At 37.4% G+C, this 264,176-nt stretch overlaps 1 protein-coding gene and 1 long non-coding RNA gene across 5 annotated transcripts; one reads left to right on the forward strand and one right to left on the reverse strand.

Annotated features, from left to right (window-relative positions):
* Positions 1–11,699: 11,699 nt before the first annotated feature.
* LOC149795952 (uncharacterized) lies at positions 11,700–221,539 on the reverse strand. 4 transcript variants are annotated; one of them, XM_089965872.1, is made up of 6 exons: positions 220,393–221,539; positions 96,991–97,350; positions 59,854–59,991; positions 58,756–58,812; positions 39,579–39,672; positions 11,700–13,012 (listed from the first exon to the last, which is right to left on the reverse strand). In XM_089965872.1, exons 2-5 carry the CDS (start codon positions 97,166–97,168, stop codon positions 39,593–39,595), a joined length of 453 nt encoding a protein of 150 aa, XP_089821998.1. In that variant the 5' UTR covers positions 97,169–97,350; positions 220,393–221,539; the 3' UTR covers positions 11,700–13,012; positions 39,579–39,592. The 4 variants fall into 4 exon arrangements, with proteins under 4 accessions (XP_089821998.1, XP_089821999.1, XP_089822000.1 ...); XM_089965873.1 differs by lacking the exon at positions 58,756–58,812 and having other exon boundaries at positions 220,393–220,640; XM_089965871.1 differs by lacking the exons at positions 11,700–13,012; positions 220,393–221,539 and adding an exon at positions 118,908–119,006 and having other exon boundaries at positions 39,177–39,672.
* On the forward strand, positions 119,020–141,733 carry LOC149795953 (uncharacterized). Its single transcript, XR_016422459.1, has 2 exons — positions 119,020–119,149; positions 141,266–141,733. It is a non-coding gene; the product is annotated as an uncharacterized LOC149795953 (long non-coding RNA).
* Positions 221,540–264,176: the final 42,637 nt, after the last annotated feature.

Below are 264,176 nucleotides of genomic sequence, written 5' to 3' on the forward strand. Positions count from 1 at the left end.
TGTCCCCGCCCACCATGTCAAACAATTCAGGACAAAATAAAATGGACAACACTTTGTTCCTCTCAGGAGATTTGATCAGAAAGCGACGATCTACTTTATGGTACTGCAGGGTGACACTTTTTCTGACACTCTCCAATGCTTTAAGAAACACGACATTAAACCTGGAAGCAATGGTGCTTACCAAATGTTGTCCACCAAAATAATAGCCTGGGGGAACGAACAAGTGATAGGTGGTCGACTTTTGATTTTTTGTGCTAGGGGTTTTTGTATCATATTTTACATGGGTATCCAAGTACTTTTGCATTTGCTCGTCATGAACTTCCACCGTAAACAAATTTTGATTGGGAAGGACATTGAGGACATGGGATGGGTGAATCATTTGTACCAAAGCCACTTCCCAATGGGCTTCTTGATCTAGTTGGATAGGCTGAGGTCCTAGGGCCGTGTAACAGCACAAAGTGTTGTTGGGAAACACCTCCATGGAACTGTCACTAGGCAAGGTTAAGTAAAATTGGTTAGTGCGACTCATAATGCCAGAGTTATGTGGCTGCCCGAGGGGTTACTGGAAGTCAGAGGTGTGTCTATGCCCAAAATGGGGTTGTTGTTGTTGGAGTGGTTACTGACACTGGCACTGGACACAAAGGGATTAGGAAGCAGGTAACCCATGCATCTGCTCAATAAAATGGTCCTCAATTGTTTGTCTTCTTGTTGCAAACTCAAATTGGCAATGGCTGCACCAATTACACAATAGACCACACAGATTTGGCAGAAAAAGACGATTTGCGTTTTAGGCACACTTTCTCCACACAACACCCACAAGGATGTTTCTGTAAATCTTGCAGAGAAAAACTGGGTGAAGGAGTGGTCACAGAAGCTGAGTCTGTGTGAAAGGGCATGATGGTCACTTCTTTTTATTGTTGATGATATACGAAGAGTCGATAAAAAGAAACAAAACTGGGTTGATATCCTTTCCAACGTACTTTGACTTCTTTGACACGTTGTTTGCCTATTTTACGGGTTCTGCGTTCGAGAATGATTTCGATGTCGTACACGTCGTCTTCTGTTTTTGTTGACACGTTGTAACTCGGCTAAGGAATGCGTTCCTTTTAACACTTATCCATTCATGTCTTCCAATTTATAGACCACAGGGTGACGGCCTTGCACTCGTTCAGTGACTCGAAATAATTCGATTGTCCAGTTAGGTAAGTAAGTTTTGTCGAAAGTGCGTTTGGTTTTGCCAATGCGCACCCAATCTCCTACGGTCAACACTCCACATTTCTTGGGGACAGCCCATGTTGGGGACGTACGAAAGAGGCGATCAGATACCAGCACTTCGTTGTCGGGAGTCACCTCTTGCGGGGCACGTCCAATGCTTCGATGGTAAGATTGGTTGTACGCTTGCACCAGGTGTGGTAAGATTTCGATGTACTTCAGAGTGTGCTGATGCGTAAAATATTTCCACATGCGTTCTTCAAAGTGCGTTGAAAACGTTCCACCATGCTAGCTTTGGTTTCAGGATTCTCGGTGGTAGAAAAATGACTGTCAAGTTTCTTAAATTCTTTTTGGAAAGCTTGGTTCTGAAATTCGGTGCCGTCCGTTTGGCATCAACGAGGGTGACGACCACTTTGTTTCAACACGTGTTGCAGGCCTCTCACTAACTCGTTGCTCGATTTGGAAGTCAATGGCACGACCCAGGCAAATTTGGAAAGGACGTCGTTGACACAAAACAAATATTTGTAGCCAATTTTGTAGCTGGCCAAATGAGAGACATCGGCTAAATCGGCTTGCCATTGATGATGCCTTCCACTTGGCAGCGACTTCTGGAAAACTTGCGTCGAATGGGTTTGTGTAAAGTGTAGGTAGCTTGTTCTTGTAATCATCGTATCACTTGAGGTAAACTGAGACTTCATTCGAGTTTTGGCAGCACGATACAATTTTTGAACTCCTCCGTAACCTGCAGGATATAATGGAACGTAGTAAATGCTGGCTAACGCCTTTTCCAATTTGTTTGTTAATAAGACACCCACACTCTGAAGATGGTACTCTTTTTCTTGTGGGGTATTTTCTTGGTTTGTAATGCTTTGCATGTGCGACCAGAGATAGGTGTCGAAGAGGAGGATGTCTGAGCGGGGGATATCGGTTCTTGTTTCACTTCTGTCTTCACTTTCTTTTTCTCTTCTGATGAAGAAGGGGTGGTCATCATCTTTTTAATCCATCCAATTCTGGAGGTAGGTGGTGTTGTTCACTTGCGTACTTTCTCTGGTGGAGTTTGAAACCCTTCTTCTTCTTCGTCTCCTTTTTCTGTCTTGGTCACTGGTAGTGGTGGTGGCAGGTGGTGAAGGTGCTGGACTTTTCGTCAAAGTCTCAAAATCTGTGAGGCCTTCGTGCGTTAGCGTCTCTGGTAACCACTGGGGATGGTAATGGTAGTGGTGGTTGTGTGAGAGCATGGACTTTTCATCAAGGTCTTAAAATCTTTCAGAGTAGGTAGAGCTGTTTCGTCTGAAGCTTTCTGGTGAAAGTGTTGCAGTAGTTGCAAGAGTTGACCGTACTTTTGCGATTTTTCTGTTTCGGACAAACCTTGGCGATCCACCAAGGTTTGCAATTCGTGTTGTAACTGAGACATCTCGGTCAAATTGGGATTGGGAGGTAAATGCGGGGTCCGCTGTCCTTGCCAACGATGGCATTCCATCCATCGTTTCTATGGCACTAAAGCTAGTTTTCGTCTTTCCATTGGATGTCAAAGGATAGGTAGAGATCTTGAGACTTCAGAGGTTCTTTTTATCTTGCTCCCAAGAGACCTCCCAATATGTTCCCAAGACTTCTTTCAGCAAAGGTCCTAAAAATAGGGGCAAAATTCCTCCACGTTGGACCAACATCTTCTTCTTTTGACGAGAGGGGATTTTCTTTTGAACCATTTGGCGAAGAACGTGACGATTTATGCCTAAGCATTGTTTCTGGCGTTTGGACAAAGGAATCGTGCTTCTCAAAACGTTCAAACAACATTCACACACGGTATTGATGACCTATTTGGAGGCTGATTGAATGAGATTATTTTTCGTAGGGGTTGAGAAGCTTTGGAGAAGACAGTCAACATGTCCCCGTGTTTGACTAAACGAGGAGTCAGTCCTTTCCTTTTATTTCACTGGGGTTTAGAAGAGGGATGTTATTTGGATGGTGACATCTTTGAGTCTTCAGGAGCACCAAAACACTGATACCCCTACTCTGTCACAGACCTTTTCATACTGGAATGCGTCGCCACTGATTGTCTTTACGTCGTATCAACTTGAGAACAGGCATGACATGTCGTGCAGGGCTACGTAGCGGATTAAATCGAGCCTGTTCTTGCTTGGACAAATCCAGTAAACTCTGTAACATGCCCGATCTCTTTTGAACCTGAATAGACTCATTTTATTGTCACGAAATGCAGATTGTGTTCATTGCAATAAAGTACCGTTAATGATAATCCTGTGCATCATCTTTCGGCCTTTACCGATCAGTCACAAACGCTCCAAAACTCACGAGTTGGGTATGAAGTCAATCCACGCCAGTAAGTTGTACTTTTGAGTTTTTTTAGCACGTTTAGGTTCACCCTGTTATCAATTTAAAACTGGTTCTTAGTCACTTTCGAATTTGATCGACGCACCATATTTTGCCCCTGTGGGAGTCAGTCTTTTACTTTCTAGGTAATCATTATTTCACTAAGTAACTTCCATGTCATCATTAAATTGGCTATTATCCAATATGTATTCACAGTCGGACTTTTGTTTTGTCTATCACCATCAGGACATCAATCCATTTATCATCCATCTCGGAGCATTACTATTGACCATACAATCTTGCAGTTTTTATGCTTAGATTGGGTTGGTATTAATGATTTCTGCAGCTAGTGGCGACGAATCGTGTCGAAGCCATGTTTGGCATAATTGCTTTCTCTGATACATCTTTCTCTGATTTGTATCAGCATATCTAAGCTCATTTTTGTTTTCTCCTCTGCACCGCTTGGTTGTTTTCATATATAGCTCTCCAGAAGGTTTTAGCCAGGGTGAAGGGGACATGGCAGTGCAGTAGTTTCGTTTCGCCGTGTGAGATCTCGGGGGGTTTGTTGACCTTCTTTTTCTTCCTGATTATAATAACGATCGAGTAACACCGGCTCTCAAATGTCTAAATTACTGGTAGTGTGGCTGCCTGTTTCGCGGTAATCCTCCTTCACGCAGATCTTTGACCTTATACAAATTCTTCAATGAGTTGTAATTTGTGATATTATTATTATTAGTATTATTATTATTCCAGCAATTTGTGATCCTAAAGGCAGATCAGATATAGTATATATATACACTTCAATTTCCGATTTCAGATACATACATTATTTATAAACCTGTTTGCCTAGGGAATTCCGTTGAGGTGTTACGAAACAGTACATTCGCACGTCGCTGTACACTGGCTGCCCTTTACAAAATTTGTACTAATTGTGGCACTGGTGTAATTGTTGTTTTCTTGACAATTCCGAATTATACCCTGAACATGACATTTCTAGGAGGATACAAGGAAAAGTTGTTTCAAAACCAATAAAGAAAGGTAAGGTTACGAAACACTAACCTTTCTGATGAAGCGGAAACAAACGTTCAATATGGAAATGATAATGTGTCTATGCAACATCCAAACATACAAAATGTTAGTAGATGCAATGGGTGAGTATATAAATGATTCTTCTTGTAGAACCAACATCTCGCGTAGTATATAGTTTAAAACACAATGATGATCGCAGCATCAATCGTGTTTATGTTTGTTTTGTATATGTAATTACTATTGTTTTGCCTACTAGTCATTGCAGTCATACTAATCACGGCATAATGCAAACGAAAACATTATATAAGCATCATTATGCAACGAGGTTTCTCGTATTATTTATAAAACCAAAGTCTGCTATAGTTTCAATCTGTTAATCAATATATGCTCATAAATACATGATTAGTTGTAGAACATTTATTTAGAACGCCACAAATATAAACAGAATAGTCGGAGTGCTACAATTCGCTCCAAGCAGGAACCAAACAGGCGCGGCGAGTAACTGCTTTCATTGTCTAGCCCTCAAGCACGAGATCTAAACCACTCGATTATGGGATCATGACCCAAAAATAACGGATCAAAGTTGAGTAAGTTAAAGGGTCTGAGGTGCATGAAAGTCCAGCTCGCTAGACAAACAAAAAAGGAACACTCAGATGAATACACTAACACATACGATTTGTATTTAAATACAAAAATTGATAATCACAAACTGACATCTTGATACCACACAGGAAATAAAGTGCATATATTGGATTCAGCATAACAAAATACATTTTAAAACAATTATAGAGAATGTCACGGTTACAACAAGCAAATTGGAAAATGTATTGTTCAAAATATTACGCTGAGAAACTAACACGGAAGTTTGCAATCTTCAAAAACAGTTTAAATTTTTTTTAACTGATTTCTGCAGTCTCACGAGTAAAATGAGTTTCATTCAGTTATCAAGAAACTTGTCTACTACAAACAACAAACGGAACCACGACAGTAAAACTGGTATCGACAATGAGCATGAAATGGTAACAATTGTCAAATTAATAACAAATAAGTGTTAACGAGCTACGTATTCATACCAATACACAGACGCAGAGATGGAGCATTAGGGACTGTTCAAATGGTTCTAAAGGTTCTGCAGTTACAAATTTTTATATGTGTTACTGCTACTGCTTGAAATTTTTTATTACTTCCTCAGTACATTTGCTCCGTTTGGTTTGTAGGGCATTAGTTTAAATTTTCAAATAATATGAAAACCTTTTTTACATTCACATATCTTTGTTTACAACATTGCACGCTTTCTACTAGTTTAATTATGTTTTCATTTTTTGCTGACAATGCATTAAATTTGAGTTTAACTTTTGCAATTATTTGTTTCGTATACCACCTATGTTTATTTAAAATTTGTACATAAATGTGCTCCACAAATACTTAAAAATGTTTTAACCTTATTAATTGTTATTTTTTCTTAATTTAATAATTCTTTGCACTAGTAGTATAAGGCTTTAATTTCTTTAGTGTCTTACAAGTGAAATTTTCTTTTCAATAAGAGTCATTTTAGGTTACAAATGTTATATGATTTTAAATAGTCACAGTTTATTTTTCCAACTTTTGTTAAAATTTTAAACTAATTTGTTCCAATTTTCTTTTAAAAATTCTTTTATGTTCTTAACTATATTTTGCATTCATTCTTATAAGATTAGTCTACTTGTGTTTTTATGCTTCATATTTGATTCGTTTTCTTTTTTTTGCATTATATGAATCTTTTTTATCTTTTTTGTGTGTATATTTTTGTGAAATTCTATGTTCTGTTTGTTTCTTCTTTAAATTTGTATTTCTGAAAAATATTGATTTCTTAAGAATATTTTTGGATAAATTGGCCCTTTTTCGTTTAAATCATTTTGTCATTTTTGTTTAGTTTTTTAATTGTGAAAATATTTTTTGAGGACTTTTTATCTCTTGTTTTAAATTTGTTGTATCTATACTAGCTTTGTGTATCATTGTCAAAATGTATCTTTCTAATTTGTAGCATTAACAAGATCTGGTGTGACAGACAAGATCGAGAATGCTCCGATATAATATAAGTTTATTAGGTAAGAAAACCAGCAGCATAAAGGGATCAAGCTCTACTCTGAGTATTTCCCCCATTTATTCATTAAATACATATACTAAGGTTTCGGTTTTTGCACATAACGATACCCGAAGCTGATTTATGTATATTGTACAATATTTTGAAACAGTGAGTTCTGTTCATTCTATGCCTTATGTATGAAGTGCTTTGGATGAGAAAATCCTAATGCTTTCAGCACACAGACGATGCGTGGTGGCATCGTCTGTGTATAAATGCCTCACTGTAAAACTAAATCTTCACATTATGGAACGTCTTGGCAGTGAGCGGTACACTTAAGGACTTGCACATCTTCAGCTGTATAGGTATTTGAGTTATTTATTAATTTCTTGTGTATAAGTTATAACTATTGTACTACCACGTTTAGTTTTGTATACTTTCTATAGAGCTTTGGTTTCTGTAGTATAATGCAAATATTTTCTATTCTTGTTTGTGACTTAGCAGAGATTTATGTTAGCAATATAAAGTTGCATTTTTAAGAAACGTTTTATTTCTGTAGGATTTTTATTGGGAATGGATAGGTTCACTTTTGAAGCTGTTGATTGTTTTGTAATTATTGTGCCGATAATGTAATCTGTATAACTTATCATATATGAAGTACGTTTTATCGTATAGGTCCGTGTCATGCATAGTACACAATGTTAGATGCACTTTCAGTTGATCGGAGTCGCAGCTGTAGAGTTGATCGGAGTCAATGTGGGACTAGCTGTAGAGCTGACCATAAAAGTTGACCATAGCAGCTGTAGAGCTGAGTGAACAGTGTTGCTGGTCGAGTAGCAGGTGATCGGGCATTGCTGACCAATTGGTGGGTGCTGATTGCTTGATTTACCAAAGAATTGAATGCTGGTCGGTGACTACCAGGAGTACTTACTGCTTGAACGAACAGTGTGAATGGTTGCAAAATGTACTGGTGACGGTGTGTGTAACTCCATACATGTAATCTTTTTTTTAGCTGTGGGCTAATTTTGGGTTTTGTAATACCCAGTGTTTTGGAACTGTAAAGATATTTTGCTGTCTGTCCATTTGTTTTCATCATTATACTTTCTGAGTAAAATACCTTATTTTAGTGAATTCATTTTTACTTTCTGAGTAAAACTTATCGATATTTTGTCATGTGAAATTAGTAAATCATTCATCCTTGTCCTTGTACTGTGCAAGGTCATTCATTTATTTGTATTTTCATTTGTTGCATTATTAGGTTTGTGCTGATCATGCTAATTTATCCAATATTTGGATCTTATACAAAGTGTATACACGCATGTATCAATCACAATTCTTTTCTTATTCAACTCACAACTCATTCATCATTAAGCATTGTATTTGTATCCCCATCAAAAGTATTATGTTATAAATCCGAAATCAAACCCGGTTATCTTGTTACAGTTCCTATCAATTTTCCAGCATGGAGGCATTAATGTTACATCCATATTTGCTCCATTCACAGGTACATACATAACAAACATATTAACACTTTTTATATTGCATTTCCAGTATGTCACTATAGAGACCACACATGTACTAACTTATGAGTATAGTATAATGTTCTTAACTGTTTATTTCTTTATTGCCTCACATCACTATGCATTTATGTATGTATGTGTGTGTGTGTGTGCGTGCATGCATGCATGTATGTATGTATTGTTATGACTCTATATTCTTAAGCTATGTAATAGAAAAGAGAGTAACCTGCAGGTTTGTAAACTTCAACAACTAATTTATTTCCAGAGAATACAAAGTGAAAAATTAGAAAGAACATGCAGTATTGTGAATTAAATCCCAAATAATAATAAAAGTTCAATCCCAAACAACAGAGTATTCCTAATGAATTCCAATAGTGTAGAAATATTCTGGAATAGTATTGATGTGCTAATAAATCTTGATGTATCACCAAGATATAATCCAAAATGTCTCCAAATGAATATACAATAATCCAAAAAAGGAATCTATTCCTGAAAGTATTATTGAGTGCTTTGTAATTCTAGTGAATAACTTAGAAAAGCAAATCCCATCAAATTAAACTGAACGAAACTAAAATTGATTCCATTAACAGCGATCTAGAGCTATAGAATGAATAATTCTGATATAAGAAATCCTAATATAAAACCCTGGACGCAATTTGAGGACCAGTATAAGGAACATCTTGATGGAAATTTCCATCAAACTGTCAACAAAATTATTTTCTAGTAAAATAAAGAACCAAGGCCAGAATCAATCATGTAATGAATTCAAACCTGTTTAACCTACATGACATTTGGCACATAGGCTCAAATTCCTACCCTCAATTATGGAGAAAGGTCAATCACGCAAAACAAATTAAATCTGCAAAACATAATCATTGACAAAAGCAAACATACAAGACAAATAAAATATACATAACAGTATGTATGTATGTATGTATGTATGTATGTATGTATGTATGTATATATATGATACCATCCTTTGTTCATTCTGGAATGTACATTCGACTTCAATTTATCTGCAACTGTGCATTGATGAAAAGATTTAGGTCAAAAATATTCTTTCCTGTTCAGTACACACCAATGTAGTCACAATCTATTTTTATAACATTAATTCCTCTCTCAGTTTGGTGGTGGTAGATTTAGATGTATACATTATATTATAAACATTAAACATGGATGAGCTAGATTTATACATTCTTGGTATTTATTTTAAGGTGATTGTTTATTCTTTTGGATATGAAATTTATGGTGTGGTTGTGTGTATTTTTACGACAGTGCTATTAAGCATATCTTTTTTGTAACTGTATGACTTGTAACGATCATCTATAAACAATATAATACGGAGCTAATATTTTGTCCATGGATGAAGATTCTATTTTAAAGATATTGAGCAATAAATGATTGATTACAAATTAAATTCAACCTACATATTGAACCTATTGACAAGTCTGAGTAATATCTCATTGGTTAGTGAGGTCAAGTGGGTGCTTAGAAGAATTAAATTATTTCCCATTGAATGGCTTGAACATGTGCGTTATACGTCGATGTGGAGTATTTGCAAATTGGCTTGTAGTGAGCAGGACAAAATGTGTTTTAGGATTTTATGATGTATATAAACAGGTTGGGCTGGACAACTTTCTTTTATTCTTCTTTCATATATTGTCGTTGTAACATAAGTCTGCATATATGTTTAATGATGTGTTTAGAAACTATCTGAGAGGCAACATTTGTTAGATTATTTACTGGAATAACAAAGTGCTCATCGGACTAAAATTTCATTCAGAAACTACTGTAAATTTGTTTGGAGGAGTTATGGACAATGTCATTGTGATACATCAGGACGTTGGCAGTCTATTGCATTTAAAGATCTTGAATTCACAAAGAACATTCAATTCTTTTGAAAGTGTGTAGACCTTTATATGATTACGTTGGATTTAATTCATAACGCTGTAAGATCCTCTTAAATTTTCATTTTATAACTTTGATAATTAAATTATTTGTCAAGTTTTACAACACTTGTTGGTTTTTATTCTTTCTGTTACAGAGTGTATGACCATCCTAACAGTGCACAGTGAGTAATGATAGATTTATTCTGATCCGAGAGTGAACTCTCATGAAAACGCCTGATAAAATTTGACAATAATTTTACAATGACTTCATCTTACTTATTAGGATCTGGACACAGTGGACGCTCATTATATAGCAACAAAGGTAGGAGAAATAATTCCTAGTCCTCCATCTTGTTTTTTTTAGTCAAGCCCGAATAAAGTGTGTCATGCGAACTTCCGGAGGTTGTTCAACATTTAAGGGGGCAAGGGCCAGATTTTATGTACAAATTTTTAATGCCACAATCAATGACCTAGTATAAAAATCTTAAACTATGATATACACAAGTGAGGTCAAAACGATACATATTTTTAGATACTTATATTAAAACAAAGCATCAAAATAGTATCCACTTGACCAGAGAAGTCAATGGCAGTTCACAGCAGAAGTTTATGCACCACAATCCTAAATTTATATCTCCAATTATCGTGTCTGAAGGTAATGTTTGACACCATGTGATGCTCACAGTACACACATGAGCCCTTTTCCTAGATGACAAATATGCAAAACAGTACATATTAAACATGATGATGCAATTGAAAATAGTTGTCATCCAAGCTGTTTTTGAGATATTCTACTTGCCAAAACCCAGGTGCTTAATGCTATGGGGTTCTAGTTCTTCTTCCTAGCCTACTATTGGTATTTCACTACCATCATACCGCAGAGTAGCTATGGAAGGTATACATGCCTGACATCACTTTCAAGAACAACATAAGCCCGCAACACCTAGTTCACAAATATATCCATATCTTTAATTAGTAAACAATAATAGCTGAAAAAGTCACACCATAGCCTTAAGTTAAGAGATTTGCCAGGATCCAATTTTCAAAACTGTACCCTGCCACCTTAATAATTTGGCTGAAAATGGTTTATGTCAAAAGTTGTGTATATATCACATATTTAGACATGATCTAGTACAATGGTATAAAGGAAAACTTTTTGTGCACAAAACTATAAATGGTATTATGCTTTTGAAAAAGTTACCTCTTTGTGGCAAAAAGCACTGCATTATTTACATTGTGAATTAAGACTGACTGCATTTCTTGAAAGATTTCAAATTGTTTGCAACCTACAATGCTTTTGGTCTTTGTTTACCACCATAGCATCAGTACAAAATCAAAATTCCTTTACAATGTTTCATGAATGTCAAGAAGAGATCTGGAAGTTATACATTTTAGGAGGGAATGACAGAAATGCTATGTTAGGTGTCAGTGACAGAAGTGAAAAGTTTCTATAAACTCGTCTAGCAAACTTAAAGAAATCACACATTTAAGTAAATCATGTGCTTTAGAAGTACTCTTAGACTGATATAAAAGAAGTGGTTCCTAACTTTTCATTATCATTCTGGAGATGCTAATAGCAGCATCAGTGTTGTGTCAGTGTGAGTTCTTTTTTTGTGGGGGGGTAATTGACAGCTACAGAAAATACAAGACAATACATTACGGTTACCATTTTGTTCCCATATTTATTAAGTTAAGTCCAAAATATGCTACTTTGTCATGATGTAAACAGTTCTAACATAGAGGTACAAAGCACAGTTACCTCCCTCTCCAAAGAGCATTACATACAACACTAAGTGATATATGGAAAAAGGAAGGAGATATAATAAAGTTAATGCATACAAATTATTTAAATAAACACAAAGAAACAAAAAAGTATAATAGATGTGGTTGACTGCACCATCAAAAAATTATCAATTTTCCTTAAGAATTTGGCTAAAAATGGTTTATGTCAAAAGTTGTGTATATATCACATATTTAGACATTATCTAGTACAATGGTATAAAGGAAAACTTTTTGTGCATAAAACTGAAGATGGTATTATGCTTTAAGAAGAGGGACTTCATGTACTTTGCCCCAAAAAGCACTTCATTATTTACTCTCAGTTTTGACTGACTGCATTTCTTGAAAGATTTCAAATTGTTTGCAACCTACAATGCTTTTGGTCTTTGTCTAGTACCATAGCATCAGTACAGAATCAAAATTCCTTTACAATGGTTCATATATGTCAATAAGAGATCTGGAAGTTATAAATTTTAGGAGGTAATGACATAAATGCTATGTTAGTTGTCAGTGACAGAAGTGAAAAGTTTCTATAAACTCTTCTAGCAAGCTTAAAGAAATCACACACTTAAGTAAATCAGGTGCTTTATAAGTACTTTTAGACTGATATAAAATAAGCAGTTCCTAACTTTTCATTATCATTCTGGAGATGCTTATATCAGCATCAGTGTTGTGTGTGTGAGGGGGTACACAGAACACAAAAGTGTAACTAATCTGGAGAGATCAAAGTTTAATCAATAACATTAGACTTTGCTGGAGTATTGATATACTGATGCGTGGGACCCTGTTAAACTTACAAAGTGACATAATACATAAATTAATTGATACATAACCACTGAAACTGACCATACATATACATTGCTCAGTACAATTTAACAGAGAAATTTCTTCTCAGATACCAATTCACTTACAATTGACTTTAACGATTTCTGGAGTTTACAAAATCACACCAAATAATAAGATAGGTTATAGAACAAATATTTACAATGGTAAATTCAGTTCAAAGGTAAAAAAACATTTCCCTTGCTTGGATTTTAATAAGCACGTACCATAAAACAACTTCTGCGGTAGCTATATCTGTCCATGAAAGTCACTTTATTGTATACTTGATCAGAATGACTATCTGGATGAGATTCAAGCTACTGTTTTAGCCTGACTAACCGATTAATCCTTATCCATTGCGATGCAAACTGAACCTGCAAAAAGAAAAGAAACAAGGATAATGATATATTTTTAACATTCAGTGAAAACATAAGAATTTCAGAGGAGAAACTGCATGGGTATTGTCAAATGCAGAAGCTGCCACTTAAGTTTTTCCCCCTTTGGTAACTGAACCTAGAAATTGCAAGATATATACATAACATGAAACATTTCCTATTATTACCTAAGTGTGAGATATGAATCTCTTATGTCACCTTCAGAGTGGGGTCATGGAGATAGAAACTATGTCGGTGTGTTACAACTTTCATTCTTCTCACCAAATCATAGCAAGCAATATGCAATACGCAGCGCCGTTCCACTAGTGACATTCAACATTCACAAAAGTATGTTTATATTTGATTCCTCTTAAGTCTATCTGCTCCTGTGGAGTTAAATTACTTTTAAGAATGCATGTTGACATGATATGAAATAGTTTATGTGTGTCTGTATTGAAATGTGAATATTATTCATAAAAACAGGGGTGCAAGCTACATAAAGAGCAAGACAATACATTATAGTTACCATTTTGTTCCCATATTTAATAAGTTAAGTCCAAAATAAGCTACTTTGTCCTGATGTAAACAGTTCTCACACTGAGGTACAAAACAGTTACCTGCCTCTCCAAAGAGCATTACATACAACACTAATGATATATGGAGAAAGGAAGGAAATATAATGAAACTAATGTATACAAATTATTTAAATATACACAAAGAATCATAAAAGTATAATTGATTTGGATGACTGCACCACAAAAAAGTTATTAAATTTCCTTAAGGGGCAGGGGCCAGTTATTATGTACAAAATGAATGATGCAATCAGTGACCTAGTATTAAAAAAATTCATAAAAAAAAAATACACAAGTGAGGTCAAGCAGGTCCATTTTTTTAGAAACCTATATTAAAACAAAGCATACAAATATTATCCACTTGACCAGAGAAGTCAATGGTAGTTCAAAACAGAAGAATTGTATGCACCAAATCCTAGCTACGATGTCGTAGCCTCAACTTGATTTGTTGTGGTTGTCCACGAGGTACAAGTAGAGGAACTAATATTAGTACTACCCAAATTTCTACCTCCAATTCTCATGTCCGAAGGTCATTTATGACACCATGTGATGCTCACAGTGCACACATGAGCCCTTTTCCTAGATGACACTTATGCAAAACAGTGTGTACTAAACAGGCTGATGAAACTTTAAACAGTTGTCATCCAAGCTGTTTTTGAAACATTCTACTTCGCCCAAACCCATGTGTTTACTGCTAGAGGAGGCTAGCTCTTCTTTTAGCCGACTATTGGTATTTCACTATCAACATACTCACAGGAGTCTGACGTTTTATCAACAAAGTACGGCGAAATCTCTGACAATATTAAATCCCCTTATCGGTAATATAAATAAACACAAGGAGTGCAAGCGTGACCACAACCCTTCGCTCGATTCGACTTTTTCTCACGCGTCTTTTATCGCTTCAGAATCGCAAGAAAACTGAAAAACTACACAATACATTCAAAAGACAGTAACGTACCAACGCATATCTCTTAAATAACCATGTCCTGAATCCAATCTGGTGAATTAACCTTTATTTTCACCACTATGGTCAAAATCCCTTTCTAGCAAAATCGGCTAGTGGAAGTAGCACATTCGACCTGTTTCTACCCTGCAGTAAATATGCTGAATAACATGATGAAAGTAATTTCACAAGATAAGATGTTTATCTTGCTTTGTATTTCAGACTGTATCATTTTATAACTTTATTTAAATTTCCAGACCAGAAAAATGTAGTCAAAGTTTTGATAGTAGAAATAACATGTATGACTAAAATGCGAAAAGTTACGAAAAGTGCAAAAAGTTATGAAAAGTTAAGAAAAGCTGAGAAAAGTGCGAAAAGTTACGAAAGTGATAAAAGTTACAAAAAGTTGATAAAAGTCACAAAAACGAAAAATTACAAAACTATGAAAAACAAATAAAAAAAATTATTGTAAGATCGGACGAGAAAATTTGCTTTCAGTTTATTATTTAAGCTTCTTTGGTCCCAAAAGCTATACTATATCTAAAATTACATTAACTGTTTACAAATGATTTCCTTTATTTGATAATGTTTCAGAAGAAATGTTATTTCCACAACTGCATCGAAAGGTTAATATCGTAACCAAAATCCAAATTTCCGTCGCTCAGAGTTACAACAAAGTTATTTTCTCGACATTTTTTTAATTAAAACAAGTAAATAATAGCAACGATTTTCGTTATCTTCATTTGCATCAGTGCAAATATATATTTCGAAACTGCTTTATGATAGACTGCACATTACAGTTTGCGTTTCGCACTTGGCTTAGTTGATGGTGTTCTAGACCTTACTGCCCGCTTTCTTTGAATTTGGTTCGGTTTTCGACCTGCAGATGGAGTTCTGGTTACAGTTCTTCTGCTGTCTTTTGAGTAGATCGTATTTGGATGGTCTTTACCACAGTCAGTGAGAATTTTTTTCCTTTTATCCCGTTGTTCTTCTGTCATTCTGGTCCAGTGATCAATGTCGACAAGGTGGTGTAAATATCTTTCACTGAGGCGATAATTACCCATGTTTTTCAGGGAACGACATCTCTGTTCCTGCTCACTGATCACTAATTGATAAAGCAGCTTGACAAACTTTGGTAATTCAGCTAGCATCCATTTTGTGGCCGATTTTAGGATGTGATTTGCACTCTCGCAGTTGTTGTTTGTCCATGTCCATGTAATTTTTCCATTCTTGACCGGATCTATGACGTGTTCTTTAAGCATTGGATACAATCTTGTATCAAAGTAGGTGCGGAACTTTCTTTTGCAGGCATGCAATTCTTTGTCATCGATGACGGAACGTAATCGGTTTAGTCTTTTTTGGTGGGTGTCAACGTCTGTTTTTTGTACAAGACCATTTGAGCCAAACACTAAATCAAGAACTTCCAGGCGATCTTTTAATGGAAACCTAATTATATCTTCCATTTGTCTGTTTGCGCTTTGCTTTAGATAACGAGTACAAAGAACGTGTGTGCTACCAGGCAAATAGCACTTTATAGCGGTTTTGATTGCCAATTCCTTATCTGTGCTGATAGTCAGTAACTGGAGCTGGTTGTCTGTCAAGTTGTCAGCGACGTCATGGAGGAATGCAGAATATGCCTTGGTGCTGGAGTTGGTATGGATGAAAGTTGGGCTGAACACAATCGGATGGTGATCTGCAGATCTCTTTTTAATGGATAAGTCTTTGAAAACTGTCGGAGTCACGTGAAAATCACCAATGTTATAGGTCTTGTCCATTCCAAGAACGCTACCGCCTTCAATACAGCAGAACCTCTTAATGTCTGTGAGCTGTTGTTCGCTGTAAAGAGTCACGATTGGGTGTTGGACAAATTTGCTTGTTTTGGTCATTTCTTCTACGCAAACAATATGGTCGGCGATGTTCCCTGATTTGGATGGGCTGTGTTTTGTTCTTGTTATTGAATGTTTAATATTTCGGAGTTGTTTCTCGCCTCTTGGTTGCTGGTAATCGTCATTTCTTTCAGAATGTACCATTCTTTCTACTTCCTTCACCCCTTTGTGCTCTAGTTCCTTTCTTAATCTTTCACTAACAGAAGGCTTGGTTCTAATCTAAATGACGTTTTGTGACGGATGTTTCATGGATGCATGACATGTTTCCAAAGTATTCGGCAAGGGCGATGTTGGTTGCAATATCAGATAGGAGATTATCAGCTTTCTGGAACCACGTTATCCGCCGCTTGAACTGATCAGGCCCTGACGGAGAGTTCTTTAGGGATTGGTAAATTCTGTGAATGTGTATGATCTCGTCTGCTAATGGTTGTGGTTGTAATGGCTCGTAGATACGCTTTTTGTTGACGTTTCTCTTGACGCAGTACACATCTTGCCATTTAACAATTATCAAGAGAGTGCCATTTCTTTCAAAAAATATTGTGGATGGTGATGCACACTTGGCACATGCACCACAGTCGTCCCAGAACTCAGACCTTTTCCCCGAAGGACGTTTCATGATGTTAACGACGTTAGTGATAATAAAATACATGCCGTCTTTTCTTCAAGATTGGATCTCTTGTAGAACAACCTTTGGATCTTTCATCACGTCCATGACAGATTTGAGATACATGAACTTCTTTAAAGGACCTGGCACAAACTCATCAATGTATAATTCATCGTCTTTTTCAGAATCAATTGCACTGATGTATGTTTGTGAGCTGAGTATTTGTTCCATGTTTATGTCAGGAACATGAGCATCTAGTGATTTTCTTCCTGTTTGTTTGGGAGATGACTCTTCCTGTATTGTAGATAAATTTGGAACGTACGTGCAATCGTTGTTTAATTCATAATCATACATTTGCTGTGAGGGCATATTCCTCTGATTGTCTTTTATTTATGAAGTTGATTGGGATGGTGGAATTTGAATGACTTCCTTAGCAGGCTCCTCCAACCATGTTGTAGTTTCAAACTGATTTTCACTGATACTTTCATTTTGAGTCTTTTCCGCCGTTTTGGGGGATCTGGGTGAGGCATTGATCACAATATATTCCGATGTTACCTGTACGTGCTTGGATGCTTGAGTCAGTGATACCAGGGGTACAAAGTGGTTGGGAATCCACAGTGCTTTTCTTTTCTTGATGAATCCGTTCTTTGCTGTATTTGTGTTTGTCCGCATGATGGTTATGGTTGGTTTCTCTGGATCACAGAACATTGGTGTAAATACACAGTTCAGTTTGACAAAGCTATAATCCTTCGACCCATTCATTGCAGGGTACACGGATTCTACTTTCAAATTTAACAAATTTGACAAGGCCGTCATACAAAAAAACATACAGGCTTTCCAAGATCTGGACATTCCAGACATTCATCATGAAAGTCAGGCAAGCACAGTAAAAAGCCTGAATACATGGGATGTTTCTAAATTTTGTCTTTGTTTAGGACAACTTCGATGCTACATCTGTAACAGAGTTCTATATTTTTTGATTCGTTGCCGACGAGGTAGGTGGAAAAGGAGTTGAACAGGCAGTCTCCGTCACCAGTACTGTACAAAGCAGTTTTTGAAGACATATGGTAAGCCGCCACGATGATATTTGAGCCTTGATCCTGTCTGATAGCTTCAAAGTTTGTATGGACTGTGGTGTCTAAATCAGTTTTCTTTATAAAGAGATGTTCTCTTTCAACAGATTCTGTCATGGACTTTATACCTTCCCTAGCGCTCTAAAAGCAAACAAAATCATATATACTCAACAACATCATCGCATTTTAGTCATACCGCTCATACTAGACTAACCTGGATTGAATCCGCACACGTTCAGTATCAAAAAACCGCTGTGCGATTTTCAATTAAAGTAAATAAACACTTCAAATTATACTTTTCTTACTATTCTAACAAATAAGAATCCTTGCTGTTAGCTCCTTTCCGTAAACAGACAATATGATCCATATTACTAAACGCCTGGACAGAATCCTCGCGAATTACGAGCAAATGTAATCTTGCAAGATTTTCTGTCACAAGGAAAATAAACAGCATTACTTTAACTCTACACTAACAAAACTTTAACCACCTTGATTTAACCATCCCAAGCTAGCAAAATGACATCACAATTGACAAATAAGAAATCCATCATGGAAAGAAACGTTAGGAATCACAAAGATAGCAAATTATGTAAAGCAGTGACAAGATTCAACACCTTAAATTGCAACATAACCACCACCCCGACCAACACAGGAAAATTAAATATATCGCCAAACTCCAACTACAAAGAAATCCGGACAGCTGAATTGCCATTCACATTCTCCACTCCAGATTTTCAACTCATTAGGGAACAAGCAGAAAAATTAAACCCTGAATCACCAATAACATTTGCTCTTTTTGATACCACAGTAGGGGAAGATGTGTTAGATACCACCATTGCTGCTGATATAGGAAATCAGATGCAAACACAATCTCTGAAAGAGACACCCACCCCCAATTACATGGTGCTGGCACTATCGCCTAAGAATAAGCCTATATTGGTTATTATTGAACCAAGGCTAGCAAGGGCGAGAATACCACGTAGGGAGAACCCTACACACAAAGCGCAGGCCGAAAATCAACAGGTAAACAATTGGAGTAGCTCAAATAACGCCTAGGGGCTCAAATTATCAAGACCTATTATTACTGGATCCTGAATGCACTAAGGTTTATCACAATAGTCAAACCCCGGGGCCATCCAAACCATTAACAGAGGAAGATTTAATATACAGCCAAACCGAAAGGGACAGCCAAGATAGGCAAACAATAAACCCCACCCCATCCCTAAAATAACAAACAATAAATGGGGCGAGAAAGGTAAAGGAAAAGGCTCCTTAAACGCCAAGAAAAAACAAAAATCAAACCTGGACAGGAAAAGTCAAACACCCCTACCAATCAAACATCTCAAAAAAGTGATACCAACCCTGAAAGCATAACAGCCACCACACCCCAAATTAAGATAAATCAAAAACCAACTACCAACCCCCTAAAGGATAAAACTAAGATTGCACACACACCAGACATTAGAAAAACAAATAAATACCACCCTGAAGAGCTAACATTATATATAAAAAGCATTTCATCCAAGCTACAAAACCTGTAGCACCCAAAGCCAAATGGCAAAATGTTTAGAAATTGAAACAATCAATAACTACCAGTAAATACTGAAAAACACCACAAAACAAAGAAATATTCACAGGTAGCAAATACCGAATCAAATAATCCCAAACAAAACAATAAGGAAACTCCAACCCAACCCATAAAACCTAATATACACACACACAGATCCTTCTTTAAAGTAATACTGAAGCTTAAAGGCAAGATTCAAAAACTAAACAATGAAAGATAACTACACAACTTAAAGAAGGTGGAAAACCCATTAACAGGGCCTTTAGATTAAGAAATTACAAAGGGCAGGAAACAAACTCGGTAGTTCTTGAATCACAACTACCACTTAAATCACCAGTGAGAATAGGTCCATCAGGGATATGACTACACATCGAGTCGTTTATAAATAAAGCAAGGCTGTGTAGCAACTGTCAGCTTTGGGGTCATGTTTGCCTCCAAATGTAAATTTCAGACAAGCTGTCAGCAATGTGGTGGGAACCATAGGGGGCAATGCAAGAGACAAACACCCAAATGCACTAACTGTAAGGGCCAACACACACCCCAATCATTGGAATGTCCACATGCAAAAAGAAAATTCCAAATTATTCATGTCATGAATACCAAGAATTTACAATACCAAACAGCCAAAAAAGCAATATTACAAAACAAACCACCGAACAATGCTTATGAAAACAACCCAAAACAAATCCCACTGAAAGCTCAGAACTCGACCAAAACCCCAGTCAAAAAGAAATATAAAACCAGCAAAACCACACACACCCAGTGGATAGAAAGCACCAACAGTTAAAACCAGACAGCACATGCAACAGAAATAGGAAAGCTAATTAGGGATATCAAGGCTGTCATGCAGAAACACAAATCATAGCTGAACACAAAATTAAACAAATAGAGGAAAAACTACAATTAATTATAAATAATGACTGATAACACATAGACTAGCCTATTAACCAGTAGAAATGACCACTAACAGTATGAATAACACAAATAAAAATATCACAATATGGCAATGGAATGCTGGAGGGCTATCAAGTAATATCAATGAATTTAAAGCTAAACTACAAAATATAGTACATAAACCAGATATTATATATATATATACAAGAAACCAAAATAACAAGCAGAACTAAACAAATACCTAAACTCCAGATAACAATCCGAATGCAACAACAATAACCATAACATCAACCCCAGGTAGCAATGAAGGATTCGAAATTCAGTCCCTCATAATTCATATAGGCAAGGGTTAAATACAAATATTTAACATTTATGACCGAGGGGGGAAATCAGGCACAGCTAACTTAGCTACTTATAAACAAATAAATGACCACAGATGAGTAGACCAGATCGTCATCTGTGGAGATTTCAATGCCCATAACGAGTGGGGGGGTGGTGATGGAGAAAAGAGGCAAATTGATTGAAGAATGGACTACTGAATCTAACCTTACCATTTTAAATGACACCACAAAAACATGCCTCAGCCCAGTCAACGATCTTATGTCCGCCACTGACTTCACCATTTGCTCGCCATCAATAATCCAGGTGGTCGACTGGAGGGTGAATCAAACTGACCCCTTGGGCAGTGACCACTTCCCAGTAATAGTCACCCTGCAGATGACGGTCCCGTTTAACTCGCTAAAAAGAACCCCTAGATGGATATATTCAAAAGCAGATTGGACCACATTCAATCAAATACTAAGCAAAGTAGACACCAAAAACCTAGAAAATGATAATACTAATAACTACTACGAAAACCTGATTGACACCATAAAAAGGCAGCCACCACTAACATACCCAAAACTAGTGGTAACCCAAATAAACAATCAGTCCCATGGTGGAATGAAAAATGCAAACAAGCCATCACTGATAAGAAAAAAAACCTCAATAAATTCAAACGCATTAAAGATTCTGTTGATTTCACTACATATAAACAAAGGGAGAAAACCCTTAGAAACCTAATTAAACAGGCTAAGGAAACAACATGGCATAATTACTGCACAAGCATCAATATCACAACTAGTACTAAACAAGTCTGGGATAAGATTAGAACAATTAGAGGGAAGACAACTAACACCACCCCAAAAATAGCGGGAGCCATTACTAATAAAGAAAAAGCTGATCGACTAGCTCAGCACTTCTCAGAAATGAGTAGCAGCACCAACCACACCCCAGCATTTCAATTACATAGGGACAAAGTAGAAAGAACACATAATAATCTCTTTAAAGACCTCGGTCCCAATAGTCTCGAACCTAAATAAAGATATTACAACTTATGAATGGGACCTAGCATTGATAACCAAAAATGAAACTAGCCCAGGGGAAGATCAAATAGGATATACAATAAACAAAAATATCCCAAATAACATTAAACAAACAATTATTAAATTACTAAACCAAATATGGACCTCAGGCAAATTACCTGATAAATGGAAGCACGCAATAGTAATTCCAATACCCAATTTGTAAGATCATGGAAATCATAGTCACCAACCGACTCAAACACCACCTAGAGAGCAATAATTTAATCTCGATAATCAATGCAGATTTAGAAACAAAAGATCCACCACGGATCAACTAATACGATTGGGAACCACAATCAAATTAGCATTCAACTCTAAACGCAAAGCTGATAGGAATTTAATTGCAGTATTTATTGACCTCGAAAAGGCATTAGGCTATGTATGGACAAAAGGCTTATTAGCAAAACTCAACCTCTATGCCATCACAGGTCGAATGTTTAAATTCATTGAAAACTTTCTCGCCGACCGTAAAATAACAGCGACACCTACTCTGGTCCACACACACTTGAAAACAAGAGAGCATACTCAGCCCAACCCTTTTCAACATGATGATTAATGACTTGGACACCAACTTAACATCAAAACTAATTGAACTCTCACAATTTGCTGATGACAGTGGACCATGGAGAGCAGGAAACCCCTCCAACCACAAAGTAATCAGCGACATTCAAACAAGTTTAAACAAAATAGGGAAATGGGCTGATAAATGGGGATTCAAATTATCCCATGAAAAAACCATAGCAGTACTGTTCACCGCCAAACGAAAATCACAAAATCAGTTTCCAAAACTTACCATCCAAAATCAAGAAATTATATTCGTAAAAGTAGCCCTAAACTGGGGATACATCATAAATGAAGTAGTCAAAAGGTGCAATAAAGACCTTAATCTCCTTACAAACCTTAAAGAAACCATCTAGGGATCCAATCTAGAAACCTTACTAGCATTACATAAATCATTAATTAGATCTAAACTAGATTATGGATGCCAAATTTACAACTCGGCACCCCAAAATAACCTCAAGAAACTATATAGGTTACAAAGAAGGCCCTAATTATTTGCATTGGAGTGCTACCATCCACATCGCTGGTGGAGCCTCAAATCTTAACTGGAAAACTGCCGCTCCACCTTAGAAGACAAGAACTCACCCTCATATACGCAGCCAGGCTAACACACCCCACCTGGCTAGCTATAAATGCAACATACCTTTTAGAACTAAATTAACAAAAAACATACCAGCAGGGAAATTAGTCCATCAACTAGTTAAACAACTTCCTAAAGACAACCTCCAAGCAGAAATTGCAAATCATTATGACAAAAAACCATGGATAAATACCAACCCTTCAGTTAACACCCTCATTACAATATGGAAATAAAAATGAACAAGAACTCAAACTAAACACAATCTGTACAGAAGAGATCAACTTAAAATATTGCAACTACATTAAGATTTACACTGATGGATCCAAAATAACAGAACCACCCAGAACAGCAGCAGCTTAGGTAATTCCAGGACTTAACATTAAAGTAGGACGAAGACTACCTAACCTCTGCTCCATATACACAGCTAAATTCTGGACCATACCTGAAGCACTCAAATGGATCAAAGAGAACAAAATACCCCAAGCGGTAATACTAAGTGACTCGCTAAGCGTCATCAACTCCATACATAATAACAGCACCAAATCAAGAGAAAATTATCTTAGACAAACCAATCTATTGTTTAAAAAAGTAAACAATAATAACTTACAAGTGGAATTTACGTGGATACCGTCCCATATTAACATACCAGGTAACAATATGGCAGATATAACAGCTAAACAAAAACTAAACGAAACCATTCATATCAACCTAGATTATAGCATATGCGAACTCTATAGCATATCCTAAACTGTCATTGACAATAAATGGCAGGAATTATGGGACACAAACACCCATGGCAGGAAGCTAAATAACAAAATTAAAGAAGTCTGCAGAAATAGGAAATCACCCAAAACAAAGGCAATGACCAAAAATTCATAAATAGAATACTCACAGGCAAACCCAAGCTGGCTAACAGCTTCGGACAGTACATAGAACCACAACCACATAACCCTAACTGTTACCACTGCAGGGTCCCAGAACACCTAGAGCCAATGTTTAACAACTGCCACACACTTGAAAAAGAAAGGACTAAGTTTAAAGTTAAACAACGTAATATTGAATCCCCAGTCACATACCCAGAATTCTTGATGAACACAAACCCCAATATCAATCAAACATTCGAAAACATCATAAGTCTTATCCACGAATCTAATCTAATTAAAAAAAAATTTAAAAGCATCTCAAGACAAGTCCAAAATATTACAAAATCACTGTTTGGGAATTATGCCAGCCGGCTATGTCTCGTGGGTTCACAGACTGACACAGCCATTCATAGCCCCGAATAATAACCAACTAAGACGAATCTAATCTAATTATAATTAAAAGAAATGCAAGTAAATCAAGACCAGTCAAAAATAATACAAAATCACTGTTTGGGAATTATATTGGCCGGCTAGGTCTCGTGGGTTCACAGACTGACACAGCCGTTCATAGCCCTAATAATTAAAACCAATTAAGACCACAAAAACTTAAAATAGGAAAATAGGAATTAATTCAAACAGGACTACATAATAACATACAAATAACTATAAAACAATTTTTCACTCCAAACCAATAAGACAAGGAATTATAAGAAATAATGAATTCAAGACGTAAAATTGAATTTAAAAAAAATAAAAAATAAAAAAATAAAGTGTATTATCCATACCTTCTTCCTACCTTACTCTTTAACCATCTTATAGTCTCTTGGCATGAAAATTAACACGTCTATGACCACATTCTAACCCAGGTGACAGCCATAAATCAACATATAACTAGAATTACCGACAGGACCCTAAATCAGATCATATAAGGTGGTACTGAACACAGACCACCAGAATCGTCCTCACTAAAACAGATCAGGAACAATACGACCGCAAATTATCAATATATAAGGTGGTCTAAACTCAAAAGACTGTCAGATCACACAGCACAAGGCTGCAAAATAATAAACTCTCTGCTTAAAGAAGCATAACCCCAAATTAACACGTATAAGGTGGTCTAAAACCCTAAGACCATCAGATCCAGCAGCACAAAAGCTGCAACGAAAAACAACACTAATTAGAATACTAAGACCCTAAAAACCAATGCCAATCAAGGTGGTCTCAAATACCCATTACCATCAGGGCCCACTACACAAGGTGGCAACATCAAAACCCATGGCTGTCAACCTGGGTATCTATCTTTAACCTACTCCAAAAACAGCAAAGAGTTATCCTCCAAATTATGCAGGACGACACCTTTAGAAACTATACTCTGGAACTTAGAAATGCTAACAATGTGTCATGAACCGCCTCCCAATGCATATGACTCTTCCTCCTCTACCACGACCGGACATCAAAACATCACGTGTGCAGTGCACGCCCCCATAGCAATATACACTAGTGCGCGTTGGGTCCAATCCCACTCGTCTCAATCAAAGCAATGTAACCTAAGCAATGAGTTCGTGCTGGGTCAAATCCCACTCACCTTGGCCATACATCTAGATCACTAGGAACTAAATAGTACCTCGATCTGACAGCCTAATTAATAAGTGTTCCATGAACACATAAAAGCCTGGAAGATGTGGCTCTCATTCCTTCCCCCAGGAGTAATTAAATAGCACGCTGTGCGTGCATTAAACAGTGATACATGCTCCATTGGAGCAAAAATCACTTTAATCCAAGTAAGTAAGTAAGTCTAACCATCCATTGTCGATTCATCCTCCTACGAAGATGTGCTCAAGACTAGCTAAGCTAAACGAAACCTACATGAATTTGCATAGGGTCAGACAAAGTCTAATACCAAAGCCGGAAGCGATAGAGAATGTTAGAATGTTGAAATTCACTGAATACCTGATAGAACAGCTCTTCAGAGAAGAAATTAACAGGGAGAAATAAGAATGGACAGGGAAGTACAGACTTCAGAAACGGCAGAGAGAACAGCAACAACAACATCAGCAACAACCTGAACCTGAAGAGGCTTTGTTGACTGTCGTATCACACCAAAGAGTTCTTCTTCTCTTTCCGAAGAAGCAGACCTTATCCTGTGAGAAAGCCTGTCGTCATAAGAGGCCGCAATCTTAGACATAAAAGACTGACACAGCTTCAAGTTCACACAAAAATAAACAGCCCTTTCCAGGGCTACCCCATACTCTAGAAAAGAAATAACAATCGATTGCCTATAATAAGTTTTAAAAAATAGAAGTGCGTCTATAAGCAAATGAATTCTTTATCTTAATTAGAAAGTGTGTGTGTGCATAAGTATTTTCTTTAAGAGGCTTGTCAGAATGTTTCAGAATAGTGATGAGTAGTATAAAAAAGTAAGTGTTTCTTTTAGGTCAGCGCGTTTTTTGGTCATGAATTAGGTAATATAAGTTTTGTGTCTTAGGGGGATGTTTTCCTTCACGTCTGGGCTTTTCGTATAAATTGAAAAATGCTCGGCAGTCTGTTACCCTTGTTGATTAATCAACACTACAGAATGAACACCAGACTTCAAAAAGTAATGGAACTCCAGATGCATCTGGAATAAGCCAGCCGCATCCTGGATGAACTGGCCATGGAGGTCATTGCAGAACAAGCTAAGCTAGAGGAAGAGAAAGAAAAGAAGAAGGAAGAAGAGGAGGTAACGAAAAGAGATCAGGCCCTGCCCAATGATCAGACCTAAGTATGAGGTCAAACCCATGGTGAGGACAACTCCCCAACCAGTAGCTGCACCACAGCCACTACCAGCACCGCAGCCTCAACCAGCACCACAACCAATACCAGTAAGGATGCTACAACCAATAGTGGCACCGCAAATTCAGCATCCAAAAGCGCAAAAAAGAAGAAGAAATAGAAGGATCAACACTATTCCAGAGACAGCGGATTGGGGTGCTGAAGAAAATCATCCTCCCTCTCCACTCCCAGCCACAAGAGTAAACTGGGAAGGTGACTGGAGTAGGAGATGCGTGTTCGGTGCCAGGTCGGGATGGTGTCAACACTAACAGATACCTCTGGAGTTCCATAAAAACAGCCCTTTTCAGGGCTAACCAAAACTCTAGAAAAGAAATAGTAATCAATTTGCCCAATGTGTAAATGTGGAGTAATGTGATTATAAACACTCACCCCTTTCCTGGTGTGATTGTTTGTGTTTATGTGTGTGATCATAAATGTAAGCACTCAAGTACGTATGTGGGGATAGTAAATTATGGTTATGTTTTTTTTCTACTTGACATGTGTGGATAGTAGATTTGCGATTGGTTTTGCTGCTTAGCATGTGTGGATAGTATATTTGGGTTATGTTTCTGCTGCTTGGTGTATGTGGATAGCATAAAATATGAGATGACAAAAGTAGAGAATGTTTTCCTTCACGTCCGCGGCACAATGCTGCAAAGTAACAACCATTTAGAATAATGCCCTAAAAATTACATATATAAGGTAGTCAAAAACCCAATGATTATCAGGTCCAGCAGCACAAGGCTGCAATCAAAAATCAAACCTAGGAAAGTAGGACCCCAAATAAAACAAAAAGATGGACAAACACCAACTCCATCCAGGGCCAGCAGCACAAGGCTGCAAAACAAAAACCAAAGTTGATTTCACTGCTGTCACCTAGAAACTTACTTTGACCTCAAACCTCGATAGACTCTCAAAACAAAACAGCACAGAGTTTAGTATACCAATTTCAAAGACAGAAATTAAGACCAATATCCTGGATTGGAAGAGCACTACTGGCCTGTAGCAAGACACTTCCACCCGAGCCTAACCACTTTCAACCTTTCCATGGACAGACACCAAAACCCATACGTGCAGTGCACGAATCATAATTTAGCAGAAAAAGAGTACTTTGATCGGGTCCAATCCCACTAGTTGCAGCAAAATGCAACTGAAAACTCAGTGTGTGCTGGGTCCAATCCCACTCAGCTTAGGCCTTACAATCCGATCGATATGTACACAAATAGTACCTCGACCTGACGGCCCAATCAATAAGTGTTCTGTGAACACACTAAAGCCTGGAGGAAGTGGCACCATTCCTTCTCCCAGGAGTAATCAGAAAGGTGCCTGGGGCATCATAAACCAGTAGTACATGCTCAATGCAAGCGCACACCACTTTAATTCAACTCAACAACATCAAATCGTTCGAACCATTCCACGGAATAACGAGAAAGAAGATGGTGGTTGTAACAGAGTTATTCAACAACTTGAGACACAATTATGTTTGGATAGTATATGGAGTGTATGTGATGGAAAGACTAGAGAAGGAATGGAACTACACAGTTACAAGGGATTTTGTGACCAGACAAGTGACGAGTGTGAAAATAGCTATGATCTCCTTGACAGTATATTAGAAGAAGTGAAAAAAATAAGAGGATTCATTGACCCTCCCTATGTGAGAGTAGGTAGCTTGAAGAAAGCTCTGGATAATGTAACAATAGTGAGATGCTTCCTACAAGATATCGTGGTATGGAGTGAGTGGTCCTATGTGAAATGGGGTTTAGACCAACTTATAAAAGCCGAGGAACTGATGAGACGAGTGCTGATCCAAGCAGTAAAGATCATAAAAGAAAAGTGGACAAAGCAGAAGAAAGAAAGAGAAAACCTAAAGACCAAAGAAAGCTTTGAGCAACTGAACAAGGACTGGATCAAGATCCAACAGAAATCCAGAGCAATTGGTCATCCTGACTGGATGCCAGAGACGGAAAAGAAGGAGAAGAAATGAATTTTAGGAAAGATAAGGGGATGGCTGAATAAGTGGAGGAAATAGAAGAAGAAGAAACCAAAGGCCCTTTCAAGGGCCACTCCAATGCCTCGAAAAGACATTCCCTTTCATGCCTAAATTTCTTTTTTTTTTTTTAAATGTCTATTGTCTGTGTTCTCTCCCTCTACCCTGTTCCATTTTCCCTTGTCGCTAAATAGTCCCATCCCACATTGTTCAATTTCCCTTGTTGCTATATAGTCCCATCCCACCATGTTAAATTCCCTTAGTCGCCAGTGTACAAACTCTGTGCTCCCCATGTTCAATTTCCATTGTCGCCAGGGTACAAACCACCTATTTTAACATTAAAGTCCCTTTGTCGCTACAGTATCCCACTTCACCACTGTTCTGTACTGTCTTTTACATGGGTATGGTGTTTGTTTACGAATTCATTATAATGCCAGGGCTACCTAACCGGGGAGGGGGTAGGAAAGAGACACTGGTATAACGCCCAAGTAGGAGCGGTATGCAAATGCTGACCAGGGCCCCTATCCCTCCCATCTACCCTGGAAGAAACAAAGAAAATATAAGTGTCATAAACAAAAATTAAATATTAGCACATAAACTAAAGTATATCTTCAAAAACAAACTATACTATAATATAATATATACTTTAATGAGAAATCTATTAAGTAATACTTTCCTTACTTCACCATTTTCCCTTAAGAGGGATGGGACAGGGCAACTATGTGGGGTAAGTACGAGGTATTGATGCCATGGGGCTATGTCACATGGCACCACATGAATAGGACAGGCCCTTGAAAGAGCCTAAGAAAACATCCCACATGGAACACAAACATACACATCCAAACATAACATAAATAGAGGGATTACAAACCCTTTCAATCCCATCTGTCTATATTTCTTCTGAACAAATATACAGCTCAGGTACTGTATAGTTAAATACAAAACATTTGAAACACTTTGGCTAATAACCTAAATTAAGAGCGGGCCAATGTCGAGTCTGGATATATACAACAAAATTTTAAAAAAGTATGGACCCTAACTCGAGTACAGCCACCTCATTTTAAGAACAAATTCTACGAGGAGTGACACACATGATCACACATATAAAACAATAGGTTTTCTTTTCCTAATCATAATTAATGCACCACTCACTCGTCGAAATTCGAAATTATACTCATATTATATATAATAATAATATAGGTCAGTATGACAACTGGGGTGATTGAAGAATAATGCTGTCCCGACACGAAAATTATATATAGCACTCACACAATATAGGAAAACACACATAGCAAACATGGGACTTAGGAGATCTCTAGCAAAGGCCACACATTCTAGGGAAAGGATTTCAAGTAAGGTGAAGGAAACCTAGCTCGGATGAACGACCTAAAGAAAACACTTGGGAACTATAAATACCCCATCAAAAATTTAATCAGAGAAATTTTTGATCGAAATTCTTTATTTAAATATAACAAAAAAACACACGTTCGAGGGATACATATACACATAAAATACTTTTTTTTTCGGAAACTGGGAGGGGCGGCATCTGTCTGGTGCCCCCCCACCGAAAAAAGTTATAATGGCATGCATACGTCGAGGAGAGTAGACACAATTTGGGTGCGTTCTAAACCAAAGAGGATTAACCGCCTGAGCTGTGTTCTGTGCACTGCACACATACTCTCTGAGAGTACTTTTCAGATAATTATTATTTTGTTTTCTCAATAAAAAAAATAACTTTCTTTCTTTCATTTCATGTTCTATTTTCAAATTTTAGTGTGTCAAACCCTTTTCACGCATTGTGTTACTTGCCTTGTGCAGCCTGCACAGACTTTTTGACACATTACCGCCTTATTTTTTTCACATTTTTGCTTTTTTGTCTTATATTAATTTCAATAGTGATGTGAGACCAACAATTTCATCAGTTGCAATTACGTGTTACAATTATATGAAAATTCCATTTTCTGTAGTTTGAACAAAGTCACTTAACATACCTTATTTGAATTTTGTTTTGCTTAAAACATTTTTTTGGGTTGCATGTAAGGCAATAAGCGTACTAAACTAGCTAGAAACAGTGAAACCAACCATATCTAATCAGTAGACAGCATTAGATATATTCAATACTTTCACCTAGAAAATAGAAATGGCTTACGCGACGAAACCTAGTGGAACTAAGCTAAGTATTTTTTTTAGGACAGAAATTGAGGGGAGCGGGGTAGCTTAAAGACTTGTTGCCTACCACCCTAGGGGATGTCAATTATTGGACTTCAGTGAAGGGACGCAATGTCCAAGGCAGGCAGAAATTCTGATGACATTGAACATAAAAGGAGTAGACATCAAGTGCATTTATGGTCTACAAAACGAGGGAGTAAATAAATACATAATTTATCCCAAAGATTATGACATGCCACCACTTAAGGACAATGAACTAGAGGTCAAACGGGTGAAGGTTATGATTTCAGTGGCTTCCCCAGTAACAAGAGAGGTTGAGGCCAAAGTGACATATTTATTATATCAGGCCTCCCTTTAGAAGTAGACACAAGCGAAGTAATAAACAAGATAGAGAACAAACACAAAAGTGAAGTCATCAAAAATGGCTACGGTCTGGGGATTTCAAGAATGTAAAGTCAGGGGTAAGGATCATAACAATTCTAAGAGAAGACGCTAAAAGAATCCCAGCCTATTTTTATGTCTTAGGTTTTCTCCTTAAGACTTGGTACAGAGGCTGTGAGAAGGATAGGTTATTCCCTGGATGTAAACAGACTCAACATACGGCAAAAGACTGTACTAATCAGTCTGCAGCAACAACTTATGGTCCAAAGGCAGGAAGAAAATAACAAACTTGAATGCATTAGAAAATGAAGAACTACAAACACAGATAGGAAATCTCCTAATAGCCATACGACAAGAAAAACCTCAAACAACCCAAACACCCTAAACAATTAGCAATGGTACAAAAGATACAGAGACAAACATACAGAAAACACAGGAAATTCATGTACAAATGCAGGAAAATAAAATGACGGATGATGCCTCATTACAAAATATGGGATGGGAGAAGTTCCCCACTAAAAAAAGGACGGGGAGGGCAGAACATTCTCAAAATGAAAATCAAGGAAATCTATTAGAAAAAATCCTTATTACATCTTCCTTCAACACGAGACAGGAGAAGAAGCAATTCAGGAGTTAGAGAAATAGCTCCAGTAAAAGGGGGACAAATAGACCTAATAGGTCTGAAACCACTTACTTCCACACCTATTAATCCGAAACCCCTAACCAGAACACCAGTTACAAAACTGAGGATCAAAAAGAAGCAAAAGGTAGAATCAACCTCTAGTCCTTCCCTTGGGGAGGAAGACTCAGATTTGGGAGAGGACCAAACCTCCACTACTGAAAATATACCAGAGAAATAAGAAACCCTGATTGTTAAATAGAAAATAAAGAAAATCGAACAAACTGGATCGGACAAAACAATGGGCATGGAAAGAAGAATGGACAGTGAAATGGAACAAGAACATCAATCAGTTAAACTGAGAATTATGAATTTGAGTTGGGATTTGGACCAGAGACCACAAATGAACTACCATATAAGTTAAGTCAGTGCTTCAGTACTTAACATATAACTCTTGAATATAACTATAAACAAAACGGGAAAGAAAACAATAAGCTTAGAAAGCAAGCCGGCAACCTGTTGGAAGGAATACAAAAAAATGGAGGGTACAGACTTCCTTATAGTTCCGTAAATACAAATGGGATAAATGATGATAAAGTTATAATATTTTTTACAAGAAACTCATAATAAACAAAAGAAATGCAAAGTACGATAGAAAGAGAACTACTAAATGCGATAGTTATTACTAATGACTTTGTACAAGATGATGTTGGGGGGTAGCAGTAATAATTAAAAATAAAAGGAACTGGACTTGGGAAAGAAAGGACAAACTTATAGATTTCAGAGGAAGGATGACACATATATTGACTGATAACACTCTTCTAATAAATATTTACGTTCCTGTGAAAGAGTAGAAAAGAAGAGATTTTATAGAAAACTTAGATAAATATTTAAATAACTTTTCTATGGATAATTTAATTATAGGAGGTGACTTTAACTGGGTAAGGGAGTTTACTCCAAACGACATAAAAATTAAAAAGGAGATGGAAAATTTAATATCTAAGAATAAACTAGTAGATTTGTATAGAATACTAAATATTTTAAGAACGGAATACCTATATGAATATGGAGACAAAGCAAGCACACTAGATAATTATTTTGTCATGAATTACGAGAAAAGAAAAAGAAAAAAGAAATAAATAATAAAATTTAAAATATCGGACCACAAAATAATAATAAAAGAAGTATTAATTACAAATATAAGTCAATGGGGAAAAGGGATATGGAAGATTAAAAAATAAAATAGTAGAAGAAAGAGAATACATAGAAATGACAAAAAGGGATATAAGAAAATGTTCAGATTCAAACATGTAAACATAATTAAAGAATGGGATAACTTCAAATATGACATTAAAGAATACGCAACTGCCTATTCAAGAAGATGGAAAGAATTAATCAATATGTAAAAGACAGATAATTAAATCACAATTAGAACAAACTAATACAGAGGAAACAACAGAAATGATCAAAAAAGGTTAAAATAAAGAGAAGAAGAGAAAAATAAAGGAAGGAGCGTTAGAGCTGGAAAATTTCAAACAATTATATAAAAAGCTGAACGATTATACAAAAGGGAGGAAATGAGAAAGGGGTTGGGGACTGGACAAGATAAAAGATAACAATAAAGAATTAACGAAAATAATGACATTATGGAGTATGTCGTACAGTATTACAAAGACCAATACACTACGCAACAAACTGATAACAATACCATAGTTTCCAAGAGGAAGTACAGTGCGATATGATATCAACAGAACATAGGGAAATATGTGTCGATCTCATCTCGACAGAAGAAATTAATACAACAATTAAACAATTAGCTAAAGGAAAAGTACCAGATGGAGATGGACTCACCGCGGAAATCTATCAAAGATTCCACGGTGAGTTATCGCTGATCCTAGAAATACTATACAACAATATTTTCTTAAAAAATGATACAATGACAAAAACTATGAGGGAGGGTATTATTATGTACAAAGGGAAGGGAGACAAAGAAAATTTTAAAATTTGGAGAGCCATCTCCCTCCTAAATCTGGATTAAAACTTTTAAGTAGGATCTTAGCGAATCGAGTAAAAAACGGAATAGGGAAAATCTTAAACATAAATCGGGGGAGGGGGGAGTGGTCTAAACCACTCTCCGTTATGGATCACTGCCATCTCACCTCTGTCTGCGCAGGTTCGAGTCTCAGATTCAGTAATGTATGTATGTGAAAAAGCTTGCCAGCAGCTTCTCATGGGTCAGTGGTTCTTTCCGAGGTTTTCCCGGGTTCTTCCTCCACCATTAATACTGGCCGCCATGTATAGCCTATCGTGTGCTGAAAAATGCCGTTATACTGCACAACAACAACAAAAACAATTACCATAAATCAAACTTGTGGTGGAAGTGTGATGCTATGTGATTTAGATTTTTAACCTAACTTTAACAATTTTTCAGTCATCACGCTACGATGTCCACAATGGGGCAGTTTATATCTAGCACTGGAGCATCATGCCGCAGACATGTAGCATGATGTCCCACTCAGTCACATTATCCTGACACCAGATTTCTTGATGCTGTATCAAATGGTAAATTTTGTGAATTGTTTCAGTATTACTATTAAGTTTTATTTCCTACAACTGTGCAGCTGTAGTTCAAAAAAGGAAGTTTGGATTTTGGGATTTTTTTTTTAACGTAGATTTAACAATTTTTCAGTCATATCGCTACGATGTCTGGAATGTGGCAGTTTACAGTGATGTCTAGCACTGGGGCATCATGGCGCAGACATGTAGCATGATGTCCCACCCAGTCACATTATCCTGACACCAGGCCAACCAGTCCTAACACTAACCTCTTAATGCTGAGTGCCAAGCGAGGCAGCTGTTAGTATCACTTTTGTAAGTCTTTGGCATCACTTGGGGGGGTGGCCTCGAACCAACGACCTTCCACATCTGAGGCGGACGCTCTAATCACTTGTGGTGGAAAGAGATATTCAAAACAACATTATAAATGTAAGAGCTGTAATTGATTACATAAATGAAACAGGCCAGAAAGGTGCTATGCTACTTTTTGACCAAGAAAAAGCTTTCTATAGATTAGAACACAACTATACGCAAACATTTTAGAGAATTTGGTTTTAGTGGACCAAAATCCTGTACAAAATGATAACCACAAAAGTACAAGTAAATGGCTCTATCATGAAAGAATTTGGCATACAAAGATAGGTGAGGCAAGGCTGCCCATTGTCTATGCTATTATATGTAATAGCGATTGAAATCTTAAGCCATAGGATAAGAAACAAGAACGAAATTGAAGGGATAAAAATCCCCAATTTACGGTACGAGTTAAAATGCTCCAGCATGCAGATGAATGCACCAACTTTAAAAGAGATACCAGATCCTTCAAATACCTATTAGAAGAATTTGAAAAATTTGGCAAAGCATCTGGATCTAAGATAAAAAAATGATAAAACAGAAATATTAAAAATAGGCAACTGGTAGGTTAACCACCCGGTAATCTCACCACACCTACTGAAAAAGAGGGTAAAATCACAAGGAATTTACTTTGGGGAAAAATGATGGTGAAGAAAACTATAAGAGTATGCTGAGGGAAATAAAGGAAAATATAAACATCTGGGCACAAATGCCATTATGCATAATGGAGTGGGCCGAAGTGGCCAAAACATACTTCTAATCGAATATGAACTACATCATGAAATCAGTAGATACATAAAATAAAGTACTGAATAAAACAGGCAATGAAATAATAAACTTTATATGGGGCTTTACAACACACGATATAATAAAGGCAAATCTGTATATATCAAATATGATGGGGGGTTTGCACTACCAAGCCCACTACTACTAAAATGCGCAAATATACTGAACAGATTCAAAACGATAAACCTAGAACCAAAGACTCCATGGGAATGCCTATATATATATACATATATATATATATATATATATATATATATATATATATATATATATATATGCTGGTCTGGTTTTAGCATAAAGAACAGACCAGATATATACAAAAATAGTCAATTATTGAAAAAACTGGAGGTACCCAGAAAAATTAAGGGATATTAAAGGTCTCAAAATTAAATTTAGAGAAAAAAGGATTTGTGGAATAAAAAGAAAGAGGGAATATATAACTGATAAGGGAGGAAATCACGAAAAATATTAGATATAAAATAGAACAAGAAAACTGGGGGGTTAATTGCCCAAGAGTGTTGGGGCACTGGTCCGAAATCAAATCACTAAAATTACAAAGCCTAATTTTTAAATACTTTCACAATGCATGGCTAACTGGGGATGTTGCATTAAGGAGACATATGATAAAGTCAATACCAAATTGCCCTTTATGCAAAAGAGCTTATTTTACTAAAACCATGTAATCACACAATGCGATGAAAGGAAAGATCAAATAATACATTTAATTATAGAGATCTGCAAAAGAGAACGGTACCGAAGGAATAACATACTCTTCCTAGATGAAGATTTTGACAAAAGCACAATTTTTAAGGTCATTAATCATGTAATTGAGATCATGATGGCATGCAGGCAAATAATACAAATAAACAAGTTGACTTAATAAATATATGTATAACATGTATGGAGGGGGTGTGAGACACCATGAGGCGGTGGGTGGGAGGGGGAGCTTTGGCTTGCTACCCATGTGGGGTGTGCTACTGCCAGTGTGCGGGCCAGAGCCCCGACCTCATCCCTCAACTCAGACATGTGTTCTCACTCTCTTTAAGCATCCAAATGATCAAATAAGGAGTCAATTTAAATCCCGTTGGTAATATCTCAAATTTTAAAATTACTGAAATAAAGAAAAGGAATGGGAGGGGTGGGTGAGAGGGGAGCTTGGGTTTGCTACCCATTAGGGGTGTTCCACCACCAGTGTGCGGGCTGGAGCCCTCACTCCACCCTTAACCCGGACCTAAATTAAAATGTACTTAAGTTTTATTAGGGTTAAGGAAAAGAAACCAATGGATGGAACATGGAATCTATGTGGGGGAAAAGTACGAGGCAATGATGTCATGGGGCTATGTCACATGGCACTACGCGAAGTGAACAGGTCCATGAAATAGTCTGGGAAAAACACCCCATGTAGAAAACTAGCAGACCATACAGAAAAATAGGGGAATAGGCTAGTTGGCAACGAATAATCTTCTCTACCTTTCCTATCTAACAAAACAGCTCCCTTACTGTACAGTTCTTTTCCCTCGTACGAAAATTTCTTTAAACCCTTTTAGATATTTTGGTTAACAGGTTGAATAATAAAGAGGTGGCCAAACTCGAGTCAGGATAAATACAATTAAATAAAGAAAGTATGGACCCCGAATCAAGCGCAACCAGCTTAATTCTAGAATTTAACTAATGCGAGGAACGACACATACCAACACGCATGTAAAACAATAGGTTTACTTTTTTATGACAAACCTGTAGCACACCGTTCACCGCCAGAACTCAAAAATATTAATAAAAATTTTAAATATCAAAATTTTATCAAAATTATCCAGTGGATCTGTGATATCCAAATATAAACATATATTAAGACAACTGGAATGAATTGAAAGAAATGGGCTGTCCCTACACGAAAACTACATAGCACACACATAATATAGCATATATACACATAGCACACACGGGACGTAGGATACCTCTAGCCAAGGTCAACTAAGAACTCAGTGGAGGCATTTCGAGTAAGGTGAAAGAAACCGAACTCGGATGAACAACCCTATAGATAACAATAGGACATAAAAACCTGATCAACATTTTCTTTTAAAATTTTTTTGGATCAAAATTCTTATAAAAAAATACCCAATAAACCTGGTGCAAACAACAACACATAAAAGACCTTTTCTTTTTATTTTTGATAAGTGTGTGTGTGTGGGGGGGGGGGACAGCTATCTGATGCCCCCCTCCCTGCCCTTTTTTAAAATCAATTTCCTATTTTTTATAGAAATATTTTACCGTTATGGAAAAGCAAGTTCACAAATGCAAGTAGTTATCTGCACTTTGCGCAATGATTAGTATAGTAGTTTTCACACGTTTCTTTCGACATTCACAAAATCTGAACTAAACGTTATATGCACCTGAAACCATGTGTTGATCGTTAATTGTTCTTCCTGTAATGGTTCAAATGAATAGGCATACAAGCATTAATTATTGGAAATTTGCCATTGGTAAATGTACATGGAAATGCATATGAGAAAATTGAAAATTTTAGCAGCATGAAATTTCTACAGACACCGTTCATAGACCCTGGAAAATAATGAACCATATACGTGCTTCGACTTTCTTAACTTAATTTTGCTGTTAATTTTTTCCCACTGAATTCAGACACATAATGATGTGTGACAACCTTATTGAATAGTTTAAACATGTATGCAATTTTTGCAAATGAATTACATATATTATGGATTAATTGCAAGCCCCCACGGTACAATATCAGATTGCAAGTAAATGGTGTTGATACTCTGTTCATGCTGTATATTAGACGTTCAATTCATACTCAGTGATCTGGGGATTTGTTTTTATTGAATGTTGTAAATCTGTTTGCAATTTTTCAATGGAAGTACATGCATTATAGATGAACTGCATGCCACGACGGCGCGATAGTAAACAGTGTTTATACCTTATTCATCATATACATTAGACATGAATACACGTACATGTGCCAATGAGTTGTTCTCTGAAAGAAGTAAAATAATGTAAAACCCTGCATTAATGCAACCCCGATATTAATGCGATCCATATTTCTGGACCCCAGTTATCGCGTTATAGCAGGGCTCCATTGTACTCCTTTAAAGTATACATATCCTAGTAGTACTAATATTGTTAATTTAACTCATTTTCTTTCTAACTTTTTAAGGAACATAAAACCTAATTTTGAAGAATAAGCAATAGGAACAGAGCTCTATCACTGGAAAGTTCTCTCCACTGCAGCTTTGTCATACCTTAATTTAATTTTTGACTTGGTCTTAGGTAAGGGACTAGAATAGTCTCCCATGGTTCGTCAAATTTTGACTTGGTCTTAGGTAAGGGACTGGAACAGTCTCCCATGGTTCGTCAAATTTTGACTTGGTCTTAGGTAAGGGACTAGAACAGTCTCCCATGGTTCGTCAAATTTTGACTTGGTCTTAGGTAAGGGATTAGAACCGTCTCCCATGGTTCGTCAAATTTTGACTTGGTCTTAGGTAAGGGATTAGAATAGTCTCCCATGGTTCGTCAAATGCAGGAATAGGTTGAAGATAAGCCTTAGGTATCTTGCTTGGGGTTTTCTACCATTAGTGTGACAAGATCTGCAGTATTTACAAACATCACTTTACATTTGCGGCCATTAAAAGTGATTCAAGATCTTGTAATGTCTTAATGATCCCTAAATGACCAGCCAAGGGAGTTCCATGGTCTACACTAAGACTTTCCTGTCTATACAACTCTAGAGCTACAATCTGATAGCTCACTGATCACTTGTCACCAGCAGTTACTTCACGTGGTCTCCATTTTCTCATAGTCCCCATGTTTAACAAAATAACAAACATGTACATCTTCTGTAACTGAGATTGAACTTGTGATTTTTTGTTTTATACAATCACAAAAAAGCAAGGTGGAAAATGACAAATGAATCTCAAACTCTATCACTGGGGGATTCATGACACTGACAGCATAATGTTCTGTTATTCATGCTGCGCCTGTTCACGCCTGTCTTCATCAACTTTTGTAAATCTGATGGTTTTGCTGCTGTCACTTTGTTGACCTTGAAGAAATAAACAAAATGTATACAAGTCATTACAATTTAGAATTCTGCCTCATACTTAATTACTGACCACAGGGGACAGGGAAATATTTATGGCATACAAATTTCCAGTATATGCGAATAAAGGTCAATGCCCATGTAAAGATTTTAAATCATGGTACTGTATATTGATATAATATGATAACATTGACAGCTTAGAAAACCAAACAGGTACACACACTCTACGTTCCTCTCACTAAGGTAAGTTAAGACAAAGAAGGTTCAAAAGACAATGCTGTTGTAGAACTGTTACTCTAAAGCAACAGGTTTCAAGCTGACATAGATTCCCGAAATAGAGATTTTAATGTTATAAATTGTTATGCATATAGGTTAAAAACAGCATTATTATTATGTGAGCACTTCTTGTATAGCTTAAATACATTCTGTACATATTCACATTCCAATACTAATAAACAGATATTAAATGGAATACAATAAAGATATGATGTATGCTGTCATAAATTATTGAACCAAATAACAAATGGGCCTTAGACCAAATCACAAAATGAATTACCAATAGTAACTAAGCAGAAGTGTGGAAAAATTAGAACATGATATCAAATTGGACCCAAGATTATTTACCTGGCTGACAGCTATCTAAAAGCCAAATGCAAAGTTGGCAAAACATATGGCATTACTGTCCTTATTTCAAACTTCTACAGACTGGCTATATAAAGAAGTTCCTACTTTTACTCTGTGTGGCCATATTAAATGTAAAGTCAGCATTACAGTGAACAAATTAAAGCCCCAAAACAGGATATGTTTTGTCACAATTTGGTCAACTATTTTAAGTGATTTTTGAAAAGATGTTTAAAGATTAACTTTTCTAAGTAATGGAAGCTATAACACATGGCAATATTGCATCAATCTGTGAAAAATTGATTGGCCTTTATTTTGGGATGAAGTCTCTCAAATTTGGACTAAATCTGTTGGAATATTTGAAAAAGAGATCATTTAAAGAGTTTCATATCTTCAGTACTGGTTGCCTTAATGAATCATTGTGGATCAACATAATTTGTAAACAATTCAGAAACCGTTAATCTTCATACCAATGCTTTTTTCTTTTGCTGGTGTACATCTCAATAGATTTGTTTTCATTGTCATCCTCTGTTTCTATAAACAGTGCATGGTTATCTTGATGGCATATTAGCATTGTATGACCCAGAAAGTCCTTTATTCCAGAACGCTTGATACACAGTTTGGTCAAATATTCTGTTGAGTAGTTTGCTCTTTTATTTAGAAGAAATTGTTATATAGTTTTCTAGCTTTGGAAACATGTTCATTTATGATGATGGATCAATATCATTAACTCAAAACATTTAAACTGCAACTGTTCTATTAAATCCAAAAAAAGTCTAGAACCTTTGTTAAAAAAATATTCAAAAGTTTTTATATTTTAGTAATGTCAGTGGTATTCTATTTCAGACTGTCAACATTTGTAGAAAACTTAAAGGCATTTATGATTAAATGCTTTCTGACTAATTTGGTACAACATTACTGCACATTTTGTGGAAACACATTTGAGGGATTTTCTATTTTTTATTAATGGTTACCATCAAATGAAAAGCATATTTGATGGTCAACTGGAATACTTTCAATATAATCAACAATACCTTTATTTCAGGAATAATTTCCATAAATCAATATAGAATTTTGCAAAGCACACTTTGAGCATAAGTTGTTTAAATGTTGATTTATTTTCATTAATTTTGGCCATTTTTGTATCAATTTCAGAGACCTTATGTAAAATAAGCATGTCTTCTGTCAAATTTTGTGGAATTCTGTTCAGCAGTTTTTGAGAAATTTGTGTATCTTAACTTCAAATTAAGCACAAAAGGTAATTCACAAGAATCCTGCTTAATTTGTTAAACAGCTTAATCCTCATTATCCAATTAAAATGCATATTTCATTGGGATAGTGTTATATATACATCTGTGTTGTGTGCTTAACTTTTATCCATGATTGTAGTCTGTAGTTTAAGCTAAAGATCATCGGTAAACAAATTTTGATAGTTACAACATTTAACCATGATTGTAGATTGTACTTTACAATAATAGTAATTTGTAGACATGTTAACTTGGCCTTTTGAGTGTGTGTGTGTGTGTGTGTGTGTGTGTGTGTGTGTGTGTGCATTTAAGATTTTTAATGTAGGTTTCGCAATTAGAGCCATATTGCTATGATGTCTGCAGTGTGGCAGTTTATAGTGATGTCTACATCACTTGGACATCATGCCCACAGACATGTGGCATCATTCCCACACGCATTATTTTGACACCAGTCTGCCTAGTACTAACACTAACCTCTTAATGGTGATCACCAAGCAAGGCAGTTGCTAGTAACATTTTTTGTCTTTGGTGTAACTCGGCTGGGGCTCAAACCAGCAACCTCTCGCATCGACTCACTTAGGCCCCCAAAACAGGGGGCCTTTTGTCCTCAGAATATTCTGGAAATGAACTTATGTTTCACATCATGGTTATTACAATGTGTCTTAGGTTTTTATATATGGTAGAGGTAAACAAAAAGTATTTGGTCCTCTCTTAAGATCAGCTTGAAGAGTTATTTTTAGATCTGTTCAAACATAATTTGAATGGATTCATTTAAATTGTCCTGTGAAATACTAAAATGCTCATTTACTGGATTAACACTAATTCATTCAAAGATAGTCTGCAGTACATCAATGTAATATATCAATGACTCTTGGTACGTGAGCACATTCAAGATTGAAATTTGGAACACTCTATGCTAGGGAAATACTTTTTTGTTTGTTTGAAATTTTACTAAACTTGTCTGTTTTGCTTTTTCTGTTTCTTAGTTTAAGACCAGTCATAACTGTTATGACTCTATGGTCTTAAACTAAGAAATCGTATATACACACACATATGCCTCCACCAACCTGATACTTGCTGAAATGCAGTGATATCAATCCACTGTAAGTAAGAAAATAGTTAAATTAGGCAGGTATAAATTTGACTTGGACCCAAAATTTCAGCAGGATACAAACAGAATATCTTGTTATTCCAAAGGAAAATCAAACTTGGTGTGCATTTGTCTACTGTCTTTCTTGTGCCATTATATTATGTCTATTTCAGACATGTCTTGTCAGTCAGTGGACCAAAGATGTCAAGATTATAATATTCACAATTTCTTAGAAAATAAATCATTTTTCTATTGATTTCATGCAGGTATGACTTGATGTAACATCTTTTAAGTTTGCAACTTTCTGAAAGGCGACTGACTCTGAATGATTCACACCCCAAACATAAAAATGTCTAAAAAAAACAAAAATGGTCAGAGATAACTAAGAATTAACCCCCTTTCAAAAGCTACTGCCAGACTTAGCCTTGATTGTACTAACTTAATATGCAACCATGCTGAATGGAATACTGTCCTCTCAACGGTCCACCAAAATGTGGTTATCAACTGGTGCAGTAAGTCATTTTGGTCAACCAGTTAAATTTGAAGATTTCTACATATTTAGCCATATTTCGCTGCAAAATTCACTATAACAGAGAGCTGTTGTCAAGGTTACTACTGACAATCATGTTTAATGCCATGTTCCATTTTTGAAATAATAAGCTTTATCGCAACACATTTTCAATATTTTTAGAACATAAACTATCGATGATAAGCTGTATAATTTATTGCTTAAACTCTTACAGACCAAGTTTGTGGACATAGTGGCTAATTGTGACTCTAGACTGGTCTTCATACCTTCTATTAAGAAAACATGCCACTATGGAGCTGTCTTTGGACTAACTAGACGAATCTAAACAAATATGTTTACGGTAAGCACCCAAATGATCCATACTGCAACCACCAAATATTCTGGTAATAACTCAAAAAAATGAACTCACAACCAGATCACTTATTACTCAATTATGTAACTGTTTCTCATCAAGTGGTGACAGAAATTTCCTGGGTGTTTTCCTGACTTTCATCAATATTATCAAAACATGATCAGAAAATAATCTATATTTTCACTCGACTTTTCTCCAGTTTCTTACTAGCATGGTCTTGGATAAATGAAATACATTGCTATTAATCCTCATTGTTGGGGAAAAGAGTGTCTTGTACATTTGGTGTGAAAATGCAATATAGTAACCGTACTTGAGCATGTATTTAGGATAATGGTATCATTACAAGTATTAAGTTATGTAGGAACATGCTAAGCAAAGGACTGCAAAGTTGCTGACAGAATAAAAAATAAAACACGAGTCCCTTGAAGTGACTGAGGCTCCATTACCCAAATGGAATAAGAATAAAAATAATAATGAGGACTTTGTATAGTGCCTAATCTTTAGAAGCTCTAAGCGCTTTACAATATTAGACAACACCTAAAAACCATATATAATGATAAGATTACAAAAAACACCATGAAATTAGAAAACACAAACCATGCTGAAAATATTTAAAGTAGGAAACATTATTATGTCTTTAAGTTTAGAATATCCAGGAATTCATATTGAAACCAATTTCTTTTTTTTAACTTATAAGTTTGGAAACCATTTCATATTTTTGTTTTGGCAAAAAAACAGAGTTTCTAAAATGGCAGCCATATTAGAGCAATCAGAAAACTCCATGTCAAAATAACTCTCCATTCCAGAAAAGTTGTAATAATAAGATTTTCAAAATGGCTGTCATGGTGGTCATATATGATATCTAATCAGTACCATTTTCATTTAGGATCAAGCAGACATCTCAAAATGTCTTTTGCTTAAAGCCCCATTCTGATATAATGATCAATCGAGGAACAGTTGCAATAAAAAAGACTTTTAAAATGGCCATACTGAAGGTCAGGTCGGCATCATATTAATTTGGAACTAACTACACATTATAAGTGTTCTTTTTATAAAAAGCACATATCAATGGGACTTCACTGTGGGGGAGTAGTGACAAGATTTTCAAGGAAGAAGCGATGGTAACAAGATTTTAATGATAATACAATTTCCAAGTTTGCTGCTGTAGCATCCATAATATAGGGCAGATCAGAGCCATTTTTATTTCTAACCCAGCAGACACCATAACAAGTCGTCTTGTGAAAAATTGATATGACTTTATTGTTGAGAAGAATAATATGTAGCAATAACATCATCATCATCAATTCCATAACCCAAGAGATCTTAGGGGCACCAGAGATGACTTCACAACCAATTCTCTCCATCTTTCCTCATTCTCAACTGCACTTTGAGAATCTTCAAACCCCATGCCTGTCCACTCTTTAGTGTTGTCTTCCCACCTCCTTTTCTGTCTGCCTCTTCTTCTGCCTCCAATGTGTCTTGCAAGACTGTTTCTGCGTCCAAATGATCTTGAGACATGACCATACCACTTCAGTTTGCATATTTTTATGGTGGTCAAGAAGTCTTCATAGGGTCTGATGGCTTGTTGGATCCTGTTATGGACCTCTTTGTTGGTTACATAGTCAATGTATGAGATGCTCAAGATCATTCGGTAGCATCTCATTTTGAAGGTTTGAATCCTCTTTTGTAGATTTGATGCTAGTGTTCATGTTTCACAAGCATACAGAAAAACAGACATGACAAGAGGACACATCAGCTTTATTTTGTAACCATGAGCAATGTTTGTGTCCTTCATATTTGTCTTAACTTTGCTATTGCTGTTGTTGTCAGGGTAATCCTGCAGAGTAAATATTCATCTGAGGCTGAGAGATCTGCCTAGTAATTGAGTTTCCTATTACCTTTCCCACCCCATTTTCAATATTTTGAAAACAAAAACATCAAAGTATCTAAAATCAGATGGTCAAGGCTAGGGGAAACGTGATTATTTGCCAAATGAATTGTTACTTTTGGAGCCACTGATTGTATATAAATTGACTTTATCGGTTGTTTTCACATCTTGCACTGAACAAGTTTGAATGGCAAATATTTTGTATTTGATCTGTTTGTTATTTTTGTCTTGAACTAAAAACTTTTAGACTTAAAGTTTTAGCTGTTTACAACATTGGGAGTCAAAGAGGATCCACCAATAAAAGATATGATCACATGTTTTGGGAACATTAAAAAATATTCAGCTTACCCTATGAAATATTTATATGATTGAATAAGCAATAATGCTGTTATCTGAATTTAGTTAGCACTCATTTTTTTCTGTCTTATATTTATGTTAATACACTGTATTTACATGTAAGACTTAGTTGCTGGACAGGTCCTTGGTTTATATGGACCTGGGCAATTTGGGGTCCTAGTTGGTTATGGTTTTATAGCTCTTAATGTATATGTCCTAAGGGCAATTAGGCAAAAGAGAGGGTTTTTCTTTTCCACTTTTAATCAAACCCTAATGCTCCTAGTACTAACTCCCTGTACTATGTTGCACCCCAGCTTATAAACAATCCTAGTAGACTTCAGAGAAAACATTCCCTGAAGAACTTTTCTAGAACTAAACTTAAGGTCTGACTGTGTTTGCTACATACCCTTTATCTAACCCAAGTCTACATATACCAAAGTGCAAACAATCAAAACTATATAATCCAGTTAAACCCATATATCCACTCTCTCCATGCACTCTTTTGCAACTTGTAATGTATATTGAGAATTTCCAAAATATTACATGTATATTAAATGGGAAATTACTTGTAAACTTTATCCTTATGAGCTAATTAATTCCAAATTAACTTTAACTACTTAACTCTACTTTAAGCACTGTATAACTACATGGAGAGCTTAAAATTTTACAACAATTGGTCACTAACCAAATGTTTGACTATTTAAGGAAAGTTGCTATCATTGATCTACAAACAAACAATCCCACCACTATAACAATTTCTTTATTTTAACTGCCTCAGCCAGCACCATAACCTAACACCACTGCCCCTGAGTAGCTGCATATAGTACCATATTAAACAGGGATCACAGACCCAAAATTTAACAGTAAATAAAGGTTTGCTCCTTTATCACAGACATACAATTATTAAATTTATCAAGAGAATTAAGAAATGTATATACAAATGTATCTTCTCTTCTAAACCATGATAATTACCACAGCACCATACATAATTAACTTTAACTCTATAATACTGGAGCAATGAGTCAACATTGAAATTCTCAGGCACTGACATGTGTACAAATGCATTTTAATGCGATAGTCTTTGAATTTTAAAAAACACTGTGTACAGCTTAAAAAGAAAATTTTGTACTGTCTACTGTAGCTGACTAAGTTCAACACCATGTAGTGGATGTCAAGTATTGCACAACTGTATTGCTATTATTTTTAAATGGGGGAAAATTGTATTACTTTGATTTTTAAATGGGGGCAATCAAACTGTCCACTATGAGCCATGATGTTGACATGTACAATGACAAGTATGCATGAATGGTATGTATGTAATAATAATAATAATAATAATAATAATAACTTTATTTGATGAAGGTCACCCAGTTAGTATATTATTCTATTCTCCCCAGAGACCCTCAAGATGTATAAACTATTGTAAATACAACAGGGAAAGTAAAGATTGTAGAGCATCCTTAACTAGACATGCATTAACATAATAAATTGCATGTATTTCAATATTAACAATGTACACTGCCTTTTCAATAGTAGTCATATGATTTTGTTTTGAACAGATTTAGATTTCTTTTTTATTTAATTGCTTTGGGGTGTTTATTCCACAGATAAGCACCAGAGTAAGCAAATTATTTTTTAAAGCATTTGTTCTTGGAAATAGTGATTTGCAATGATCATTTGTAATTTATCTCAATTTAGGTCCTGCTTTTCTGACTTAACATGAAGCAATACCATGCAAATATTTTGGACAAAGTTCATTCTTTACTTTGAGCATGAAAATGACCTTTTGGAAGGCTTTTGGAAGGCTAATTTGCATTCAAATTTCAGCCATTTCAATTCTGAGATTAGATTTCTTGATGCTGTATCAAATGGTAAATTTTGTGAATTGTTTCAGTATTACTATTAAGTTTTATTTCCCACAACTGTGCAGCTGTAGTTCAAAAAAAAAAGTTTGGATTTGGGGATTTTTTTTTTAACGTAGCTTTAACAATTTTTCAGTCATATCGCTACGATGTCTGGAATGTGGCAGTTTACAGTGATGTCTAGCACCGGGGCATCATGGCGCAGACATGTAGGATGATGTCCCACCCTGTCACATTATCCTGACACCAGGCCAACCAGTCCTAACACTAACCTCTTAATGCTGAGCGCCAAGCGAGGCAGCTGTTAGTACCATTTTTTAAGTCTCTGGTATGACTCGGTCGGGGATCAAACCCACGACCTCCCGCATCCGAGGCGGACGCTCTAACCACTAGGCCACCGGAGCGGTTGGTTAGTGTTAGGACTCGTCAGACGCCATCATCAAACTGTAAGAATTACAAGAAAATGTGACTTGTCTTTTGCTAGTGTATGATTGGAAAGGTGTGTGTATTTGTGTGTGTGTGTGTGTGTGGTTAGGATTTGTAACGTAACTTTTAACAATTTTTCAGTCATATCGCAATGATGTCTGCAGTGTGGCAGTTAATAGTGATGTCTAGCACTGGGGCATCATGCCGCAGACACGTAGTATGATGTCCCACCCAGTCACATTATCCTGGCACCAGACCAACTAGTCCTAACACTAACCTCTTAATGCTGAGTGCCAAGTGAGGCAGCTGTTAGTACCGTTTTTGTAAGTCTTTGGTATCACTCGACCAGGGATTGAACCCATGACCTCCTGCATCCATGGCGGACGGTCTAACCACTAGGCCACCGGAGCAGTCCCAAAAAAATAAAGAATGATTGCATTGTTGATACTGTTAAATTCCTAGAAACAGATTCCATGGAATACAGTCCAAATCTTTGAAGATATTGATGATGTTTTATATACTCGGACAGATCTGTTCATCAGTATAGTGAACAAACATGCCCCTTTAAAAACACACAGGATAAAGAACGACCACCAGCCAGGCTGGATCTCCCCAGAAATTTTAGAAGCAATAAAGAAAGAGACCAAACAAAATTAGTAGGAAATCAAACTGAATATATAATTTGGAGGAATAAAGTTAATAAAATGATATATAAAGCCAAACAAGCGCACTATAAAAAAGTGCTTGATGAAAACAAAAATAACCCAAAAGCTATCTGGAAAGTATTTACAGGGTTTGGGGCAAGCAAATGTGAAAGTAAAACGGAAATTTTATCCCTCAATCATGAGGGCATTTGTACTGATAATCTAGCTGACACCTCAAATATTTTAAACTTTTTTGTTCAAATTGCTGAAAAACTTAAAGAACCCAGAACTTCATCTGATCATCTGGAAATCAAACATATTGTGCTAAAAATATACCAAAAGTTTGAAATTCCTGAAATGAGTCCTAAATTTGTGTTGAAATATATTTAAAAAATGGATGATTGTAAAGCTACAGGACTTGATATGATTGGACCAAGGCTACTAAAGGTAGCCACACCTGCAATTGTAGAGAGGATAGCTTTCATTTATAATGAAAGTATTAGGTCTAATAAACTTCCACACACATGGAAAACTGCCAAGGTTATACCACTGCATAAAGTAGGAACAAAATAGGATGTAAATAACTACAGGCCCTTCTCTATCCTTCCTTATCTCTCCAAATTACTAAAAAAAATGTACATGATTCTTTTCTCAACTACGGTATTTGAACACTTATGATCTTATTCATCATAATCAGTCTGGCTTTTGCCAAAATCACTCCTGTTAAACTTTGATTGATAAATGGCTGAAAATATTAGATCAAGGAGAAATGGTAGGTACTATTGTGGTTGACTTTCATAAAGCTTTTGATCTTGTAAACCATGAAATTTTGCTTGAAAAACTAAAATTCTATCAATCAATGGAAAACTCCCTAAACTGGTTTACTTCTTATTTAACTGACAGAGTGCAAAAAATATCTTTAAATGGTCAACTTTCTGAAAGTAAAAATATTAATTGTGGAGTACCACAAGGCTCTATCCTTGGACCTCTGTTATTCATTCTATTTATGAACGATTTACCTGTTAAGATTAGAACTTCAATTTGTTCCACTGACCTCTATGCAGATGATACTACACTGTATGAGACTGGTAAAACCAAAACAGTAATTGAAAATAACTTACAAGATGCTCTCAACAGACCTCAAGTATGGTGCCAGGAAAACAGTATGATCATAAATACTTAAAAAACAAAAGCCCTAATAGTTACAACACAACAAAAACGAACAAGGCTAGATAGTGACAAACTCCAGGTCCGAATTGACAATGTCAGCCTCAGTATGACCTCTCAAGATAGAATTCTTGGTGTATTCGTGGATAACAATCTTACTTTGTCTACTCACTAACTGATGTAATTCATACCTCTCTCTCATCAGGGGAATTCTCATCATTTTCAAAACTGCCATTGTAAAGACTCTGCTGAAGAAACCAACACTAGACCATAACAATTTAAAGAACTACAGCCCAGTTAATAATTTCCCATTCATATCATAAATCTTAGAAAAGGTTGTTCTATCCCACCTTGTGTCTCATCTAAATTCAAACAGTCTTTTTAGCAATGTACAATCTGCATATCGCCCTTGCCACAGTACTGAAACTACTCTTCTAAAAGTAGATAATGACATTCTCTCTGCTTTCAGGATAGCGGAAAGATTACAGTCCTCACCCTCCTAGATTTGTCTGCAGCATTTGACACATTAGACCATGATATATTACTTCACCATCTCCAGCAAGTATCTGGCATTCATGATACAGTCTTAATGTGGTTCAAGTCCTACTTGGTCAACAGGACACAAATTGGGTATGTAAATGGAATACACTCCAGCCCAGTTGATATATGTTGTGGTGTTCCACAGGGGTCTGTTCTTGGACCTGTTCTCTTCATTCTATACACTCAGCCGCTCTCAAGTGTCATAGATCATCATCCAGTGTCTCACCGACTGTACGCTGATGTCACCCAAATATACAAATCTAGCCACCCAACTGAAGTTAATGCTACCATCCAAGGTGTAGAGAGGTGCATTTCTGATGTAAAATCATGGATGACATGTAACCAGCTGCAGATGAATGATGATAAAACTGAGGCCATTCTGATCACAACACAAAGATTTTCTCATTCACATCCTTTACCTCAAACAATAAATATTAGCAACACCAACATTAAATTAACACAATCAGTATGAAACCTAGGTGTTACTGTGGACAGTACTCTCACATTGCAGATAAATGATGATAAAACTGAAGCCATACTGATCACAACACAAAGACTTTCTCATTCGCATCCTTTACCTCAAACAATAAATATCAGCAACACCAACATTAAATTCACACGATCAGTACGAAACCTATGTGTTACTCTGGACAGTACTCTCATTGCACAAACATGTCATGAAAATATGCAAAGCTGCATATCTTGAGCTGAGACGCATCAGCTCCATTCGCAGATATCTTTCAGTTGATGCCACTAAAACACCTGTGTGTGCTTTAGTACTTTTAGGACTGGACTATGTAACTCAGTTTTGTCTGGTTTATCTCAATATCTACTCCAAAAACTCCAAAACATAGCTGATCGGATCTTACTTAGAGTACCACAATCAGAGCACACCATCCCTGCTGCTCTGTACCCTATACTAGCTATCCATTCGATCCTGAATCAAACACACAATCTGTTCTCTGTGCTACATTTCACTGATTGACTCTAGTCCAACATACCTATCTGACTTCACCCACGTGTACATACCAGCAAGATACTTACGCTCCTCTTCTGATAATTGTATACTCATTATTCCCACTACGAAAACAAAGTCATATGGACAGCGCTCTTTTGCATACCAGGGCCCAGCAAAGTGGAATGTATTGCCCACTGAACTTAGACACAAAGACACAGTGATCACATTCAAGAGTGTTCAAAAAAATCACTTATTTTGACTGCAAGAACAAACTTAAAAGACCTAATAATGTTATCTTAAACATTCTCAATTCTCAGCATGTTTCTTTATGGGTTTTTTTCTAATTTCATGGTGTTTGTGTTTGCAATCGTATCATTATATGTTTTTTATCTTATAGGTGTTGTCTAATGTTGTAAAGCGCTTAGAGCTTCTAATGATTAGGTACTTTACAAAGTCCTCATTATTATTATTATTATTATTATTATTATTATTAAACATATTTCTAAAAAGAATAATTCTTTTCTTTGGTTATTGAGGCAAATCAAAACATATATTCCTCTTCAGTATAGGGTCATCTTTTATAATAAAAGTTATATTCAGCCATACCTGGACTACTGTAATGTAATTTGGGGTATTACCTCTAATTTAAACATAACAAACACTTTTAAGACTCCAAAAGAGGGCTTGCCATTTAATTCTAGATCAATTTATAGACAATTTTCAGGATGCAATGAATAATATAAAGGTTTTAACAATACAAGAAAGAATATTTCTTAGAAAGGCCAAGTTGATGTATAAAGTATCCAGAAAAGACATTCCTGTCTATCTAAGCAATATCTTTCACCAAAGAGATGCTGATGGTACTCCAAATTTAAGGTCCATAAGAAGTAAAAATTACATTATACCAAGGCCAAAGAAGGAATTGTTTAAAAAAAAGTTTTCAAAATACTGGTCCACTGGTATAGAACAACATTCCCAGTGATTAAGGCAGGCTCCTAGCATTTTATCTTTTCACAATCAAAAGGCAGGCTCCTAGCATTTCATCTTTTCACAATCAATGTCTTAAATGGATGAAATCTTTAGAAAATTGAACAGTTCTAGTACAAAAATACTGCCTGCTTTTCTGTAATTTTGCATCATTTTCATAGCTGAATTTTTCAATGCAGGATTATATTTTATGTTTTATATATGTTTATGTTTTTACTGATGCCCGTGCATGTGTTCCAGGCTTGATACTTTGAATTTTAAAATTACTTAATTATTTAGTGTCAAGCCAGACTCTTCACATCATGTTGTATATACTGTATATATTGTACATAACAGATAGAAGGCCTCAAGGTAGATTTAAGTTCTGTAACTAATTGGGTTACCTCCTCTAAATAAAGTCTTTATTATTATTATTGTATTGTAAAAAAAGATTCTGATAGCTGAGTGGTAGGTAACATTTTATCCTCTAAAAAAAAGTAAAAATATTGAGGTAACAGAACAAATGTGTTCTTCCTGCTTAAACCAGTCTTATCAACATGGACTCCCAAAACCTTTTCCGCATCCACATTTTCAATTTCATTGTTGAAGATACACAGCTCAAGATTTGGATTTCTTTTTGCTGATAATCTTAGTTAGTTCCAATCAATACTGCCTTGTCTTTTAGAGGATTGATAGATATGTTATATACTATTCAACTTGATATAAATATTCACCCAGTTGTTTGTTCAAATTTATAAAGTTAGAATCAGACTTAGGCAAAGTAGTATCATCAGTATATAGATCAGTTTTTGAATGTTGAGCATAGGAAGCAAGCCATTTATAAACAATATGAATAATACTGGCCCTAAAATAAATCCCTGTGTAACTCCTTTGTGGATGAAAGTGAGCTCTTATTTAATGTGATCTATAACAACTTGTTGGCTTCTGTCACATGGATATGATCTGAACCATGATAGTGACAAGTGAAAACATTTGTACTTTCAAGGTTCCATTAAAGTATATTATGGTCAAAGACCTTAAAGTAAAGGTAGACGGTTCCAACCAATTTTCCATTGTCAATTGCAAGCAACTATTTGATCAATGAACTTTGTTAGTTGTTGTTGTTATTGTAGGGTTTAATGCCATTTATCAGCACATGATAGGCTACACATGGTGGCCAGTATTAATGGAGGAAGAACCGGGAAAACCCTGGAAAGAACCACCAACCCACAAGAAGCTACTGGCAAGCTTCCTCACATACCTTGAGGATGATTATGAAAGCTTGTTGTATGCCAACAGGTCCAAAAACACAGAGTGAAACATAATCATCTCAGGTCTACCGCCAAGAAGGGATGTACATACATATGACTCAACTAAATGACACACTAAGTACTTTGTGTGAATATTTCCAAATACTATTTGTTACACAATACAGGACCTTCTTCAAAGACAATCAAGTGAACAAACAATTATACCAGCGAGACCAAATCCACTTGTCTAACACAGGTACTGTTGTTGTTGTTGTGGGGTTTAACGCCATTTTTCAGCACGATAGGCTATACATGGCGGCCAGTATTAATGGTGGAGGAAGAACCCGGAAAACCCCGGAAAGAACCACCGACCCACGAGAAGCTACTGGCAAGCTTTCTCACATGCCCACATTGGCTGAATCTTAGACTCGAACCGCCGCAGACAGAGGTGAGATGGCAGTGATCTGTAACGAAGAGCGCTTTAGACCACTCGGCCACTCGGGGCCCCAAACACAGGTACTGCCATACTCCTTAGGAATATAGACCGGTACATAAGACTTATAAAAGGGGTTAGGCATGAGTCGGAAAACTGCTTGTATTGTGAAGAGCATGGTCATGTAACAGTGGTGTCTGCATGGAAAACAGATTTGTTGCCATCTTTGTAATGAACTAGGACATAAGCAAAAGTTGTGCACATACCAGTAGGTAGAAGGCTATGATGTATAGGCCTATGCAACACATATCCAGCAACAAAATGAATTAGAATGTGTATACTTTTCAATGTAATAATTATAATTCTATAAACAGATTTCAGGCACTATCTGATTTGTGTACAAAGTGCAACTTGTTAACATGTAAACAACTATGTGATACTGTTCAACTTATTTCTCCCTCTGAGGCTACTCAAGTGTCCAATATATCAATGTCTTGTAGGTATGTAAATCGGTCTCATATTGAACATTCTCACATGTCCACTACATGTGTGGTCATGGTACAATAGATGGATCTTGTATGTTATCTTCTTCATGTGTATATGTAAATAATCAAGGCAATGTAAAGAAATCTGTCAAGCCTAAAAACAATACATGGCATACTACCTTGTCTGAAAATCAATCCTCTGATCAAAATTGTCATGTCTTTGGGCACCTCAAAAGAGGTCTGCAAGTAATCAACCTAAATATTCAACACATCCTCCCTAAACTGAATGAGATAAAGTTAATATTACTGCAAATTAGATGAGTCAATATTCTAGGTCTATGTAAAACCTTTCCTTCTGATGACACTGATGATTTGGCTCTCCATACAGGGGTTCTCACCTCTGTATGCGTGGGTTCAAGTCTCGGATTCGGCTAATGTGGGTATGTAAGAAAGCTTGCCAGTACCTTCTCGTGGTTCGGTGGTTCTTTCTGGGGGGTTCCCGGGTTCTTCCTCTACCATTAATACTGGCCGCCATGTATAGCCTATCATGATGACAGGCAAATTGTAAGCAACGACATGAGCCCCTGTGCATCCAACACATACATTGGACTTACACTCTAGATCAATTTTGGGCTCAAAATCACACACTAGTATTTCCAGTGACATTTTCCCAATGTCCAACAGACCGATATACATGAAATTCATTGTCATCATTGCTATCACCAGCCAGTATTTGCCGACTGAAAACATCTGAAGACAAACCGTGTTGTGATTCAACCATTTTGGTTTCCTGTGTGGCCCTTATTTGAAAGAAGCAATTGTAAAACTTCCATGATGAAAGTAAGGTTTAAATTACCATAACTGCTTGTTTCAGGGCGCAATGAAACAATCAAATTTAGTTTAGGTGGCGCTCTACAGTTTCAACTTTTGCATAGGGTTAGAATTTTAAAGAAGAAGAATTTCCCTGGCTTTCCTCACTGTTAATACTGGCTATTTAAAAAAAGACCTTCTATATCTTACGTATAATTCAAAGAATCTTTAATTCCCTTTATTTTTTGGCGTATGATTGATGAGAGACAGCTTGGCCTTACTCCATATGTGCACCTTACAAAAAAGTGCTAGCTCCACTTGTTCATTTTCACTTTCTGAACTTCAGAGGAATATAATATAAGAAAGAGCCGACAACTCTTTTTACATTTTATATATTTGGTAATTCATTCATTGCCCTTTCAGAAGCTCATATGATCAGGTCTGGCAAAATTAATTTTCCCTATTTTAATAGCTGCTATGGATAGTGTACTTTTAGACTAATTCAGGCTAATTTTTTAGCACAAGGTAGCAGTCGTTTTAGTTAGCAGTGTGCTTAGATCATGTACAATTTCCAAAAGTACAATATCCAAAGAAATATCATCCACATTACATTAATTTAGCATAGAGGTATGCCAACATTCTCTCCATTCATGTTGAACGGAAGTATCCAGCTATTTTAACATTTGCGCATTAAGCGCTGCAAGACTGCTAATGGCAGCATGAATTACATTGTGAAGTGCACTTCTAAAGTTGAACTGCATACTGTACAAAGCAGATGTTTGATATCTGGGACATTGACGTAATTTGTGGAATGCATATCACTGCTTTAAAAGTATGTGAATTCATACAAATCTGATGCACTCGCATGTACTGGCATCATTTCTGACCCAATGTTTTATTCATGTGAGTTAGAGTCTGCAAGGAAGGGGTTAAATATGATTTTCAATATATATTCTTTTTTCTTCTGACAACCCCACCAGCGACTTTTCATTTCGTTAACACAACCCACAACAGAAGTGATTTTCCTAACCAGCCTTCCACTGTCAGAATCAAAATAATTTGAAACACAACTGCCTAAAGATGTTTTTTTTTGAAGTGCCATCCACTGTTTTCTTTATATTATATATGTTTTACTGGAACAGCCCTAAATCAGATACAAGACTACCTCATTAATATGTGTAGTTCTCACTCAAAAGAACTTATTTTCCAGGTTTGACTAAAACCTAATAAAAGATGTGGCTAGCTGAGTTGTAACATGCTTAGTAGTTAGATGTAAAATCACTTATATTATCAAAAACACCTATCTTACTCAAGATCTTGATAGCATATGTAGCTTATATTAAAAGTCTGATCAAAGCCAGATAAGAAATATATTCTCTGCATTGGTAACATGCTCAGCTACTCAGATGAAGAATGAATTCATTGGCATGCATAGATCTTAGTCATTATTGAACACATTGTCATGCATAGATCATACTCATTACTGAACTCATTAACATGCATGGTTCATATTCATTATTGAACTCATTAGCATGCATGCATCATACTCATTATTGAACTCATTAGCATGCATGCATCATACTCATTATTGAACTCATTAGCATGCATGCATCATACTCATTATTGAACTCATTAGCATGCATGCATCATACTCATTATTGAACTCATTAGCATGCATGGATCATACTCATTATTGAACTCATTAGCATGCATGCATCATACTCATTATTGAACTCATTAGCATGCATGCATCATACTCATTATTGAACTCATTAGCATGCATGCATCATACTCATTATTGAACTCATTAGCATGCATGCATCATACTCATTATTGAACTCATTAGCATGCATAGATCATACTATTAGTAAGAGATTAGTATTTTAATACTAAACATGTTAAAATAAACAGTAATTATTGCTATCTTCATATAATGTGCATTGTTATACTCTCCTTAAGTGGGCCTTAAGGGAGAATAGGCCTTGACTAATAAGTCACCCTCTATAAATAAAGTATTATTATTATTATTATTACTAGTTATTGAACTCATTATCATGCATAGATCTTACTCATTATTGAACTCATTAGCATGCATGCATCATACTCATTATTGAACTCATTAGCATGCATGCATCATACTCATTATTGAACTCATTAGCATGCATGGATCATACTCATTATTGAACTCATTAGCATGCATAGATCATACTCATTATTGAACTCATTAACATGCATGCATCATACTCATTATTGAACTCATTAGCATGCATGGATCATACTCATTATTGAACTCATTAGCATGCATGCATCATACTCATTATTGAACTCATTAGCATGCATGCATCATACTCATTATTGAACTCATTAGCATGCATGCATCATACTCATTATTGAACTCATTAGCATGCATGGATCATACTCATTATTGAACTCATTAGCATGCATAGATCTTACTCATTATTGAACTCATTAGCATGCATGCATCATACTCATTATTGAACTCATTAGCATGCATGCATCATACTCATTATTGAACTCATTAGCATGCATGCATCATACTCATTATTGAACTCATTAGCATGCATGGATCATACTCATTATTGAACTCATTAGCATGCATGCATCATACTCATTATTGAACTCATTAGCATGCATGCATCATACTCATTATTGAACTCATTAGCATGCATGCATCATACTCATTATTGAACTCATTAGCATGCATGCATCATACTCATTATTGAACTCATTAGCATGCATAGATCATACTATTAGTAAGAGATTAGTATTTTAATACTAAACATGTTAAAATAAACAGTAATTATTGCTATCTTCATATAATGTGCATTGTTATACTCTCCTTAAGTGGGCCTTAAGGGAGAATAGGCCTTGACTAATAAGTCACCCTCTATAAATAAAGTATTATTATTATTATTATTACTAGTTATTGAACTCATTATCATGCATAGATCTTACTCATTATTGAACTCATTAGCATGCATGGATCATACTCATTATTGAACTCATTAGCATGCATAGATCATACTCATTATTGAACTCATTAACATGCATGGATCATACTCATTATTGAACTCATTAGCATGCATAGATCATACTCATTATTGAACTCATTAGCATGCATGCATCATACTCATTATTGAATTTATTAACATGCATAGATCTTATTCATTATTGAACTCATCCAAAATCTTGACAATATAAGCCCATATTCCATGTTCAAGAAAATCTTCTTTTCAATCAAAGTGGTAATGGATGCATGACATACAAATGATAAGTCATGCTGGATGAATCCAAGGCTATACAATAATCTCACCTAGCCTTATGGCCAGGCAATCTAGCAAGATGAAACAGGGAAGATGAGAAAATTATTTGTTTCTGTTTATGTCTCATACTAGTAAAACTGAATAAGACATTCAAAAAAATGTACACAAATGAAAACTTTAACCAAAACCATAACAAACCTTGATAATGAGAATGACACAGCTGCTGGAAAGTGACTGATATGTCTTGCATTTCCCCTAAATGTAGATTCGATACCGTTATGAGTCTATGCTCTTAAAATAAGTAACAAAAAATAAATACAATAAAACGCAAAGCAACAAGCTTTGCAAAATTCAACAAATAATTTATTTTCCGAGAATATAAAAGTGAAAATGAGAAAAAAGCACTTATGGTGTTGTAAATTAAATCCAAAATAATCCATAAATAATTATAGACATAAGTCCTAGTATTTAAAGTCCTGAATAAAATTCGGTAGAACTCCAGAATAAATCCAAAAACTGAAGGTGACGATGTGTCTGTCATAGCTTATAAAGTGTTGATGTGTCAACAGTCTTTTGTTGAATAACAGGAATATAATTCAAGGTATGAATACACTATAAATTCCAGTGAATGTCTCTATCCAAAATTTTTAATAACACACTTCTGTATTTCCAGAGAATATAATCACTTGAATAATTTGAACAAAATAGATTCCAGCCCAAAACTACTGGTCATAACATATCATATTACCTAAAAAGTGCTAAATCTTAAAGCATGAATAAACAAGTCCTCTCAGTTACAATATTATATAGTCCTCTAATTGGCCTCAGGTCACAATTAGCATTTTCTATGAAATAAATTACCTAATAGAAAATAATCTTCTAGAATGATCCTAATGTTTACAAAACAATAACAATAACCTGAATTACATAAATTTCACTTAGGAAATTCCAAAACCTAGACCCAAATAAACATATTTACTTCTTCTTCTAATAATAATAATATTAATAATACTGATTTTAATCCCATTCACATAGAGAATAATGTAACAATGTATTAGTTGTTTACACAGAGTTAAAAAAAAAGTTAATTTGGGTCAAGCAGAAATGACTCAATTTTGGACAAGGTCAAGTGCAACGTACACTGTTACATTACTATAGCATGTAATGAAATTAAAAAATTAAAATAAAGATAACTAACAAACAAAGCAAATTAAACATACATAACAATATAATTGAGTAGAAACAGTTACATCAACTGAATGTCCAGAATCATCTATAAGTAAAACTAAAACTTACCACCAGTCCTGCATTTCCATAGTCTTTTCTTCACCAGAACAATGACAATGACAATGACAATGGCAGTGGCAATGGGAACGACAATGGCAGTGATGGGTATTGTTTGGCTTGAACTTTTGCCATCTCCCCCATCATCATCTGAAGTCGATAAAAAAGAGATTCATAGTCTTTGAGGTTAGCTATGACATGGATAGTACCACTCATATATCTACATGCATACCAGAAGTGTCTCTTGTATAATTACATATATAGTTTACATCTCTACATGTACAGTTCACATGTACAGCCTATCGTGCTGAAAAATGGCGTTAAACCCCACAACAACAACACAACAAGCCTCTGATTATAAGCCTTGAGAATAATATATTTTAGCATTAGAACCTAAACCAAAGCTATTAGTGACATTAGCACCTTACAATGGGCCATATTAAATACAATTCACTCCATGAGGCCTTAAATGGTGATAGAAGACAGAATATAGTTAACAATGGCAGCTCAGTGGATGGTGGTTAAGATTCACCAATTTAGGTAGGTGTTTTTATTACTTCTTATCTTTACTTCTGTTTCCTTAATGCTTCTCAAAGACACTATTTCACTGCAGCACATTTTAAGATAATATTCATACCCAAGTCCAGGTATACTTGCAACCAACCAGTTGTGATTTCCATAATTGTTAATATATTTTTATACAGGTGTGTTTATAGGTATTTGATGCATTCTCCCATAACATCTGCACAATAATCATGCAGTGAACTGCCATGATAGCAAATCTGCTTTTTCACCCCCTGAAGACATAACTTGATATCACTCTCGATTACTCTCATGGACTGGCCATAGGTATATTCCCCAGTGTCCTACTGCAAGAATACAGTTGCCTTGACCTGATACTGTATTAATGGCGCTCTTGTATAAATGGAAACGTGTCTGTATTAGAATAAGCTATTTGAAAAAGTAAATAAAAATATAATATCAAGCTTCAGGTTATTTCTTTCAATCCATATTGTCAAACATATTGTAGACAGTAACACTACCAGTCTCGCTTTCACAGGTTCTTTAGAATAGGTCTTTATATTGGAGTGATACCCTGCTGTTATCTATCTGAGGTCTGATGCTGTGGAATGCTAGATTTATGTCCCGAGCAGGATATCATCATATTCCTTGCTTCTGGTCACCAACCAGATTATTGACTGGGTTGGCTTCTCAATTGCACTGAGTCATCGACTGGATTGCCAACTAGGCTGTAGACTGCATCATCTCAGGATCATCAACTGGATCATAGTTTGCATCGTTGACTGAATTGTGGTCAAAAATTGTCATCTCCTCGAGATCGACAGAAAGAAAAATAGGAGCAAAATAATGAGAGCTCTTCTGCTTCTATCTGTATTTCGCAAGGTCATGATAACAACATTCCATTATGCTTCTCGAACGAACCTTGTAGTGCCTATCTCTTCACTGACAAAAGCCTTTTTGAGATATGATGGTCCTGATTTTTCCTGCTCAGCGAAATACAGCAAAAAATGTACTTGGCCTGGCTAGGTGGTTCATACTGCTTCATTCAAAAGATGTCTTCTCATCACATCACATCATACCACACCACCATTGCAACCACAGCTGGCCCACATATTTAAATACCCAACAGGCAGAATCACCTGACCCAAAAATAAGATGCTAGATGACATTACAAAGCCAGTTAATATTTAAAATCAAAACTTAACTCTTTACCTTCTGGTATGCGACCATAAAAATAGCCTTGTAACCCCAGAGACACATATACAAGCTGCTAATAATACTCTCTCTGTCCTGGCTGGCTCATACATGCGTTTCCGTCCAAGGGTCAGGAAACCCCAGATACGTATATACACATTTCATATTAAAGCTTTGTATTGGATGAAATTACAAACATCCGTTCTCTTTTAAAATATTTAGCCAATGAAAATAGTCCTTACATAAAATGATGAATGTATTCTATTAATAGTTTTACAGCATATAAGCGGGAAATTCTATTGAAAACGAGGTCAATGGTGACAGTAAAACAAAATGTCAACATTCATGTATTCCGACGACGATTCTGATTAAGTTTTGAAGGATTTGAAAGTGATGATATTGATTTTAGCCAGATTCAAGATGACGGATTGGACATTAGTATAAGTCCTGTTTCGACACCTGACATTTCAGATTTATCTGAAATGCGAGACAAACAGATCTGGTCGGAACACGTGAGACCGGTAAATGTGGACGACTTTACAGCAGTTTCACGGCCAGCATTTATTTTAGAAGAAAATGCAAGGGAAATATATTCCTTTTTACGTCCTTCAGGCAGTATCATAAAAAATTACCAAATCTGCAATAAAATAGTGGACACAATGGTTTGCAAAATAGTGGTGAGAACAGTAATCTAATATACATTTTAAACACATAACATTGAGATATATTTTTTTAAAAATTATATGTGAATATAAACATTGATTCCTGTGGATTATATATGTAGTTGTTGGTGGAAATGAGTGGCACAAAACATTGGTAAGTGTTTAAAATTTTATTTTACATTAAATTACATAGTTTGCATGGGACAAAATTGATACAGAAAATGTAGACAGCATGTAAATAACTCAAGAAGTTCTCACTCAGGCAACTATTATGATGCTCTAGGGTTCAGCCTACAAACTGCTGCTAGAAGGCAGGCTGCTAATCAGTCTTAGTAGCCAGAGCAGCAAGTACTTGCAGAAGGTAAAGAGTTAAACTAAACTGAAGATGTGTGATGTGATGTGATTTGGATTTTTAACATAGCTTTAACAATTTTTCAGTCATATCGCTATGATGTCTGCAATGTGGCAGTTTATAGTGATGTCTAGCACTGGGGCATCATGCCGCAGACATGTAGCATGATGTCCCACCCAGTCACATTATCCTGACACTGGCCGACCAGTCCTAACACTAACCTCTTAATGCTGAGCGCCAAGCAAGGCAGCTGTTAGTACCGTTTTTGTAAGTCTTTGGTATGACTTGGCCGGGGATCGAACCCACGACCTCCCACATCCGAGGCGGACGCTCTAACCACTAGGCCACCGGAGTGGTCTTAAACTGAAGATTACTGTCCATGTGTTTTCTCATTACACAACCCCTGCCTCCACAACTATGTGCTTCTTTGCACATATATATATACAAAAAAATGCAAAGCAGTGAAATTAAAGCAAAAAAAAAAATTAAATAATCATAAATGAATTAACATTCAGTTTGAATGACAGTCGTTATTTCACAGTACTTAGTTCCAGCTATCATTAGACTTGTTCACTATTCTGAACAGAAAAATTCAACTTAGAATACATTTTCAACCACGTCTTGTGCACATTTGTAAAAAATCTGACTTCAGTCCTTGCAGTTTCCACTTCAGGATAATTGTTGCCTCCAATCATAAGTTTTTACGACATGAGAAAGGTTAAATATATCCATGCACCAAAACAATGTATCTTACATGTGCAGAATTTAAATTTATGTTGGAGTGTGTTTTCTGAAAAGTAATTTTCAAATGATTTAAAAGGTGCCCCACATTACTTACGACCTGAAGAAAAAATTATGTGTGCACAAAAAAACTGTAAAAGTTAATTTATGCAGGGTTCGTAGCATATTTCTTTAAAAATTATCAAGGTTTTTTCAAAGTTTTTTAAGATTCAAAAATCATGGTTTTCAAGGTGCATTCGTATATTGATTTTAAAGGTTACATCAATGAAACTGGATGTAAACACAAGTCAGTACACCACTCCCTTGATAACTCGCGCACATTGGGTCCAGAAACATCAACCGCACTATAAGTGAGGCGCGAGTTATCGAGAGACCTATAAAATAAGCCCAAAACCAATAAAGTGATCAACGACATAAAGGTAAAATTGGGGGGGGGGGGGTAGGCAGATTATAGTGTTGAATACTCACTATATAATCGTGCTGAGATTAACTGTAAATAAATATCTCTTCATAATGGTGTACTTTCATTATTATTACCTTATCATGAGCAACATTAATTTCAGGATAAATTACAGTATATTGAGGCGATCATCGAAAACATTATTCCACATGGTTTCCGTTCGTCTAACATGTGTATCTCTTCACACATTGTGTACTACGTCACTAATTTTTATGCTGAATTGGATACATTCTAGTTTTATTGTTTGATCCAAATTAGACATTTTTTTTATATACAAAAGATCGCCTCTTTTCGAGAAATCGTTTTCAGTCAAATGATAGAAAGATAGATTTGATAGATTTGATTGCGATAGAAGTAAAAGGGAAAACAAAAAATAAGGGTTAATCAGTACTAACATGAATTTAATGAGTCTACAAATTTAAAACAATGTAAATTAGAACAAGTTAATACTTGCCATTTGTGCCATGCTTGACAAATATCAATTCACTTTTTGAAAAAATCAGTTAATTTTTTTGTGTGTTACTCCTTGGTTTCTCTGCTGCTGAGCAAAATCCCTCAGATTTCTCAACTGCATGAGTTTTACATAGTCAACAGTTTGGGTCTCCAGCCACCTTATGGCAATATCAAAAGATTTGATTGCTTCTTGTGCAGAGGGGGGAGGTGGTGCAACATTTGCGTCTGCATCACTTTCAACACTTGTGGTACTCCAGTTAGAATCGTCTTCTGCTGCAAATTTGTTCGTTATTGAATTAACTATTGTTTCATCTGACATGTATTCGGCTGTGGGGCAATCATTGTCAGCACAAATCCACTCCTCCATATCATCAAGAGAAACGCCCATCTCAGGACCATGAGTCTCTACAAATTTCTCCAAAACAGCCTCGGCATTAATCACATCAGTTTCACTGAAACCTTCAAAGTCACTATCAACGTCACTGTCTGTTACTGTTTTGCTTTACGTCGATGGCAGCTCCAAGACCCTCAATCCAGCACCATTCTATGGTCTTTGGAGTGATTACTTTCCAAGCCTGACCACCCATGAATATAGCCTCTTTTAAATTCACACTTTTGAGAAAGGTTGTAACACTTTTCTCCACTCTCCAACATTGACTGTATTAACAGCTGACGGTAATTCTTTTTAAAAGTGCTAATAATTCCTTGATCCAGTGGCTGAATTATAGATGTTGTATTTTTTGGGAGGTATTCCACCCGGATCTTTCCATCACTTGTTATGAGTGAATCAGCGGGGGTGGGGGGAGGAGCTGGGCAATTATCCAATAAAAGTATAGCTTTGTTCTCTATGCCCCTGGATCGCTGGTGGTTTCTGATGGCTGGTACAAACATCCTGAAAAACCACTCCGTAAATATGATCGCAGTCATCCATGCATTTCCACTGTTTCTGTATACAAATGGAAGACTGTCCATGTTCATATGATGGAAACAACGGGGAGACTTGTATTTGCCAATTACAAAACGGTTTCATCTTGTGTGTACCAGTTTTGTTCACACAAAACAAAAGTGTTAATCTCTCTTTGTTGAGCCTGAAGCCCTCCTTTTTGTGCAGGTCATCTTTGGAAGCAAGAGTTTTGTCTGGCATCATTCTGTAGTAAAGACCAGCCTCATCACAGTTGTAAATTTGATCTTCTGTGAATTGTTCACTGATGATTATCTCTTTGAGCTGGTTTGGATAATTACACGCGGCTTCCTGATTCACTGAGTGTATCTCTCCTGACAAAGAATTCTGTTTAATTCCATGTCGGCACTGAAATATCCAAAGCCATCCCTGGCTTACCCTAAAATGTGATTCGTTGTCCATAATTTTTGCCATTTTCTCTGCTTGAGCCATTAGAATTGTTCCAGAAATGGGAACACCTTGTTCGTGGTGCTGTGTGAACCATGTGTACACAGCATCATCTAATTCGGTATCTTGTGCAGTCCGTGCTCGCTTTCTTTTTATCCCATCATCTGTATCAACAACATGTATGTAATCCCGAAGTTTCTGCTCATCATTAAGCCAACCTCGAAGTGTCGACTCAGCAATTTTTAGTTCATTGCAAACTTTGGCTATCGCTTCACCATTATGAACCCTATCTATGATGCACAGCTTTTCAGTCAGTGAGTATGCTTTTCGCTTGATTCCTTTACTCTCCGTGGTCACATTTACAAATGATTAAGACACATTACGGATTGATAATATATACTTTAATGATGCTAAGTACATACAAAATGTGAACCATTTTCGATTGGTCAAATAAAATGAATTTTGATAACGGTAGTGACCACAAGACCTTATGCTCCGATTTGCATGTCTTTGAATTTTTTCTCTGTGCCTACCCTGCTTGATTTGATACAAAGACATATACAAAGTGATAAAACAAAACAGGTCTCTTGTAATCGATTTTATAATGCAACAAACACTTCCCCAAGTTATTGATCAAAACAAAGCCGCCATGTAATTAGGTTCTCACAGAAGTATGTACTCATGGGTTTCAATGTGACAGTTGATTGACTCTTTTCATGTTTTCAATGAACAGAATATGTTGCGATTATAATGTTTACACTGAAACGGAATTACAGGATTAGAACATGGCTTTCACACAGGAAGACATTTAATTGGTGTTTACTTCATTCTCTGTTGCCACCTGTTAGCATTTACCAGAAGTTTTCATTGATCACTATTTCACCAGACTGTTTATTTACAGTACACTCACATTTATTTATCATAAAAACTTGCATAATATATTATATCTTTAAACACAGGTCTTGCTAGGATTTTAAAAGTGGGTCTTTCTGCCTCTGAAGTCAATCACTAAATATCAGTACATTTTCTCACCCGGCCACCAATCAAAGCCTTTGAACTAGCTGCCTAGCTATTGCATCATGTTCTTTTTTTATGTACTCTTATAAAATGGCAACATGTATGTACATCAAGAGTCTTTCAGTCACTGAATTCTGTCATTGTAAATATCAGCACAGCTAACTGATCAAAACATTTTCCCACAAAGCAGGTGGCTGAAGCAGGTCTGGCAAATCTTTGAATTTTCCCGCGCACCTATTACATGTGTACGGAGGACTCCCGTCTCAGTGTTTTTCTGCATCCCAGATCAAAAAATGGCCTCCAAATACGCTTAATTAAGCGTTTTTCGAGATCTCTGAAATTAATTCTTATTTAGAACTTGCAAATTTCAAAATATGGATTCTACTTTTACGGGCATTAATCACCATTTTCGATGATAAAACAAGCAATGTATCAAGGTTTAATTTACCAATTTTTATCACGTTCAGCATATTTTAAAGATATTTTAAATACAGTTTCTCTGGAAAAAAATCAGGAGCCAAGACGGACACCGCGTTATAAGCGGGATTACAAGTTATCCGGGCGCAAACTATCGAGGGAGCAGTGTAGTTACTATTACTTCATACAAAGAACATTTCTTGCAAATTTATTTATTTTAAAAAAACATGAAGTCAAGAGTATGATCACTGATATCCTTCCCATTAATACTAAACTTCCTACATTTGGGCATTAGAATAATGTAGTCACTGAACAATTTTAATTTTACTCTGTCAACACTATACTATTTACAAAGTCCAAAATATTTTATTGTGAATTATTCAGTTCTTGTAGCTTGTCATCAAGATGTTTTTCAAGAGCAGTTCTGCGATTTTGTGCTTAATACTTTTCCTCAAACAACTTTATTTTCCAATTGGTCTCTGCTTTCAGTGCATTGTCAACAGCAGCAGCTGTCATTGTCTCAATGTCTTTTTCAGCACCTGCCTTTCTTCTTCACCCCCAACCCCCCCAATGTTTTTTATATTATCACTTATTTAAAAAGAGAATATGAATATTTTAAACTATTTCATAATAGATATATTAAAATTTCTCTCAGCTTAGCTGTATTCTATATTTTTAGATTTATCGTATTCATTGTAATTATTGTATCCTATTTCCAATCAATTCAAAAACAGCAGCAGAGGGGGCGAACAGACCGACTTTGAAAGCGTCCAAAACCCGAAATAAGGCTTATTTCGAGCAGAACATTTACTTAAGAACTTCGGTTAGTTAGAAAACTCGCGAGATTTGAACCAACTTGAGGTCATCGCCCCTCTGCTGCTATTAATTTATCCAAATATTTTATCAAGTCCAATACGATATCTTGTTCTAGGATCGTGCAAATTTATTGTTATAAACCCAGGCGGAGTAGTTTGCGCTCGTGAAAAGAAATTTCTGAATTTAATTATATCCATGTCACCGCTGCACCAGGTTTGATGAATATTTCACAACATGTGTGTATCAACTCCATTAAACACAACTAAAATATTACAGTTATCTCTAATCACCTTTGGTATTTGTGTGTATCGTTGAGTAACATAAATAACATCGGTATTTTTATGTCTACCTCGAGAAAAAATCCTAGCTGGATTTGACTGTTTATCTAGCATCACATCGTCGTATACAACTAAATTATTAATAAATCCGTCTATGGAATCAACTGATGGTGCTTCATTAATATCGGTTATAAACTCGATAACATCGTTATCCGCGTTTTCATTAAAATCCTTAAGTACATTAGAACATCGCTGATCATCAACTGACGGGGCTACCAAATACAATTTATCCCACTTTAACCATCTCATTATAAGATTGAGTAACAACTGTGTCTTTCCACTTCCAGATGGTCCTATTAATATCATTCTAATCGAATTTGGTAACGCAGGATGGTGCTTGACAGGTTCTCGTTTTCTTGTCGCTGAGAAATCAATTATATCCATGCTGTATAAAATATCCATGGATTTATATTGTGTGAAGTGCAGGATGCGTACCCATACGGATACACTAACAACTATTACCACAAAAAATAACAGATCAGCGGTTACAGGTAAGTGTACGTGGTGTGGTACAAGAAAATTTAAATTTATTTCCGGTGAAAGTTCAGCATTAAAAAAAAAAACAACGTGGAGGTGATATTGCAGCAAAATTAACAAAATTACCCGGGACTCCGTGGGCTAAATACCCAAGAGAAAAACATCTACCAGGATATAATTATTGCGGTCCTGGTACTCGACTTGATATCAGGCTTGATAATCAGGATCAACCAAAACCAGGCGAGGAACCAATAAACGCTATTGATAAAGCATGTCATGAGCATGATGTTGCATATAAAAGCAATGATCTACAACATAGGTATATTGCAGATGTTAAATTAATTCATGCACTAGATTCTATAAAAAATAAAAATATCAAAGAAAAATTAGCTAATTGGTTAGTAAGATCCGCGATGAAAGGTAAATTAGCGTTTGGGCTGGTAATATATAAATGAAATCGATTTGTTATTCACCAAATGGATACTGGAAGGGTAAAGCAGCAATTAGTAAACTCGCTGATGCAGCAGCGGTTAAACATTCTACTGCTAAAGCATGGTTATCCAAATAGGCAATATGGCAAATTTATCTACCACGTCCTAAGCAAATTCGATTTGCACATTTCAGTGTCAGTGTTCCTAACGAAGTTCATCAAGCTGATATTCTGTTTTTACCACATGATACTATATGTAAAAAAACGTACAAATACGCGCTAACTGTTGTTGATGTTGCAAGTAGATACAAAGATGCAGAAATGTTAACAACTAAAACAGCATCTGAGGTAGCCGATGCTTTTAAACGAATTTATCAACAAAATGGTCTACGATGGCCACAGCTGTTACAAGTTGATCCTGGCAAGGAATTTCTTGGTCCAGTATCATCGTTGATGAAACAACATAATACTAAAATACGACGAGGACATACTGTGATTCATCGTGATCAGGCAATTGTTGAACGATTTAATCGAACACTTGCTGAGCGGTTATTTGGATATCAATACGCGAAGGAATTTATTCAGGATAAAAGATCTCGTGAATGGGTGGCAAGATTACCAAATGTGATAGCAGCGTTAAATAATAAGATTACTCGAACGACCAACATGAAACCTATTAATGCAATTACAAAAAAGAATATACCTACACAACAACGTGATCTTTCAGCACAACCATTATTAGGTAATGACACTGTAAGGTATTTATACGAGCCCGGTGAACTTGAAGGCGACTGATCCTATTTGGAGTGTTACCACACATAAGATATCCACCGTGACAAGATCCTCAGGTAGACCTGCTATCTACAGGCTGGATTCAACTGCTCCTCAACTTGGATTTGTACGTGAACAATTACAGATAATTCCTGATAACACACAATTACCACCCAAATCACTTAAATAGCACTGGTGCTGGCACCCTGACAACGATTGTGTACATCAAAAAACAATTAGGAAATTGGAGACCCAAATCGAAGAATTAAAACTACAGTTGCATGCTATTAAATCAGCACAGGGAAGGGTTAATGAGCAAGTAACCTCATGTGAAATAGCAATTCAGACAGACTCCCAAATATCAACAGTATCAGATGCTCAGACACAGACAATCCCAGTACCAGCCAAAAGAAAATGTAAAATGACCATGCAAATAAAAACTGATGCCCAAAGTAATCCTGCATTGCAGACAACAGTATCCCCCTCTCAGTCATGTGACACACCTGCAACAGCAATAAGTGTACATCCATGGCCCGCAGTTCAAACAAGTCTGTTACCTTCACCAACAACTGCATTTCCCAGTACTCAGACAAATGTGTCAGAATCAACAACAGTAGTTCACACAACTGAAACACCAATTTCAGCACCCCTTCCTCCAAGATATGTGTCTGAAATACAATCCAGAGTCCAACACACGACATCACAAGCCAGAAAAGATAGGACTCTAATAATTGGCTCCTCAATTTTGAAAAGTATAATACCAAGGAGACTTTTTAAAACAGATGTACAGACTTTAAGAGGTGCAAAAATCAACAACATCACTGACAGAATAATGAACAGTGACCTAACCAAATACAAACAAATTATTATTTTAGTAGGTGGAAATGATGCCTGTGAGGGAAGGTCACTAAATCAACTCAAAACAGATTTTGAAAGTTTATTGTATGCTGCTAGATATTGCAGCCCAAATACATGTAAATTAATGATATCGGGACTACCTCCTCGTGTGGACACCAAGGCCAAAGAAATAAATGATCTGATAATTGACTTATGTGAAGATTTCAACCTACAGTACATTCCACAATACAAATCTTTCTTCATTCAGAATCAGGATGTCAACCTTAGTCTCTACCACAGAGACAAAATTCATCTAAGCAGAAAAGGAACCTCTCAGCTACTGAGAAATATTAACATGTATGCCCCTATTTTCAAGCACTTTAATGAAGAGTGTTGTCTTAACTGTGGAGAAACTGGGCACTTGACACAGGTATGCCATCATGGCAAACAGATCGAGTGTTTTAGGTGCCATAAATATGGACACAAACAAAGACTTTGTCCATCAATGTATACATATTAGGAAGCTGGCAAAGAGGAGAATGCCAACGCTTCATTTACAAAAAAACTAAATGTACCCAGTGGGACTCTTGACTCTAACTATTCAATGGACACTATTGTAGATGCAAATGTAAATGGATTTTCAGGGTTTGTATGTGACTTTGAAGATGCTAATATATATGAACATTTAAATATAGAAATAGGATGTCAGAATGATAAAAGCAGTATGGAGACAATCTCAGTGAGTACCCCATTGCATGATGACATACATGTAATTGATATGAAACTAAATACAAAAGGTTTTAACATAGGTCACTTAAATGTACAAGGTATAGTGGGAAAGATAGACCAGATTAAGTTAATGTTGTCTTCCATGGAAAATAATATACATGTTTTAGGACTCACTGAAACCAAATTAAATGCTAACCACAATGATGATCTATTTCACTGTCAAGGCTACAATAAACCATTTCGTAGGGACAGAGAGACAGCGGGGGGGGGGGGGGTCTTGTTGTATACATTAGGGAAGATGTAAATGTAAAAAGGCGACTTGACTTGGAGTCACATGAAATTGAGAGTATCTGGGTGGAAATTTTTCAAAATAATGCAAAATCTTTCCTAGCTGGTTTCATTTATAGACCACCTTCCTCCAAAGCATTTTGGAATGATAACTTTTTGAAACAAATAGAAAGTGTTCTAGCACAGGAGAAAGAAACATATATACTCGGAGATATAAATAAGGACCTTCTCAGTACTCAAATAAGGAACAACTGGATGGAATTTATTGAATCATTAGGCCTAGACCAGCTGGTAAATAAACCTACAAGGGTAACAGAAAAATCAAGCACTCTTATTGATCACATTTATACTAATCTACCAGACAATGTGGCTTGTGTTAATGTACCAAATGTTGGTCTTAGTGACCACTATCCTACTTTTTTGACATGAAAGGTTAAATGCAAGAAAAATAAGAAAAATACACATAAAACGATCACTTACAGATCGTTCAAAACTTTTAATGAAGAACAATTTCTCAATGACCTATATAAAGTTCCATGGAGTATGATCCAAAATTTGGATGACATAGATGAAGCCATGAGGGTGTGGACTGACTTATTTATGGATGTAGTATCTAAGCAAGCACCACTGAAAGTACATCGAGTAAAGACTGATTTTCAACCTAATTGGCTTACTACTGAAATCCTAGATGCTATGAAAACACGAGACAAATTCAAGGCTATGGAAAACCATGCACAATATAAAGTATGGAGAAATAAAATAACAAGTATGATTAAAAAAGCTAAAAAAACTTATTATCAATCATTACTTGAAAACAAAAAGAGCAACACAAACTCCATTTGGAAAGTCTTCAATGAACTCACTGGAGGAACGCACAAAAAACAGACAAATAAACTTCACTCACTTCTGGTAAATGACACCATAGTCACTGATGAAACTGACATTGCAAATGTTTTCAATGATTTTTTCATCAACATTACCACAAAGTTAAAAGAGCCAGTGATAGAAAACAACTTTAATGAACTGAAAAAGTTCTGCAGCAGTAAAATCTCAAAGGAGGTATGTTTCTCTATCCCACCAGTGTCAAAAAACTTTGTTAAAAAATGTCTCAGTGAACTTGATACCAAGAAAGCTACAGGATTTGATCAGATTGGTCCACGACTCATTAAATCTTCTGCCTTTGCTATTGTAGATAGCATAACATTCATAATTAATTTAAGTATTGCAACCTCATCTGTCCCCAAAATATGGAAAACTGCAAAAGTAACTCCTATTCACAAATCTGGTTCTAAGGATGATGCTGATAACTACCGACCAATTTCAATACTACCAAACTTGTCAAAATTGATTGAAAAACATGTCCATGACTCATTCATGTCATATTTAACCAAACACTTGCTGTTACACCCTAATCAATCAGGCTTTAGACAGAACCATTCCTGTGAGACTGCCTTGATCTCCCTAACTGATAAATGGCTTCAAGCACTTGACCAAGGTAGAATAATAGGAACTGTATTTGTAGATTTCAGGAAAGCTTTTGACATGGTGGATCATGAAATCCTTTTGAAGAAACTGAAAATCTACCAGTGTGATGAAAGAACAATTAGATGGTTTACTTCATACTTAAATGAGAGAACACAACATGTTTACATAAATAATGTTCCGTCTGAACCTGAAACAATTAGATATGGAGTACCACAAGGCTCAATTCTAGGTCCACTACTATTCATTTTATTTATTAATGACCTACCACTTTTACTAAGAGACTCAATATCATCTACAGATCTCTATGCAGATGACACAACATTGTCAGACATCCAAAACACAAAGCATGAACTCGAAATTTCTTTACAGAATGCACTAAACAAACTGGAAAACTGGTGCACATGTAATGGCATGGTGGTAAATACTGGTAAAACTAAAATATTACTTATCTCAACACGGCAAAGAAGGACAAATCTTGATAGTGATGAACTATGTCTGACATGGAAGGATACAAATCTGCAAATAGTCTGTCATGATAGGCTACTTGGTGTTCTGGTAGATAATAACCTATCATGGACTGAACATATCAAACATACCAGTAAAAAAGTCAATTCAAGTTTATGGCTTCTCAGTAGGATAAGACATTTTCTCCCTGAAAGGCACAGGAAACTATTTTATAACAGTTACATACAACCCTATTTGGACTACTGTAGTACAGTATGGGGTAATTCAAATGATAAAAACATAGCAAAGCTGGCACATCTTCAAAAAAGAGCATTTGGGCTAATATCAATCCAGAAAGAAAGCAAGGAAAGTTTAGTTGGTAGGTTAAAAATATTACCTATTAAAGACCGAATCTGTTTGAGAAAAGCCAAATTAATGTACAGGATATCTCAGAATAGTGCTCCTGAATATTTACAATCACTATTCCAGTATAGGCTACCTGGTAATACTCCCCACCTGCGATCCATGTCTACCAAACAGTATAAAATTCCCAAACCAAATAAGGAGTTATTTAAAAAAAGTTTCCAATACTCTGGAACTCTGCTCTGGAATAGTATTCCAGCTGAGATTAGAAATGCCCACTCTATTTCCTTCTTCCAAACCCAATATATTCAGTGGCTTCAGAGATGCAGCTTAAATAAATAAATTCCTTTGTATGAGGGCCTCAAGGTAGATTAGTTTTTAGCTAATTGTGTTACCCTCTTTAAATAAGGTCATTATTATTATTATTATTATTGCATTCAAGACAGGTCAACATGATATTTTCTCATGTATGACCAAGATTGTTATTTATTCTATCTACGGTAAATTGTCTTGGATCATTTTTCAGATACCGCCATAACATTATACAATTACAACTTGCACAATGATTATTCTGTTGTTGTTTCAGCGCATTAATAAAATCAACATCAAGATCAAAATCGCGTTTGTTTTTTTTATCACACTATTTGTAACCAGATATTTTTTTCTTATTATATCGCTTTGACATTTGTCAATATCATCACTAATCACTGACGAGTCCATGACGATTCGTCTCAATTGAGATATTTTTCTGACTCGAGACACTGCAAGATAAACCAAATTCGACCATTCGATACGATCATCAATGAACCAAACAACTGTATCAGTAATAGTTAATCCCTGAGATGAATGAATCGTCATCGCGTATCCAAGCGTCCATGGGGATTTATCAGCATGTAGAGCATCTTCAACAACATCAACATCAACTGCAACAATATCATTTAATACAAGATTCTGTTTCCTTGACTCTGTCAAGTGTCCTGGTATATCAACGTCAATATTTTGCCGTCGCATATCTGCTGGTCGATAACATAACGGAACTGGCAACGCTGGAAACTTTTCTCATTGTAACTGAAACAACTCCCACTGAAGTGTATCACGAACTATCTTTCTACTTGCAACTATCAAATCGTTTGGTCTCCATGCGTGCAGAAAGTCTTTTATGGGTGTTTCTGAAATTATCTCGCGCATTACTTCACACTGAATTTTATTCGGTTGTAGTCTGATTAATCTTTTAAATTCCTTCAACGCTGCATCAAGTGCTCTATGATCATTAGATACTTCTTCGAAGTGGTCAACGAAATTTTTCAGCCATCCATGTGGAGATGTCCAGCTACAGGTGGTGGTTGACCGTGATCGCCGCACATTATCACGGCAGTATTTCTTGTTAATAACCAATCAAGAAATGTTTTTAGTGTTTCTAGTGGTACAGTGCATATTTCATCCCATATTATAATCCTTGGAATGTATTTTTCTCCCATCCTTAAAGACGTCCATGTATCACCCTTCCATTGAAAAAAGCTGTAATAAGTACATGATTGTACTCCTCGTTGCTTCATCTCTCGCGCTAGTCTATGTGTAGGTGTTAGCACAATCATATCTGAATTCTGAAATAGTTCGATAGCTCAAGTGGTTTTAACAGAACCGCCAGGTCCATTTAGATAAACCGTTTTGTGTCTAGTTATTGGATCGTATACCGATGGTAACAACGAAGTTGTCAACGTTTGATATTTTTTACAGTAAATATCTTTAACCACAACATCAGCGGATTCGGAATAATCGAGCATATATTCCTTTTTTATTCTCCACAAACCCCACGAAACATAATTGCCTATGTTTAATCTTTCTAACAGTATTGAATGTTTTTTACTTATATAAAACGAATCAGTAACAACTCTGACAGCGAGTGTTGAAACCTTATTTATCATCGATAATAGATTTATTGAAACATACGCGAGCATCGATGATCTTAAATGAGTATACTTAGGTGACTCACCATCCATGTAGCTCACAATTGTAAATAATTTATTTCCATTTGACAAGAAAACTGTTTCTCGACTTATAAACGTGTTCTTGTTCGTTGTATCAGCGATTATAAAATCTAACTCAGCATCGTCCATGATCAATCTTGTACAATGTCGTCTGTGATCATATGCTCCTCCTTGTGTAAATTTGCCAATTATTTTTCTACCAAGATCCTTTGAATCGGTTTCATCCGAATGTGGTAACTAAACCTCGGTTTGTTTTCGATATGATATAATTGCTTCACTTACAATGAACCGTGTTAATATCGCACAATCAAGCATATACCGTAATAGTACTATTGGTGTCCAAATTTTTTCTGAAAACATAACAAATTGGATGAAGTCCTTTAGACATTTCGAATGACTCGATACGAGCAAATCCAGGTAGGTCAAAATCCAGTAATGGTCCATTTATCAATACTCGCGTCATTTCGTGCATTGGATGACCGAATCTTTTAAAGTACACAGAACAATCTCCGTATCCAAGAAAACTCCCGGAATAACACGCGACCATATCAACTGAAATAACATCTCTGTGATTGTATTTAGTATTCTAGCAAAATGAGCCGCAACTGACGGAACAGTATAACAGTTGCTCAATAATTCATCAGTATCATCAGTATATTGCAGTGCAAGATTTTTCATTTTCTCGTGAAGAGGATTTGTTCGATAAATAATGCCATTTGGTCTCACAAACTGATCAAATTGATTTTTTTCTTCCATGCAAGACTGAAATAACCATACTGACACAGGATCATTTTTACTTATTTCGTTAATAAAATCAAACATATCTCCAAGATAACATTTAACAGTTCGATCTCGTGGAAATATTGTTACTGCATTAGTCCAAGAATGTGTGTTATGATCAATAATTTCAATCGAAGCTCCCTTTGATCTATATTTTGATTCATACAAAATCTCTCCTGTTATAGTCGCTACGGTTATTGGAAATTTTAATTTTGTTCTTAACTCAGCGACATCTTTAATAGACGCACCGGTATCTTTAACCATTTCTCCCCACGTGTTTATTATTTTACATCTTTTATCCGTTAGACCGTTTCCATGAGTCGAAACGGTAAAATGTTCTGTTACTCGTTCAGCCACACAATTTATTTTTGAAAATTTCATTGGCGCTAGTTTAACAACGTTAGGTTTTTCATTTATCACATAGATTCCATAAATAACTGTGGTCACAGGATATGCTTGTTCATAATATGGTTTGTCAATACCTGTCAACAGACCTGGTTTGGAATCTCTACTTAGTATGACAGTTTTTTTATTAACGTGGACAGGATCATATTTGTTACAGATAATCCAATCATCTGTTTCTGTCAACACGACAAATTTTATTCTGAAAAGATATTTGCAATTATCAAGATAGTTTATGAAATTGCTGCTCGTTTGTCGTTCATCATAGCGTTAATGATATTTTTGTTGCGTATAATCATGAACGTTGACCAGACATGAGATGCACCATCTGTGTGAAATTCTTTCTTGGCGTCGTGAATTTTATTAATCAAACTTTTATTTTTCAGATCAACTAGATCTTGCATCGGTAGGTTAGGAGATATTCTGTCAAGGTCGAATTTATCCACGCTCAAGGGCTTTATTCAGGATAATCTATTGAATTCGTTCATATTATATTTCAAACAAATATTTAAATTAAAATATTATGTATACAATGTCTCAATGCAGATGGCTCATGGTTGGTTCATTTACTCATTGTAATAAATCCTGTAAAAAGGAATTCTGCGGACAAGACATGCAAAATGTTCACAGTGGAAGCTTAGGACCAATACCATGTCTTCGATGTGGAGCTGGAGTGCGAGGAAAAACAGAATTATGTAGAAAGTGCAGTGGTAAACAGTTCAGAGAACTTAAAAGATATTATGACAAAAAAAATAATAATAGTGAAAATGCTATAAAATCCATGGAGGATTATCTAACTAAGTTTTCAGACAAACAATGATTTAAACAAATAATATTATCATATATGGAGCAAAATAAATTTGTCCCACATCCTACAATAACAAACTACGAATCAAATATAGATAGCATGATTAGAAATTGCAGGTTGAATAAACCAGTTGGTTATATTAATAATCATGGTTATCTATTGTTTACTGTTGGGAAGAAACCTTATCTCTGTCATCGTTTCATATATGAGTGTTTCTTCGGAGTGATCAAAGATAATCTTCTGATAGATCATACTGACGGGAATCCTCAGAACAATAGTTTATCCAACCTTCGAGTTGTCACACAAAGCGAGAACTCTGCATGTGGTAATACTGGAAGATGTAAGACAGTTTCTAGAAGGGTGATCACGGCAACAAACACAGAAACTGGCAAAGAAATTATATTTTGTTCGATATGTTCTGCTGCAAAATACTTTGATATTCACTCAAATTCAGTACAAAAAGTAGCAGAAAATATATATAAAACTGCTTTCTCAAAAAAATATAAACAGAAAATCACCTTTCAATATTGTTAATGAGATAAACTATCATTTTTACCTTAAAACCATTTATTATTTGAAGGGACCCAGTACTGTATGATCGTATACTACTGAATTTTTAATTATGCAAAAGGGAGATTACTTTTGTAATATATAGTTTTCTTCGTAGATTTCCGATTTTTTATGGTCGTAATTAGTCAGTTTAACCATTTACGCCGTAATTTATTACTCGTAGAAGTATATTTATGGTTTTTAAATATATAAACGTATTTCCCATCATACAACATAGCGGATACATTACGAGAAATCAGGGCAATTTGACCTTTGTTATTGTTCTGCAAGTAGTTATAACCTGCTGCATTTACAATCTGCTTAGAAACCGTTGTGGTAGTACAAATCGATCCGTAGGTGAAACAAGATGTATTCATTCCATTTAGGACCGCTGTTTTAATACAGATATATTCAGAAACCGTTGTTTTAATGCAGAAATAGTTATTTAAATGTTGAAACTATTATTATTCAGAACCGCTGTTTTAATACAGATATATTCAGAAACCGTTGTTTTAATGCATAAATAGTTATTTAAATGTAGAAACTATTATTATTCAGAACTGCTGTTTTAATACAGAAATATTTACGTAGCTATAAATTAACTTCTAAAACATATATGGTTAGATAAATTTGATAGCTCAATTGGTAATGCATCTGGCCGTGATGCTCGAGGCAGCAGGATTGAATCTCGGTGGTTACGCATATTAGCTATTTTTATAATAAATTGGGGCTCTGCCAGCCCCCTATGCTCAACAGAACCCTCCAAACCACATATCACCGGTGGTTAATACATGTTTTGTGTTACCTATGGGTTGATTATTGGGATGGATGGTTCTGTTGAGCGTAGAAAATGGCCTCATTTCATTTCATCTCATCTCATCTCATTTCATTAAATATATTTCATTTCATTATATATATTTCATTTCATTATATATATTTCATTGCATACGTAATAAACCTGCTAAAAGACTCGAATAGAGGTTCATTCATAATATACGTTTGTGCCGTCCTTAATTAAGATTATCATTCATTCATTGCATATTTACTGAACCTGCTAAAAGACTCGAACAGAGGTTCACATTTCATAATATATGTTTGTGCCATCCTCCCTCTTGGGCCTCTAGACCGTTGTTTGACGGGTTAGGGGCTCTCGTAGAGGGTGTTATTTCATGTGCCTGATGAACTTGGTAGAATGCGATGGCAAGCTACGAGTTCTTCGTTGTATTGTCCTTAATTAAGACTTCACATTCATTGCATACTTACTGAACCTGCTAAAAGACTCGAATAGAGGTTCATTCATTCATTGTATACCCCCTTCCTAAACTTGCTAAAAGACTCGAGGGGAAATATTTTTTTTATATTTTATATATATATATATATATATATATATATATATATATATATATATATATATATATATATATATATAATGAACTATGAAAATATCAATGATGTAATTGTTGCTATTAAAAAATTGGAAAAAGATGGTATTAATATATCCGATGAACTAAATCCTGAAAAACTAGTTTCTGAATTTGACATTTTACAAGAACGTAAAAACCAATGAATACACACACTATCATCTGAATACAAGTTCATGAAACGGATTCAGGCGGCGATGTTTCAGTCGCTAGCTACTGTAGAAGATAATCAGGTGAAGGAATTCGTTTCTCTCTCTGCCGCAGTAGAAAAAATTAGATCGCTGTTATCCCACGAGTACGAGGAAAAGAAAACAATTAGTACTCGCATAAGACTATTAAGAAAAATTATGTTAGCAAGTAATCTCGTTACTGGTGAAACGATCCAAAGTAATAATTCTGGTGAAACGATCCAAAGTAACCTCGTTACTGACGAAAATGAAAGTTTTGGTAACTGGGGTCCCTGTCAACGCTGACCACGTGTAGATCTTTGATCAGAAATATTATTCTGAGATTATATAAATTCTGAGATTATATTTATTCTGAGATTATATTTATTCTGAAATATTTTATTTATTCTGAGATTATATTTATTCTGAAATATTTTTTTTTTCTGAAATATTTTATTTATCCTGAAATATTTTATTTATTGTGAGATTATATTTATTCTGAAATATTTTTTTTTCTGAAATATTTTATTTATTCTGAGATTATATTTATTCTGAAATATTTTATTATTTTCTGAAATATTTTATTTATTCTGAAATATTTTTTTTATTCTGAGATTATATTTATTCTGAAGTATTTTATTTATTCTGAGATTATATTTATTCTGAAATATTTTATTTATTCTGAGATTACATTTATTCTGAAATATTTTATTTATTCTGAAATATTTTATTTTTTTCTGAAATATTTTATTTATTCTGAGATTGATGGGCTAGTTGGTACTCAGAATCATGCAAACCAAATTTTGATGGGCTAGAACTATGTAAAATGATCACATTTTCAGAAAGAAAAAAAAAATATTTCAACATTTTTAGTCGATTTGTCAAGGAAAATTTGTCAAATTGCAGTTTTTCGTCAGGTCAAACCTCGAGCAGTTTTCTAATTGATTTATCGATAAATTGCTAAAAATCAGTAAAATTAGCTCAAAAAATTAGATTTTTCATGCGATTTTTGTTAATTTTTCTGGTAATTTTCAAAAAAAAAATGAGGATTTTAACGATTTATTGATAAATCAATTAGAAAACCACTCGAGGTTTGACCTGACGAAAAACTATAATTTGACAAATTTTCCTTGACAAATCGACTAAAATAGCTGAAAAAAATAACAAATTTGACTGAAAATGCTGAAATATTTCTGATAAAATAAAATAAATATTAAATATTTCTGATAAAATAAAATAAAATAAAATATTTCTGATAAAATAAAATATTAAGATCAAAGATAATCACGCAATCAGAATTACAGAACCGATTTATTTTTTATTTATTTATTTTGAAATATTATTTTTTTAAGTTGATCAAATTCAATACAGGAGTGTGTATAATTTAGAATCTGATCTCTGTTACAAATGATCGCGACAATATGTTCTCGACGGAGCTCATCTAACTGTTCTTGTGTTAATAAGAAATCATCGTTTCCGTGTTCATCAATAACTAAATTAATGTTAAATTGCTCTGTGTTTTGTGAAAACGCTGTTCTGATGGCGTTTTCAAGTACTTCTTTGTCATGTATAAAAACCCTCACATGCTGGTACATTATATAATATTTACTGGATCTTTAAAATCAAAGATCTATGATTTCACATATAGATTTATTACAAGCTCTTCTCCACGTAGGTCAATTAAGCGATTAAGGTGGTCTCTGAGTTTGAAATTTATCATGACAAATACTGATTATGTGTGCGTAGATAAACAGGATTGGTTGGTACTTGCATGATCAAATAGCCAGGGGGAACTTGTGGTGTAAACGTGTATAAAATATATCCTTGTTGAGCCTGATTTGATTTTCCAAGATCTATTTGATAACTGCCTTCGATTACGTCACAAACTAGATTAACCACGATTGTCGACATTATATTAACGATTCCTGGAGATACGTGTCTGCCACCGCCGTGTGGATCATTATTATATCCAAGAACAGTTGGAGGTGGTGCTATTTTTCTCCATGCATCGATTATTTTAGGAAAGTTTTTGTTGATAATATCATTGAGATTTTCTTTATTTGTTCGGTTGCAAGTGCTGGTATTACAAATGTCGGTAATTGTTGCTCAGTTATTTTAAAATAATCAAGAAATACATAATACGACGATTCTCTTTCTCCATAAAGTTTGTAATACTTCTCATTAATTACCGAGTCACGAATTTCTCGATTAATATGTTCTATATCGTCCACAATTTGATTTACATGCTGAGTTGTTTCGATAATTTGTTGTTTTAGGTCATCAGAATAATACTGCGTAATACCTGCAAATAAATTTCTTAATTTATCAAATGAGTGTGTAAGTTCAGGAGTAATTATACCTGAAAGAAAATCAAACTATTCATCTTGGACTACCAGATGAGTCGGCGGTGTTGCGAACTTAAATAGATTATAAAAAAATCTTAATGATGTGCCATATTCAGTCAAAAAATAATCATTGGAAAGGCTTTCTCTGTATTCTGGAGTTGTTATAAATTTGGCATCGTCAGTGAGAAATTCATTTAATCTTGGTTCTGGTGGTCCATGATATTCTGGCACAATATCAGGCCAACCTAGTACAGATCTGATTGAAGATTGATAAATATCAACGACATAATCAGACGAGTTTATTTCAATCGTCGAGGACAGCGTCGGCTCATGAACATTAATCGATATTTTTGCTTCTTTTCCGGTTATTGATTTTATTCTACGTTGAAATTCATCATTGATTTGTTCGACCTCATAACTACCAGTTGGTATTCCAACAACAACCCAGTCAGGTGTTCCATCGGGTTTGTTTTTATCAGCAAATACAAGCGAATTATTTGCTGGTGTACCATTAAATGATCTCGATCTGATATTTGGCCAGCTGTAATATACCCGTAATTGTGCTAGTGCAATTTCATTAGCGCGAATTGCAGTTGGAAAATTGATGTTAAATTCAGGATTAATCGAGCTCAGCGAGATCATCGTGGTCTTGTGCGGGGTTGTGTTCGTCACGATCTGCTGGAGTAATTCCGTCATTATTAGTACTCGTACCTTTAATACCAACGCAGTTGTATATTTTAATCATCATTGAAAACTCAAAATCGGATATAATTCTATCACGGAGACTCGATGATAACAACGAAGATAACCTTGTGTATGCGACAGTTGCTATGTGCAATTTTATCTTGTAGTCGGGTAATTTTTCATTCGTGCAAGTACATATTTTTTTTGCAATGATATTAAGCACACCTGCAATTGTCGTAGTTGCACAAACACAAATAGTCACAGCTACTGGTGCCATCATTGTTACCGCGGATAATATTATTCCAGTTCCAGCAACAACAGCAGATACCGAATAAACAACAGCGTCGATGATAACTAATCGTCGTTGATACTTTTTTATTTTTACTGTATATTGTTCGACTCGATCTTTTAAGTTCATTTGCCATTCACACGCTTGATTGTACCTGTAATGTTGCGATGCAACGTCGATTGAGGTACTCATTATATAATTTTATGCAGTAAATAATTGAGGTGTTTCAGCTACAAATTCCAAACACCACCAGAAAGATGTTGCGTTTAATTTCTTATCAGCTGCTTCCAGAATAAATATTTCCTCGGTTCCATTTTTTAATATAACAGATACAACCCCGGAAAACTTATCAGTTGAATGACGCCATGGATATGTTGTAAATATTTCAAATTTTGCAGCACTAAACACAGACAGCCTGTACACGCCAGTGACTGTTGCGGTATATCTAATGGTTTTATTTTGCTGCGACCATGTTGCAAATCCCAATGATACCGTGTATACGATGTTGGTAATATGCCCGGGAGTTATTCTGGCTGGAATTTTAATCAAACTGGTTTTATTAATGATCTCAGGAATCCCCGTTACAATGTCTTGCTGTGTTTGTTTGATCGTGTCAATGTTTGTTTTGATATCAACAAGTTTTATGTCAACGACAAACGGAATACCAAAAAATTCCTCTGCGGTTTCATTAATCTTTCTAAAATTTCTGCGGAGATTTGTAAACGCGTTTGTGTGAACGTCATACTCAGCCCACAACATGGATAATTTACCATCTATGGTGTTGTAGTTGACGTCAACATATTTTTTTGTTGCTGCATCTTCGTCGGATGTTGGATCTCTTAAAACTACTATCTTATTCCCATTCATGCTAAGTTCACCTAATATTGTGTCACCGGTATTTTTCACGCGATTAGCAACACTTGCTGTAATTTGATTTCTGATGGTTGTAAACGAAATACTTGAATCCCTAATTCTGCCGCTGTCAGTAAACACAGGAATATTATCCGTGACAGCACCGAGTACTCGTCGAACTATATCATTCCATCTGATGTTGCTCGCTTTTAGTTTACCATGTCGATCCTGAAAAATAACAACCTCATCTGGGTCAACTCCAGCCAGGTTCATAATATCAACGAGGTCATCTTTAGTCGCGTACTTCGACAGATCAATGTCATCGGACTTTTTCTTAATGCGTGAAGAAGATCTTCCGTAAATATCAACCATTATATAAGATCTCTTTAAAACGCTTTACGCGTAACGAAACGGTTGCTTGTATAATCATGCACGACTTTATGTGGCGGTTTGGATGATTTTGATATAGCGTTAAGTACATTAATTGCCTCACGGACACATATTGGCGGATCTGTCATTGTTTGTGTGGGTAGCATTGAATACCAAACTCTTGAACCAGAGGTTCTTGCGTGAATTGGTGTGACGTACTTGATAAATTCAACAGGTGGAGCTAACCCGTATGAATCAAAATAAACGATTCCACGTGGATCAACCGCGTATGATACCCAATGAGTACCAGGTCCTGAATTCGAGTCGAGATTAATAATACCTGTTTCGAGTTTGTTTGGTTGTTTTGGTAATTGATCTCGCATGAAAACACCTCTGAAATTTTTTATTTTTTATTTTTTAGCAGCATCAAGTAAATCAAAATTTGATGCTGGAGCGTCTAACGTGGAAGCCTTAGACCTCTCCCCCAACGAGATCCTGGCAATCTTAAGCCGCGTCCCTTTTTTTTGTATCCATTTCCAGTTGCTTTCTTTAGGGCCATTCCAGCAGCTGTTCCAACAGCACCTAACGCGGCTGCTTTTGCTACGGCTGGAGTGGCAGCAACTATTAATGCTGGAATAGCCGCGAGAAGTGGAAAAATATCACCTGTTTTAATTGAGTCTTTAACCGCACCCACAGATAGATTGAGTTTGACGCCTGTTTTTGATTGTTTAGCATTGCTGAAATGTTTAAGCTGGCGTTCTGATAATGATAGTTTATTTTGACCACCCGTGATCTGATCTCGCTTTAGTGATATTTTCATTCCACAGTTTTTTGCTGAATTTGATTGAAGGTTTTTAATCTGACCAGGAGTCAGACTGACTCTAACGTGATGATATGGCATTTTATGATAAATACTTGACACACTCCAAATGGTGATTAAAGATTTTCCACTGGTGCATCAACGACTCTCATTCGGCCACTACCACCTTCAAGTAACATGGCTTTATCGCTGAGTATAACCACGATTGCTCTGTAATTAACATTACCTGTATCTAATGTTGCTTTAAGATGTATATCAACGACAGATTGTTTTGGTAGATCAAGATGCTCCAGTGAAAAATAATAAATCGGATACAACGTCCTGAATTCATGTTGTGATATTTGCAACCCAGTATCTACATTTTGATCATGTCCCATGAATGACATCAAACGATGATATGCACGTCCTATATGATTTTGTGCATAATTTAGTTCTATATTCTCTGTTTGTTCTTGTTGTCCGTTTATCCGTAAGGAAATATTTGTAAGACCTAGTTGGTCAAATATCATATGAGAGTGAACTTGATTACCTAATCGATTACAGGTCTGAAACGCAATAAAAATATACCGTGGTGCAGAAACACCTTGTTGTGATGCTATATGCCATGTAAACTGACCGTTAACATTAGTTTGCATACTACCTGTGCTTGTTGTTAACCATGACAACAAGGATTTACCACCTGTGTCCATGAAAGAAATCAACTTTTGTTCTTCTGCGATCGTTGGAGTCATTACCGGCATCCACAGTGAAAGTTTCGATAATACTACTTTACCAGCATCACCAACAGGTCTCCACAGAGCATCGTTATCATCACCCTTTCTTACAAGAACAAGCGTGTGTCTAGCTCCAAAAATAACCTTTTTAACTTTCCTACAAAATCCAAATATATGCGATAGTGGAATTGTACATGAAAATCTTCTATTGTCTCCTAGCAACATATTTCTACGCGCTGCAAATCCCAAGTTGAAATTTTCACTAGAACCATGAACCACTGGCCACACATCAGCGTCAGCATTATTGGCATTGTTTCTTGGTCGTCTTATATTATACGGATCGCTTTCAGAGTTATTAGAATCATCTTTGACAAACATCATTGTAGGACCTGCTGATCTTGTATAATCATCAGAACATCTTTCTAACCCTACTATTGTTGTAGCAACATCGACATCATTCTCAATCGATTCAATATTTTTTCCATCAATCATATACGTGGCGCTACTAAATAATGCCATGATCCCGTTGTTGACAAAACCAACTTTTACTGCACCTCCGTAATTAATATCATCCGTTTTTATAATTTTACCTTCTACCTCAATAAAAGCCTCAGCGGGTAGAAAATATCTACTTGTGTCATGAACTTGTAGTTCAATTCTTCCACGTTGATCTGGTGTTCATGCGTCATAGGAATAAAATTGATAATCACGTACCGATTCATCCTTAAGGACAGGTGCTTCCATGTCAAATGCTGTGTCAGATACGCGCATGAACATTTTATTATAATTATTTTCGTCCAACTCGTTGATTACCGCGTTCGGAAAATTCCATCTCAGGAAGTTCCACCTCAGGAAATTCCACTTCCTGATATTAAACTTGAGATATTATTTCCCGATTCACTGAGTCCCTGATCTGCTAATGCCGTTAGTTTTTGATTCGCAGCTTGATTTATTATTTTACTGACGTCAGCGGGCATAATATCAGTACTTGGCAATTTTACTGGTGGTTGTCGTTTTCATCTTATTAATCATGCTGGTCTATCTTTGATCGCCGAGAACGCCTTACCAGCAACATTAACAATTGCACCAGGAGCTTTTTCACGAACAATATCAATAGCTTTCATCGATAATTGTTTGCAATAGGCACTGCTTTTGGGGCTAGCCTTGTAAATAATCCCTGAATAACATCACCAAGTCCATCTCCGTAAATAACTCTATAGATTGGTAATCGTGAGTTTACCGCTCTGACCGATACGGATTTATGATGACTATTGTGTATGATCATCCTATTTTATTTACCATTTATTTAATCGCGGCGACTAATCATCAACGAGCTCATCAATAAGTTCTCGGTAAACGCCAATATCCATGATACCGCCTTGAAATAATCTTCGACAATTATCAGATATTTCATTAACAATTTCTGTTGAGTTATTTCCGGCACATTTTCCCCCTATGAGAACTTCTAACTGCGACACATCATTGAGGATATTATCAAGACATAAACCAGATCCTGTTTTAGGTTCATCTTGAGGTGTGCCAGGTGAATAACTTCGAAATCCACGTGGTGAATCTGTTGGTGTAAATGTCATCACTGGCGCAGAAATTATTTTACGTTGTAAAGGTGCAGGAAGCTGATATGAAGGTTCCTGCACCGGTGGAGAAAATTGATATGAAAATTCCTGCTACGGTGGAGGAAGTTCGTGCTGGGAGAGTTGTTCTTGTTCCAGTCTCTCTCTATGAAGTCTTTTTACTTCTTCATAAATACTTTTGAATTCTGGACCTCTAGCTTGTTTTTTGTTTCTATATATGCGATACATCCATCTAATAAGATCATCATTACTCATTTTTTTACGACTGGGTTTTAAAATATTAGATTTCTTAAATATACCAAATAACATTATTTCGATAATTTTTTCTGTTTTAGTAGTATTTCTAATATCTTCAACAAACCCTTCATTAAATCTTGCAATTAGTTCTGCGTTTTCTCCTACTGGTTCGGGTTCAGATGCCGGCGACTTCAGTACGAAGTTTTCCAATATCTTCACCAACGGGTGGAGGTTGAGCTGCAGCTATATCAGTTGGAAGATCTCGTAAAATCCTTTTTGTTTGTTTGGTTCTTTTTGCTATTTTTTTAGTTTGTGCCGAAGTTTGTTCTAATACTGGAAAAATACCCTTTTTCCTCTTCTCATCTTCCTCCACAATATCTCCCAATATAGTTTTTTCAACAGCCGCTGAAGCATTTTCAGTAGATGTAGTGACGGGTTTAAATAATTTTTTAGTGTCCTCTTCGTACTCAACTTGTGCTTCTTGCTGCGCTTGTAGATTTTTTCTGAATGAATCTCTAACAGAAAGAAATTTTTTTATTGCTTCTAATCGTTCTCGAGATATCCTTGCAGTATGAGATTCCGGATGTACCATTATAATATAATGATTTAATTATAGCAGCAGAGGGGCGATGACCTCAAGTTGGTTCAAATCTCACGAGTTTTCTAATTAACGAAGTTCTTAAGCAAATGTTCAGCTCGAAATAAGCCTTATTTCGGGTTTTGGACGCTTCTAAAGTCGGTCTGTTTGCCCCCTCTGCTGCTAAAACAGAACCAGATTGATCTAACTTCATAATTAAAACTATATACAGCTGCTATTTTAAAACTTAAATCTCGATGTTCACAGACATAATTTTGTCAAAAACAATTTCATGCTGAAGGCTTCCTGTTTTGCCATATTAGCCGCCATAATGAGAACTTCACATTTTTTTCCCAGCTGCATGTGACCATAAAGCCTATCTTCCACTGCTCGCAAATCAATATCCTTCTGGAATAATTTGCATTTTGCAAAGCTCTATGAGAAAGATCACACAATCCTAACTTTATAATCTTTTTTGTCTAGCCACCGAAGTTGGAATCAGCAGCCAGCCATTTTAAAGTGTAAAAATAATTCAAATTTAAACTGCTGCTACATCCGGGCTTCATACAATTGGAAATTCAAAATGTACGACTGCACAGCGGCCAGTTATGGAAATTTCTGTTCTGGCACAAACTTAGCTAGATATAGTTTGTTTTCATTTTTTTCATTTTCATTTATTTAAATCAGTAAAAATAAAACTATTTATTGATTCCTTTTGGTTTCAAGAAAATCCAGGCTTTTCAACATCCACAGAGAATATTTTGAATTTTTAAGGTGTTTTCAAGGCCTTGATTTGCAAATTCATTTTTCAAGGCTTTTCAAGGTCCCTTACGGACCCTGTTTATGGTGTCCAAACAAATATGGTATTCATAAATACTGACAATACTGAACTCCCTTTTAAATATAACTGCACAAGAAAATGACACTTATTCTTTTAATGGAGCTTTTTTGAAGTTGTATTATACAAATGAGCATCTAACTGTTCTGGGCAACACTGCAACAGATTACAGAAAACCATGACAAGTATGAAAGACATGGTGCTGCTAATCCTTTCCATGATGTGTTGCCATTCAGGTATCAGTAAACAATGATAAACAATAAGCTGGTCATTTGTATAATCGCAAGCTGTGTTTACAGAGAGTAAGTCACTGATCTGCTTGACAGTGTTTTTAATGCTAAAGGCGTATTGAACAGTCTGTGGTACTTTAACTAAATATAATAGTTGACATGGACTAATAACAATGCTTATTAGCAAACAGGGATAATTACAGACGTGGGATAGCCTGGTGGCATCCAACAATCTGCTTGAATACAACAGTGGATATGGAGAGTTAAACTGTGACTTTAGCAAATGTCCAAATCAAGTACAATAATTTCAATGCAAAATTTTCAGCTGATAGATGCTGAAATGTATTTTTCATTTTTTTTTAATTACAACTTTTAAAGTCTGAATTATGGTGTCTACATCATTACTGTTATATCCAGAAGTACATTATAGCAAGTCATGTTATAATGGTGGAGAAAGGACTAATCATAATTACACTAATTATTAATAAATTATTATCATTATCTAAATGATTATATCGTATCACAATATCTATTAATAAGTAGCTCAAGTTGGCCTGAAAATCCTCACCCATGCCAAGAAATATGGGTAAGTGAGATGCTCTCCTTAGAAATTTATTCAGCAGTAGTCCACTAGCCCAAGGCTATCAAATTTTCTGTTGCACTAGAAGTTTTCATGATGATCATAGTCTGATGGCTAGTAAAGTTTCAGTTGTCAGCATTTTTTAAAAATATTACAAGTATAGGTAATTTTTGAAAATCTGAATGATTTGATTCCTCTCAGAGCTAACTGTGCAAATCCCTAAGATTCAGTTGCTTCCATTGTTAGTTAGAACATTAGAATTTGACTTACATTTTAAAAATGAGGCTCTATAAATCTTTACTGATTTTGTTAACTACACAAGATAAAGTTGTATGTCAAAGATTGTTAGTCTGAGGTAATTGCAAAGTATCTAAAATATGTACGAAAGGTTAGAAGAAACGCAGATTAAAGAATTTAAAACCAGATTTATTTTTGTCAAACCTCTACTATAGTGAAATGATCAAAAGTCATATAATAATTAACCAACACATCTTTAGAGTGTTGGAAATCATGGAGACACAATTCTGCACAAAGATCATGTTGTTTGTATATCTGTTGTGAAATCTTCACAATGCCAATACAGTGTCAATGAGAGATCTGCACACCTTGCTTTCACTGTAGCATGAAAGACACAGCAGAAAAGGAAGGTCTTTACATTATGGTTAAGTAAGACCTGTATTGATTCTAATGCAATGTCACAGCAGATATGCAGAAATTCCCCTCAGCAGATATGCAGAAATTCCCCTAAGGTGGAAAGCCCCATATCGCATAAGGATTAGTTGGGATTACAGGAAAGGGGTGGATATTGATCTATTCCCCTTCTCTAGTCTGAGCCCAGTGCTGGGGGTAGGGGGCAGGGGAGTACACAGTCTGTAACCTATCCCCATACCATGAGGCCAATGAGTGATAATCAGAAAATACTTATTCCTCAACTGATTCAGGAAGGTGCACTGCTGATCATTCCCATCCAATGGACACAACAAGCTTCCTTTATAATGTTGAGAACGGTTCACCATCTTCTGTGTGGAAGAGGGTAACAAGCATCCCTGGATGTGAGATGTGCAGTGCACTGCCTCCCAAATGGGAGGGAGCAATATATTTGTGTGGTTCTCCAGATGCAGCAACGTGCTTGTGCTGTGCTCCACCTCCCTACCAGAAGTATCAGGCCAGTGTGCTGCTCCACCTAACAGAAGGGAGCAGCATGCTTGCATCATGTGGGCCACCTCCTTAATGGAAGGGAGCAACACACTTGTGTGATGGTCCAACTGCCAAATGGGAGGGATCAGTTGCCTACATGGGTCACAAGGTGAGTGGTACATCACCTCCCTCTTGGGAGGGAGCAATACACTGCCCTGAACATGAGTGTTCAACATCTCCCTTTCAGGAAAACAACCAAGTCTTCAAATGTTCACTTCCTCCTCTGGAGGGCCCTCACATGCCACCGAAGCTGGACCCATAAAGCCCTGGGACCTTTGGGTGATCTGCTGAGCTGAAGACCTAAGCCTCTCACAGAATGTTTTTTTGGTTTATTTTTTTACTTCCACCTTGGGGAGTCTGTGAGAAAAACCTGAAAATTCCAATTACAAATGGGAGCAAACATTTTGTTTTCTCCATCACCCATAGGCATGGCTGGGATCAGCTTGATTCCAGGTTATAGAAGGCCATAATTTGCAATGTGCACAACAACTTTTTGCATTTTGTACATTTAGCAATAGATGCAGTATGGGCGAGTATCCCAAAGGCCCTTCTTGTGCCACTGCCCTATAGTGTTCTGACATTATTTAGATTTTAAAAAGAAATTTTAATGGTCTTTGTCCTTTTGTTTCTCACTGCAACCTTTTACTGACGAAAAATAGAAAGATGAAGTAACAGTTTATTTTTTAGTCTCTCTTCTTGCAAGAGTTTGAAATTATTAATATACATGTTGTCAGAAACAATGATGATAACAAAATTCTTTTGAGAGAGTGAGAGAGGAAGACACAACCGCTCAGTGCCCTTTAATGTCAGGCAAGTTGTGCTGCTGCTATTCCTTAACACTAACCTAGTTGTCTCCCTCTCGTATTAGGTATTTACTACATCTTGTAGGTAATTATGCCAATGGACAAGAAGATAACTGCTGCCTTCACTAAAGAATCATTCTTTGCTAAGTGTTTTGTCTTTATGCTAATCCTGATGCATGAGTGATTTTGAGCCTCTCTCGCAGTATACAATTGCTATAAGGAAAATGACTGGGGAAATACATATATATACAGCGACGCAATGAAGAAAATCTCTCTCTCTCTCTACATTATATATATATATATATATATTACACTTTTAAATGTACAAAAACTCCGGTCTCGTCACTATTTAGAAAATAATAACTAGACTGATTCAGAAGAACTATCGAAACACTTAATTTCTATACAGCTGTAGCAGGATCATATATTTTATAATTTTATATATTCATGTTTTAATTAGGCAGAAGTAGATATATTATTTTATGTAGTTGATGTTTATTAATGAGTGAAATAAAGTCATCAGTTGCTATTATTGTGTTATTCTCATTTTACATATATTTAGCCACTTAGGTAACATTGAACCAGGATTACTGGTTCAGTTTTATTCACTGAGCAATGCAGCTACCCTGATTACTGTTCATGCTGGGTTGTTCTATTGTATTACAAGTGGTAAACAACTTTCTGAATGGTTAGTTTGGTACTTGTCTATATAAACGACATAGGATGAACAGCATATTAGTGGTATTCAGTCCAATGGAGCTTCTGAAGGGTGGTGGTCATGGCATTGCATTAAAGTACCTGATGATTTTTGTGCTTGCAAGAAAATGTGAATTGGCGTTTGTCCCATATCATAAGGGTGTATGTAACAAAGCAGGAGAAATGTATCAGTCTCCACTTATCAACCTCATTGCACAATAAACCCAATAATGAACAAATACTGGACTTGTATCGTCTGTTCAGTGAGGAGAAGGCAAGTGCTGTAACACAACTATTATACCGTACACCTTTTTTTCTTTTTTTTTTTGGTACATAAATAAACAATGCAGATTTTAAAAAATGTAACACAAATTAAAACATAAAATGGTCATTCCCAACATTAACATGATAAAAACAATGTAGCACAACATATAACACATAAAATACATCAGATTGATCCTTAGTCAAGATTAAAAAAACTGTAGCGACCATGATATAGAAACCAGCTGCAAGACCTGTTGTCTGAGGAAGGAAGTATATGTCATAAAAAAATATACCGGCATGGAAAACAAAGGAACTAGCTTCAGAGACCTTGTGAGTACGACACACCATAAATTAAATAATGCAAATAGCAAAGAGCAACTCCTGAAAAACAATAATAAATACTTCGTTTCTTCCAAATTGGTTTTGATTTGTTACAGAAAAACAAAAACTTATACTATGTGGGATACAGAAACTCCTTAAAGCCTTTAGACATTTTTGGATGGTCTGGTGAGGGTAGGGGAACTTCAAAGGCTGACAGCTTAACATTATAAGCTAAAGATTGGACAAGTGCCCACAAATAAAACAGTATACAGTTCACCGTTCATAAAATAACTTTGATAAACCATCCAGCTACTGTAGAACGTGATCTGTGGATTATATATTGGTATGACTAAAATATGCAATGAAAAAATGGAATGCAACGGAAAAAAGGAAAGCAGTGGATATAGAATAAGCAATAAAAGTTATTTTTGTTTGTTTTTAATTTTTTACATTGACAGTTCATAAATAATTAACTTAAATACAATACTAATTTCATCTTTCAGTTTAATTGTAATAAGGTTTTTGCTTTTATATGTTTGTGTTATTAATGTTGTTGATTGGCCTAGGAATTGTGTTCACTATTGTATTGTTAAAATATTATCTTCTATATCTTTAAAAAAGAATTTCAATTGCATGTATATGCATAAGTTATACAAATACCCTTTGATATATGATTATATCCATTGTTCTTAAGAATTATCTTTTAATTATTTTATCGTGCATTTATTTAAGTCATTTAATTGGGAAGTTTGCCCATGGTGAGAACTGTAATTTCTTTCCTTTCATTTTGTTTTACAATCAGTGAATGTTGACCAGTTAAGCAATATCAACTGGATATGCTTCTAGTGTAACCTCCATACAATAAAGTGATAGGAGAGAAAGAGCAGATAATGAGGTTACTGAAAGGGGCATTAAGTCCACACATCATGGCATCCTAGACAAAGATGACAGATCTGGACATGCCCCAAGCCAGATGCCTGAGTAGATTGCATCATACCAGCAGTTCTCCACTGTGTGGGAGGATGTATTCACATGAATAGACAATGGTTTCTTGGCACACAAAAAAACTACACAACAGCATTGGGTAATGTATTTCTGCTAGTAAAATGCAGTTTGCAGCTAACTAATTGTTGCTTTTCCATGTATAGGAATTGAGTGCAAGCTAATCAGTATGCAAAAATTAATCATGGTTACTCAGTTAGCTGCTGTATTTCTTTTTTTGTATTGGTACGGTAACACTGCCATATACTTAAAACATTTTTAAATTTCTCAAAACAGCATACCACATTTACCATATGTCTGGAAGCCATATTTATTGGGACACCATAAATTAATTTTAGAAGTAATTCTTTGTGCACCATATGTTCTGAGACACATTGGGTTATTTTAGTTATAAGTTGTGGGACACATCTGTAATCATTCGAAAATTACAAGTCGGATAAATATAGTCCAACTTAAATATTATTTTACAAAATATAAATCTGTGTACTTTGAGATGAAACTCTTTATTCCACTGCAGTAGCATCTCATCAACACAACCCTTCTCCTGTACATGTACAATCCATTCTTTCGGTACATGCATATTTTTTTGGGCTTTCTCATACAGTGAAAAATTGTTATAGGTAACACATCACCTGTGGCGTAAAATGCAATGGATAAAGTCAGACTTTTTCAAATCTACACCAGTCTTACTAATTCCCATGCTTTTGACATCTTATTGTCAGTCCATCCAGGAATGTGATCAAAGTACAATAGAATTTCATCCATGTTAATGATCACAGTGTCAGCGAAATCATCTACTTCTCTTCTGGCCTTCACAAATTCATCACATAATTTGATTTTCTCTGAGTCTTCTGGGCGACGCTTGGTCATCAATGTCTGTGCAGGAAGCACTATATTGTGTCACTTTAAAAATTGTTCCACTGTTTTAATTTATTTTTAAAATTTCCATGAGTACCAGTGAAAAGGAACCAAAGTTAGCTTCCATATCTCTGCTATCTTTGTATATTAAAATAAAAAATAACAAATTGGCACACTTAAAAGAATCCATAGTCAGCTTGCATTGCAATAAAATAACCTTTGTACCGATATCCTTTAAAAAGAGAGAAAAAAAAACGCTTCAGAGTGTCCAAAATTTCGAAGTAGGCTTCAGATGTTGGCTTGCTTTGTAATAAAAATAACCCATCTCTGATGTCCTGTCAGTAGGTTCAAAGAAGGAGTTTACTGCTTGCTGCCAGTTGTGTTTATTCACCACCTGGGCTTCTATGTGCCTGACATATGTGGCTACAATTAATACAAAGGAGCATTGATGTATGCAGGTAAATAGTAATGATACTTTAACCCATGCTAGCAAAAAGATTGTCACTTACACTCAAGTGAATGTGTTTTCAAATAATAATTTTTTATTTGTGACATACTATCATACAGTAGACCTGGATATAATTCAATCTTGATTATTTTGCACCTAACACTGTGTCATGCATGAATGACAGTTGCCTTCAAGATATCGACTGACTATTTCCCTCTTGTATGTGATTTTGTCAGATCCAGTTTTTAGCCAGATAACATATTCAAACCTCTAAGCACAACCACACACACTTGGTTTCTGAATGTTCCCGTCAATGAACAATGTGGCACGTCTTATCGGACATAAGCGATACACGCTGCATATCAAAGCCTACAATAAATATACAGATTTCATGAATATTTTATTCTTTAATGCTCATGTTGAAGAAAAGGAATAAATGATAACCATACAAGGTTAGTTTCTTTCTTGTTATCAAATAAGTGTTTTATTTATATATTATATTTTATTGCAACGTGCAGTAGGGGGAGCACAAATACAATACAAATTCATTTCAATTCTTAAGTCTTGGAACATATGACCTAGGTGAAAAAGTTTCACCATGATTTCTGGGACAGGAAAAAAAAAATATTTTATCATGTCCCAACATATATGGTAAATACGGAAGATAAGCAACACATTAAGCTTTAATCTGTGTGTAAAAATTCACATCCAACAATCTGATTCTGCACTCAGGTCTGAGACTGACACCTTCTTAGCCAAATGAAACAATGTAAACCATTCATGCCCTACCTACACTAACAGCATTTAGTACTGAATCAATATGATAGCATGGTATGACAGCATGTCACTTTGACCAAACAGATGTCCTGTCTTAAAATTTTATATGGATTTTCAGCACGTATGCCTCAAAATGGATGGAATATCTTCCAGAATGAATATACTTAATGCCTTATCACACAGCAATAAAAGAACTGAACACAACATTTATTAAATTATCTGCAGCTTAGGTTTCTTCAGACATACACGCGCAGCTGAACAGAGAATGGAAGCTGTGAAATTATAACATGCTATTTTCTTAAACATAAAACTGGAGGTGTCTATCAAACATACTGAGATGGTTACTATATTAACATGAATACATTCATTCCTTAAACTGAAAATTCTTCATTCCTTACCTGAAATACGTATGACGAACTCGGCTTTTACAGGATCTGGTGTTGGATCTAGAAATGTGCAGGACCATGTTACATTGTTGTCGACCTTCTGTAATGGATTAATTGTCAAATTGTACATGTCACGCTCTGCGTCACATGTGTAAGTTATCCGACCTGGATCAAAGGAACTATTAACCATGGTAAACACTTTACATTCTGGTCTATTAGTGCTTGGTCTTAATGTAAGAATATCCGAATTAGAACCATTATACCAATAGATAGCTGTTTCATTTCCCTTGCCAATGTATCGACATCTGAGGGTCAGTGAAGAACCAAGTGATGCTGAGTTTGGACCAGGAGAAATTTCAGCATTCCTGCACACTGAAAATATAAAACAGTACATTGACTGGACTAAAGGCAATTTGAATATTAATTACAGCGAAGCCTTCTATTTATTTTTTTCAAGTAATTGCCTTAAACTGAAAACCATAAGTCTGTATCAACAGTAAAACGAAATGAAAAATGGCGTTAAACCCTACAACAACATCTCACCTCTGTGTGGGTTACTTAGCACAAGACCATCAAGAGCCATATTTTATGTTACAGGGTTCCACAGAAGTTGCTGTAGTGTCCGATTCTAAGACCTATAAAATGTTCTCTGCAAATTGTTGCAAATCCTTTGGTTCCTATCTATTTCCATCCCCTGCATACTAATTAAAATTCTGAGTATCAGCAAGCCTAATGCTGGAATATTCTTTGTTGTAGTGGATTTAACATCATTTTTCACCCATGATAGGCTATTTAAATGGCAGCCAGTGTAACAGGTGGCTGAAGAAGAACCCAGGAAAACCCCACTTATAATGAACCAATGTCTCATGAAAAGCCACTGGCAAGCACTCTCACATACTCATGTTGCCCAAATCCCGAGACTCAAACCCATGGAGACAGAGGTGAGATGGCAGTGATTGGGAAAGGCAAGCACTTTAGACCACTTGGCCACCCAGGGCCCAACAATGTATATACGGTGCTATGAATACAACCTTTATATCCACTTGTAAAAACTTTTATGCAATTAATGTGTATAGTGATGTTTGTATTGTTTTGTTCCCGAGTTTTTCTTACTGTAACAATTACAGTATTAATTCCTGCATTTATACATGGACATGTTTTCAGTGCATAGCAGAGAGTTTTTCAATAATTAGGTTCAGGTAATGGGTGCCTGAAGTCTTCACCACTTGAACTAATACCTAAGCATTGGCATATAACAGCATCTTTTTGATGTTTGGAGAAGCTTACTGAAAGTTGCGCCAGTTCTTTAGAACTTGCACATTTATGTTGCTAACTTGGTGGTACCAAAAGCATGTCCAGACGATATGATCAGTTTTTTTATGATGATTTTCAACAACATTTGTTTATCACACTCTCATTCTCATTGACTCCACAGTAAAGTGATCAAACCTGCTGGTGTTTTAGCGGCCACCAAATGATGGCCAAATGATGTTGACTGATGAAACTTTAGCTAGCAAAGATTCATCTGCATTTGGAAATTATTTTAAGACCTGGCTGCCATTTTTGTATCATTACCCATGGCAATTATTCATACACCATCCTCATATCACTCACTGATTTGTTTTATTGCTAGGCTGCGAATTTGTGGATCTTCTAAGTAAAATAATTGCAATACACATGTAATTCAATGTGAATTATAATAATTAATTGTACTGCCATGTCAGTAACAAGATAACCATGAAATTCAAAGTTAATCAAAGATGTTTACATGGCCAAGTGATAAATATGGCTGCCTCCTGATAATGACGACTCCACTTGAAATCCAGGAAGGAGCGAATTATTATTTTGTTAATGAGCTATTTTACTTCGAATTGGGAATGAGAATTATGTAACTGTTTACATTTTCTGTGTGAATAATCACAAAACACAGTAGAATATAAATAGTAAACCACAGACACTGTGCTGGATACAGTAACAATCTGCTACTTCAGCACCTGGACATTTTGCTAGCCAATACATTAAAATACTGAGTTTTCCACTCACTTAATGAATTATATCTGACATTTCAAGCAAATATCCTTTATGTAATAGATGAACTCTATGGCCTTATAATAAGTAACAGAAAAGAGTGAAAACAAACAAGTTTCTAAAATTCAACAAATAATTTCCCCAGAAATAAAAGTGAAAATTTAAAACGAATTTGCAGCATGTTGAATTATGTCCCTATTAGTCCTAAAAGTTCTATTACAAGTCCAAATGTTTAGAGTTCCACATGAATTCCATTGGTGTTCCAAAAAAATTCCAATACTGAATGTGCTGATGTGCCTGTAGTCTTTAATGTGCTAATGTGCCAATGACCTGGAATGTGGTGATGTGTTAAAGGTCTTCTACCACAATATCATCCAAAATGTCCTTAAATGAATTCCCAAAATAATGATTTATTCCAAGAATTAGTAAAGAGCACTTTATAATTCCAACGAATAATTTAAGTAAATAAAAACACCCAAGCTAGAAACTGAACACAACAATAAGGTTGGTTTCACTTTGGATGTTAAGGTCAGAATGAATGATTTTGGAGTAAAAACATTATTATATAAAGCTAAGGCACAATAATAAAGCCAGGATGTAGGTCAATTTCCTTTATAAAGCATTTCATGTAGCTTGTCAACAAAATCAGGAATTTCCAAGTAAAAATCTAAAGTCCTTCACTCCAATAAAAGTAAACATGTTTACCTCCAATAATAATGATCTGAATATTTAATACATAATAATAGGGAGATTTTATCTATGTATTATGCTGTTTATAAAAGAAATGTCACTAGTCAACAAAACCATTAACTTGAGTATTGACAAAGGTTACTTATAAAATACATATATAACATATAATCATGAGAAAAGTCATGAAACAATACAATTTCAACATACACAGAAATGGACACTTAGTTCTCAATCTTGTTTTTACACACCGAAGAACCTTAAAGGTCAGTGGTCATTCAGAGTAAATAGTCTCCATTAAGTATTTTGATGCTTAGTTGTGTATGTAGATTTTATCTTTCCAAAGTGGATTTAAAATTTTTGTGATAACAAAATACCAAAAAACAAGAAACCATAAAAAAAATGCTGATGTAAGTTTATCTTGTATTAAGAGTATTTTGAATTTCTATGCTCTATTGATCAAAACTTCATTGTTTGTGCCTGTAATTTTCAATAACTCAAAATCCTTAATATCTGATACACGTCAGTATCAAAATCTAACTGCACTGTTGTAACAGGCATTCAACAGTGTCATGGTAAAATATGACAGATTTGTCCATAGAGGGGCATAATACAAATCTGAACAATATGATTTAATGAACCAAACTTGAAAATCCATATAACATTTTCTAAAAGGTTATAATATTATGTTTACTTGAATATAAAGAGAAAAGAGAATTATCTTGCATTTGTATATATCACAATCATCTAACAAAACTAAACAAATGCCCTAGGTATACATACTCACTCATAAACAGCAAAAAATTTCTCTGCATAGCCTAACTTCAGGTATGGACACCATTTTACATTCTGATGTTTGAAACACATACAGCACTTTCTGTGCTGTATTCAATAGCATTTGCTAAACAACTTTTGTAATTCACTAATATACGGGCAAAGTACAGAGACATAATCAGCAAAACTTAACGTTATTCATAAAGAAACTGCCAATGTTGCATCCAATCGAAGACCTATTCAAATCACTATTAAAGTAATTAATATACACATTACACAGAAATGGGGATAGAACACCTTGCCGCACACCATTTCTCACACGGAAAGACATAGTTGCTATCTGATGCAACTTTAAGCAAAACTGTTGTATGTTGTGCCACTTAAAATGCAAACAAACATCATACAATGGAAGGTTTCTATTGTTATGACGGTATGATCTTTTGAATAATCTAAGAAATAGAAAAAGCAAAACCAACAAATTGTAAAATTCAATAAATAAATTATTACCCTACAATACAAAGTGAAAATCTAAAAGGAACTTACAGCATTGTACATTAAATCCCAAATAATCCTAAGAGTTCTATTACAAGTCCAAATGTATAGTGCTCTGAATGAATTTCAGTGATGTTCCAAATGAATTCTAATCTTGAATTTTAATCTACTATACAAGCAGGAGTCCCCATCATTGGTGTTTTGTGATTTTAGACCACCAAAAATACTTCAAAAAGATGGAATCCTCAGTTCCTCACTTTAGTTAATGCCCAAGGCATTGTAGGGAATCTTACACATCCTGTGTTAAGAACGTTGACAGGTCAGCCAAACATTCAAAGGATGAGTACACACCAATCAGACAAAGTAGACTAGAGAGCTCACAAAGTAGACAAGAGTCTAAATTTACATATGGGAAACTAGAGCATCTGTAGGAAGACTTCAGTAAATTTGGGCAGTGCACGAAAGAATTTGGTCGAGAGAAACTGAATTAGCATCTAGAGTGTGGTCACCATGTTCTAGGTACAAGGAACCTGGGTGGGTGGAAGGATTCAAAGGAAAGTCACTCTGAGTACAGGTAATAAATTGGATTGAATTGAATCATAAAGGAACTGGATTTGAGAGAAGTTTTCTGGGTGAAAGTGAAGCAGCAGTGCCCTGTTAGAAGAAAGAGAGAAAGGAGACAAGGAAATCAGAGAAGGAAGGAAGAAAGAGAAAGAAAAGTGGTGAAAAGGAGAAGCATATTTGTATAGAGCTCACAAACCAAAATTTACACTTACGACAAGCTTGCAGGAAGCTTGCTGCAAGCTTAAGACAAGATAGCTGAGGATTTCAGTTATGACTTTTAACCAGAATAGTTTTGAGTAGAAATTGAGAACTTGTGTTACTATAAAGATTCTTTAAATTTTATTTGTTTATAATATTTTTAATTTAATGGGTCTTGTATTTGTATATGTGTTGACTTAAGCTGACTGGGGGCTCAGAAATCTTAATGCACAACTGTCAGCCATATTATTCTAAATACTGAAGACCAATCATTACACGGATATATCTTCAGTCTCGGACATGATTATTGGTATTTTAGTTACTCTAGTGTGGTCAAAAGGAGCAAAGCAATGCACCAACATGCTACTGAAATAAATCATACGTAATAGATGCAAATGTTGGCTAGAATATTTAATGTGTGCTGCTTGAGGAGAATCAGCTTGCAGTGAATAACCAGTTTTTAACTTAGCAATAGCGTTTTTAATCATGAGCAGAAGTTCTCCATGATGTAGTATATTTACTTAAGTCAGTCAATACACTGCTTTTGTGGGTTTCACCTTAATTGAGTTATGTATTTCACAGTAACGACTTTGCAACACTGCAGCAATGTCTTGCTAGCCTGTCACATTACTCATGGACTTTGATAGAGGTGAGTGGGTTCTTTTTACTCGTACCAAACATCTATCCAAAATGAGTTAACATCTTACTGCTCAGCTTCTTAGCATATGAAGCAGCCCTATATCTAGCTTCTTCCTTCTTACCTTAAGGCACACTTAAACTGAACCCTGGATTTCCTTAACATATTGTATAGAATACCTTGCCTAAACCATTATCATCCTGAAAGATATAATAATCCCTTGCCTCTTTATGCACGTCTTTTATATAGGTGGTATTAAAGGTATACTCAGTCAAAATTGAAGAAGAACTTACAAGTCGAATCTCTAAGCGAAATATCAGTGCTAAATTTATTAAAAGGGTCAATTCTATAATAGGTCACAGGGAAAAGAAATGTGGCCTCCCTTGCATACTATGTTATTTATGGGTAATTTGAAGTATTGGGCTCCAATAGGCAAAATTTATTGAGAAATTGCCCACATTACTTCGAATTCTAATTGTGCTCTTTCTCGAAGTTCTGCATGGCTGTGAATGTTGGACTTGGATCAGAAGGCTTATAAGAAATTGTTATCAGAATGTGTGTGGTCCTGTGTGTTTTGATATATATATGTGTGTGTGTGTATATCTATCTCTTGTGTACTTTCAAATTACATTATGTGTAAGAATAAAGAATCTTTACAAAATAAATTCTGAGTAAATTCTCAGTTATCTGATTATTTCATATTTGTTTTCAAAGATTTATGTATGTATTTCATCTGATTATCTATTTGGCAATTTTTTTTTAAAAATTGTACTTGATGTTTTTATAAACATTTAATATATTTAATAAAATAATGTTTTAATTTGGATTGATTGATTTATTTATTTATCTTTTAAGTTAGTGACATTTAACCAATTTTAATGTTTTTTCTGTATTCTGTTTGTAACAAGTGTGATTCTGAGTATGTTGCTGGAAAAGACTGAATCTAACATTTTGTTTAAGAATCTTGCACAATAAAATAATGAAAGTCATTGAGGAAACTTTTTCTGATGGTAGGGTCATATTTCACAGTAGTGAAGGGTACATCTTGCTGTTTGGTTATGTCTTAAGGACATTTTCAGACTTTAGACCTAAAAGAAGGTATTTATTTTTGGAAAGATATATTGGGACCATTACATGTACTATGGCCCCATGTACTGATGTTTCATGGATATAAAGTCTACAAAAAATTGTTGCTTGATGTCTTAGAAACAACTTTGTTTCATTAAAATTATATTTGGAAGGTATTCAAGGTTTAAAGGGATTGTTAATATCACCCATAGAGTTATATTTCAGTGATGAAAGTTGCTGCATGATGCATGCATGCCATTTCCAGAAATTTAATTACTTAAAGACTGTTTTAAAGGATAGAAAGGTCTTCAAGGGCGTTGCCCAGAGTTATATTTCACTGTTATGCTATTGTCACATTTGCTAAGCCCCAGCTATAAAGTCATGTATAAGCTATAATCTACTGTCTTGGAAATATACTGCAGCCATGTGTTTGATGTCTGCAGGTTACTGTTAAAATTAAAGTTGTGTGCTTGGATGGGCTATCACATGACGTCATACTGGGACGTTGTTATGTGCTGCCGCAATTGAAACCTGCACACCGATGCCAGTTAGTGCTACGGAAATAGGTCCAAGAGTGGGCAGACAAAACCGACGCCAATGGATGTTACATCAACACTGGTAAGTAATGTACTTCAGCCGAGTTGAGGAAGCTGCAACTCTGATGCAGTTGCATAATTATGCTGCAGAAGAAACAGAGAAAGAAACTTTGAATGGTGTACTGAAGTTTGTATCCAAGAAGGGGATCTTGTGTCACCACACCAGAAAAGGATGCGAGCATTTCAAGCAAGTTTTGTGCCTAAGGAGAAGTGAGGTGAAAATGTCTTCACCACCAAGGAAAAGGAAATGTATTGCTCAAAAAAAGAAGTTTAATTTGGAATAAATAAAAAATTGGCCATGCATTCCGCCATTAAACATTGATTTTTGCACACAGTGTGTTACAACATCGGCAAGCTTTCTCACATATCCACATTGGCCGAGCCAGAGACTCGAACCCACATAGACAGAGGTGAGATGGCAGTGATCCCTGACAGAGCTCTTTAGACCACTCGGGGCCCCACTGCAGCTCCTGTGCATTTCTCACAGCAACAGTGACAGCGAAAGAGTATTTTCTCTTTAGCTGCAGAAAATTTGTCAGCAATTTTAGTCACCAAAATCAACCAACAGGAAAGAAGTCTGAACTGTTTAGAAAACTAGTTTAAGATCAAGCAGTTGAAGAAGTTCAAGTCTGCCACAGTATCATGTCTTGATAAATAACCACAAGATCAAGAAGTTTATGAATACCATAATAAATAGAAACGAAGATATATTTCTGCAGATATGTAGTGTTTTAGTTTTATATTGCGATCTTGATATAGTGTAGTATTGACGGTCAGAATGGATGGAGTTACTGTCATGGTATTGTTCACTAATTCATGTCCAAATTCACGACCTTTTATCATTAATTTCACTAATTGTGAGCTTGGAAGGTTGGCAGCTATGCAAGGAAATCATTATATTTTAACGGTCGTAGATTACGCTATATGCTATCCGGAGGCTGTTGCGTTGCATAATATTGATTCAGAAACCGTCACTGAAGCGCTGCTTGGGATTTAGTCAATAGTCAGAGTGCCCGACAAGATCCTGACTGATCAAGGGACACACATGAGTCACCTGATGGGACAGGTGAATTGACTGATCTCGATTAAGCACCTCACGACTACAATGTATCACCCCCAATGTAACGGACTGGTCGAGCGGTTTAACAGGACTCTGAAAAACACGCTTAAGAAGCTGTGTGAAGGTTATCCCAAAGATTGAGATCGGTATATTCCTGCCATGCTTTTCGTATATCGGGAAGTACCACAAGTGAGTTTAGGGTTTGCTACCTTTGAATTCTTGTATGGGAGGACCGTATGTGGTCTCATCACTGTACTGAGACAGCTGTGAATGGAAGATCACGCTGTTGAAGACGTGCATACTACCTATTAATACATCACAGATTTGTGAAACAAACTGGAAGAAAATTTTCTTCGCACAGCATAACTTACAGATCATTTTCTTTTTTAATGATGTGCTCTTGTGTATAATTTATATATATACAAAACTCTTGACTTTTTTTCAACTATGCATATTGACATAACGGTTTTCAATATTTAGAATTTCGTTTTTTCCCACCATTGTGTAATAACCCCCCCTCCAAGGGTACCTTGTTTATATTAAGCATCATAGGTATTAAAGTTATATTTATGTTATTGTGTTTGCACAAATATACTCCTATTACACCCAAAATATACAAATGTATCTTCTTTGGCTGGCATTTAGTTGACAAAAATTCATAAACATTGATTATACCTAGATTAACCAAATACACAAAATCGCTGCCTCATTAGCTACAATATACTGAAGTAAGTTCTTTCCACCTGGTACTGTAGGTGTGACTAGAGCTTATTTTGATGTCTAATAAGTTTGTTAAAAATCAAGGTTTTCAGCAGCTTCACTGTTTATGTATTATAAAAGTAAAAATAATAGAAGTGAAAAGGCATTATTTTGTCTGTTTCCTTACCTACTAACTTTGTCAATGATTAGTTCCAAATAAAGACGATAACATTTTATTCTGAATAACCAGATTTGTAACCAGTTGGTAAATGGATGTGCTCCTTGTAAGGGTACTTCATGTTGGTATAAGCATACTGATATAAAATAACATATTGTACAGTATATTTTTGAACAAACAAAAATAATCTATAAAATAAAATCAACAAATATAGTTACATACCCCGAACATGCAATAATAGTAAATATTTTTTTTATATAAAAAGGATTCATATCTAGATGATAAGCAATAAATATCAACAATCTCAAACTTAAAGATTTTTAACAAGTACGTTTCTCTTTGTGTCATAGTCAACTAATATAGTGGATCCTGTGTTATTTGTCTTGTTTTTAATTTAGTTTCATGATTAAAAATAGGAAATTAAATAAGTAGGAAAAAATGTACAATCACATGAAAAAAATAACTGAAATAAACAATAAACATTATACCTTATGAATTACAGTAGCGTAGATCCCACGATGTGATGTGATGTGATGTAATTTGGATTTTTAATGTAGCTTTAACAATTTTTCTGTCATATCACTACGATGTCTGCAATGTGGCAGTTTATAGTGATGTCTAGCACTGGGGCATCATGCCGCAGACATGTAGCATGATGTCCCACCCAGTCACATTATCCTGACACCGGGCCGAACCTCTTAATGCTGAGCGCCAAGCGAGGCAGCTGTAAGTACCATTTTTGTAAGTCTTCGTAGATCCCATGAACATATAAATACATTTATCACGAAATTAACACAGAGACTGGCAACTTGAGGTGAATATGAAACAAGAAATTAACTGGAGAGAAATTGGGACATTTAATCCAGTTCCAACTTTAAGAAGTGCTAAGTTTGGTGATAAATATATTTACTTATGTACCACTGTTATTGTTCTCTAAGCCCCCATACATTTTCACTGACCAGGCTTTTCCCCACATTGTCTGTTGTTTGTACACATCTGCACTTCACGTTCGTAGCTTCAACAAATTTCAAGTTTCTGCTTGGTTCTTTATATATAAATGTCATGAACTTTTTCATTTATTTTACCTTTTCTGTCTCTGACATCGCATCAGTCAGAAGCACCAACAGTGTGGGACACCGTAGCATTGTGCAATTTAAAATCACCTGTTCTGTAAAGGGCACAACATAGGTATAGATGTTGATTTGTCATCATTTTCCCTATGTTATCAATTAGTTCTGGGAATTTAGACTGTTTCCAATTAGCTGCTGATTGGAGTTTATGGTTCACTGATCCACTATCCTTATTCATCAGAGGTTAGTTACTGAAGTTTCCCTTAATGGCAACTAAATGTAAATTTTAAGTTTTTTACAAAGATATCTTTCCCTATAAGCTTTGAAATAGTTGTTATTAGCAAAATAAAGGTCTAAGTTTAAACACTTGGTATCAAATTCCACATCATCACTGGCAAATACAATCCCGAATCTTCATTAAAAATAACATTTATAACCTTTTCTGTCTGTAAATGAGGTCAAGTCTCGCTCCAAGTGTCTCACAATATTGTCTTTTATGTGCTTGTGTGTTCCCCATTATAGCTGATAATCAAAGTTATTAGAAACATACTTTTAATCATGGGGCCCTGAGTAGTCTAATGTGCTCTCCGTTACAGATCTCTGCCATCTCACCTGTCTGTGTGGGTTCGAGTCTTGGATTCGGCCAATGTTGGTATGTGAGAAAGCTTGTCAGTAACTTCTCATGGGTCAGTGATTCTTTCCGTGGTTTCCCGGGTTCTTCCTCCACCATTAATACTGGCCGCCATGTATAGCCTATCTTGTGCTGAAAAGTGGTGTCAAACCCTACAACAACAACATTTAATCACAGCTAGTCTCAGTATCACTTAACTTTTAGACAGTCTTATGCCAAAGGCAGTTCAGTCAACTCAAACTTAAAATTTTAAGACAGTAGCATTTTCATAACAAATTCTATGTGCCTACATTTCAAAAAATATCAAAGGACTGAATGACCTTTTTTTATTCCTTCTAATTACTATCAATATCACTATAATTTAAAGGCACTATTGTTGTCTTATGTTCACTCTACTGAATTTACCATTGTAAAACACAAAATACGATAATAATAATAATAATGCTTTATTTATAGATGGTGACTCATTAGTCGAGGATTATTCTCCCTTGAGGCCCTCTTAAGAAGAGTATAACAATGCACATTATATGAAGATAGCAATAATTACTGTTTATTTTAACATCTTTAGTATTAAGATACTAAATTCCATTATCTAACAGAAATACATACATGCTCATGACATCTCTTCATAAATACTGTAATATTTTCAGCAGATTTTACATGTAGTGGAAGCTTGTTCCATATAACTGTACCAGAGTATTGAAAACTCTTTTTAAATTGCTTTGTTCTTGCTTTTGGTGCTAGAAGGTTTCCATGTGATATTGATAATAGTGGTTAACTTTGTGATCTCTGTGCACATGGTAACTATTATATCATATATGTGTTAATATGAATAACATTTCTATTCAGAAATCAAGATGGAATGGATTACACATTATTTACATGGAATAATTAGGTTTATTAATATTTGCTAAATTTAAAAAAAGATTAGAAAGAATAGAAATAAGATGGTTTACTAGTTAGTGATTTTACTCACAAGATACAAACTCAAAGATACCAGTAAAGTACATTTAATATTATGTTACTCATGAATGGCTCTTTAAACTATTTATTTAAATAATTTAAAGCGAAGAAAATATGATTTGCTCAAAATATCTATACAAGACTAGGGTTATTTTATACACATGACTACTTTATAGTCTGCCATACTGGCCAGACTTATGAAAAGTTCAAAATATTTTATCAAAGTAACTAATTACATTTTCTTTATTGTAAACAATAAAAATATTTTAAAACATTCTAAAGATGATAGCTCATATCTTTTTATTTTGGCTACAATGAAGAAAGAACTATCTTGTACAAATTAAAAGAACAGAGTCTCTTACCAACCCCTGCAACATATCTACTCTACTGATATTTTCATCTCATACATGATACCTAAAGAACATGTATATTTGGATGGATTTGGTGGTGGACTTTGGTGAATTTTTGGCAGAGTTGCTTGTGGATTTGAGTAGATTTTGGTGTTTTGTGTAACCATATTATGGCTGTTAGATTCTTACCACTGCCCTCTGCAACCCATCACCAGTGAAAAGTTTTCTGATGAAGCTTCCAGCTGAGTGATTTTTTCCTAGAGCAACTTATCATTATCCCTTATTTAATGCAGACATCTGTTCAGTACAGTGTTCAGACTCCAGCTATGAAGTGGTCCCCAGATTCAACAGAGAGGATTTATGAGTTTCCCCAGACTGATTTCGTACAGAACAACTAACTTTCTTATTTGAATTCCCAAATGGTGACAACCCCATTTTGATATGACCATCCATTCAGGAGGAGTAGCTATAACAAGATTTCCATGAATTTCTCTGTAAACTGAATAAAAATAGTCTCTATGAACATTCTCCATTGTAAAACCCACTTATGGAATTGACGCAAAACCAGACACTCGGTGTGCCGATATAATGATAACAATGTAACAAGGGGGTGCTTCCATCAGCAACGTGCCACCATCTTACTATTTTTGTACAGAGAGTGTAGACCTCTTTACAGGTACTATGACACCAATGTGACAAAGTAACAGAACCAAAACCAGTAAGCTTTCAAACTTAATTATCACAGTTATAAATGAAAATGTCAGGGGAACTTGTAGTACTAAGAAGCTAATCAAAACTAGTCCTTGTAAAGGTCAATGAATGTCCTGAATGAATGAAAATTGCCTTAAACATTTCAAAACCGGAAATGTACTGGTCCTCCAAGAACCATGATGTTTTCAAGATGACATTGTCCAGAATTACTCTGAATAATTTATATCAGTTCTAGTCCAAATAATGAGCACTTTCTATTTGAAATGAAAAGCCCAAACAAATGTTTTTCCTCTAGAACAGTATCTAAGTACAACATAAAACAAAAAACTGCAGACTTACAACAGGAAAACAAGAAATGTGAATGTCTCCAAAATCAGAATGAAACTTATTGCTCAGTTCTGTTTTAATAAACACTATGTCTATTCTGACTGTATTTTACAGTAGACCCCACGTGACAAAATACACTACTGATTTTACATCGAATTGGCCTATTCATGTGACCTAGCCCAGCCAATGGGAAGTTAGAATTATTCTAGAAATATTGAACCAACATCAGCCAATGAGAAATTAAGCGAAAAAGTGCCACTCAATTCTTCTTATTATTAATAACTGTGAACACATACGTAAACATCTATTTATTGATCCAATGCAATATTATGCTTTTAACAGATTCAGGCCATGTAGGCAAAACCAACTAAAGATAGTATCAAACTCGATACATATATATGAAAATAAAGATTGAAGTAAAAAACATTCATAAATTTTTTTACTTGTATCCACAATAGATGAGATGTGATATTATTTGTTAAAAGAATAAGACCCACACCCCATATTTGTATTCTTTTTTTTGCCTTTAATATTTTTTTTAGGGTGCTCAAATTTCACACTTGTTGCATCCTTTCCTTTGCACAGACATCTTCATTTATCTGTGCTGTGATCATTATTTAACCTTGTTTAAAAACATAATCTTAAGTTGTTATGGTATAAAAAAATTCAGCAAAATACAACTATGCAATAAAGCACCAAAAAAAAAAAAAACAATAGGAAAGTATATACAGACCTGTATTTAACTTTTCATAAGGAGCATTAGAGAAAAAAAATAGGCAATCTCCCCCACAAAAAAAACATACATTACCCGATTTGTATTCGTTATATACACTGTACAAAAAATGCTCACATTTTGGAGAATTTTTTATATTAGTTGTTGCAGGCACTAAAATAAGTTGTTTGCACTTACTATGAGCAAAAGCCATGAAAAGGATTATATTTTATTTGCCAATATGTAATTTCTGATGCTATGACTTTAACAAAAATACCATATTTATGTAATTGCAATGAAATTTTAAATTTGACCCTTTATCATAAGTTTTAGTCCTACAACGTAAGACACATCACCCGATATTTTTGTTTTGGCGGGCGAGGTCACGCTATGGATTGTTTTCACAGATGTCACGATTGTGTACGCAAATACCCAAAATGCAATGAGTGCATATCTTGTGCCGCCATTCTGAGTCCTTAACAAACCTATATCAACACGAGTCATCTACAGATATTAGTAAAGTATTAAATACAATAAACGTATAATAGACTATGTCTGGGATTTTAAATTACACTATATTAATAAGGAAACATTATGTAAGTCTAAGGAAGGGGGGGGGGTCTCTCCCCAGCCCAGTATTACTTAAAGCCTCAAATATTTTAAATAGGTTTAAAAGATTAAGAGCAGAACCACAATCTCTATGGGAAGGTATCTATATATACCGTTATGGATTCACATTAAGAAATAGGTGGGACATATATAAAGATAATAAGTTAACCAAACAATTAGAAATACCCAGAAATCAAAGGAATATAAAAGAATTACTATTAAAATATAGAGACAAAAAAGAGCTCTGGAATAGGGAAGAAAAACTGACTTATAACTGGATAAGTGAGGATATGACAAAAGACATTAAAAGCATAGTAGGAAAAGAAAATATACACATAAACTGAAGAAGAGCATGGGGATACTGGAATAAACTAGGCTCCCTGAAAATTCAAAACCTCTGCTTCAAATACATGCACAATGCATGGTTGACAGGAGAGCTAGCAATGTGACTGCACATGGTCAGAGTACCGCCAAAATGTCAACTGTGTGAAAAAGGACCATTTTCGAAATTTCATGTTATGGCACAATGCGAAAACTCCAAAACTAATAGGCTAAAAGTCATAACTGTAATAAATAAAATGGATAAATACAAACACCAAAACATTTTATATTTAGATGGAAACTTTAACAAAAAAATATATAAAATTACTGATTACATCGTTACAACTGTGAGGGCCTGTGGCCAAGTAATAATGATAGGGAAATAATAGTAAAAAGGGTCGAGAGGCGGGGGCAATGAGAACTATCAATAGTGGTAGTTACCCAAAAGGGTTATTGCCTCAGCTACCTCAAAATAAGTAGATCCCTGAATTTTTTCCCCATAAAATCTTTTGTTTTGTAAATTAATATCTTTAATCATTTCTCTGTGGAAACCTAGGGAGAAAGGACAGGGACCTCCTGTGGGGAAAGTACGAGACAAGGAAGCCATGGGGCTAAGTCACATGGCGCTACGTGAAGTGAACATGCCAATGGAAGAGTCTAGAAATAACACCCGCATGGAGGACATGGGGACTTACAAAAGAAAACAAAACATAACCTTTGTCTCGCAAACATAACACCTGTGCAGTTATTCTACTGTACAGGATAACCCAAATGGGAAAGTATATGGCAATTGTTTGGAAATAAAACATCAAATAAAAGGTAGCCAAGTTCGAGGGAGTGAACTATGGGAAAATAAAGAGTATACGGAGCTCTCTAGAACACAGCTGACCCTGGCTTAATACTATAAAGCGAAATGTGACACACTATTATAGCATACACCAAAACAATAAGTTTTTTCTTTTTTCTCTAAAATTAGTGCATCATCACTTCGCAAAAATTCAAAATTGAAATAAATCAATCAAATAAATTATAAGAAAACGCATTAGATCCAGGTTATAAGGATCGTAAAACAACTGGGTACAGATTTGATATAGAAGGCAATCCCTACACGAATACAATCATAACATGAACAACATATAGCATACTCACCAATAGCACACACGGGATATAGGGACCTCCAGCCAAGGTATAAAAAAAATAGGAGATGAACTCCGAGTAAAGTGATAGAAACCTATTGGAGAGACCAAACCTACAGAAGACACTAGGAATGTAAATACTCGGTCAAATTTTTGTACCAAATGCTTTATTAAAAGCAGAAAACAAGCAACATATTGGTGGGCTTCAGAAACACATAAAACACTTTTATCTTTGGTTAGGTGGGTGGGGGCATCTGTCTGGTGCCCCCCCTCAGTCATCACGTATATTCAAGATAATAATCTGCTTTAATTGTCGATTAGGATTGTAACGGGGGCAATTCTTTACAAAATCTAAATAGGGCTTTCTCTGCTTGATGGGGGGGGGGGGGCTGATGCAACCAAGCGAAGTTAGCAGACGAATGGATAGAGTGAAGCCTTGAAATAGTCCCCACTTATTTCATTTATTCTAACCCAGGTTAGTTTCTAATAAAAGGGTTTTCGGTGATATAATTTAGTTACTAGAGAAAGAGAGAGAGTAAGACAGAAAGTTCTAAAAGTTGAATGACAGAAAGAAGAGAAAGAAATATGGCTCATTTTATTAAAGTGAAATTATTACTTACTGAAATCAAGAAGCAAAGATGAAATTCGAATGAAAATAAGGCTTATTTAAAGTAAATAATTAGTTAAATAAGCAGTTACAAATTAAGGATGTGTTTTAGGTCGATGGAGACTAAATTTAAGAAGGAAATTAGGAATGTATGTTGTTGTTGTTGTTGTATGGTTTAACGCCATTTGCAGTACATGATAGGCTATATCACAGGAGTCTGATGTTTTATCAATAAAGTACGGCAAAATCTCTAACAATATGAAATCCCTTTATCGATAATATAAATAAACACAAGGAGTACAAGCATGACCACAACCCTTCGCCCGATTCAACTTTTCACATGCGTCTTTTATCACTTCAGAATCACAAGAAGACTGAAAAACTACACATATACATTCAAAAGACAGTAACGTACCAACGCATAACTCTTAAATGACCATGTCCTGAATCCAATCCGGTGAATTAACCTTTATTTTCACCACTTTGGTCAAAATCCCTTTCTAGCAAAATCAGCTGGATGGAAGCAGTGCATTCTACCGGTTTCTACCCTGCAGTAAATATGCCTAATAACATGATAAAATTAATTTCACAAGATAAAATGTTTATCTTGCTTTGTATTTCAGATTGTATCATTTTATAATTTTATTTAAATTTCCAGAACAGAAATATGTAGTCAAAGTTTTGATAGTAGAAATAACGGTTGATGACGTCACCTACCGTCATAAATTTCCCTATTGGTGGCGCTCTACAGTTTCGTATTTTGCATAGGGTTAGAATTTTAAGGAGAAAGAATTTCCCATGATTTCTTCACTGGTTATACAGGCTATATAATAAAGACTTTGTATATCTTAGGTGCTGTGAAAAGAACTTTTAATTCCCTTTATTTTGATGTATGATTGATGGCTGTACTATGAGTTCTAGAGTATACACCTTAGGCTCACTTAAGATGTGCTCGTTTAAAAAAACTGCTAGCTCCGCATGGTCATTTTCACTTCCTGGACTTCAGAGGTAAATTGTAGAAAAAAGAGCCGGTAACTTTTTTTACTTTTCAGATATTTTGTACTTGGTTCATTGCACTTTCAGTAAATGCTATTGTCTACTTCAGCAAAATTTGTTTTCCCTATTTTAATAATTGCTAAAGTTAGTGTACTTTTGATTAATTCTGGTTAATTTGTCAAGCACAGGGGAGCATCCATTTTGTTGTACCGTGTGTTTAGATCATGTACAATTTCCACAAGCACAGTATCCAAAGAAGAAATGTCAGCCACATTACATAAAAGTAACATAGAGGTATGCCAACATTATCTCCATTGTGAATCTTACAAATGCAAACAACTTCACCTTACCTACGTCACTCTCTCAAAAGTTCAAATTAATTGGTGAGCGCCACCATAAATAGTATTAGGGTGTATACCCATGGAGTTATTGCTGTTTGTATTAATATTGGCTCATTTAGTTTATATTCACTAAATTTTAGAACTTAAAATGTGTCTTTCATTCCAAAATATGCTTTAATTAAGAGGTTGCAGGTAGGCTTGAGAAGAGTTAGGTCCCTTGGCATTGTATACAATTTGGCATTGACTAATGGTAATTAGAAACCTCTGTGTGTACCTCCTTTTTTTTTAAATACTGCATTAGTTTCACCATTCTCAAGGAAGATGATATCAGTTATTCTTTGAACTGGTAATAATATGGGTATTTTTTCTTTTTTCTAATTTTTAAATAAAACTATATGCACAAAGATGTAAAACAAAACACAACAAAATTCATTGTCATGGTGTTTAATATTGTTTTTATTTTCAGATAAAAATTCTATAGTATCATATGGTCTTGATATGTCACAAATATTTCACAGTAAATTAACAGATCAAGAATTAATTACATTTAAAAGAGCTTTAGCTCGACATACACAAGTCACCAGCAAGTGTCACATTTGGACAAGCTCACATGACCGACATGGTTATGGAATAATTTATGTAACCTTTCGTGGGAAAAGAAAGACTGTTTTGGCTCACCGACTAAAGTTTTATGTAGAAACTATGGTAAACTCACTACCATATCAGTGGGAGGTATCGCATAGATGCCATACAAAGACGTATAAATCCTGATCATTTATCACTTGAACCAAAAAGAGTAAACGTGGCTAGAAAATCATGTAAAGCCAATGGTGAATGCCAAGGCCATAGGGGCTATGGGAGGTGTGTACTGTGATAGTCAGGTAAATTTAATATTGGTTAAATGGTGTTAATTTAATGGATTTAATGTGTATGAATGTTCATTGGTTATAAAATTATTTACTGAACTGGCAAACATTTAATTTTGTATAAGTTTTCTGTTGCATTTTTGTTTGTGTTTTATGTAGCGTATATACTTATATTGACGACTCAATTTCCTCTCCCTATCTTTTACTGTTCTTTGATCTTGTTCTACCATGTGCTGAAATACTGGATCAGATTTATTAGAAACAATTCCACAAGACTTGGCCAGTATGAGTGTAGACTTTCCTGTACCATACACAGAGCTATGAAGGGCTGAATGACACAATGCATCAAAATTTCTGCTCCATACTGATGTCTTAGGTGCATATGTAAAAATCCTACTGTGCAAGCTTTCACATTTATTAGTGTTTAGAAGGCGTGAAATTTTACTTAGCTTGACATCTGAGACAAAATGTCTTAGTACCGATTCAAGCTTTTCAATATCATCAGAAGAAAGAGTTAAGTGTTTACCATATGGCAGAAATTTTGAAGAATAGGATGCTAAATGGGCAAGGCAGACTAAGGATGTTTTTCGACAATTTCCATGCTTATTACTGAAACATTGGATAATATTTTGGACGGCTGCCTTTGCCTTTGCCATAAATGCTTCTTCAGAACTGAAATGTTGTTGTATGCATACAAGCTCAAAATGTACTCTTCTCCTGATAGCAGTTGCGATTTTTTGTTGAAAGAGTTGTTTGTCCTTACCAGGGAAGGGACCAATTAAATGTACATTTTTGACATGTTTTTGAAGGGTGCACATAGCATGTAAATTGTCGTATGGGTCTCTGAACCTTAGCCGAATGTTCCCGGGCAGTCTTTTCAAGCTGAGCGCTTGCATCACAAGTTAAAGAATCAATCTTTAGTATGTTTAACAGGTCAAGCTTATTTAAATTTTCCTTTGCTAATTTGGTTTCTGTGGAGGACATCAAGTCTTCTGTGCGATGATTTTTTTTGCAGTTTAAGTGTATGCAGGTTTTTTTCCCACATAATTTGTTTGCAATGGACACACAGAGGGGAAGTTTTCTGCTTGTGGAATGTTCCACGACTATAGCCACAGACTGTGTGGCAGACTCCCCCCTACTCTGTGGTCTGTGGCTGTATGCAGTGTCTGTCTGTACCCGAATGCCTTTGTATGTTAAAACTGATTAACCTCATGAATAAATTTTTGATTTGCCACTAAAGCATATTCATTGACAGTTATTATAGTACTAAACAGTTCATTAAGTTTCTTGTATAAGTAGCCAGAAGGAGGCTGAATGTTCAGACATGATATGATAAATCTTAGGTCAGTCACTCCAACTTTGGTCTTGTGGCAACATCTCATTTAAATTTCCCGTGATTGGGCCTCTCTTTCTCTGTCCTGGGCACTTTTCTGGAAAGGCTGCCTGTTCTGCTTCCTGAAGATTACAGTTTGTACACTTAATGGTCAAAAAAACACATAGTCCTTGAGTTTTGCTTGCATACATCTGTGGACTGTATCGCAAGCAACTTCCAGCTCTATCATGCATTATGTGCAACTTTTCCAATATAATATTAAGTTTTTGTATGTTAATTATTATATTTCCACTGATGTTGTCCACACCGGTTGCCTCCTCATGTGACCCAACAATGAAGTTTTCTTCATTTTTTCTCTCCTTTTCAGGGTGAAGCTTGGATGGCACTTGATTTGGGCCACAAGATGATAGTGACTCTTCATAAACATCTAATCTTGGCTGCTTTATTAATGGAGATGCAGAGCCAGATTGCAACCTAGATCCTGGTTGGTCATTCTTGGCTATCTGTACACCATAGTTCCATGGTTGACTCTTTTGTGTGAACTGTTGTGGACGCTTTGCTCTTTTCATAGGTCTTCCGGCAGCCATGTTTTCTTAGGAAGTAGCTAATGTAGGTTGATGTAGTATCAGTGACGTCATGGTTACCAATTGTTCTTGGTTGTGATGGATCTTAGACAGGATGTGACATCATTGTCAGGCTGGGGCTTGAAATTGTTAGGAAGCAACCCCCCCCCCATGTATAAAAGCCTGCATGTTTGGAGGTTTTTAATTTGTTTGATCATATAATGCAGTAAACTTATTTCATTTTCATTGTAATCAATTGTGTATGTAATCAGCAATCACATTCATTGTCCATGGAATGGTCTCACCAGGAGTTAATTCCCCCTGACTTTTCATTTCAATTCTTTGGCATGCAAAGCATTAGTAGGGATTTAAATTAGGTTCCTAGTAACAAAGAAAAAGTAATTATTTACCAAAATTATACATTTTTGTCTACGGTTATGAAGTTATAGCATCAAGGACTTAATTTTATTAATCCAATGCTGGAAAATTGTTGCACTATTGTCTCAAACTATATGGACTTTTCCCCACTTTTCTCTCTTGATTTAAATGTAAACATGACTAAAGTATAGTATGCAACTTGGGAAATGATCAGAATACATCATTTAATGTTGGAATTGAAAAATAAAACAAATAATTCATATGTATTTTACTTTTGAATATATTTCTTTCATGTACAAATTACAGCATTTCCTAGTGACATCAGAATACAGTTTTGACGTCATGAAACTACATTCAAGCTACTTCCGAGGGGTAAAGTAAATTAATTATGTAGTTGTCATCTTGAAAGTAAATACCATGCATAATATATCAAAATATTTGAAATTGAATACACAGTAAGACAAATTTTTCTGCAAGTTGACAACACATTCTCATTGATTCTTTAAGGTGGCGCTCTACAGTTTCGTATTTTATATCTTAGGTGCTGTTAAAAGAACTTTTAATTCCCTTTATTTTGACGTATGATTGATGGTTGCACTATGGGTTCTAGAGTATACAGCTTGGGCTCACTTAAGATGTGCTCGTTTAAAAAAACTGCAAGCTCCTCATGGTCATTTTCACTTTCTGGACTTTCAGAGGTAAATTGTAGAAAATAGAGCAGATAACTTTTTTCACTTTTCAGATATTTTGTACTTGGTTCACTGCACTTTCAGTAAATGCTATTGTCTACTTCAGCAAAATTCGTTTTCCCTATTTTAATAATTGCTTAAAGTTAGTGTACTTTTGATTAATTCTGGTTAATTTGTCAAGCACAGGGGAGCATCCATTTTGTTGTACCGTGTGCTTAGATCATGTACAATTTCCACAAGTACAGTATCCAAAGAAATGTTAGCCACATTACATAAAAGTAACATAGAGGTATGCCAACATTATCTCCATTATGCATCTTACAAACACAAACAACTTCACCTTACCTTCGTCACTCTCTCAAAAGTTCAAATTAATTGGAGAGCGCCACCATTACTGAAAGATTCTGTGCCGTGTTCGGTACAAATATTAGACCCTAACGCATATTTACTGCAGGCTAGAAAGTGGTAGAATGTGCTACTTCCGTCCAGCAGATTTTGATAGAAAGGGATTTTGACCTAAGTGGCAAAAATGAAAGTTAATTCGCCGGATTGGATTCAGGACATGGTCAATTAAGAGTTATGCGTTGGTACATTACTGTCTTTTGAATGTATATGTGTAGTTTTTCAGTCTTCTTGCGATTCTGAAGCGATAAAAGATTCATGAGAAAAGTTGAATCGAGCGAAGGGTTGTGGTCACGCTTGCACTCCTTGTGTTTATTTATATTATCGATAAGGTGATTTCATATTGTTAGAGATTTCGCCGTACTTTATTGATAAAACGTCAGACTCCTGTGGCCATACATGGCGGCCAGTATTAATGGTGGAGGAAGAACCCGGGAAAACCCCAGAAAGAACCACCGACCCACGAGAAGCCACAGGGGCTCGTTACAAAGAAAATCAAGAGATGGGGGTTCTAACCTGTAATAATATAACACAAGGGAAGACACCGGTCCACACCCCTCGGCAGTTAGTTTATCCTAATTGCGTCTGCTAATTTCCAAATTCGGCCAGTCGTAATCAAGAATAGTTCAATTTTCAAAACAGCTCGACACACTTCTTTCAGTTTGTGATATAATGGATGTGATGTGATGTGATTTTGATTTTTTTAACGTAGCTTTAACAATTGTTCAGTCATATCGCTATGATGTCTGCAGTGTGGCAGTTTATAGTGATGTCTAGCACTGGTGCATCATGCCGCGGACATGTAGCATGATGTCCCACCCAGTCACATTATCCTGACACCAGGCCAACCAGTCCTAACACTAACCTCTTAATGCTGAACGCCAAGCGAGGCAGCTGTTGGTACCATTTTTTATTTCTCTGATATGACTCGGCCGGGGATCGAACCCACAACCTCCCGCCAGAGGCGTAGCTATGATATTTTGCGCCCTGGGACGAACTATAAAATTGGCGCCCCAGCCCCCTTCCCGTTTAATCACATTTTTGAATATTACCCTTGTTTACTTATTATAATGTAACGTTGTAAGCCTCATTTTGGCACCCCTGTACCTTGGCGCCCAGGGACATATGTACCCCGCTGCCCCCCCCCCCCAGCTACGCCTCTGCCTCCCGCATCCGAGGCGGACACTCTAACCACTAGGCGACCGGAGTGGTTGTGATATAATGGAGAAAATGCAATAATTGTTCGCCGATCTTGACGTATGGACATCATCCCTACTCACAGCATGACAGTCTTGGATTTCACCATTGACCGAAAGGTAAGATCCGAACAAACTCGAGTGCGCAATTCCGCGGTAAATACAAGCAGATGAAATCAAAAAAAGAAATGGACAATTTTATTGTGCCATGGTAAATTTAGATTATTAGCGTATATATTTATGTATTTACCAAGGGGTCTTTGAAGTTCTATGTGACCTACTGTTATTGTTATGCGTTGGGGTGGAATGTTCCCAATATTTATTTGAATTACTATGGAATTCCCACCCTGGGTTGTTTTTGTAGGAAGTGAAATTAGTTATTGAGAGAGGTAAAGCTCCAAGGACCCAGTCAGCAATACTGACAATTAAATTATTAAGAACACAAAGGTGAAATCCAAAAGAATAACAATTTAATACAAATTAAACGATATTAATTTCTCAACCAATCTTCTTCCTCTTGACCATGTGACAACCTATTTCATCACGTGATTATAGTGTGAGATGGCTTTCCCCTGTACTTGGTTTCTATTCATCTGTGTTACTCCACCAATTCCTTTCCTCCTTCCGGCATTTTCTGTATTCTGATTCTTCCTATCCTCTTCCCCTTTTGTCTTCTTTTCTCCTCCTCCTCCTCCTCTCTCTCTCTTCCTCCAGCAACTAGGCTTGTTCTCGGCCTACATCCTGTCTCTCTGAGACTCGGGACTTGACTACCCGGTAGTTCTGTCCCCAAAAGCTTCCTACGAAAAACACAAGGACATTAGCATTTGTGTTAGCCATCTCACCTCACACTACATCAACAATCAATCTATCATCAGATCAATGCTATCTACATCTTTGGTCACGCATTCGTGCACATAAAAAAACCCACATGTTCTTATAGAAAACAATGTTGCAATAAAGCGGTATCCTAATTATCATACAGAAATCACTAAATTGCATAACATCAATATATATATATATTCTTAATCTCATTATTCTCAACAATATCACAAAAAACAGGCGCATTTCTGTACATTACTCCCCCACAAGTGTACACAAATATTCAAATATCCATATTATTTACATTTACACACTGCAACCATTTCCAAAGTTACAATTTAATTCAACAGTTGCAAAATCTAGAAAATCACATAAATAAATACACTAGTTTACCACGAAGTAACTAAACAGCTTATTACAATATTAATTCTAACGAGCGAGCAATGTACATAATCATAGCTCATTTCTCAAGTAAGCATGTAAATTAAACAATACAAAGGTAATTCTATGTACTAACAATTCTAGTAAGTAAATATACATACTGCACATAATTACAATTACAATACCGTAACAATCTGCAACAATCAAGCAAATAACTCACTGACCTTTACGAAGCTTTCTGTCCTTGAATGTACCAAGGTTTTTCCCGCCAAATCACGAGTGGCTCCCAAAGTTATTGCTACAACTTGTCAGCACGATGCTTCACAATGACTAATTCGTTCCCAGCCCAAATGACTGTTAAATTCTGGTTCGAATTGATGGCCCCACCCTTTCTCAGTTCTGATTGGATATCAATTCTACCCCAGTCGGTCCAGCTTAACAGACGAGCCTCAGGCCATCTGTCAATGCAGGGATATTTACAACAGCATTGAGGGTCCTTTGTTCTTGAACAAAGCTTTTAACGTCTGTATGTGAGTTTTAACACCTAACGAAGCAGCTCTTGTACAAACACGAATCGCCACGACAGTGCAGGGTCGACATACTCATGGCGCTAACCCATTCTTTTGTTCCTCGACTTACGTAATCGCGGCAGGAAAATGTGACAGGGTCCCTCAGTCCTACACTCATGTAGGTTCTTTAAAATGTGACACCTTATCTCAGGAGGGGCCACCAATAGCAACAATGACTGCTTACTATGAGTGGTCTCCCAATGCTTATATAACAGGCCATCTTGGACCTCCAAACTAGTCCACTGTCTCAGCAGGGACTTCGCTTCCTGTCTCTACCAAACTAATTGAAAGGGAAGAGGTTTTTCAGCACCTTCTTCCTTTAATTGCAACACTAACCCTATACAAAGGTCATTCTGTTGAAACTCTTAGTTGTTCCACACCCAAGTGCCTAACCAATTCGACTCGCTTTTGGCTTTACCGCTGGAGCCATACACCTCACGTGCAGTATTTTGCTTTGCTTATTCTCTACAGAAGTCTCTTCGGACTGTTTGAGAAACTGTTCCAACAACAGTCCGGTTTACAATTTCTTTGCACTAACACGCAAGCAGTCCTGGCAATCGTCGCGCTTACATTTATGCGGGATCCTGCTTTGTCTATTTGCATTTCCATGCGAAGAACCTTTACGGTGTTATATTTCAAAGTCATACGCATCTAATACTGATAAACATCGCGCGACCATGCCTTCTGGTTCTTTGAAATTTTTAAGTCACTTCAGCGAACTATGGTCTGTCCTGACAATGAATTTTCTTCCCCACAAATAGTGTTTGAATTCTTTGACTAATGTAACTACAGCTAATAATTCCCTGTAGGTAATACAATAGTGCCTCTGTTGTTTATTCAGAGTCCTACTAGCGTAAGCTATAATTCTCTTCTTATCATCTTGGAGCTGCGATAAAACCGCTTCAGTACCATACGAACTTGCATCTGTGTCTAGAATAAATGTTCCATCCCTGTTGGGATATGTCAGAATAGGTGCTGTTGTCAAAATTGTTTTCAGCTTATCAGAAGCCTCATGATGGGGTTGTGACCAAGTAAAGGGTTGGTTTTTCTGAGTCAACTGAGATAAAGGATATGCTATTGAGGAGAAGTTTTTAATAAACCTCCTATAATAGGAAGCTGTACCAAGGAAGCTTACTTCCAACACATTTTTCGGTGTTGGCCAATTTTTAACACTCTCTTCCTTCTTTGGATCACATTTTATACCGTCTTCGAACATAATGTGTCCAAGATAAGAAATGTGCTTTTGAAACAAAGTACATTTTAACGGTTTAAATTTTACGTTGGCCTCTTGGAAGCACTCGAAGACTAATTTCAAATTTTCCAGAGCTGGTTCAAAAGTACTACCAATCATGATAATGTCATTTAGATATGCTAAACACTGCTCAAAGTCATTCCGTGTAGCATGACTTGGACCAAACGCATAAGAGAGCGAGTTAGATAGACCAAACGGCAATACCTTAAACTGAAATATTCCTTTGTAACTAGCAAATGCTGTTTTCTCTCTATCATTTTCGTCTAACGTTACCTGGCAGTATCCACTAGCAAGATTTAACATGGAAAACCATTTTGCCCCAGACAGTGCGTCAAGGGAATCGTCAATTCTAGGAAGCGGATATGCGTCTTTACCAGTTACAGCATTCAATTTCCTGTAATCTACGCAAAATTGAGGCATTCCATCTTTCTTAGTTACCAAACAATAGGTGCAGCCCAAGGGCTATCACTTGGTTATATTACATCTTCAGCAAGCGTGCGTTCAATCTTTTTCCACTTCTTTCTGAGATAATGGTAATCTACGAGAAGGCAATTTTATAGGTTTACTGTCACCAGTGTCTATTACATGTTTTATTTTATCAGTTCTGCCTAACATACCATCGGGTCCTACAAAGACATCGGCGTACTAGGCTATGAGTATCTGCAACGATCTCTTTTTGTTCGAATGAAACCTTTTCAGATACTCTGTCTACCAAAGGTTTAAGATGATTTGGCACTGGTTTATCTGAATTGCAAGGTGTCTCGAATTTTGAAACAGTCCCAGAGCAAACATTGCACAGGATGTATTTGAGCTATCGGTACCCCTTTCTTCAGTGTGAGCGGTTCAGAGGTAAAATTCACTACGGAAATAAAACACTTCGGAATTCTCAATTTTTACTAAAGACTTTGGCAAAATCAAACCAGTTTCTTCTGAAAATTGTTTGAGAGGTTCGACCATGCCCTCTCTGGTTATTTCCCATTCTCCCTGTATGTATCCCTTAACAAACATATTTGATTTTGGAGGGATAGCGATCGAGTCCGTGACATTTATTCATGCACAGGAAAAGCTGTTTTCCTTTCTGATTTTCAGCTTTCTAATTTTCAGAATGCCATTCTTCAAATTTAAGTTGGCATTATTTTTTTTCTAGAAAATCCAAACCAATTATTCCAGGTAACCCGTCTAGATCAGTCTAGATCAGCAACTATTGCGTTCCTTTCAAAAGCTCTACCACCCATCTTTAATTTGAAGACAGCTTGCCCATAAATGTTGAATAAACCTGCGTCTGTAGCTGTTTTAAATCAGGTTTTCCCGACACAAGTCTTTTAAAAACTTGTTTAGAAATAAGTGTTACAGCGGACCCAGTATCTACTAAAAATTTCACAGACGTTTGACACATGCGGACAGACACAAAATGACAGGTTTTGGCAATAGCATTTACTCTTAAAGTTGGCCTTTCAGAGTCTTTATTACTCTTCTTACTGTGTTTATAACAGTTGGCCAAACTGTTGGCCTCAAGACCAGTCCGTTCTAGTTTAACTCTACACCATTCTTAGCCGATTGTTCCGGCTTCACCTGATTATCTAAAATACTATTAGGTCTGTTCGGGTTCTTTTTCATGGGGCAGTCTCGACTCATGTGACCCAATCCATGATAAGTGTAACACTCTATCTGATTGGCTCTGGCAGTCTGACGATCTGCTCGATAGGTAGTATTCCTATCCTTCTTTTATATATTGCCAATTACCATATTTATCTGTCCTTGTATTTTCTGTCAACAGTTTCGCCACAGTGTCCACAGATTCTTGGATAGCTTTAACTACCCTTGTAAGGTTATCAATATTCGAACGCGTGTTACTGTCTTTACTTTCTGGTTACCTGTCTCGGTATTGCTTTGGGGCAGGTCCTGTTTAGACCCAAGAGCTCTAACAGGGATCTCCTTATTTATAGGTTTCTGTAAATTTGGCCAAGCCCCTTCAAAGGCCTCATACTCAATGGCACTGGCCATTGCATCATCTGGAGTTTTGGGATGCCCAAATTGAACATACTTTCTAATTTCCTGACTCCCTAGCCCACATATATATTGATCTATCAATATGTCTTCCCTAGCCAAAACGGGAATCATCGGAAATGCGTGACAGGCTAGTCGCCTCAACGCATAACCATAGTCTGCAGCGGACTCTGGTTTTTGTCTGTTTCTAAACTCGCATCTATAAGCAGTTTCCCTTTCTATCGGACTGAATCTTTGTTCTAAACCAGCTTTAAGAAAGTCATAGTCCCCTATTTTAGTTCGGTCTAAATCACCTAGTAACTGTTATGCTACTTCTCTTAAACTCATTGCAAGTTGTTGAGCTCTTTTACTTTTATTCCAATTATTCCAATAAGCAACTTGCTCAAATGTACAATATAATCTTGCCATTCAACGTTTTTGCCATCGAATTTGTCAGGTTCTTTTTCTTTCCTAAATCGTTCGGTACCTTCTGAGTATTTATTTTGCCCAAATTCATTCGCTTTGTTTGAATCCTTGTGACTGAAGTCACCACCAGAACGATCGTACGCAGTACAGTTAGAATTGTGTATTACCAAGTTTACGCAACGCCCACTTGACCTTGAATTGGGCTAATCGTTTCACACGACTCGGGATTCCTCAGCTTCTGATGTCAAGTGACCACTATCTACCACCCAAGAGCAAGCTGAAGGCACGGACTCATTTGTGCAACAACCATTTGAACAACAGGAAATATCTCACAATATACTGTCATCCCATGCAGCATCTCGAGTTTTGGAGAGATTCTTTTCGTGCGAATTGTTTCTGTCAGCACGAAGGAAATGGGACTCCAATTTTTGTTTTTGTGAGAGGAAGCGACGTTTGAATACTTGACCAAGGGGTCATCCATAAATGACGTCACGCGATTTTGGCCGATTTTTTACCACTACTCTCCCTCGTCACACATTTTTTAAACAAATTCCTTGGCCTCGTCACACATTGTCACAAATGTGTGACCCCCTCCCCCCAAGGTGCGTGAGGTCATTTATGGATGGTCCCCAAGAAGCAGTGTTACCGCATGTCGGATTGTGCACATTCTGCTTTTTAGCGAATTGGTCCACAAAATAACGGTGTTTATTTTCCTTGCATGTGTCCTGGTGATATAATTCATCACTTTTAATAGCGTTTTCACCATTGACCGAAAGGTAAGTTTGTTCGGATCTTACCTTTCGGTCAATGGTGAAATCCAAGATTGTCCGAATGCAAAATTGCACTGTGAGTAGGGTTAATGTCTAGACGTCAAGATCGGCGAACAATTATTGCATTTTCTCCATTATGTCACAAACTGAACGAAGTGTGTCGAGCTGTTTTGAAAATTGAACTATTCTTGATTACGACTGGCCGAAGTTCGAAATTAGCAGACGCAATTAGGATAATATAGCAGTGTTGGAACTGCTGAGGGGTGCGGACCGGTGTCTTCCCTTGTGTTATATTATTACGGGTTAGAACCCCCATCCCTTGATTTTCTTTGTAACGAGCCCCTGTGGTCAGGAAAGATAACGCAAGACTCTCGCCATGACAGCTTTTCTACATAAGGCTTGAAAGAATAAAAGCAAGATGTTTGAAATTCCAATGTTTTTCTTGAAAAAAGGAGAAACTTCACGCATTTGGTCTGGTGTTACTTTGCGCACAAAATGAGATATGCCGTTTGCGTGGCTAGAAAATCAAAATGGCAGATATAGATTATTCTATGTCACGTGAAAACAACGGATTTCTCCATTATCCATATCTATATACAGTACCTGTGATATAAGCCTGCTGAACCACGAATATAAGAGTTAACAGTTTCATGTCGATTGTCAATGCCATCAGAGAATTATCCTTGACTCAAAATTTGACTTTGCAAGTTTCGCTATTTGAAATTTTAGGCGGCGGCACGATTTACCCAACTATACCCAAATACACCCAAATACTGTCCAGAAACAAGCACGTCATACAATTACAACTAAAGAGATTTTAAATTAATTGCAAAAGTTAAGTTCTGGATTACACCTTCGACATTTAGATACAATTAGCTATTGTGTGGTCAAATTTTGTCTTTTGGTAATTTGCTGTTTGATGATCAATATATGTATATATAACCAAATACTTCTGAAGACCTCCCAAAAATATATGTTTAAATGCTACTAAAACATGAGTAGTGAATGGGGGTACTTTAGCCTCTATGGGAATTAGCGGTACAGGACCCCTTGGGATCGTTTAGCCCCAATGGAAATTTAACATGGGGGAAAAATCGTGGGATCGTTTAGCCTCAAGGGGAAATTAACATGGGTGGGACAGTATAGCCTCAAGGGGAATTGAATATGGGAAATGGAATAGGGTGGGGACCCTGTTTTATTATGGTCCCGACCTGATAGGTCTATGGAAAGTGAACAGGGGAGAGGGATATAAAACACGCACACACACACACGCACACACACATATAAAATAAAAAAATAAAAAGGGTAGGCAATTGAAAGTCAATCTCTTTTCGAGAAATTGGAGTGGCCCTGAAAAGGGTCTTTAGGTTTATGTTAATGTATCCATTATCATAAAGGGCACCGCCTTGGTCTTCTTTTCCTTAGGCTGCGCCTCACTGTAGGACCGTAAATCAGGACTCTTTTCAGGCATTCTTGCCTCTCCACGTAAATCCTACTTATCCATAGGGTGGTGTCGGTCCTATGGACAAGTGTCCACTTGGACCGGACATACATGGGTATGTCCGTCCGAAACATCATTGTTGACACAAGGGTTGAAGATTGAACATCGGTCCACATCTTGAGGCTCCGAGAACAGGTGAATCAATGCAGTGAACTGCGTTTATTTATAGGTAGAGAAAGGATTGAAACGGATTGAGTTCATTGACCAATCCAAACACGCGTTACAAAATTCATTCAGCCCACGTCCAATCGGAAGAGAGCAGTCTGTGACGTCACGTGGTCTATATAGATTCGCTAGCGCCTGTGTGTAGTCAATATATGCGAGAGTTTTTGAACATGACGGAAACTCAGAAAACGATCTATTGGGGTGCATCAGCAGTGGAGACCGCCCAAGGGAACCCGGACTTACTTTCAGAAGAGGTGAATTGGGATTTTGTGGATTTTCTTACCTCGCAAGAATTTGTTCCGGAACCTTCGTCACCTTCATTACCGCACGTGGAGAATTTTAGACAGAGACAGAAAGAAGAATTGGAGAAATTTATACAACGGCAAAAGGAAGCGGAACAAGCTTTTCTCCTACAGCAACAGCAACAAGAAGAAGAGGTAAGAAAAAACAAGAAGAAGAAGCAAAGAAACAAGAGGGTGAAAGTCAAACCGTCACGATACTATTGGACATTTTAGCGGAGTTAAGGAGTCTGAAACAAATGTATCAGACTTCTTTATCACGACTGAAGAGAACCTTCCCGAGCTAAACACGCCAACCCTGTGAATAAGCCTACCGTACCACCCTTAGTGATTTCAACCAAATCATCGTCATCAGAAGTAGGCCTCGGCCGTGGCAAAGGCTTAAGGCAGTTAAAGTTGATTGCTTAAACTCACCCCTACACCAAAAAAGGCCCTCTTAAGGGCCACACACGTCTCTCGAAAAGAGATAGACTTTCAATTGCCAATAACTAAAAAAAAAAAAAACATTTTACCCCTATACGTGTCTGTGTATGAGTGCGTGAGTGTAGGTTCTTATTTTAAAATCAAAAACCCAAAGACACTTACCTTTTATAATTTTATTCTTTTATCAATATTTACAATTCAATTCACAATTCAAAACAAATCACTCTTGAAAAGTTCATTGACTTCTTCTGTCTCATCATTTACTCTGTTTTTTCAATTTCTTCACAGACACAGTCTTTTCCTCTTCTTCCTCCTCACAGTCTTCCCTTCTTTTCTTCTCCAGTTTCTTTTTCTTTGCCTCTTGTGAATAGAATTGTCTTCTTTCTTCGTCTGAAGAATCCCTCTCTTCTTCCTCTGAAGAACCCCTCTCTTCTCTCTTCTTTTGACTCCTCTTGTTTCTTTTTGGGGCAATCTGGAGACCAATGTCCTTTTTCTTCACAATAATAACAGGTATCTTGACTTTTGTCTTTTCTAACCCCTTTTTTTCTTTTTTGACGGTCTGAACACTCTGAAGACCAATGCCCTTTCTTCTGACAGATATAGCAAGTATCTTCAGTTTTACCTCGAAAGGAAGGAGAGTAGTCCGTCGGCTGGTATGAAGAAAATTTTCTAATGACCCCTCGCAAAGCTCTGATGAAACGTTCGATTTGGCTAGTCTCTTCCATCGTTGTGCTCGGTTTAAGAGTGAAATGAATAGTGAAAGGACAACACATAGCCTTTTTTATACGACGGTCTGCGATGACTATTAATTAGCCCATTGTATTTAAACTTTGGTCATTTGACTTTTTGCTTTCAAGATCAAACGATCCAATTCATTTGAGAAGAAAGAAGAAGAAAGTAAGAGGCAGAAACGTGATCTATCGCCTCGTACCAGGGCTGAAGTCTTGGCACAAATTCATGCCAGTGATTTTGAAGATGACAATAGTGAACCAGAATCCAAACCCTCTAAACAAAGTTCACTACCCTTAGTTAACCCTGAAAAATACTATTCCATTCGAGAGACGGAAAAGCCCTCCTCTAGAAAATTTAGAACCACGGCTTACAAATACACGGTGAAATTTAAAGATTTCAAGGCCGAAGTACCGTTAGAGAAAACAGAAGGGTTCATCACCAGGGTGTGGGATTCTTTGCTCACCACACTCAAGCGACAATGTCAACCCAAAGAAGACGATCGCTTGAGACTTTCCATACAACACGACGGTTTGAAATCCCCTGTTTGGATCGAGTTTAGCGTCCCTGCAGAATTCATTGCTTCCAAAGTCATGGACAAGAATCAACACGTACAACAGTAGCTTCTCGTGGGTCGGTGGTTCTTTCCAGGGGTTTTCCGGGTTCTTCCTCCACAATTAATACTGGCCGCCATGTATAGCCTATCTTGTGCTGAAAAATGGCGTTAAATCCTACAACAACAACAACAACACGTACAACAATCCAATGACCAGTTTGACATCACCGATGGAAAAGCCACACTGGACATGACCCACGTCTCTCCTCCTCAAGGGACAGGACGCAAAAAGATGTTATAGGTGGACGACCTTCGCAGCACCAAAAAGAGTCTCGTCCGAATTAACAACCCTCAAGACCAGATGCGTTTAGCCCGAGCCATCGTGGTGGGACGAACTTATGTCAACAAGAACGACACGGTAGAATGGAAAAGAGCCTGGAAAACTATTCGACAATCGGACCGAGCCAAACAACGAAACGAATCAGAACTCTTGTCACGACAAGCTGGCCTGTCCAATGACACATCCTGCAGCATTTCTGAGATGCAAAAATTGCAAGATGTCCTAGCTCCACGCTACACCTTGAAAGTGCACCCTCAAGAAGTGCGCAGACCTCTGTTGTTTCGAGGCCAAGACTTTAAGGATGGAAAATACATTCACCTTTATCATCGCGATGACCATTTCGATACCATTACCAGTATCACCGCATTCCTGGGATACGGTTATTACTGTGAGAAATGTGACTATGGCTATAACAATCGAGAGCAACACAAACATTGCGGATCGAAATGTTCAGGATGTTTGGCCTGTCCACCCTGTCTGAACGAAGGGCAAGAACCACTGCATTGTCCTGCTTGTCTGCGCACGTTTGTCAGCCCTGCCTGTTACCAACAACATCTGAAGACGCAAGGTTCACAGCAGAAATGTGCTTGTCAACTCCTGAGATTGTGCACTACCTGTGGACAAGGCATACGTACCAATACTGTCAAGGCACACGTATGTCGAGGAAAGAAAAAATGTCACATTTGTCATCACATCGTGGACTTGGAACACCAATGATACGTGCAAAAATACCAACCCCAACCAGAGAAAGAGGATGGTCACAAGAATAAAAAGGCAATTTCATCTTTTTCGATTTCGAATGCATGCAAAAGAGACCGGTATTCACATTCCTAATTTCTGCGTGGCTCATCGAGCGTGCGAAAGGTGCATTCAAGAACCTATCTTCAGTCATTGCCCTCACTGCAGCAAGATTCCTGGAGGGCGTGAAAAAATCTTTCGGGGACCGAACACGCTAGCCGATTTCGCCCAATGGGTCTTAGACCCCATCGACAAGACGTGGAGCCAAGAGGACATCGAATGTTACGGAGATTGTCATCGTCATGCTACGGTGATGGCTCACAATTTCTCCGGATACGATGGACAGTTTCTTTTGAGATAATATACGGAACAAGGCACCGAGCGTCCTAAAGTCACTTTGAACGGAGCCAAAATTATTTTCATGCAAGTGGGACAAGTGCAGTTTAAAGATTCGATGAGTTACTTGGCCATGCCTTTGAGTCGAATGCCTAAAACGTTTGGAATGACAGAAATGGCTAAGGGGTACTTTCCACACTTTTTCAATACGGAAGCCAATCAACACGCCGTTCTACCCCATTTACCTGAGGTTCACTATTACGACCCCGACAACATGCGTACCGAACAACGAGAAGCTTTCTACGCTTGGTACCAGGTCCATGCCTACGACCCTTTCGACTTTCAGGAAGAAATGCTAAAGTATTGTCGTTCCGACGTAGACATTTTACGACGATGCTGTGGAAAATTTCGAGAACTGTTCATGGAACACGGAGGGGTCGATCCTTTGAAAGAAGCTTGCACCATTGCCAAAGCGTGTTCCTTAGTGTACCGCCAACGATTCATGCCTGAAAACACCGTGGCTGTCATCAGTCCTCAAACGACCAACTATGTCAAACGTTAATACTCGGTCAAAGCCCTACGCTGTTTACATTACTTGTGTGACAAGGAAGACAAATGGATTCAGCATGCCCGCAACGGAGGGGGCGAAAAGACCATCAGAACGCATTCGGTCGATGGCTGGGACCTAGAAAACCCCAAGCGCGTGTACGAATTTAACGGTCACTTATTTCACGGATGTCCCGTCTGTTACCCTGACCGCAGCACTAAAAATCAGTTTTTACAACGAACCATGGAAGACTTGTACCAGACCACTTGTCAGCGACGTCTAAAGTTAGAACAGGAAGGATACCAAGTGGTGGAACTGTGGGAACACGAATACGATCACCGTTTGAAAACCGATCCCGAGTTTAAACGTCTCGTGGAAAGTTAACACGGACTTATACCATCCCGTCTTACCTCATCATTGCCAGGGCAAACTGATGTTTCCCTTGTGTCGTACTTGTGCCGAAACGTGCAACCAAGATTAACCTTGTCAGCACACCCAGGAAGAACGGGCCTTGATGGGGACGTGGGTCAGCATAGAATTGTTCAAAGCTCTGGACATGGGAAAACAACTGTTAGAAGTGTACGAAATTTGTCACTTTCCCAAGACACAACAATACCACAAGGGTGACCCCAAGCAGAAAGGCATTTTCGCAGACTACGTGGATGCCTTTTTGAAACTGAAGCAAGAAGCCAGATGCTATCCGTCCTGGTGTCACACTCCCGAAGACCAAAAGACATTCAAAGAGAAATACTGGGCACAAGAAGGCATCACTTTAGATCACATCGAGAAAAACGAAGGCAGGCGATCGTTTGCCAAAGTGATGTTAAATTGCTTGTGGGGTAAAATGGCACAACGACCGTGTTTATCCAAGACGGAATATTTGACAGAACCTTCTCGCTACTTCCAGATGATTCACGACAAAACTAAATTCATGAAACACGTGGACGTCGTTCGCGAAAATTTGATCTTGGTCAATTACGAAGAAGATCTGGACTTTGTACAAGACGACCCCTTTGGAAATGTCATCATTGCGGCTTACGTGACAGCTCATGCTCGCTTAAAATTGTACGAAGCTTTAGAACTGTTAGGGGAACGCGTCCTGTACTTTGACACGGACAGTTGCATTTACATCGATCACCCGAGTCAACAACACCCTGACATCGAAGGAGACCGTTTAGGAGCCTGGACAGACGAGCACCCCGACGACAAGATTCTAAGTTTCGCCAGTGGTGTTCCTAAAAATTACGGCTACGAATACCGGGACAAACAAAGAGAAGTGCACACGAAGTGTAAAGTGAAAGGATTGACTCTGAATTATCGTACCAGTCGAGTGGTCAACTTTGGGGTATTGAAAGAAGCCTTGCAATCTGGAGAGGATGGAAACTTTAAAGTGGCCACCTATCAACCCAACAAGATTGTACGTTTACCCACGTCGACCCTTGGAAAAAGTCTATTAAATCGTGTACCAGAAGCGAGTGCGACTTCCCAACCACTTTACTTTGCTGTATGGACACGTTGGTATCAATCATCCCGCCTCTGCACTCCCAAGAAAAAAGTAAAAGGAGACTGGGGAAGAAGATGTGTGTGTGGTGCCAGGCCTGGAAGGTGCCATCATTAACCAGGTGTCACTGGAGTTAAAAAAACAGCCCTTTTCAGGGCTACCCAATACTCTAGAAAAGAAATAGTAATCGATTTGCCAATGTGTGTATGTAGAGTAGTGTGAATATGAACACTATTTTTTCTTGTGTGTGTGTGTGTGTTTGTGTGTGTGTGTTTTGCAAGCGCTCAAGTACATTAATGTGGTTGGTACATTATTGGGTTTAATAATAATGCTCTGCGTGTGTGAATAGTAGATTTGGGGTTTGTTTATTGCTGTTTCACGTATGTGGATAGTAGATAATATGAAATGATAAAAGTAGGGGATGTTTTCCTTCACGTCCGCGCGTTTTAAGTAATGATATAGGTAATATAAATTTTATGTCTTTGGGGATGTTTTCCTTCACGTCCGCGCTTTAACTATAAGAACACACAAGGTTTGATGTTCGAATCCTTCTAAGGAATAAACAAAGAAGATGGAGGTGACAAAATTATTCAACAATTTGAGAGATAGCTATTTTTGGATCATGGATGGGACTTATGTAGTAGAAAGACTGAATAAGGAAGGAAGATTTGAAGGTAGCCTGAACGATGTGAAGAGTCTTGGAATAGCAAAAGATCAAATAGGGGGAATGATTGAGGAAGAAGTAGAAAGGATCAGAGGATTCATTGACCCACCTTACGTGAGAGTACTCAGTAGGTACTTTAAAGGAGGCCTTGGATCATATCATAGAAGATAGGAGCTTCCTAGAAAATAGCTTTCATTGGACTGACTGGTGGTACGTAAAGTGGGGTTGTAACCAGTTGATAAAAGCAGAAGAACTAATTAGAGAGGTAATGAAAGTAGAAGTGTTGAAGATAAAAGAAAAATGGAGCAAAGAGAGAAAGGAAGAAGAGAAGAAGAAGAAATTAGAGTTTGAAAGATTAAATAACAACTGGATGAAGCTCCAACAGAAATTCAGAGAGATGGGCCATCCTGACTGGATAACAGAGGAGTAGAAGAAGAGGAAGAAGAAAGGAATAATGAAAAAAGTGAGGACTTGGTGGAAGAAGTGGAGGAGTTAGAAGAAGAAGAAGAAACCCAAAGGCCCTTTTCAGGGCCACTCATAGGTCTCGAAAAGAGATACACTTTCAATTGCCTTAGCCCCATTTTTTTATTTTGTTTATTGTGTGTGTGTGTGTGTGTTTTATACCCCTCTTCCCTGTTCCCTTTCCATAGGCCTATCAGGTCGGGACCATATTAAAATAGGGTCCCGACCCTATTCCATTTCCCATATTCAATTCTCCTTGAGGCTATACAGTCCCACCCATGTTAATTTCCCCTTGAGGCTAAACGATCCCACGATTTTTCCCCATGTTAAATTTCCATTGAGGCTAAACGATCCCAAGGGGTCCTGTAATGCTAATTCCCATTGAGGCTAAGGTATCCCTATTCACTACTAACATGCCAATACCATCAAAATGCTCTCAAATATATATAAATATACCTAAATTTACTCGGATGTTTCTATTCTATGTCACAACTTCCGTCTTTATTTTCATAGGCCTGATAATTATTTCTTTATTCGCATTAATTCAAGTTGTATTTTCTGCTGCTGAGTTCGTTCGGCAGTTTGTTTCGTTCTATTATATGCAAGCTCCGACAATTTAAATAATTATCTGGTAACTGACAGTCATGGGCTGAATTAATGACATCAACCTTGGTTCTTTCGAGTTCTCTGTCGCAACTGATAAGCAACTGTATTGTGAAAGGCACAATACTGTACTGCACCTTTTTGGTAACTTTTGACGTTGTAAAGGTGACTACATTCATATACGGGTGTAATTGTAAAGTCAAATTAGAATTAAAATAATGTTATGTTTTATCTTTTATTGAAGTGGCGAAAATACATTAATATAGCAGTTATTTCCTAAATACAGATGTATCTGTCATACAACTAGCAATAAAAGCGGTTACAACCTTATATAATTTATTTCACAATGCATTAATTATGTACATGCGCATGTTACAAAATGTTTATTAACGGTGCTTTATATCTGTTGCCCGTTCAGCTCTTGGTCTTTTCCGTTGTCCCGGTTTTCGTCTGGCAGTTTGTTTCGGTCGCTTGTACTTGTATGTTCCATCTGATGAATGGACATAGCTGGACTCAGCTACCGTGGCGATCGGAGCAGCAAGAAATCTCTTGAAATTTTTTTCTTTCCCCGTTACACTCTTTGAGTGCCAGGCTTGTTTGTCCAAAAGAAAAGAAAAAGCCTGTAGTTGCCAGCACTAGACAAAGCTCGACGTAGGTCTATGGTCTGCGTTTTTTAACGGAAGATAACCTGTCTACAAGTTCTGGGAGCTTTAGCTGTTTCCAATCAGTGGCTTGTTTGAAGCGATTGTTTAAGGGCTCTGCTTTGTTATTGGTCCATAACTTAGAAATGATATTTGCTTTTAATGGTTGGTAAACATGTTTTAAAATTTTACCTTTGAAATGTGTTTCATAGTAGGTTTTAAATCTCGGATATTTATCGAAATAGATAGAGAGGTTGTCTTCTCGCTTTGAAAACTCGAGGTTGTCTTTACTAAAAACTAATCCGTCTATGTCTTCACTGAAGATTATATTTATAATCTCTCTCTCTCTTTTTCATCAGAACTAGTTTTTTGAAGAAAATGCCTAATGTTTTCTTTCAGATGTTTTGTTCACAGCAGATAATTTGCTTTGGGAAAATTGTTTGTTAAAGAATTTCGTATTGCTTTCTCATCATCTGTGCCAAATGTCAAAGTTTGTGAATCTAGTTTTTCTCTAACATGGGGAAAAAAATGGTGATAAGTACGCTGCTCACCATTCCAGTGAAGACAAAGAGGTCCAAGAAAAATTGGATATTGCATAGATTTTCTGCTAATGATGCTTCTCTTTTTATAACACGTTGTTACAAACACTTTACCAAGATTAAACGTTCTGTCGATGCCGATCACACTGCCTTCCGCCCCCAAACAGTCTTTTTTTTAAAGTCTAATATTTGATCGTCAGTGTACATATTTATAATTGGTTGTTTGCTTTTCGTAATAGTAACAACCTGGACGAAAGGGTTGTCGTGTAGCTCTCCGATTATTGTCAATATCTCGTCTGCAATATTGTTTCCAGGCACCCTCAGAGGTATTTTCTTTGTGTTTTCTCTGTAGATTTTATCCTGGAGTTGGCGACCTGATTTAGGGGCCATGAAACTGTCATCATCAGCCATCTTGCTTTGAAACTGTCATCATCAGCCATCTTGCTTACCACTTCCGTCGCCTTCTCCCTCCCCACTTTTTCGTGTGCCATTTGGAGGATACGTGGATCAGTTCTTGCATACGATTCGCCACTTTTTGAGTTTCCATGCGGATGATTTGAATTTGATTTCTTTACACCTAAATACTCAATCACCGCGAGGGTTTTTAAATGGCTAAGCCATTTGGGTGATTCAGTTAGAGTAATAACTCTCTTCCTGTAGCTCTCATCGTCTTTTAACTTAGTGTAGCAGCGATGGAGAGTTAATATATATGTGGGTTGAGGATCAATTGAAACATAAGTTACATTTTTTTCCCACGATCTTTTCAGGCAAAACTGACCATTTTTCTTGAAAATATTTTTCAATTTGTTTTCCTTAGTTACAACGAATACCTGGTTTGCAGTGGTGTCTGAGTCAGATTCTCATGGCCCACAGTCATCGGGAAAGTCGTTCCGTTTTTCCCTTCATTCTGTTGATGCCTCACTACAACGTGAACATTGATTTTGTGTCAAAGGTACTCTTTCTGCTGGCGCATCTTCACTTAAAAGCGTTTTAAATAGTTCGCCATTTTCCAACAACCTGTTTCCTGGATTTTCCTTAACTTGTTGGCGCTCAATACTCAGTGGTACAATGACAAGGGACTTCTTTTTCTTTGGTAAAAGATATATCTGCTTCATTATCACTGTCCGCATCAGTTAAATCTTGAAGATTATCTAAGTTGTTCGATGACGAAATTTCACCTTCCAGTGATATTAATGATACATTAGAGTAACACCTTTTGGCGTGTAGACTCCCTGTAGATGCCACTGAACTGGAAGATGAAAGTCAGCGTTTGTGGCTAATACCATATTCAACAGTATTGTCATCCGTTGATGGATACGCTATCATATGTACCGCATGAATAACTGTTGAGAAGTGATTGACGGCGTACCACTTTCCCGGTCCTGGTGTTGATACATCTCCACTCTTGTACCAAAGGATTGCTAGCTGCCGTCTGTTCTCAAAATCTCCAGATGGTTTGAATTCGGTGTTCAGAGTTTTGTAGGCGATATCATTTGTCCCGTTTGCGTATGGGTATGTCACTCTTATTTTCATGTTAACAGCATATGCCAAAGCTATAATTGTCCACGCATTGGAGAATTTTCCGATGACGGCAGAGTCCAGACAAGACTGTGCGTAACTGCTAGAAAACAGTTTTATTTGAGGTCTCTGTGTATGCAGCATGTATTGTTCCCCGCTTGTAAGAAGTTGTATACACGTGTGGTACCTTAGTTTCACTGACATGGTTTCGTTACCACAAAGCAAGATAGAGACGGCATTGAAGAAGCAGTCTCCATCAGCGCTTGTCGTCAGGGGGATTCCATTTATGTGGTCGACGTAATTGTCCATCACCTCAGCAGCGACTCGATCAACGTCTGGCAAATAAGACGTTGGCTCTTCTGGAATTTGTAATTTCACTTTGAACATTAGCTCATGCTGAACAGCCTCCTTTAGTTTGTCTATGTTTTTGTATGCCGCCGCCTTGAGAGAAAAGAAAACCGCATTAAAATAAGCGATAAATACTGGACTTAATGCAGATTTTGAGTTTCTTCAGACATTAGTAATATGCATGAAACGCGAATAGCATCGTGATATGTTGTATCATCCCAAAACGGCATGGGTAGACGCATGTATCAAGGATATGAAGATCGGTAGCGTTCTATGAGATGGCGTTATGCGCACGGACAGACAAATGAAGAGGTACTCAATAAGATACCTATACATATTATAGACTGTTGTATAGCTTGAAATCTCCGCTTCACATCATTAGTTTTAGCCTAGAAATACGTGGTACCATCACAAAACGGCATGGTTAGATGAACGTAGCCTGTATATAAAAATATTTAAATTCGCAAGCGAAAATGAATTTTAAAAAAATACAAACATTTTTATTTTGCATCTGTACAAATGTTGTTTGGCACAGATGGCTTTAAAGTGGTTAGAAACTTAATCAGTTGCTATCAAATTTATCCAAACCGGTGGTTGTTTACAACCCATATTGAACATGCCTATAGGGTAGTGAAGTGCTGCTGTAATTCGATTCACGCGTGTTACAACCACAAGTAGCCGAGTATACACGCGTTACGTCATTTACCATTGTGGCGCTACAAAGACAGTTCAAATGATTTACAACAAATATATAAAAGTTATAGTGGTCACCTGTTGTTGTTTGTCAAAATCGTCTTGCGAGAAAGCCAAACCAATATACTCGTTGGAAATCAACGATGTTGACTCTAAAACTCCTGGGACTTGCATCGTACATTTGTGTACTGATTTGTGTGTGTGTGTGTATATATATATATATATATATATCGTATTTAGACAAATGTGTAGCAAATTCTTAACAAGATATGCAATAGAAAGTAGTGGTCAGAGTCTATATTTTTTTTTAGCAGAAATAAGCATAAAGTAAATAAAAGAAAAAATTTGACCACACAAAGGCCAGTCCAGACACAGAAACTATATAGCAGATAAAACATTAGAGCATATACATAGCGAAAACTTATAAGAAAAAACAACACAAAAATATCAGAGAGTTGGAACAGGAACACATAAGTCTTTGAATGTTTCGAAAAAAGAGCCGGGGGGGGGGGGCACACTCGAGGCCAATAGCTAATTATATCTAAATATTGAAGGTGTGTCCACAAATAAAAATTAACATTATTGTATAATATAGATATCTAAGTATTAAGTATGCAAATTAGGGACATGTATATGTCGTCCCGGACTATGTCAATAATTTCCGAGCAAATGGTAATTGGAGATGTATGAAACGTTTCGTACAACGAATTTCTAATTGCTTTAGTCATTTAAAGTATTCATTTTTGACCCAGAACTTAACTTGACAATGACTTTAATTTGTTTAGTAGTAAATGTATCAGTTGCTTGTCTCTGGACAGTATTTGGGTATATTTGGGTAAATCGTGCCACCCAATTTTAGGTGACAAGGTATAGTCTCGTAAATTTTGCAAATTTCTATACTGAAGGCTATGACGTGACTTTTGTATAATATTTTTTTTTACTAATTAAAGATATTGATATATTTGTGAACTAGGTGTTTCGGGCTTATGTTGTTCTTGAAATTGATGTCAGGCATGTATACATTCCATAGCTAATCTGCGGTGTGTTGATAGTGAAATACCAATAGTCGGCTAGAAGAAGAGCTAGCCTCCCATAGCAGTAAACACATGGTTTGGGCGAAATAGAATGTTTCAAAAACAGCTTGGATGACAACTATTTAAAGTCTCATCAGCCTGTTTAGTACACACTGTTTTACAGAAATGTCATCTAGGAAAAGGGCTCGTGTTTGCACTGTGAGCATCACATGGTGTCATAAATGACCTTTGGACATGAAAATTGTTGGTAGAAATTTGGGATTTGGGGTGCATAAAATTCTTCTGCTATGAACTGCCATTGACTTCTCTGGTCAAGTGGATAATATTTGTATGCTTTGTTTTAATATAGGTTTCTAAAAATATGGACCTTTTTGACCTCACTTGTGTATTTTATTTTTTTATGATTTTTTTTAATACTAGGTCACTGATTGCATCATTCACTTTTTAAAACTGGCCCCCGCCCCTTAAGGAAATTTAATAACTTTTTTGTGGTGCAGTTAGCCAAATCAATTATACTTGTATGATTCTTTTTCTATATTTAAATAATTTGTATGCATTATTTTCATTATATTTCCTTTGTTTTTCCATATATCACTTAGTGTTGTATGTAATGCTGTTTGGAGAGGGAGGTAAATGTCTCGTGTACCTCAGTGTGAGAACTGTTTACATCATGACAAAGTACCATATTTTGGACTTAACTTACTAAATATAGGAACAAAATGGTAACAATAATGTATTGTCTTGCACTTTCTGTAGCTGTCAAGGTTTTGCACCCCTGTTTTTATGAATAATATTCACATTTCAATACAGACACACACAAACTATTGCATAGCATGTCAACATGCATTCTTAAAAGTAATTTAACACCACAGGAGCAGAAAGACTTAAGAGGAATCATATATAAAGATACTTTTGTGAATGTTGAATGTCACTAGTGGAATGATGCTGCATATGGCATATTGCTTGCTATGATTTGGTGAGAAAAATGAAAGTTGTAACACACCAACATAGTTTCTATCTTCATGACCTCACTCTGAAGGTGACATAAGAGATTCATATCTCACACTTGGGTGATAATAGGAAATGTTTCATGTTATGTATATATCTTTAAATTTCTAGGTTCAGTTAACAAAGGGGGAAAAACTTAAAATTAAGTGACAGTTTCATGCATTTGACAAAACAGATGCATTTTCTCCTATGAAATTATTATGTTTTCACTGAATGTTAAAAATACATCACTATCCTTATTTCTTTTCTTTTTGCAGGTCTCAGTTTGGTAAAGGATAAGGATTAATCGGTTAGTCATGCTAAAAGAAACAATAGCTTGAATCTCATCCAGATACTCATTCTGATCAACTACACAAGAAAGTGACTTTCATGGACAGATATAGCTACTGCAGTAGTTGTTTTATGGTACGTGCTTATTAAAAGTCAAGCAAGTGAAATGCTTTTTACCTTGAACTGAATTTTCCACTGTAAATATTTGTTCAATAACTTATTATTTGCTGTGAATTTGTAAACTCCAAAAATCATTAAAGTCAGTTGTAAGTGAATTGGTATCCAAGAAGAAATTTCTCTGTTGTATTGAGTAATGTATATGTATGGTCAGTTTCAGTGGTTATGTTTCAATTAATTTATTCATTATGTCACTTTGTATGTTTAACAGGGTCCCACGCATCAGTATATCAATACTCCAGCAAGGTCTAATGTTATTGATTAAACTTTGATCTCTCCAGATTAGTTATACTTTTGTGTTCTGAATACCCCACACACACACACACACACAACACTGATGCTGATATAAGTATCTCCAGAATGATAATGAAAAGTTAGGAACTGCTTGTTTTATATCAGTCTAAAAGTACTTCTAAAGCACCTGATTTACTTGAGTGTGTGATTTCTTTAAGTTTGCTAGAAGAGTTTATAGAAACTTTTCATTTCTGTCACTGACAAATGACATAGCATTTCTGTTATTCCCTCCTAAAATTTATAACTTCCAGATCTCTTATTGACATATATGAACCATTGTAAAGGAATTTTGATTCTGTACTGATGCTATGGTACTAGACAAAGACCAAAAGCATTGTAGGTTGCAAACAATTTGAAATCTTTCAAGAAATGCAGTCAGTCAAAACTCAGTATATATAATGAAATGCCGTTTGGGGCAAAGTACATGTAGTCACTTTTCTAAAAGCATAATACCATCTTCAGTTTTATGCACAGAAAGTTTTCCTTTATGCCATTGTACTAGATAATGTCTAAATATGTGATATGTACACAACTTTTGACATCAACCATTTTCAGCCAAATTCTTAAGGTGCCAGGGTACAGTTTCGTAAATTGGCTCCTGGCAAATTTCTTAACTTAAGGCTATGGTGTGACTTTTTCAGCTATTATTGTTTACTAATAAAAGATATGGATATATTTGTGAACTAGGTGTTGCGGGCTTGTGTTGTTCTTGAAAGTGATGTCAGGCATGTATACCTTCCATAGCTACTCTGCGGTATGATGGTCGTGAAATACCAATAGTAGGCTAGGAAGAAGAACTTGACTCCCATAGCATTAAGCACGTGGGTTTTGGCATATAGAATATCTCAAAAACAGCTTGGATGACAACTATTTTCAATTACATCAGCATGTTTAATACGTACTGTTTTGCATAATTGTCTTCTAGGAAAAGGGCTCGTGTTTGTACTGTGAGCATCACATGGTGTCAAAAATTACCTTCAGACATGAAAATTGGAGATAGAAATTTAGGATTGGGGTGCATAAACTTCTGCTGTGAACTACTATTGACTTCTCTGGTCAAGTGGATACTATTTTGATGCTTTATTTTAATATAAGTATAAAAAAATATGGATCTTTTTGACCTCACTTGTGTATATGATGTTTTAAGATTTTTATACTAGGTCACTGATTGTGGCATTAAATTTGTACATAAAAACTTGTCCCTGCCCCCTTAAATGTTGAACAACCTCTGGAAGTTTGCATGACACACTTTATTTGGGCTTCAATAAAAAAACAAGATGGAGGGCTAGGACTCTCAATTATTTCTCCTACCTTTGTTTCTATATAATGAGCGTCCACTGTGTCCAAATCCTAATAAGTAATGTGATTTGATGTGATTTTGATTTTTAACGTAGCTTTAAAAAAATTTCAGTCATATCGCTACGATGACTGCAGTGTGGCAGTTTATAGTGATGTCTAGCACTGGGGCATCATACCACAGACATATAGCATGATGTCCCACCCAGTCACATTATCCTGACACCGGGCCGACCAGTCCTAACACTAACCTCTTAATGCTGAGCGCCAAGCGAGGCAGCTGTTAGTACCATTTTTGTAAGTCTTTGGTATGACTCGACCGGGGATCGAACCCACGACCTCCCACATCCGAGGCGCCTAATAAGTAAGATGAACTCATTGTAAAATTATTGTCAAATTTTATCAGGCGTTTTCATGAGAGTTCACTCTTGGATCAGAATAAATCCATCACTACTCGCTGTGCACTGTTAGGATGGTCATACACTTTGTAACAGAAAGAATAAAAACCAACAAGTGTTGTAAAACCTAACAAATAATTTAATTATCAAAGTTATTAAATGAAAATTTAAGAGGAACTTACAGCGTTATGAATTAAATCCAATGTAATCCTATAAAGGTCTACACACTTCCAAAAGAATCGAATGTTCTATATGAATTCAAGATCTTTAAATGCACTAAACTGCCAATGTCCTGATGTGTCACAATGAGATTGTCCAGAACTCCTTCGAACAAATTCACAGTAGTCTTAGAATGAAATTTTAGTCCAATGAGCACTTTGTTATTCCAGTGAATAATCTAACAAATGTTGCCTCTCAAATAGTATCTATAAACATTAAACATATCTGCAGACTTATGTTACAACAACAATATATGAAAGAAGAATGAAATAAAGTTGTCCAGCCCAACCTGTTTATATACATCATAAAATCCTAAAACACATTTTGTCCTACTCACTACATGCCATTTTGCAAATATTCCACATCGCCATAGAACCCACATGTTCAAGCCATTCAATGGGAAATAATTTAATTCTTCTAAGCACCCACTTGACCTCACTAACCAATGAGATATTACTCAAACATGTCAATAGGTTCAGTATGTAGGTTGAATTTAATTTGTAGTCAATCATTTATCGCTCCATATCTTTAAAATAGAATCTTCAACCATGGACAAAATATTAGCTCCGTATTATATTGTTTATAGATGATCATTACAGTCACACAGTTACAAAAAAAGATATACTTAATAGCACTGTCATAAAAATACACACAACCACTCCATAAATTTCATATCCAAAAGAATAAACAATCACCTTAAAATAAATACCAAGAATGTATAAATCTAGCTCTACCATGTGTAATGTATATAATATAATGTATACATCTAAATCTACCACCACCAAACTGAGAGGAAATAATGTTTTAAAAATAGAATGTGACAACATTGGTGTGTACTGAACAGGAAGGAATATTTTTGACCTAACTCTTATCATCAGTGCACAGTTGCAGATTAATTGAATTCGAGTGTACATTCCAGAATGAACAAAGGATGGTATCCTATGTATACATACAACATACATACATACATACATACATATTGTTATGTATATTTTATTTGTCTTGTATGTTTGCTTTTGTCATTGATTATGTTTTACAGATTTAATTTGTTTTGCGTGATTGACCTTTCTGCATAATTGAGGGTAGGAATTTGAGCCTATATGTCAAATGTAATGTAGGTTAAACCTGTTTGCACAGGCTTGAATTCTAGTTACGTCATTGATTCTGGCCTTGGTTCTTTCTTTTACTAGAAAATAATTTTGTTGACAGTTTGATGGAAATGTTCATTAAGATGTTCCTTACACTTGTCCTCAAATTGCTTCCAAATAAATCATTTTATAAATAATATCCACCCTAAGCAATAACTCCTTCGTATTTGCCATAATCTTGAATGCAGTAAGCAGGACTTTCCACCATATCTCCACCAGAATTTTATATTGTACACTAATTAAATGAAAAAAGCAACAGAACAGCAACATGAAAAATAATTAGGTTTCCTTGAAAATGTAGTATAACAAGATATTTAATGAAGGGGTAATATAAGGGGAATGCAAATAGGAATGACAAATTAGTGTAGCAGATAAGTCATGCATGGAAATGTCTGGTAAACAAGTTAATGACAAGGGCTTAGGTAACACGGTATCAACATTAGTGAAGACAACCTGTAGTGTTTGTAAAGGTTAGATTAGTTAAAGTCATTGTTAAATAAAATAATACTAAAAATGACAGCTTTGTCAGTTTCTGCCAATTTCAGTTAATTACGAATACTTTTGAAAGAAGACTCATTTACAAACAAACGGAATTAGATGCAAGTGTGATTTTATCTTTTACATATGCATGACCAACTTCAACATTAAGCTTGACAACGTAAACACATTTATTTAAGAAAGCAAACAAACCTAGAACCTACTTCATTTACAATAAGTCTTCTGAACTATAATTTACAATATTTATTAGTTGAAATAGTCGCTGAACAGATAAAACAGCATGTATGATAACTTGAAAAAGAAAGACTTGAAACATGATTAACTGCGTGTAATTTCTTTAAATTAATGATGGTGAAAGAAAACCTTCAAGACTCGTGAGTTTCCGAAATCAACGGAAAAGGTAAATTCACAAGAGATAAAAGATTCATAAAGCTGAACTTGGTAAAAACTTGTCAACTGTTAAAGAAAATTGAAAAAGCCAACACGGAAAAGTTAAAAAGGAGAGAAGGTTCACGTCTAAGATATTGACATTAGTAAAAGAGACTCAGTGATGGCGGAACACAATGCACTAAATATAAAGTTGAATATAAATGAATTAAGCAATTATTAGAAATGTTAAAGTGAGATAAAAGACTAGGAATAAAGATTAAAAAAAAAATCATAAAATAAATACCTATCTAAAAGAACAACATAACTGACACTATTTACCACGCATCATTAAATACAATAATTATCGCAGAGCACAAGGGGCGCCACGAGGGAAATTATTAAATAAATGTATTTACAGTGAATTTATTCATATATATATCGGTAGAGACATTACATATCATTGTTTAGGTTGAAGTAAAAATTAAATAATGAATTGTTAAGGTAAAGAAATAAAACATTACAAATGTGATTGAAAATGGAATAAAACGGCATGTACAATTTCTAACTCGTTGAGATAGGCATGACAATCGTTTGATATGAAATGTGTGGTGCAAATACTAGTTTAGAAGTTCAAGAAATAGGTACACGATCTGCAATTGTTTTTGTTGTTTTGTTTTTTGCATTTACGAGATGTGTGTGCAACTTTGATAGGGTTTGTTGAGAACGTTTTAAAATCACGTTAGAAAGAATAAACCTATCAAAAACTCTAAAATGTGTGTTAATGGCTTTAAAGATGATGTGCTAATGTCTAAATATGTCCAGCGGCTGTCATTAATAGGCTTTTAAAACCATAAAGGAATAATGACTTCGAAGAAATCCATAGGAGAAGAATGACTTACGGAATAAAGTTAAGCTGAGTGTAACTATGAGACGATACATGATTGCATCCTACATTCATCTATGTCTGATTTAAAAAATAAAAATAAAAAGTTTCATAAGAATCTGATTCAGTAAGACTAAAGAAAGAAAATGAAAGGTGAGAAAATCATAAAAGATTGTAAAGTATGTGGACTAAATAATAAGTCTGTTAGAATTAAGGTTTGACGAATTACATAGAAAACCGAAATAGTTATATAGAGATTTTGATGATCTATAAACATCGTTAACTAAATTGAAAATATAAATAGTGGCAAAAACTGTTAAAAATGATTGTTACTAAAATGTTTGAGAATCATAATAGAAAGCTATACACATTTTGTGATAAAACACACAGAAGTATTAGACGTACTAAAGAAGGATATACTTTTGTACAAATAAATGAATATGTATCATTGTTGAAATCTTTATTCAATTATGCAGCCTTTAGTAGAACATGTTTTCTTATCATGAACCTGCATTTGATGAAGTCTTTAAAAAGACAAGCAAGCATAGAAAAAGCATTAAAAGGGAACTAGCCAAATATGAAGAGTGACCCTAGATGTTTGGGTTTGATTTTTACAGATTGTAAAGCATTTATAAACATTTTAAAATATGACTGAAAAGAAACTAATAGGTTGGATTGGATAAAACGAGTAGAGACGACAATTCGCTCGATATCGTTATACTGTCAAGAATGAACTAAAAATCGATTCTGGTAATAAAGAGGCCGTAACATAGTTTACTAGCGAAGTGCACCAGAAAAATACATATACTCATTTCATGACTGGTAAGACCTAAGTAAAGTACGTTTTTGTTCCGATTGGTGACCGAAATCGGACAACCAAATGTGTATTAACCTAATAATATTTTGGTTGAATCTAATACTGATCTCTCTCTAGCTCTTGTCCGTTTGCAAAATGTGCAATTTTCTTAGCTTCTTCCGTGCTTTTTTGAATACATGCTTTTCCAGTACCTTTTCAGCGTTTTCAAAACCACGTAATCGTATCTTAGAAAACTTAACGACTGCATGCCTGGAAGAAAGTTCCTGTTTTATGGAATCCTACTAACATACTTGTGGTCTACTAATAGCAATCAAAACATTTCTATTGAAAAATATCCAGAATATTTTTTAGAAAATATTATTCTAAATATTAGAGATGAACAATAGTTTTAGTCACAGTTGTTTTATATTCATCGCTGATGACAGTCCTAAGTTTAAAGAAAAGTTCTCACGACAATCGTGCAATCTATTTTAATAAATTGAATGTGAGGCAATTTACAATGTAAGACTACAGTACAACGAACATGTAGCAAAATACGCTAAATGTTTTTTTTTATATTACAAATTTCAGAAAGTTCATTTAAAAATATGTGATTTAAAATAAATAGAAGAATTAGAAAAATATATCGATAGTTACCTTACTTTGTAAAGCAAAACTGCTTATTTGCTTTACGACAGAAAGGCTGATAAAATACTACGACTGTTTGGGATTTCATTCACAATACAATAAGTTACTTTTAATTTTGCACAGACAGATTACAACCTTGCAGAGTAATCTGATGCCAAAGCTCATTTCATATTCGTAGTGCTCAGTTTATCCTCTTCTCCCCAGTACTCTTTGATATATTAGACTGATAAATGATAAGTGAGCGAATATGATTATGAAATGAAAATAATTTATGAATATGACATTTTTCGGTGGAAAGTGTTTTCAGAAATATGGGATTTTATGCTTTTATTTCCTTTTTTGGTTCGTTTGAAGAACATTTCACGCATCTATGGTATGTGTACCCTAATTAAAGTGCGAGCAGCAGAGAAGAATTGGGCTTATGGATCACCGATCCCACTGCGTGGTCTAGGTGAGTGAGAACCCTCATAGAACTCAACTACTGTGTTATAAATGTTTTGGCTCAATTTTTATCACATGTGCTCAAAGGGTTGTTCTGGCTTACTTTTGTTCTCACTCCGTGCGATAATATCGGGGGGCGACTATGTAAAAACCGTCTTTGGTGTATCGTTTGTGGTCGAATGAGCAAAGTCCTTTTTGTTGATAAGTAGGGTGGAAAGTTGATGTCATTGTGATGGGAAAATTCTCATGGAGTAGCACTGTAGATATCCCTGTAATGACTGTTTATAATGATCAATAGTGGAAATTTGACAGATGACTGCTTTTTAAACTTCTTTGGCATTTTTCCTGATAGTACCACCACCGAGCGTGATGCAATACACTTTGGATCCCAGTCCTATGAATTATGTCATGGGTATGCTCCCAGTTTCATCTTTGAATTTTCCAAGTTTCTTTTTATTGTCTCTACAGTGAAATGAGCTTGTTTCTGGATAATTGCTATCTCGATATTGATAGAGATCAGTTTAGACATCATCCGTGTGAATTTCAAAGACGAGTGAGTCGGTATTGGTCATGAGTAGTCTGGATTTATATCCTTATTGTTGTTTGATGAAATCAAAATGAAACTCTTGCATGAGCATTTTGGAAAGATCAAGAATGGCTGGACCGACTTGGATGGGTTTATCGAGCATGCGATGTGTTTCTCTGGATTCAGTAGCGACAAATTCTTCCTTAAATATTTGCATGCTAACGAAGGCATCGTTGGCTACGAGCTTATCTCGTTGTCATGTTTTTTTTTGACGATTTCGATTTTCTTTCTGTGTCTGATGTTTTCCATCGACGCAGTTTTTCAAGAGTTTAAAGAATTTTTTACCCATGTCCACCATGGCTTTAGCTTATTGTTGGGTATTGAAGTCGGAGTGCGATTTCATCCATGGAGGATGTTTAAACGTGATTGATGAACTTGTTTAAGAACAAGTCCATGTTGAAGAGCTTGTTTAGTAGTCGAAAATGTGTGTTGTAGTGTGTTTTGTGATGTAGATTTTGTACGAGCTTTTTGACCTTGGCATCTCTGATTCCAAATTGTATTTTATGTTGGAGGTTATCGGGAGAAAGCACCGAGTGTGTGATAAGGCGTGGCTTAGTGCAGAAGGGATAATCATTATGAGAGTTGTGGAGATGGGGTGAATACTCCAGATCAGCATCGGCGAAAAAGCTCATTGAGCCATCCTGATATCCTGCTTGTCTTTCATGGATGAATTATTCTCAGGTGATCCATTGAAAATCACATACGGATGGGAATGCGACATGGCGTAGTCGTAGAGATTATTGGTATTAAGGTATGCGGATGGTTGAGTGGGATCGTAGTTGGACATGTATTTGTTATTGGCGATGGCATGATTTTAGCTGGTGATGCAGATGCCTCCTTGAATCAAATTCTCAGTGAACACGAACATGTCTGGATCTTGGACGAGTTCAAGTTGCACTTGACTCGTCTTGAGAAGGGCATCCCAGGAGAAACCTGGTGATTTGAAATACCAGGGTGGATCGAGCTGAAAATGATCTAGACACATGTGTTTGGAATTTTTGAAGACACCTATAGTTGAAGTTCGTCTGTTTTCAGGTACAGGTCGTGATAAGTGAGAATGGAAGGTGTCCAGAGCTGGTAATGAGGTTTTATCGAATCTGGACCATTGATATATTAGTAGGGATAAACCCATTTTCGTTGCAGGAGAGAAGCACGATCAAATTCTATTTTGAGATGCATAAACCTAGGACAGGCTTGAGCGACCTCTTCTAGCGACGACTCCATAAATTGGAAGGAATCGACGAATCGAAATAGACCAATCGAAAACGATGTATTTTTCGAAATTGTTGGGGATGCATTTCATATTTGTTACTACTTCAGCAAGAAGGAACTACACTATCGATGCTGAGATGGATTGCATTGGTGATAGCCTCTTCGAGGTCTCCCCGATTTTCCACGATGACATAGGTCAGGTATCGTGTGTGATCTGATATGCTCTCAGCCATCTGAACGTCCTCCATGGTTCTGTATTAAGATAATTTAAAACTCTTTTCAGCATTTGTTCACACAGACATAGCATTCAATGCTGTCTAATCAGATGATCGTCGTAGTAGATCAGTACGATACCATCGTTGGATAAGTCTGATTCTTGCTCTCGCGTTAGTAAGGTCTGTTAACTTGATGATCCTTTTGTTTTTGTCAGCATCAGTTCGATGTTTACTGACACGTGATTCCGTACGAACATGGCAATGGCTTCGTAGAGCGATTCCGGATGATGCAAGATCACGTCCTTCACAAAGACCTCTTGTCGCTAGACAGTCTCTATATTTCTGGTCATATATCTTTACGAATTTTCTGCATGTCGTACACCGATTGCCCGCCATGTCCACGATGATATATTTCACTGTTCTCATTTCACTGATCAGTAACGCCATATTAAAAGGAACTCCTCGCTGATACGATAGGATCTTATTGAATATTTTCTGATAGGTCAGCATAGCCTGTTTGGCACTATTCTGTTTGGTCTCCATTCAGGGTTCGAGACGTTTGATCAGAGTCTGCACGGCTAGTCCAACTCCGGACAAAATCAACATCATCGGATTAGCCACCGCTTAAGTACAAATAACTCCCGTGGTTGTCACGATCAACGGAAATGATTATCAGGAGGAGCAGCAGAGAGGGTGAACAGACCATAGAATTCCGACAAAATAAATAAAACAAACAAATAAATCATCTCGTAGAAAGGTCCAGATTTTACAAATGAACTTTCCTTGAGATGTTTATTTTTGTAATGACCGATTGTGCTAATAAAACCTCAGTTCGAAATAGTATCTGAAAAAATAAAGTACTCTACGTGTTTATTTATTTTTTGTTTATTTTTTTGACGACCAACGTTGGTAGGTACCCTCTCTGCTGCTATTAATTTACCACCATACCAAGTTTGATGAATATTTTTGAACTCGTTCTCGCTGTCGTTTTTCCTCATCTGTTTCATCTTCATCTGAATCTTCGGAATTTGTTCTATGTTTCAAGTAATATTCAAGTTCTGATGGTGGTTTTTCTATTTTTGGATTTATGTTCTTTCTGTGTTTATAATATATCATCAAACTTCTGTATTCCTCTTTTGCTGATATTAATTAAATTATCATGTTATAATAAAAATGGTACATCCAGAATCTCATATTGCAAGAACAGCACGAGAACGATTAGAAATAATTAAAAAATTTCTTCCTGTCAGAGACTCATTTAGAAAAAACTTGCAAGCGCAGCAAGAAGCACAAGTTGAGTATGAAGAGGACACTAAAAAACTGTTTAAACCCGTCACTACAGCTACTGAGAAAGCTGCGGCGGCTGCTGAAAAAACTATATGGGGAGATATTGCGGAGGAAGATGAGAGGAGGAAAAAGGGTATTTTTCCGGTATTAGAAAAAACAGCAAGAAGAACCAAACAGACAAAGAAGATTTTACGAGACCTTCCACCTGGCATAGCCAGGGAAATAGCCGCAGCTCAACCTCCACCTGTTGATGAGGAAATACTTGAAGGTATTGGAGAACTTCGTACTGAAGTCGCCGATGTGAGAAAAAAACTTGCATCTAAATCCAAACCAGCAGGAGAAAACGTAGAATTAATTGCAAAATTTAACGAAGGAGTTGTTGAGGAAATTAGAAAAACTGAAAGAGAGAGATTACCTGAAGCAATATTAAATAGTATATCTAATAAATCTAGTATTTTAAAACCCCGTTTTGAAAAAACAAATGATGATAATTTCATTAAATGGATATATCGCGTATATTACGACAAAAAACAAGCTAGAGGTCCAGAATTTGAAAAACTTAAAGAAGAAGTAAAAAGACTTTATAGAGAGAGATGGGAACAACCAAAACAAGGAGAGTCTTTCCAGTATCAGCTTCCTCCACCTCTGCAACAAATAGAACAACAACAACAATCTTCGCCACAGCAAAAGTTGAAGTCGGAAATTAAAAAGACTAAAGAGCTAGTTAAATTACTCACCTCGAAGAAAATTCCTTCACCTTTACGTAAAATTTCTGCACCGAAAATGACATTTACACCGACAGATTCACCACATGGATTTCGAGAAGGTTCACCCCCGGCCACCACTGAAGTACTTACTCCGGTAATGCAACCACCAGTATTTAAAACACCTCAAGATGAACCTAAAACAGGATCTGGTTTATGTCCTGATAATATCATCAATGACGTATCACGGTTAGAAGTTCTCATAGGAGGAAAACGTGCCGGAAATAATTCACCAGAAATAATTAATGAAATAGCTGATATTTGTCGGCGACTATTTCAAGGTGGTATCATGGATATTGGCGCTTACCGAGAACTTATTGATGAGCTCGTTGATGACTAGTTGTTAGATAAATGGTAAATAAAATAAGATGATTGTGCATGATAATCATCGTAAACCCACACAGGTTAGAGCGGTAAACTCACGATTACCAATCTATGAAGCAATTTACGGAAATGGACTTGGTGATGTTATTCGAGGATTATTCACGAGGATAGCTCCAAAAGTAGCACCCGTCGCAAAACAATTATCGATGAAGGCTATTGATATTGTTCGTGATAAAGCTCCTGGAGCAATTGTCAATGTTGCTGGTAAGGCGTTCTCGGCGATCAAAGAAAGATTATCACGATTATTGCGACGAAAACAACAACCACCGGTGAAACTGGCAAGTACTGAGGTGATGCCTGCAGACGTAAGTAAAATAATAAATCAGGCTGCAAATCAAAAACTAGCGGCGATATCTGAAGAAGCAGAAAAAAATATAACATCAAATTTAATAGCAGGAAGTGGTCTTCGTCGACGATGATCATCATTTGGAAAAATGGTAACTATAATAAAAATGTTCAGGCGCGAATCAGACCCAGCATTTGATATGGAGGCACCTGTCCTTAAGTATGAATCTATACGTGATTATCAATTTTATTCCTATGACGCAAGACTACCAAATCAGCGGGGGAGAATCGAATTACAGGTTCATGATACAAGTAGATATTTCTTGCCCGCTGAGGCGTTTATTGAAGTAGAAGGTAGACTTGTAACGAATGTTGTAGCTAATACGGCATATGCTGCTAATTTGCGTGTTGGTTTTGTCAACAACGGGATCATGGCGTTGTTTGATAGCGCCACATACATGATTGATGGAAAAAATATTGAATCAGTTCAGAAGGATGTCGACGTTGCTACAACAATAATTGGTCTGGCGAGATATTCTGACGACTTTACAAGATCAGCTGGTCCAACAATGATGTTTGCTAAGGATATTACCAACAACGCTGATCATGTTCAGTATACCAAAGTACGAACACCAGTAGCTACTGCCGATGCACAACCAGTTGATTTTGAACACGCAGACGCACCGGGTGCTGCTTTTGATATTATAGGAAGCGTTAATGCGACTTACAACCTAGGATTTGCAACACGCCGAGCAGCGCTGTCGGGAAATAATAGAAATTTTTCATGTGCAATTCCATTATCTCACATCTTTGGATTTTGCAGAAATGTTAGAAAAGTCATCTTTGGAGCTAAACACACAATTGTGCTCGTAAGAAAAAGTGATGATAATGATGCAATCTGGCGAGGTGCTGGTGTTGCCGAGGGTAAAGTAAATATATCAAAACTTTCATTGTGGATGCCAGTAATGACTCCATCTATTACTGAAGAACAAAAATTACTATCTTTTATGGATCAAGGCGGTAAATCATTGTTATCATGGTTAACAGTAACCACAGATGCTGCTCAAAGCAATATTAATGGTTTATTTACATGGCATATAGCATCACAACAAGGTGTTTCTGCACCACGACATATTTTTATTGCACTACAAGATAATGCTCGGACGAATAATCAAGAACGTTCACATATGATATTTGACAACCTTGGAGTTAGTGAAGTTTCTTTACGGATAAATGGACATCAAGAACCAGCCGAGGATATACAACTAAATTATGCACAAAATCATGTAGCGCGCGCATATCATCGTTTAATGTCATTCATGGGACGTGATCAAAATATAGATACCGGGTTGCAAATATCACAACTAGATTTTACAGGTCTATATCCGATTTATTATTTTTCACTAGAACATCTTGATTTATCCAAACAATCTGTTGTTGATATACACTTTCGAGCTCATGTTACTAACCCTCCTCCTGATATACCCGGTCCACCAGTTGTTCCCGGCTTCTACAGAGCGATCGCGGTCATACTTAGCGACAAGGCCATGTTACTTGAAGGTGGCAGTGGTCGAATGAGGGTTGTTGATGCACCGGTGGAAAATCTTTAATCGTGCTATTTAGAAAAATATATTTTATATAAAAATGTCGTATAGTCATGTTAATGTTACTCTGACCCCGGGTCAGGTAAAAAAGCTTCAATCAAAAACCGCCAACAAATGCGGAACTAAAATATCACTAAAACGAGATCATATTAGTGGTGGTCCAAACAAATTATCGCTGACAAATAATCAGATTAAACATTTCAATAAAGCCCTAGAATCAAAAACTGGAGTTCAATTCCATCTCTCCCCGAGCGCCATCAAAGACATGGTTAAAACGGGTGGTATATTCCCACTATTTGCGGCCATTCCGGCATTAATAGCTGCGGCTGCTCCAGCCATAGCAAAAGCGGCCGCGTTAGGTGCTGTTGGAACAGCCGCTGGAATGGCACTAAAGAAAGCAACAGGGCAGGGATACAAAAAAAAGGGACGCGGTCTAAGATTACCGGGATCTCGTTGGGGGAGAGGCCTAAGGCTTCCAGGGTCATTTCGTTAAACGTTCCATCATCAAATTTTGATTTACTTGATGCTGCTAAAAAATTAAAAATATCCGCCTTTAGAGGTGTTTTTATGCGAGATCAATTACCGAAACAACCAAACAAACTTGAAACAGGTATTATTAATCTTGACAAACGTTCCGGACCCGGTACTCATTGGGTATCATACGCGGTTGATCCGCGTGGAATTGTTTATTTTGATTCGTACGGGTTAGCTCCACCTGTTGAATTTATCAAGTATGTCGCACCACTCCACGCAACAACCAAAGTTTGGTATTCAACGCTACCCACACAAACAATGACAGATCCGCCAATATGCGGCCGTGAAGTAATTAATGTACTCGACGCTATATCAAAATCATCCAGGCCGCCACATAAAGTCGTGCACGATTATACAAGCAACCGATTTGTTGCGCGTAAAGCATTTTAAACAACGGATCTTATTATAATGGTTGACATTTACGGAAGATCTTCTACTAGTAAGAAAATAAAATCCGACGTTGATCTGTCAAAGTATGCGACTAAAGATGACCTCGCTGATATTATGAACCTTGCTGGAGTTGATCCAGATGAGGTTGTTATTTTTCAAGATCGATATGGTAAACTAAAAACCAGCAATATCAAATGGAATGATATAGTCCGGCGAGTAATTGGTGCAGTTACGGATAATATTCCCGTGTTTACTGATAGCGGTAAAATCAGAGATTCAAGTATGTCACTTAAAACCATCAGAGATGAAATTGCAAAAAGTGTTGCTAATCGCGTGAGAAACACCGGTGATACAATGATGGGTGAACTCAGCATGAACGGAAATAAAATAGTAGTTTTAGCGGATCCAACATCTGACGAAGACGCAGCAACAAAAAAATACGTCGACACCGTAGACGGTAAATTATCCACGTTACGGGCCGAATATGATGTTCACGTAACCGGTTTTTTAAGGCATCGAAGAAATTTTCAAAGGACCGATGATTCCATAAGTAAGTTCTTTGGAACTCCTTCCGTCATTGACATGAAACTCGTTGATATAAAAAATAACCTAGACACGATCAAACAAACACAGCAAGACGTCGTAGCAGGAATTCCTGAGATTGTCAGTAAAACCAATTTGATTAAAATTCCAGCTGCAATAACTCCCGGGCATATCACAAACATCGTATGCACGGTATCATCGGGATTTGCAACATGGTCGCAGCAAAATAATACTATCAAATATACCGCAACAGTCACTGGCGTGTACAGGCTGTCTGTGTTTTCCGCCGCTAAGTTTGAAATATTTACAACGTTTCCATGGCGTCATTCCACAGACAGGTTTTCCGGGGTTGTATCTGTTGTATTAAATAGCGGAACCGAAGAAATATTTATTCTGGAAGTAGCTGATAAGGAATTAACCGCAACATCCTTCTGGTGGTGTTTGGAATTTGTAGCTGAAACACCTCAATTGGTTACGGCATAAAAATATATATGGACGGTGCGCAATACAGATACAATCAAGCGCGTGAATGGCAGGCTGCGCTAAAAGATCAAGTTGATCAATATACAGTAAAAGTAAAAAAATATCGACGACGATTGGTTATCGTTGATGTGATTGTTTATTCAGTATCCGCTGTTGTTGCTGGAACCGGTGTAATATTATCAGCGTTAACAACGATGGCACCAGTAGTTGTAACTATCTGTATTTCAGCAGCAACAACTATTGCAGGTGTGCTTGGTATCATCACAAAAAAAATATGTACTTGTACGAACGAAAAGTTATCCGATTACAAAATAAAATTACATACAGTGACGGTAGCATACTCGAAATTATCCTCGTTGTTATCAGCGAGTCTCAGTGATGGAATTATATCTGATTTCGAATTTTCAATGATGACCAAAATATACGATGAAGGTATTAAAGATACAAGTATCAATAATGACAGAATTACTCCAGCAGATCGTGACCAACACAACTCCGCCAAAGATAACGATGATCTCGGTAAGTTCAACTAATCCTGAATTTAGTGTTAATTTTCCTACTGCAATTCCAGTAAAAGAAATAGCACTTGCACAATTACGAGTATATTACAGCTGGCCAAATATCAGATCAAAATCATTTAATGGTACACCAGCAAATAATTCGCTTGTATTTACTAACAACAACAAACCCGATGGAACACCTGACTGGGTTGTTGTTGGAATACCAACCGGCAGTTACCAGATTGAAGAAATCGGTGAGGAATTTGCGCGTAGAATAAAATCAATAACGGGAAAGGAATCAAAAATATCAATAAACGTTCACGAGCCGACATTGTCCTCGACGGTTGAAATAAACTCGCCTGATTATGCCGTTGATATTTATAAATCTTCAATCAGATCCGTGCTAGGATGGCCTGAAATTCCCACGGTGTATGAAGGACTACCAGAACCAACTCGGGATGATTTTACATCATCGAAAAGTTTTCATCATAATATTAAAATGAATTATACAAGTTTTTGGTGGAACATAGAAAAACGGGTATGGGATAAACGTGATCAATTTCGTGTCGAGCCAAATGGTAAATACTATTGGGTTTTACACAACGTTAAAGGTGGTAATTCATTTTATGATATAAATATCAGTAATGTCATTAGTATCTTAAATTCAGATCACGAAGAACAACTGGTTAATTTACGTGATAGTTTGCATGAATATTTGTCCGATGTGACATCTACGCGTGAAAAAATTATTAAACAGGTGGAAATTTTAAATCATATAGCCGATACTATTGAATATTTTCATAATAGAATCATAAACCTGGTTTTTGAATCGCCAGGCGATTATAGAAGATTTTTCGCAGTCTTTAAGAGAATACCCGAAGCTGACATTGTAACGTATAAGTTTCCTGATTATAATCCGGATAAATTAAGAAAATCTGTCAATGATGTCATTGATGAGTTTTTTCCTAAAATACTCGATGCATGGAGAAAATTAATTCCACCAGCAGCTGTTCTTAGACATGATAATGATCCACACGGCGGCGGAAGGCACGTATCCCCGCGAATCGTTAATATAACACCGACGGTCGCGGTCAATCTGGTTTGTGACGTAATCGATGGCAGCTATCAAATAGATCTCGGAAGATCAAATCAAGCTCAACAAGGATACATCCTGTACACGTTCACACCACAAGTTCCCCCTGGAAATTTAATCGTGCAAGAACCAACTAATCCCGTGTATTTGCGGTGTCACAATAATATGTTAACACGAATCAATTTTAAACTCACAGACCACCTTAATCGCTTGATTGACATACGTGAAGAAGAGCTTATAATAAATCTGTATGTAAAGTCGTAAAGACTTTTGTCGTAAAGACTTTTGTCGTAGATCTTCATGTGGAGGAGGGTTTTTACACGCGAGAATTTCTTAACAGTTAGAAGAACATTTGTAACGGAGATCAGAATCAAATTCAATCAACTTAAAAAAATATTTTATTATTACTGGCACAAATTTGTGTTTGGTACAAATTAATCGGCCTAGGCAACTAAGGCCTAGGCAACTAAGGCCTAGGCAACTAAGGCCTAGGCAACTAAAAAAGCTAGTCGATGAAAGTAAAATTAAAATTTCTATCACAAAAAAAAAATAATATTTATTAATTTTCCTGATTTTACAAATTACTTGATTTTGACTACCAACTACCCCCTCAGAAACATAAAAATGCACGAACTACTTGATTTTGACTACCAACTACCCCGTCAGAAACATAAAAATGCACGAACTACTTGATTTTGACTACCAACTACCCCGTCAAAATCAAGAAAGTTCTAACCTTGTCAAATTGTTCCTAACAAATTTTATTTATTATAAATTAATTTTATTTATTAATAATATTATTTTTACTGAGATTTTTATTTTTTTTTTACTAAAATACAACGAAATTGCTCAATTTTCCTGATTTTGACTACCAACTACCCCGTCAGAAATCAAGTAATTTGTGCATTTTTCTTTGATTTTGACTACCAACTACCCCGTCAGAATCAAGTAATTCGTGCATTTTTCTTGATTTTAGTAAAAAAAAAAATAAATCCTCAGTAAAAATAAAATTTATAATAAATAAAATTTATAATAAATAAAATTTATTAGGAACAAATTTGACAAGGTTAGAACTTTCTTGATTTTGACTACCAATACATGTGGTCAGCGTTGACTTGGACCCCAGTTACCAAAACTTTCATTTTCATTATCATCAGTAACGAGGTTACCTTGGATCGTTTCACCAACGAAGTTACCTTGGATCGTTTCATCAGTAACGAAGTTACCTTGGATCGTTTCACGATCTGACATTATTTTTCTTAATTGTCTTATGCGAGTACTAATCGTTTTCTTTGCCTCATACTCGTGGGATAATAACGACTTAATTTTTTCTACGGCGGTAGAAAGAGGAACGAACTCCTTCACATGATCATCTTCTACGGTAGCTAGCGACTGAAACATTGCCGATTGAATCCGTTTCATGAGCCTGTATTCAGATGATAGTGTGTGTGTCCCCATGGTTTTACGTTCTTGTAAAATCTCAAAGTCAGAAACTATTTTTTCAGGATTAAGTTCATCAGATATATTAATTCCATCTTTTTTTAATTTTTTAATAGCGACAATTACATCATTGATATTTTCATGGTTCATTATATAATATATAAATCTTTAAAATAAAAAAAAATATCCCAGACCCCCTTCGAGTTCGTCGGGATGTTTCTGGGACAGCACAAACATATAACTTAATTAAGGTACGCTCAGCAAAATCACACCCATAATAATTAATCCAGTGGGTGATACGAAAAATAGGTATCAACAACCAGTCAATATTGTGGTTGTGAATTTGCTGAGCGGAGGGGTTCTTGCGGTTCCCCCCACTATTATAAAAATCGCAATTATGCGCACCACCGACAAATTGTCAGCCATGGGGGTTTGATCCTGGACCGCGAGCGCCACAGTCCAATACCATACTGATCGAGCTATCAAACCTTGTTACGAACATATGTTTCGGAAGTTAATATATAGCTAAGAAACCAATATTTACACTAAACAGCGGTTTCTGAATCATAACAGTTTCTGCATTTATAACAGTTTCTGTATTTGTAGCGGTTTCTGTATTTATAACAGTTTCTGCATTTATAACAGTTTCTGAATAATAGTTTCTGAATAATAGTTTCTGTATTTGTAGCGGTTTCTGTATTTATAACAGTTTCTGTATTTAACAGTTTCTGTATTTGCAGCGGTTTCTGGATAATAACAGTTTCTGTATTTGTAACAGTTTCTGTATTTAACAGTTTCTGTATTTGCAGCGGTTTCTGGATAATAACAGTTTCTGTATTTGTAGCAGACCGAAAATCAATAATATAGTGGCATTAATGCACCAGTCAAGGAACTTTCCAGAATTGTAAGTTCAGTGAACACACAACTGCAGGTCAATTACAATGAGTAACGGTTTCTGTTTGCACACAACTTCCTACGGATCAATAATATTATCTTTTGTATGATGGGAAAATATTTAAAAACCATAAATAATACTTCTACGAGTAATTAGTTACGATGTAATTAGTTACGATGTAATTAGTTAAACTGACTAATTACAATCATAAAAAACCAACCATCTACGAAGAAAACTATATATTACAAAGTAATCTCCCCTTAAATCAAAAATTCAGTAGTGTATGGAGGACCTCTGTGACATAAATTAAAAAAAATTAATTCAATGTGGTGATGATAGTTAATAATGTGATGATGATAGTTAATAATGTGGTGATGATAGTTAATAATGTGGTGATGATAGTTATTGATACTGAAATGTGATTTTCTGTTTATATTTTTTCGAGAGAGCTGTTTTATATATATTTTCTGCCACTCTTTGTACTGATTGCGGGTGAATATCAAAATATGTCGCAGCCGCGTTCATAGACTGAAACATAATTACTTTACCGGTTTCTATGTTTGTAGAAATTACCACCCTCTTTCCGATTGTCTTACATCTTCCTGTATTTCCACGTGTATTATTCTCGCTGTAAGAGATAGCTTGTAAATTGGATAAATTATTGTTTTGAGTGTCCCCGTCAATATGATCAATAACAAGACCATCATTGATCAACCCCCTGTGACACTCGTAGATGAAACGATGACAATGATATCTTTTCTTTCCAACTGTGAACCTTAGATAGCCAGTATTAGAAACAACGCCAACTGGTCTCTTCAACCTGCAATTTCTGATGATACCATTAATATTTGATTCATAGTTTGTTATGACAGGATGTGGGACAAATATATTTTGCTCCATTATAATAATATTATATGTTTAAATCATTGTTTGTCTGAAATCTTGATATATAATCCTCCACGGATTTTATAGCGTTTTCACCGCTATTATTTTTTTTGTCATAATATCTTTTAAGTTCTCTGAACCGTTTCCCGCCACATTTTCCACATAATTTTGTCTTTCCTCGCACTCCAATACCACACCGTAGACATGGTATTGGTCCTAGACTTCCTCGTCGTATGTTTTGTGAGTGCATCCAACAATATTCCTTTCTACAGGATTTGTTGCATCGATTTACTGAGCCGATCATCAACCATCTGCATTGGGACATTGTATATATATATATAATTTTCTTTATTTAAATATTTGTTTTAGTTATATGAACGAGTTTGAGAGATTATCCCAAACTAGGCCTGTTAAGTATAAATTCAACCTTGACAGATTATCTCAATTGCCAGTACGAGATCTGGTTGATCCGAAAAATAAAAGTTTGATCTCGAAAATTCATGACGCTAAGAAAGAATTTTACACGGATGGTGCATCTCATACATGGTCAACGTTCAAGATTATACGCCCTGACTCCGTCAGGGACACTGACAAAGTCAGTGTCGACTCCGTCAAGGACGCTGTCACGGACGCTACAATGAATGACAAGCGAGCGGCAACTATCATTAACTACATCGCTGAATACGAGGGCAATCAAAAATATTTATTCAGAGTAAAATTTATTGTATTAACAGAAACAGATAGTTGGATTATCCGTGACAAATATGATCCTGTCCTTGGCAATAATAAAACTATCATATTAAGTAAAAATTCCAGACCGGGTCTACTGACGGGTATTGATAAACCGTATTATGAGCGAGCGTATCCTGTAACAGCGGTTATTTATGGAATTTATGAGATAAATAAAAAACCCAACGTTGATAAACTAGCGCCGATGAAATTATCATCCTTGACCTTGTCAAGGCTAAATTGTGTAGCTGAACGAGTAATAGAACACTTTACAAACGCGATGCGTGGAAATGGATTAACTGATTTAAGGCGTGAAAAAATAAACTCGTGGGCTGATTCAGTTAGGGATACCGGTGCTACAATAAAAGATGTTGCTGAGTTAGGAAAAATATTAAAATTTCCAATAACTGTGGCGACAATAACGGGAGAAGTACTGTACCAGTCGAAATATAAATCGAAAGGAGCTCCAATAAATATTATCGATCATAACGCGCACGCATGGACTAACGCAGTAACAATATTTCCACGTGATCGAACTGTTAGATTTTATCCCACAGAATTATCTGTGGCAGAATTATCTGTGGCAGAATTATCTGTGGCAGATATGAGTATGTTTGATTTTATTAACGAAATAAGTAAAACCGATCCTGTATCGGTATGGTTATTCAAAAGTAATGAGGAGGGTGAATTTGATCAGTTTGTCAAACCGAGTGGTGAAATATATCGCACAGAATCCCTCCATGACGAGATGAAAAATCTTGCGACGTTTTTACAGTGCAAGCACGCGGAAAATACTGACAAATTACTAACTAATTGTTTTACCGTTCCATCTGTTGCGGCTCATTTCGCCAGGGAACGAAATTCATGGAAACCAACACGATTTGATTTACTCGAGGACGTACGCGCAAGTTGCGTCGAATATGGACATGGCGGATTATGGAATACCAAATATAATTACAATGATGTTATTTCGGTTGATATGGTTGCATGTTATCCAGGAAGTTTTCTGGGATACGGAGATTGTTCTACGTACTTTGAAAGATTTGGTCACCCTACAAACGAGATGACGCGAGTGGCAATTAATGGACCATTACCTGATTTTGATCTGACTGGATTCGCCTGTATTGAGTCGTTCGAGTTTAACGAAAATCTTCACAAGATTTGTTATGTTTGGTTTGGCAGACATTTTTGTGAAAAACGTTGGGCACCTATAGTTTTGTTGCGATATATGCTAGATTGTGCGATACTGACATCGTTGGTGGTCAGTGAGGCAATTATATCATATCATGCACAGACCAAAGTTTGGTTGCCCATGTCAGATTCTGAAGTTATCAGCGAGTTTAAGGATGATATTCCTAATAAACTCAAAACCGCAAAAGATCTCGGTAGAAAAATTATAGGTAAATTTACTCAAGGTGGTGCATATGATTATAAAAGACATCACGCACGATTAATTTTAGATGATGCCGAGTACGATTTTATAATCGCTGATACAACGGCGAAAAATACATTTGTAAATCGAGAAAGTGTTTATTTATCCGACGGAACAAAATTAGGTACGATCGTTAGTTACATAAATGACGTATCCCCGCAATATACTCATCTAAGATCTTCCATGTTGGCTTATGTTTCTATAAATTTATTATCGATGATTAATAGATTTCCTGAGACCGCAGTCAGAGTCGCAACAGATTCGTTTTATATTTCAAGTAAATATTTAGAACCTGTTATGAAATTTACAAGTAATGATGAACGATGGGGTTCGTGGAGAATAAAAAAGGAACTATTACACAATTACACAGAATCAGCAGATGTTCCAGTGAGAGATGTTTATCGTGAGGGTAATAAAATATCAGAAATGTCGAAGGCACCATCGTTGAGTGATCCAATAACCAGATATAAGACAGTATATCTCAATGGACCTGGTGGATGCGGCAAAACAACTCGAACAATTAATGTTTTTAGAAATTCAGATATAATCGTGCTGACACCCACACATAGACTTGCACGTGAGATGAAACAGCGGCAAGTACAATCGTGTACGTATCATAGTTTCTTCCGGTGGCGCGGAGATACATGGACTCCTGAACGGATGGGAGAAAAATATATACCTAAAATAATTATTTGGGACGAGATATGCACGGTGTCATTAGATACATTAAAAATGTTTCTTGATTGGTTGTTGACGAAAAATACCGCCATAATAATGTGTGGCGATCATGGTCAACCTCCGCCTTTTGTTGGACCATCTCCACATGATTGGTTAAAAAATTTCGTTGATTATTACGAAGAAATAGATGATGATCATAGAGCTCTTGATGCAAATTTGAAGGCGTTTAAAAAATTAATCAGATTACAATCAAACAAAATTCAGTGTGAAATATTACGTGGAGTAATCGTAGAGACATCAATGAGTGATTTTTTGAACTCATGGAGACCCACCGATTTGATCGTAGCAAGTAGAAAAATAATCAGAGACGCTTTACAGCAGCAGTTATTTCAGCTACATAAAGAACAATATTCAGAACTACCCGTACCGTTGTGTTATAGACCATCAGATACACGAAAACAGAATATTAATGTTGATATTCCAGGACAGACAGAGTCAAGGAAACAGAATCTCGTATTAAATGATATTGTCGCCGTTGATATCAGTGTGGTCGAAGATGCATTACGCGCTGACAAATCTCCATGGGTGTTGGGATACGCCATGACGATCCACTCGTCACAGGGATTAACTATTTCTGATACACGAGTCTGGATTGTAGACGATCGCATCGAGTGGTCAAATTTAGTTTATTTGGCGGTATCGAGGGTCAGAAATATATCTCAATTACGTAGAATTATAATTCCTGAAATCGTTGATAAATTTAACATCATCGATGATGATATAATAAGAAAAAAATTAATCGGATACAAACAATCTGACAAAAAAAATAAACGCGACTTTGATCTTGATGTTGAATTTATTATTGAGTTAAAACAGCAGCAGAACAATCACTGCACCAGTTGTAATTGTATAATGTTATGGCGATATTCGAGTAATGATTTAAGACAATTTACCGTAGATAGAAAAGATAATAGTCGCGGTCATACACGAGAAAATACCATGTTAACCTGTCTTGAGTGTAATCGACGTCGGGGTGCAGGCACCCTTGGCGCTAGCGCCTTGGGTGCTAGTTAAGTGATCGAAATCACCGAAGTGATCGCGGCGGTAGTTGTGTATCCGCGGGAATTATTTGTAGTTGTTCACGTGTAAATCCACGTTGAGGAGCAGCCGAATCTAATCTGTAGATTGCAGGTCTGGAAACGCCTGCATTTCTTCCAGTGGATCTTGTCACGGTAGATATTTTGTGTGTGGTAACACTCCAAATAGGATCAGTTGCTCTCGCGCTACCACCTTCAAGTTCACCAGGCTCATATAAATATCTGACTGTGACATCACCTAATATTTTTTGTTTTCCAGCATCTTTCCGTTGTGTTGGTATATTTTTTTTTGTGACCGCGCTAATGGGTTTCATGTTGGTTGTTCGTGTGATCTCATTATTTAATGCAGCTATCACGATTGGTAATCTTGCAACCCATTCACGAGATCTTTTATCCTGAATAAATTCCCTCGCGTATTGATATCCAAATAACCGTTCAGCAAGTGTTCGATTAAATCGCTCAACAATTGCCTGATCACGGTGAATTGCAGTATGACCTCGTCGTATTTTGGTATTATGTTGTTTCATCAACGATGATACTGGACCAAGAAATTCCTTACCAGGATCAACCTGTAGTAGCTGCGGCCATCGCAGACCACCTCGTTGATAAATTCGTTCAAACGCATCGGCTACTTCAGATGATGTTTTCGCCGATAGCGGCTCTGCTTCTTTATATCTACTTGCAACATCAACTACGGTTAGCGCGTACTTGTACGTTTTTCCACGCACAGTATCATGCGGTAAAAACAGAATATCAGCTTGATGAACTTCATTAGGAACACTGACATCGAAATACGAGTACTGAATTTGTTTAGGACGTGGTAGATAAATTTGCCATATTGCTTGTTTAGATAACCATGTTTTAGCAGTAGAATGTTTAACCGATGCTGCATCAGCAAGTTTATCAATTGCTGCTTTGCCTCTCCAGTATCCTCTCGGTGAATAATAAATTGATTCCATTATTAATTACCAGCCCCAATCGCTAATTTACCTTTCATCGAGGATCTTACTAACCAATTAGCTAATGATTCTCTAATATTTTTATTTTTTATAGAATTTAATGAATGAATTAATTTTACATCTGCAATATGCCTATCTTGTAGATTTTTACTTTTATAAGCTACATCATGAACATGACAAGCTCGATCAATAGCGTTTATTGGTTCCTCGCCTGGTTTTGGTTGATCTTGATTATCGAGCCTGATATCGAGTCGAGTACCAGGACCGCAATAATTATATCCTGGTAGATGTTTTTCTCCGCTGTATTTAGCCCATGGAGCACCTGGAAACTTTGACATCAAATTAGCAATATCACCACCGCGCTTATTAGGTAAAAATGAAAATTTCTTTCTACCGCATATAGAACATTTTCCACCGTACGCTATTTTTTTGTTTTTTGTTATAACTGTAGCTAAATCAACAGTTGGAGTTTTAACTTTACAGCGTAAACAATATAAATTCATGTTATAATATATATGGATATAATTGATTTCTCAGCAACTCGGCAGCGAGAGCCAGTTAAGCATCATCCTGCGCTACCGAACTCCATCAGAATGATTATCATAGGACCATCTGGATCGGGTAAGACGCAATTATTACTTAATCTGATAATGAGATGGTTGAAATGGGATAAGTTGTATTTAGTAGCACCATCCGTTGATGATCAACGATGTTATGATGTACTTAAAGATTTCAATGAAAACGCGCGATTACTGGATGAAGATACTGATGTTATAGAGTTTATAACCGATATTGATGAAGCACCATCCGTAGATTCCATAAACGGATTTATTAATAATTTAGTTGTATACGACGATGTGATGCTAGATAAACAATCAAATCCAGCCAGAATATTTTCCCGAGGGAGACATAAAAATACAGACGTGATCTATGTTACTCAACGATATACACAAATACCAAAAGTGATCAGAGACAACTGCAACATTTTAGTTGTGTTTAATGGCGTAGACACACACACGTTGCGAAATATTCATCAAACCTGGTGTGGTGGTGACATGGATATAATTAAATTCAAAAATTTCTTCTCACGAGCGCAAGCTACCCCGCATGGATTTATAACAATAAATTTACATGATCCAAGAACAAGATATCGTGTGGGTATTGATAAAATATTTGGGTAACAGGGGGAGCAGCAGAGAGGGTACCTACCAACGTTGGTCGTCAAAAAAATAAACAAAAAATAAATAAACACGTAGAGTACTTTATTTTTTCAGATACTATTTCGAACTGAGGTTTTATTAGCACAATCGGTCATTACAAAAATAAACATCTCAAGGAAAGTTCATTTGTAAAATCTGGACCTTTCTACGAGATGATTTATTTGTTTGTTTTATTTATTTTGTCGGAATTCTATGGTCTGTTCACCCTCTCTGCTGCTGGAGGCGCTTGTAACGTCGGTACGCATGTTTGTAGACGTAGACTCGCTGATGGTAATATTGGTAAAACGATACTAGTTCGTGACACTGTTCCATAGGCAAGTGTTCATCGATGTGGTTAAAATCGAGGATCATTATGCGTCGTCTGAATTCGGAAGCAACAAAAAACTACCACGATCTCTCCTGACAAATACAACATCACTAACATTGCCGTGGAAGTCTCACTACTGATCACCTCTAAAGAAGACGTCTCGGCCAAGATGAAAATCGAACACAATTACTCTACTCTTCGTACTCGCATCACTCTCGCTAAAATTATATTGTACGATTTGACATCGCTCATTCAATCGGATCTCACATGGGGTTCGGAGCGTGAACATCTCTGGCTCAAAACGGCGTGTACGAAGGAGATCTACTCGTTTGTATCACAAATGTGAACAGCCTCCTCATCAACTACTCCATCGCTCAGGAATCCTTGTCTTCCGTAGGCTCAGCCCCAACGTGGTTATTCCACCTTGACTACCGTTCATCCAGGCTCACTCATGCAACTTCGTCCCGATCCCTTCATTTACTATCCCATCACCAACACGAACGCGATCTCAGAAATCACCACGTGGCTTTTTAATCAGTCCGACAATGCTGTCGGTAACAACAACGAACGAATCATCTATTATCTGCACGTACGTCGCTATAATACCTACAAATGTTCGTAGATTAAATAATGATACGACGTGACCTTCACGTGTACTTCGACGTACAATCGTTGGTGGATTATCCATCTTGCCTAGTTCAATGCAAGCAGCTCTTCCAGGCATTGGCGCCGAAGCCACCCCAATTGATCTCAATGCAACCGAAGCGTGAGGCACAGGAGCAGCCTCTGCGACCGGGATGGCGAAAGGACAAAAACTAGCCAGCAAAGTCAAGCCCATAACAACTCCCCTGGCGGCAGTGCGGTCTCCCGTGGAAGAGATGCCGGTCTCCATAGAGGCATCATACTCTTCAGCAAACAGCTGGGGTCCTCGGCGAACGATCCGAAAGAATTTACAGGATCTGGTTCGAAAGGTCAGCATATCCTTACAGAGTACGCTTTAGGTATGAGCCTTCATGTCTGAGTATGGCTTAAGAATAGTAAAAACAAATTAATAGCATTATGCATTCGAAATTCACTACCGAGTATATCGATCTTAACGATGATACTCCCGTGGATGACTCCATTGCCTAGTACGAGTGCGTGGAGTATTAGGATACCAACATCACCAATCTGATCACGAGTACCCACTGAAAAATAGAGACTCGCGACGAAGATATGTACCTGCTTCACCATAAAGCACGTTTCTTCTTCTTATCAGGATCTCCGGTGTATGTCAAGATATTCATGCCATCTTTAGAGGAACCAAAACACGCTGGTGCTAAAAGAGACGCGTCCGCTCTCTACATCGGATTAATAATTCACCATGACGTGGTTGTCGCTGTGGATAACCAAAATCATACCCGCAACCACGCACATGCTCGAAATAGAAACGACTTTAGCTAGCCCGACTTACCAAAAAGCTGTACTTCGAATACCACCGCATCTACATGGAGCAGTTGTCTGCGACACAGCGAACTACGTCGCGGAAATTCACTACTAATCCAGGTAACGAGCTTCCCAGGCATGTCTTCGTCACCTTTTAAGCAAGCAGATCAGAGTACAAAGCAAATGGGAAACAAGCACATCTTCAGGCATCACAGTCGGTCTCTCAACTTCAGACAGTATCCCGAGCGAGACCTCGAATGCAACTTTGCTGTAGGCACCAGTAATTACTATGGTGCCTACAAGATGCCGATGAAGGCAATGCAGAAGTACGAAGATGTCGATACGGGCACACATATCGCGTTTGAAGACTTTGCTAACTTGTATCCCATCTTCTACTTCGATATCTCCAACATCCCGAACGTCTCAAAGACTTTCCCGCAAACATCGAAATCAGGTTAACGACTGGAGATCCAGATGACGATTATGTCTGCTACGCCCTGGTCACCTCAGACCGATTCATAACGCTGGATGTCCTCAATGGAAAAATGGACATTCTTGTATAGACATGCCTAGGAAAAAGACATCTCATCGACTTAGACAACAAGACAGAAGCCCCATTGCCACCACCATCGTTCCCTTCATCAAAACCATGGCTCCTACGTTATTCTCAAACAGCCAAGCCCCCTTCGAACTCGCTGCAGACATGAGCTACCAGCAGAGCTACTAAAAAAGCAGTAATGGGCAGCGACAGACGTCAAAGATGATCTCTCGTGACCTCCTCCACTGGAAATACCAATCGAGGCCACGAGAAATGAAAACATAATAGCATTTTATATAATACACCATATCGTACATTCCAGTTAAAGTAACGCTGTCGCCACAGCATAAAAAGGTATCGCTGTGACTGCTACTCATAAACGACCTGCCTCCATCCAACTCAAAGCCTCAGCCCTCATCGAACCATGTAGCATCATACTGACCCATCGTCAAGCCACTTGTATCGCTAAATATGAGGCAGATTGGAAAGGTATCGTTCTGAATCTATCTGCGGCGCAGCTGTCCAAGCAAGGAGGATTTATCGGTCATCTTTAAACAGGCATCGCTGGAACAGTACTGCCAGCATTGCTTAGTATCGGTAAAGGATTCCAGTTGCTAAGAACCGCCAGAGGCAATGGCATGGGAAAAAGGTCTTAAGCAGCTTTGATCTCGAATATATCTTGGCGTCTGCAAATTTGCGATGGGTCTTTTCAAAAGACTCGACGGCAGTCATAAAGGACAATCTCCAGTCTAGACGGTGTTATCGCTTCCAAAATAATATCACTCCTCATATCACTATCATGATCTCGTATTATTCTCTTGCTTTGGACGCCGGCTGGTAACTTTCATGGTGTATTAAGTATAAAGCCAAAACGGATATTGTCGACCACGTCGAGGTGGTCAACAAATGTCATCGACAGAAGATCAAATCGATATGTGTTTGCGGTTCTAAAAAAGCACATATCGTCAACCATAAAGCTTATTGTCATGACTTTGTATGCAAAATGCATCATTGCATACACTGAGAGCTCGACAGGATCTTCGCATGAAACTAAATCTGCGTGGAAGAGTGTAAAGAATGTGGTCATCGACACATTCTCGGAGAAGCCATGGATGTTCATGCCGCCATCGGAAAATTTCCAAGACTTGATGATGATGGATGTTGGCAGGACATAGATACACAGGGCCATGGAATCCCTTAGACCAGTAACTGCATAAAAACGATCAGCCGCAGACAGGTCAGGAAACCTACAACGGTGTCTGTGCCATCTCTGTGCACCACGCTATATGTTACAGAGATCATCCCAAGGATAAAGCAGGATGTGATCAAGTCATGCTGAGGGACTTAAAAGAACGTAAACCTAAATATTTCAGAGAACGTGTATACCGATCTATTGTCAGAGGTATCATTGGCACTAAACATAAGCTCAGAAATGGTGTAAAAAAAATCCAGAAGATTATGTTGCAGAGGAACTGCATAACCAACGTAAGAGTCATCGCCGTAGAGGTAGAGGAGATATGGTCAGCAGAATCAGATCTCGTAAATATGAGAAATTATAGCAGGTACAACAATCGTTTTCATGACCTCACGACAGTCATTGCTGTCTTTAGTAAATATGCTTGGGTCATTACTCTCAACAAAAAAGAAATAAAAAGGAACTTCCTTTGTAGAAGCACTGGATAAACACACAGGTACACGAAAGCCTCATACACTCTGGGCAGATCATGGAAATTAATTTTATAACAAAGCTGTCTCAGATTGGCTTCAAGAAAATAATATCACCTTGTACAGCACCCATAATCCTTTCCTGGTCACTGTCGTAGAACGATTTAACAGTTCTCTCCAAAAATCACGTGAAAATGATTCACAAGCAATAATACTAACCGATAATTAGATTTCCTCACATACCTCATTGACCACTACAATCATAACTAGTATCGAATTATTCGAATGACTCTAGCAAAACCCTTCTCCATGACCAAATCAACAGATGGCAGAGGCCTTATTTTTCAGATCCTAATTCAAAGTAGGGGATCGCGTCAGAATCAGCAGACAAAAAGTTCTCATTCGAAAACGGATACGCTCCCAACTGGATGGAAGAAGCCTTCGACGTCCATACATGTCCAAAAATCATTGCAGCAACATTAAACGTATAGTTGTTGTATCCAGTATTCCATTTGGTCTAGAATTTATTTAATAAAATTATTTATTCATTTGAAATATAACGTGCTCATCAAAATAACATTCTTGGAAATAGAGAAAATAGAGACCTGAATTTATAGTGAAATATAAAATAAGGATATATTCATGGATTTCGATCCAAACAAATATTATTGGTACAGGTATATCACCACTTTACGGGCCACCACAGGCATAGCAACGCTTCCAGCGTTGGATTTAATCATGATTTCCACTAAAGTTATTCTACATTTTAATCAGTAGGACTTAACTACTTTAATTCAATGATGATTTTGCATTTATTTCGCTATACAGTAAGTTCCGTGTTTTGTATCAATTTCACTTTGTATTCTAGGGAAAATATTATGTGCAGAATTTTACAAAGCTTGTTGGTTCTCACATTTTCCAATGCTTATCTTAAGACCATAGAATCATATTATGTATGCAACATTGAATGTTGGTTAACATGACGAAAATTTTTCACGAGTTTGATAAATGCTTGTAAAATTAGCACATGTTAACTTTCATGTGATTGGATGACCAAGGGATAAATTAAAGCTTCGTTTTGATCAGATTTGATGCATATTCTTAATTCACGAAGGTCTCGGATTAGTACAATTATGACCGAGAACCATGCTGAGCAGACATTGATAAAATTTGTTAAAGTTTTTTATATCATCAAAATATTAGATAAGTATGAGGACGTTCCTGCTGTACGTATGCCATTGAGGCAAACATTTATATGATTGGCTAAGCTTGTTGCCACTCTGTAGACTTCTGATACTTGTTAAGTTACTGACAATTGGCATAACGTACATAACATGTTGACTGCCTTCCTGGGATGATGTAGGTTTGGCAGGTCCGAGTCTCAAAACAGATGAACATGGGGTTAAGGTTTTACTAACATATTTCTGGCTTCTGTGCTTGAATTATTGTGCATGAATGTTTTGGACACGGAAAACAAGAAATTTGTTATATGTCTCTATTTCTCCTGATGGTGACGATTTATTAGTTAGCTAATATTCGTAACATTTCTTCATACCAACATTTCATGTGGCATTCGAAAAGGTTTTAACAGTGTTTTCATAAATTCATCAAAACAGATATATTAACCATATGATGGAAAGTCTCAAATGAAAGATTAAATGTGCGAACAGCTCGCATAACCTGTTAAATAATTATTTGTATTTATTCACTAAAAAGCTCCTATCATTTGAAATCTTTCCATGGTTTTACACATGGAGTGGGTAGGGGGCATTCTCCCCTATATTTTCATACCTAAGACAGTGAACTGCAGAAATATGATGTAGAGGCAGCCAGACATGTTATTTTAGCGTATCAAGACCACTATATAAAATATACAGTTGGTCCAGCTACTAGCACCAAACCCCGATATAAAATAACACATTGTACAGAAGCTACATAACTGTACGATTGAGAACCATCTTGGTAGAGCTAAGACTCTGAATGCAGTTAGGCAGAGGTATTACTGATATTTCCAAACGGATGAGGTGGCAAGATGGTGCTAGATTTGAGAGTTGTGCGCACGTTCTAAATACAGACCATGTCAAAAACAAGCTACTTTGCAAAGAATAACAACTGAAATGAATCATAAAGATACAATAATTAGCATGGCCGAGTTTGAGATTGCTGAAATGGAAAATACTCGACGATCTGAGCAAACACATGGCACCGGGGTGGAGGTGGGGGTGGGGGGTTTAAATGCATTTAAAGTCGAGTAATTTCTTTTAAAAAAACAAGGACCTATATAAATACCAAAACCAAGCATTTTTTTCCTCACGTCACAATCTCAACGACGTGTACCTTTTTAGTAGTAACATTAATATTATATCGGTTTTTGATATAGGTCAGTGCTTTCTAGCCCGCATTAATATTCTCTTGCTTTGGACGCCGGCTGGTAACTTTCATGGATTATAACTCAGTGGGTGACATGAATATACATTGATATGAGGTCAAAGTCATGGGAGGAGGTAGAAGGCCGGGACCTATATCAGTAACATGCGTATGAAACCACCATTTCACAAGTACAAAGTTTGTATAAACCTCGATAAAGATCTTGATACCCAAATTACTGTGAAGTATTGGTGTCCTCGTAATAATGTCCCAAAAGTGAGCAGCACATTTTAATACACATACATGCATGCATACATACATACACACATACACATACACACACACATACATACACACACATACATACATACATACATACATACATACATACATACATACATACATACATACATACATACATACATAGATGTTGGTTGACCAACGGGCTCGAAGAAGTCAATCCTGCGCTGCTCTTCACAGATGGGTCCTCGTGTGGCTGATGAGTCCGATACGAGATGCACATGTCCTGGAGCAGTGTGCACAGTGGAAGCATAGGTTGGTTCATGGCGTTGAGGCCTTCCTGCGTTCTCTGGCGTCGGCGACTTTCGTTATGTGGGAATCCTCGAAGATGTTGCACCCATTACCAACAGCTGCACGCCAGCCATGTCTATCCTTGGCGCAGGACTCGAGGTTTGTAACAGATATCGAGCAGTACCCCAGGCTGTCCTTGATGGAGTCTTTGAATCTTTGCTTATTTCGACCAATTTTTCTGTGTCCACTAGATAGAGCTCCATACAAAATCTGACGTGGCATTCGAGACTCCTCCATACGGAAGACATGACCCGTCCACCAGAATTGGGCTCTCGTGACCATCGCTTCAATACTGGTTAACCCAGCTCTATCCAACACTTCTAGGTTCGTCACTCTGTCTTGCCATCTAACATAGAGGATTATGGATCAAGCACAGGGCTGTCATTTGGAAGTGTTCAAATTGCTTGATGTGCCTCTTGTATGAAGTGCAGGTCTCACATCCATGTAGGAGGCTTGTTAGCACGCCATCCATCCATCCACCCATCCACCCAGACAGACAGACATACACACATGCAAGCATACATACATACATCCAGGCATGCATGCATGCATACATACATACATACATATCTCACGATTATTTTTGTATTATAAAGAGTTTTAAATAAGAAGGGTATGTGAACTGTTGTTTAGTCATACTATCGTGCATACCAAACGTATATAGAGCTTAGACTGATATAAGGACCATAGATTTTCTACAAGCAATATTGAATAAGATAATGAAATTAAAATCAATTTGATATTTCTTTACAGTTAGATACTTATTCTTGTCTCCTTTTAAGACTTTGAAGTATTCGCTATCGAGGCGCATGCAGAAAAAAAGTTGCAAAAAGTGATTGGCAGAAAGAATATTTAGTTTTAGCGGGGTATAATCTGTCGGAATATATAATATTTCTTTTACAAATATCTGATACGATTAAGAATGTAAGAGACAAAAAAGAATATCTTAGATTGTTATGCTGACAGGAAAATTTATTTTGTATATCAACGAAGCGGGCATAATGGAGGTCATTTTCTTCTTTGGCATACCAATCTAAGATATTTGTGTCAAGTACATTGCTGACTCGTATCAGATGCAGCGAAATTCGGCACATTCGGTAGACTAGACATTGAGGAACCTAAATTTGTTTATGTGGGTCATTTATTGTAATATTTATTATTTAATTTCCGTCTGCCATAAACGTTCTGATGATATCTAAGCATACTCTCTGCCATCTGTGTGGGTTGGGTGGGGTGGGGTGGGGGTGGCACTAAATATAATGCTATTGTTGACGCTTAAGAAGTTGAACAATAAAAATAATTATAATTGTTTCAAACAGGCAAGTAGATTAGTAAAGCCAACATACATAAACGTTTTATGGCAACAGTGTGTCGGAATCAAATTATTTCTTAAAAGAGATCAGCACTTTAATATGAATATGTTATTTCAAAAACGGATTGACATTATAATTTGGACATTATTACGAGAACAATGTTTCCTTATAAAATTATTATTAAAATGAGATACAAATTCAAATAACGGTACAAACAATTTGAAAGACAGGGTATCGATAAAAATGACTTAAAATTTGTAATATGCAAAGTTCCTTTTAAAACAGGATTTATCTAATAATGTAATACTCAATATTTGTACAAAATATTCTCATAAATGCTCTCTCAGTTGGGATTAAAGATACAACACCCATCCACATTATTATTAGTACAAGTTGTCTTCATAAATGAGATGAACACTTTAACATTAACTTATCCCAAAATCTGATTGATGTATTAATTTACTAATTAGTAAGTACACAAGATATCCTTAGAAAGTTGTCATTAAAATTGGAGTCAACACAGTAGTTAAGCTAATTATTATACTTGTTGTTACAACGTTTTCTCTTACATGGGATTTACAATTTAATTCAGTTTCACAGCTTATATTTCAAACATTTCTTACACAAGATCCATTTTAATTAATCAAAGGTAGCAGCAGAGAGGGTGAACAGACCATAGAATTCCGACAAAATAAATAAAACAAACAAATAAATCATCTCGTAGAAAGGTCCAGATTTTACAAATGAACTTTCCTTGAGATGTTTATTTTTGTAATGACCGATTGTGCTAATAAAACCTCAGTTCGAAATAGTATCTGAAAAAATAAAGTACTCTACGTGTTTATTTATTTTTTGTTTATTTTTTTGACGACCAACGTTGGTAGGTACCCTCTCTGCTGCTATTAATTTACCACCATACCAAGTTTGATGAATATTTTTGAACTCGTTCTCGCTGTCGTTTTTCCTCATCTGTTTCATCTTCATCTGAATCTTCGGAATTTGTTCTATGTTTCAAGTAATATTCAAGTTCTGATGGTGGTTTTTCTATTTTTGGATTTATGTTCTTTCTGTGTTTATAATATGTCATCAAACTTCTGTATTCCTCTTTTGCTGATATTAATTAAATTATCATGTTATAATAAAAATGGTACATCCAGAATCTCATATTGCAAGAACAGCACGAGAACGATTAGAAATAATTAAAAAATTTCTTCCTGTCAGAGACTCATTTAGAAAAAACTTGCAAGCGCAGCAAGAAGCACAAGTTGAGTATGAAGAGGACACTAAAAAACTGTTTAAACCCGTCACTACAGCTACTGAGAAAGCTGCGGCGGCTGCTGAAAAAACTATATGGGGAGATATTGCGGAGGAAGATGAGAGGAGGAAAAAGGGTATTTTTCCGGTATTAGAAAAAACAGCAAGAAGAACCAAACAGACAAAGAAGATTTTACGAGACCTTCCACCTGGCATAGCCAGGGAAATAGCCGCAGCTCAACCTCCACCTGTTGATGAGGAAATACTTGAAGGTATTGGAGAACTTCGTACTGAAGTCGCCGATGTGAGAAAAAAACTTGCATCTAAATCCAAACCAGCAGGAGAAAACGTAGAATTAATTGCAAAATTTAACGAAGGAGTTGTTGAGGAAATTAGAAAAACTGAAAGAGAGAGATTACCTGAAGCAATATTAAATAGTATATCTAATAAATCTAGTATTTTAAAACCCCGTTTTGAAAAAACAAATGATGATAATTTCATTAAATGGATATATCGCGTATATTACGACAAAAAACAAGCTAGAGGTCCAGAATTTGAAAAACTTAAAGAAGAAGTAAAAAGACTTTATAGAGAGAGATGGGAACAACCAAAACAAGGAGAGTCTTTCCAGTATCAGCTTCCTCCACCTCTGCAACAAATAGAACAACAACAACAATCTTCGCCACAGCAAAAGTTGAAGTCGGAAATTAAAAAGACTAAAGAGCTAGTTAAATTACTCACCTCGAAGAAAATTCCTTCACCTTTACGTAAAATTTCTGCACCGAAAATGACATTTACACCGACAGATTCACCACATGGATTTCGAGAAGGTTCACCCCCGGCCACCACTGAAGTACTTACTCCGGTAATGCAACCACCAGTATTTAAAACACCTCAAGATGAACCTAAAACAGGATCTGGTTTATGTCCTGATAATATCATCAATGACGTATCACGGTTAGAAGTTCTCATAGGAGGAAAACGTGCCGGAAATAATTCACCAGAAATAATTAATGAAATAGCTGATATTTGTCGGCGACTATTTCAAGGTGGTATCATGGATATTGGCGCTTACCGAGAACTTATTGATGAGCTCGTTGATGACTAGTTGTTAGATAAATGGTAAATAAAATAAGATGATTGTGCATGATAATCATCGTAAACCCACACAGGTTAGAGCGGTAAACTCACGATTACCAATCTATGAAGCAATTTACGGAAATGGACTTGGTGATGTTATTCGAGGATTATTCACGAGGATAGCTCCAAAAGTAGCACCCGTCGCAAAACAATTATCGATGAAGGCTATTGATATTGTTCGTGATAAAGCTCCTGGAGCAATTGTCAATGTTGCTGGTAAGGCGTTCTCGGCGATCAAAGAAAGATTATCACGATTATTGCGACGAAAACAACAACCACCGGTGAAACTGGCAAGTACTGAGGTGATGCCTGCAGACGTAAGTAAAATAATAAATCAGGCTGCAAATCAAAAACTAGCGGCGATATCTGAAGAAGCAGAAAAAAATATAACATCAAATTTAATAGCAGGAAGTGGTCTTCGTCGACGATGATCATCATTTGGAAAAATGGTAACTATAATAAAAATGTTCAGGCGCGAATCAGACCCAGCATTTGATATGGAGGCACCTGTCCTTAAGTATGAATCTATACGTGATTATCAATTTTATTCCTATGACGCAAGACTACCAAATCAGCGGGGGAGAATCGAATTACAGGTTCATGATACAAGTAGATATTTCTTGCCCGCTGAGGCGTTTATTGAAGTAGAAGGTAGACTTGTAACGAATGTTGTAGCTAATACGGCATATGCTGCTAATTTGCGTGTTGGTTTTGTCAACAACGGGATCATGGCGTTGTTTGATAGCGCCACATACATGATTGATGGAAAAAATATTGAATCAGTTCAGAAGGATGTCGACGTTGCTACAACAATAATTGGTCTGGCGAGATATTCTGACGACTTTACAAGATCAGCTGGTCCAACAATGATGTTTGCTAAGGATATTACCAACAACGCTGATCATGTTCAGTATACCAAAGTACGAACACCAGTAGCTACTGCCGATGCACAACCAGTTGATTTTGAACACGCAGACGCACCGGGTGCTGCTTTTGATATTATAGGAAGCGTTAATGCGACTTACAACCTAGGATTTGCAACACGCCGAGCAGCGCTGTCGGGAAATAATAGAAATTTTTCATGTGCAATTCCATTATCTCACATCTTTGGATTTTGCAGAAATGTTAGAAAAGTCATCTTTGGAGCTAAACACACAATTGTGCTCGTAAGAAAAAGTGATGATAATGATGCAATCTGGCGAGGTGCTGGTGTTGCCGAGGGTAAAGTAAATATATCAAAACTTTCATTGTGGATGCCAGTAATGACTCCATCTATTACTGAAGAACAAAAATTACTATCTTTTATGGATCAAGGCGGTAAATCATTGTTATCATGGTTAACAGTAACCACAGATGCTGCTCAAAGCAATATTAATGGTTTATTTACATGGCATATAGCATCACAACAAGGTGTTTCTGCACCACGACATATTTTTATTGCACTACAAGATAATGCTCGGACGAATAATCAAGAACGTTCACATATGATATTTGACAACCTTGGAGTTAGTGAAGTTTCTTTACGGATAAATGGACATCAAGAACCAGCCGAGGATATACAACTAAATTATGCACAAAATCATGTAGCGCGCGCATATCATCGTTTAATGTCATTCATGGGACGTGATCAAAATATAGATACCGGGTTGCAAATATCACAACTAGATTTTACAGGTCTATATCCGATTTATTATTTTTCACTAGAACATCTTGATTTATCCAAACAATCTGTTGTTGATATACACTTTCGAGCTCATGTTACTAACCCTCCTCCTGATATACCCGGTCCACCAGTTGTTCCCGGCTTCTACAGAGCGATCGCGGTCATACTTAGCGACAAGGCCATGTTACTTGAAGGTGGCAGTGGTCGAATGAGGGTTGTTGATGCACCGGTGGAAAATCTTTAATCGTGCTATTTAGAAAAATATATTTTATATAAAAATGTCGTATAGTCATGTTAATGTTACTCTGACCCCGGGTCAGGTAAAAAAGCTTCAATCAAAAACCGCCAACAAATGCGGAACTAAAATATCACTAAAACGAGATCATATTAGTGGTGGTCCAAACAAATTATCGCTGACAAATAATCAGATTAAACATTTCAATAAAGCCCTAGAATCAAAAACTGGAGTTCAATTCCATCTCTCCCCGAGCGCCATCAAAGACATGGTTAAAACGGGTGGTATATTCCCACTATTTGCGGCCATTCCGGCATTAATAGCTGCGGCTGCTCCAGCCATAGCAAAAGCGGCCGCGTTAGGTGCTGTTGGAACAGCCGCTGGAATGGCACTAAAGAAAGCAACAGGGCAGGGATACAAAAAAAAGGGACGCGGTCTAAGATTACCGGGATCTCGTTGGGGGAGAGGCCTAAGGCTTCCAGGGTCATTTCGTTAAACGTTCCATCATCAAATTTTGATTTACTTGATGCTGCTAAAAAATTAAAAATATCCGCCTTTAGAGGTGTTTTTATGCGAGATCAATTACCGAAACAACCAAACAAACTTGAAACAGGTATTATTAATCTTGACAAACGTTCCGGACCCGGTACTCATTGGGTATCATACGCGGTTGATCCGCGTGGAATTGTTTATTTTGATTCGTACGGGTTAGCTCCACCTGTTGAATTTATCAAGTATGTCGCACCACTCCACGCAACAACCAAAGTTTGGTATTCAACGCTACCCACACAAACAATGACAGATCCGCCAATATGCGGCCGTGAAGTAATTAATGTACTCGACGCTATATCAAAATCATCCAGGCCGCCACATAAAGTCGTGCACGATTATACAAGCAACCGATTTGTTGCGCGTAAAGCATTTTAAACAACGGATCTTATTATAATGGTTGACATTTACGGAAGATCTTCTACTAGTAAGAAAATAAAATCCGACGTTGATCTGTCAAAGTATGCGACTAAAGATGACCTCGCTGATATTATGAACCTTGCTGGAGTTGATCCAGATGAGGTTGTTATTTTTCAAGATCGATATGGTAAACTAAAAACCAGCAATATCAAATGGAATGATATAGTCCGGCGAGTAATTGGTGCAGTTACGGATAATATTCCCGTGTTTACTGATAGCGGTAAAATCAGAGATTCAAGTATGTCACTTAAAACCATCAGAGATGAAATTGCAAAAAGTGTTGCTAATCGCGTGAGAAACACCGGTGATACAATGATGGGTGAACTCAGCATGAACGGAAATAAAATAGTAGTTTTAGCGGATCCAACATCTGACGAAGACGCAGCAACAAAAAAATACGTCGACACCGTAGACGGTAAATTATCCACGTTACGGGCCGAATATGATGTTCACGTAACCGGTTTTTTAAGGCATCGAAGAAATTTTCAAAGGACCGATGATTCCATAAGTAAGTTCTTTGGAACTCCTTCCGTCATTGACATGAAACTCGTTGATATAAAAAATAACCTAGACACGATCAAACAAACACAGCAAGACGTCGTAGCAGGAATTCCTGAGATTGTCAGTAAAACCAATTTGATTAAAATTCCAGCTGCAATAACTCCCGGGCATATCACAAACATCGTATGCACGGTATCATCGGGATTTGCAACATGGTCGCAGCAAAATAATACTATCAAATATACCGCAACAGTCACTGGCGTGTACAGGCTGTCTGTGTTTTCCGCCGCTAAGTTTGAAATATTTACAACGTTTCCATGGCGTCATTCCACAGACAGGTTTTCCGGGGTTGTATCTGTTGTATTAAATAGCGGAACCGAAGAAATATTTATTCTGGAAGTAGCTGATAAGGAATTAACCGCAACATCCTTCTGGTGGTGTTTGGAATTTGTAGCTGAAACACCTCAATTGGTTACGGCATAAAAATATATATGGACGGTGCGCAATACAGATACAATCAAGCGCGTGAATGGCAGGCTGCGCTAAAAGATCAAGTTGATCAATATACAGTAAAAGTAAAAAAATATCGACGACGATTGGTTATCGTTGATGTGATTGTTTATTCAGTATCCGCTGTTGTTGCTGGAACCGGTGTAATATTATCAGCGTTAACAACGATGGCACCAGTAGTTGTAACTATCTGTATTTCAGCAGCAACAACTATTGCAGGTGTGCTTGGTATCATCACAAAAAAAATATGTACTTGTACGAACGAAAAGTTATCCGATTACAAAATAAAATTACATACAGTGACGGTAGCATACTCGAAATTATCCTCGTTGTTATCAGCGAGTCTCAGTGATGGAATTATATCTGATTTCGAATTTTCAATGATGACCAAAATATACGATGAAGGTATTAAAGATACAAGTATCAATAATGACAGAATTACTCCAGCAGATCGTGACCAACACAACTCCGCCAAAGATAACGATGATCTCGGTAAGTTCAACTAATCCTGAATTTAGTGTTAATTTTCCTACTGCAATTCCAGTAAAAGAAATAGCACTTGCACAATTACGAGTATATTACAGCTGGCCAAATATCAGATCAAAATCATTTAATGGTACACCAGCAAATAATTCGCTTGTATTTACTAACAACAACAAACCCGATGGAACACCTGACTGGGTTGTTGTTGGAATACCAACCGGCAGTTACCAGATTGAAGAAATCGGTGAGGAATTTGCGCGTAGAATAAAATCAATAACGGGAAAGGAATCAAAAATATCAATAAACGTTCACGAGCCGACATTGTCCTCGACGGTTGAAATAAACTCGCCTGATTATGCCGTTGATATTTATAAATCTTCAATCAGATCCGTGCTAGGATGGCCTGAAATTCCCACGGTGTATGAAGGACTACCAGAACCAACTCGGGATGATTTTACATCATCGAAAAGTTTTCATCATAATATTAAAATGAATTATACAAGTTTTTGGTGGAACATAGAAAAACGGGTATGGGATAAACGTGATCAATTTCGTGTCGAGCCAAATGGTAAATACTATTGGGTTTTACACAACGTTAAAGGTGGTAATTCATTTTATGATATAAATATCAGTAATGTCATTAGTATCTTAAATTCAGATCACGAAGAACAACTGGTTAATTTACGTGATAGTTTGCATGAATATTTGTCCGATGTGACATCTACGCGTGAAAAAATTATTAAACAGGTGGAAATTTTAAATCATATAGCCGATACTATTGAATATTTTCATAATAGAATCATAAACCTGGTTTTTGAATCGCCAGGCGATTATAGAAGATTTTTCGCAGTCTTTAAGAGAATACCCGAAGCTGACATTGTAACGTATAAGTTTCCTGATTATAATCCGGATAAATTAAGAAAATCTGTCAATGATGTCATTGATGAGTTTTTTCCTAAAATACTCGATGCATGGAGAAAATTAATTCCACCAGCAGCTGTTCTTAGACATGATAATGATCCACACGGCGGCGGAAGGCACGTATCCCCGCGAATCGTTAATATAACACCGACGGTCGCGGTCAATCTGGTTTGTGACGTAATCGATGGCAGCTATCAAATAGATCTCGGAAGATCAAATCAAGCTCAACAAGGATACATCCTGTACACGTTCACACCACAAGTTCCCCCTGGAAATTTAATCGTGCAAGAACCAACTAATCCCGTGTATTTGCGGTGTCACAATAATATGTTAACACGAATCAATTTTAAACTCACAGACCACCTTAATCGCTTGATTGACATACGTGAAGAAGAGCTTATAATAAATCTGTATGTAAAGTCGTAAAGACTTTTGTCGTAAAGACTTTTGTCGTAGATCTTCATGTGGAGGAGGGTTTTTACACGCGAGAATTTCTTAACAGTTAGAAGAACATTTGTAACGGAGATCAGAATCAAATTCAATCAACTTAAAAAAATATTTTATTATTACTGGCACAAATTTGTGTTTGGTACAAATTAATCGGCCTAGGCAACTAAGGCCTAGGCAACTAAGGCCTAGGCAACTAAGGCCTAGGCAACTAAAAAAGCTAGTCGATGAAAGTAAAATTAAAATTTCTATCACAAAAAAAAAATAATATTTATTAATTTTCCTGATTTTACAAATTACTTGATTTTGACTACCAACTACCCCCTCAGAAACATAAAAATGCACGAACTACTTGATTTTGACTACCAACTACCCCGTCAGAAACATAAAAATGCACGAACTACTTGATTTTGACTACCAACTACCCCGTCAAAATCAAGAAAGTTCTAACCTTGTCAAATTGTTCCTAACAAATTTTATTTATTATAAATTAATTTTATTTATTAATAATATTATTTTTACTGAGATTTTTATTTTTTTTTTACTAAAATACAACGAAATTGCTCAATTTTCCTGATTTTGACTACCAACTACCCCGTCAGAAATCAAGTAATTTGTGCATTTTTCTTTGATTTTGACTACCAACTACCCCGTCAGAATCAAGTAATTCGTGCATTTTTCTTGATTTTAGTAAAAAAAAAAATAAATCCTCAGTAAAAATAAAATTTATAATAAATAAAATTTATAATAAATAAAATTTATTAGGAACAAATTTGACAAGGTTAGAACTTTCTTGATTTTGACTACCAATACATGTGGTCAGCGTTGACTTGGACCCCAGTTACCAAAACTTTCATTTTCATTATCATCAGTAACGAGGTTACCTTGGATCGTTTCACCAACGAAGTTACCTTGGATCGTTTCATCAGTAACGAAGTTACCTTGGATCGTTTCACGATCTGACATTATTTTTCTTAATTGTCTTATGCGAGTACTAATCGTTTTCTTTGCCTCATACTCGTGGGATAATAACGACTTAATTTTTTCTACGGCGGTAGAAAGAGGAACGAACTCCTTCACATGATCATCTTCTACGGTAGCTAGCGACTGAAACATTGCCGATTGAATCCGTTTCATGAGCCTGTATTCAGATGATAGTGTGTGTGTCCCCATGGTTTTACGTTCTTGTAAAATCTCAAAGTCAGAAACTATTTTTTCAGGATTAAGTTCATCAGATATATTAATTCCATCTTTTTTTAATTTTTTAATAGCGACAATTACATCATTGATATTTTCATGGTTCATTATATAATATATAAATCTTTAAAATAAAAAAAAATATCCCAGACCCCCTTCGAGTTCGTCGGGATGTTTCTGGGACAGCACAAACATATAACTTAATTAAGGTACGCTCAGCAAAATCACACCCATAATAATTAATCCAGTGGGTGATACGAAAAATAGGTATCAACAACCAGTCAATATTGTGGTTGTGAATTTGCTGAGCGGAGGGGTTCTTGCGGTTCCCCCCACTATTATAAAAATCGCAATTATGCGCACCACCGACAAATTGTCAGCCATGGGGGTTTGATCCTGGACCGCGAGCGCCACAGTCCAATACCATACTGATCGAGCTATCAAACCTTGTTACGAACATATGTTTCGGAAGTTAATATATAGCTAAGAAACCAATATTTACACTAAACAGCGGTTTCTGAATCATAACAGTTTCTGCATTTATAACAGTTTCTGTATTTGTAGCGGTTTCTGTATTTATAACAGTTTCTGCATTTATAACAGTTTCTGAATAATAGTTTCTGAATAATAGTTTCTGTATTTGTAGCGGTTTCTGTATTTATAACAGTTTCTGTATTTAACAGTTTCTGTATTTGCAGCGGTTTCTGGATAATAACAGTTTCTGTATTTGTAACAGTTTCTGTATTTAACAGTTTCTGTATTTGCAGCGGTTTCTGGATAATAACAGTTTCTGTATTTGTAGCAGACCGAAAATCAATAATATAGTGGCATTAATGCACCAGTCAAGGAACTTTCCAGAATTGTAAGTTCAGTGAACACACAACTGCAGGTCAATTACAATGAGTAACGGTTTCTGTTTGCACACAACTTCCTACGGATCAATAATATTATCTTTTGTATGATGGGAAAATATTTAAAAACCATAAATAATACTTCTACGAGTAATTAGTTACGATGTAATTAGTTACGATGTAATTAGTTAAACTGACTAATTACAATCATAAAAAACCAACCATCTACGAAGAAAACTATATATTACAAAGTAATCTCCCCTTAAATCAAAAATTCAGTAGTGTATGGAGGACCTCTGTGACATAAATTAAAAAAAATTAATTCAATGTGGTGATGATAGTTAATAATGTGATGATGATAGTTAATAATGTGGTGATGATAGTTAATAATGTGGTGATGATAGTTATTGATACTGAAATGTGATTTTCTGTTTATATTTTTTCGAGAGAGCTGTTTTATATATATTTTCTGCCACTCTTTGTACTGATTGCGGGTGAATATCAAAATATGTCGCAGCCGCGTTCATAGACTGAAACATAATTACTTTACCGGTTTCTATGTTTGTAGAAATTACCACCCTCTTTCCGATTGTCTTACATCTTCCTGTATTTCCACGTGTATTATTCTCGCTGTAAGAGATAGCTTGTAAATTGGATAAATTATTGTTTTGAGTGTCCCCGTCAATATGATCAATAACAAGACCATCATTGATCAACCCCCTGTGACACTCGTAGATGAAACGATGACAATGATATCTTTTCTTTCCAACTGTGAACCTTAGATAGCCAGTATTAGAAACAACGCCAACTGGTCTCTTCAACCTGCAATTTCTGATGATACCATTAATATTTGATTCATAGTTTGTTATGACAGGATGTGGGACAAATATATTTTGCTCCATTATAATAATATTATATGTTTAAATCATTGTTTGTCTGAAATCTTGATATATAATCCTCCACGGATTTTATAGCGTTTTCACCGCTATTATTTTTTTTGTCATAATATCTTTTAAGTTCTCTGAACCGTTTCCCGCCACATTTTCCACATAATTTTGTCTTTCCTCGCACTCCAATACCACACCGTAGACATGGTATTGGTCCTAGACTTCCTCGTCGTATGTTTTGTGAGTGCATCCAACAATATTCCTTTCTACAGGATTTGTTGCATCGATTTACTGAGCCGATCATCAACCATCTGCATTGGGACATTGTATATATATATATAATTTTCTTTATTTAAATATTTGTTTTAGTTATATGAACGAGTTTGAGAGATTATCCCAAACTAGGCCTGTTAAGTATAAATTCAACCTTGACAGATTATCTCAATTGCCAGTACGAGATCTGGTTGATCCGAAAAATAAAAGTTTGATCTCGAAAATTCATGACGCTAAGAAAGAATTTTACACGGATGGTGCATCTCATACATGGTCAACGTTCAAGATTATACGCCCTGACTCCGTCAGGGACACTGACAAAGTCAGTGTCGACTCCGTCAAGGACGCTGTCACGGACGCTACAATGAATGACAAGCGAGCGGCAACTATCATTAACTACATCGCTGAATACGAGGGCAATCAAAAATATTTATTCAGAGTAAAATTTATTGTATTAACAGAAACAGATAGTTGGATTATCCGTGACAAATATGATCCTGTCCTTGGCAATAATAAAACTATCATATTAAGTAAAAATTCCAGACCGGGTCTACTGACGGGTATTGATAAACCGTATTATGAGCGAGCGTATCCTGTAACAGCGGTTATTTATGGAATTTATGAGATAAATAAAAAACCCAACGTTGATAAACTAGCGCCGATGAAATTATCATCCTTGACCTTGTCAAGGCTAAATTGTGTAGCTGAACGAGTAATAGAACACTTTACAAACGCGATGCGTGGAAATGGATTAACTGATTTAAGGCGTGAAAAAATAAACTCGTGGGCTGATTCAGTTAGGGATACCGGTGCTACAATAAAAGATGTTGCTGAGTTAGGAAAAATATTAAAATTTCCAATAACTGTGGCGACAATAACGGGAGAAGTACTGTACCAGTCGAAATATAAATCGAAAGGAGCTCCAATAAATATTATCGATCATAACGCGCACGCATGGACTAACGCAGTAACAATATTTCCACGTGATCGAACTGTTAGATTTTATCCCACAGAATTATCTGTGGCAGAATTATCTGTGGCAGAATTATCTGTGGCAGATATGAGTATGTTTGATTTTATTAACGAAATAAGTAAAACCGATCCTGTATCGGTATGGTTATTCAAAAGTAATGAGGAGGGTGAATTTGATCAGTTTGTCAAACCGAGTGGTGAAATATATCGCACAGAATCCCTCCATGACGAGATGAAAAATCTTGCGACGTTTTTACAGTGCAAGCACGCGGAAAATACTGACAAATTACTAACTAATTGTTTTACCGTTCCATCTGTTGCGGCTCATTTCGCCAGGGAACGAAATTCATGGAAACCAACACGATTTGATTTACTCGAGGACGTACGCGCAAGTTGCGTCGAATATGGACATGGCGGATTATGGAATACCAAATATAATTACAATGATGTTATTTCGGTTGATATGGTTGCATGTTATCCAGGAAGTTTTCTGGGATACGGAGATTGTTCTACGTACTTTGAAAGATTTGGTCACCCTACAAACGAGATGACGCGAGTGGCAATTAATGGACCATTACCTGATTTTGATCTGACTGGATTCGCCTGTATTGAGTCGTTCGAGTTTAACGAAAATCTTCACAAGATTTGTTATGTTTGGTTTGGCAGACATTTTTGTGAAAAACGTTGGGCACCTATAGTTTTGTTGCGATATATGCTAGATTGTGCGATACTGACATCGTTGGTGGTCAGTGAGGCAATTATATCATATCATGCACAGACCAAAGTTTGGTTGCCCATGTCAGATTCTGAAGTTATCAGCGAGTTTAAGGATGATATTCCTAATAAACTCAAAACCGCAAAAGATCTCGGTAGAAAAATTATAGGTAAATTTACTCAAGGTGGTGCATATGATTATAAAAGACATCACGCACGATTAATTTTAGATGATGCCGAGTACGATTTTATAATCGCTGATACAACGGCGAAAAATACATTTGTAAATCGAGAAAGTGTTTATTTATCCGACGGAACAAAATTAGGTACGATCGTTAGTTACATAAATGACGTATCCCCGCAATATACTCATCTAAGATCTTCCATGTTGGCTTATGTTTCTATAAATTTATTATCGATGATTAATAGATTTCCTGAGACCGCAGTCAGAGTCGCAACAGATTCGTTTTATATTTCAAGTAAATATTTAGAACCTGTTATGAAATTTACAAGTAATGATGAACGATGGGGTTCGTGGAGAATAAAAAAGGAACTATTACACAATTACACAGAATCAGCAGATGTTCCAGTGAGAGATGTTTATCGTGAGGGTAATAAAATATCAGAAATGTCGAAGGCACCATCGTTGAGTGATCCAATAACCAGATATAAGACAGTATATCTCAATGGACCTGGTGGATGCGGCAAAACAACTCGAACAATTAATGTTTTTAGAAATTCAGATATAATCGTGCTGACACCCACACATAGACTTGCACGTGAGATGAAACAGCGGCAAGTACAATCGTGTACGTATCATAGTTTCTTCCGGTGGCGCGGAGATACATGGACTCCTGAACGGATGGGAGAAAAATATATACCTAAAATAATTATTTGGGACGAGATATGCACGGTGTCATTAGATACATTAAAAATGTTTCTTGATTGGTTGTTGACGAAAAATACCGCCATAATAATGTGTGGCGATCATGGTCAACCTCCGCCTTTTGTTGGACCATCTCCACATGATTGGTTAAAAAATTTCGTTGATTATTACGAAGAAATAGATGATGATCATAGAGCTCTTGATGCAAATTTGAAGGCGTTTAAAAAATTAATCAGATTACAATCAAACAAAATTCAGTGTGAAATATTACGTGGAGTAATCGTAGAGACATCAATGAGTGATTTTTTGAACTCATGGAGACCCACCGATTTGATCGTAGCAAGTAGAAAAATAATCAGAGACGCTTTACAGCAGCAGTTATTTCAGCTACATAAAGAACAATATTCAGAACTACCCGTACCGTTGTGTTATAGACCATCAGATACACGAAAACAGAATATTAATGTTGATATTCCAGGACAGACAGAGTCAAGGAAACAGAATCTCGTATTAAATGATATTGTCGCCGTTGATATCAGTGTGGTCGAAGATGCATTACGCGCTGACAAATCTCCATGGGTGTTGGGATACGCCATGACGATCCACTCGTCACAGGGATTAACTATTTCTGATACACGAGTCTGGATTGTAGACGATCGCATCGAGTGGTCAAATTTAGTTTATTTGGCGGTATCGAGGGTCAGAAATATATCTCAATTACGTAGAATTATAATTCCTGAAATCGTTGATAAATTTAACATCATCGATGATGATATAATAAGAAAAAAATTAATCGGATACAAACAATCTGACAAAAAAAATAAACGCGACTTTGATCTTGATGTTGAATTTATTATTGAGTTAAAACAGCAGCAGAACAATCACTGCACCAGTTGTAATTGTATAATGTTATGGCGATATTCGAGTAATGATTTAAGACAATTTACCGTAGATAGAAAAGATAATAGTCGCGGTCATACACGAGAAAATACCATGTTAACCTGTCTTGAGTGTAATCGACGTCGGGGTGCAGGCACCCTTGGCGCTAGCGCCTTGGGTGCTAGTTAAGTGATCGAAATCACCGAAGTGATCGCGGCGGTAGTTGTGTATCCGCGGGAATTATTTGTAGTTGTTCACGTGTAAATCCACGTTGAGGAGCAGCCGAATCTAATCTGTAGATTGCAGGTCTGGAAACGCCTGCATTTCTTCCAGTGGATCTTGTCACGGTAGATATTTTGTGTGTGGTAACACTCCAAATAGGATCAGTTGCTCTCGCGCTACCACCTTCAAGTTCACCAGGCTCATATAAATATCTGACTGTGACATCACCTAATATTTTTTGTTTTCCAGCATCTTTCCGTTGTGTTGGTATATTTTTTTTTGTGACCGCGCTAATGGGTTTCATGTTGGTTGTTCGTGTGATCTCATTATTTAATGCAGCTATCACGATTGGTAATCTTGCAACCCATTCACGAGATCTTTTATCCTGAATAAATTCCCTCGCGTATTGATATCCAAATAACCGTTCAGCAAGTGTTCGATTAAATCGCTCAACAATTGCCTGATCACGGTGAATTGCAGTATGACCTCGTCGTATTTTGGTATTATGTTGTTTCATCAACGATGATACTGGACCAAGAAATTCCTTACCAGGATCAACCTGTAGTAGCTGCGGCCATCGCAGACCACCTCGTTGATAAATTCGTTCAAACGCATCGGCTACTTCAGATGATGTTTTCGCCGATAGCGGCTCTGCTTCTTTATATCTACTTGCAACATCAACTACGGTTAGCGCGTACTTGTACGTTTTTCCACGCACAGTATCATGCGGTAAAAACAGAATATCAGCTTGATGAACTTCATTAGGAACACTGACATCGAAATACGAGTACTGAATTTGTTTAGGACGTGGTAGATAAATTTGCCATATTGCTTGTTTAGATAACCATGTTTTAGCAGTAGAATGTTTAACCGATGCTGCATCAGCAAGTTTATCAATTGCTGCTTTGCCTCTCCAGTATCCTCTCGGTGAATAATAAATTGATTCCATTATTAATTACCAGCCCCAATCGCTAATTTACCTTTCATCGAGGATCTTACTAACCAATTAGCTAATGATTCTCTAATATTTTTATTTTTTATAGAATTTAATGAATGAATTAATTTTACATCTGCAATATGCCTATCTTGTAGATTTTTACTTTTATAAGCTACATCATGAACATGACAAGCTCGATCAATAGCGTTTATTGGTTCCTCGCCTGGTTTTGGTTGATCTTGATTATCGAGCCTGATATCGAGTCGAGTACCAGGACCGCAATAATTATATCCTGGTAGATGTTTTTCTCCGCTGTATTTAGCCCATGGAGCACCTGGAAACTTTGACATCAAATTAGCAATATCACCACCGCGCTTATTAGGTAAAAATGAAAATTTCTTTCTACCGCATATAGAACATTTTCCACCGTACGCTATTTTTTTGTTTTTTGTTATAACTGTAGCTAAATCAACAGTTGGAGTTTTAACTTTACAGCGTAAACAATATAAATTCATGTTATAATATATATGGATATAATTGATTTCTCAGCAACTCGGCAGCGAGAGCCAGTTAAGCATCATCCTGCGCTACCGAACTCCATCAGAATGATTATCATAGGACCATCTGGATCGGGTAAGACGCAATTATTACTTAATCTGATAATGAGATGGTTGAAATGGGATAAGTTGTATTTAGTAGCACCATCCGTTGATGATCAACGATGTTATGATGTACTTAAAGATTTCAATGAAAACGCGCGATTACTGGATGAAGATACTGATGTTATAGAGTTTATAACCGATATTGATGAAGCACCATCCGTAGATTCCATAAACGGATTTATTAATAATTTAGTTGTATACGACGATGTGATGCTAGATAAACAATCAAATCCAGCCAGAATATTTTCCCGAGGGAGACATAAAAATACAGACGTGATCTATGTTACTCAACGATATACACAAATACCAAAAGTGATCAGAGACAACTGCAACATTTTAGTTGTGTTTAATGGCGTAGACACACACACGTTGCGAAATATTCATCAAACCTGGTGTGGTGGTGACATGGATATAATTAAATTCAAAAATTTCTTCTCACGAGCGCAAGCTACCCCGCATGGATTTATAACAATAAATTTACATGATCCAAGAACAAGATATCGTGTGGGTATTGATAAAATATTTGGGTAACAGGGGGAGCAGCAGAGAGGGTACCTACCAACGTTGGTCGTCAAAAAAATAAACAAAAAATAAATAAACACGTAGAGTACTTTATTTTTTCAGATACTATTTCGAACTGAGGTTTTATTAGCACAATCGGTCATTACAAAAATAAACATCTCAAGGAAAGTTCATTTGTAAAATCTGGACCTTTCTACGAGATGATTTATTTGTTTGTTTTATTTATTTTGTCGGAATTCTATGGTCTGTTCACCCTCTCTGCTGCTGGAGGCGCTTGTAACGTCGGTACGCATGTTTGTAGACGTAGACTCGCTGATGGTAATATTGGTAAAACGATACTAGTTCGTGACACTGTTCCATAGGCAAGTGTTCATCGATGTGGTTAAAATCGAGGATCATTATGCGTCGTCTGAATTCGGAAGCAACAAAAAACTACCACGATCTCTCCTGACAAATACAACATCACTAACATTGCCGTGGAAGTCTCACTACTGATCACCTCTAAAGAAGACGTCTCGGCCAAGATGAAAATCGAACACAATTACTCTACTCTTCGTACTCGCATCACTCTCGCTAAAATTATATTGTACGATTTGACATCGCTCATTCAATCGGATCTCACATGGGGTTCGGAGCGTGAACATCTCTGGCTCAAAACGGCGTGTACGAAGGAGATCTACTCGTTTGTATCACAAATGTGAACAGCCTCCTCATCAACTACTCCATCGCTCAGGAATCCTTGTCTTCCGTAGGCTCAGCCCCAACGTGGTTATTCCACCTTGACTACCGTTCATCCAGGCTCACTCATGCAACTTCGTCCCGATCCCTTCATTTACTATCCCATCACCAACACGAACGCGATCTCAGAAATCACCACGTGGCTTTTTAATCAGTCCGACAATGCTGTCGGTAACAACAACGAACGAATCATCTATTATCTGCACGTACGTCGCTATAATACCTACAAATGTTCGTAGATTAAATAATGATACGACGTGACCTTCACGTGTACTTCGACGTACAATCGTTGGTGGATTATCCATCTTGCCTAGTTCAATGCAAGCAGCTCTTCCAGGCATTGGCGCCGAAGCCACCCCAATTGATCTCAATGCAACCGAAGCGTGAGGCACAGGAGCAGCCTCTGCGACCGGGATGGCGAAAGGACAAAAACTAGCCAGCAAAGTCAAGCCCATAACAACTCCCCTGGCGGCAGTGCGGTCTCCCGTGGAAGAGATGCCGGTCTCCATAGAGGCATCATACTCTTCAGCAAACAGCTGGGGTCCTCGGCGAACGATCCGAAAGAATTTACAGGATCTGGTTCGAAAGGTCAGCATATCCTTACAGAGTACGCTTTAGGTATGAGCCTTCATGTCTGAGTATGGCTTAAGAATAGTAAAAACAAATTAATAGCATTATGCATTCGAAATTCACTACCGAGTATATCGATCTTAACGATGATACTCCCGTGGATGACTCCATTGCCTAGTACGAGTGCGTGGAGTATTAGGATACCAACATCACCAATCTGATCACGAGTACCCACTGAAAAATAGAGACTCGCGACGAAGATATGTACCTGCTTCACCATAAAGCACGTTTCTTCTTCTTATCAGGATCTCCGGTGTATGTCAAGATATTCATGCCATCTTTAGAGGAACCAAAACACGCTGGTGCTAAAAGAGACGCGTCCGCTCTCTACATCGGATTAATAATTCACCATGACGTGGTTGTCGCTGTGGATAACCAAAATCATACCCGCAACCACGCACATGCTCGAAATAGAAACGACTTTAGCTAGCCCGACTTACCAAAAAGCTGTACTTCGAATACCACCGCATCTACATGGAGCAGTTGTCTGCGACACAGCGAACTACGTCGCGGAAATTCACTACTAATCCAGGTAACGAGCTTCCCAGGCATGTCTTCGTCACCTTTTAAGCAAGCAGATCAGAGTACAAAGCAAATGGGAAACAAGCACATCTTCAGGCATCACAGTCGGTCTCTCAACTTCAGACAGTATCCCGAGCGAGACCTCGAATGCAACTTTGCTGTAGGCACCAGTAATTACTATGGTGCCTACAAGATGCCGATGAAGGCAATGCAGAAGTACGAAGATGTCGATACGGGCACACATATCGCGTTTGAAGACTTTGCTAACTTGTATCCCATCTTCTACTTCGATATCTCCAACATCCCGAACGTCTCAAAGACTTTCCCGCAAACATCGAAATCAGGTTAACGACTGGAGATCCAGATGACGATTATGTCTGCTACGCCCTGGTCACCTCAGACCGATTCATAACGCTGGATGTCCTCAATGGAAAAATGGACATTCTTGTATAGACATGCCTAGGAAAAAGACATCTCATCGACTTAGACAACAAGACAGAAGCCCCATTGCCACCACCATCGTTCCCTTCATCAAAACCATGGCTCCTACGTTATTCTCAAACAGCCAAGCCCCCTTCGAACTCGCTGCAGACATGAGCTACCAGCAGAGCTACTAAAAAAGCAGTAATGGGCAGCGACAGACGTCAAAGATGATCTCTCGTGACCTCCTCCACTGGAAATACCAATCGAGGCCACGAGAAATGAAAACATAATAGCATTTTATATAATACACCATATCGTACATTCCAGTTAAAGTAACGCTGTCGCCACAGCATAAAAAGGTATCGCTGTGACTGCTACTCATAAACGACCTGCCTCCATCCAACTCAAAGCCTCAGCCCTCATCGAACCATGTAGCATCATACTGACCCATCGTCAAGCCACTTGTATCGCTAAATATGAGGCAGATTGGAAAGGTATCGTTCTGAATCTATCTGCGGCGCAGCTGTCCAAGCAAGGAGGATTTATCGGTCATCTTTAAACAGGCATCGCTGGAACAGTACTGCCAGCATTGCTTAGTATCGGTAAAGGATTCCAGTTGCTAAGAACCGCCAGAGGCAATGGCATGGGAAAAAGGTCTTAAGCAGCTTTGATCTCGAATATATCTTGGCGTCTGCAAATTTGCGATGGGTCTTTTCAAAAGACTCGACGGCAGTCATAAAGGACAATCTCCAGTCTAGACGGTGTTATCGCTTCCAAAATAATATCACTCCTCATATCACTATCATGATCTCGTATTATTCTCTTGCTTTGGACGCCGGCTGGTAACTTTCATGGTGTATTAAGTATAAAGCCAAAACGGATATTGTCGACCACGTCGAGGTGGTCAACAAATGTCATCGACAGAAGATCAAATCGATATGTGTTTGCGGTTCTAAAAAAGCACATATCGTCAACCATAAAGCTTATTGTCATGACTTTGTATGCAAAATGCATCATTGCATACACTGAGAGCTCGACAGGATCTTCGCATGAAACTAAATCTGCGTGGAAGAGTGTAAAGAATGTGGTCATCGACACATTCTCGGAGAAGCCATGGATGTTCATGCCGCCATCGGAAAATTTCCAAGACTTGATGATGATGGATGTTGGCAGGACATAGATACACAGGGCCATGGAATCCCTTAGACCAGTAACTGCATAAAAACGATCAGCCGCAGACAGGTCAGGAAACCTACAACGGTGTCTGTGCCATCTCTGTGCACCACGCTATATGTTACAGAGATCATCCCAAGGATAAAGCAGGATGTGATCAAGTCATGCTGAGGGACTTAAAAGAACGTAAACCTAAATATTTCAGAGAACGTGTATACCGATCTATTGTCAGAGGTATCATTGGCACTAAACATAAGCTCAGAAATGGTGTAAAAAAAATCCAGAAGATTATGTTGCAGAGGAACTGCATAACCAACGTAAGAGTCATCGCCGTAGAGGTAGAGGAGATATGGTCAGCAGAATCAGATCTCGTAAATATGAGAAATTATAGCAGGTACAACAATCGTTTTCATGACCTCACGACAGTCATTGCTGTCTTTAGTAAATATGCTTGGGTCATTACTCTCAACAAAAAAGAAATAAAAAGGAACTTCCTTTGTAGAAGCACTGGATAAACACACAGGTACACGAAAGCCTCATACACTCTGGGCAGATCATGGAAATTAATTTTATAACAAAGCTGTCTCAGATTGGCTTCAAGAAAATAATATCACCTTGTACAGCACCCATAATCCTTTCCTGGTCACTGTCGTAGAACGATTTAACAGTTCTCTCCAAAAATCACGTGAAAATGATTCACAAGCAATAATACTAACCGATAATTAGATTTCCTCACATACCTCATTGACCACTACAATCATAACTAGTATCGAATTATTCGAATGACTCTAGCAAAACCCTTCTCCATGACCAAATCAACAGATGGCAGAGGCCTTATTTTTCAGATCCTAATTCAAAGTAGGGGATCGCGTCAGAATCAGCAGACAAAAAGTTCTCATTCGAAAACGGATACGCTCCCAACTGGATGGAAGAAGCCTTCGACGTCCATACATGTCCAAAAATCATTGCAGCAACATTAAACGTATAGTTGTTGTATCCAGTATTCCATTTGGTCTAGAATTTATTTAATAAAATTATTTATTCATTTGAAATATAACGTGCTCATCAAAATAACATTCTTGGAAATAGAGAAAATAGAGACCTGAATTTATAGTGAAATATAAAATAAGGATATATTCATGGATTTCGATCCAAACAAATATTATTGGTACAGGTATATCACCACTTTACGGGCCACCACAGGCATAGCAACGCTTCCAGCGTTGGATTTAATCATGATTTCCACTAAAGTTATTCTACATTTTAATCAGTAGGACTTAACTACTTTAATTCAATGATGATTTTGCATTTATTTCGCTATACAGTAAGTTCCGTGTTTTGTATCAATTTCACTTTGTATTCTAGGGAAAATATTATGTGCAGAATTTTACAAAGCTTGTTGGTTCTCACATTTTCCAATGCTTATCTTAAGACCATAGAATCATATTATGTATGCAACATTGAATGTTGGTTAACATGACGAAAATTTTTCACGAGTTTGATAAATGCTTGTAAAATTAGCACATGTTAACTTTCATGTGATTGGATGACCAAGGGATAAATTAAAGCTTCGTTTTGATCAGATTTGATGCATATTCTTAATTCACGAAGGTCTCGGATTAGTACAATTATGACCGAGAACCATGCTGAGCAGACATTGATAAAATTTGTTAAAGTTTTTTATATCATCAAAATATTAGATAAGTATGAGGACGTTCCTGCTGTACGTATGCCATTGAGGCAAACATTTATATGATTGGCTAAGCTTGTTGCCACTCTGTAGACTTCTGATACTTGTTAAGTTACTGACAATTGGCATAACGTACATAACATGTTGACTGCCTTCCTGGGATGATGTAGGTTTGGCAGGTCCGAGTCTCAAAACAGATGAACATGGGGTTAAGGTTTTACTAACATATTTCTGGCTTCTGTGCTTGAATTATTGTGCATGAATGTTTTGGACACGGAAAACAAGAAATTTGTTATATGTCTCTATTTCTCCTGATGGTGACGATTTATTAGTTAGCTAATATTCGTAACATTTCTTCATACCAACATTTCATGTGGCATTCGAAAAGGTTTTAACAGTGTTTTCATAAATTCATCAAAACAGATATATTAACCATATGATGGAAAGTCTCAAATGAAAGATTAAATGTGCGAACAGCTCGCATAACCTGTTAAATAATTATTTGTATTTATTCACTAAAAAGCTCCTATCATTTGAAATCTTTCCATGGTTTTACACATGGAGTGGGTAGGGGGCATTCTCCCCTATATTTTCATACCTAAGACAGTGAACTGCAGAAATATGATGTAGAGGCAGCCAGACATGTTATTTTAGCGTATCAAGACCACTATATAAAATATACAGTTGGTCCAGCTACTAGCACCAAACCCCGATATAAAATAACACATTGTACAGAAGCTACATAACTGTACGATTGAGAACCATCTTGGTAGAGCTAAGACTCTGAATGCAGTTAGGCAGAGGTATTACTGATATTTCCAAACGGATGAGGTGGCAAGATGGTGCTAGATTTGAGAGTTGTGCGCACGTTCTAAATACAGACCATGTCAAAAACAAGCTACTTTGCAAAGAATAACAACTGAAATGAATCATAAAGATACAATAATTAGCATGGCCGAGTTTGAGATTGCTGAAATGGAAAATACTCGACGATCTGAGCAAACACATGGCACCGGGGTGGAGGTGGGGGTGGGGGGTTTAAATGCATTTAAAGTCGAGTAATTTCTTTTAAAAAAACAAGGACCTATATAAATACCAAAACCAAGCATTTTTTTCCTCACGTCACAATCTCAACGACGTGTACCTTTTTAGTAGTAACATTAATATTATATCGGTTTTTGATATAGGTCACTGCTTTCTAGCCCGCATTAATATTCTCTTGCTTTGGACGCCGGCTGGTAACTTTCATGGATTATAACTCAGTGGGTGACATGAATATACATTGATATGAGGTCAAAGTCATGGGAGGAGGTAGAAGGCCGGGACCTATATCAGTAACATGCGTATGAAACCACCATTTCACAAGTACAAAGTTTGTATAAACCTCGATAAAGATCTTGATACCCAAATTACTGTGAAGTATTGGTGTCCTCGTAATAATGTCCCAAAAGTGAGCAGCACATTTTAATACACATACATGCATGCATACATACATACACACATACACATACACACACACATACATACACACACATACATACATACATACATACATACATACATACATACATACATACATACATACATACATACATAGATGTTGGTTGACCAACGGGCTCGAAGAAGTCAATCCTGCGCTGCTCTTCACAGATGGGTCCTCGTGTGGCTGATGAGTCCGATACGAGATGCACATGTCCTGGAGCAGTGTGCACAGTGGAAGCATAGGTTGGTTCATGGCGTTGAGGCCTTCCTGCGTTCTCTGGCGTCGGCGACTTTCGTTATGTGGGAATCCTCGAAGATGTTGCACCCATTACCAACAGCTGCACGCCAGCCATGTCTATCCTTGGCGCAGGACTCGAGGTTTGTAACAGATATCGAGCAGTACCCCAGGCTGTCCTTGATGGAGTCTTTGAATCTTTGCTTATTTCGACCAATTTTTCTGTGTCCACTAGATAGAGCTCCATACAAAATCTGACGTGGCATTCGAGACTCCTCCATACGGAAGACATGACCCGTCCACCAGAATTGGGCTCTCGTGACCATCGCTTCAATACTGGTTAACCCAGCTCTATCCAACACTTCTAGGTTCGTCACTCTGTCTTGCCATCTAACATAGAGGATTATGGATCAAGCACAGGGCTGTCATTTGGAAGTGTTCAAATTGCTTGATGTGCCTCTTGTATGAAGTGCAGGTCTCACATCCATGTAGGAGGCTTGTTAGCACGCCATCCATCCATCCACCCATCCACCCAGACAGACAGACATACACACATGCAAGCATACATACATACATCCAGGCATGCATGCATGCATACATACATACATACATATCTCACGATTATTTTTGTATTATAAAGAGTTTTAAATAAGAAGGGTATGTGAACTGTTGTTTAGTCATACTATCGTGCATACCAAACGTATATAGAGCTTAGACTGATATAAGGACCATAGATTTTCTACAAGCAATATTGAATAAGATAATGAAATTAAAATCAATTTGATATTTCTTTACAGTTAGATACTTATTCTTGTCTCCTTTTAAGACTTTGAAGTATTCGCTATCGAGGCGCATGCAGAAAAAAAGTTGCAAAAAGTGATTGGCAGAAAGAATATTTAGTTTTAGCGGGGTATAATCTGTCGGAATATATAATATTTCTTTTACAAATATCTGATACGATTAAGAATGTAAGAGACAAAAAAGAATATCTTAGATTGTTATGCTGACAGGAAAATTTATTTTGTATATCAACGAAGCGGGCATAATGGAGGTCATTTTCTTCTTTGGCATACCAATCTAAGATATTTGTGTCAAGTACATTGCTGACTCGTATCAGATGCAGCGAAATTCGGCACATTCGGTAGACTAGACATTGAGGAACCTAAATTTGTTTATGTGGGTCATTTATTGTAATATTTATTATTTAATTTCCGTCTGCCATAAACGTTCTGATGATATCTAAGCATACTCTCTGCCATCTGTGTGGGTTGGGTGGGGTGGGGTGGGGGTGGCACTAAATATAATGCTATTGTTGACGCTTAAGAAGTTGAACAATAAAAATAATTATAATTGTTTCAAACAGGCAAGTAGATTAGTAAAGCCAACATACATAAACGTTTTATGGCAACAGTGTGTCGGAATCAAATTATTTCTTAAAAGAGATCAGCACTTTAATATGAATATGTTATTTCAAAAACGGATTGACATTATAATTTGGACATTATTACGAGAACAATGTTTCCTTATAAAATTATTATTAAAATGAGATACAAATTCAAATAACGGTACAAACAATTTGAAAGACAGGGTATCGATAAAAATGACTTAAAATTTGTAATATGCAAAGTTCCTTTTAAAACAGGATTTATCTAATAATGTAATACTCAATATTTGTACAAAATATTCTCATAAATGCTCTCTCAGTTGGGATTAAAGATACAACACCCATCCACATTATTATTAGTACAAGTTGTCTTCATAAATGAGATGAACACTTTAACATTAACTTATCCCAAAATCTGATTGATGTATTAATTTACTAATTAGTAAGTACACAAGATATCCTTAGAAAGTTGTCATTAAAATTGGAGTCAACACAGTAGTTAAGCTAATTATTATACTTGTTGTTACAACGTTTTCTCTTACATGGGATTTACAATTTAATTCAGTTTCACAGCTTATATTTCAAACATTTCTTACACAAGATCCATTTTAATTAATCAAAGGTAGCAGCAGAGAGGGTGAACAGACCATAGAATTCCGACAAAATAAATAAAACAAACAAATAAATCATCTCGTAGAAAGGTCCAGATTTTACAAATGAACTTTCCTTGAGATGTTTATTTTTGTAATGACCGATTGTGCTAATAAAACCTCAGTTCGAAATAGTATCTGAAAAAATAAAGTACTCTACGTGTTTATTTATTTTTTGTTTATTTTTTTGACGACCAACGTTGGTAGGTACCCTCTCTGCTGCTATTAATTTACCACCATACCAAGTTTGATGAATATTTTTGAACTCGTTCTCGCTGTCGTTTTTCCTCATCTGTTTCATCTTCATCTGAATCTTCGGAATTTGTTCTATGTTTCAAGTAATATTCAAGTTCTGATGGTGGTTTTTCTATTTTTGGATTTATGTTCTTTCTGTGTTTATAATATGTCATCAAACTTCTGTATTCCTCTTTTGCTGATATTAATTAAATTATCATGTTATAATAAAAATGGTACATCCAGAATCTCATATTGCAAGAACAGCACGAGAACGATTAGAAATAATTAAAAAATTTCTTCCTGTCAGAGACTCATTTAGAAAAAACTTGCAAGCGCAGCAAGAAGCACAAGTTGAGTATGAAGAGGACACTAAAAAACTGTTTAAACCCGTCACTACAGCTACTGAGAAAGCTGCGGCGGCTGCTGAAAAAACTATATGGGGAGATATTGCGGAGGAAGATGAGAGGAGGAAAAAGGGTATTTTTCCGGTATTAGAAAAAACAGCAAGAAGAACCAAACAGACAAAGAAGATTTTACGAGACCTTCCACCTGGCATAGCCAGGGAAATAGCCGCAGCTCAACCTCCACCTGTTGATGAGGAAATACTTGAAGGTATTGGAGAACTTCGTACTGAAGTCGCCGATGTGAGAAAAAAACTTGCATCTAAATCCAAACCAGCAGGAGAAAACGTAGAATTAATTGCAAAATTTAACGAAGGAGTTGTTGAGGAAATTAGAAAAACTGAAAGAGAGAGATTACCTGAAGCAATATTAAATAGTATATCTAATAAATCTAGTATTTTAAAACCCCGTTTTGAAAAAACAAATGATGATAATTTCATTAAATGGATATATCGCGTATATTACGACAAAAAACAAGCTAGAGGTCCAGAATTTGAAAAACTTAAAGAAGAAGTAAAAAGACTTTATAGAGAGAGATGGGAACAACCAAAACAAGGAGAGTCTTTCCAGTATCAGCTTCCTCCACCTCTGCAACAAATAGAACAACAACAACAATCTTCGCCACAGCAAAAGTTGAAGTCGGAAATTAAAAAGACTAAAGAGCTAGTTAAATTACTCACCTCGAAGAAAATTCCTTCACCTTTACGTAAAATTTCTGCACCGAAAATGACATTTACACCGACAGATTCACCACATGGATTTCGAGAAGGTTCACCCCCGGCCACCACTGAAGTACTTACTCCGGTAATGCAACCACCAGTATTTAAAACACCTCAAGATGAACCTAAAACAGGATCTGGTTTATGTCCTGATAATATCATCAATGACGTATCACGGTTAGAAGTTCTCATAGGAGGAAAACGTGCCGGAAATAATTCACCAGAAATAATTAATGAAATAGCTGATATTTGTCGGCGACTATTTCAAGGTGGTATCATGGATATTGGCGCTTACCGAGAACTTATTGATGAGCTCGTTGATGACTAGTTGTTAGATAAATGGTAAATAAAATAAGATGATTGTGCATGATAATCATCGTAAACCCACACAGGTTAGAGCGGTAAACTCACGATTACCAATCTATGAAGCAATTTACGGAAATGGACTTGGTGATGTTATTCGAGGATTATTCACGAGGATAGCTCCAAAAGTAGCACCCGTCGCAAAACAATTATCGATGAAGGCTATTGATATTGTTCGTGATAAAGCTCCTGGAGCAATTGTCAATGTTGCTGGTAAGGCGTTCTCGGCGATCAAAGAAAGATTATCACGATTATTGCGACGAAAACAACAACCACCGGTGAAACTGGCAAGTACTGAGGTGATGCCTGCAGACGTAAGTAAAATAATAAATCAGGCTGCAAATCAAAAACTAGCGGCGATATCTGAAGAAGCAGAAAAAAATATAACATCAAATTTAATAGCAGGAAGTGGTCTTCGTCGACGATGATCATCATTTGGAAAAATGGTAACTATAATAAAAATGTTCAGGCGCGAATCAGACCCAGCATTTGATATGGAGGCACCTGTCCTTAAGTATGAATCTATACGTGATTATCAATTTTATTCCTATGACGCAAGACTACCAAATCAGCGGGGGAGAATCGAATTACAGGTTCATGATACAAGTAGATATTTCTTGCCCGCTGAGGCGTTTATTGAAGTAGAAGGTAGACTTGTAACGAATGTTGTAGCTAATACGGCATATGCTGCTAATTTGCGTGTTGGTTTTGTCAACAACGGGATCATGGCGTTGTTTGATAGCGCCACATACATGATTGATGGAAAAAATATTGAATCAGTTCAGAAGGATGTCGACGTTGCTACAACAATAATTGGTCTGGCGAGATATTCTGACGACTTTACAAGATCAGCTGGTCCAACAATGATGTTTGCTAAGGATATTACCAACAACGCTGATCATGTTCAGTATACCAAAGTACGAACACCAGTAGCTACTGCCGATGCACAACCAGTTGATTTTGAACACGCAGACGCACCGGGTGCTGCTTTTGATATTATAGGAAGCGTTAATGCGACTTACAACCTAGGATTTGCAACACGCCGAGCAGCGCTGTCGGGAAATAATAGAAATTTTTCATGTGCAATTCCATTATCTCACATCTTTGGATTTTGCAGAAATGTTAGAAAAGTCATCTTTGGAGCTAAACACACAATTGTGCTCGTAAGAAAAAGTGATGATAATGATGCAATCTGGCGAGGTGCTGGTGTTGCCGAGGGTAAAGTAAATATATCAAAACTTTCATTGTGGATGCCAGTAATGACTCCATCTATTACTGAAGAACAAAAATTACTATCTTTTATGGATCAAGGCGGTAAATCATTGTTATCATGGTTAACAGTAACCACAGATGCTGCTCAAAGCAATATTAATGGTTTATTTACATGGCATATAGCATCACAACAAGGTGTTTCTGCACCACGACATATTTTTATTGCACTACAAGATAATGCTCGGACGAATAATCAAGAACGTTCACATATGATATTTGACAACCTTGGAGTTAGTGAAGTTTCTTTACGGATAAATGGACATCAAGAACCAGCCGAGGATATACAACTAAATTATGCACAAAATCATGTAGCGCGCGCATATCATCGTTTAATGTCATTCATGGGACGTGATCAAAATATAGATACCGGGTTGCAAATATCACAACTAGATTTTACAGGTCTATATCCGATTTATTATTTTTCACTAGAACATCTTGATTTATCCAAACAATCTGTTGTTGATATACACTTTCGAGCTCATGTTACTAACCCTCCTCCTGATATACCCGGTCCACCAGTTGTTCCCGGCTTCTACAGAGCGATCGCGGTCATACTTAGCGACAAGGCCATGTTACTTGAAGGTGGCAGTGGTCGAATGAGGGTTGTTGATGCACCGGTGGAAAATCTTTAATCGTGCTATTTAGAAAAATATATTTTATATAAAAATGTCGTATAGTCATGTTAATGTTACTCTGACCCCGGGTCAGGTAAAAAAGCTTCAATCAAAAACCGCCAACAAATGCGGAACTAAAATATCACTAAAACGAGATCATATTAGTGGTGGTCCAAACAAATTATCGCTGACAAATAATCAGATTAAACATTTCAATAAAGCCCTAGAATCAAAAACTGGAGTTCAATTCCATCTCTCCCCGAGCGCCATCAAAGACATGGTTAAAACGGGTGGTATATTCCCACTATTTGCGGCCATTCCGGCATTAATAGCTGCGGCTGCTCCAGCCATAGCAAAAGCGGCCGCGTTAGGTGCTGTTGGAACAGCCGCTGGAATGGCACTAAAGAAAGCAACAGGGCAGGGATACAAAAAAAAGGGACGCGGTCTAAGATTACCGGGATCTCGTTGGGGGAGAGGCCTAAGGCTTCCAGGGTCATTTCGTTAAACGTTCCATCATCAAATTTTGATTTACTTGATGCTGCTAAAAAATTAAAAATATCCGCCTTTAGAGGTGTTTTTATGCGAGATCAATTACCGAAACAACCAAACAAACTTGAAACAGGTATTATTAATCTTGACAAACGTTCCGGACCCGGTACTCATTGGGTATCATACGCGGTTGATCCGCGTGGAATTGTTTATTTTGATTCGTACGGGTTAGCTCCACCTGTTGAATTTATCAAGTATGTCGCACCACTCCACGCAACAACCAAAGTTTGGTATTCAACGCTACCCACACAAACAATGACAGATCCGCCAATATGCGGCCGTGAAGTAATTAATGTACTCGACGCTATATCAAAATCATCCAGGCCGCCACATAAAGTCGTGCACGATTATACAAGCAACCGATTTGTTGCGCGTAAAGCATTTTAAACAACGGATCTTATTATAATGGTTGACATTTACGGAAGATCTTCTACTAGTAAGAAAATAAAATCCGACGTTGATCTGTCAAAGTATGCGACTAAAGATGACCTCGCTGATATTATGAACCTTGCTGGAGTTGATCCAGATGAGGTTGTTATTTTTCAAGATCGATATGGTAAACTAAAAACCAGCAATATCAAATGGAATGATATAGTCCGGCGAGTAATTGGTGCAGTTACGGATAATATTCCCGTGTTTACTGATAGCGGTAAAATCAGAGATTCAAGTATGTCACTTAAAACCATCAGAGATGAAATTGCAAAAAGTGTTGCTAATCGCGTGAGAAACACCGGTGATACAATGATGGGTGAACTCAGCATGAACGGAAATAAAATAGTAGTTTTAGCGGATCCAACATCTGACGAAGACGCAGCAACAAAAAAATACGTCGACACCGTAGACGGTAAATTATCCACGTTACGGGCCGAATATGATGTTCACGTAACCGGTTTTTTAAGGCATCGAAGAAATTTTCAAAGGACCGATGATTCCATAAGTAAGTTCTTTGGAACTCCTTCCGTCATTGACATGAAACTCGTTGATATAAAAAATAACCTAGACACGATCAAACAAACACAGCAAGACGTCGTAGCAGGAATTCCTGAGATTGTCAGTAAAACCAATTTGATTAAAATTCCAGCTGCAATAACTCCCGGGCATATCACAAACATCGTATGCACGGTATCATCGGGATTTGCAACATGGTCGCAGCAAAATAATACTATCAAATATACCGCAACAGTCACTGGCGTGTACAGGCTGTCTGTGTTTTCCGCCGCTAAGTTTGAAATATTTACAACGTTTCCATGGCGTCATTCCACAGACAGGTTTTCCGGGGTTGTATCTGTTGTATTAAATAGCGGAACCGAAGAAATATTTATTCTGGAAGTAGCTGATAAGGAATTAACCGCAACATCCTTCTGGTGGTGTTTGGAATTTGTAGCTGAAACACCTCAATTGGTTACGGCATAAAAATATATATGGACGGTGCGCAATACAGATACAATCAAGCGCGTGAATGGCAGGCTGCGCTAAAAGATCAAGTTGATCAATATACAGTAAAAGCAAAAAAATATCGACGACGATTGGTTATCGTTGATGTGATTGTTTATTCAGTATCCGCTGTTGTTGCTGGAACCGGTGTAATATTATCAGCGTTAACAACGATGGCACCAGTAGTTGTAACTATCTGTATTTCAGCAGCAACAACTATTGCAGGTGTGCTTGGTATCATCACAAAAAAAATATGTACTTGTACGAACGAAAAGTTATCCGATTACAAAATAAAATTACATACAGTGACGGTAGCATACTCGAAATTATCCTCGTTGTTATCAGCGAGTCTCAGTGATGGAATTATATCTGATTTCGAATTTTCAATGATGACCAAAATATACGATGAAGGTATTAAAGATACAAGTATCAATAATGACAGAATTACTCCAGCAGATCGTGACCAACACAACTCCGCCAAAGATAACGATGATCTCGGTAAGTTCAACTAATCCTGAATTTAGTGTTAATTTTCCTACTGCAATTCCAGTAAAAGAAATAGCACTTGCACAATTACGAGTATATTACAGCTGGCCAAATATCAGATCAAAATCATTTAATGGTACACCAGCAAATAATTCGCTTGTATTTACTAACAACAACAAACCCGATGGAACACCTGACTGGGTTGTTGTTGGAATACCAACCGGCAGTTACCAGATTGAAGAAATCGGTGAGGAATTTGCGCGTAGAATAAAATCAATAACGGGAAAGGAATCAAAAATATCAATAAACGTTCACGAGCCGACATTGTCCTCGACGGTTGAAATAAACTCGCCTGATTATGCCGTTGATATTTATAAATCTTCAATCAGATCCGTGCTAGGATGGCCTGAAATTCCCACGGTGTATGAAGGACTACCAGAACCAACTCGGGATGATTTTACATCATCGAAAAGTTTTCATCATAATATTAAAATGAATTATACAAGTTTTTGGTGGAACATAGAAAAACGGGTATGGGATAAACGTGATCAATTTCGTGTCGAGCCAAATGGTAAATACTATTGGGTTTTACACAACGTTAAAGGTGGTAATTCATTTTATGATATAAATATCAGTAATGTCATTAGTATCTTAAATTCAGATCACGAAGAACAACTGGTTAATTTACGTGATAGTTTGCATGAATATTTGTCCGATGTGACATCTACGCGTGAAAAAATTATTAAACAGGTGGAAATTTTAAATCATATAGCCGATACTATTGAATATTTTCATAATAGAATCATAAACCTGGTTTTTGAATCGCCAGGCGATTATAGAAGATTTTTCGCAGTCTTTAAGAGAATACCCGAAGCTGACATTGTAACGTATAAGTTTCCTGATTATAATCCGGATAAATTAAGAAAATCTGTCAATGATGTCATTGATGAGTTTTTTCCTAAAATACTCGATGCATGGAGAAAATTAATTCCACCAGCAGCTGTTCTTAGACATGATAATGATCCACACGGCGGCGGAAGGCACGTATCCCCGCGAATCGTTAATATAACACCGACGGTCGCGGTCAATCTGGTTTGTGACGTAATCGATGGCAGCTATCAAATAGATCTCGGAAGATCAAATCAAGCTCAACAAGGATACATCCTGTACACGTTCACACCACAAGTTCCCCCTGGAAATTTAATCGTGCAAGAACCAACTAATCCCGTGTATTTGCGGTGTCACAATAATATGTTAACACGAATCAATTTTAAACTCACAGACCACCTTAATCGCTTGATTGACATACGTGAAGAAGAGCTTATAATAAATCTGTATGTAAAGTCGTAAAGACTTTTGTCGTAAAGACTTTTGTCGTAGATCTTCATGTGGAGGAGGGTTTTTACACGCGAGAATTTCTTAACAGTTAGAAGAACATTTGTAACGGAGATCAGAATCAAATTCAATCAACTTAAAAAAATATTTTATTATTACTGGCACAAATTTGTGTTTGGTACAAATTAATCGGCCTAGGCAACTAAGGCCTAGGCAACTAAGGCCTAGGCAACTAAGGCCTAGGCAACTAAGGCCTAGGCAACTAAGGCCTAGGCAACTAAAAAAGCTAGTCGATGAAAGTAAAATTAAAATTTCTATCACAAAAAAAAAATAATATTTATTAATTTTCCTGATTTTACAAATTACTTGATTTTGACTACCAACTACCCCCTCAGAAACATAAAAATGCACGAACTACTTGATTTTGACTACCAACTACCCCGTCAGAAACATAAAAATGCACGAACTACTTGATTTTGACTACCAACTACCCCGTCAAAATCAAGAAAGTTCTAACCTTGTCAAATTGTTCCTAACAAATTTTATTTATTATAAATTAATTTTATTTATTAATAATATTATTTTTACTGAGATTTTTATTTTTTTTTTACTAAAATACAACGAAATTGCTCAATTTTCCTGATTTTGACTACCAACTACCCCGTCAGAAATCAAGTAATTTGTGCATTTTTCTTTGATTTTGACTACCAACTACCCCGTCAGAATCAAGTAATTCGTGCATTTTTCTTGATTTTAGTAAAAAAAAAAATAAATCCTCAGTAAAAATAAAATTTATAATAAATAAAATTTATAATAAATAAAATTTATTAGGAACAAATTTGACAAGGTTAGAACTTTCTTGATTTTGACTACCAATACATGTGGTCAGCGTTGACTTGGACCCCAGTTACCAAAACTTTCATTTTCATTATCATCAGTAACGAGGTTACCTTGGATCGTTTCACCAACGAAGTTACCTTGGATCGTTTCATCAGTAACGAAGTTACCTTGGATCGTTTCACGATCTGACATTATTTTTCTTAATTGTCTTATGCGAGTACTAATCGTTTTCTTTGCCTCATACTCGTGGGATAATAACGACTTAATTTTTTCTACGGCGGTAGAAAGAGGAACGAACTCCTTCACATGATCATCTTCTACGGTAGCTAGCGACTGAAACATTGCCGATTGAATCCGTTTCATGAGCCTGTATTCAGATGATAGTGTGTGTGTCCCCATGGTTTTACGTTCTTGTAAAATCTCAAAGTCAGAAACTATTTTTTCAGGATTAAGTTCATCAGATATATTAATTCCATCTTTTTTTAATTTTTTAATAGCGACAATTACATCATTGATATTTTCATGGTTCATTATATAATATATAAATCTTTAAAATAAAAAAAAATATCCCAGACCCCCTTCGAGTTCGTCGGGATGTTTCTGGGACAGCACAAACATATAACTTAATTAAGGTACGCTCAGCAAAATCACACCCATAATAATTAATCCAGTGGGTGATACGAAAAATAGGTATCAACAACCAGTCAATATTGTGGTTGTGAATTTGCTGAGCGGAGGGGTTCTTGCGGTTCCCCCCACTATTATAAAAATCGCAATTATGCGCACCACCGACAAATTGTCAGCCATGGGGGTTTGATCCTGGACCGCGAGCGCCACAGTCCAATACCATACTGATCGAGCTATCAAACCTTGTTACGAACATATGTTTCGGAAGTTAATATATAGCTAAGAAACCAATATTTACACTAAACAGCGGTTTCTGAATCATAACAGTTTCTGCATTTATAACAGTTTCTGTATTTGTAGCGGTTTCTGTATTTATAACAGTTTCTGCATTTATAACAGTTTCTGAATAATAGTTTCTGAATAATAGTTTCTGTATTTGTAGCGGTTTCTGTATTTATAACAGTTTCTGTATTTAACAGTTTCTGTATTTGCAGCGGTTTCTGGATAATAACAGTTTCTGTATTTGTAACAGTTTCTGTATTTAACAGTTTCTGTATTTGCAGCGGTTTCTGGATAATAACAGTTTCTGTATTTGTAGCAGACCGAAAATCAATAATATAGTGGCATTAATGCACCAGTCAAGGAACTTTCCAGAATTGTAAGTTCAGTGAACACACAACTGCAGGTCAATTACAATGAGTAACGGTTTCTGTTTGCACACAACTTCCTACGGATCAATAATATTATCTTTTGTATGATGGGAAAATATTTAAAAACCATAAATAATACTTCTACGAGTAATTAGTTACGATGTAATTAGTTACGATGTAATTAGTTAAACTGACTAATTACAATCATAAAAAACCAACCATCTACGAAGAAAACTATATATTACAAAGTAATCTCCCCTTAAATCAAAAATTCAGTAGTGTATGGAGGACCTCTGTGACATAAATTAAAAAAAATTAATTCAATGTGGTGATGATAGTTAATAATGTGATGATGATAGTTAATAATGTGGTGATGATAGTTAATAATGTGGTGATGATAGTTATTGATACTGAAATGTGATTTTCTGTTTATATTTTTTCGAGAGAGCTGTTTTATATATATTTTCTGCCACTCTTTGTACTGATTGCGGGTGAATATCAAAATATGTCGCAGCCGCGTTCATAGACTGAAACATAATTACTTTACCGGTTTCTATGTTTGTAGAAATTACCACCCTCTTTCCGATTGTCTTACATCTTCCTGTATTTCCACGTGTATTATTCTCGCTGTAAGAGATAGCTTGTAAATTGGATAAATTATTGTTTTGAGTGTCCCCGTCAATATGATCAATAACAAGACCATCATTGATCAACCCCCTGTGACACTCGTAGATGAAACGATGACAATGATATCTTTTCTTTCCAACTGTGAACCTTAGATAGCCAGTATTAGAAACAACGCCAACTGGTCTCTTCAACCTGCAATTTCTGATGATACCATTAATATTTGATTCATAGTTTGTTATGACAGGATGTGGGACAAATATATTTTGCTCCATTATAATAATATTATATGTTTAAATCATTGTTTGTCTGAAATCTTGATATATAATCCTCCACGGATTTTATAGCGTTTTCACCGCTATTATTTTTTTTGTCATAATATCTTTTAAGTTCTCTGAACCGTTTCCCGCCACATTTTCCACATAATTTTGTCTTTCCTCGCACTCCAATACCACACCGTAGACATGGTATTGGTCCTAGACTTCCTCGTCGTATGTTTTGTGAGTGCATCCAACAATATTCCTTTCTACAGGATTTGTTGCATCGATTTACTGAGCCGATCATCAACCATCTGCATTGGGACATTGTATATATATATATAATTTTCTTTATTTAAATATTTGTTTTAGTTATATGAACGAGTTTGAGAGATTATCCCAAACTAGGCCTGTTAAGTATAAATTCAACCTTGACAGATTATCTCAATTGCCAGTACGAGATCTGGTTGATCCGAAAAATAAAAGTTTGATCTCGAAAATTCATGACGCTAAGAAAGAATTTTACACGGATGGTGCATCTCATACATGGTCAACGTTCAAGATTATACGCCCTGACTCCGTCAGGGACACTGACAAAGTCAGTGTCGACTCCGTCAAGGACGCTGTCACGGACGCTACAATGAATGACAAGCGAGCGGCAACTATCATTAACTACATCGCTGAATACGAGGGCAATCAAAAATATTTATTCAGAGTAAAATTTATTGTATTAACAGAAACAGATAGTTGGATTATCCGTGACAAATATGATCCTGTCCTTGACAATAATAAAACTATCATATTAAGTAAAAATTCCAGACCGGGTCTACTGACGGGTATTGATAAACCGTATTATGAGCGAGCGTATCCTGTAACAGCGGTTATTTATGGAATTTATGAGATAAATAAAAAACCCAACGTTGATAAACTAGCGCCGATGAAATTATCATCCTTGACCTTGTCAAGGCTAAATTGTGTAGCTGAACGAGTAATAGAACACTTTACAAACGCGATGCGTGGAAATGGATTAACTGATTTAAGGCGTGAAAAAATAAACTCGTGGGCTGATTCAGTTAGGGATACCGGTGCTACAATAAAAGATGTTGCTGAGTTAGGAAAAATATTAAAATTTCCAATAACTGTGGCGACAATAACGGGAGAAGTACTGTACCAGTCGAAATATAAATCGAAAGGAGCTCCAATAAATATTATCGATCATAACGCGCACGCATGGACTAACGCAGTAACAATATTTCCACGTGATCGAACTGTTAGATTTTATCCCACAGAATTATCTGTGGCAGAATTATCTGTGGCAGAATTATCTGTGGCAGAATTATCTGTGGCAGATATGAGTATGTTTGATTTTATTAACGAAATAAGTAAAACCGATCCTGTATCGGTATGGTTATTCAAAAGTAATGAGGAGGGTGAATTTGATCAGTTTGTCAAACCGAGTGGTGAAATATATCGCACAGAATCCCTCCATGACGAGATGAAAAATCTTGCGACGTTTTTACAGTGCAAGCACGCGGAAAATACTGACAAATTACTAACTAATTGTTTTACCGTTCCATCTGTTGCGGCTCATTTCGCCAGGGAACGAAATTCATGGAAACCAACACGATTTGATTTACTCGAGGACGTACGCGCAAGTTGCGTCGAATATGGACATGGCGGATTATGGAATACCAAATATAATTACAATGATGTTATTTCGGTTGATATGGTTGCATGTTATCCAGGAAGTTTTCTGGGATACGGAGATTGTTCTACGTACTTTGAAAGATTTGGTCACCCTACAAACGAGATGACGCGAGTGGCAATTAATGGACCATTACCTGATTTTGATCTGACTGGATTCGCCTGTATTGAGTCGTTCGAGTTTAACGAAAATCTTCACAAGATTTGTTATGTTTGGTTTGGCAGACATTTTTGTGAAAAACGTTGGGCACCTATAGTTTTGTTGCGATATATGCTAGATTGTGCGATACTGACATCGTTGGTGGTCAGTGAGGCAATTATATCATATCATGCACAGACCAAAGTTTGGTTGCCCATGTCAGATTCTGAAGTTATCAGCGAGTTTAAGGATGATATTCCTAATAAACTCAAAACCGCAAAAGATCTCGGTAGAAAAATTATAGGTAAATTTACTCAAGGTGGTGCATATGATTATAAAAGACATCACGCACGATTAATTTTAGATGATGCCGAGTACGATTTTATAATCGCTGATACAACGGCGAAAAATACATTTGTAAATCGAGAAAGTGTTTATTTATCCGACGGAACAAAATTAGGTACGATCGTTAGTTACATAAATGACGTATCCCCGCAATATACTCATCTAAGATCTTCCATGTTGGCTTATGTTTCTATAAATTTATTATCGATGATTAATAGATTTCCTGAGACCGCAGTCAGAGTCGCAACAGATTCGTTTTATATTTCAAGTAAATATTTAGAACCTGTTATGAAATTTACAAGTAATGATGAACGATGGGGTTCGTGGAGAATAAAAAAGGAACTATTACACAATTACACAGAATCAGCAGATGTTCCAGTGAGAGATGTTTATCGTGAGGGTAATAAAATATCAGAAATGTCGAAGGCACCATCGTTGAGTGATCCAATAACCAGATATAAGACAGTATATCTCAATGGACCTGGTGGATGCGGCAAAACAACTCGAACAATTAATGTTTTTAGAAATTCAGATATAATCGTGCTGACACCCACACATAGACTTGCACGTGAGATGAAACAGCGGCAAGTACAATCGTGTACGTATCATAGTTTCTTCCGGTGGCGCGGAGATACATGGACTCCTGAACGGATGGGAGAAAAATATATACCTAAAATAATTATTTGGGACGAGATATGCACGGTGTCATTAGATACATTAAAAATGTTTCTTGATTGGTTGTTGACGAAAAATACCGCCATAATAATGTGTGGCGATCATGGTCAACCTCCGCCTTTTGTTGGACCATCTCCACATGATTGGTTAAAAAATTTCGTTGATTATTACGAAGAAATAGATGATGATCATAGAGCTCTTGATGCAAATTTGAAGGCGTTTAAAAAATTAATCAGATTACAATCAAACAAAATTCAGTGTGAAATATTACGTGGAGTAATCGTAGAGACATCAATGAGTGATTTTTTGAACTCATGGAGACCCACCGATTTGATCGTAGCAAGTAGAAAAATAATCAGAGACGCTTTACAGCAGCAGTTATTTCAGCTACATAAAGAACAATATTCAGAACTACCCGTACCGTTGTGTTATAGACCATCAGATACACGAAAACAGAATATTAATGTTGATATTCCAGGACAGACAGAGTCAAGGAAACAGAATCTCGTATTAAATGATATTGTCGCCGTTGATATCAGTGTGGTCGAAGATGCATTACGCGCTGACAAATCTCCATGGGTGTTGGGATACGCCATGACGATCCACTCGTCACAGGGATTAACTATTTCTGATACACGAGTCTGGATTGTAGACGATCGCATCGAGTGGTCAAATTTAGTTTATTTGGCGGTATCGAGGGTCAGAAATATATCTCAATTACGTAGAATTATAATTCCTGAAATCGTTGATAAATTTAACATCATCGATGATGATATAATAAGAAAAAAATTAATCGGATACAAACAATCTGACAAAAAAAATAAACGCGACTTTGATCTTGATGTTGAATTTATTATTGAGTTAAAACAGCAGCAGAACAATCACTGCACCAGTTGTAATTGTATAATGTTATGGCGATATTCGAGTAATGATTTAAGACAATTTACCGTAGATAGAAAAGATAATAGTCGCGGTCATACACGAGAAAATACCATGTTAACCTGTCTTGAGTGTAATCGACGTCGGGGTGCAGGCACCCTTGGCGCTAGCGCCTTGGGTGCTAGTTAAGTGATCGAAATCACCGAAGTGATCGCGGCGGTAGTTGTGTATCCGCGGGAATTATTTGTAGTTGTTCACGTGTAAATCCACGTTGAGGAGCAGCCGAATCTAATCTGTAGATTGCAGGTCTGGAAACGCCTGCATTTCTTCCAGTGGATCTTGTCACGGTAGATATTTTGTGTGTGGTAACACTCCAAATAGGATCAGTTGCTCTCGCGCTACCACCTTCAAGTTCACCAGGCTCATATAAATATCTGACTGTGACATCACCTAATATTTTTTGTTTTCCAGCATCTTTCCGTTGTGTTGGTATATTTTTTTTTGTGACCGCGCTAATGGGTTTCATGTTGGTTGTTCGTGTGATCTCATTATTTAATGCAGCTATCACGATTGGTAATCTTGCAACCCATTCACGAGATCTTTTATCCTGAATAAATTCCCTCGCGTATTGATATCCAAATAACCGTTCAGCAAGTGTTCGATTAAATCGCTCAACAATTGCCTGATCACGGTGAATTGCAGTATGACCTCGTCGTATTTTGGTATTATGTTGTTTCATCAACGATGATACTGGACCAAGAAATTCCTTACCAGGATCAACCTGTAGTAGCTGCGGCCATCGCAGACCACCTCGTTGATAAATTCGTTCAAACGCATCGGCTACTTCAGATGATGTTTTCGCCGATAGCGGCTCTGCTTCTTTATATCTACTTGCAACATCAACTACGGTTAGCGCGTACTTGTACGTTTTTCCACGCACAGTATCATGCGGTAAAAACAGAATATCAGCTTGATGAACTTCATTAGGAACACTGACATCGAAATACGAGTACTGAATTTGTTTAGGACGTGGTAGATAAATTTGCCATATTGCTTGTTTAGATAACCATGTTTTAGCAGTAGAATGTTTAACCGATGCTGCATCAGCAAGTTTATCAATTGCTGCTTTGCCTCTCCAGTATCCTCTCGGTGAATAATAAATTGATTCCATTATTAATTACCAGCCCCAATCGCTAATTTACCTTTCATCGAGGATCTTACTAACCAATTAGCTAATGATTCTCTAATATTTTTATTTTTTATAGAATTTAATGAATGAATTAATTTTACATCTGCAATATGCCTATCTTGTAGATTTTTACTTTTATAAGCTACATCATGAACATGACAAGCTCGATCAATAGCGTTTATTGGTTCCTCGCCTGGTTTTGGTTGATCTTGATTATCGAGCCTGATATCGAGTCGAGTACCAGGACCGCAATAATTATATCCTGGTAGATGTTTTTCTCCGCTGTATTTAGCCCATGGAGCACCTGGAAACTTTGACATCAAATTAGCAATATCACCACCGCGCTTATTAGGTAAAAATGAAAATTTCTTTCTACCGCATATAGAACATTTTCCACCGTACGCTATTTTTTTGTTTTTTGTTATAACTGTAGCTAAATCAACAGTTGGAGTTTTAACTTTACAGCGTAAACAATATAAATTCATGTTATAATATATATGGATATAATTGATTTCTCAGCAACTCGGCAGCGAGAGCCAGTTAAGCATCATCCTGCGCTACCGAACTCCATCAGAATGATTATCATAGGACCATCTGGATCGGGTAAGACGCAATTATTACTTAATCTGATAATGAGATGGTTGAAATGGGATAAGTTGTATTTAGTAGCACCATCCGTTGATGATCAACGATGTTATGATGTACTTAAAGATTTCAATGAAAACGCGCGATTACTGGATGAAGATACTGATGTTATAGAGTTTATAACCGATATTGATGAAGCACCATCCGTAGATTCCATAAACGGATTTATTAATAATTTAGTTGTATACGACGATGTGATGCTAGATAAACAATCAAATCCAGCCAGAATATTTTCCCGAGGGAGACATAAAAATACAGACGTGATCTATGTTACTCAACGATATACACAAATACCAAAAGTGATCAGAGACAACTGCAACATTTTAGTTGTGTTTAATGGCGTAGACACACACACGTTGCGAAATATTCATCAAACCTGGTGTGGTGGTGACATGGATATAATTAAATTCAAAAATTTCTTCTCACGAGCGCAAGCTACCCCGCATGGATTTATAACAATAAATTTACATGATCCAAGAACAAGATATCGTGTGGGTATTGATAAAATATTTGGGTAACAGGGGGAGCAGCAGAGAGGGTACCTACCAACGTTGGTCGTCAAAAAAATAAACAAAAAATAAATAAACACGTAGAGTACTTTATTTTTTCAGATACTATTTCGAACTGAGGTTTTATTAGCACAATCGGTCATTACAAAAATAAACATCTCAAGGAAAGTTCATTTGTAAAATCTGGACCTTTCTACGAGATGATTTATTTGTTTGTTTTATTTATTTTGTCGGAATTCTATGGTCTGTTCACCCTCTCTGCTGCTAAGGTTAAATGGATCGTCCCGGTCCTTGGTGTCCAGTTGAGACACAAAAATGATACGTTTGAGGATGATCAAACAGGCATTTCGTGAGTAATTAAATTCTGAGTTAATATATAATTTCAGACAGAATTTTCTTCATGAGACATTCTGACAAGACCAACTTAATTGGCTTACATCATTGTAACTATCTGAGATATGTATAGATGAATTAGATAAAGAGGTGCTACGTTATACATTGAATGAGATGTCAAACAAGGAATTATTGGAAGAATATTGTATTCTGGGAATATTTTATCTGTAAAATAGGATACATCGTTCGATATACAGGTCATTTGGAGGACAACTTGCTTGATAAAAGTGTCTTTAAAGAAGGGACATTATTTTAACATAAACATTTTGCAAGGAGAAGGTTAATTGAAAAAGCGATGAAATAGTTATAAATGGTTAAATATTGTGAGGACAAAGTGTACTCATAAAATTCGCTTCAACATGATATCAATTACCAATTATTGTGGGTACATGGTGTCCTCGTAAAATTATACATTAAAAATATTAATTTGCAAATTATAAAGAGAGAATCTAAAATCTTGGACATGTGACTCAGAGCAGGAACTAAGAGTCGATATTACGCAAGTGTAAGCCAATATGTACTTTCAAAAATTAAAATAACCTATGATAAAAATGTGTGTGTGAGAGAGAGAGAGAGAGAGAGAGAGAGAGAGAGAAGATGGATGGATGGACGGATGGACGGATAGAGAGACTAGTTACAATCAATGACAGGTACCACGGCGAACGCTCTTTCCACTTATGCCACCGCACCTATCGGCCTGGCTTCGATCTGGTTCATGACATAAACCACTTTCAGAATTGTTGTCATTATAGATCAAACCGGATGAGTGACTCTGGCCTGGTTTAAAACAAGGGCGCCGCCTTCGAAGAAAAGTAAGACTTGCGTGACGGCAGGGCCGGACTGGGGAGAGAATCCGGACCATACTACCCCACCATGAGTACAAACACTCTCGTACGGGGCCCCGAGTGGCCGAGTGGTCTAAAGCGCTCTCCGTTACGGATCACTGCCAACTCACTTCTGTCTGCGTGGGTTCGAGTCTCGGATTCAGCTAATGTGGGTATGTGAGAAAGCTTACCAATAGCTTCTCGTGGGTCGGTGGTTCTTTCTGGGGTTTTCTCGGATTCTTTCTCCACCATTAATACTGGCCGCCATATATAGCATATCGTGTGCTGAAAAATGACGTTAAACCTTGCAACAGCAACAACAACAACAACACATTCGTACAATCACGTGTGACTTGGAATTTGACCATTGTTTATTGAGTATTATGCACAATCTGAGTAAAAGACTAACTTTTGCTTTGTTTCCCTTTCGAGGACAGTCAAGGTCCTTTTGAAATGTTGGACCCCCCTCTAGCACTTGGCTCAGCTACTCATGTGTCCGTCTTGAAATGTTGAAACGTTTTTATTTCTTGTTGGGACCACTTCTGAACACTTGGATGATACTATTACTATGGTATGGAGATATGGTTACGTCATCGTTGCCAGGGACGCATTAGCCGCATGAACACAAATTATATTATTAAGATATAATCAAACCATATTTCCATTTAGCACAGAGACATGTAAACGTTTTATACACCCATGAGACGTTACAGTTGATATATTGACTTTGATTTGCTGAAATAAAATCGTTATGATATACATACCTCAGGTAAGCTCCGTTAAAATTTCTCTCTGACAGACATATAGGCAGAAGAATGATCTATTTGCGCATGTCATGTACACCAAGGCTTAAAGGCCCACTAAGTTTACTAGACTATATTTGTAATTTTCCAATTATAATCGTGCTAATATGTAGTACAACAGGAAAGTAGAAAAGGGTGATACCTGGTTGTCACGTAGATAAATATTTATTGCTCTTTACATTGCATATAAAAGAGTTGGCAACTGTCCAGATATATACCAGCTGAATAACAACAATACGCGTACCACACAGTGACATGTCAGAGATTTGAGTGTGTGTGTATGTGACTTGGATTTTTAACGTAGCTTTAAAAAAATTTCAGTCATATCGCTACAATGTCTGCAGTGTGGCAGTTTATAGTAATGTCTAGCACTGGGACACCATGCCGCAGACATGTAGGATGATATCCTACCCATTCACATTATCCTAACACTAGGCCGACCAGTCCTAACACTAACCTCTTAATACTGAGCGCCTAGCGAGGTAGCTGTTAGTGCCATTTTTATATGTCTTTGGTATGACCCGGCCGGGGATCGAACCCACGACCTCCCGCATCCGAGGCGGACGCTCTAACCAGTAGGCCACCGGAGCGGTCAGAGATTAGAAGATATATACTGTGTAGACAAACGATTAGAGCAATATAGAAAGATTTTCCAAATAACTTACCCGTGTTCGATATGAGTAATAAATTGAAAAAAGCACCTCTTTATCGAGAGCAAGTATATGACACATTCCAATGCCTCGGTTTACGTTTACCTGTTGGAACAAGTAAATAGCTATTGATTATAAAGACATATTTGCTTTTTAGAATGAAATGCAGACTGATTGCTGCCGTAGCATCTATAATATATTATCAGTTTATATAGAAAGAATCTCGCCTTTAAATGCTATAGAAATCTTGACGTGTCAGACAATTATTTAATTCCTTCATCATTAATATTTCTTTATTAATGGAATTGTTCCAAAAAGGATTGTATAATGCTGTGACAGTATACAATTTTTCACACCAAAAAGAAAGTTGATCCCTTCTTAAATGTCATGACATTTTCATGAAGTATTAATACATTAATATTTTTTAATCAGATAGAAATTAAATGAAAACAATATTGTTCTTGTTTATTTATTAGTGTGCCTCTGGAAATGTATCATGTAATCAATGCTGTTAGAATATGTACAATTATATCGATATTCCATTTGTACAAGTTTATCAATATTCCATTTGTACAAGTATATCAATATTCCATTTGTACAAGTATATCAATATTCCATTTGTACAAGTACATCAATATTCCATTTGTACAAGTTTATCAATATTCCATTTGTACAAGTATATCAATATTCCATTTGTACAAGTATATCAATATTCCATTTGTCTGCTTTTTTTTTTGTGCACATGATACCAGAACCTGGATCTAAAATAAGCTATAAGCGCTGCTTTCGGGTGTATGAGAGAGAGAGAGAGAGAGAGAGAGAGAGAGAGAGAGACAGACAGACAGACAGACAGATGAGACTTACCATAAAGACTATTATTTATTACCCATTTCTATGTTTTTTTTACTGGTCTATTAGACAGTCTGCTGCCTTACCAACTCGCACAGTGATATAGAAATGTTGACGGAGGGTAGAGCGGCCTTCAGAAATTTTACTATTAAATGATATCTATTTATACCCCTATTAATAGCTTTTATTTAACACGAAGACAGAAACAAAAACAAAGAAAGTATTAAATTGATTGCAGTAGGTGTATTCCTCTTTACAAATAAATGTACCGTACAGGTCTTGATCCTATGGGACTTGTACACTTAACGTTTGCGAAGTTCAACTTCTTGGTTTTTGTACGTTACTTCTACAACTGTCTTGAAATGTAACTCCTATCAATTTAACAAGGGAATATTAGTTTTAATAATTTCGATAGCTTACATACGTGAACAATATGATAGGTGGCGATGTTTTCTTTTGTCGTTAAAATATAAAACATGGGATACCTAAAGCCTGAGAAACACCTTACTCTTAAACCTGTTTATTGCATTTCGAGCTTTTGCACTCATTTATTAATCAAAAAAATCGGAGGAAAGTTGAGTAACGTGTACAGTTAATATCTTGTCACAGTATACATCGCTTAGTGCCAATATAGGTAATATGTAAGGTATGTATATAAATATGCCGAGGAAAAGATGGAAACGTGCATGCAATTTCCCGATTCAAAGCGCTGACATAAAATTGTTGGTCATTTTCAAACCCTTTCGTCTATTGAAGCTTGTTTACTTTTCAATTTGTTAGATAACATAAGCTATTTTTCTTCTTTCTGCTTTCTTTGTGTATTGCTCATTTGTTACCCTGTTTTGCGTGTAGCAAAACGTAGTTCTAGCAATAGAGTCGAAACATGCTTAGGTTCTACATATCTTTCAGTTAGTCTTTCTAATGTTCAGTTGCAGACACGGTAAATTCAAAATGATGCTCCAAAAACGTGACGTAGTAATTGCTGATAAATAAAATCGAGACAATCTGATGGTATGTATATTAGTAGTAAATGGGGTGAGATTAGCGTCAATGGGAATTAGCATTACAGAGACCCCTGGGTCAGATTAGCGTCAAGGGAAATTTAACATGGAGAAAAATCGTGGGTCAGATTAGCGTCAAGGGAAATTAACATGGAGAAAAATCGTGGGACGGTTTAGCGTCAAAGGAATTTAAACAGGGTGGGACTTTACAGCGTCAAGGGAAATTGAACATGGGATTTTTTTTTTTTTAAATTTTTTAAAAAAAGGGGTAGGCAATGGAAAGGCTATCTCTTTTCGAGAAATATGGCTGACCCTGAAAAGGGCCTTTGGGTTTTCTTCTTCTTCTTCTGCTTCTAGTTTCTTCTTTTTCTCCACCAAGTTCTTATTTTATCTCCAACACTCTTTCTCTTCTTTTCTTTCTTTTTTTCTCCTGCTCTTCTTTCTTCTTCTCTTCCTCCTCTTCTTTCTTCCTCTTTTCATTTTCTTCTTCTTTTTCAATTTTTTTATTCCATGCTCTCATCCTTATCCTTTCCTCTTCATCCTCCTTCTCCTCCTTTATTTCTTTCAACAGATCACTGATGATTTACCTTCATTTTTCGTAAATTGTTTATCTCCATCTTCACTCGATGGGGACTATAAGAATAGTGATCCTCGTTTAGGTTAACCAACATTTGCTCTATCATTCCTAAATTGTCGAGGACGTTTAGCAATTTTTCCATTTTGTCCATTTGGTTAGAAGCCATCTTCTTTTTTTATTCTTTGCAGAGTGGTTTGAACGACGAATACTGTGGGTTCTTATACGAAAAGCGCGGACGTGAAGGAAAACATCCCCCTACTTTTTCATTTCATATAATAAGACCCAAACTATACTCTCCACATACGCTAAGAAACAATAAACAAAGTCCATAATCTACTATCCACACAATCTTACGTGAGCGCTTACAAAACCCTAACTATACTCTCCACATACGCTAAGAAACAATTAACAAAATCGATAATCTACTATCCACACAATCGTACGTGAGCGCTTACAAAACCCAAACTACACTCTCCACATACGCTAAGAAACAATAAACAAAATCCATAATCTACTATCCACACAATCGTACGTGAGCGCTTACAAAACCCTAACTATACTCTTCACCTACGCTAAGAAACAATAAAGAAACCCATAATCTACTATTCACATACCTTAGCTCTTACAAGCACCAACACACAAACACATACCCTCACACTATCTTAAAAAAGAGTTAGTGTTTATATTCACACTACTCTACCTACACATTGGCAAATTGATGGTTATTTCTTTTCTAGAGTATTGGGTAGCCCTGAAAAGGGCTGTTTTTTTGTTTGGAACTTCATGGACACCTGGTTAATGGTGGCACCTTCCAGGCCTGGCGCCGCATACACATCTTATCCCCCAGTTACTTTTTACCTTTTGGGGCGAGAGAGCAGAGGCAGGATATGTCGCTTCAGAATCCCAATTTTCGCTCTCTGGGATTCTGAAATTTCTTCTTCTCTCCTTTTCCTCCTCCTCCTCTTCTTTGTATCTTCTCTCCTCCTCTTTGTATCTTCTTTCCTCTTCTTCTTTATATCTTCTCTCCTCCTCTTCTTTGTTTCTTCTTTCCTCCTCCTCTCTTATCCTTCCCTCCTCCACAATGGCTTCCGCGGCCAGTTCATTTAATATGCGCCTGGCATATTCCAGATGCACATGAAGTTCCAACAGTTTCTCCAGTCTCGTGTTCATTTTTGGTGTTGATCAATCAACAAGGGTAGTTGGACTGCCGAACGAGTTTCAATTTATAGTGAAAGCGCGTACGTGAAGGAAAACATCCCCCTAAAAACATAAAATTGATCTTACCTAGATCATGACCAAAAAAAAAATAACAACAACGCGCGGACCTAAAAGAAACACTCACTCACTTTTTTATTCTACCCATCACTATTTTAAAATTTTTTATAAATCACTTCAATTGACTATCCACATACTCAAAGCAATCCAATCTAACCCCTAAATCTACACCTCAAACACCAAATAAAGACATCATTTTAATCTACTATCCACACCAACGTACTTGATCACTTACAAACACACAAACTCACAAACACATACCCTCACATTTTTTAAAAAGAATTAGTGTTTATTTTCACACTACTCTACCTACACACATTGGCAAATCGATCGTTATTTCTTTTCTAGAGTATTTGGGTAGCCCTGAAAAGGGCTGTTTTTTTTGTTTGCTATGGCATTCCTTTTAGTTTCTAAGAATGCGATGTCCTCTGAGGATAGACTTTCTGGCGATAGGTCTGCTTCTTCGAAAAGAGAAGAAGAACTCTTTGGTGTCGATACGACAATCGACAAAGCCTCTGTCAGCTTCAGGTTGCTGCTGCTGTTGTTGTTGTTGCTGCTGTTGCTGCTGTCTCTGAAGTCTGTACTTCTCTGTCCATTCTTCTTTTTCCCTGTTCATTTCTTCTCTGAAGAGCTCTTCTATCAGGTCTTCAGTGATTTTTAACATTCTCACATTCTCTATTTCTTCTGGCTTCGGTATCAGACTGTGTCTGACCCTATGCAAATTCACGTAGGCTTCGTTGAGCTTAGCTAGTTTGGAGCACATCTTCGTAGGAGGATGAGTCGACAATGGATGGTTAGACTGGAAACAACCCCGGTTCTTAAAGTCAAAGCGCGGACGTGAAGTAAAACATCCCCCACACGGTTTTTGAGTCGCAACGTTTAGTGAGTGTCATGAGAGGGATAGTAAGAAATGAAAGAGCATCAATCCAACATTCTTATAGCTAAACAAAAGACAAAGGCATTTTTTTCAAAACACAACATTTTTTTTTATTCAAAAATCACTTAACACTAAACAACAACAACTCCAACATTTTTTAACAATAATCCAACACAAAAAGTTTCTCCACTAGGTAAAGAGGGATAACAGTCTTCCATGGTTTCTAGTAATCTAGGATGACTTCTCTCAAACTGTTGATTTCTATCGTATTATCGAATTCTGCATACAGGATGACGTTCACCGTTTCATCAGGGTCTCGGTCTTTAAACTGAATTTCCACACGAATCTGGCCGGATTTTATAGGGTGGAAATGTCCCTCGTCGCTGCCTTGGTCTGGAGTGAAATCGAAAGCCCACAAAGCGTAGCCTCCTGCATAATCCTCGTACGTAATACCGTGACTGGTATTGGTTCCTAACTGTCCGGTGGCTTCGTACAAGGACAAGTACGATCTCAAGTAATTCTTCTTTTTAAAGTCAGGTTCGAAAGGTCGGGTACACAAGGTCTTGCCATCGCGACTGACTTCGATTTTGGACACGCCAAAGTGTTGAAAGTAGAAAGGATTTTTTTCGGCAGCTCCGTTGAAGGCTGTATTCTCGACGATACCAACGATCAAACGTTTGGGTAACTGTCCTTGGAACAGATGATCTTCGATCATGGATCGCTGTCCCTTGGGAATGGTGAAGGTTTTCATTTCCACGCGTCGTATGGGATACTTGGCGGTCGTTCTGCTCAACGTCTGACTGATGTCGTTTCCCACTTTAGGTAACACTTCCACACGGCGTACGTAGAGTCTGGCTTCTAGGATTTTAGTTTTGTAACCGTCACTATCAGCCATCAAATGGAAAGCGGCACTGCTACGATTCAGTCTCAGGCGGACATCCACCCCATTCAGCAAATACTTTTCTTGCAACCACATGTCCAAATGCAAACGATCCATCAGTTCTAAACTTGTGTCGGCTCCCGTGATTCTCTTTCTTTGTTCTACAAATCCATCATTGTTGTCTTTCTTTTCATCAGTTTCCAATATTTCAAACTTGGTAGGTTCGTCAGCTTCCCATACCACACAGGCATTGAGATGAGTGTTCTTGGCATCTATTCCGTACGTCAAGAGATTTTCCAGGTAGGCACGATAAGGGTAAGTATCCATGCTGCTACTGACCAGTTTGTTATTCAAGTACAAGTCCACTCCACTGAACAAGGAATGCATGAAATTGTTGACGGGAGCTACTGCTTCATCGTCTATAGCACCTCCAGTCTTATCTAGAATTTTGACTTTCAGGTACAAGTAACTGCTATTCAGATCGATGTAATCTTCGGGCTGTCCTTTGATTTCAAACTCGATGGGAGCAGAATCGGTCAGTGAGGAGACGGGGCGAAATTCCACCCACTGGGATTCTTGCATCGTCATCATGGTGGGGGGCATGGCAAACAGATCCAGTTCCGTCTTGGAACAAGCGCAAGATTCTCGGTGCATCATTTTTTTTGCCTCTTTTCTCAATGATCGAAAACGTCTAAGTCTCGAACGGTTCTTCTTTTCTTGGCCTTTCTCGCTTGAAGTCTGGTGAAAGGGTGTTTTCTTCGTCGTCTCTTTCTGCCTTGTCCTTGCTGAATGCCTGACTCGGTAGCGTGCAGGGCATTTATAGGTGTTTCTCGTTGGCCTAAAATGTCTTTGCCCGTTTGCAGCAAGACATTTTTGCCTGCCCTCATGAAGGCTTCTTTAGGGTTTTGTTTGTCGATGATGACATTTTGGAGAAATTCTTTGCCTTGCGTCAGTGCCGCATCTTTCAAGGCGTGCAATCCGCGTGTCACCATCGGTTTCAACACCGGGGCCACCGAACGAAAGGCCGATTTTAACATATCTCCTAAGCCGTGTCCTCGCTGTCGAGCAACCCCTCGGTACACTGGATACATGACTTACTTACGAGTCGTGAGAGATCCGTTTTTGAAAATGGAGTTTCACCGTGACTTTTCCTTTGGTGAATGAAATATTTTGTCCCAGATCTCCTTTTATAGCAATGTTGACCGTGTCCAAATACGACTTACTGACAGGCAAATAGTGAGGATGTACAAATTCGCGGTGGACGTGGTAAGTGTTTCCACCTTCCTCGTCAGCGTCCGTGGCAGAATCTACTTTGAAAGGAATGACACGCAGTAACGGTACGGAGGTGTGTCCCACCACGTTGTACTCCACCACATCGGAATACAAGAACATCAAATTCAGTCCTTGGTTCAGTTCTACCGGGGCACGAAATAACTTGCTAAAAGACTCGTTGTCGTAAACGATGGGTAATTCGTTTTTCTTGAGCATGGCCTTTCTCATGTCCATGTCTCCGCCCAACATGTCAAACAATTCAGGACAAAATAAAATGGACACGATTTTACTTCGTTCAAGTTTCATCAAGAAGCGACGAGCTGCTTTGTGGTACTCCATGGTGACATTTTTGTTGACATGCTCCAAAGCTTTCAGAAACACGACATTAAACCTGGAGGTTATGGTGCTGACCAAATGTTGACCACTAAAATAATAGTCTGGGGGAATGAACAAGTGATAGGTGGTGTACTTTTGTGTACGGGTTTTCTTGTCATATTTGACATTCCTATCCATCCACTGTTGCATTTGCTCGTCATGAACTTCCACATCAAAAAAAATTTTGATTGTGAAGGACATTGAGGACTTGGGTCGGGTGAATCATTTCTACTAAAGCCACTTCCCAATGGGCTTCGTGATCTAACTGGATGGCTTGAGGTAATTTGGCCGTGTAACAGCACAACGTGTTCTTGGGAAACACCTCCATGGAACTGTCACTGGGCAAAGTTAAGTAAAATTGGTTTTGGTGACTCATAATTCCAGAGTTCTGTGGCTGTCCGAGTGGATATTACTGGACGTCAGAGGCGTGTCTCCGTCTAAAATGGGGTTCTGATTGTGGTTGAAGTGGTGACTGGCACTGGCACTGGACACAAGGTTCCCGGGGTTCCCGTTCGAGGAGAATTTCAGGGAGGGATTAGGAAGCAGGTAACCGATGCAACTGCTCAATAAAATGGTCCACAATTGTTTGTCTCCTTGTTGCAAACTCAAATTGGCAATGGCTGCCCCGATGACACAATACACCACGAAGATTTGGCAGAAAAAGACGATTTGCGTTTTAGGCACACGTTCTCCACACCACACCCACAAGGGTTGTTTTTGTAAATCTTGCACAGAAGAACTAGGTGAAGGAGGAGTGGTCGACGTAGCTGCGTCTGCTGTGTGAAAGGGCATGATGGTCACTTCTTTTTATAGTCGATGACTTGCGAAGCGTCGATCCAAGAATCAAAACTGGGCGGATATCCTTTCCAACGTACTTTGACTTCTTTGACACGTCGTTTGCCCACTTTACGGGTTCTGCGTTCGAGAATGCTTTCGATGTCGTACACGTCGTCTTCTTTTTTGGTCACACGTTGTAACTCGGGCAAATAAAACGTTCCTTTGAGCACTTCTCCGTTCATGTCTTCCAATTTATAGACGGCAGGATGACGGCCATGCACTCGTCCAGTGACGCGAAACAATTCGGTCGTCCAGTTAGGTAAGTAACCTTTGTCGAAAGTGCGTTTGGTTTTGCCAATGCGCACCCAATCTCCTACGGCAAACATTCCACTTTTCTCGGGGACAGCCCTCGTCGGGAACGTACCAAACAGACGCTCAAACACCAACACTTCGTTGTCGGGAGTCACGTCTTGCGGGGCACGTCCGATGCTTCGATGGTAAGATTGGTTGTACGCTTGCACCAGGTGCGGTAAGATGTCGATGTACTTCAGAGTGTGGTGATGCGTAAAATATTTCCACATGTATTCTTTCAAAGTGCGTTGAAAACGTTCCACGATGCTGGCTTTGGTTTCGGGATTGTCGGTGGTAAAAAAATGAATGTCACGTTTCTTTAATTCTTTCTGGAAAGCTTGGTTCAGAAATTCGGTACCTTTGTCCGTTTGCCATCGAAGAGGGTGACGACCGCTTTATTTCAACACCCGTTGCAGGGCTCGCACTAACTCGCTGCTCGATTTGGAAGTCAAGGGCACGACCCAGGCAAATTTGGAAAAGACGTCGATGACACAAAACAAATATTTGTAGCCACGATTGTAGCTGGCCAAATGAGAGACATCGGCTAAATCGGCTTGCCATTGATGATCGATGCCTTCCACTCGGGTGCGACTTCTGGCAAACTTGCGTCGAATGGGTTTGTGTAAAGTGTAGGTAGCTTGTTCTTGTATACATCGTTGCACTTGAGGTAAACGGAGACTTTTCAGTCGCGTTTTGGCAGCACGATACAATTTTTGAACTCCTGCGTAACCTGCAGGATGGGAGGGATCGTAGTAAATGCTGGCTAAGACTTTTTTCATTTTTTTGTGTTGGTTGGTGTGTTAATAAGACACCCACTCTTGGAGGATGCTACTCTTTTTCTCTTGGGGTATTTTCTTGGATTGCAATACTTTGCGTGTGCGGCCAGCAATAGGTGTCGAAGAGGAGAAGGATGTCTGAGCGGGGTATATCGGTTCTTGTCTCACTTCTGTCTTCACTTCTGTCTTCACTTTCCTTTTCTCTTGTGAGGAAGAAGGGGTGGCCATCATCTTTTTAATCCATCCAATTCTGGAGGTAGGTGGTGTTGTTAACTTGCGTACTTTTTCTGGTGGAGTTTGAAACCCTTCTTCTTCTTCTCCTTTTTCTGTCTTGGTCACGGGTACTGGTGGTACTGGTACTGGTACTGGTACTGGTGATGGTGCTGGACTTTTCATCAAGGTCTTAAAATCTTTCAGAGTGGGTAGAGCTGTTTCGTCTAAAGCTTTCTGGTGAAAGAGTTGCAGTCGTTGCAAAAGTTGACCGTACTTTTGCGATTTTTCTGTTTCGGACAAATCTTGGCGATCCATTAAGGACTGCAATTCGTGTTGTAACTGGGACATCTGGCTCAAATGGGGATTGGGAGGTAAATGCGGGGTGTGTTGTTCTTGCCACCGATGGCATTCCATCCATCGTTTGTAAGGCACTAAAGCTAGTTTTCGTCCTTCCATGGGGTTGTCAGGGGTCGATTCTGAGATCTTGGAACTTCCGAGGCCTTCTTATCTTGCTCCCACCAGTCCTCCCAACATGGTTCCCAAGACTCCTTTCAGTATGGGGCCTAACAAGAGAGGTAAAATACCTCCACGTTGCACTAACATCTTCTTTTTTTGACGAATGGGAATTTTCTTTTGAACCATTTGGCGAAGAACGTGACGATATTTGCCTAAGCATTCTTTCTGGTGTTTGGACAAAGGGATCGTGCCTTTCAAAACGTTCAAACAACATTCGCACACGGTATCGATGACCTCTTTGGAGGCCGATTGAATGAGTTTTTCTCGTAGGGGTGGAGAAGCTTTGGACAGGACAGATAACATGTCCCCATGTTTGGCTAAACGTGGTGGCAGTCCTTTCCTTTTCTTTCCTTGGGGTTTTCTGGAGTGTGACATCTTTGAGTCTTCAGGAGCACCAAAAAACACTGATACCCGACTTGGTCACAGGCCTGTTTTATACTGGAACGCGTCGCCACTGATTGTCTTTACGTCGTATTAGTTTGAGGACAGGCATGACACGTCGTGCAGGGGTACGTAACGGACTAAATCGAGCCAGTTCTTGTTTGGACAAATCCAGTAAACTTTGTAACATGCCCGATCTTTCCTGAACTTTGATTTTGGGAGAAGGTACTTTGTGAGCAGCAGCCACTGCCACTAAATTGGAAGGTCCTGCCACTGGGGAAGTTCTTTTGGGGGTCATCAACGGAGAAGTTCTTGGTGTGATCAACGTCTCCAAGTACTCTTCAGTTCTGGGTGTCATTAACGGAGAAGTGGACAAACGTGAAGCTGCCGGAGACGCAGTCACCGCTGTGGCAGGTCGTGGTTTGCGAGTGTAAGGTTGCGTCCTGGCCGAAGTGCCTCTCTTGCGACTAGTTTTCTGTGGACTTTTCTTTTTCTGGGTGCTTCTTTTCTTTTTCCGGGGTGGTGTCTGGTCAGAGGAGGGTCCTGCCACTGGAGAAGTTCTCCTTGGTGACCTGGTCTTTTTCTTCTTGGGGCTTCGTTGGACTTTTGTCTTGGGTATAACTTTGGGGGCATTAGGATCCCATCTTAAGAGTGAGCGAATGATGACCCCTCCTAGAGTACCACTCCCTCCAGGTTTCAAAATGATTTGCTTTTTGGTTTGAGTGTCGATGCGGGGATCGGCCAGTTGGACCAAAGCGACTTTGTTTCGATCGAAAAAGCGTTTGGTTTGATGAGGAATCTGAATGATTCCTTGGAGTATTTGACGTGCCGTCACCGTGAACCATCGTAAGACTTCTTTGAGACTAGCTTCTAAGACACGAGCTCGTGTTTGTGGATCTTTTTCTCGACTGATGCCATACAAGGCACGAATCAATTTGACGGGAAGATGCGACTGAAGGGACGTCATGTTCGCACTGAGAGTGAGACAGACGAAAAAGGGTCTGAGGTTTTTATAGATTTTTTTTATGGGGAGTGAAATGAAGTCGAGGACGGATACGTGTACAGGACAGGCCCTCCGTCTTGGCACCAGTGGTGAAACAAGTGGGTACGAAATCGCAAATCCTCGGGGGTCGTAGGTTTCAAATCGACGAGTAAATAGGCGTGTGGAGTTTGAGTGGCATCGTCGTACGCCTGAGTCAGCCAAGGCGTTCCTAACTGTTTGGCTAAGACTTGCACTTGCGATTTATCTCGAGGGCTTTTAAACAAGACCACGTAATGCGCATTGAGACTGAGGGTGCGATGGGCTTTACTTTGTTGAAACAAATTTTGGGTGATGCAAACGACACTGGCATTACGGTGATGCCCTTTGCGGGTGAACCACAGTTTAATTTCTTCTTCGTCTTCTCCTAACATGTCGTCGAAAATGACCAAATGGATTAGACGGGAGTCAGAGACGATGCCATCGTCTTCTTTAGGAATGCCTTCCACAAACACGATGGAATCGCCTTGACTTTCTCGCAAGAGGCTGTACGCCGATTGCCACTCTTTGTAACACCACACGATTCGTTGAGGGGTCGATCGATCAAATGATGTTTATGTTCGATCAAACGTTTGACGAATTCGGTTTTGCCTGAACCGCTAGGTCCAGCAATGAGCATGTTAAAGGGATGGCGAAGATACAAAGCCTCCCAACTGGCACGATCTAAGTGTTCGTCGATGACTTTGACAGTAGAGGAAGAGGGAGCAGAGACAGCAGAGGTAGCCATGGTGTGAGAAATGTCACTTGTGACACGAAAAACAAACAAGACAAGAGTTTATATACTTTTTCAGAACACGTTTATTGAATGTTTCAAACATGAATACGAAAGACAAAAATGCATAAAAGCCAAAGGCTTAAGTACAAGAATAAAAGGCACATGATAACCATGAACGTGGAATAAACACAAGTGTCTGTACAACATGTTTTGGGTAAAGTTCTAACCAGTTCTATAGTAGGGGGTAAGGTCACACAAGTGTCCTCCCGAAAGGGTCTTTCAGGCCTGTCCACGACAGTCCTGTCCTGGGTGACGGGTTCTTCTGGCACCGTCACTAACACAGGTTGAAAAGTAACTTTTTTCCTTGAATAACTCTCGTGCATACTGGGCCACCTCTTGTGTCCAAGCCTCAAAACCCTGGTCTCGGTGATGTCCAACATTTGACTCCTAACCAATCTGGTTTCTTCTTCGTCAACGACATGGTAAGTTACTTCAATGAACAATGAACTATCGATCTTGCCTAGGGTTCCTTTTTATATACAGACCAATACCGACGTGACCGTACGGTAAGGTGAAGTGATTGGGAAGTCGCACTCGCTTCTGGTATACAATTTGATAGACTTTTTCCAAGGGTCGACTGACGATGTGATGAGTGGGTAAACGTACAATCTTGTTCGGTTGATAGGTGGTCACTTTAAAGTTTCCATCCTCTCCCGATTGCAAGGCTTCTTTCAATACCCCAAAGTTGACCACTCGACTGGTACGATGATTCAGAGTCAGTCTTTTCACTTTGCACGTCGTGTGCACTTCTCCTTGTCTGTTCCGGTATTCGTAGCCGTAATTTTTGGGACCACCACTGACGAAACTTAGAATCTTGTCGTCGGGATGCTCGTCTGTCCAGGCTCCTAAACGGTCTCCTTCGATGTCAGGGTGCTGTTGACTCGGGTGATGGATGTAAATGCAACTGTCCGTGTCAAAGTACAGGATGCGTTCCCCTAACAGTTCTAAAGCTTCGTACAATTTTAAGCGAGCATGAGCTGTCACGTAAGCCGCAATGATGACATTTCCAAAAGGGTCGTCTTGTACAAAGTCCAGATCTTCTTCGTAATTGACCAAGATCAAATCCTCTCGAACGACGTCCACTTGTTTCATGTATTTGGTTTTGTCGGAAATCATCTGGAAGTAGCGGGAAGGTTCTGTCAAATATTCCGTCTTGGGTAAACACGGTCGTTGTGCCATTTTACCCCACAAGCAATTTAACATCACTTTGGCAAACGATCGCCTGCCTTCGTTTTTTTCGATGTGGTCTAAAGAGATGCCTTCTTGTGCATAGTATTTCTCTTTGAATTGTATTTAGTCTTCGGGAGTGTGACACCAGGAAGGATAGCCGCTGGCTTCTTGTTTCAGTTTCAAAAAGGCATCCACGTAGTCGGCGAAAATGCCTTTCTGAGTAGGGTCACCCTTGTGGTACTGTTGTGTCTTGGGAAAGTGGCAAATTTCGTACACTTCTAACAGTTGGTATCCCATGTCCAGAGCTTTGAACAATTCCACGCTGACCCAGGTTCCCGTCAAGGCACGTTCTTCCTGGCTGTGATGGCAAGGTTGGTCCTGGTTGCACGTTTCGGCACAAGTACGGCACAAGGGAAACATCAGTTTGCCTTGACAATGGTGAGGTAAGACGGGATGGTATAGGTTCGTGGGAGGCAAAACTTTACACTTGATCAAGCCTTCGTATTGTCGAATGTTTTTCAGGTCGATGTGTTCCGTGAACAATTGCGGGTGCCCTACAGGAAAGCGACAATATTTGCACACGTAGGGATACAGCGAACACACGTCCAAGTATTTGATTTCTTCTCCTTTCTCTTCGTCGGCTTGGTACAGCAAACAGGTGGCATTGGTCCTTCCTCCGTACAAACTATCCCTCGGGTTCAGCGGGTCCATGAACTGGTAACTTTCCACGAGGCGTTTAAACTCGGGATCGGTTTTCAAACGGTGATCGTACTCGTGTTCCCACATTTCCACCACTTGGTATCCTTGCTGTTCTAACTTTAGGCGTCGCTGACAAGTGTCCTGGTACAAGTCTTCCATGGTTCGTTGCAAAAACTGATTTTTAGTGTCACGGTCAGGGTAACAGACGGGACATCCGTGAAATAAGCAACCGTTAAACTCGTACACGATCTTGGGGTTTTCTAAGTCCCAGCCATCGACCGAATACGTTCCGATGGTCTTTTCGCCTCCTCCGTTGCGGGCATGCTGAATCCATTTGTCTTCCTTGTCGCACAAGTAATGTAACCAACGTAGGGCTTTGACCGAGTATTGACGCTTGACATAGTGGGTCGTTTGAGGACTGATGACAGCCACGGTGTTTTCAGGCATGAATCGTTGGCGGTACACTAAGGAACACGCTTTGGCAATGGTGCAAGCTTCTTTCAAAGGATCGACCCCTCCGTGTTCCATGAACAGTTCTCGAAATTTTCCACAGCAACGTCGTAAAATGTCCACGTCGGAACGACAATACTTTAACATTTCTTCCTGAAAGTCGAAGGGGTCAGAGGCATGAGCCTGGTACCAAGCGTAGAAAGCTTCTCGTTGTTCGGTACGCATGTTGTCGGGGTCGTAATAGTGAGCCTCAGGTAAATGGGGTAGAACGGCGTGTTGATTGGCTTCCGTATTGAAAAAGTGTGGAAAGTACCCTTTAGCCATTGCTGTCATTCCAAACGTTTTAGGCATTCGACTCAAAGGCATGGCCAAGTAACTCATCGAATCTTTAAACTGTACTTGTCCCACTTGCATGAAAATGATTTTGGCTCCGTTCAAAGTGACTTTAGGACGTTCGGTGCCTTGTTCCGTATAGTATCTGAGAAGAAACTGTCCATCGTATCCGGAGAAATTGTGAGCCATCACCGTGGCATGACGATGACAATCTCCGTAACGTTCGATGTCCTCTAGGCTCCACGTCTTGTCGATGGGGTCTAAGACCCATTGGGTAAAATCGGCTAACGTGTTTGGTCCCCGAAAGATTTTTTCACGCCCTCCGGGAATCTTGCTGCAGTGAGGGCAATGACTGAAGATAGGTTCTTGAATGCACTTCTCGCACGCTCGATGAGCCACGCAGAAATTAGGAATGTGAATGCCGGTCTCTTGCATGCATTCGAAATCGAAAAAGATGAAATTGCCTTTCTTCTTGTGACCGTCCTCTTTCTCTGGTGGGGGTTGGTATTTTTGCACGTAGCATTGGTGTTCCAAGTCCACGATGCGGTGACAAATGTGACATTTTTTTTTTCCTGAACATACGTGTGCCTTGGTACTATTGGTACGTATGCCTTGTCTACACGTAGGGCACAATTTCAAGAGTTGACAAGCACATTTCTGCTGTGAACCTTGCGTCTTCAGATGTTGTTGGTAACAGGTAGGACTGACAAACGTGCGCAAACAAGTCGAACAAGGCACTGGTCCTTCGCTGAGACAGGGTGCAGAGGCCAAACATCCTGGGCATTTCATTCCACAATGCTTGTGTTGCTCTCGATTGTTATAACCATAGTCACATTTCTCACAATAATAACTGTATCCCAGGAATCCAGTGATACTGGTAATGGTATCGAAATGGTCATCGTGATGATAGACATGAATATATTTTCCGTCCTTAAAATCTTGGCCTCGAAACAACAGAGTTCCACGCATTTCTTGAGGGTGCACTTTCAAGGTGTAGCGTGGAGCTAGGGCATCTTGCAATTTTTGCATCTCAGGAATGCCACAGGGTGTGTCTTTGGACAGTCCGGCTTGTTGTAACAGGAGTTCTGCTTCATTTCGTTGTTTGGCTCGGTCGGATTGTTGAATAGTTTTCCAGGTTCTTTTCCATTCTACCGTGTCGTTCTTGTTGGCATAGGTTCGTCCCACCACGATGGCACGGGCTAAACACATCTGGTCTTGAGGGTTGTTAATTCGGACGAGACTCTTTTTGGTGTTGCGAAGGTCGTCCACCAGTAACATCTTTTTGCGTCCAGTCCCTTGAGGAGGAGAGACGTGGGTCATGTCCAGTGTGGCTTTTCCATCGGTGATGTCAAACTGATCATTGGATTGTTGTACGTGTTGAATTTTGTCCATGACTTTGGAAGTGGTCAATTCTGCAGGGGTGCTAAACTCGATCCAAACAGGGGATTTCAAACAGTCGTGTTGTATGGAAAGTCTCAAGCGATCGTCTTCTTTGGGTTGACATTGTCGCTTGAGTGTGGTGAGCAAAGAATCCCACACTCCGGTGATGAACCCTTCTGCTTTCTCTAACGGTACTTCAGCCTTGAAATCTTTAAACTTCACCATGTATTTGTAAGCCGTGGTTCTAAATTTTCTAGAGGAGCGCTTTTCCGTCTCTCGAATGGAATAGTATTTTTCAGGGTTGACTAAGAGTGGCGAACTTGGTTTAGAGGGTTCGGATTCTGGTTCACTCATGTCCTCTTCAAAATCACTGGCATGAATTTGTGCCAAGACTTCAGCTCTGGTACGAGGCGATAGATCACGTTTCTGCCTCTTACTTTCTTCTTTTTTCTTCTCGAATGAATAGGATCGTTTCATCTTCAGTGCAAAACGTCAAATGACTCAAGTTTAAACACCATAGACTAATTTATAGTCATGACAAACCAGCGTATATAAAAGGGTGTGTGTCTTGTCCTTTCACTATTTATTTCACTCTCAAACCGAGCACAACGATGGAAGAGACTACCCAGATGGAACGTTTCATCAGAGCTTTGCGAGGGGTCATTAGAAAATTCTCTTCAGACCAGCCCACGGACTACTCTCCTTCCTTTCGAGATAAAAGTCAAGATACTTGCTATATCTGTCAGAAGAAAGGGCATTGGTCTTCAGAGTGTCCAGACCGTCAAAAAAGAAAAAAAACAGGGGCTAAAAAAGACAAAAGTCAAGATACCTGTTATTATTGTAAAGAAAAAGGACATTGGTCTCCAGATTGCCGAAAAAAGAAACAAGAGGAGTCAGAAGAAAAGAAGGATTCTTCAGAAGAAGAGAGGGATTCTTCGGAAGAAGAGATGGATTCTTCGAAAGAAGAGAGGGATTCTTCAGAGGAAGAAAGAAGACAATTCTATTTAAAAGAAGCAAAGAAACAGGAGAAGAAAAGAAGAAGGGAAGAAAATGAGGAAAAAACGGTGAAGAAATTCAAAAAACAGAGAGACTAAACAAGGAGAAAGAAGAAGTCAATGAACTTTTAATTAAAGTGTTGTGCTGTGAATTGGATTGTAAAAAATGGATAAAAGAATACATGAATGATATAAGGTAAGTGTCTTTGAGTTTTGATTTTAAAATAAGAAGCTACACTCACGCACTCATACACAGACACGTACTATAAGGGTAAAATGGGTGGGGTTTATTTTTGAGTTATTGGCAAATTGAAATTGTATTTCTTTTCGAGAAATGTGGGTGGCCCTGAAAAGGGCCTTTTTATTTTGGTGTAGGGGTGAGTTTAACCAATCAACTTTAACTGCCTTAAGCCTTTGCCACGGCCAAGGCCTACTTCTGATGATTGGGTTGAAATCACTAAGGGTGGTACGACAGGCTTAGTCACAGGGTTGGCGTGTTTAGCTCGGGAAGGTCGTATTCTCTTCGGTCGTGATAAAGAAGTCTGATACATTTGTTTCAGACTTCTTAACTCCGCTAAAATGTCCAACAGTACCGTAGCCGTTTGATTTTCACCCTCTTGTTTCTTTGCTGCTACTTCTTCTTGCTGTTGTTGCTGTTGTTTTTTTCTTACCTCTTCTTGTTGCTGTTGCTGTTGCTGTAGGAGAAAAGCTTGTTCCGCTTCCTTTTGTCGTTGCATAAATTTCTCCAATTCTTCTTTCTGTCTCTGTCTAAAATTCTCCACTTGCGGTAATGAAGAAGGTAACGAAGGTTCCGGAACAAATTCTTGCGAGGTAAGAAAATCCACAAAATCCCAATTCACCTCTTCTGAAAGTAAGTCCGGGTTCCCTTGGGCAGTCTCCCCTGCTGGTGCACCCCAATGGATCGTTTTCCGAGTTTCCGTCATGTTGAATCACTGTCGCATAGATTGACTGCACACAAGCGCTAACGAATCTATATAGACCACGTGACGTCACAGACTGCTCTCTTCGGATTGGATGCGAGCTGACTGAATTTTGTAACGCGTGTTCGGATTGGTGAATGAATTCAATCCGTTTCAATCCTTCCTGTACCTATAAATAAGCGCAGTTCACTGCATTGATTCACCTATTCTCGTCGCTTCAAGATGTGGACCACAGTTGAGTCATCCACCCTTGTGTCTTCCATGATGTTTAGGACGGACATGCTCATGTATGTCAGGTCCAAGTGGACTGTTGTTGATAGGACAGATACTAGTCAATGGATGAGGAGAGTTTACATAGAAAGACAAGGATGTCTCAAGAGGGTACTTGTGTATGGACCGGCAGTTAGAAGCAGTTTAAGAAGAAGAAGAAGATGTGACAGATGCCATCTATGTTAATATTAATATTAACATAAACCCAAAGGCCCTTTTCAGGGCCAGCCATATTTCTCGAAAAGAGATAGCCTTTCCATTGCCTACCCCTTTTTTAAAAAAATTTAAAAAAACAAAAAAATCCCATGTTCAATTTCCCTTGACGCTATAAAGTCCCACCCTGTTTAAATTCCTTTGACGCTAAACCGTCCCACGATTTTTCTCCATGTTAATTTCCCTTGACGCTAATCTGACCCACGATTTTTCTCCATGTTAAATTTCCCTTGACGCTAATCTGACCCAGGGGTCTCTGTAATGCTAATTCCCATTGACGCTAATCTCACCCCATTTACTACTTATATTTAATTTATATTGTGTGCATATGTGTTGTCCAATGTTGTAAGTCGTAAACAACACGTAGACGTAGGAAGAGTCCATTGCTAGTCTTATGTACAGTTAGACTAAGTGTTTCGATTTGAAATCTTCACATTCCATTACATTATTAATCAAATAAAAATGTGTATAAATAAGGATTTGATAAACAAATAATTCATTCCCGTTTCAGGCCAGTCTCTGGGAATCCACTTATGTTTCTGAAGCCAGATATAATTCGAGAGGATTTATCTATTTAAGATAATCATTGCAATTACTAAAGCCAGCAGCAGAGAGACGGAGCCCACCAACTATTTCGTCCACCAGGACCATCTATCGAAAACTTTTCTGATAGAAGGTCTTATTTCACAAAAATAATCCTTCTATTCAGAAAACTATGATGACTAAATCCTCTTTTCTGGCTAGAAGGGTTATTTCGACAAAGATAACTCACTATAAAAATACTTCTTGACCGGGGGGACGGTCGACGAAACACTTGGGGCTCAGTCTCTCTGCTGCTAGCGATGTAAATATTTTTAATCCTTCAGGATTTCTAGTTAAAAATTGTATCTAACCCAACTCGATACCGTGTCCGAGGATCATGTAAATTTATTGTTACAAATCCGTGTGGTTTTGCCTGAGCACGACTAAAGAAATTTCTGAATGTATTGATGTCCATGTCACCGCTGCACCAAGTTCGATGAATATTTTGTAGCGTATGTGCGTCAACGCCGTTAAATACCGCGAGAATGTTACAGTTATCTCTGATCACTTTTGGTATTTGTGTATAACGTTGAGTTACATAAATCACATCGGTGTTTTTATGCCTGCCACGTGAAAATATCCTGGCAGGGTTTGATTGTTTGTCCAGCATGATATCATCGTACACGACTAAATTATTAATACTCCCATCAATATCATCGATACTCGATGCTTCATTGATATCGGTTATAAAATCAATAACATCTTCGTGAAAATCACTTTGATTTTCCATTATCGATTTTGCATTTTCGTTAAAAAATTTTAGCACCTGATAACACCACTGATCGTCCACAGACGGGGCTATCAAATATAATTTATCCCACTTCATCCACTTCATTATTAAATTAAGTAACAACTGTGTCTTACCCGACACAGATGGACCTATAATAATCATTCGAATAGAATTTGGTAGCACTGAGTTATGTTTGATTGGCTCTCGTCGCTTTGACGCAGAAAAGTCAGTGATCTCCATTAGATATATCATAAAATAAATATGAATTTATATTGTGTGAAATGCCGAGCACATACCCCAACTACGGATACAACAACAATTACAACAAAAAATAATCGACAAGCGCTTACAGGCAAGTGTGAACGATGCGGTATAAAATTTTTTAGATTTATTAAAAAAAAAAACGGAGGTGATATCGCAGCCAAGTTAACAGCGCTGCCAGGGGCTCCGTGGGCTAAATACCCAGGAGAAAAACATCTTCCAGGATATAATTACTGTGGTCCTGGAACCCGACTTGATATCAGACTTGATGCTCAGGATCAACCAAAACCAGGTGAGTATCCGATAAACGCTATTGATAAGGCGTGTCATGCTCATGATGTAGCTTACCGAAACAAGGATTTACAACAGCGCCATCTCGCGGATGTGAAATTAATTCACGCGTTAAATGCCATCCCTGATAAATCTTTCAAGGAGAGGCTAGCATCCTGGTTGATAAAAACTGCAATGAAATCTAAACTTGTATTAGGCGCTGGGTAATTAATAGAAATGCAAGCATTTCCAATGGAGTCGATTTATTATTCCCCAAGCGGATACTGGAGAGGTAACGCAGCAATTAGTAAACTCGCTGAAGCAGTAAAAAGTTACAGCAGTTACTGCCAAAAATTGGTTATCCAGACAGGCAATATGGCAAATTTATTTACCGCGCCCTAAACAAATTCACTTTGCGCATTTCGATGTTAGTGTACCAAATGAGGTTCATCAGGCTGATATATTATTTCTGCCACATGATACTATCTGAAGACGTACATACAAGTACGCGTTAACCATAGTTGATGTTGCCAGTAGATACAAAGATGCGGAACCGTTAACAACTAAAACAGCATCTGAGGATGCTTCTGCGTTTGAAATAATTTATCGGCGAGGACCCCTACGATGGCCAAATTTATTACAAGTTGATCCTGGCAAAGAATTTCAAGGTGCAGTATCATCGTTGATGAAACAACATAACGTCACCATACGACGAGGACACACTGAAATTCACCGTGATCAGGCAATTGTTGAGCGATTCAATAGAACACTTGCTGAGCGGTTATTTGGATATCAATAAGCGAAGGAATTCATTCAAGATACGAGATCGAGCGAATGGGTTGCAAGATTACCAGGTGTGATAACTGCGCTAAATAATGAAATAACTCGAACAACCAACATGAAACCTGCCATCGCGATCACGAAAAAAAATATTCCACTACAACGAAAGAAAGATAAACAGCAAATACTGGGTAATGTTACTGTAAGATATTAATATGAACCAGGTGAACTTGAAGGTAGTAAACGAAGAGCGACTGATCCCATTTGGAGTGTTACCACACATAAGATATCCACCGTGACAAGATCCACTGGCAGACCAGCAATCTATAGATTAGATTCAACTGCTCCTCAACGTGGATTCACCCGTGAACAACTTCAGGTAATTCCCGAGGACACACAATTGCCGCCAAAATCACTGAAGTGATTTCAATGACTTAACTAGCGCTGGCACCCCGACGTCGATTACACTCAAGACAGGTCAACATGACATTATCACGTGTATGACCGCGATTGTTATCTTTTCTGTCTACGGTAAATTGTCTTGAATTTTTATTCGAATACTGCCATAGCATTATACAATTACAGCTCGCACAGTGATTATTCTGCTGTTGTTTCAACGCGTTAATAAATTCAACATCAAGATCAAAATCGCGATTATTTTTTTTGTCACTTTGTTTGTAACCGGCGAGTTTTTTTCTTATTACATCACCATCGCTGTTGTTTTCATTATTAATTTTATCAGCGTTTGATTCATTTAAGACAATTCTTCGCAGTTGAGATATTCTTCTGACTCTGGACACAGCCAAGTAGACTAAGTTCGACCATTCGATTCGAACATCAACGATCCAGACAGTTGTATCAGAGATAGTCAGTCCTTGAGAACAATGAATGGTCATAGCGTATCCTAGCGTCCACGGGGATTTATTCATTTTTAGTGCATCCTCGACAGCATCGATGTCAACTAACACAATATCATTCAATACTAAATTCTGTTTCTCTGTTTTTCCTGGAATATCAACATCTGTATTTTGTAACCGAGTATCAGCTGGTCTATAACATAACGGCGTTGGCAGCATTGGAAACTTTTCTTGTTGTAATTGAAATAGCTGTTGTTGAAGTGTGTCTCTGACTATCTTTCTACTTGCCACTATCAAATCGTCTGGTTTCCACGCGCGTAAAAAGTCACTCATCGAAGTTTCAGGAATCATCTTGCGCATGATTTCACATTGAATTTTATTCGGTTGTAGCCTGATTAATGTTTTAAATTCTTGCAGCGTTGCATCAAGTGCTCGGTAATCATCAGACACTTCTTCGTAATAATCAACAAAATTCCTCAGCCAATCATGCGGAGATGCGCCGACAAACGGAGGTGGTTGACCGTGATCGCCGCACATAATCACTGCAGTATTTTTCGTTAACAGCCAATCAAGAAATGTTTTTAACGTTTCCAGCGGCACCGTACATATCTCATCCCAAATTATTATATCATTGATATATTTTGTTCCCATTCGATCTGACGTCCACACACCGCCGCTATATTTGAAAAAACTGTGATAAGTACAAGAATTGACTCCTCGCTGTTTCATCTCCCTGGCAAGCCTGTGTGTAGGTGTTAGCACAATCATATCTGATTTTCCAAATAATTCAATCGCTCGAGTTGTCTTACCAGACCCGCCCGGCCCGTTCAAATAAACAGTTTTGTGTCTGGTGATTGGATCATATACAGACGGTGCGGAAGATATTTCTGGCATCTCGGATTTATAATAATTATCCTCTATTGCAACATCAGCGGATTCACAATACTCGTGTAACATCTCCACTTTTATTCTCCACGAACTCCATTCATCTCCGCCACAGAATTTCATTATATCGGTCAGTGATTCTGAATAATTTTAATCAATATAAAATGAATCCGTGGCAACTCTGACTGCCGTGTCTGGAAATCGATTTACCATCGATAACAAATTTATAGAAACATAAGCCAGCATGCCAGCATTGAAGATCTCAAATGTGTGTATTGAGGCGATTCTCCGTCGATATAACTTACAATTGTGCCCAACTTTTTTCCGTCGGACAAGAACACATCCTCCCGATTACAAAATATGTCTCTGGCAACCGCGTCGGCGATTATAAAATCCAATTCAGCTTCATCGATAATCAACCGCGAGTGATGCATTTTATGATCAAATGCTGCACCCTGAGTAAATTTACCGATTATTCTTCGTCCAAGATCTTTCGCTGTACTTTCATTGTTTTTGAGTCTAATCTTGAGAATTTCAGGAGCTCCTTCGCGGATAGCATCAAGAGGAGTTTCCGGACGTGCTTGTGTCCATTCATCGATAACTTCTTCGAGGGTAACACACTCCGGTGTTGGTAACCAAACTGAGGTCTGCGGTCATCATTCGCTCTCTCTTAAGATGGGATCCTAATGCTCACATAGTTCTCCCCAAGAAAAAAGAAGTCAAATGAAGCTCCAAGAAGAAAAAAAAAGACCAGGTCCCCAAAGAGACCTGTGTCTCCAAGAACTTCTCCAGTGGCGGGACCTTCCTCTTACCAGACGCCACCCCGGAAAAAGAAAAGCCCCCAGAAAAAGAAACAGAAAAAGTCCATTAAAAAAAGAAAAGCCCTCAGAAGAAAACTAGTCGCAAGAGAGGCACTTCGGCCAGGACGCAACCTTACACTCGCAAACCACGACCTGCCACGACGGTGACCGCGTCTCCGGTAGCCTCATGTTCAGTCACTTCTCCGTTGATGACACCAAGAACTGAGAAGTATTTGGAGACGTTGATCACACCAAGAACTTCTCCGTTGATGACCCCAAGAACTTCCCCAGTGGCAGGACCCTCCTGTTTAGCGGCAGTGGCCGCGGCTCACAAAGTACCTGCTCCCAAAATCAAAGTGCAAGAAAGATCGGGCATGTTACAAAGTTTACTGGATTTGTCCAAGCAAGAACTGGCTCGATTTAGTCCGTTACGTACCCCTGAACGACGTGTCATGCCTGTCCTGAAGTTGATACGAGCATCGACGTTACCCTAAGAAAAGATACAGTCGTTCCAAGAAAAAGAGGCGTCAACAAAGGGGAGGATTCCTTGGCGATTTTGGAAAAAACGTTGTCACCTTTATGACAAAGCGATAGCCCACCCCAAAAAAGATAAAAGGGCGTGTGTTAAGTCATCGATGTTAGTGTCTGTTTGGTGAATGTCCCGGAACCCACAAGCAAAGATGTCCCCCTGCAGAAAACATTCCTCTTCTAAACCCCAAGGAAATAAAAGGAAAGGACTGCCTCCACGTTTAGTCAAACATGGGGACATGTTATCTGTCCTGTCCAAAGCTTCTTCACTCCTACGGAAAAAACTCATTCAAACGGCCTCCAAAGAGGTCATCGATACCGTGTGTGAATGTTGTTTGAACGTGTTGAAAGGCACGATCACTTTGTCCAAACACCAGAAACAATGCTTAGGCAAACATCGTCACGTTCTGCACCAAATGGATCAAAAGAAAATCCCCATCGGACAAAAGAAGAAGATGTTGGTCCAACGTGGAGGAATTTTAGCCCTCTTCCTAGGTCCCTTACTGAAAGGAGTCTTGGGAACCGTGTTGGGAGGACTGATGGGAGCAAGATAAAAAGGACCTCTGGAGTCCCAAGATCTCAGAATCGACCCTTGATATCCCATGGAAGGACGAAAACTAGCTTTAGTGCCTTACAAACGATGGATGGAATACCATCGTTGGCAAGAACAATGCACCCCGCATTTACCTCCCAATCCCAATTTGAGCGAGATGTCCCAGTTACAACACGAATTACAGTCCTTGATGGATCGCCGAGATTTGTCCGAAACAGAAAAATTGCAAAAGTACGGTCAACTCTTGCAACGACTGCAACTCTTTCACCAAAAAGCTTTAGACGAAACAGCTCTTCTCACTCTGAAAGATTTTAAGACCTTGATGAAAAGTCCATCCCCCACACCATAACCACTGCCACCACCACTACTACCATCCCCAGGGGTCATCAGAGATGCTACCCCACGAAGGCCTGAGGAAGAAGAGATACAAGAAATGTTTCAAACACCGTCAGCAGCTCCCATGTCTAGTAAGATTGCAGCACCCTTGTTGACCCCGTCCCCCACGCCCCAACGAGAAGAAATGAAAGCTTGGGTTAAAAAGATGATGTCCACTCCTCCTTCGACAGAAGTGAAAAAGAAAGAAGGGAAACCAGTAGTTAAAAAAGAAAAGAAAACCAAATCCATTCCATTGCCACCTCCACCACTACCTTCGACTTCTACTCCCGTAGCCCATCGGACACGTAAATCCGTTTCCAAACTACCCTTTCGTCCCACCCAAAGTAGCATCACCGAAGAGTGGGTGACTTATTAACACACACACACACACAAAATGGAGAAGGTGTTAGCCAGCATTTATTACGATCCCTCCCATCCTGCAGGTTACGCAGGAGTTCAAAAATTGTATCGTGCTGCCAAAACTCGACTGAAAAGTCTCCGTTTACCTCAAGTGCAACGATGGTTATAAGAACAAGCTACTTACACTTTACACAAACCCATTCGACGCAAGTTTTCCAGAAGTCGTACCCGAGTGGAAGGCATCGATCATCAATGGCAAGCCGACTTAGCCGATGTCTCTCATTTGGCCAGCTACAATCGCGGCTACAAATATTTGTTTTGTGTCATCGACGTCTTTTCCAAATTTGCCTGGTTCGTGCCCTTGACTTCCAAATCGAGCAGCGAGTTAGTGCGAGCCCTGCAACGAGTGTTGAAACAAAGCGGTCGTCACCCTCTTCGATGGCAAACGGACAAAGGTACCGAATTTCTGAACCAAGCTTTCCAAAAAGAATTAAAGAAACGTGACATTCATGTTTTTACCACCGAGAACCCCGAAACCAAAGCCAGTATCGTGGAACGTTTTCAACGCACTTTCAAAGAACGCATGTGGAAATATTTTACGCATCACCACACTCTAAAGTACATCGACATCTTACCGCACCTGGTGCAAGCGTACAGCCAATCTTACCATCGAAGCATTGGACGTGCCCCGCAAGACGTGACTCCCGAGAACGAAGTGCTAGTGTTTGAGCGCCTGTTTGGTACGTCCCCGACGAGGGCTGTCCCCAAGAAAAGTGGAGTGTTAACCATAGGAGATTGGGTAAGCATTGGCAAAACCAAACGCACTTTCGACAAAGGTTACTTACCTAACTGGACGACCGAATTGTTTCGTGTCACTGGACGAGTGCATGGTCGTGATCCTGCCGTCTATAAATTGGAAGACATGAACGGAGAAGTACTAAAAGGAACGTTTTATTTGCCCGAGTTACAACGTGTTACCAAAAAAGAAGACGACGTGTACGACATCGAAAGCATTCTCGAACGCAGAACCCGTAAAGTGGGCAAACGACGTGTCAAAGAGGTCAAAGAACGTTTGAAAGGATACCCGCCCAGTTTTGATTCTTGGATCGACGCTTCGCAAGTCATCGACTATAAAAAGAAGTGACCATCATGCCCTTTCACACAGACGCAGCTACGTCGACCACTCATTCACCAAGTTCTTCTCTGCAAGATTTACAGAAGCAACCCTTGTGGGTGTGGTGTGGAGAACGTGCATCTAAAACGCAAATCGTCTTTTTCTGCCAAACCTTCGTGGTGTATTGTGTCATCGGGGCAGCCACTGCCAATTTGAGTTTGCAACAAGGAGGCAAACAATTGAGGACCATTTTATTGAGCAGTTGCATCGGTTACCTGCTTCCTAATCCCTCCCTGAAATTCACCTCAAACGGGAACAACGGGAACCTTGTGTCCAGTGCCAGTGCCAGTCACCACTCCAATAACAACAACCCCATTTTGGGCGGTGACACGCCTCTGACGTCCAGTAACCCCTCGGACAGCCACAAAACTCTGGAATTATGAACAATAACAACCAATTTCACTTAACCTTACCCAGTGACAGTTCCATGGAGGTGTTTCCCAAGAACACGTTGTGCTGTTACATGGCCAAATTACCTCAGGAAATCCAATTAGATCACGAAGCCCATTGGGAAGTGGCTTTGGTAGAAACCATTCACCCGACCCAAGTCCTCAATGTCCTTCCCAGTCGAAATTTTTTTTGAGGTTGAAGTTTATGACGAACAAATGCAACAGTACTTGGATACCCATGGGAAAAATATCATTAAAAAAAAAAACATAGGCATCAAAGGTCACAAGTGGACCAGCTATGTCTTGACCCTTCCCGCAGGCTATTATTTTAGTGGTCAACATTTGGTCAGCACCATAGCTTCCAGGTTTATTGTCGTGTTTCTTAAAGCTTTGGAAAGTGTTAGAAAAAGTATCACCATGGAGTACCATAAAGCAGCTCGTCGCTTCCTGATGAAATTTCCTGACAGTAAAATCATGTCTTTCTTATTTTTTCCTGAATTGTTTGTCATGTTGGGCGGGGACATGGAACTGAGGAAGAACGTAGAACAACAAAAAGTCGAATCAGCAGTCATTTACAACAACGAAACTTTTGCCAAGTATTTTTGTTTCCCAGTAGAACTGAACCAAGGACTGAATTTGATGTTTGTGTACTCCGATGTGGTGGAGTATAACGTGGTGGGACACACCTCCGTGCCATTACTGCGTGTCATTTCTTTCAAAGTGGATTCTGCCACGGCCACTGACGAGGAAGGTGGAAACACTTATCACGTCCACCGCGAATTTGTACATCCTCACTATTTGCCTGTCAGCAAGTCGTATTTGGACACGGTCAACATTGGTATAAATTGAGATCAGGGACAAAATATTCCATTCACCAAAGGAAAAGTCACGGTGAAACTCCATTTTCGAAAACGGTTCTCTCACGACTCGTAAGTCATGTATCCAGTGTACCGAGGCGTTGATCGACAGCGAAGACACGGCTTAGGAGATAAGCTTAAATCGGCTTTCGTTCGGTGGCCCCTGTGTTGAAACCGATGGTGACACGCGGATTGTACGCCTTGAAAGATGCGGCACCGACACACGGTAAACAATTTCTCCAAAATGTCACCATCGACAAACAAAACCCTAAAGAAGCCTTCTTGAGGACAGGCAAAAATGTCTTGCTACAAACGGGTAAATACCTTTTGGGCCGATGAGAAACACCTATAAATATCCTGCACGCTACCGAGTCAGGCATTCAGCAAGGACAAGGCAGAAAGAGACGACGAAGAAAACACCCTTTCACCAGACTTCACACGTCCAAAACTAGAAAGGCAAAGAAAAGAAGAACCGTTCGAGACTTAGACGTTTTCGATTATTGAGAAAGAACAAAAAATGATGCACCGAGAGTCTTGCGCTTGTTCCAAGTCGGAACTAGATCTGTTTGCCATGCCACCCATCATGATGACGATGCAAGAATCCCAATGGGTGGCATTTCATCCCGTCTCCTCTTTGACGGATTCTGCTCCCATCGAGTTTGAAATCAAAGGACAACCCGAAGATTACATCGATCTGAATACCAGTTACCTGTACTTGAAAGTCAAAGTAACCGAAGCGGACGGTGACGCTCTCATTGACACGTCCAGAGTAGCTCCCGTCAACAATTTCATGCATTCCTTGTTCAGTGGAGTGGACTTGTACTTGAATAACAAACTGGTCAGCAGCAGCATGGATACCCTTACCGAGCGTACCTGGAAAATCTCTTGACGTACTGAAAAGAAGCCAAGAACACTCATCTGGATGCTTGTGTGGTATGGAAGCCTGACGTATTAGGTTCAAAGTTTGACAGCACTACAATTGATGGGGATGCTCAAAATCTATCGGGATTTATAGAACGAAGAAAGAAAATTGCACTAAGTCGTAGTTTAGAACTGATGGGTCGTTTACATTTGGACATGTGGTTACAAGAAAAGTATTTGCTGAACGGAGTGGATGTCCGCTTGAGACTGAATCATAGCAGTGCCGCTTTCCATTTGTTGTCCAATAATAACGATTACAAAACTGTCATCCAAGAAGCCAGACTCTACGTGCGACGCGTGGAAGTGTTACCTAAAGTGGGAAATGACATCAGTCAGACGTTAAGCAGAACGACCGCCAAGTATCCCATACGACGTGTGGAAGTGAAAACGTTCATTATTCCTGCTGGACAGCGATCCATGATCGAAGATCATCTGTTCCAATGACAGCTACCCAAACGTTTAATCCTTGGTATCGTCGAGAATACGGCCTTCAACGGAGCTGTCGATAAAAATCCTTTCAACTTTCGACACTTTGGCGTCTTCAAGATCGAAGTCAGTCGCGACGGCAAGACCTTGTGTACCCGACCTTTTGAACCTGACTTTAGTGCCAAGAACAATTACTTGAGGTCGTACTTGTCTCTGTACGAAGCCACCGGACAGTTAGGAACCAACACCAATCACGGTATTACGTACGACGATTATGCAGGAGGCTATGTTTTGTGGGCTTTCGATTTCACTCCAGACCAAGGCAGCGACGAGGGACATTTCCACCCTATAAAATCCGGCCGGATTCGAGTGGAAATTCAGTTTGCAAACCGAGTCCCTGATGCAACGGTGAACGTCATCCTGTATGCAAAATTTGATAATACAATAGAAATCAACAGTTTGAGAGAAGTCATTCTAGACTATTAGAAGCCATGGAAGACTGTTATCCCTCTTTACTTAGTGGAGAAACTTTGGAGATGAAATGTGAGGAGACCCTGGAAGAATCCCAAGACAAAGACGAATTAGTTGTCATGATGAAGTTGAGATGGACAGAACAAGAAGCCCATTTAGTCTCCTGTTTTGCCAAACACTTGGTCGAAAAAATTACGGAATTGATCAAGAAAAATTGCTATGGATGTCAAAACGATCATCCCAGTCAAATTCAACACGATAAATGTCTGATGCTGAGTCAAGAAGAAAAATTGGACGAGTATCTGGACGAAGCTTGGAGTCTCATCTCGGACGAAGTCGTGTTGCACCAGTGGTATAAAGACTTGCGTGAACATTCTTGTCCACCATTAACCGCTCAAGAGATCCATCGTATCGAAGCTCTCCTGAATCAGAGTGGGGAGACGAAGCGAAGAAACGGTTATTTGTCAGACATTTTCAAGCAAAAAGTCAGGATCGAATTCATGACTTATTATTACCTGTGAAGAAGATAAAAACTGCACAAAACATGGATACCTGGGAACTTTATTACCTTTTGAAAACCACAGTTCGTACACTGCTTCTTGGAATCCTGTCGTCTGTGCTAAAGATGAACTCCCTCATCGCAAACCTCAAGACCATCAAGCTTATGTGATCAACACGGACGACAGTCATCTCCCAGGAACCCACTGGGTAGCCGTCTACTTTCCTCAAGAAGGATGTGTGGAATATTTCAATTCCTATGGATTGCCTCCTTTGGAAGACGATATCATTAACTTTATGAGAAGAAATCCTCAGACCACCCGATTCAATAATGTGAAATTACAAGGCACAGATTCCTTGGTGTGTGGACAATATTGCGTGTGTTTTCTGCATCATCGCAGTCAGGGCTATTCCTTTGAACATTTAGTGAATCAGTTTGATCCTCGTTCTTCTTCTAGAAACGATGTGCAAGTAGATCGATGGTTTTGTGACCATTGTACCGGTCTTTTGTCTCAAGCTAGGAAATGTAGTGTCCATCAATGGCCTAATGACTTCCAACGGTGGAAATCACAATTTAATTCATAACGTTGTCAGCCCTGTCCAAAATAATGTGTGAGTTGAAAAAATGTTTGGCATTTGAAAAAAATGTTTGATGTTATATTGTTGGATTATTGTTAAAAATGTTATAGTTGTTTGTTAGCGTTAAGTAATTTTGAATAAAAATGTTGTGTTTTAAAAAAATGCCTTTGTCTTTTGTTTGGCTATAAGGATCTTGATTCATGCTCTTTGACTTCTTACTATCTCTCTCATGACACTCATTGAACGTTCCGGCTCGAAAACCGTATAGGGATGTTTTCCTTCACGTCTGCGCTTTGACTTTAAGAACCGGGGTAGTTTCCAGTCTAACCATTCATTGTCAACTCATCCTCCTATGAAGATGTACTCCAGACTAGCTAAGCTAAACGAGGCCTACGTGAATTTACTTAGGGTCAGACACAGTCTGATACCGAAGCCTGAAGAGATAGAGAATGTGAGAATGTCAAAAGTCACTGAAGACCTGATAGAAGAGCTCTTCAGAGAAGAAATTAACAGGGAGAAAGAAGAATGGACATAGAAGTACAGACTTCAGAGACAGCAGCAACAACAACAACAACAACAACAGCAGCAGCAGCAGCAGCAGCAACCTGAACCTGACAGAGGCTTTGTCGATTGTCGTATCGATACCAAAAAGTTTTTCTTCTCTTTCCGAAGAAGCAGACCTATCGTCAGAAAGTCTATCCTCAGAGGACGTCGCATTCTTAGAAACTAAAAATTGCCCTAGCTTCAACTTCACGCAAGCAAAAAAACAGCCCTTTTCAGGGCTACCCAAATCTCTAGAAAAGAAATAATCGATTTGCCAGTGTGTGTGTATGTAGAGTAGTGTGAATATAAACACTGACTCTTTTTTTCTAGTGTGAGTGTATGTGTTTGTGTTTGTAAGCGCTCAAGTAGGTTAGTGAGGATAGTAGATTATGATCATGTTTTGTTTTTTTTTGCTGTTTGACGTGCATGGATAGTAGATTTTGGGTTCGATTTGACTGCTTTGCGTATGTGGATAGTATATTATTAGTTTAATGAAATTTTTTAGAATAGTGATGGGTAGTATAAAAAAGTAAGTGATTGTTTCTTTTAAGTCCGCGTGTTGTTTGGTCATGATCTAGGTAATATAAATTTTGTTTTAGGGGGATGTTTTCCTTGACGTCTGCACTTTTAGTATAAATTGAAAATCGCTCGGCAGTCTAGCTACCCTTGTTGATTGATCAACACCACCAGAATGAACACCAGACTAGCTAAACTTCTAGAACTCCAGATGCACCTGGAATATGCCAGGCGCATACTAAATGAACTGGCCGCGGAGGCCATCGTCGAAGATGGAAGGATGAAAGAGGAGGAAAGAAGAAAAAAAGAAGAAGATGAAAAGGAGAGAGGAAATTTCAGAATCCCAGAGACAGAAGATTGGGATTCTGAAGCCACTTATCCCGCCTCTGCACTCCCAACAAAAAAAGTAAAAGGAGACTGGGGAAGAAGATGTGTGTGTGGTGCCAGGCCTGGAAGGTGCCATCATTAACCAGGTGCCCTGGAGTTCAAAACAAACAGCCCTTTTCAGGGCTACCCAAACCTTTAGAAAAGAAATAGTAATCGATTTGCCAATGTGTGTATGTAGAGTGGTGTGAATATAAACATCGACTCTTTTTTCCTAGTGCGAGTGTATGTGTTTATTTGTAAGTGATAAAGTAGGTTAGTGTGAATGGTAGATTTCGGGGTTTTGTAAGCGCTCACATACGTTTGTGTGGATAGTAGAGTATGGATTTAATTATAATGCTTTGCGTGTGTGAATAGTAGATTTGGGGTATGTTTATTGCTGTTTCACGCATGTGGATAGTAGATAATATGAAATGAGAAAAGTAGGGGATGTTTTCCTTCACGTCCGCGCGTTTTAAGTGATAATCTAGGTAATATAAAAAAATTTTTTTTAGGGGGATGTTTTCCTTCACGTACGCGCTTTAGCTATAAGAACCCTCAGTGTTCGTTATTCGCCCCATTCCACGGAATAAACAAAACGAAGATGGAAGTGTCCCAACTGTTTAACAATTTAAGGCATGCTTATTTTTGGATGGTGGATGGGGAATGTGGAGTTGAAAGGATTGAAAGAGATTGGAGGTTAAGAACAAGTCTGCACTACGTGAACGAATTAAAATTAGCCAGGGAGATGATAGAGGGATTAACTGAAGAAGAAGTGAAGAGATTGAGAGGTCTGATAAATCCCCCTTATATCAGAGTGGGGACAATAAAAGAGGCCATGGAGAAGGTAAAAGAAGAAAGAAGATTCTTGGAAGAGATAGAACAAAAGTCACAGTGGCCCTTTGTCAAAAGGAGTGTTGAACAATTGAAAAAAGGGGAAGAAAAGATGAGAAAGGTGATAGATGAAGAAGTGCAGAAAATCAAGGACAGGTGGGCAAAAGATAGGAAAGAAGAAGAAAATAGAAAGAAAAAGGAAGAACTACAGAAACTAAACGCTAACTGGATGAAAATCCAACAGAAGTTTCGAGCCATGGGTCACCCGGACTGGATACCGGAAACAGAAAAGAATAAGAAGAAAGGAATGATGGAAAAAATAAGGGGATGGATAAAGAAGTTCAGGAGTTAGAAGAAGATGAAACCCAAAGGCCCTTTTCAGGGCCACTCCAATCTCTCGAAAAGAGATAGACTTTCAATTGCCTACCCCATATTTTATTTTTTTATTTTTTTAAAAAAAAAATAGAGACCCCCTCCCTGTTTCACTTTTTGTATGTTCCATTTCCATAGACCCATCAGGTTGGGACCCTATTAAAATAGGGTCCCGACCCTGTTCCATTTTCCCTTGTTGCTCAACAGTCCCAAGATTATTTTTTTTCCATGTTAAATTCCCCTTGAGGCTAGAGTGGCCCAAGACTTTTTCCCCATGTCAAATTCCCCTTGAGGCTAGAGTGGCCCAAGACTTTTTCCCCATGTTAAATTTCCCTTGAGGCTAGAGTGGCCCGTGATTTTTCCCCATGTTAAATTTCCATTGAGGCTAGAGTGGCCCAAGGGGTTCTGTAATGCTAATTTCCCATGAGGCTAGGGTGGCCCACTTCACTACTAACATTGTATTATTTTATCGACTAGTATTAATGGCTTGCAAATCACCCTACATAATCTTGACACAGATTTAACTCATAATACTGAATAAACTAAACTAGTCATATTCAATAAAGTCATAATCTTATCAATAATTCCCAATTTAAAATACAGAAAAAATAATTGTATTGAGGTTACTAGAGAATATATGTATCTTGTTATAATCATTAAAGTTGATCACATTTCATTAAACTCTGCTAGACATCATAAACTGCCACACTGCAGACATCTTAGCAATATGACTGAAATTTTTTAAAGCTACATTAAAAATCCGAATCACACACACACACACACAAACACACACACAAACACATACACACACAAACAATAAAGTACTGGTTACATCAATTCTACCAAGACTACTTTTCCTCTGGAGGAATTACAGTTAGCATAACCCAAGACATAAGACATCACAATGTGTTTAAATACTATTTTAATTCGTAGGTGAGAACTCTCTTCAAATTAGGATAAAATGACTTTGATGGGCTTCAGATTTAATGAAAAGAACTGTGAAGGCACGTTCACTTTCCCGCCTGGATGTATTACAAACCAAAATAGGAAACTGATATTTATGAAGAAAAAATAAAAAGGGAGACAAATCTAAAGGGCTACTGTGACTGTTCCAACGGTAACAGCACAACCTTGCTTACAAATATTTACAGAAAATACAGTGGCATTTCTTTATGGTTAAAGGCTCTCAAAAATATATTTAGATATTTGAATTTTGAACAAAGTTTGGAAAACTCAAGCATATTTTGAAGAGATAAACTGATGCACGCCAAAAGCAAAGTTTTATAAATATCTGATGTTCAGTTGATAAACAGTAAAAATACAAGTCCAAAAGTATCTGTTCTATAGCAAATTCAAGACCAGTTATTTTAATCATTTTTATTTTTGAGAGATCTCTATTATCAGGTTTAGAAATAAAACAGCTTAAACAGTTTAGATTTTGTGCTCAATCTCGGCAAATTTTAAGTGGCCATTACCTATAACCTGTTATCTAATGGGATGCTATAGTTTGTTTCACATAGCATTGTGATCTGTTTCTGATTGAATTTCCACATAAGTGTCTTGAGATGTAGCTAAAATTACTGAATTAGTTTCATGCATGGATGATGTAAATATAATTCAAATTGACATACAGCTCACCACCATTCATTCAATATATGCTATGAAAGACTGGTCTGCGTATATGAAATCCACCATGTTTGTCCCAAGTTCTTGAGGAGTCAATATTTTATACTGCAAAGAAATCAAAGGGAGACAACTTCATTATGGCTGATCACTCCTTAATAAACAAACTGACTCTATCACAGTTTATGGCAACATCAAAGAATTTAATGTAAACAGATCACCAAATGTCAGTTGTTAGGTAGTTGAAATAGTTAATGTGCAAAATGAATTACGCAATTTTACTTACAATTAAAGGCAATGATGTGATAATTCACTCAGATACGGACACTGGTATCATTCATGGTGTTGTGTGGATCAAACTATAGATATTGTCTCTTTTGTGCAAACATGAAATGAACAAAAACTTTTCAGCCATTATTTTAAGTGTGAAGACAGGATAAAAAATTTACATTATGATTAAGATGTTGGATATGACATCCTTAATGACATACATATATATTTATTTTGCCATTAATTATGCACGTTTCATTATGAAATTACATCCGCAATTATCAATTTAATATGTAAATGGGCCAAATATAATGGGGGAAAATAAATGTCTTGACAATCAGTCAGTAATCTTGCTAGCAATTCTCCTTGAGAATCTTGGCACTATATTGTTGTTGTTGTTGTTGTGGGGTTTAACGCCATTTTTCAGCACGATAGGCTATACATGGCGGCCAGTATTAATGGTGGAGGAAGAACCCGGAAAACCCCGGAAAGAACCACCGACCCACGAGAAGCTACTGGCAAGCTTTCTCACATGCCCACATTGGCTGAATCTTTGACTCGAACCGCCGCAGACAGAGGTGAGATGGCAGTGATCCGTAACGAAGAGCGCTTTAGACCACTCGGCCACTCGGGGCCCCCTTGGCACTATAAACACAATAGTTTAGCTGATTTAAATGTCCTAGTGCAAGTTAAAAGTATGCATCTATATGTGAACAATGTAAAGCAGGGGTGTCCAAATTCCGGCCCGCGAGCCAATCACGGCCAATGCTAAGATTTCATACGGCCCGCAGCTTCGGTCATATAATGTATTATTTATGGCCCGCTAACACACGAACCCTTCTCCGCTCATTTCTGCCATGGCGACTGAAAAGAAAAAGAGGAAAGTTGAAAGTGAGAGCCGCAGCTTTCAGGAGAGATAGGAATTACAGTACTTTTTCACTGAAAATCGAGGCAGTTGTGTTTGTCTCATTTGTAACGAGACGGTTGCCTTGTAAGGATTTCAACGTAAAGAGACACTACCAGACTAAACATGCTAACACATACGAAACAAGCTAACAGGGAGTAACAGTGCTGAAAATGTGAAGCAACTCCAAGCTGCTCTGGCATCACACAGCGATTCTTCACGCGGGCATGTGAGTCAAAGGAAAATATCACCAAAGGAGGCTACGAAGTGGCCATGTCAATAGCTAAACATGGCAAATCCTTTACTAAAGGTACATTTATCAAAGGCTGTGTCATGAAAATGGTGGTGAACATTTTCACTGAGAAGAAGTAAGAATTTATGAACGTTTGCCTGGCAAGTAACACTGTGGCACGGAGAGTGGTGGACATATCGTCAGATATTAAGAGACAACTGAGGGACAGGGGAGTGACTTTTGATTATTTCTCATTAGCCTGCGATGAAAGCACTGATGCTTCTGATACTGCACAGATCTTGCTTTTTTAAGAGGAGTTGATGACAACATGAACGTAATAGAGGAACTGCTTGACCTCCAAAGCCTTAAAGACCAAACCAGCGGAACGAATTTATTCGTTTTTGTTTGTGATGCTGTTGATGATATGAAACTACCGTGGAGTAAAGTTCCTGGGATCATTACCGATAGTGCGCCTGCCATGGCTGGTGAGCGAAGTGGATTGTCCACACTGATTTGCAATAAAGTCAGCGAAGAAGGAGGTAACACTATTAAACTACGCTGTATAATTCACCAGCAGGCTCTCTGCGCCAAACATCTCAAATTTGATCATATTATGAAACCAGTGGTAAAGGCAATCAATTCTATTCACTCTAAAGATCTACACCACCGACAGTTTCAGCAGTTCTTGCTTGACATCCAAGATGAATACGGAAACATAATATATCACAACGATGTGAGGAGGCTAAGTCGGGGGTCCACAATGCAGCGAATTTTCTCTCTCAGAGAAGAAATAAGACATTTTTTTGTGTGACGCGGGGTAACTGATGAAAGAATTGTCCGATCCTGTATGGCTGGCAGATTTGTCTTTTTTGGTTGACATAACGAAGCATCTGAATGGGCTGAATGTTAATCTTCAAGGATGAGATGCAGTGGTGAACCAGTTATACGTTCACGTCAAGGCCTTTGGAACAAAGCTGCAACTTTTCCAAAGACACTTGTCCCAAACAGAGCCCTGCACCGCGCACTTCCCAGCTTTGAAAGAGGTAATTGACAGTTTCCCACAGGACAACATCGGTGTGCAAATGAAGAGTTATGCAACAGCTATCGCATCTCTTTCAGTGGAACACAACAAACGCTTTCAGGATTTTCCTGTTATTGAAAAGGACATGTTGCTTTTCTCTTCTCCCTTCTCCGTGGACCCTGATGATGCTCCTCCACAGCTGCAGCTAGAGCTCATTGAGCTGCAGTGTGACGATGAGTGGTGCAAAAAACATCAGCAGCTTTCTCTTGTTGTCTTTTACGGACAGCAGGATAAAAGCAGATTTCCAGAAATGCGAACATTTGCTAAGAATATTCTGAGCTTATTCGGCTCCACATATTTGTGTGAGCAGACATTCTCTGTCATGAACTTAAACAAGAACCGATTGAGGTCAAGACTAAGTGACTCCCACTTACGTGACATTTTACCCATCTCAACCACTGCCCTCAAACCAAACCTGGCCTCTTTAGTGAAATCCAGATCTCAGTATCACTCTTCTCATTAGTGTCAGCAAGATATCGGTTTCTTGATCAATCTGAAATTGAGTGTTTTGAACGGTAACATCTCTCACTTGTAACAGTGAAAAGCCAAAAGCACACTTATGCACTTGGACTTAAGATAATTATTTTATTAAACTCTTAAATAAGATTTGGTTAAACTGTTGATATTATGTACCTGTATATGTGGCACAAACTTTTATTTTCTGAAAGATCTTTTAAAAGACAAAAGCAAAATTCACTTGTTTTCAACTTTAGTGATAACAGAACACTTTGCATTAGTTATAACTCCTGTTTAAAATGGCCATGAGGCAAAGATATTTATCTAACTCATGGAAATTTAAGGTAGAACATACAGTTCAATGTTATCTGACTCTCCAGATATGAATGAAAGGCAGAATTGTGTTTTTAGAGTTGTTCCTTGTCTGCCTGAGTGGCTTATGTTTAGTTACATTGCCATTTGAAAAATAAAGATAATTGTGACAATAAAAATTATTTTATTTCTTTATTGTTTTTTTTATTTATATTATTTATTCATTGTTCTATAACAGTGTATATTTGCATATAACTTTTGTGGTTAAAAAAACTTCAGAAGGAACTATTGGCCCTTGATCATCTTCACTTTATCAAATCTGGCCCTCTTTGCAAAAAGTTTGGACACACCTGTTGTAAAGGATATGAGTGTGAGACTGAAAGGTAATAGTGAAACAGAGATCAGGCTAATATTGTAAGCTAACGTTCATTATAATAGTTAATAATTGTGTTGTCAATGACATATCCTTTGAAAGATAATAAAGCGTATTATCTTATATGCACGCCATTCATGAAAACATCAGACTAGATCATGTGACAATGATACAAGATGGCACATATGCTACTAAATCTTTTCTCGAATATTTGTAAACAACCTTTTTACCAATAAACACATTTCAGCATCTTTGCATAGGCTGCGTACAACTTTGCTGGTCAAGAATGTTATGTTTCTATATGGAATCAATCTGCCTATCAATTCCGATTTCTTGCTTTCTTTTGTAAATTTTAGTTTTAGTTTCCACGGATAATTTGTTGAGATGTGTCACGCTTGAGGCGCTCATGAAACTTCAAATCAGCTGATATTGAAACATTGGCAGATAATCATCATAAGATTACAGGCCAAATTTAAAATTTCATCTCAGGTTAATAAATATGGTACTTTCTGAGAAGGTCAGAACATCAGAAATAACAAATTATCAAATAAAGTATACTCCTTTTCATGGGTTTTGCTCCTAACAAGTGCAAACAACTTAATTTATTGCATGGAATTAAAAGAATTCTCCAAAATGTGAGCATTTTATGTACAGTGTGTATACTGAAAACAAATCCAGTAATGGAATGTTTTTTTTTTTTTTGTTTTTCTTTTTTTGGGGGGTGGGGTTAATTAATGAAACAGTCAATAGAAAATATAACCAGGCTGTTCTTAAAGCATAATTTACAAATATATTCTTCTTTCCGGGGTTTTCCCGGGTTCTTTCTCCACCATTAATACTGGCCGCCATGTATAGCCTATCGTGTGCTGAACACTTGGGATGATGGAGAATTCCTACCAGTCATTAAATATTCATTTATGCAAATATGCAAATGACTTTGTTGAAATGATGGTTTTCATTGGACATTGTGGTTGTTAGAAAATAACATTGACGTTGAGACTTGTGCTGCTAGAAATTTAGTATTACGTTATCAGATCGGTAGTGTATATACTTTAACCGTTACTAATAATTCATTGTACGTTTCATTTCAGAGCTGGTAATTGCATTTTATTTTGTTTACTATTACAATTTTTTAAGTACTTTTTGAAATTAGACCACTATTGGTGGCGTTATCAATTTTCGTGGATTGGTTGAATTGCATGGTTATTTCGCTAGTAGTTTTAGTTTTATTATTATTATTATTATTTATGATTATTATTATTATTAGTATTATTATTATAACCGTATCTATGAATTCTTTGTACGTTTATATTTTTCAATAGACTCGTTTTTAAATTAGACCTGAAATTAAACGAAACAGTACGCCTCATACCCATTTATGACCGTTATCAGTCTTCGTGGTTTAGTAATAAGATCGCATTATTTTATCTGCACGGCAGAACTCGTAGTAGTATGTATACTGACAGCGTTACTAAGAAATAAGTTACATTTTATTTGGGTACTGGCAATTACATTTCTTTCCCATTAAAACACTTCAAAGTTTATTACCGTTATTAATTTTCGAGGACTGGTAAAAAAAATCATTGAAAAACCCACAGGGGCTCGTATCGTTGTTTACAATGGACCTGTCATACATGTGCTATATTGTAGTTATTATATAGTACATTAGTCCGAGTTTCCTCTGACCCTTGCCTCCCCATTTTTGATATTTGGACAACATAAATATCGTATAAATCACAGGGGCTCGTTACAAAGAAAATCAAGGGATGGAGGCTTCTAACCTGTAATAACATAACACAAGGGAAGACACCGGTCCGCGCCCCTCAGCAGTTCCAACACTGCTAGTTTATCCTAATTGCATCTGCTAATTTCCAACTTAGGCCAGTCGTAATCAAGAATAGTTCAATTTTCAAAACAGCGCGACACACTTTGTTCAATTTGTGATATAATGGAAAAATTGCAATAATTGTTCGCCGATCTTGATCTCTGGACATCAACCCTACTCACAGTGCAATTTTGCATTCGGACAATCTTGGATTTCATCATTGACCGAAAGGTAAGTTTGTTCGGATCTTACCTTTCGGTCAATGGTGAAATCCAGAGCAAAATCAAGACCCATTTATTGATGTGATAGAAATGTAAATAATAGTTTGGGGTTAACAAAATAATTACTGACTATATACCATGATGAAAGGAGGGAGAAAAATTTTTTAATACTGTTTAGACTAACTGCATTTTAAGGAGCCGAGCAGTGAGAACCATTAACTATGTCATCATGTCCAGTATGAATTGACTTGCAGTCACTCTACAATTAGTACTGGTGTGAGAAAATAATAAATAAAAGGAAAACAAACTGTCCAATATATGGAAATATTCTTAATTGGAACAGCTATCAAATTTATTACATCAAAGAAATGAAAAGATTTCTGACTCTCTACTAAGTTTTATATTGACTAATACCACAAATGTTGTGTCAGTTAACAATCATGAAAATAAATGAAAAGACATTAAGTGTATGTGTGTATGTGTTTTAGATTTTTAACACATCATTAACAATTTTTCAGTCACATCACTATATCTTCAGTGTGACAGTTTGCAGTGATGTCAATCACTGGGGCATCATGCTGAAGATATGTAGCATCATGCCCTACCTAGTCACATTATTCTGTCACCAGGTCAATCAGTCCTAACACTAACCTCTTAATACTAAGTTCCAAGTGAGGCAGCTGCTATTACCATTTTAATAAGTCTCTGATATGACTCAGTCAAATGTCATTCATTCTTACCAGCATGTACAATACCAGTGCATTGTCTATTTACTGATCTGTATTGATTAGGGCTGAAAGCAGCCACAAGTTTTGTAGATACAAACAATTGAAACAGACAGTGCTGTTTTACACAAGAACAAATTTCACTGACTGGAATATAGAGTTTCCACCAAGGAATCTGCTATTTTGAACCATTCAATTGAGTCCTTGAAACCATTTTATGTGCGACTATGATAGCTTTTCCACAGAATGCATCTGGATGGATTGTTTTCTTATAAAGCATGTGCAAGATGAAGAAAAGTTGAATAAATTGCTACAATTAAAAGAAGCTTAAAACTAAACCGGAATATAGCATGGAATATGATAAATTAAGAAATGGAACTTCAACGATTTTTGGCTGCAGAAGTTTCTGTGGCACGATACCCACAAAGATCGAACAATTGCAGCTTGCAATGCATGTAAGAGATGGCCCTGATACCAACGAAAACCAGCAGATTGTTTGCAGAACAGGTTATCACAAGGAAAGATGCACTATTAACAAACCAAAAAGTGCCAAGCACAATACATGTCAATTAAAATGTTTTAGTGAAAAGGTCAAATCTGATAAAGAAGATGAGGGTGATTTAGATAGAGTGATCAATAAATACAATGTAAGCCAAACTGAGCTTTACAAGAATCTGTTTAACACAGCATATACTATAGCAAGGCTGAGAAAATCTTTTGCAGATGATAAAATTCTGGTGAGGTACAAATAAAAAACCTGTAAATCTGATGACCTACTGACAAAAGTCGAGGATATATAAAGCAAAATTCTTATTTGTCCTTTCAGATGCTACTATCGATTCTGCATCAGTTAGAGACTGGGAATGCATTCTTGTTAAAGTTGTAGACCCTAATAATAAAAGTAGAAAACTAAGAGAAAATGAAATATCCGGTGTGTTTCAGCTGTCACAGATCTCAAGTGCATGCATTTATATGGTGCAGCTTAATAAAAGTAAACTTTTTAACAGTCCTGCCTTCCACTATTAAAACAAAGAAAAGATGGTCATTTATACAGACAAGTCAACTTTTTAATTTACTTGCCCATAGTCAACGTGTTTTTGACAAAAGTTCTGCACCCCTGTTCTCTCTCTGTGCCATACTATTTTGCTACTGTATTTAGAAATACAATATAATACTATGTACTATTGTTGAACTACTAGATTGTGGGATGGATCCCATAACTATGGCTACCTTTGTATGGAAAATAATAATAAAGAAAACAAATATTAATAAAACTATCAAATGGGCATACAAGGAAATGTGATGTATTATAATTAAACAGTGACAAGAGTATTCTACTCTTCAATATGGCTAGAGCAGAGGTGGGCAAACATTCCAGTGCAAGTGCCACATACACAAATTTACACCCTGTCGCGGGCCGCATAGTTCATTAAGTAAAATAATTAATATTTGAAATACCAAAAACAAAAGGTTTTTCTAAATAACATCATAATTAATGTGACGTTTGACGTATTGGGGTGGGGTTCTTCCAATATAATTTAATTAAATTATGATGAAAGTTCCACCCTGGCTCGTTAGGTTAGAAAGTTAAATTAGTGACAAGATAGTTTTACAGCTCTGAGCCCCCAGTCAGCAATGCCGACGGTTAAATTATAGAGAACACGAAGATGAAATTCAATCAATAACAATTTAATAAATGTGATGATTTAAAAAAAACGATAACTACCAATCACTCGTCTTTCCCTCGACCAAGTGACAGCCTAA

Source organism: Sinohyriopsis cumingii, chromosome 7 (genome assembly GCF_028554795.1).
Source record: "Sinohyriopsis cumingii isolate HCF-2022 chromosome 7, ASM2855479v2, whole genome shotgun sequence".
NCBI lineage: Eukaryota > Metazoa > Mollusca > Bivalvia > Unionida > Unionidae > Sinohyriopsis > Sinohyriopsis cumingii.

Excerpts from the sequence above, each read along its gene's own strand:
- LOC149795952 (XM_089965872.1), bottom strand. The coding sequence starts at position 97,168 with ATGGTTAATAGTTCCTTTGATCCAGGTCGGATAACTTACACATGTGAC. Across the intron at positions 59,992-96,990 it reads GTTCGTCATACGTATTTCAG|ATGATGATGGGGGAGATGGC; the intron begins GTAAGGAATGAA and ends TATCGACTTCAG. Across the intron at positions 58,813-59,853 it reads ATGGAAATGCAGGACTGGTG|GGGAAATGCAAGACATATCA; the intron begins GTAAGTTTTAGT and ends ATCTACATTTAG.